The 288358-nt window shown below is 39.5% G+C and overlaps 3 protein-coding genes, 1 long non-coding RNA gene and 1 pseudogene across 5 annotated transcripts in view; 3 read left to right on the top strand and 2 right to left on the bottom strand.

Moving 5' to 3' along the window:
- Cdk20 (cyclin dependent kinase 20) overlaps positions 1 to 584 on the top strand; it is a 9374-nt gene extending 8790 nt beyond the window's left edge. For both annotated transcript variants that reach the window (XM_052727655.1, XM_052727656.1), the window contains exon 8: positions 1 to 584. This exon is cut by the window's left edge and continues 2739 nt beyond it. The gene's annotated coding sequence lies outside the window, so the exon portion shown is untranslated.
- Positions 585 to 30973: 30389 nt separating this feature from the next.
- On the top strand, positions 30974 to 69689 carry LOC128104223 (uncharacterized). The gene is made up of 3 exons (XR_008215919.1): positions 30974 to 31056; positions 61033 to 61173; positions 67985 to 69689. It is a non-coding gene; the product is annotated as an uncharacterized LOC128104223 (long non-coding RNA).
- Positions 56832 to 61097, bottom strand: Fam240b (family with sequence similarity 240 member B). The gene is made up of 2 exons (XM_052729042.1): positions 60955 to 61097; positions 56832 to 57321 (listed from the first exon to the last, which is right to left on the bottom strand). Exons 1-2 carry the CDS (start codon positions 61095 to 61097, stop codon positions 57228 to 57230), a joined length of 237 nt encoding a protein of 78 aa, XP_052585002.1. The 3' UTR covers positions 56832 to 57227.
- A 40128-nt stretch (positions 69690 to 109817) lies between the features above and the next one.
- On the bottom strand, positions 109818 to 278710 carry LOC128103696 (contactin-associated protein-like 3). The gene is given in 24 exon segments (XM_052728274.1): positions 109818 to 109939; positions 111266 to 111337; positions 111480 to 111701; positions 116303 to 116390; positions 117399 to 117532; positions 121053 to 121277; positions 125117 to 125356; positions 128502 to 128720; positions 129460 to 129630; positions 133655 to 133782; positions 136674 to 136830; positions 170773 to 170840; positions 170842 to 170933; positions 170935 to 170960; positions 174118 to 174237; positions 182970 to 183076; positions 186182 to 186353; positions 188986 to 189126; positions 195469 to 195730; positions 201497 to 201643; positions 204077 to 204261; positions 204896 to 205099; positions 216595 to 216742; positions 278570 to 278710. Coding segments are annotated over 24 exon segments (3576 nt in total). The 5' UTR covers positions 278696 to 278710.
- LOC128103438 (60S ribosomal protein L5-like) lies at positions 132641 to 133602 on the top strand (annotated as a pseudogene).
- Positions 278711 to 288358: the final 9648 nt, after the last annotated feature.

Genomic DNA, 288358 nt, shown 5'->3' with positions numbered 1-288358 from the left:
GACAAATCCACTTTCAAGGTTTAAAACTGGGTCTGGTATGGCTGCCAATGGTGGCATACAGTTTTAATACCAACACTTGAGATGCAGAGGCAGGCAGATCTCTGTGAGTTCAAGGCCAGCTTGGTCTACATAGCAAGTTCCAGGCTAGCCTGGTCTACATAGTAAGACCCTGTTCAAAAAAAAAAAAAAAATGTAAGCATGATAGGATTAATGGCAGGCAAGACATAAGAAGATTGATATGTGTGTGTGTGTGCGCGTGTGCGCCAGTACATGTGTGCCTTAGCACATGTGCAAAGCTCAAAGGACAACTTTTCAAGAGTTGGTTTTCTCCTATCATGTGTGTCCCAGGGATTGAGTTCAGGTCATTAGGCTGGGTGACAAGTGCCTTTACCAGCAGAGCCATTTTGTTGGCCCCATGTATAGGGTTTATGCAGATATTTCATTCACATAAGGGACCTGAGGATCCGTAGACTGACATCTGCAGGGTTCTGGAAGCAATTCCCTGTGCACACTCATGGATGACTGCATTTTACTACAGTGCCAAAGTACTTGGTGGATTTAATAAAATGAGACATTTGTTTGTAGTGCTGCCATTATATTGAGTCACAATATTTCACAGGCTATTTTTTGTCTCCAGAGGGGAGCTGATTCACACCCTGGTTGTGTGAATTTGAGGAATTTCCAGAAATTACCTGCAAAGTCCTTACCCAGGACCGGGAAGTCTTCCGTATCTGGAAACAAATGTTCATGTCGCCAGTTCACCAGGAGGCTTCATCCAGGTGGAAGATTTGCCTGTGACCTGGTTCCTGGTCCCTCTTCATTACTAACCTGGGCACTAAGGATGGGATTCCAAAGCTATCTGCCATCTTCCACCCCAGCCTGGCTGAGACATCCCTTTCATTTGGGAATTCTTTCTTTCTGGAGGCCTGGAGCCCCACCTACATCCACTCAGCAGGTGCACCTGGCCCATTATAGCTAGAGTTTTCCTGCCTGGCCCACAGTCAGGACAAATCTCTCTCACCTGCCAGGCCCACAGCTGCTCAGACCCGACCAAGTAAACACAGAGACTTATATTGCTTACAAACTGTATGGCCATGGCAGACTTCTTGTTAACTGTTCTTACAGCTTAAATTAATCCATTTTTATAAATCTATACCTTGCCACATGGCTCGTGGCTTACTGGCATCTTCACATGCTGTTTGTCATCTTGGCGGCTAGCAGTGTCTCTCTGACTCAGCCTTCTACTTCCCAGCTTTATTCTCCTCCTTGTCCCGCCTATACTTTCTGCCTGGCCACTGGCCAATCAGTGATTTATTTATTGACCAGTCAGCAACACACTTGACATACAGCCCATCCCACAGCAGCCCATCCCTGGACTCTTGAGAGAATCCCAGCCTATCCTCAGCAGGTGGTCAGAGGCTATGCTTGGGATTGAGGAAGCTCTTTAGAGGAGTCTTTTCTCTGAATGGAACTTGAGAGAGACAGCATCTTTCTGTCAGGTTTTAAGGGTGTAGAGGGACTGGAAGAGTAGCTGTCCTCCTATGACAAGAGCAAGCCTAATATTAGGCTTCAGGGGTAAATGAAATTCATAAAGAGAATAAAATTGAAAGGAGAAAGAAAGTACTAATGACTTTATGTGCTTGTGAATGGCAGGAACTTTTAACAGTGGGAGTAGGTCTCACCATTAACAAGGATCTAAGACAGGAGGAAAAAAGAGAAGAGAAGAGAGAGACAGAGACATAAACTAGCTGACCTCTGGCTTTTTCCTCTGGTTGCTTAGAAATAGTCTGTCTGGTCTTCAACTTCACACCTTTCTCTTCCTTCATTCTCTAGAGCAGAGAGGCTTCATACAGGTGACAGATTGGCCTATGGCTCCCGGTCTCCACCACTGTTTTGTGACACTGTTCCTGAGGATTTAAGAACAAACATTTATTTACCCCAGCTGGGGAACCAACAACAGACCAAGATACAAACATCGCCAAAGTTCAACTTGGTGAAACAGCTCTGCTGGGTGTGGTGGATTGAAAGAAAGGGGATGCACCAAAGGGGATGGTTCCTGCCTTCAATCCCAGCACTTGGGAGGCAGAGGCTGGTAGATCTCTGAGTTTGAGGCTAGCCTGGTCTACAGAGCAAGTTTCAGGACAGCAAAGCTTAGGCAGTGAAAGACAGAAAGCTAGTGAAGATGTAACTGAATGAGGGGCCGTGTTCCAGCCCCAGCAAGCAGCAGAACTTGGCAGCTTTGGCCATGTGGTTCTGGGTTTAGAGTTAAGGATAGAAGAAAGGAATTGTGGAATAAAGCTACTGAGGCCAGGCATGTGTCAGGGGTGTCCCTGAATGGAGTCCTAGAGAGGCCATTTTGTGAAGCTATGAAATTGAAGCCTGGATTGCCTTGGAGACTCAAGATGTTGGAGATGCTAGAACCATGGGATGCTAGAGCCAAGGAGAGCAGGGAGTGGAATCAGCCCAAGAAAAAGTGTGCTGCAGTCAATAAAGCTGAACGGAGTTAGAGATCTGAAGGGCATATTGACATCAGATGTGGAGATTCAGAGTTTGGAGTTAGTCCAGCTGGTTTTGTCTTGCTTTGGTCCAGTATTTCCTCACTACACTCCCTTCCCTACATTTTGGAATGGTAGTACATATCCTGTGCCATTATATGTTGGAAGTATACGATCTGCCTTTTGATTTTGATTTTTAAAAATTTATTTTATGTGCATTAGTGTTTTGCCATGGGTGTCAGGTCCCCAGGAACTGGAGCTACAGACAGCTGTGAGCTGCCATGGGGGTGCTGGGGATTGAACCAGGGTTCTCTGGAAGAGTAGTCAGTGCTCTTAACCCTTGAACCATCTCTCCAGCCCCCTTGATTTTGATTTTTATAGGGGGATTATAGTTAAGAGCTTGCCATGCATCTCAGAAGAGACTTTGGCTTTTTTTTTTTTTTTTTGAGACAGGGTTTCTCTGTGTAGTTTTGGTGCCTGTCCTGGATCTCACTCTGTATACCAGGCTGTCCTGGAACTCACAGAGATCTGGCTCTTCCTCCTTAGTGCTGGGATTAAAGGCATGCACCACCACCACTAGGTGAGACTTTGGCCTTTGAAACAAGTTTGAGACTGTGATAGACTATGGGGACTTTTGAAGTTGGACTGAATACATTTTTTGCATTATGATATGGCTATCATCATTTCAGCGCCAGGGAGAGGAATGTGGTGGTTTAAAAGAAAATGGCCCCCACAGGGAGTGGCACTATTAGGTGTGGCCTTGTTGAATAGGCCTAGCCTTGTTGGAGGAAGTTTGTCACTATGGGGGTAGGCTTTAAGGTCTCTTTTTCTAAGGCTTCCCTCAATATCAGTTTCAGAGCACTTCCTGTTGTCTGCAAGATGTAGGACTCTGAGCTACTATTCCAGCACCATATCTGCCCACACACCACCAATGTTTCCCATTATGATGATAATAATAGACTGAACCTCTGAAACTGTATGCCACCCCAATTAGATGTTTTCTTTATAAGAGTTGCCATGGTCATGGTGTTTCTTCACCGTAATAAAAACTCTAAGACATTGGGGTTATTTACAGGAATATGGCTGAGGGGTTACTTATAGAAGCAGAAATGACTAAAAGACTCCCAAACCCACTCCAGCATGGGTGACAGCTCATGAAAGCTGGAAAGCTGGAGTGCACTGCACAACCTTCAGGCAGCTCAGCTTGGAGATTCTTCTAGACAGCCCAGATTATCTGATGATGTCTCTGAGCAGTTCTTACAGTTGGTAAATGCTTGGGGATGGTGGACACCTTGTGAATCTGCCCGGTTTTAGGGACCTGAAGCCTTTGAGTTGTTTACTTCTTGAGCTTAATCAATTCCTTGCAGGATGGAATGTTTTACTTCCCCTTAGAGCATCCTGTGTCTTTACAAGCCTCCCTTCAAGAGGGAGGGTTTTATTTTGGAGGATATTGCTACACAATCACCACTAATTTGGGGCCTTATATAAGATTCTGAAGCGACTTCCTCTCCCATCCCATCCTGGGGTAAACCCTTGAGATTCAGAGAGCTAGGTTTGCTCTGCAGCCTAGAAAACACAGCATCCAGCTGCCTAAGAGGGAGCTAAAGCCAGAATATGGACAAGAACGTCAAAGAGCAGGTAGCATAGGGACAGTGTCAGGCCCTTGAGGTACACTGGGAAAGCATTCTCCTTCCACAGTTTTTAGATAGTTTTTGGGTTTCATCTAATTTTGAAATGTTTCTGATGTGAGGATTGTGGTGGTTTGGGGAACATTCTGACCCTCTTGGGAATCTTCCTGTGTAGATCTTTTCTATACCTGGCCTGATGCTCTCTGATGAGATTTGAATCTACAGATGGGTTGAGATTGGCCACCTCTGGAAAAAAATGAAGGATGTATCTCCAAAGTTAGGTGCAATTTTATTACACAGCAAATGCAATTTAATGCTGATTTAAAATGAATGACAATTCCTGTTTCTTTATGATGGGTTTGACAGGCAGATAAAGCAAAAATGGAGTTTCTAGTTGCCATGAGGCCCAGCCAGATAATATGGGCTGGCATCAGAATACGCAGACAGTAGATGGCGCCATTGGCTTGTGTGATATGATCTACATTGCATGCTCTAGAGAATTGAGTAAGGATGCGGGAGGAGGGAAAGGAGCAGAGGAAAACATGAATTTCCTAAACTCTCTGAACCCCAAGGGGCCCAGAGGACAGGAAGTCATTCCTAGTACACCAAATCATGTGACTTAGATAGGCACAGCGTGAACAGAGCAGTTTCCACCTCAGACTGCCATCTCCTCAGAGACAGGGGCCTCAAAGCCATCAAAGGGGGGGGGGGGTGCCACCTTCAGGATAAGTTGGAGTACTGTTCTTGTGAGGAGGGACCTTGTCAGAACCTGGTCATCCCAGAGCAGTGGAACTGATCATTGCAAGGGGTGGGGCTGAGGGACAGTAGGGCAAAAGAGGGGTGGGGAGGGTGGGGAGGACTTGTGGAAGACTGACCTCAGTGCTGATATTTCTGCTATTTTTGCCACCTTAAGGTGAAAATAGGGACAAATACTCACCGTGGATCATACATGAGATAGGGACTTTGACAAGAACATAAGAGCCACCCACATGATGAGTAGATCACTCCTGGGCTACCTGCCACTTCGAAACATCTTGGTTCCTTCTTGTCCACCCCAACTCTTCCTACCATTTTTGTTTCTCTTCATACTGGGGATTGTTCCTAGTGGTTATTATTATTGTTTTTTCTTTAACACCCTTTTCCTTTTTCTGTGTCTATTATTTTGCCTGCAAGGATGTCTGTGTACCACGTGTGTGTCTTGTGCCAGCAGAGGTCAAAAGGGGGCATCATGCCCTCTGGAACTGCAGTTACAGATGGTTGTGAGCAGTCATGTGGGTCCTCTGGAAGAGCAGTCAGTGTTCCTAACCACTGGGCCGTTACTCCATACCTGCTGGTAGTAGTCTTCGGAATTTTCCTGGAAGTTGGTAATGCCAGAGCCATTTGTTTCTGCTCATCTTTATTTAGGTCTTGGGGAAACTATGATCTAGGCCAATGTAATAGCAGCTCACCAAAGAGCAGCTATGCTTACCTTCTCTTATAGGATCATGGCTTCATATCTGTGTACCTTTCAGTATCATTCCTCATACATGCATACTTCCCAGGATCACATCTTCACACATGTGTATCTTCCAGGATAATTTCTCATAATGCATACTTTTCAGGGCTATGGCTTCATACACATGTACCTTCCAGGATCATTCTTCATATATGTATTCTTTCCTGGATCATTCTTCATACACATACTTTTCAGGGTTATGGTTTCACACATATATGAAATGTATATGTATACCTTCTAGGATAACATCTTTGTTTCCTTATTTATCACTTTTGAGAGAAATATTTTTCTACTTTTCCATCATGGTATTTATAATGGAAAATGAGGAAATGGGGCTGGGTAGGAGGCTCATTTGGTACAATGCCTACTCACCATCCACAAAGCCTTGGATTAATCTGTAGTACTACACAGAGAACCTGCTAGTGCATACCTGCAATCCTGACACTTGAAAGGTGGAGGCAGAAGTGTAGAGGGTAGCTGTTCCAGCTTTGACCTGGAAGTACTACTCCCCTGAGGCTTCCAATAACTGTCATGCCTATGAGGTGGGGCCAAGACGGGAGCCCTTAAGACCCAAGATCCGGATGGACTGACTCTCTTGGTTCCTGGATCCTGGACGCTGGAGGTAGACCAAGCAGAGTTCTCCAGAGAACACCACTGGACTGTACTTCACCTTTCCCGGACCCTGTAACCTATCCCTTTGCTTGTAAGTTACCCCCCAAAATAAACCTCCCTTTTAACTTCTTGGAGTTGTGTTAATATTTCCACCAATACAGGAGGATCAAAAGTTCAGAGTCCTTGGCTACATAGAAAGTTCAGGGCCAGTCTGGGCTACATGAAATTCTGTATCAAAATAAACAAACAAAAGCCAAATCTAGATGAATGTATAGAACAAAATGTTTCTGGCTTATAATATGCCAGTTTAGTTGTTCATAGTACCTGTCTGCTTTGTGGGGTTCTTTTTTGGTGTGTGTGTATATTTATGTGCAAAAAATGTATGCAGGTATGTGCAGTGCTGATCATGCAGAAGCCAGAAATCAACACTGAATGTCTTACCACTTCCTACCATGTTCTTTTTGAGATAGGGTCTTTTCCTGAACCACATAACTAAACTGACTGGGCAGCAAGCTCCAGCTTCCTCTTGCCTCCTCCTCTCAGTTCTGGGCTTACAGACACACTACCACAGCTGGTCTTTACAAGGACACGGGGGATCCAAACTCAAGTTCTAATGCTTGCATAGCAAGCTCTTAATGTGTTTATTAGGGTGACAACTTGGCTAGCATCTTTCTTTTCCACCAGATGATATACTGCGAGAGAAAGAGCCAGTTCATGTGCCTCCCACTGTACTGCCATATCCAGCAGTCTAGTGCAGAGAGCACAGTATGTTTGGAATAGAGTATGGAGCCTTGACTATGGTTCACACAGCTTTCTATGACTGGGCTTGGACCCTTCAATTTCACCATAGTCTTTAGAAATGACTTCTAGAGAAGTGTAGATCCCTGGACAGGACCCTGGGAAGTGGGATTTCCTGAGAGCAGAGCAGCTTTACACACTAATCAGGTACTCACTAGGAATTTTGGCTTTATTTTTACATTTAAAAATTTATTTATTTATTTATTTACTTATTTTTTGATTTTTGAGACAAGGTTTCTCTGCATAGTCCTGGCTGCCCTGGAACTCACTCTATAGACCAGTCTGGCCTCAAACTCACAGACATCTGCCGGCCTCTGCCTCCTGAGTGCTGGGATTAAAGGTGGGTACAATCACACATGGCTCAAATAATGGCTTTATTTAATTTTTTAAGGTTTTTATTTTATTTTATGTATATGAATATTTTGCCTGTATGTATGTGTGGGTACCATATATGTACCTTGTGCCCTTGGAGGTGAGAGAGGGTGTCAGATTCCCTGGAACTAAAGTTACCCACGGTTATGAACCACCATGTGGGTGCTAAGAACTGAAAATAGCTCTTCTGCAAGAGTTAACCCTGAGCTATCTCTTGAGCCCCTTGTTTTTGTTTTCTTTGAGACAAGGTCTCAATGTTTTAGGTGAAAGTTTTCCTGTCCCGCCTGACCCTCAGCAGCTTATAAAATAATCACTCAGAAGCTTAATATTAATCACAAACTGTTTGGTCTGGGCTCAGGCTTCTTGTTAGCTAGATCTTTCATCTTAAATTAACCCATTTCTATTAATCTATGTTTTGCCACATGGCCGTGGCATTACCAGTCTGCTGGCATCTTGTTCCTCCTTGGGTAGCTGAATCGTGTCTCCCTGACTCCACCCTCTTTTCCCTGTATCTCTCTCTCTTGGATTTCCTGCCTGGCTCTTATCCTGCCTTGCCATAGACCAAAACTTTTATTAACCAATATTGGCACACATTTTCACAGCATACAGAAAGACCATCCCACAGAACTTTCCCTTTTCTGTCTAATCAAAATGGAAGGTTTTTTAACTATAACATAGCAAAACAGTTATCAAGCAAGAATTACAGTTATAATATCTAGTCTATTTGCATTTGGCAAAATTAAAGAAAATATTCTATCATCTATCCTAAATTTGTGAGTCTAAAATTTTATATTTAATTTACCTTTTATTGTAACTAAGGAAAACTATAACTACCTAGTCTTCAGCTCCATCAACGACCCCAGAAGGATATAATATTACTTAAGTAAACAGGAAGTGCATTGTAAGTTTTTTTTTCAACCTCATCTCCTGTGACAGCTTGCTCTTGCTGTATTCTAGTCACTAGGGGGCAGCCTCCTACAATGTGGGCAGTGATCTGAGGGTCAGAGGAAATGTGGGAGTCTAGACCTGGGATGAGCAGACTAGTTTGGACTAGCTGATCTTCAGGTGTTGGTGAACACAGATAGAACACAGAGATATTTAGGGGTGACACTGATTTGAGACAAGTGATCTATTGCTGAGCAAAATCCCTAGCTGAGAATGGAATAGTCCCCCTCTTCCTTCTCCTTCTTCTCCTTCTCCTCCTTCTCCTCCTCCTCCTCCTCCTCCTCCTCCTCCTCCTCCTCCTCCTCCTTCTTCTTCCTTTTTTTTTTGAAGAGCGGTCTCATGTGTCAGGCTAGCTAACCTCTAACTCCCTAGGTTTCTGAGAATGACCTTGAGCTTCTGATCCACCTGCCTCTACCTCTTGAGTGTTGGGATCACAGGCAAGCACCATCATATCTTGTTTATGCAGTGTTGGGAATTGAACAAGAGGTTTTGTGTATGTTCAGCAAGCATACTAACAATTGAGCTACACCCTCAGCCCAAGAATCACTTTTTTTTAAACAGCTCTTAGTATTTGATCAGACAGCTATGATTTTGTGGATGGGGATCTGACAGGCTATGCCACTGAGAGGTTCATGGAGGTGTAAATGAGTAAATGGAGTAAATGGAGACATTTCATTCTTGTGCCTTGAGTTCTGCACATAGCAGGGACATATGCCTTTGATGATGCGTGGTAACTTTTAGTGACCCAACTTCCCTGCAGCCTCTCTCTCCTTCCTGAACACACTCCTCAGAAGCCTCTCTGTAGCATATGAGCCACAAGCACTTTATGTGATTAGAATTGAGGAAGTATTTGTGGGGGGTCATGAGTGACATCTTTAGTGAGGTATCTATGACACCTGTGTATCTTGAAGATATCATTGCAAGATTGACTCCTAGTTGATATATGACATTGTCTGCAGTCCCTATAACCAAAAGAAAACCCATACCAATCCATGAGCCAGTAACCATGGAGTCAGTGAAACCTCTGAGCACTGTGAAAACACAAGCAAGCAGCCTAGTGGAGCAGCATCATAGAGAAATGGGACATAAACCACTGTACAAGCAGCACATGCTGTGTGGGCACCTGAATAAATCAACCCCCCTGCTGCAAGTGAGAGGCATTTCAATATGCTTCATACCAAATTACTTTTGATTACAAAGCTTATTCAGGAGCTAAATGCAGATTACCTCTAGGTATGCTTCTTCCAGCCAGCTGTTGAGGATTTTAAAGTGCCAGGGTTCAGCATTCCAGCAGCTCATTTTTTTTTTTTTTTTTGGTTTTTCGAGACAGGGTTTCTCTGTGTAGCTTTGCGCCTGTCCTGGAACTCACTTGGTAGCCCAGGCTGGCCTCAAACTCACGGAGATCCGCCTGGCTCTGCCTCCCGAGTGCTGGGATTAAAGGCGTGCGCCACCACCGCCCGGCCAGCAGCTCATTTTCTGCAAGCTCCATGATGCACTGAGTCTTTAAGCAGGCATTTGGAATGTGCTTTCAGAGTTATGGTTTTCAGCAGCATACCTGGGAGTTCAAGAGAGTGATGGCCGTAATGAGGTTGAAGTAGTTCCATGTGTTCAAACTTTATTAAGGCGGTCGTATGGATAGCACATACTCTAGGCAAACACATGCTGGTTACTTCAGTATGACTAACTGTGACATGAATTGCTAAACTGTCTTATGAATAAAAAAATCCCGGGAACCAGATATTGGGGTGAAAGCTGAAAGACCAGAGAAACAGAACAAGCCAGCCATGTTCTTACCTCTACGAAATCCTCAGCCTCAAGAGAGTGAGTTCCTGTTTCCTCACATCTTATACATCTTTTTCTGCCCTGCCATCCTACTTCCTGAGATTAAAGGCATGTGTGCTTCCCAAGCAAAGACATGAGATCTCAAGTGTTGGGATTAAAGGTGTGTGCTACCACTGCCTGACCTCTATGTTTAATATAGTGGCTGGCTTTGTCCTCTGATCCCCAGGCAAGCTTAACTTGATTACACAATATATCACCACAATTAACACTGGCAACAAACAGGCTACTCTTCAGCAAGTAGCACCTATGGAGGAATAAGATGTTGCTGAAAACACGCAGGTAAACCATACAGAATCTCATAGTTATAGAGAGAATTAGAGAGCAGAGAGGTGAAAATCTGGGGCTGGAGAGATGGCTTGCTGTGCAAACTTCATAACCTGAGTTCAAATTTCCAGTGCCCTGATGCAAGAGAGCTGAACACCATGGCATGTGCCTATAATCTTGGAGCTGGGAAAGCAAATACAGACAGATTCCCAGAACTTAATAGCTGGCTAGCCTAGCCACATGAGCAAGCTCCAGGTTCAGTGAGAGAACTTGTCTCAAAAAACAAGGTGGAGAGAGATTGAGGAAGAAACCCTATCACTTGTTTTTCTAAAGTTAGGTTTTCATGTCTATGTGTATAAACCATTTCTACATTGTAAAGTTTAAAGCCCTGGATTGTTCACTCATGTTAGAAATCAAGAGGGTAGGTCAGGTTCATTAAATGCTCATTACCAAGTCCAAAAAGCTTGAGACTACAAAGGAAAAAAGACATTTGTCTATGTGAAAATGAAAAATCTTTTATGTGTCAAATGGGCCACAGGCAGATAGATACATTGTCATGAAAGTTCTGTGGCTTCACACATTTCTTTGAGAAGTATTGAGTGATGTAAGTTCATGTGTGATGGCTATATGATTTTAGCACATACATTAATGAAATATAGTCACAGAGGTGAGAAACCAGCATGCTCAGTGCTTCATTTTATTCAGTTTTGTTGAAGTGCACAGTCCTTACAGTAACTATATTTAAAAGCCAATGTAATAAATGACATTTCCTGTTTTTCAACATAATTTGGCTGTAAAATATTCATATTTATTTGCTGTGGATATCACTCTGTATTCTGTGAATGTGTTGCTCTGATTGGTTAATAAATAAAGTGCTGATTGGCCAGTTGCCAGGCAGGAAGTATAGGTGGGACAAAGAGAGAGGAGAATTCTGGGAAGAGGAAGGCTGAGTCAGGAGTCGCCAGCCAGATACAGAGGAAGCGAGATGTAAAAGTACCGGTAAGCCACAAGCCACGTGGCAACTTATAATTTAATAGAAATGAGTTAATTTAAGATATAAGAACTAGATAGCAAGAAGCCTGCCACGGCCACACAGTTTATAAGTTATATAAGTCTCTGTGTGTTTACTTGGGTCTGAGTGGCTGTGGGCCTGGGCAGGACTGGAGAAAACTCCAGCTACATTTATTGGTTGTTTTAAGGAACTCTTAAGTTATAGTTGGCCATTATCTTGTTTATCGGGTACTTTTGATCAAATTCTTCATTACTTGTGAAAATGAAAGCCAGAGACAGATCTATTCTCAAATAAATCTTGCATACCTAGATTAAAATTCAGCTGCCATATTTGAAGCTTTCTGTGTTATCCCTTAAGCTCAGTTACTTGCGTTTAATACGTTACTGCATCATTGCTGGCTCAAAGAGCCCGCTGTTCACTTTTGTCCATCACCTACAGTATTTACTACTATTCTTGGTTTCATAAAACCTGTGAACTTCATAGAAATGTAAATATGTACAAGTTAAGCTAGTAAGAGCCTTTTAAAGCCTGTATTAATTTTGAGAAATGAGTTTATCATGTTTCATACATGCTTTCGATGTAGTTTAGTTTTGTTTACCCCCATTACCATCTTATCCCCCAGTCTTCTTATTCTCCAACAGTCCCCTTCCTACTTCCATTTCTGTTAAAATTTTAGAACGGTATTTTCTATTTTTTCTTTTCTATATGTGTGTGGATGTTAAAGGACAATTTGTGGGAGTCCGTTTTCTCCTTCCACTATGTGGATCCCAAGGATAGAACTCAGGGGTCAGCCTTGGTGGCAAGTGCCTTTTACCTGCTGAGGATTCAGAAAACTTCTTGCAGTTTTTACATTTTAATGAAAACATGTCATTTATGTTTTTGAATCTGACCAATTCTGCTTAAGGTGATGGATGCTCTTGTTAGGAAAATAAAACACTATTAGGGATTATAAAGGTAGATAAGTGAATTGAAAAATACATAAATTAGATTTAAAATGAATTAGTTGGGGCAGCCAATTTATAAATTCCTCTCATAGGCTTTGATTCCCAGTAGAGAAGTATTCTTTACTATGTCTCATTGCTAGTTGCATTAAAGGGTAGAGGAAGACAGGAAGATGTGGAAACCCCAGAAAATAACTAGTCAGAGGGTTAGGAGTTTTAATTATCTCTGTGATCCTTGGAATTTGTTTTTTCGAGACAGAGTTTCTCTGTGTAGCTTTGTGCCTTTCCTGGAACTCACTTGGTAGTCCAGGCTGGCCTCAAACTCACAGAGATCCGCCTGGCTCTGCCTCCCAAGTGCTGGGATTAGAGGCGTGCGCCACCACCGCCCGGTGGAAATTTTTTTAAAAATAATCTTTGAGCTTTAATTTTCTTCAAGAGTCAGAAATAGGGATATTAATTTCACTGTGAAGTTGTGAGTAGCTAGTGAAATTGTTAAATGATTTTGGGAAAAGTATTTTAAAAACAGCATGATACGATCAAGTATTATGATTGAGACTGGAGAGCTTATTTTGACCCTAGGAGGAGAACTTAGGAAATGAAGGGGTTAAAGGACTTCATGCTTGCTGACATGAGTGAGGAATTGAGAAATGCTACATAGGAAATATAGAAGTAGACAAAGAAAAAAGACAGAGACACAGGATAACTTCCGGGTCAATACCCAGCAGCCTCAAGTTTATTTTTAATGAGCTTTTTATACACTAGCAAGGGGAGAGACAAAAGACCTCCCCCTTTCAAGGTCAAAGCACAGAGTACAACCAAGTGTAGACTGTAGATGTAACCAACCGTCTTATTAAATAAGAAACACAGAGCCAATTCAGAGAAGAAAGCCAAGAGGTCAGAGCTAAGAGCCTCACCCTTCCTGCTTCAGCGATCCTCTTCAGCCAAGAGAGCTCTCCAAAAGGGAGCCTACTTCCTGTGTGTATGTCTTTATATAGTCTAGCTGTTCTGCCTTCTCATTGGTTGTAACCCCAAACACGTGACTGCCTCGTCACTGCCTGTATGTACAGCCCTCCAGGTCCTCTATGGTATTGAGATTAAAGGTGTGTGTCTCCAATGTTGGCTGTATTCTTGAACACACAGAGATCTACCTAGCTCTGTCTACCAAGTGCTGGGATTAAAGGCGTGCGCCACCGCTGCCAGGCTCTTGCTATGGCTCTAATAGCTCTGACCCCCAGACAACTTTATTTATAGTAGTAGTAGACCCTACCATAGTAGACCCTTCAAAACATCTGGTAACCACACCCCATGGCAAAGCATCTTGTGATTAGACCTTGAAGTATAAGACACCTGGTAACCATGCCTTTGCACCCTATTATGCAGCCTTGGAGAGCAACATAAACTCTGACTCTCTGACCTTGAGTCAAACCACAAGTTGGAGTCTTTGTGGGCTCTCACATATAATATTGATGAAGTGTGGTTATTTCTCTACAAATCTTGTAAGACTATTTTCAAATAAATACATGAACTGTATGTTACCAATAAATATTTAAATTGTTTAAGAGACTTGCTGGACTAACTTTATGCAGCAGCTTTGCCTTTAATGAAGACTCAGTGGAAAAGAGATGACTGAGGACCATGTAGAGCCATGTTTGTGTTAATTCCTGTCTATTTGAAGGGGTCTGCACCAAGGGAGCCTCCATAAACCAACCTCCGGTACCTTAAGTAACACCCGAATCTTTTACCACTCCATAGTGAGATCATTCTAGTTTCATGTTCCTATTTTCCCTTTCTACCCCTTCCTACTTTGATTTTTTAAACTTTTTAAAATTTATTCTTTGTGTCTTTCACATCATGCATCTTGATCCCATTCATTTCCTGTCCCTGTGTATCTGTCCTCTGCCCTTGAAAATAAAACTTAAGAGAAAAAAGAAAAAAGGGAAAAAAAAATCTCGTCATGGAAGCTATAGTGTGACACAGTGAGTCATGAAGTAAACCCTTTTGTCCACATATCTTTACTGCAAGTGTTTATTGCAAAGAATTATTGGTCTGGTTCGAGGCCTCTGGTTTCTGCTACACTCTTGATGCTGGGCCCTCACTGGGACTCCTCTTGGTTATCCTGCTGTTGCTCTGTGTTGTGGAAATCCTGGAGCTTTGGGTCTGCAAGACTGGTCCCTTCACATGCTCCAGCAGATCACAGATGGGCTGGATATTGGGGTGGGCCGACCCATAACCCTGGCTCTGGGCTTGGGCAGCTGCAGGGTTGGTCAGCCTGCCAGCTCTCCCTTGTCCTTACCACAAGGGTAAGCTCTCCTGCATTGCCTCAGCAAGTTTCACCCTTTGCAGCAATGAGCAAGGGGGCAGAGCCAGTTCTGCTTTTGTGTCCTCAGAGTCAGATCTCCTACCTCTACACCTTCAGGGCCAGCTCTTCTATGTTGCCCAGGTATGGTATTGGGGTCACTCTCCAGAGTGCTGTAGCAAATCAGTGGTAGGGCTAGCTCTCCCACTCTTATGATCTCAGGGCCAGTTCTCCCACCTGCCTCAGGCGTTGATGGGCAGTGGGGGAGGAGGAGATGGGGAGAGTGGGACATCTCTCTCCAGCCCATGCAGCCAAACAAGAGGTGAGTAATGGGGACAGCTCTCCCATGCTCACAACTCTGGGGCTGGCTCACCCACACCTCTGCTGACAGGGTTGGCTCTATTGTGCTGCTTAGGTGAGATACAGTGTTGCAGCTGATGGCAGGCAGGCCACTTTGATTTTTATTCATTAGATTTATTTTTCTTTTTTGCTTTTGAGACTGGAGATATACATGGATGTGTTACCATCCCAGTTCTCAGGGTTATGTTTGTGTAACTTTGTCAGACTCCCAAGGTCACAAAAGCAAAGCTCTCATTAGTTAAAAGTGCACAAGGTCACTGCAACATAGTAGAAAAATTAGCCTCAGTGCCATGGTTTAGAGGAAAGAAGAGAAATAATGTCTCAGAGGGTGAATGCTGAGGTATAGCTCAACTGTCCTCTCAAAGGCCAGGGCCACAGGTTCCAGGGCATCTGAGCATGAAGTAGCAACTTCGGCAAATGAAGAAACCTTTGCAAACATACACACACACACACACACACACACACACACACACACACACACACACACAATGTTTTGTAGTAAAAATACTCTTAAAATTCTTTAATTCACACTAAGAAAAGAAAGGATATAAATGACAAATCAGAAATGAAGGCTTGGGGAGAGTAGACCAGATGGTTGAGCACTTGCCTAGCATGCACGAGGCCCTGGGTTTGCTCCCAAGCACTATATACGTGGGGCTTTGTGGTGTATGCTTTTCATCTCAAAATTATTGTGTTCTTTACATTTAAAAAATGTACAGTTGGCATCAATTTGCTAATATACTGTGGAGGATGTTTGCATTTATACTCTTGAGAAATACTGGCTAGTAGTATCTGAAGGGGAAAAAATCAGTAGCCCTCTTGAGCATTAGCCCCCATCTCCAGTTATCTCTTGACAGGTGACTGAACTCAGAGCTGACCTGAGACTGAACTCATGTGGAAATAGGGCTGGAACAATAAATCTAAATGTATATCCTGGACCCAGTAAAACAGGATATAGGGAGTATCTCTATAGATGCCCTCAACCTGTCAGCCATTAGTAATTTCACGCTTATAGTTCAGCCAATAACTTCAAAGAACTATCTCATGTGTTAGATCTCATGGGCATTGTGTTCCCCAAAATATTGTGCACACTAATAAACTTTTCTGGGGTTAGAGAACAGGACAGCCACTAGATACAGAGGCTAGAAAATGGTGGTACTCACGCCTTTAATCCTAGCATTCCAGAGGCAGAAATCCCTCCGGATCTCTGTGAGTTCAAGGCCACATTGGAAACAGCTAGGCATGGTGACACACGCCTTTAATCCCAGAAAGTGAGCCTTTAATCCCAGGGAGTGATGGCAAAAACAGAAAGATATATAAGGCGTGAAGACCAGAAACTAGAAGCATTTGGCTGGTTAAGCTTTTAGGCTTTGAGCAGCACAGTTCAGCTGAGATTCATTCTGGATGAGGACTCAGAGGCTTCCAGTCTGAGGAAACAGGGTCAGCTGAGGAACTGGCAAGGCGAGGTAGCTGTGGCTTGTTCTGCTTCTCTGATCTTCCAGCATTCACCCCAATAACTGGCCTCAGGATTGATTTTATTAATAAGTACCTTTAAGATTCCTGCTACAACCTCACCCCTAGCTCCCTTGTCCAATCCTAAGACAATAAGATATGTAACCCACTGCTTATAAACTTTTTTTCTATATACACCCCTTGTAGTAAGTGCTCGGGGCTTCCTCATTCACTCGCTGTATCTGAGTGTCGGACGAGGTCCCTGCCTGGACTTGAGTAAAGAAACCTTTTGTCTTTGCATCAGAAGTCGGCTCCTTGGTGGTCTTGTTGGGGGACTCTTGACGCGGGCATAACAGCATCCTTGCCTTCTAACGTGTTTGTCTGGTTTGAGCATCAGGACATTGCCAGCCTCACACTGAGTTAGAAAGTGTTTGCTCTGCTTTATTTTTCTGGAGTGGACTGTAAAAAATTGGTATGATTGCATCTTCAAATGTTCATAACTCATCTGTGAACCCATCTTCACCTGGAGCTTTCTGTTTGGAGGGTGATTAGTTATTGATTCAACATCTTCAGCAGCTTCAGGCCCAGTCAGACCAGCTGTCTCTCCTTGTAGGAGTTTTGGTGTCTCTTTGCTTTGAATTGTGTCTTTCTGTGTAACTTAAAAATTTGTGGGCATAGAGTTATTCATGGTATTCCTTTATTTTCTTTTTAAAACATTTAAAAGATAATTATTTACATTATCTTATAAATGTTTTACTTCCATGTGTGTATGTGCACCACACATGTACCTGGTGTCTTCAGAGGTCAGAAGAAAGTGTCAGATCCACTGGAACTGGAGTTATGGCTGGTTGTAAGTCACCATGTGGGTGCTGGGAATTGAACCCAGGTCCTTTGCAAGAGCAACCAGTGCCTTTAACTGGCTCTTTAGCTCCCCCATTGTCTTTTAAATGCCCATTTAACCATTATGATGATCATGTTTTCATTTCTGCTTTTGCTTTTGTTTTGTTGAGACTGGGGCTGTAGCCCAGGTTGCCCTTCAACTTGTTGTATAGCTGAGGATAACCTTGGACTTCTGCTCTCTCTGCCTTTGATCTCTGAGTGCTGGCATTATGAGGTATGCGCTAACACACTTTGTTTCTCTGGTGCTCACTTTGGAACCCAGGGCTTCAATCATGCTAAGCAAGCACTCTACCAACTGAACTGCATTTTAAATCCTTGGGTGCTGCTCTTGGCATAGAGGTCTTAGCAAATCATAGGAATGACTCTTTCTGGCTTCTTAACTCATTACACAGAAGTTCCAAAAAGAACTAGGTAGTGCTTTTGTTTGTTTACTTGTTTTGTTTATGACAGGGTCTTATGTAGTTCAGGCTAGTCTTGAACTTGCTATGAAATCAAGTATGACTCTGAACTTGTGATCTTCCTGCTTCTACCTTCCAAGTGCTGAGATCATACCTGTGGTAGGTATGCTGAGGATAGAGCCCAGGGCTGCACATATGCACTTTGAGTAGTACTTTTTAAGTAAGTTACATGTGTAGGCAACTAAGTGTTAGTGATAGTACAGCCAGTTTAAAAAAATAAGATGCCATTCATAGACAATTGCATTTGTAATAATGTAGATGGAAGTTTTCCTGTGTCCCGCAGCCATTTGGTCCCAAACAAACACACAGAGGCTTATATTAGTTACAAGCTGTTTGGTCTATGGCCCAGGCTTATTACTAACTAGTTCACTCATCTTAAGTTAAACCATTTCTATTAATCTATGTATCGCCACATGTCTTATGGCTTTACCTGAGTTCCATTATATCTTGCTTCCCAGGTGGTAGCTTGCAGCATCTCCTCTGACCTCGCCTTTCTTCTCCCTGTATCTCTCTTGGATTTCCCACCTGGCTGTCTCCTGTCTTGCCATAGGTAGCTTCTTTATTAACTAATGGTAGCAGCATATATTCACAGCGTACAGAAAGACCACCCCACAGGATAATAATAAAGTAATTAAAAAATTACAGGAGGCACAGGAACTTCCATGAAGAAAACTAACTCTTTGCAGCTATTCATAAAAGACACAAATAAATGATAATATACTATTAATAAGATTCGAATCAAATTCCCAGTGAATTGGGAGATCAGGATTTGACAAAAGTATCACTAAAATTCTTCTGTAGGTCAATATCTAGAGACACTAAGATGTCTTTGAAAATCAATCCCATGTGAGGATTTTAAACATATAATGAACCGTTACGAAGCTAGAGGTCTATTATGAAGATATATGGTACACAGACTGTGAGCAGTATCCCCTTCCCGGAAGGTAGGTATTTTCTGCCTCTGAAAGGTGGTACCACAAGTCATTAGGGAAAGAAAATGAGTCAATCAGCCCTGTAGGTGTAACTGATGCAAGTGTAGATTCTCTTCTTATGTCATCTAGGGACTCTTATTAATCAGTCTCTAGCTCACCACTGGTCACTGATACAGCAAGTATTAACTGTAAGGAGTCCACTATAAAAGTCTGTGGGGCTGTGGAGGTGGCTCAGTTGGTAGAGTGCTAGGCTGATTTGCCTAGTTACCTGGTTTTGATCTCTGGTACCAAATAAAATTGGGGTGTAGTGCCTATATTCCTAGAACTTGGGAGGTAGAGGCAGGAGGATCAGAAGTTCGTTATTACCCTCAGCTACATACGGGATTTAAGGTGAGCCTGGGCCATATGAGCACCTGTCTCAAAAATAAGTCACATTTTAGCATAAATTCTCAGATGTAGCCTATGGCCCCAGATACATAGACAAAGCAAGGAGTTTTGAGGACTTAGAGGTTATCTTCCAGGGACTGGACAGTGGCCACGCAGGTTTTTGACATGGGCAAGGTTAGGTTCTGCAGACCTGTTTTGCCAACCCTTAGTGCACAAGGACTGTTGAGTGGGCTGGCACACAGGGTCCAAAGAGGGTCTCAGACAGCTATTGGCAATGAGAGATGGCAGAGTTTCTAGGAATGCCACAATGGTACAGGATGACTTTTTTCTGTCTGACTATATGAGTGTTTAAGAAAGGTGCTATCATCCTGAGGCATCTGGAGGGATGGAGGTGTGATGGTAATGTCATGGTTAATCCCAGTGTTCACAGCAAGGACTGTTGTGAAGTCTCATCTCTTTCTCAGTGTCAGCATGGCAACATTAGGGCTGCTAATTGTGCTCTAGGTAGAGAGCTGTGAGTTTTTGTATGAGTACTGGGTTCATTTCTAATTGAAGAATGAAGGTTCCCAAAGAGGTTCAAAGCGTTGCTGCTGGTTCATTTCTCTCTACCTTATTATTCTTTCTGTGATTTGTTTCTCCCCCAAAGTCCATGTGTTAAAAGTTTGGTCTTCAGTCTATGGCACTGTGGTGGTTTGAATAAGAATGGCCCCTGTAGATTCGTATTTCTGAATGTCACCATGGAGTGGCACTATTTCAGAAGGATTTGAAGGTGTGCCCTTGTTGGAGGAAGTGTATCACTGGGAAAGGTTTTGAGGTTTTAAAATCCATGCAAGGTCCAGTCTCTCTCTCTCTACCTGTAGGTCAGCTGCCCTGCATGCTGCCATGCTCCTTGCCATGATGATAAAGGACTAAACCTCTGAAACTATAAGCAATCCCCACAATTAAATGTTTCTTTTATAAGAGTTGACTTGGTTTTGGTGTCTCTTCACTGCAATAGAACACTGACTAAGGCAGAAACTGGTACCAGGAGGTGATGGAGTCATTAAGAGGTAGCGTCTGGTAAAAAAAGTTAGGTCACTAGAGGGTATATACTAGGAGGAGAGACTGAGTCTGTAGCTCTTCCCCTTTCTTTCACTTTCTGGTTTCCACAAACCCAAGCAGCTCCTTCCATCACACACTTCCATCCTGATGTACTGCCCAACTACAGCCCATATGCAGTGGAGTCCAGCAACCATGGACTGAAACTGCTGAAACCAAGAGCCAAGACTCAAATACTTTTGTTATGGTTACAGGAAACTGACTGTATTGGTGTGCATGACACCCCACTGTTTTCTTTCTTAATTGCTTTGCGAAATGTCATTCCAGGATGTTTTCAAACAGCTTTCATTCATTCTCTGGAAAAAAGGACATTTATAAATATCTGACCACTCTGCCATGATCCTGTCACTTTTTGTCCTATGAGAGAATAGATAGTGAGATGGGGAAGGACAACATGCTGTCAGAAATGGAACCCTCACAGAGCAGGCACAACACCACTGTTGTTACTTTTGACCTCAAAACTCCTGCTCATTCTCTCCCCAGGAGCTCTTCTCAGTTTCTGGTGCTTTGTGGTGAAAGTACAGGAGAAATCAAGGACAGGTCCATTCCTTGAATGCTTAGTGTTTTAAAAATCAAGGTTGAGAAGGATGCCATGTGATCATTTGTATGTAGGAATGATCCCACAGGAGAGACAGGGTGGCCTGGTTTCTTGCTGGGGAGCACTGCATTTTAGGAACTGTGAGGACTCATCTGAGTCAGGATACAAGAATCATTTATGCTACATGGGCACAGGAGCTCCTCCATTGGAGAGAACCGCCCGACAAACCTGCTAGTTTATCTGTTAGTTGAGCATTTAAAGTTCTTTTTTTCCTTTATTTTTATTTATTCAGTGTGTTTTTCACATTGTGTGTCTTGGTCCCATTCATTTACCTGTCCCTTTGCATCCATCCTCTGCCTCTGCAACTCCTCCCAAAATAAAACAAAACTTAAGAGAGAAAAAAAAAAAAACGAGAAAAAAAAACAAAGAAAAAAAGGAAAAACTTAAAAATCTTGTCATGGAAGCTGTCGTGTGACACAGTGAGTAGTCATGCAGTAAACCCCTTGGTCCATATATCTTTACTTGCAAATGTTGGGCCACCACATGTCAGATGAGTAATGGGGACAGCTCTCCTTTGCTTGCTACAACGGGGCTGGCTCATCCACACCTCTGACAACACAATTGGCTCTATTATGTTGCTCAGGTGAGGTGCAGGACCTGATCTCCCAAGTGTTGCAGCTGGTGGGGGTCAAGAACAGCTCTCACAGTCTTATGACTACTGGGTCACGCTCTCCCACCTGCTTCAGGTGTTGATGGCGAGTTGCCCCCCCCCCCCCATGCCACCTCAAGACAGATGAGTAATGGGGAGAGCTCTCTCATGCTCACTGCTTTGGGCTGGCTCACCCACACCTCTGCCAATAGGGTTGGCTCTATTGTGTTGCCCAAGCAAGGTGCAGGGCCTGCTCTCACATTCTTGTGACCTTAGAGCTAGCTCTCCCACCTGCCTCAGGCATTGATGGGTAGAAGGGGAAGGGCATCTTTCCCCCACCCATGCTGCCATAAGACAAATGAGTAATGGGTATAGCTCTCTCATGCTCACAACCTCGGGGGTGGCTCACCCACACCTCTGCTAACAGGATTGGCTCTATTGTGCTGCCCAGGCGCGTGCAGGGTCTGCTCTCCTACTCTCATTACCTCAGGGTCAGCTCTCCCACCTGCCTTAGATGTTGATGGGTTGTGGGAGGAGGCATCCCTCCTTAGCCCATGCCACCATATGGCAGATGAGGTATGGGCCTAGGTCTCTCATGCTTATGTTCTCAGGGTTGGCTCACCTGTGCCCTTGTCAACAGGATCAGCTCTGGTATGCTGCCCAAATAAAGTTCAAGACTCACTTTCCCAAGCGTTGCAGCTGGTAAAGGGGTCAGCTCCCTCACCAGCTGGAGGCCATAGGGGTATGGGGGGAAGGCATCTTTAGCTTGTCCTTGCAGAGAGGGAGGGAGTACCAGCTATGTCCCTTTCATGCTCTCAGGGTTGCTCTCCTGTGCCCATCTGCAGGGTCAGCTTTACTGTGCTTCCCAGGTGAGGCGTATGGCCTGTTTTCCTGAGTGCTGCAGCTGGTGAGGGGTTGGGCCAGTCAGGTCCCCCACCTGCTGCAGGTGGCAAGGAGAAGAGGGCATCTTTCCCTCACCCATGCCACCACATGGGATACAAGAGGGGTATGACCTGCTCTCCCGTTCCCATGCCCTCAGGGAGATCTCTCCCATGCCCCTGTGCACAGGGTCAGCTCTATTGTGCTGTCCAGGTAAAGTGTAGGACCATCTCTCCTGAGTGCTTGAGCCAGTGAGGGCAGGAACCATTTCTTCCCAGTGTTGTAGCCAGTGGGGTCAGGGCCAACTCTGTGCAGCCCTGTCCTCTTGGCTTTTGGAGGTATAAGGGCCTGTGGACATCAACAGAGATGGCAGCTGTGCCAAGTCCAGAGCCCAGATGTGGGTCCCAACCACAGTCCAGGCCCAGACATTACCTTGGCCCTGGGTGGCAATCAAGTCACTCACCTCAGACTGTTCCCTTCTCTTGCCTCTTCAGATATGCCTCTGTCCACGGGGAACATGAACCATTCTGTCTGTCTCTCTCCTATACCACACCATACCTCTGCTCATTCTAATAGTGCTCATCTGGCTGGTGCCGCAAGGTGCCAGGTGGTCCCATGTTTTTTTCTTGAGCCCCAGGTGGACAGCCCCAGGCCTGTGTGTGGGGTCTCCTTGTCCTGCTCAGTTCACCTTGACTCTGGGCTGGGCTGTGTTTTCCTTATCACAAAGAGATCATTATGGTGCTAGAATCCTCGCACCCTGTTTGGCTGAGTTACACCTACCCCAGCCACATGGCATAGGGCAGAGGCACTGCTGGATTTCTGTGGTGGGCCAGGGCTAGAATCCCCAACTGTGTTTCACATTTAAAGTTCTATCAGAAAAGATTACAAACTAATGATAAATCTTCTGAAGGCACAGATGCTTTAATAACTATTTCTGAGATTTATGTTCAGAGCAATTATGGAAATCTGTGAAATAAGAATGTTAATCACTGGGTGATTATTTGATACTTAGAGTGTGCTGTTACTAGTGATTAGGGTCATGTGAGCAGAGGATGCCAGTAGACTCTTAAAAGCAGTCTCATTACATGGAGTTCAAAATCTGTGGAAAAATCAGAAATTTATACAGAGATGGGTTTTTCTCATTTAAGATATTTTTGACTTAACTGTTACTAAATTATGGATGAGCAAGAGTTGGAGATGAACAGCACCAAACCCCATTTACTCAGGAGCCCCAAACAGTAATTAAAGGGAAAGAGAAATGTCATAACAGTAATCAAAGTTTCAAAAACAAGATGGTTTCTCTGCCTAATTTTTTACCCACAGCTATTAAAATGTTACTGGGACATTTTCCCGTGCTAGTCTAACCACTTTAATTATTTGCTATTTTTTGAGATTTATGTATTTTTATTTCATGTGTATGGATGTTTTGCCTGTATGTGTGTTTTTGTACCACACATCCATGCCGTCCCAATAAAGGTGTTGCATCCCCTGGAACTGGTGTTACAGATGGTTGTAAGCCACCATGTGGGTGCTGGGAACCAAGTCCAAGTCCTCTGGAAGAATAGTCAGTTCTCTTAACCACTGAGTCATTTCTCCAGCCCCATTTAACCATTTTATTATCCAACCCAACCCAGTTCCTTAACTATGTATACAAAGTTTTATCATCTAATAAATAAGATTTTTTCAGCTTTGAACATCTTTGTATCGATTTTTATAAAAGTTTTATAAAAGTTTGACTACATCCAAATGTAGATGTAAACAACCTTCTTATTAAATAAGAAACACAGAACCAATGCAAAGAAGAAAGCCAAGAGGTCAGAGCTAAGAGCTAAAACCTTACCCTTCCTCCTGCGGTGGTCCTACCTCTCCGAACCAGAGCTACCCCTGTGTTAAAGACTTATCTCTGTCTCCTGAGTGCTGGGATTATAGCATTTATAATTATTGTTACTTCTTTTTTTCCCTTTGGTAGGATATTGCTGTGTCTGTGTCTGGTAAAGGTATCTGGTATATGTTATCTGTCTGAGGTTGGATCTCAGAAGTACGCCAAAGCCCTCTAAATTCAGCAAGTGGATCTGAGCTCTCAAGTAGCCAATTCTGTTCTGTTTTTCTTTATTGTTTTCAGTTTTTCTTCTTTCTTTCTTTCTATATTTACTTTCTTTCTATATTCTTATTTATTTATTTTTTGAGGATGGGGTCTCATTCTACAGTTCAAGCTGGCCTGGAACTCACTATGGAGCCTAGGCTGGCTTCAAGCTAGAAGAAATCCTCCTGTCTCAACTCCCATGTCTTCATCACTCAACTCTGATATACATAGACCTCACAAACAGCAAAAGGGCAAGATTCTGACAATGTTATTCCAAAAGACTAGGAGGGAATATAAGAAAAAAATGTGAATCAGGGCTTGGAAAAATGTCATGAATAGTGTGTAAATGAAAGTTGGATACAAAAATGTGGCCTCACTGCCAATCAGTGGAAAAGTGCTAGTCTTCTGATTCCCATACAGACTGTGTCTATTGGAGAAATTAAGTAGTTCAGGAAATAGCCTGACAGAAAATGGCCACTAGAACTTATTTTACTTTATTATTTGTTTGGAGTCAGGGTCTCATATAGTACAGGCTGGCCTTGAACTCACTATGTGTCCAAGGTTGGCCTTGTAACCCTGATCCTTCTCCTTATCTCTGTCTCCTGAGTGCTGGGATTATAGCATTGACCACCAAGATGGATTTCTGCTGGGGACAGACCCCAGGACTTTATGTATCCTGGCAAGCATTCCCAGCTGAGCAACACCCCTGTTCACCATTTTGGGGTCACCTCTGGTAGGGACCTGTCCTTTTCCAGCTTGTTCCCTTGATCATCTTGCAAGGCTAGGCATTCCTGGAACCTTCTTGGTGGTAAGGAAGTGATTTATTTTCACTCACAGGTTAAGCTGCTTTGAAATCCAAATGTAGATGTAAACAACCTTCTTATTAAATAAGAAACACAGAACCAATGCAAAGAAGAAAGCCAAGAGGTCAGAGCTAAGAGCTAAAACCTTACCCTTCCTCCTGCGGTGGTCCTACCTCTCCGAACCAGAGCTACCCCTGTGTTAAAGTCTTTATATAGAGCTCCTATCCTGCCTTCTCATTGGTTGTAAACCCAACCACATGACTGCCTCCTCAGGTCCTGTTTGTATAGGCCTCCAGGTTTTCCATGATTGGTATTGAGATTAAAGGCATGTGTATCCAATAATGGCTGTATCCCTGAACACACAGAGACTTACCCAGCTCTGCCTACCGAGTGCTGGGATTACAAGCGTACGCCCCCCACTGCCCTGCTTTCCTATGGCTTGCTAATAGCTCTGACCCCTGGGCAACTTTATTTATTAACATACAAATAACATTTTAATACAAATAAAATATCACCATATTTTCCCTTTTCTATTTTAATAAAAAGGAAAAAAAAGAAAAAGCTTATAGCTAATATAAGAAAAACTATATACAAAAGTACAATAACTATATACAATATATACAAGTAATAAATACCTAAACAATGTCTAGTTCATTTGTATTTGACAAATTCAGAGAAAATAATTCCATTATCTATCCTATTGTATCTAATTCACTTTCTATCCTAATTAATCTTCAACTATAACTAACTAATCTTCAACTCCCTCAGAGACCCAAGAAGGAAATAATATTAGCTAACAAAAAAATAAAAACAGGAAGTATATGCAAGCAACTTCCAAAAAATTGTGAGTTGACAGAAACAGCCAGCTGCCTGGACAATCATCTGAGGTTTCTCCGCAGTGTTGGGGCATCATCTTCAGCCTAAAGACTTAGCGTATCTGACAGACTCATTTGTGAAGTAGGATGTACACAAGGTCAACAGTTCAACCTCACATTGGGTGAGAGCAGTCTATATACCAGAAACACCTGAATTCTACTAGTGTCATGTCATGATTCAGGATTTTAAATTCTGGAAATTGTTGATGTTTTTTTTAATTCAGCTGTCCATTCTTCTTGGCTATGTGTGTATGTGGCTTCATTTCAGCATCCTGTTCTTCTCCACATCCCTCTATTAAATGCCATTCTACTGTTGAGAGGTGTGAGCTTAATTACTCTTCAAGAATAACTGTTTCAACTACCTTCCCATTGCACATCAGAAGCCATCGGCCCACTGCCTGTTAAGCTGCCTTCGAAGAAAAGGGCACTGTACCTTTCCCAGATTGCGAAGGCCACTTCAGGGATGGTGCCATATTGTCCTGGCCTCAGAAGATGCTTTTTGATAAAGCCATAATCACACTTGTTTTTACAAGAATCAGTAGTCCTTTGTTTCGTGTCCTGTCTGTCCTGTTTGTCAGCAGTTGATTTGAGGATACTTTGTTGTCCAGTGGCTAACTTTTGCCACAATGAAAGTTAACTCCATACACAGTTTTTTCAATGCCCATATATTCTCTGAAGTAGATTGGTACTGCCAGGAGCCGACATGTCTCATAGTCATAACAAAAAAGAAAAATTTTCTAAGTTATTAAAACATTTTAAATGCCATATTCTGTAGATCTCTGAAGGGTTTGAAGATAACCTGTCTTTCTAAAATATATCTACTCAATCTTGAAAACATACCTAATATAACTACAAGTTCTATTATAATGTCTAACTACGAACTTTCATTTCTTTATATCCTAATAGTTGGTCAGAAAATTGCATTACATTGTTAGATGAATGGTACAATTAGAAATATACATATAACACTTTCTAACAATATCAATTTCAATATATATAATTTGTATACAATATAAAACAATCCAATCCAATGTAAAGTATTTACATTTTTCTTTTCTTTTCTTTTCTTTTCTTTCTTTCTTTCTTTCTTTCTTTCTTTCTTTCTTTCTTTCTTTCTTTCTTTCTTTCTTTTTTTCTATCTTTCTTTATTTTTTTTAATAAGAACCTTAAATCTAATCTCCTTTGCTTAGCCCTTTTCCTCACCCTTGACAACAACTTGTAACCAACCCCCCTAATCAATGAAAATTATCCCAGACCCAAAACCCATTAAAAGACCAAAAAAACCATCCGTCCCACACCACCTCTTTGGGAATGTGGGCGTCGTATTCTTGAAATTGCTTCCTGCTGGGTATGGGCGAAGGTATCTTTATCCTGAAAGAAAAATTTTAGGTTAATTGTCAAATTCTAGGAAAGGTAAATATATCCTTCATTATCCAGTCTGTGTATAATGCCAAAGTTCAGGGTTTATCTCAAATCCTTATTCAAGTAGTCTTTGAGACTGGATCATCTCAGCTAGCTCTCTCAAAATTGCTCTGAGCACTTTGTAGTTCAAAGCTGTTCTATAGATGATGTTTGTCAGCTTAGTGATGTTATCATTGTCCACATGGAATTGTTGTTGTTGTGGGGCCCCATCTTCTTCCTGGAGACTTCAGTTGATGTTAGGCCTGACCGTGATTTCCTGCAAAAAACTGATAAGAGACTCGAACACAAAGACTATATATGCGGCTTTTTAGAATTAGCTAGTACTCTATATGACCATTTATATCTTAACAAAGTTTAAAATGTATATATATATATATATATTAATCTTGTAAATTTTGATATAAAATTCATACTTTAAGAAAAGTTTAAAGAATCAGAATAGAATCAAAGAGTTGAGATTAGTAATACAATAGTCCCTTAATTAATTTGGCTTTTCTCCTGTCCCAAAGCAGAAGATGGCTCTTTTATTCTGGCATGATACAGGGACTTTGCATTTTCCTTTTAACAACATGCTTGAGTTTAAAGAAGGAGAGAGCCATTCTCCAACTCCAAAGTCAGCTTTAAATTTTAATTGAACTGGGACTATTAGAAGTTAAATAGTGTTAAATCTTTAAAGAAAAGCAGAAACAAACATTTAGGAAGACATAAAATTTTTTAGATAACATACCCATACGTCATTTCACTCTGTTCCTTAGGATAGATGATTTGTCCCTTTTCTTCAGTTGTCTCATTTTTCCAGTGTTCTTCAGATTCCTTAACCTTCATTCTCCTAAAAGACAAAAACAAAAACCTTTCCCCAAGGTTTTTTGGGGATGTTCCTTTTTGGCAAGTTATTATCTGATTAAATGAAAAGGCATGTGTTACTGGTGTAAGTTAGTTTAAATTGGATGTTCATGATAGTTGATGAACTATCACCTCCTCTAATTAAGAGGTCTCTCTTGTTCAAATCAAACCTTTATCAATTTTGATGGTACCCACAGCTTATCTTCTTCTGTAGAAATAAAAGCAAAACCTTGTCCCCAATGTAACACATATCCTGGTTTCCATTCTGAGGTCAGCACATCCTTAAAGTATATAGGTTGATTTAATTCTGTAGTTTTTTCTATTATCCAATGTCTCTCTGCAGCTGTTGTTCCTTTCTCATTGGCATTGAGAAAATTCAAAGTTAATAGAGCATTATGCAGTCTATTTCTGGGTTTTTTTTGTTACTCCTTTTTGTTTATTTAGCATATCCTTTAGAGTTCTGTTTGATCTTTCTATAACTGCTTGACCTGTAGGATTATGTGGTATACCTGTAATATGGTTTATATTATAATAAGCAAAAAACTGTTTCATTTTAACAGAGACATATGATGGAGCATTATCAGTTTTGATTTGTGCGGGTATACCCATAATGGCCATAACTTCTAGCAAATGAGTGATTACAGAATCAGCTTTTTCAGAACTCAAAGCAGTTAGTTGCCCATTGAAATCCTGAATAAGTATCGATAGTGTGGTGCACATATTTCAATTTTCCAAATTCTGCAAAGTGAAACACGTCCATCTGCCAGATTTCATTCCTCTGAGTACCCTTTGGGTTACATCCTGCTGGTAATGGTGTTTGATTGTAGAAGGAACAAGTAGGACATTTCTTTACTATTTCTTTGGCTTGTTGCCAGGTTATGGAAAAATCCTTTTTTAAACCTTTACTATTGACATGATGTTTTTTATGAAATTCTGAGGCCTCCAGCACATTTCCTATCAATAATTTATCAATCTCATCATTGCCTTGTGCTAGAGGGCCTAGCAGATCAGTATGGGATTGGATGTGAGTTATATATAAAGGATGACTCCTTTTTCTGATTGTATCTTGTAATTGAATAAATAGTGAAGTTAATTCTGAAGCATCGTGGATAAATTCTGCAGTCTCAATATGTAATACTACTCTTTCAGCATACTGAGAGTCAGTTACTACATTGAGAGGTTCTGAAAAATCCATTAATACCAACAGAATAGCATACAGTTCTGATTTTTGAACTGAATTATAAGGACTTTGAACCACTTTACTTAAATTTTCTGATTTGTAACTTGCCTTTCCTTGTTTGTTGACATCTGTATAAAATGTACGAACTCCAGATATGGGTTTTTTCCTCACAATTCGAGGCAAGATCCAATTAGCTCTCTTTATAAAATCAATTCTATTGCTTTTGGGATATTTGCTGTTAATTTCTCCCAAAAAATTACTACAAGCTTTTTGCCAAGCTTCATTTTCTATCCATAATTTTTCAATATCCTCCTTAGTTAAAGGTACAACAATTTCTGCTGGGTGTATTCCTGCTAATTGACGAAGTCTCAATTTTCCTTTCCAAATCAAGTCAGAGATTTTTTCCACATAAGTTTTTAATTTTTTATTTGGTTTATTTGGTAAAAATATCCATTCCAATATAATATCTTCCCTTTGCATTAATATTCCTGTTGGGGAATGCCTAGAAGGTAAAATAACCAAAATGCAATCCAGCTTTGGATCAATACGATCCACGTGCCCTTCATGTACTTTCTTTTCTACCAAGGCCAATTCTTTCTCAGCTTCAGGTGATAATTCTCTTGGACTATTTAAGTCCTTGTCACCTTCTAAGGTTTTAAACAAATTATGCAGTTCATCATTTTTTTACCCCAACAATAGTTCTTAGATGAGAAATGTCTCCAAATAATCTTTGAAAGTCATTAAGAGTCTGTAGTCTATCTCTCCTAATTTGCACCTTTTGAGGTCTAATTTTTTGAAGTTCTATTTTATATCCTAAATAATTAATAGAATCTCCTTTTTGTATCTTTTCAGGAGCAATTTGTAATCCCCAGCAAGGCAAAATTTTCTTTACTTCTTCAAACATTCTTTCTAAAGTATCTGCATTTGAGTCAGCTAGTAAAATATCATCCATATAATGATAAATTATAGATTTAGGAAATTTTTTACATACCACTTCTAATGGCTGTTGTACAAAATACTGGCACAGAGTTGGGCTATTCAACATTCCCTGTGGGAGAACCCTCCATTGAAATCTTTTAACCGGTTGAGAATTATTATAAGTAGGCACTGTGAAAGCAAATCTTTCTCTGTCTTTTTCTTGTAAGGGTATTGAAAAGAAACAGTCTTTTAAATCAATAACTATGAGAGGCCATCCTTTTGGTAACAGAGTAGGCAAAGGAATTCCAGATTATAGAGAGCGCACTGGCTGAATTACTTTGTTAATTGCTCTAAGGTCTGTTACCATTCTCCATTTACCAGATTTCTTTTTAATAACACCCAAATACCTAGTCAGAAAAGCCAAGCTCTGGCACTTCAAAATAAATGTCTACAAGAGTGTTTTAATTTTTTTTTTACTTTTTTATTTTCGATTTCAGAGTAATAAGAGCATTGGAAAAGTCCACTCTCAGATCACTGTTTTTTTCCTAAGGGGACTCCAAGAACTGAAGGAAGTGGAAGGTAACTATAATTACAACTAAGGTAAATATAGTTCTGGGTCCTATTTGGAAAAATCCCTCTTTGCTATCTATTTTCATGATCATATAAAAGCCAATTGCTATTTTAGTAATATATGGTAATAATAAAAGCTGAGTAAGTAGTTCTTCTGGAGCATTTGGAATCCAAGGGTTGATGGCATTCCGGCTGTGAGGCCTTTTGTTCTTGTTTACATAGCAAATGAGGCAGTATTAATGGACCTGGAAAGCTGTCCTTTGTATTTAACACTGAGTTCATCTGGTGCAAATAGAAAACCTTGAGGAACCCTTCTTCCCAGAGGACGTCATTCATTATGCAAACAGTGTCTTAGTTAAGGTTTCTGTTGCTATAAAGAGACACATGACCACAGCAACTCCTATAAAGGAAAGCATTTAATTGGGGCTGGCTTACAATTCAGAGGTTTAGTCCATTGTCATCATGGTGAGAAGCGTGGTGGGACACAGGCAGACATGGTGCTGGAGAGGTAGCTGAGAGTTCTATATCTGGATTGGCAGACAGCAGGAAGAGACGGCCACATTGGGCCTGGTTTGAGCATCTGAGACCTCAAAGTTCACTCCCAGTGACATACTACTACCTCCAATAAGGCCACACCTACTCCAACAAGGCCACACCTACTCCAACAAGGCCACACCTCCTAATAGTGCCACTCCGTATGGGCATATGGGGGCCATTTTTATTCAAACCACTGCATTCCACTCCCTGACCTCCATAGGCTTGTAGCTATATCATAATTCAAAATGCATTTAGTCCAACTTCAAAAGTCCCCATAGTTTATTACAGTATCAGCACTGTTTAAAAGTCCAAAGTTCAAAATCTTTTCTGAGACTAAAGCAATCTCTTAATTGTAATCACCTGTAAAAATCAAAATAAAAAAGAAGATCATATACTTTCAACATATAATAGCACAAGATATACATTATACTATTCCAAAAGGGAGGAAAGGGAGCATATGAGGAAATACTGAACCAAAGCAAGACCGAAAACCAACTGGGCAAACTCCAAACTCTGCATCTTCATGCCTGATGTCAAAGTGATCTTCAGCTCTCCAACTCCTTTCAGCTTTTTTGACTGCAACAGACTTCTCTCTCTTTTGGGCTGGTTCCACTCCTTGTTAGCAGCTCTCCTTGGCAAGTATCCTATGGCTCTGGCATCTCTAACATCTTGGGGTCTCTAAGGCAATCTAGGCTTCAACTTCACAGCTTCACACAATGGCCTCTGTAGGCCTCCATGCAGGGACACCCCTGCCACATACCTGGCCTCAGTGGCTTTCCTTAGTCTTGGAGGGAGATTCCATAACCCAGTTCTTGTATCCTTGACTCTAAAGCCAGAACCACATGGTCGAAACTGCCAAGTTCTGCTTCTTGCTGGTGCTAGAACATGGTCCCCTCATTCAAATACATTTTCACCAGCTTTCTGTTTTTGATGGTTTCCTTCAATGCCTAAGCTTGGCTGTCTTGAAACTTGCTCTGTAGACCAGGCTGGCCTCAAACTCAGAGATCTGCCTGCCTCTGCCTCCAGAGTGCTGATATTAAAGGCACAAACCGTCACATACATCTCTAAGCTTTTCTTTATTTCCTTTTTATGAGTTGGAAGCTTAGCTGGGTGGGGTCTTGCCCTGAGGTCACCACTCCCTTTATTCCATTTAACATCAGACTTTTGTTTAATCTGTTCATCTCCTTGAACACAGGGCTTAGCTTCATTTCATTTCTTGATGCCTCTTTTCAAATTGTATATTTTGTATTTTTCCTTATCTAGCTTGCTCCATTTTCATTATAGATCTGTGTAAGCATGGGCATTAATAACCATATAACACAGTCCATACTAGGCTGTTTTGAATTCTCCTTTGTAAATGCAATTAATCAAAAACTCTTTAATTTAGCCTTGGGCAGGATTTCTGGACAAGAGCAGAAAGTAGCCATATTCTTCAATAAAATATCACAAGAACAGTCTCTAAGCCACATACTAAAATTCTTCCCTTCTAAAACCTCTTGAGCCAGGCCCCCACAGTTCAAATCACCCTCAGGACCACTGTCTTCCATGCTTCTACTAGTATTGCTCATTAAGCCACACTTAAAGCATTCTACTGCTTTCCTAACCAAAGTCCCAAAGTCCACATTCCTTCACACAGAAACATGGTCCAGCCTATCATAGCAATACCCCAGTCCCCAGTCTTAGTTAGGGCTTCTATTGCTGTTAAGAGACACCCTGACTATGCTAATTCTTATAAAGGAAAGCATTTAATTGGGACTGACTTACAATTCAGAGGTTTGGTCCATTGTCATCATGGCTGGAAGCATGGTGGGACACAGGCAGACATAGTGCTGGAGAGGTAGCTGAGAGTTCTATATCTAGATTAGCAGGCAACAGGAAGAGACTGTCACACTGGGCCTGGCTTTAGCATCTGAGACCTCAAAGTTCACTCCCAGTGGCATACTTCCTCCAACAAAGCCACATCTACTCCAACAAGGCCACACCCACTCCAACAAAGCCACACCTCCTAATAGTGCCACTCTGTATGGGCCTCTGGGGGCCATTTTTATTCAAACCATCACTATCACACAGAAAGCCCTTTTCTTGTTCTATCTGGCTCTGGAGGTCTCAGCTATGTAGCTAGGTAGGTGGCCCATATTCAACTGAGCCAACCAGTCAGTCTGTGGCAATGAGAAAGATCTGGAGTCACTTTTGAAACTTCAAATTGTCTTCAGATATCCCATCTGTTCAGAATCAACCCCTGTCCCCCATTTAGCCATTCTTTGTTGATTCAGCTACTCCTTTGAGTATTCTATGATTAGTGGGGCTTGCAGTCATTGGTTACTGGAGTCATTCATGCCTCCTCTGCTCATCCCTGATGTCTCCTATCTAAGGAGCCTCTGGCTAGTAATTCTGCTTACTACCTCTGTGAAAGTCAATCTGATATTTCTAATGGCTCCATCCATAGTGTCCTGGTGTGCATTTATCATTTGAAAAGCAAGAAGGAGAGGCTAGAGTATAGTTAGTTGGTAGAATGTTTTCCTAGCATGCATGAAACCCTGGGTTTGATTATCGGCATCACATAAGCCAGGGGGAAGTGAAGGCAGGAGGAGCAGAAGTTCAAGGTCATTCTTGGCCAACTAGTGAGTTTGAGGCCAGCCTGGGCTGCAGTGGCCTACATAAAAAAGAAAGCAAAGCATAAGATGCCAGCACAATACACTCAGGAGCAACTAGTAAGCAACCATTGGAATGCTTTCTGAATATTAAATGTGTATGGCATGGAGTCTTAGATGTTGTGACAGAAACCATGATGAAGAGATGGGCTCTCATCGGCTGTTAGGTTCAGGGGATTACTCTTTGCCAAATGATAGGATTATTCCCTTTCCAGATTTATTCTTCTCTTACACATAAAGAATTGTTATTTTTTATTAGCATTTTATTTTAATTTTTGTGTTACTTTTAATGTTATTTTAATTTTAATTACTTTAGTATTTTTACTGATATATTAGTCAGGTCATTGTAGATGTAACCAATGGTCTTATTAAATAAGAAACACAGAGCCAATTCAGAGAAGAAAGCCAAGAGGTCAGAGCTAAGAGCCTCACCCTTCCTGATTCAGGGATCCTCTTCAGCCAAGAGAGCTCTCCGAAAAGGGGACCTACTTCCTGTGTGTGTCTTTATATAGTCTAGCTGTTCTGCCTTCTCATTGGTTGTAAACCCAAACATGTGACTGCCTCATCACTGCCTGAATGTACCGCCCTCCAGGTCCTTAAAGGCGTGCGCCACCGCCGCCATGCACTTGCTATGGCTCTAATAGCTCTGACCCCCAGACAACTTTATTTATTAACATACAATTAAAATCACATTTCAGTACAAGTAAAATACCACCACAGGTCATATTATATATTTATTTAAAGACACCATGATTTTCAAATTTCTCCACATTTACTCAACATTCCCTCAGGGATCTTTAATTTTTTTCATTAATTCTTTAAAAATTAGTAGTAAGCAATGTATTTTGATCCCATTCACCCCCAACTCCTCTAGATCCACCCTCAACTCCATACCCACCCCCAACTTCATACCTTCTTTTAAAAATTATTATTTGATAACCCACCAAGTCCAACTGTGCTGTCCATACACTTTTGGAGGTGGAGTTAGTCACTCGAGCTTGGTTGATCTACCAGGGGCCACACACTTAGAAAACACTTACTATTTTCCCAGAAGCCATCCACTGTCCTTAACTCCTCAGTTAAGGGTCATGAACCCCTTTTCACACTGTGCTAGAACGTTGGCTCACTTGATCTTGTGCTGACAGTCACAACTGCTGTCTTGCCCAGAAGACACTGTATTGTGGAGCAGAATTCTTTTTTTTTCTTGTTCTTTTTTTAATTAAGGAATTTAAAAAATTCATTTTATATACCAATCACAGATCTCCCTCTCCTTCCTCCTCCCTCCTCTCCTGCCTTCCCTCCCCAATCCACCCCCCATTTCCTCCTCAAACAAGGCAAGGCCTCCCATGGGGAGTCCACAGAACCTGGTACATTCAGTTGGGGCAGGTCCAAGCCCCTCTTCCTGCATCAAGGCTGTGTGAGGTGTCCCACCATAGGTAGTAGGCTCAAAAAAGCCAGCTCATGCACCAGGGATGGATCCTGATCTTACTGCCAGGGGCCCCTTAAGCAAATCAAACTACACAACTGTCTCACTTATACAGAGGGCCTGGGTGGAGCAGAATTCTTAAAATGTCCTAGAGGGGAGGAAGAAGAAACAGTGTCTGTGGTATTCTGACAAGAAGCTGGGAACCTCAGAGCAGCTACTTCAATGTACTTGAACTGAAAGAACAATGATAAGTTACATGAAACTGGGCAGGTAACACATGCCTATGACCCCAGTGTTCTGGAGGCCAATGTAGAGGATGGTGAGTTTGAAGGTAGCTTGGGCTAAAAAAACAGTTACATTCTATGTGAACACATCTGCAGTGCCTACTGAAAAAATGAAATTGATTAAAATCTGTAAGGCAATTATTGACAGTATGATAAACTGAGGAGGTACCATGCTCCTTACATCTTGGCTGTGGACACCCTCAGCTGAGTGATCTTGGGCAAGTTTCTGAACGTCCCTGAGCTTCAATAACCTCATGGTTCAGTCAACACGTGAACCTATAAGGGATGATGTGAAGAGCAGCTGTGACAACGACCTTGAGGGTACTGAGTACCTGCCTAGGATGGATAAAACCCTGAGTTGATTCTCAGCACTACATAAACCAGGCATGGTGGGGCACATCTATAATCCCAGTATTCAGAAGGTGGAGCAGGAGGATTAGAGCTTCAAGGTCATCCTCAGCTACACAGCAAGTTTGAGACCAGGTTGAGCTATAGGAGATGCCATCTCAAAAGCAAACAAAAATAAACCACACACACACACACACACACACACACACACACACACACACACACACACACACACACTACAGCAAACCTCTGACTGCATCTCAGCCTCTGAAGAGTTACCATTTGGTCTTTTTACTCTTGTATTTGTAAACTATATGACGTGTCCCTGTCAGTTAATGCCTGGTTTATGCTCTTGAAGCACTGAACAGTTAGGTTTACACTTATGACATTGTGAAGGGTCTGGCCAGGCTGGCATTCCCAGGGTCACAGCTGTCTCTTCATCACCAGAGTTCACAGACACCTTCAGGACTGAGGCTGGAGCCTGATGATTGTAAGTAGCAAAGCACACTGGTCCTCTGCTGTCTCCATACTCAGGGCACTCAGAGAAATTCAATGCCCAGCAAATGCCAGTCAGTTTTGCTTTCAGATTAGCATCGAGAAAGCCGCAGGGTAGCTTCCAGCTCAGTGTGCTGCTTTTCCTCCATGTGCGTTTCTCATCCTTTCCATTTGTTCCAAAATCTCAGTAGTTAAGTGAGCCTTCAAAAGGTCTGACTTCAATGGCCAAAAGTTTTTTTGTTTTTTTTTTTTTTTTTTTGGTTTTTCGAGACAGGGTTTCTTTCTGTGTAGTTTTGCGCCTTTCCTGGATCTTGCTCTGTAGACCAGCCTGGCAACTCACAAAGATCCGTCTGCCTCTGCCTCCCGAGTGCTGGGATTAAAGGCGTGCGCCGCCGCCGCCGCCACCACCACCTGGCCAGCCAAAAGGTTTAAAATGGAAGTGTTGGGGAAACATGAGGTGTCCTTAAGAATCACTTCTCAAGACAAAAACAAAACCAAAAATCTAAAACCACTCGTCTTCTCTTGAGGGTATCCATCTTCCCTGAAAAGACAGGCAGAGTGGAAGGGTTGAGAGTGAACACCTCAGTGGCCTCTTTGGAGGTTGTGCCCTCTGACATCTGTGTGTGTGAGCATGTGTGGAGACTGAAGGAGGATGTTGGGTGTCCTCTTCTGCTGCCCTCTGCCTCATCTCCTGTGAGCTTGCCGTTCAGCTAGAGAAGCCCCAGCGATCCTCCTGTCAGTGCTCCTAACAACACCAGTGTCACAGGCACTTGAGAGACCACACCTGGCACAACCACCAACCCATCTTTTCAGCCCCCACAGTATGTTCTTGACATTTACACATGCACGCACGTACGCATGCACACAGTGTCCACATGTGAAGCCATTATGAGAAAACCACACTCTAATAGGGAAAGATGTGCAAGTACAGATGGTAACATACAGACACAAATGGCAACCACTTTTAAGCTGACAAACTTCAGATTTGACAACACACCCATTAATTTAATGGAGTCCCAAACCAGAAGCTTTTGTGTGGGGAGATATGCCTTTGTAAAGATCATAGTAGACATTAATGTGGGATAATAAATGTAATGATGTTTTAAAATTTTAATTAATTAACTTTTTTTTGAAACATGGTTTCTCTGTGTAGCCCCGGCTGTCCTCAAACTTGCTCTGTAGATCAGTCTGCCTCTGTCTCCCAAGTGCTGGGATTAAAGGTGTACACCACCATGCCTGTCTCATGATTATTTTTTTATTCTAAGGGCTTTTTTTTTAAAAAGACCAGTAACTTTTTACAAAATTTATTTAACTTTTATTTGATTGGTATAAAGGTGTCAGATCCTCTGGACCTGAAGTTATAGCCAGTTGTGAGCTGCCATGTGGGTACTGGGAATTGAACTCAGGACCTCTGGAAGAGCAGTCAGTGCTCTAAACCACCAAGCCATATCTCCAGCCCCCATAATGATTTTTTAAAAATGAAAATAAATAATTATAAAATCCCATTCCTTGAAAAGTGTTAAGCATTTATAGTCTGAAACACTGGGGCCAGTTTAAAGAACAACAACTCACTTGCTCACCTGCCCCCTCCAATACCACTTCTTCCGTCTGATAGGGTCTCATGTGGCTTAGGCTGTTCTTGAATGTAGCTGAGGATGATCTTCAGTTTCTGATCCTTCTTCATGTATTTTCCAAGTGTTGGGATTGCAGGAATGCTTGAGTTCATACAGTGTTTGAGATTAGGCCCAGGGTTTTCACATGCTAGGCAAGCATTCTGCCAAGTGAACTAACCACCAGTCCCTCCAGTAAGATTTATTTATTTTTCTAAACAAAGACATTTACCTACAAGGAAATATATCCCAAGGTTTAGGGAGGAGTGTGTGAATGAGACTGAGTTCTATTTTCTGCTCCAGGGGGCGTTTAGACAGTGGCCATAGAAAAGAATACGCTGTGGCCAAGGAAAGGGGAGGTGAGGGTCAGGCTGACAGTGTGAAAGGGAAACTGTGGTAGAGGTGATGAAAGCAGATTGGTATCTACAAAACTGGGAAACCAGCAGATAGATGGGAAACGTGGGACTGTGAGATAGCTTCTGGTCACTGGAACCTTTGGCTCAGTGGGGTAGTGGCTGGACACAGTGATGGTGAAGGACAGGTGGAAGGAGGGTTGGACGGTGACCTCACAGCAGGCGCCTCTGGGTCTTTCATCACCTTCTGGGCCGAGAGCTGGAAGAGTTATCCCAGCACGCGCTGCTGATCCTGCAGTGGGGGCCTTTTGCACTTCTTCTGTTCCTACCTTTGATCCAGGAGATTAGTGTGTTCTTCATCACATTCTCTGTGAGAAGGATGGGGACAGGCAGGATTTGGAAGAGTCCTGGGAGATGCTATACTTGGAGGCAGAGGGCATCAACTCTAGCTTTTCCCCTGATAATCAAGAGAAACTGCAGAGTGTGAGGGTAGGCCGCTACTTGGAGATGTTACCTACACGAGATGCTTGGCCATGTTCATGACATGGCTCACAGTGCATTTTCTGTGTAACCAGGTGGTCTTGGTCTTCACGGGAGACCACTTCTTAGATAGCCACAAAGTTAACATACAGCCTGGGTAATCAAATGCCAAGTGTGCCAAGGTCTTGTAATCACAGGCTGTGAGTCTTTCCCACTCCCTGTGGCTTTGTACATGGTGCAGAATGACCAGAGAAGATCTTTGTTTACACAGTGTCAATGGTGCCATCACAATGGAGGTTGTCTCTGAAATTGCAGCAGTGAACGTTATACTCAGTAAAGTGGAACAAAGGTTTTGGCATTGTGCCAGCTACTTTTTTTTTTTGTTGCTGTGAACAAATATCTGACAAAAGAAACTAGAGGAAAGATTTGTTTTGGCTCACAGTTTGAGAGTACAGACTATCATGGTGGGAAAGCACAGACAGGAGCAAGAGGCAACATTTCATCTATAGTCAGGAAGCAAAAAGAGATGGATGCTGGTGCCCAGCTCACTTTCTCTTTTTTATTCAGTCTAGCTCCTTAGTCTATGGAACGGCACTACCCACACTTAGTTTCTACCTTCATGAATCCAGTATAGAAACTCAGTCATACACATGTTCTGAGGCTTGTCTCCCAGGTCTAGGAGACTTGACTTTAGATCCTATCAAGTTGACAGTCAAAATTAACCATCATGAGTACCAAAGATAGATACCTAATTTGGCCTGGTCCCTTCCAATAAGGCCACATCTCCTAAGCCATCTCAAACAGTATCACCAACTGGGGACTAATTATTCAAATACCTGAGAATATGAGGGACACTTCATTCAAATCAAAACAAACTCTAGGTCTTTTTCTGAATCAATCCTGTTTGGCCCCATAGCAGGGGCTTCCTGGAGTCAGGTGTGACAGAGTTTCCCATGAATGTGGCAGGTGCAGATGCACCTCAGTTTCCAGGGAAATCCATCTTTAGACTCCACCTCTAACTCCAGACAAGGACCTTCCCTGAAGATGTGTTAGGATCAGGCCCACTAGCTTGTACAAAAGAAGTTCCACTTTACATTTCTTTACAGACAGAACAAAATGCTTGAGCAGTCTGTTCTTAGATTTAATTGAAACCTTAAAGAGTAAACTCAAAGGAGAATCTAGTATTTATAGATGAATAGTCAATGTTGGCTTTTGTGAAAGGTGAAGTGGAAATTAATAGTTGTGGCAAAATTGTTTTTGTACTTGAGAAAAGAGAAAAATGAAACCACTTCACTATTGGCTTTAGTTTTTTAAGATGAAGACCAGGAATTCAGGCTAACACAGAATCAAGTGATTTCCTACATGTCGACTGCAGGCAGAACTGCATTTTTTTTTTTATTAATTCTTCATTTAATTCCTTATGGAATGGTATATATTGGGATCCTACCATTCCTCTAGGCCAGAAGTTTTCAATCTGTGGGTCTCGACTCTTTTGGGGGTCAAATATCAGATATCCTGCATATAAGATATTTACATTCTGATTCATAACAGTAGCAAAATTGCAGTTATGAATTAGCAATGAAATAATTTTATGGTTGGGGGTCAGCACAACATGGGGAACTGTATTAAAGGGTCACCGCATTGGGAAGATTGAGAACACTGCTCTAGGTTCTGGCTGCTGCCCTCATGGAGCTCACAGTCCAAGTGAGGGTGACAGATACCCATGGAACAGCTGCATCACATGCTAATGTGAGACTGGGGGCAGGCACGACAGGGTCCTGGATTTGGAAGGGTTCTCTGAATAAGTGAGTTTGGGGGTAAAGGATGCATCAGCTTACCAGCAAAAGAGGATGGGATCTTTGAAAGTATTTGTACTAAATTACAGCAATATGAGAAAGATTTGAATGTTCCCTGTGCAAGGATGATGAGCCAATGGTTGACATTATGCGTTTTTTGTACAATAAATGCTATATAGTGTTTTAAATGTTAAATTTCATATGATTCATATTCTATTAGCATTTTAAAAAGATTTATTTTTATTTTTAATTATGTGTCTGTGTATGTGTCAGTATGTGTAGGTATGTGCAATTCCTGTGGAGTCCAGAAGAGGGAGATTCCTTGGAGCTAGAGTTACAGGTGGTTGAGAGCCACCCCAATACAGGTGCTGGGAACTGAACTCTGGTCCTCTGGAAGAATAGCAGGCACTCTCAACCACTGAGCCATCTTTCCAGCCACCTTAAACTACACTTTAACAAAAGGATCAGTAGGATTGGGAAGGTCTCTTTACAAGAAGAAGGACTAGAAGGCACAGTGTTAGTTGACCATCAGGAAAATAAAACAATGCTCTGTCTGCCTCAGACAACAGGTGGTCCCCTCTGATGAGCAGTTGACACAATTTTTTCCTCCTTTGAGTGGATGTTCCCCAAGCTATACTGGTTCTGTGACTGAGCCTTGGCTGAGTCATCCATGGGGTGGTAGAGAAATTGAGGTTGGAGGCTGGGGAGATGGCTCAGTTGGTACCGTGCTTGCTGTGCAAACAGGAGGACCTGGATTTAGATCCACAGATCCCACAAAATAGTCTAGGCACAGAGAAGCACACCTATAACCCCAGTGCCAGGAAGATAGAGATAGGAGGATCCTAGGATCCTGCTGGCCAGCCAGTTTAGTTGACTCTATGAGCCCTAGGCTCAATGAAACCCGAGTCAGTCAGTAACTAAGGTGAAGAGTGATTGAGGAAGATACCAGACATCAATCTCTGGCATGCTCCACACATATGCATACACATATGTGAATGAATACAGACACACACAGAGACACAGAGAAAGAGATACACACAAATACACACAGACAGAGACACACAGATACACACAAACACCACAAAGCAAAACAAGCAAAAAACTTACCCCCTCCCCCAGAGTGGGTTTAGATATGCACAGCCACCTGTGTGATCCAGTCTGATCCTTTAGACTCAGGGTTGGTGGCAATTATCAGAAAGCCTCTGAAATGTCAGCATATCTGGCAGACACTGGGTGCTGAATGATGGAGGTTCACATGATGAGGCTTGAGTATCTGGGACTGCTGCCTCTTCATTTAATGATCTTGGAAAATCACAACATATATGGTTGAGATCCACCCAAGGCAGAACAGTACTGTATTTGTGACCATCCACCCTCCCTTCCCCTAACTCACCTGTACCTCCTAGGACTGTCTTAACCCTACTCTGAACTAAGCTCACTCTATTCATGCCCCACTGATAAAAGATGTGTAAAGGTTCCCACTGAACAATCAAAGGTCAAAAGAATAACACATAGGGCATACCACTTAGGCAACTAAGCATGCCATAAATACCTGACATTAGTCACATATGCCTTCAGAAATAAATATTTGCTGGATTGAATGACAGCCTGTTAATTACTATTGTGGGTGGACTTTTCTCATAGTTTACAAAAGTGTCCAGACCAAAATCAGGGGCATATTTAGACACCCATCTCTCTGGAGGTGGCTGGTCACACTCAATTGAAAAGTGGATAAAGATGAGTGAATGAGACATAGTGTTAACACCAATGACTCACCCTCAGATCTGAGGTGACTATGTGCTGAGGAAAATGTGTTCATCCACAAAGGTGAACCACAATGACCCTGGTATGTCTACAAAAAAGCAATGCGATGTAAATGAGGCTACCGATAGGTAAGTATGATAAGCACGTCTAAGGGAAACATGTTGTTTTGGCAGTGGGAGGCTGTAGCATACCAGGAGTGTGGGAAAAGAGCCTAAAGGGCAATGTGTGATATGTGCTATACTGACTCCACATTCACCAAGTACCATTTGCTTCTAAACTTGGCTCTGCGTGTGCCTTTGCTGTAGTAGAAGACGGCACCTAACAGCCTGCATGTTGATTTCGAGCTACTCAGTTCAAATATTCCTTACTGGAAATTGCTGCAATGAAATCCAGATTCAGATGAACTTGTTCATATGTTAATGCTAGTCAGTTTGGTAGTCTTTGAATTGCTTGTCTCTTTCTCATGAGGTTCCAGTCTGAGAGGAAGCAGGAGACTTTAGATTTATCAAAGAACAGTATTTTAGTTGACTTAAATCATGGTAAATGTGAACTTTGGTCTGTTTAAAGTTCTACTTCATATCAGGTGAACACGCTATCTTCTGTGTTGCTCAGAGCATACCTGGGAAACCTCCTTCCTCATTGTGAGCATACTTTTTATATACTGCAGAACTAGTTTTGTTGTTAAAATTAGCTGACCTTACTTTTTCAGGTGGGGTGATGGTAGTGGTATCTGTCCTAGGTATTCCTTATTATAAATGAATTTATCAGTCTCTGGAACCTGATGTGACTGACTACAAGTGGGGACAATGACTGGAGATCTTTAAGTACCATTTAGTTGTGTGAAACAGGACACTGCAAACAAAGAGAGTAAGATGCTTAAGGAGACAGATACAAAAGGAAGGCAGAATGGGCTATTACTGTTTGTAGCTACCTTGTAGGACCAAGTAAGGAACTGATGCAAAGCCAGTTTCTAAGTATATTGCACTAATACATAAACAAGAGGAAGTATGGGAATTTTCAAGATAGAGTTGTGCTTAAGTCTTAATAATAGCATATGGGCTGGGGAGATGGCTCAGTTTGTAAAAGAGATTGTCCTGCAAGCATGATGACCTGAGTTCAAATCCCCACAACCCGAGTAAAAGATAGACCCTTAGCTTGAACATCTGTAATCCTAGTATTCGTAAGTAGAGATGAGAGGTAGAGATAGGAGAATCCCTGGCAGGTCTCAGGACAGCTCACTTGGCATGCACAACAGTGAACAACAGAGACACTGTTTTTTTTTTTTTTTAAATAATTCTTTGTTGATTCTTTGGGAATTTCACATCATGTACCCCAATCCCATTCACCTCCCCGTCCCTCTATATCCACCTCTCACCTCTGCAGCATGCCTCTCTAGCCCCCTGAAAATTAACTAATAACAAAACAAACAAACAAACAAAAAACCCACCTTGCTCCTCTGTCTTTCCAATACCTCTTCATTCATCCAAGTGGCATAGGGAACTGCTTTGGGATGTTCTGTATGTTAAATGTGGTGCTCTGATTGGTTAATAAATAAAACACTGATTGACCAGTAGCCAGGCAGGAACTATAGGTGGGACAAGGAGAGAAGAGAATTCTGGGAAGTGGAAGGCTGAGGCAGAGAGACGCTGCCAGCCACCATGATGAGAAGCAGATGTTAAGATACCGGTAAGCCACAAGCCTTGTGGCAACTTATGGATTAATAGAAATGGGTTAATTTAAGATATAAGAACAGCTAGCAAGAAGCCTGAGCCATTAGGCCAAACAGTTTAAGCAATATAAGTCTCTGTATGTTTATTCGGTTGGTTCTAAGCAGCTGTGGGACTGGCAGGTGAGAGAGATTTGTCCTGACTGTGGGCCAGGCAGGATTGGAGAAAACTCCAGCTACAAATGGCGCCCCATGTTGGGCACCAGATGTAGATGAACAGTCTTATTAAATAAGAAACATGGAGCCAAATTCAGAGTTAAAAGCCGATACTAAAAAACCTTTCTTACCCTTCGCTGCCACTGTTGTCCTTCCCCTCAGAAAAAGAGCTACTTCCTGTATATCTGTCTTTTTATTGACTTTCTGTTTTGCCTTCTCATTGGTTGTAAACCCAACCACATGACCTCCTCATCACTGACTGTCTATACAGACCTCCAGGTCTTCTATGGTTGGTATTGAGATTAAAGGCGTGTGTCTCCATGCTGGCTGTATCTTTGAACACACAGAGATCTGCCTGTCATGTGATCTGGATTAAAGGTGTGTACCACCACCACTGCCCGGCTTCTGCTATGGCTTGCTATTAGCTCTGACCCCCAGGTAACTTTATTTATTAACATACAAATAAAATCACATTTCAGTACAAATGAAATAGGGAACTGTGGTGTGTTACCCACTACACCCTTTTGTCCAATCAGCCCCACCCTTAAATGTTCACTGCAATGAGTCATTGGTCTGTTTTAAGGTCTCTGGTACACCATCATCACTGGACCCTCAAACTCCTCAGATATCCTGCTGTTGCCTTGAGTCATGGAGATCCTGCTGTTATTGTTCCACATTACCAGTTCCTTCATGCACTCCAGCAGGTCATAGATGGGGCAGATGTTAGGGTGGACCAACCTAAGACCCAGGTTGTGGGCCTGGTGGTGACTGAGCTGGTCAGTCTGGGCCGTTGGGACCACCCCACTCAGGTGAGGGGAAAAGCTCTCCTAGGCCCATGCCATTGAGACTAGCTCTCCCACACCCATGGTGAAGAGTAGAGACATCCAGAAACACTGTTTTAAACAAGGTGGAAAGTGAGGATGGATGTCCAATGTTGTCCTCTGACCTCCACATGTGTACCATGGCGTGCATGTCTGAATTCACACACACAAATGCACACACATGGATGTATACACTCACCAACCACTACATACACACACACACACACACACACACACACACACACACACACACACACACACACCCCTTGTATATAGCTGGCCGAGGCAGGGGGATCTCTGTGAGAGGCCAGCCTCGCCTACATAAGTGTGTTCCAGGATAGTCAGGGCTACATAATTGAAAGACCCTGTCTCAAAAAAACAAAACAAAGCAAATACCAAAAAAGATTAAATATAAATTGTTTCAATATATTTATTGTTTTGAAGAGCTGCAGTTTATTAAGGGATCTTAAATGCTATGGTAAAAGAAAGATGCAAGAAGGAAAGAAATCATGTTTCAGAAAATTTGATCACACTGTGAACCTGAGATTGCATTATTTACCAGAAAAAAAAAAACTCTTTCTAGTTGTGGTGTGGCTCAGCCCTAGCACACACCTTTAATCCAAGAGCTTTCTGCTTGAATATTGTAAACAGGATTAATAAAGTCAACCTTAGGTCAAGATGTGGAGCAAGCAACCAGTTAACAGGAAGTGAACACAGGATGATTAAGAAAAAAAAACATAGAGAGTAAGAGGGAGTTAGGAGGATGGATAGACTCACAGGAAGTAGAAGGGAGGGACATTGAGTTTGAGGGGACTTGTTTGAGACTGGAGGAGAGAGAAGAGGCTTCTGGGACATCAGCTGAGGAGGAAGGTCAGCTGGGTGCTTTCTCTGTCTCTCTGAGCTAGCAGGCTTTCACCCCAGCATATGGCTCCTGGTAAATTGAATGATTGAGATTTTAATAAAAACAACAGTCACATTGGGAAATGTGGGTATGGGCTTCTCAGAGGAGAGTCATCTCAATATGCCTATTTTTAAAAAGATGTATTTACTAAGATATTTAAAATAAATAAAAGACTTTATGTGTGTGAGTGTTTGCCTACATGTGTGCACCACATGCACACAGTGTCCATGGAGGCCTGAAGAATGCATCAGATTCTCTGGAACTGGAGACACAGATGATTGTGAATCACCATTTGGGTGCTGAGAACTGAACCCCAGTCCTCAGGAACAGCAGCCAGTGCTCTTAACTGCTGAGCCATCTCTCCCACCCAGAACTTCAGCTTTAAAGTAGAAAATGGACAGTTTTTCATATAATCCTTTCAGAATTACTGTGAATTCTGAAGTAGAATTTATTACCTCATCTAGAAGGTGATTGTGTTAGCCAGCTTTCTGACATTATATTAAAAAAAATCTGAGATAATTATGAAGAAAAAAGTTTTTTTGTTTGTTTGTTTTTTTGTTTTTGTTTTTTGCTTTTTGTTTTTCGAGACAGGGTTTCTCTGTGTAGTTTTGATGCCTGTCCTGGAACTCGCTCTGTAGACCAGGCTGGCCTTGAACTCACAGAGATCTGCCTGGCTCTGCCTCCTGAGTGCTGGGATTAAAGGCCTGCACCACCACCACCCGGCAAGAAGAAAGATTTAACCTGGCTCACAGTTTGGGAGATTTTATTCCTGATCACTTTGCTTCATTGTTTTAATCTCTGGTGAGGCACACATTGTGGTGGGAACACATAAGAAAGTAAAATCCCTTACATCAAAAGCAGGGGTCAGGGTGGGGCTAGGTGACTAGAAGATTCCTTGAGAAAGGTGCATGCCATGCTAGCCTAGAGAACCTGAGTTTGATTCTCAGAACCCATGTGAAGGTAGAGAACTGACTCCACAGAGTTTTCCTTTGAACTCTAAACCTGCCCTATGACCCTCCCCACTAATAATAAAATAAATAAATAATAAAACCCTGGGGAGCAAAGAAAGAGAGAGAGAGGAAAGGGCAGGGTCTCACAGGTCTTCTGTGACGCAGCCCTAATGACCTCAGCACCTTCTACTAGGCTCCACCTTTTAAAGACTGCACCACCAGCACACAGCACAGGCTGGGGATCAGGCCTTTAACGTAGGTTCTTTGGGGGGGACATTCATTATCCAAGCCAGAGCAATGAGGAAACTGATGCTGACAGAGGTTAACGAACTGGCCTGTTCTGTGGCAACACAGAGATTAACTCCCAGAGTTGCCTGACTCCAAAGCCATGGCATTTAATCCCCAGGCTCTACAAATAACAACTGGTTATTTGTGTTAGAGTCTAGGTCACAGTCCAGCAAGCAGCACTTAGAAGCCACATTTGTAGATTTCTCTTCATTTGTTAAGTACTCTCCCAGCTTGCTGCTGCACCCTGGACACACTAACTGTTGGCTGTTTGTTGCTAAATATTTACTATAAAATACTGTGAATTTAATCTTCTAAAAATTCTTGGGAGAAAAACCTGGTTAGGCCACACTTTGTATGAAGTGAGCTTTTATTAATGTTTTCTGTTTTATTACTACTACTATTATTATTTTTGGACAGAGTCACATATAGGCCAGGGTAGTCTCAAGCTCTCTCTGTTGCCACGGATAACCTTGAACTTTTGATCTCCTGCCTCCAACTCCTGAGTGCTGGGTGCCATCATGTCTGATTTCTGTGGTGCTAAGGATCCTACCAGAGCTTCCTGCATGGTGGATAGGCACTCTACTAACTGAGCTACACTTCCTTTTCCTCTTTTATTTGTTTTAAAACCAAGTTTTAACACCCAAACTTGTGATGGCGTAGTCCTCCCCATCAGAAGACTTCACAGGGAGGTGAAGCATGAGAATTTAGGTAACATATCTGAGTTCCGCACTCATCATTATATTTAGAGCCACTCAAGTGAAGAAAGTCAGAGTCCTGCCCTAGGCTGCATTTCAGGTACTTAGCTTTCTGTAGGTCACTAGTACTTAAAAGGAACAAAGTGATGTAGGACTCAGTGTGTTTAATTGTGTATAGCACAGGACAGTGGGTAACAGAGGATGGAAATGGAATTGCAAGTGTGGTGGTTTGACTGAGAGTGTCCCCATGGGCTCAGGTGTTCTGACAACACCTCCATCTTTACTGTGAACAGATCCAGAAGAAGGAGATCTCTCTTTTCTTATGGTTTCAGCCCAAGCCAAGACTCTGGTTTTTCCTTGTTGGAGCACCCAGATCCTTTGGGGCCTAAGCAGAGAAGATTGTAAACACAGTAAAATCACACACAGCTTACCCTGCCTCATGCCAGGGCATAGAGTAAGGGGAGAGACGAGCAACTTAATGTCTTCTAGGTCACACATTAGCCAAGAACTACTTCCTTACTGAAAGAAAGGTGATCCTCATCACATAGTCTAAGCCATATGGGCCCCATTTCTTACCTCGGTCACATAGCACAGGTCATATACTAAGTGTGCTTCATTGTAGTACAGGACCTCTCCTTCCCTTAGATACCTTTAAGGGAAGACATCTCACTTTGTCTGGCAGGACTGAAGTTCTTTGTAAACTGGGCATGGTGGCATACATCTGTAATTCCAGAACTTAGGAGGTTGAATACCAGGAGTTCAAGATCAGCCTGAACTCAGAAGGGGAAGGAAAGGGAGAGAAATGCCAAAAAGACAATAAATGAGAGAAAAGAGAGCCAGCTGTAGTGGTTTATAATCACAGCACTGGGGGACTGAGGCAGGAGGATCAACAGTTCTGAGTCAGTTACTGAGACACTCCCAAAAATAAGTAAATAAAAATAGAAGGAAGAGCAAGTAAATAATCCTCACATCACATTCAACAGTAACAAAAAGCAGATCTTACTCCTTCAGTTCTAATGTGTCTACAACATTAAAACAGAACAGGTTACAAGAATGGACATAACACCATGTTTTGAAAAATTACTTGCCTGTCTTTTTGAGTGTACATAATGAATACTAATCTTTATAATGTCAGCCATGTTTCCTGCCACTGGCAGCCTGGAGGTCATTTGTATACTTTTTCTTTTCCTGATTTTTATTTTTTGCTACAAACATGCAAGTAATTTATTATTTTAGAAGAAAACTCATTACAGCCAAAGCTGATGTAAGAGTCTCATGCTAATTATATAATTCCATTTTCTCTTTTACAGTCTGTATATTCAAAAAGAATATTACATAAGTCAGAGCTAATGGAATGGACTTGGGCTCCTTCCTGAAGTACCCCCTCCTGTCCTTGTCAAGGTCTTATTAGGAAGCCTGGCCCTGTGCCTGGTCTGCACTTTGTCATGGTGTTTGGGGTGGGGGTGGGGTTGCCCAGTGTTGTATTATAAATGATCCTCTGATTTGCCCAGCCGACTGGGTACTGTCCATCTCCTTTGTCAGCCCAGGACAGTAAATCTTTCCTAACCAGTGTCTCCAGCCTGTCTCCCACAGATGGTGATGTCTCCAGCAACTGGGCTGCCTGTGAGCACCATTGTATCTCTTTGCATTTCAGTTCCTTTGCTTCAAAATATCCCAGGGGGCTGGCACACTGCTCTGCAATCTTGCTGCTAAATTACTTTGTGGAAAGCGACACTTACTGCTTTCAATTCTACTGTCACTAATACAGAGTGATATTTTTCAGCTGTCCTAATGAAAAAGGACCTTTTGTTGTACTTTCCTCAGTATCAACAATGCTAGGTGTAAAATTCACTTAGGTTTTTTTTGGGGGGCAGGGCAGCTGATCTCACATCTAAATTGGTATAATGTAAGACCTGATTAAAAGGAAAGTGTTAATTAATTTTGTGATAAAAACATGCAAGTTTGAAGCTGTTAACCAGAAGCTCTCATATAAAAAACTTTCATATAAAGGTAAATGGTCACTCTGTGAACTTTGCCTCTTGTTACAAATAAGATCCCACTCTTATTTGTACTTCCACTTGCCTTGGACAGAGTTCAAGATCACTGAAGTGGTGTATTTTCCAAATAAAGCTGTTTGGATAATCACAGTTTTAGCAGAGGCAATCCCTCATGCCTGTAGAGTGTATTCTCCACTCTGCTGCCAACGTTGCCTCACTAAGTTACTAAGACAAGCTCTTAGCAGGTTACCAGCCTGCTTAGAAACCTTTGATGAGTCTCCATTGCTTGTGTGATGAAGACCAAACTCCTACGGTAGCTTTTAAGGACCTTCCCTTACTTAACCCAGCCTATGCTTCCTTTCTCCTTCCTCCAGCCCCATTCTGGCACACAGAGGCTATTTCTTGCCTTTGCTAGCTGATCTTCCAAGGCTGACCTCATGCACTCTGGGAGTTGACCAGGCCCTCCCTGCACCTGCAGAGAGCAACACTTATATTCCTCTTTAGTCTAACCAACAGAATCTGTTTCAGTGGTTCCCCTCATTCCCTTTTATACCTTCTAGGGAACTGGTTCCAAGTCTAGCTGAGCATCAAGGTCTCCTATGTATTTTGATAGAAACACAGTTCCTGAATTCCACATCAGATCAGCAAATTAGTCTCTGAGAGTAGGGCCCAAGAAACCTACGAATTTAAAATAGTTTTCTAGGCAATTGGGACGGTAGGCATGCTTAGGATCACTACTCTAGGGTATTTTCCATGGGCCCAGACTGGTGACAGACAGAAGACAGAAGAATGGAGGAGATGAGAGCTCAGACACATCAAGGGTCCCCCTGCACCAAGTCCTGTGCTAGGGAACATTACACCTGATAATCTATTCAACCATCTGGAAAGGCACAATGCTAGGTTCATTGCTACCCTCAGGAACCTGAAGCCCAGGAGGCTAGGCGCCATACACAGTCCTCACTGGTTAGTAAATTTGGTTGTTAATAGAACGAGTTCAGAAGCTTTTAGATTTCATATTCTTTTTATTTAGCTCGTGTTAAATAAGTGTTGGTTAAGATAAATGAACACCTGTATTTTCAGATATTTTGTGTCTCACTATATCCAACCAATCTGCAAGACCCATGCATTCTATTTGCTCATGTCCTTTATCATGGTAACCACAGAAGTTACCTTCTATTCATCTCTAAGTCATCTCCTGTCATCTCTTAAATCCGTTTTCCTAGCTGCAGCTAAATGATCATTTAAAATTGAAAAGCTGCCAAAGCTACTCTGCTCATGGTCCATTTTGCCACATATAAGATTTTCACTTTCATATAGACTAATACATTAATTTTTTTCCTTTATAGCTTCAAACTTTTTAGACTTGATAATGAGTATTTAATGATCTGATCTTCCCTTTAGATTTCTTTTTTTTTCAGGAGGCACACTTGCAAATTTTATTTATTGAAGATACAATACAACAAACACTTAGAAGACATCAATCACCAAAAAGGGGACCCCTCCACAGGAAGCTTACCTAAAGCAACAGGAAAAGACTACAAGCAAAAGACAGTATATAAGCATCTTGTTCAGTGTGAGAAACTCAGGGGACTGGGGTGGGGTACTAGGAGGGAAGAGTATAGCTATAATACATGCCTTGCTACTGCACTGATGAGGTTATAGTTCAGCAAAGACCTGTTGGAGGGGAGGGGGCAGCCTAATGGCTACCTGGAGAAACAATTCGTAAGAGTTTCCACAGAGATGTGGACATATGTATCCACATATTCTTTTGACCTGTTCAGCTAGGATAAACTAGGGCTGAGTGCCAGGGAGAGGGAAGGAGTGGGGATAAATACAGAGGCACAGGGAAGCTGCAGACCCATAAACCAGTTGGCTTTCTTCAGACTGTCGATTTTAGCATGGATGCTACAGCTCCAAGGAACTGGTTGGGTATCCTTACCCAGCGAAGAGTGGTGTACTTTGGGTGTTTTCTGAAGACCCGGGCAGGTTTTCCAATCCTGCCAACTACTATTGAATTGTGGCTGGGCATGCACCAAGGAGGCCCAGGTGGACATTCTTCCTCTTTGGATTGCAACAGGACTCCCATCACACCCCGAGGACCACAGCAGTCTCTATCATCTCACTTGGGGAGAATCTGGAAGGTGTTTTGCTGGCTTCGATTCACAGTGGTAGCTGCTGCTTGTGAGCAGTGAGGCGCTCTCTGGGTTCCCTCCCACGGGCGCTACCCAGTCCCCTTTGCCATGCCACATTTGCTAGGATCTTGTGGCACACTCAAGGCTTTCAGTACTGACTGGAGGAGAAGACTTCTGTATTGCTGGAGCTCCAAGGGCACAGACATGCCTGCTCTCCAGCGTGCAGATCCTTTCCTGTATCCAGTCCCTTCAGAACTCAACCAGGTTCCACTCCAGGTTTTTCCAGGCTCTATTGACATCAGAAACTCCAAACTTCCAGCGGCTCAAACTGGATATCTTGGAGTCATCTTTCACGCTTCTCTTTAGCCTCCATGCTTAACACTGTAGTAACTTCTGTTTTCTCTGCCTCTTTAATGCTCCCAATGTCTAGCAGCTTCGAATTTACTCCCACCCCTGTACCTTTACCTCCACTCCTTCCCTCCCTTTACCCCGATCCTGTCCTAGCTGAATAGGTTGAAGGAATAGATGAGTTCATGCCTACCTTATTGTCTTTGTCAAAGCTATTCTTTTGAACTGCTTTTTTCCAGATAGATGCAAGGCTGCTGCCTCCATTCCATCAGGTCTTGGCTGAACTCTATGAACTTGTTAACCCAGCAGCAAGGCATGGATTGTAGCCATTCTCTCTCTTCCCACCCAAGGCAGTTAGCTTGGATTGCCACCATAGCTCCCTAACCAGTTTCTAGTGTTTCCCCCAGTAGTCTGTTGTTTATAGGTCCCTTAGTAATCCCATCCAAACCAAAGTGAGACTTCCCAGCTGTGCCTCTCTGGCTACTCAGAAGAAACCCACAATCCTTACAATGGCCTTTCCCCAGTCCCTTTAGATTTCTAATAAGAATAACAATTTAGGACTTTATATACTTTCAATGTCTAAATAATTTGTATACTTTAACATAAAAGACTTACATTGGGAAAATTAGTAATGGGATGGGCTATTGGAGTATTGACAGCTCAGTCTGTAGAGTGCTTGCTTAGCAGGTAGGAAGTCCTGGATTTGAATCCTTAACCAAATAAATAGGACTTGGTAGTGCTCACCTGGAACTCAGAATTGGAAAGGTAGAGGCAGTAGGACCAGAAATTCAAGGTCATCTTGGGACACATAGAAAGGTACAGGCCAGCCTTGGCTACAATGAAACCCCCTCAAAACAAAACAAAGTCAAATAAAGCAAAATGATTTGTGGGTATACAAAGCATTTTATAAATCTAATTAGTAAGCAAATGAAATGTAACCACAGTCACTAGATGCTGAAAGAACAATGGGATAACACTTTGTCTCCAGGTCAAAACAGCAGCACTTAGCTGGGTGGTGGTGGTGCAAGCCTTTAATCCCAGCACTCGGGAGCCAGAGGCAGGTGGATCTCTGTGAGTTCAAGGCCAGCCTGGTCTACAGAATGAGTTCCAGGACAGGCTCCAAAGCTACACAGAGAAATCCTGTCTGAAACACCAGCAGCAGCAAAAACCAAAACAAAACAAAACCCCCAAAACAGCAGCATGTAGTTGTAACCGTCTTATTAAATAAGAAACACAGAGCCAATGCAGAGATGAAAGCCCAAGAGGTCAGAGCTAAATACAGCAGCACTTACTGCTGGGGATACTGAGAGAAGGGTACTCTAATAAATTTCTGTTTCTAATGCTATTTATTGTGTTTCCCATCCTAAGGAATCTGTTCTCTAGTACAAAATATCAAGTTAATATAAAGGACCCATGGATAAGAGTTTTCACTGCTTTACAGTTCAAGTGACAAAGTCTTAGGGTTTACACAATTGAAGAATGCAAGATGCAGAAAAATAGAATATGATTCAATTATGTATTATGTTCACAGGAACATGTTCACACAAGTCTTTTATATGATGTGTGTGTTCATGGCTGTGTAAATGTGCAGAAAACTGTTGGAAATTGTTAATATAAATTGCTAGGGTGTGAAGGTCAGTGACGGCAGGGAGGAGGGAAACAAAGGGATTTCTAAGCCAAAGCAAACAAGGACAAAGGAGTTGGTAGAAAATCTCAGTAACACAGGTGCTCATCGTGGTGTTGAAGCATTCAGGAGGCAGAGGTTGGGGGACCTCTGTGACTTGGAGGCCAACCTTGTATACATAACAAGGTCCAGGCCAGCCAGGGATACATAGTGAGACCCTGTCTCAAACAAACAAACAAAAAAACAAACTCCCCAAATTATATCTGCATACAAAATGCTACAATTTATATCACGAGTGCCCTCCAAGGCCCATGTGTCAATGGGCTGTCCTCTAGCCCTGAAAGTATTGAAAGGAAGTAAAATGTTTAGGAAGTAGGGCCCAGTGGGAGGAAGTTCTGTCATTAGGGTTTGTCCTTGAAAGGGACATTGGGACCTAGGCCTGTTTGTGTTTCTTTTTTGCTTTAAGAGTAGACTACCTATTCATAGACGTCATTCATTTATATATATATATATATATATATATATATATATATATATATATATTTGGTTTTTCGAGACAGGGTTTCTCTGTGTAGCTTTGCGCCTTTCCTGGAACTCACTTGGTAGTCCAGGCTGGCCTCGAACTCACAGAGATCCGCCTGGCTCTGCCTCCCGAGTGCTGGGATTAAAGGAGTGCGCCACCACCGCCCGGCCATTTTTATATATTTTTTAACTCATTGGCAAAAGTCAAAATCATGCACGAAAGTTTGGGAAGATCAGTTAGTAAGCATTTTCTATACACGATCTGAGTTTAAGCCCTAGAACTCAAGTTAAACAAATGACTAACAAGCAAATGAACAAATACTCATGAAAAGTATAAGAAAATGTCATATACATTGCTTGACCAGCAGATACAGTGAGTTTTTTCCACAGTTATGGAAAGCCAACCAACATATGTGTTATAATTATCTGCATATAAAATTATAGATATAGATATAGATATAGATATAGATATAGATATAGATATATGTGTGTGTGTGTTTTCATTTATCAAGGAATCTGGAAAAGTTAGGTTGGGTGTGGTGGTGTACACATTTAATCCATGTACTTAGGGGACAGTGGTAGCAGAGTTAGAAGTTCAAGTTCATCAGTGGCTAAATATAGTTTAAGGTCAGCCTGACCTGTATGAGACCCTGCCTACACACACACACACACACACACACACACACACACACACACACACACACACACACACACACACATTCTGGAAAAAAAAATCAACAATGAAAATCCAAGCAATCCACTCCTGTAGCTATAAATTACAATGGCTATTACTCTGTAGATAAGAAGCCTGTCTCTAGGGGCTCCTGTCCCCACCTCCTCTCTTCTATAGAGGAACCCTTTCCTCATTCTGTTATAGATACACATTTCTCTATAGCTTCCCAGGCCCCATCTGCTTTTCCTCACTTCTGCACCTTCCCTGTTCTGTTTTCCTTGCTCATAGCCAGGCGCTGTATGTACCTAGGGTCTGTAATTGATATGTTGGTGTGTACATACAAAGTGAAATGATTTTTACAGGTCAGATCTCCCTTTAACTGTCACATTTTCAGATGTCACATTTTCAGACCACTCACATATGTGGTCAGGTGTCTTGATGTTTATTCCCATGGTTCTCTGTCCTTATCAAAGTTCTTTTTCATGATTATCCTCTTTTGAACTTAGCTCAGCTTTTCCCAGAACTAGTTTAGTCTTTTTGTTGAATGTAAATTGAATAAGAGCCCACAGGAGAGGCCTGGGCACTGCCTTTTGAATCTCACTGTGGGGGGATGGTGGAAGCCTCTCCAGCCCTTCCTGCCATGCACATCGTTCTTGGCCATAATGAGGGTTGTTAGTTTTCCAGAAGAAGCAGAGGGAAGCAGGCTTCCCCGTGACTGTCTAAGTGTCTTGGACTCAGCCTTTTATTCCCTCTGGCCACCTATGTGCCTTGGCACATCTCCCTTTGTTCCCGTCCTGCCTCGAGGAATCTCAGACAAAGGAACCCCCATCCATGCTGCTGTAAATGCCGTTTGTCTAGCAAACTTGCTCTGGACCAGACAGGAAGCTAAGTGAGGATGACTCAAAGTTCTGGAATGTGTCTGGGGATACTGCAGCTGACACTTGTGGAGAACTGACTAAGAGGAATGTGAAAGGACTTGACAGAGGGCAGGCAATTCTGAGGTGAGCAAGGGTTAGGGTGAGCCAGCCAAGACTGTTCAGCAGGATTCTACTTCCTCTGCATGTGCCTAAATAAAACATGATCAAAAAGCCCAAATTTATAGGAAGAGAAAACTAATTCCGTTTATTTTCAAATCATATTGTTAAAATTTCAAAATTCATACTAGTTTTATTTCTGCAGGCTGTGGCATCTCTGTATACACAAAAAAGGAAGAAAGGAGACAATGATTTTGTGATCAGTTTCTAGAGATGTGGAGAAGCTGGGTTCCATCAAGGTCATTGCCTCAAGCAAGTTCAGGGAAAGCATTTAGATTTCAAGATGGGGATAGAAGGCAGAACCACCTTTACTACATGGGGAGGGGTGCTAATTCAAAGAGCTTTTTACATTAAGCAATCCAAGCATCCCACCCTTGCAGTCACCCTGTCCTCTGTGTGGAGAGGGTTGAGCTGGATAACAGTTCCCATTAACACAGGGTAGGGTTTACATGTATGTCCTTTCTCAAATGGAAGAACAGATCGGGAAGTTCAGCTTAGGAAGTCAGTATAACTCTATGGAAGTCTTTTTCCTTTAGAAGAAGATGCTCTTGATGGTTTGCCAGAAGCACTCAGTTCTCAGGGGTAGCTTGCTTTCCCTTATCATCAGGATTGTCCAGCATTCTCAGCCTCTTCTCCAGCCTCTGCTTCCATTCTTCTCGAAGCCTGAGGAGAAGACACCACACATGCAATTGATTAGTGCATTTGTTTCCATATCTGCTGGTCCATTGGTGAGTTTTTCATTTGTTTCTCATAAATATTGTTCAAAGAAGCCCATGACTTTTACAAGTGAGTAAAGAACAGAAATAGAGTAGAAAAACAGTGAAGACTACAAACAGTTAGTCTTTCATCAAATTTAATTTAGCCTTCCTAAATTAATATTTGACTCCATGAAATCCCAGGGAAATGTTTCTGTAGTCATCAACCAGCTGACTGTGAAACAGCTGGTGAATGTGGTCTCAGCTGCCTGGGAGGCTGAGGCAAGAGGATTACTTGAGTCTAAGATATTGAAAACAGCCTGGGTAACATAGCAAGCCTTCATTAAAAAAATAACCAATCATTAAAAAATAATCAATCAATTTTCTGTGGAAAAGTAAGAAAAGAAGTAGGTTAGCCAAAAGAACTGGTGGCACATGCCTTAATCCCAGCACTCGGGAGGCAGAAGTAGGTGCATCTCTGAGTTTGAGTCCAGTCTGGTCTACAGAGAAAGTTCCAGGACAGCCAGGGTTACACAGAGAAACCCTGTCTAAAAAAAAAAAAAAAAAAAAAGATACAGTCACCATTGTTAACACAGCCTTGAAGAAAGGGACAGACAGGCAAATGGATCAGCAGAAAAAAACTAAGATGACAAACTGATTTGTGATCTAATCAACTAAAGGATGAAAAGAGGTCGGGAGATGGCTCAGCAGTTAAGAGTACTTGCTGCTCTTGCAAAGGACTGCAAAGGATCTTGCAAAGGAACCTAGTTAGAGGACTCACAATTGCCTATAACTCCAGCTTCAAGGTATTGGATGCCCTCTTCTGGCTGCCACAGGCACTGCATTTGTGTACACATAAACACACAAATACACACACATATATAAATAATAATCAAATAAATCTTAAAAATGAGATCTGAATACATGAGAAGAGCAGTATAGCTGGTATTAAAGTTTTTGTCTTTAATCTAGAAATACTGGTTTCACTTTTCAAATGGAGACCAAGTCATGTTTATTTATTGTTCTAGATTCTTTTGATTTGTTGGGGTAGGGGTGGCAGTTAATATCTAGATATTCTGATTCTCCTTTGTAAGTAGAATTAACTAGGTGTAACTAGAAAGCAGGGTGATGGTGTCTGTGAGATTCTCAAGGGATAGTGTGTCACTGGGAGGCAGTGAGGATCTGATCGGGCTTGCAGTTTTTCCGTCACATGCCTGGCATTATGCATCTCAAAAACAGATTTAGGGAAGGAACTGAGAAAGCAGGGAGAAGGGACTGCACTGGGCAGGGAGAGCCTTTGGACTTCACACTAGTTTGACACAAAGAAGGAGGTAGGGATAAGTAGGGCCGTTGGAAGCCAGCTGCTTTCCAGACACCATTCTAGGACTGCTTCCTCTAAGCAAGGTCAGTGTGTTAATGACACTGTTAAGGATGTGGATGGAAGAGGGTTTTTCTCTAGGTATGGAGGGAGGCTCTTCTTTGGGACTTAAAAACGTTTTAGAAAGTGATGTTGAAAGCTGGATGTGGTGGCTCATACCTGTAATCCTAATGCTGAGGGCCAAAGGATCAGGAGTTCAAGGTCATCCTCAGATATGTAGCCAGTTTGAGACCCCTCTGGACTACATGAGTGAACATCCCATTGGTGAGCCTATGTCTCAGTGGGACTGTTCCTATTTTAGAGGTAAAGAACTTGGACAGGCTCTGAGGAGTTGAGCTGTTCCTGCTGCTCAGCTTTGTAAATAAATGATCCCTTTTCAGTAGACTCTCAACTAAAACAAGAAATTCATTTGTTAATGAAAAAAAAGACTGTGCTGTGGGATGGTCTTTCTGCACGCTGTGAAAATGTGTGATAATATTGTTTAATAAAGAAGCTGTTTTGGCCTATGGTAAGGCAGGATAAGAGCCAGGTAGGAAATCAGTTATTTAAGAAGTGACTGTTAGGTATTTGGGAAGAGGCAGGCAGGAGAGACTGCTTTACCTTCCCCTCAAACTCTTAATATGTGTCTTTCCAGATGTGGAAGGTTTTCGTGAACTAGTTTTTCATACAGACAGACCTGTCAAGCTAACCCTGAAAGATAGTTTGGCCTTCTATTCTGGGATTATAATTGTGAAGAGCTGAAGGGATTTTTCTTTATTCTTATTTTTATTCATTTATTTTTGACACAGGCTCCATGTAGCTCAGGCTGGCCTTTAATTCTCTAGGTAGATGAGAATGATCTTGAAATTCTAATCCTTCTACCTCCACATCCTAACTGCTAGGATTATGGCTTGTATCACCACACCCATCTCTTGAGTAAACAATTGTAGGAAACAGAAACTTTTTAATTCAAATTATTAGTTATTATTGTGTATGTGTGCCTCTGCACATGCATGTTGTGTATATGTGGGTATATATATCATGACATGTATGTGGAGGTCAGAGGAAAACTTTGTGGAGTCAGTTCCCTCCTTCAGCCTTCATGTTGGTTATGGGGATCAAACACAGGTCTTCAGGCTTATGTGACAAGTGCCTTTACCTGCTGAGCTTTCTGGACAACCCAAAACTTGATATTTTGTCTGTGTTGAAGAAAGTATTGTTGATATCTGTAAGCTATTGGTTCTCAATAGGAACCACTTTGCCCTCCAGGTACCTTTACCACAATGTGAAATGGGAATCCTGCTGACAGCTAATTTTTTGAGTCAAGAAATACTACTGAACATGTTACAATGCAAGGAAGCCTTCCACTGCAAGCAGTTCTCTGGCTCTAAAACATCAGCAGTGCTGACAGCTGAGTGAGAAATTGGCTGTAGATGTACCCAAGAAACCCCATAAAGACTGGCAATATTGAATGAGTGGTTCTATTAACCTTGGTTTCTGATCTTCTGTATTTTATGTTCTGACTTCTTTTAAGAATACCCTGGCTGGAGAGAGACTGCCCATCCCAGGACTAGTTTCCCACCCCTTTTATAAGATAGGGTCTCATGTAGCCTAGGTGGATGACTTTGAACTTCTGAACCTTCTGCTTCTACCTGTCCAGTGCTGGGATTACAGGAGTTTGCCTCACACCTTCTTTGGTGTTGGGATCTGACCCAGGGCTTTGTACATTCTAGATAGGCCCTCTAACAGCCGAGTTACATTCTTGTCCTAGCAAAAGGCTCAGCCAATCTCCAAACCATCTATACCCAATTCTGTAGCTTCATTTTTTTCCATATTCAACTTCCATACCTGCCACTATGCTCCCCTTTGGAAAGCAACCTAGAGCCAGTACTGGGGACTAGCCAGCCAGAAGCCCACTGGGATTATTCAAACCAGCCTACCTTGAACTATCCTCTCTTTCCTGCCTTGCCATGGAAATCCCCCAAAGGATATGGCTTACTCTTTCTTCCTGGCTCCTAGGTTCTGATTAAAACTTTGATGTGCTGAGCAATGTGTGGAGATACCTCTTTGGGACTTGTGAATTTAGTACACTTCTTTCTCTCCATATCTTGTTCTTGTTTCCTCCCTCTGTAGTACAGAATCCATCACCCACCTTATAACAGTGAGTGATGAAAAAGATTTGGGCCCCTCTCCACATCTCATATATTCCCAAGGAAATTTAGGACAGAAAAGCAATCCACATACTTTCTCAGAGCGCTTTTCTCCTGGCGATCTTCTTCAAGTTCTCGGTAACAAGTCTGTTTGCTAATTTCCTTTTCCCAGAAGCTTTTGAGCTCATCACAGGTCTCACAGCAGAAGACTTCCCTGCGCATGTACTGGCTGTTCATCCCTGCAATGCGAAAGACAAAGCATAGCCCAGCACTGCAAGTGGTGGCACCCACTTGGGAATGTGCTTGGATACAGGTGAGTTTGAATTGATACTTTTTCTGTCATCACACACTCATGGAATGACTCCATTTTTTCCACTGCAGATGAAGATAATCATAATGATGTAAAAAGTATTCTGAAAACAGTTGAACAAAGAAAAATCTGTAGCCCTTGAAGGTAATCTGATTCTGAAGCAGTTGACTCTTTTGTTGTCTTTTAGCCATTTTGCTACACTGTAAATTATATAAAAATTATAGTAATGTAAATGATTCTAAAACACAGAAATTAAAATATATTTTGTCCAAATGATATACCTGTGGATGTCAATCAGTTTTTCATCTATTATAAATTTGTTGATTTTTAAAAATAATTTCTTTGAATCAGTTGTAATTGTGTTGTGGTATGCATGTGTGTATGTGGGTATACTTGTCTATGTGTGCTCATGTGGAGGCCAGAAATCAACACTTGAGACAGAGGCTTTCATTGAACTGGGAGCTCATTGATTTGACTGGACTGGCTGGCCAATACGTTCCTGGAATCTGTCTGTCTCGCATCTTCCCAGTGTGCGGACACAGCTAACCTGGCTTTTACATGGGTGTTGGTGATTCATGTTCAGCTTATCATGCTTGCACAACAAGCATGTTGCCTGATGAATTTCTTCCCAGCTCCTCACTTGAAGTCTCTTTCTAGTTATATGTTTTCCCATTATATGTAAAATAAATTCTTTGCCACATTTTGATTTTATATCTGTTTGAAAATCATTTTAATTTTACTAAAACCCTCTAACTTTTTTTTTTAGTTTGTATGTATAGGTATAAAATGAGTAGACAAACAAAACCTCTGAATCTAGTGCAGAGCCAATGGTTCTTAGCAAATGTCATACTTCCCTGTCCCTCCTCACAGAGTGACAATGACCTCTGCTCTTCTCTGAGTACTGTTGTCCTTCAGTGCTGCTCTGTGAGATGGGTGGTTCTACACTCCTCACTCAGATGAGGAGGCTGAGCAACAGTATTAGCCTTCCTAGTGACTAAAACAGAGCTGAGTTTAAACTTAGGTCTGCTCACCTTCATAGAGGACTCTTTGTACATTATGGATGGCTAACTTGAGCTTATTAATTTTCAATTTTGCACATGAGGAAGCTAATGCTCAGAGGCATTAGTTGGTTTTGTTGAAACCATACAGCTTCAGAGTTCCTTCCTTACTCCTGTCCTTTGAAAAAGGCAAAGTGACTTTGCATTCTCTCCCTGTCGTGAATCTCAGAGCTCTCCCATGACTGACAGGTACCTCAATGTTTGGATGTTTGTGACTTGGTGGGACCTAGTTTCCTTAAGAGAAGAACTTTTGTCTTGTTATTATTGGTGACTTGAGGCATTTAATAGGTATTCAGTAGTTCTTAAATTAATTTAATGACTTTTTTTTTTTTAAAATGACTGTTTTTATAAAAAGAACTTTCTGAGAAATGAAAATTGTCCCTTAAGATATCCTAGGACCTAGACAATGAGCAAAGGTCAGAGAGGGGACCACTTTTATCCTTTCCGGGTAAGAGAATTGTTCAATTCTGGTGACTCAGAGCGGTGACAGTGCTCGGAGTGTCTGTGAACCCTGGGCTCACTTGCAGCCTGACCACAGCACAGTCGCCTGTCTCCAAGGGCATAATCTCTCCCACTCACTCTTGTTTCCAGGACAATGGATTCAGTGTGAAGAATTTTAATGAATTTCTAGTCATTAGATATTGGAAGAGAAACTATTAACAAAAATAGATTAGATTTTACATTTTTATTCACAAGACTAGGAGATGGAATGTTTGCCCCTCCACGCACTTGAATTTCCTGCGGGTTTAGTTGTGCCTACAGAGACTCTAAGGTGTTTCACTTTCCTGGGATACACATGTGAGATAAATACTGCCTGAACTGAAGAGATGGATCAGTGAGTACAAGAGCTAGATGTTAGCTGCATAAGCCTGATGACCCAAGTTTGATCCCTGGGACCCATGTAAAAAGCCAGATGCTGTGGCTCACATCTGTGGTCCCAGCACTCCTAAGGCAGGAAGGGACGTGGAGAAAGAACCACCAGTAAGCCTGTGGAGCCACATAGCTGCAGTGCAGCAGAAGTAACGAGAGACATCTTGCCTCAACAAGATAGGAGTGAACTGATCCTTAAAAGTTGTCCTTTGATTTCCACATGCATTTGTAGCTAGAGTTTTCCTGCCTGGCCCACAGTCAGGACAAATCTCTATCACCTGCCAGTCCCACAGCCACTCAGACCCAACCAAATAAACAACCTAGTGTTTTTTTTGGGGGGGGCGTGGGGATTAAATGAGAGCCCTCCTCACTTGTTACAGCTCTGCGATGGCTTGCTATTAGCTCTGACCCCCAGGTAACTTTATTTATTAACATACAAATAAAATCACATTTCAGAAGCCGGGCGGTGGTGGCGCACGCCTTTAATCCCAGCACTCGGGAGGCAGAGCCAGGCGGATCTCTGTGAGTTCGAGGCCAGCCTGGACTACCAAGTGAGTTCCAGGAAAGGCGCAAAGCTACACAGAGAAACCCTGTCTCGAAAAACCAAAAAAAAAAAAAAAATCACATTTCAGTACAAATAAAATCTCACCATATGCATACTTAAATGTGTGTCCACAAACACAACAAGTAAACAGACAAACAAAATACTGCTTATGCTGAGCTGGGAGGAACTCACAACTTGCAGTTTATATGGGTGTAGCTTGAGTTTTCCTGACTGGCCCACAGTCAGGGCAAATCTCTGTCACCCGCCAGTCCCACAGCCGCTCAGACCCAACCAAGTAAACACAGAGACTTATATTGGTTACAAACTGTATGGCCGTGGCAGGCTTCTTGCTAACTGTTCTTACAGCTTAAATTAATCCATTTCCATTCATCTATACCTTGCCACATGGCTCATGGCTTACCGGCATCTTTACATGCTGTTTCTCATCGTGGCGGCTGGCAGTGTCTCTCTGACTCAGCCTTCCACTTCCCAGCTCTATTCTCCTCCTTGTCCCGCCTATACTTCCTGCCTGGCCATGGGCCAATCAGTGATTTATTTATTGACCAATCAGCAACACATTTGACATACAGACCATCCCACAGCACTTCCCCTTTTCTTTTCTTAAAAAGGAAGGTTTTAACCTTTACACATCTCTAAAGTCAGCTTGGTATATTTGGGAATTTGGGCATAGCTTCTCTTACTACTTCCTGCTGGAGGGGGGCGCTGTATCTTATGGGGACACAAAGAATATTTTAGGATTATGGAGTAGTCTGTGAGGGTGTATCGTCTGAGCCAGTTGCCTTGAAACGGTTCTGGATGTTGGATCATCTGGGCCATGGTGTCATCGGAGACCTTTCAGGGGGTCTTGGCTGGTCAAACCTGATGTATCTTAATCTGGAACAAATCCATAGCCTCTGGCTTTCTGTGGAAACAAAAGCAGAGCCTCCTTTCCAAAGCAACATATCCTTACATCCAAATTTTGAAGTCAAGGTACCTTTAAAATATACATTTTGGCATAACTCAACAGCTTTTGTAATCAAATGTTTTTCTTCAGTTACGAATATCAAAGAGAACATAATCCAGATTCTCTGTGTGGTAGCCATCTTTACGTGGCTTATTTTTTTATATTAGCTTGAGCCTATTGCTTTAAACTGCAGCATTCTAAGCCTGAAAGGGCGCTGGCGCTGCTGGCTCCACCCACTTCAGCTTCCCAACATGGCGGTGATACGTTTTCCGCCATCTCTGGGAGCCATCAACTCTCAGAAATAGTGGGTCTATGCTTCTATCAAAGCAGCGTGTAGCCCAGAAAACTTTTTTTTTTTTGTACTAGCAAAGGCTAAATCCACCACACAGCTTAATGTGCCACTTGCAGAGGCCTCATTCCCACCATACTGCAGGTCGAGCATGCACGCACGCTAGGAACCCGCCAGTAGCTCAAACCGGCAGCTGCCGCTCATTTGAGAGAGACAATTAGGAAGCTGTTTTTAGCTCCGTTTTAGAATCTTTTTTCTCAGTTTTTAGGTGGAAACTCTTGCCATCACGTTGGACGCCATTTGTAGCTTGAGTTTTCCTGACTGGCCCACAGTCAGGACAAATCTCTGTCACCCGCCAGTCCCACAGCCACTCAGACCCGACCAAGTAAACACAGAGACTTATATTGGTTACAAACTGTATGGCCGTGGCAGGCTTCTTGCTAACTGTTCTTACAGCTTAAATTAATCCATTTCCATTCATCTATACCTTGCCACATGGCTCATGGCTTACCTGCATCTTTACATGCTGTTTCTCATCGTGGCGGCTGGCAGTGTCTCTCTGACTCAGCCTTCCACTTCCCAGCTCTGTTCTCCTCCTTGTCCTGCCTATACTTCCTGCCTGGCCACGGGCCAATCAGTGATTTATTTATTGACCAATCAGCAACACATTTGACATACAGACCATCCCACAGCATATGGGTGCAAAGTAAGAACCCCTCACTTTTTTTTTTTGAGACAGAGTCTCTTGTATCTCAGTCTGGCCTTTGCTATGTTATGCTTATCCTCTTGTTTGACCTCCCAAGGATTATAGGTCTGTACAGCATACTGGATTTATGCAATGCTGGGGTTGGAACCCAGGGGTTCACACATGTTAGGCAAGCATTCCACTAACTGTGTTCCAAACCCTTCTTCTAAAACTTTCAAATTCAAATTACGTATTTGGTACTCATAGAAAGGATAGTTTGGCCAAATACATACTCATAGAAATGTTTTTCTTTCATTAAAATTCAGAATTAACATTTTAAGCTAAAGAGTATCATGGAGAAGAGAGGAGAGCCCAGCAGGCAGCCAGCTTGTCACCTCATGAAGTCTGACTTTTTTCTGTTTGACTGGAAGGTGTGTTGGCTCTGGAGGACATCTAGTCTAGCAGCAAGGCATTTGTAAATCCAGGAACTGGGGAAATCTAATCAGTTAAAAGCAGAGATGTCCACACACCCAAGGGGTAAACTGAGGCTGAGCCTGTCCAAGGCAAATTGGATAAGAGACTATTAGGGATCTGAATATGATGGCCTGTTCTGGTCAGAAAGAACTTAGGGGTTCTGTTTCCGTGGAGGAGTTGGCCTAGGGGTGCATTCTCTATCCATAGTGTTAACCTTGAACTTTCTCCTTTAGTGCTGTGGTTTGATTGTGTTTGAACACGTTATCCTCAGTGGTTGGTGCTGTTTTGATAGGCTGTGGAATCTTTAGGAGGTAGAACATTGCTGGAGAAAAATGGGTTACTGGGAACTGTGGGCCTTGGGACCCCAAAGCCTGAACCACTTCCTGTCTGCTATATGTTTCCTGCTTACAGATGTGATGTGGTCAAATGCCCAACACTCCTGCTACCATGCCTTCTCGACACCATGGCTTGAAACCCCTTGAACTCTAAACCTGAATAAGCTCTTCATTCTTTAAGTTGCATCTTGTCAGATACTTACTTGGTCATATTGAAAGAAAAGTAGCAAATATTCATAGCTTGCCCTCCAACCCTTTTTTTTTTTGCCTCCTACTTTTCTATGGAGTCCTGCAGAGCTCTCTTTCTTATACCACACTTGAACATGCAAATGCTATCTGAATTGACCAAACAGATTCCATTGCTTATCATTTCAGCAGTAGCTGGGAATGGAGGTCTTCACCATGTCTCATTTAATCCATAAGGAGACCTGTGGTCATGATTCTCCTTACAACTCCATCCCCTGACTCACTAACCAACCCTGCAGATTGTGTCCTGTCAGTCAGATATGTGAGGGAGCCAAGAATGAGGGCATTAGGCTGGTCACTGTCATGAGCTTTTTGTGCTCAGAGTCCTAGATTCATTACTCATGAGACAGAGACTAATTATTGTGACCCAGCTCATGGTACTTCATACATGGATTGCGATTTCATTCTTCAAACATGATATGCATGTTTGCAGGATACTCACAGGCTATTGTCTACCCATGACAAGCATAAAAAATGTTAACCACTTTGAACCATCCTATACATACACTTTCATTTGGTTTATACATGATATCAAATGCTTCTCTTCATACTGACTTAGCTCATACTTAAGGTTTATTTATTTCTGTTGCTGGGCTATTAGGATTAGAAAACCTGAGATGACAGGGATAAGAGGTTTCCCCTTTGTCCACGGCCCAGTGTTAGAGCCTGGACAGACGCCTTTAGCAAAGCTTCTGGTGCCACTTAGGATGTTACATTAGTGCCCTCTCTGTGATGAAGCAGAATAATCACATTCATTGCATGATGCCGAGCATGCTGAAGAAGTGACTAGTCTACTAAAAACGATTGCTGTCATCACTCACAACTGCTCATTCCTTACAGGTTTCACAGCTGCTTGTTTTGCTGGAAGATTGAAGCTCAGCTTTTAGCATTATGACAACTTCTATACCATAAAGTGTGCTTTGATTTAGAGCAGATCCTCTCTCTAGTTTCTCTCTTTTTAAAATCTGCTTTATACTTATTGTTTCCATTTGCTGTGCTGATTGTGAGCAGCACAATAGTGGCTGGCACTGACAGCTTGGATCCACAAGACATAGATTGTGGACTGGGAATGTAGCTTCATTGGTAGAGTACTTGCCTAGTTTACATGAATCCCCATGTTCAATCCCCAGTACCAAATGAACCACCTGGAATTATGTCATGAGTGAAGGAGAGGCTGGGGATCAGAAGCTTAAGGTCATCCTTTACTACAGAGCATGTCTGAAGCCAGCATGGGATACTTGAGATCTTGTATCAAAAAAGAAAAAGAAAAAGAATTGATAGCAATTTCAGGAAAACATAAATCTAAGGCAGGAAACATGTCTCAAACATGTCCATTTCATTTTCCCTAGGAAACTGATGAGCACTGTCAGGTGTGACTTGCTGTCTCTGGATCCACCCTGGTACAGGCAGTGAAAATCACCAACTGTATACCTCATCTGCACTCATGTGACAGTGAAAAAGGCATGACTTGATCCACCTGCTTTATCTGGGGGTTGGGAAGATGGGAAAGCTCCTGGGATTTCAGTGGCATGGATCAGCAGTGCTTCAATAGCTCAGAAATAAGAAACACGAAGTCACATGTAGATGTGCGAACCATTGAAGGCTGTTTATCCTGTGCTACTGAACTAAGATTAAGCTCTGATGTTTTATAAGAGGAATTTTCAACTTAGGTGTCTCCACTTTCCTCTCACAAAAATGGCTTAAAAAATTCAACTTCAGGTCTTTGACCTCCCACCTGCAAGTTTCAGCTTGTTGATTTCATCCCCTGGTGTGTGCAGTTGGAAGGGAGTGGCCTCTTAGGGAAGCCTGTGGGTGCCTTTCACATCTCTTTGGCTTCCTCCAGTCCTTAGTTTCTTTAAGAATAGAGGACAACTTCTTTGTCTTGACACTCAGCTTAACTGTTCTGTTTTTCACCCTAACAGCTTAAAATCAAGAGCAGCAAATTTAAATAAGTCTAGAGGCTGGAAGGTCACATGCATTCATTCTAGTTTTAAAAAGCATTATTATTATTGTGTGTGAATGGGCAGGGCACGTGCATCACAGTGTACACCACAGTGGAGGTCAGAGGACAACTTTGTGGAATTGGTTTTCTCCTTTTACGTTTTGGTGGGCTCCAGGAATTAATACTTTTATCTGCTGAGCCATCTTGCTGACCCTGTTCTGGGTATTTTTTTGTATATGATTCTCATGCTCACTTAAATTCTATCAGGCTCAGTATGTTTAAATTTTTTGTTTCCTCATTAAAAAAATAAAATCATGGTTATACAGAACAAATTTCTCTTTTTAAATATGACAGTAGGTTAGGCAGGCATGTAATCAGAGTATTTGGGAGGTGGAGGCAAGAAGAGTGAGGCTAGCCTGGACTACATGAGAGAGACCCCTGCCTTAACTTCCAGGATTGCCTCAGTGTTAAATTTCTCCAATTAACAACTGAGCTGTGAATAAAGAATGGCCATGTTCTTAGAAAGGATACATTGAAGTGTGTAGGAGTAAAAGGTTATAATGTATCACCTTATTCTCAAATGGGTCAGAAAAATATATAAGGAGATAAAGTGTAAAATAAGACAGACAAGCAATGACTGATGTATCTGGGTCTGTGGTCATGGAGTTCTTTGAATTCTTTTTTTTCTTTCCCTTTTTCTTCAATGCTGGGAATCAAACCCATAGCCTCATGCATGCTACTGAAGCTCTCTACTGCTTACTGGTATCTGTAGACCTGATTTACCCTTGTAACTTTTTGTAATCTTGAGATCAGTTGCATATGAAATTTTAAAGAAATGTTTCTTTCAGGGCCTTCTAGACGACTTCCCTGGTAAAGGTACCTGCCACTAAGCCTGGTAAACAGAGTTCAATCTCTAGGACCCACAGGTGGAAGGAAAGAACCGACTCTCATAAGTTTTCTTCTGACTTCCACACACATGCTATGGAGCATGTGTATGTGCATGCATGCATGCAAGCACACACACACACACAGTTTATAAAAAATAATAAAAACCTTACTTTCATATCCTTAAAAGAGAAGAAAACATTTTCCATTTTCTTTCCCATTTAGCGCCCCCCCCCCCCCCCCCAGCCTCTTATGTAGACCCCTGTAGCTAGAGTTTTCCTGCCTGGCCCACAGTCAGGACAAATCTCTGTCACCTGCAAGTCCCACAGCTGCTCAGACTCAACCAAGTAAACACAGAGACTTATATTGGTTATAAACTGTATGGCCGTGGCAGGCTTCTTGCTAACTGTTCTTACAGCTTAAATTAATCCATTTCCATTAATCTATACCTTGCCACATGGCTTGTGGCTTGCCGGCATCTTCACATGCTGTTTGTCATCGTGGTGGCTGGCAGTGTCTCTCTGACTCAGCCTTCCACTTCCCAGCTTTATTCTCCTCCTTGTCCCGCCTATACTTCCTGTCTAGCCAATGGCCAATCAGTGATTTATTTATTGGCCAATCAGAGCAACACATTTGCCATACAGAACATCCCACAGCACTTCCCCCCCCTTTTTTTTTCCAAAAAGGAAGGTTTTAACCTTAACAAAGTAAAATTACATATAATTTGGGAATTTGGGTGTAGCTTCTCTTACTACTTCCTGCTGGAGGGGGGCGCTGTATCTTATGGGGACACAAAGAAAATTTTAGGATTATGGAATAGTCCATGAGGCTGTATTGTCTGAGCCAGTTGCCTTCAAACCATTCTGGATGTTGGATCATCTGGGCCATGGTGTCATTGGAGACCTTTCAGGGGGTCTTGGCTGGTCAAACCTGATGTATCTTAATCTGGAACAAATCCATAGCCTCTGGCTTTCTGTGGGAACAAAAGCAGAGTCTCCTTTCCAAAGCAACATATCCTTATATTCAAATTTTGAAGTCAAGGTACCCTTAAAATATACATTTTGGCATAACTCAACAGCTTTTACAATCAAATGTTTTTCTGCAGTTAAAAATCCCAAAGACAACACAATCCAGATTCTCTGTGTAATATTCATCTTCACGTGGCTTATTTTTATATTAACTTTACTGTCTCTTTAAAGACTTTATTTTTTAAAACTATGTATTTGTTTATATAACTGTATATATCACCTTTTTTGTCTCTTTCAAGCCTACGTATATTTTACACACATTGTAAACTATTACATCTGAGTCTGTCTTATTGTGAATGTATTGCTTTAAGCTGCAGCAGCTGTGGCTGCTGGCTCCGCCCACCTCAGCTTCCCAACATAATGGTGGTTTACTGCCAGCTCTGGGAGCTATCGTGGGTCTATGCTTTTATCCAAGCAGCATGTAGCCCAGAAACCTCTTTTTTTTGTTTTGTACTAGCAAAGTCTATATCCACCATGCAGCTTAATGTGCCACTTGCAGAGGTCTCATTCCCGCCATAGGGCATACGCTAGGAACCCACCAGTAGCTCAAACCGGCAGCTGCTGCTCATTTGAGAGAGACAATTAGGAAGCTGTTTTTAGCTCCGTTTTAGAATCTTTTTTCTCAGTTTTTAGGTGGAAACTCTTGCCATCACGTTGGACGCCATTTGTAGCTAGAGTTTTCCTGCCTGGCTCACAATCAGGACAAATCTCTCTCAGCTGCCAGTCCCACAGCTGCTCAGACTCAACCAAGTAAACACAGAGACTTATATTGGTTATAAACTGTATGGCCGTGGCAGGCTTCTTGCTAACTGTTCTTACAGTTTAAATTAATCCATTTCCATTAATCTATACCTTGCCACATGGCTCGTGGCTTACCGACATCTTCACATGCTGTTTGTCATCGTGGTGGCTGGCAGTGTCTCTCTGACTCAGCCTTCCACTTCCCAGCTTTATTCTCCTCCTTGTCCCGCCTATACTTCCTGCCTAACCACTGGCCAATCAGTGATTTATTTATTGACCAATCAGAACAACACATTTGCCATACAGAACATCCCACAGCAGACCCCAACATCTATAAATCAATTGTGGATATACTTCAGATTTTAAGACCCTTTGTACTAAACATTTTGTTGTGCCCAAAACATGGGTAGCTTTAAAAAAACTGTTTTGGGGGAACTTTGAAAAGACAAGAAGAGATTGTGTCAATAGCCAAAATTAGAGGAATTTGAGCAACAAAACAATGTTACACTCCAAATAGATATACATGATCATAAGTAAATGAAAGAAAAAGAGATTCCTAGTGAATAAGTGTAGAAGAAAAGAGGAATAGAAAACCAGGAGAGCAGTCCATATGAAGCACACTGAGCTTGATAAAAGACAAAATGAGCAAATGAAACTTGGAGAAAGAGTAGCAACTTAGCCCCATGAACATGTCTCTAAGCTGACTCCTCCAATAGCTTTAGAATGGGTTCTTATTGAGTCTGGGGACATGTAATGGCTGAGGGGAAAATAACTTCCCAGAGCAGAAACAAGGAACATTTTATTCAATGAGTAAGGGTCGCATCAAAGTAGCAAATTGTTGCTTTCACACAATTTAGTAGTAGGTTGTGTGGCCTCTTCAGTACACTTCCCAACTCTAGAAGGCTCAGTCTACTTATAGGAAAATTGCACATTGGTTACATTGTCCCTACTCAAGCAAATGACTCCTAACCAGGCTCCTGCAGGCTACCCTAATTAAATGCAATGGGTCACACATACACATAAAATTAGAAAGAACATCAAAATAGGAGGAAGGTTTGGGAAGAAGGGATTTGGTAGGAGGAGAAAGGGATACGAGATAATGGAGGTCAGGAGAGACATAGTTATAGATAAAATTGTAAGAGAATAAGTATATAAGAAAATGGCAGACAAGTTCAAATTCAGTCTCATCCTACAAAGCATCTTAGTACAGCTCCTTAAAATTACCAAGGCTAGTTTTTCAAAAGGAACTATAAATAATGATTTTTTTAAAAAAGGTGAAATCTTTTTTAAAAATATTGTCAATGAATTTTAAGACAATACACTGGACAGAATATCAGAACATGTCTGCTGGTCACACTTGCTTTTGGGTATCCAAGTTTTGATTCTTACATGAACTAGTGAGCTCTCTGTGGACCTATGGGAGAAACTAACACAGGTGTATGCAGAGTGCAGATGAAACACCACAAGGAACAGGGTTCTTTCTTCCCGTCCTCATCTTCCCCCCATCTCCCAGGCCACAGCTAATTACTGGAAGTTTATACTGGGCCCATCCAAGCTGTTGAATTTGATGTCTTCTCATCTAATTGGAGATGAAAAGGGCCTGGGAGGCCACTGGCTCCTCTTGCTATGGCCTAGGTGGGTGGGGGCCAGAAACCAAGCCATCATATTACCTGACTTTGATCTTCATACCGTCAATTAGACTCTCAAGTACTGTGGGCCAGGACTCGTTTAGCCCTGTAAACTTCATATGGTATCTCTGAAGGACATAGAGCCTGAACTATCCTCATGCTGACTCCACTCACCTGCTCAGACTTCTGCAAAGACTTTTCAGCTAAAACTAAGCATTTCTCTAGAAATTTTATGTTCTCCTCCTGCAAAAATCTCAAAATGAATAAACAAAAATAAGTAAAGCAAACTGGTCAATAAACAAAATTCAGTTCAGAGTTGGCATTTTCCTTTCCACTCTTCTTCCTACTTCAGGAAGCTATTCCTCTGTTTCAATAAATCTTGCTTGCTCTTCAAATACTGTCTCCCCTTCCTCCAACTGCCAGCCCAATGACCTTTAGCTGTCATTAGTCAATGCCATTATTTTCTCAATAGGGAATACTGATAAGAGGCCATATATCTCCTCTGAGGCAGTGGGCTCTAGCCACTCTGAACTTAACATTTCTTGTAGAAAAATCTGGGTGCTGAGGAGATCATTCGGTTGGTAAAGTGCTTGCCCTGTAAATACTAGGATATAAGTTCTGCAGACCCAGAATGCAGGTGTAAAAACAACAAAATTGGGGCCTACAGAGATGGTTTAGTAGTTGAGACCTCTTGCTGCACAAGCGCAAGGACCTCCGTTTGAATTCCCAGTACCCATGTTGAAGTTGGGAATGGCTGCTTGTGCCTGTAACCCCAGTAACGAGGGACAAAGATCACCAGATCTCTGGTGGGTTGCGGTGGCTCACTGGCAAACCAGCCTAGCCTGAAATGCATTGCTTCAGTCTCAGTGGGAGATCCTCTCTCAAGGGAACAAAACTAGAGTGATATAGCCAGACACCCGATGCCCTCCACTGGCCATTATACACACATACAGACATAGACACAGAAATGGAGTATCTGCAAGGAAGGCATCTCAATGTCTCTATGGTGTTGTTTAGTGAGGTTAATCCTGGCACCCCCACTGTCCCACACCAAGCCACAGGGCCTGCTTTCTGTATAGACTGGATGGATCATTTTAATCAATACAGAGGGATTCATCAGAACCAGAAGGGGCACAAGGGAAGCAGGAGTGACTAAATGCAACAGATTGAGGACAATGTCACAAGGCAGAGGAAATAATTCGAGCTGACTCAGGGAGAAGGCACAATCACTGAGGCTACATAGGAGGAAATGATATAGGAGACATGGATCCCAGAAGGACTTGATGTCCCTCCCTGGCCCCAGAGACTGTCTAGGGTACTCCTCTCTTCCCTTTTTTGCTGTGCTGATCCTTGTGTCCGAGGAGGCATGTGAAAGCTATTATAAGCTATGATTTATTCAATCTTTCTTGTTAAAATCTTCAGAAAAGTTTCTGAAAGGACTATGAAGTTCATAAAGACCTCTTTAAGACCATTAAAAAGGTAAAATTTGCATGCATATGGTAATATATTTCAATAATTACTGAAGGTTATAAAGCTAATTATAAAAGACTTTCCCTCCTGTCTCCCTATAGCCAGCAATGCTGCCTAGTGTCATCCACTGTTAACAATGCCTTATTGGTGTTTCCATTTTTAATGAAAGTGTGTGTATATACATATACGTGTATATTCTTCTCTCCAAGCAGAACTAATGTGTACATGAAGTTTTGATTTTCTCACTTAAAGTACTTATTTGCATGTTTATCCCACAGCTCTGTAGTAACCTGTTCACAGATATGCTGTAACTTATTTGTTTATGTATTGATGGACATTTAACTAATTCCTGTTTGAATCTATTGCAACAAACAAATAAACATCTGAGTTAGTGATATGTTTTGTTCATGTCTACATGTGTAGCTGAAACATAAACTCTGGAAGTATCATTACAGGTTGGAGTCATGAAATGTTTACTATGTAACTTTGCATTGCCCTCTGTAGTTCCATCTGAGCATTAAATTCTTTGTGGACTTGGACGAGTAATTTGTATAGACTTAATTCCATCTTTCCCTAGGGCAGAAAAAACCGGCTGTTCACTCATTTGCCTGTGGGGCGTTTACCCACCACCTCCACAGTTCCCAGAGTTTTCTTGAGTGCGAGCAGCAGGAAATATTAGATAGAAGGATTTATTGTGGAGAATCTTGTGGAGATAAACAGATAGAAAATAAAGGATAGCCTCGAGAGGGCCTGGAACCTATTCCAACAGGCCCCGACTGTCTCTGCCCCAGGGTTTTTATAGAGACACCAAGGGGTGGAGCAAAAGACCTCCTCCCCCAGCACAGCCAAGTGCAGACCATCCCAGACACCTGCACTCAGGCCCATGGTCCAATCATCCTCTATGCGGACCTGCTGGGTAAAGCCACGAGGAACCCGAGAACGGGCTCCCACATTTGCCCCATAGTGGAAAGACGTGAGCACAGATCTTATATTCAGGAGAGTGTACCTGAATGTGTCACTCCAACATGCCCAACATGGTTGTCACTCAAAATACATCTTGAGTGAATATATAAGTGCATCAGGCCAGACTTCTAGACAGGCAATCAATATGTGTCATGATTTAATTAAGCTGCACCCATAAAAAGAAACCACCATCATTCGTACTAGTAAACACAGACTTTAACCAGCTTCATTGTACATTTGTGCTAATAGGAAAGACACAAAATATGATTTAAGTGGAAAGGGATATTCAAAGTTCTAATAGCAGATAGATTTATAAATGGTCAAGTGTAAACCCCATTTCTCCTAATTTTGAATGTAATACTTTAAGTAATAAAAGCAAAATGATCTACAGTTATCATATTGTTATCAACATCTAGTTCTCCCACCCTGCCTTTCCATCCTTCTTTTTTCAATGTTGGGGATCAAACCTAGAGTCTTGTACATACTAGGCAAACAGTTTACCAATTGAGCTACATTCTTAGGCTATACTTAGTTTTTAAATACACACTTAAATACCTTTTATTTTATAGGGTTTATTGACCTAATTTAAAAGAAATATGTTTTCTTTTAAAAGTTACTTCCATCTCATTATGAATTGATGTGTGTGTGTGTGTGTGTGTGTGTGTGTGTGTGTGTGTGTGTGTGTATGTATTCTTTAGGGTCCCCCTGACTTAAATAGTTAGGGAAATTGCCAACCTTAAGTTCTAGGGAATAGGTAGCACTGTGAAAATTGTACGGACTTTCAGTTTCAGTCTCTTCACTTGCAAATGAGGCTATCTGACTGTCTTGCATATATGGAAAGAGCAAATAGAAATAGGTTGACGTTTAGCAAAAGAGACTGCTCTTGTGTGAGTAAGTGGCTCTATTTCTCTGCACCTGCCCCCTGCAAAAGTGGTTCTTGCCAGTCTTTATATGTATGAGGAAATTATTTCTGTTTTCACTAAATCATTACTAATTTGGTTAGAAAAATTTTCTTTCACTTTGATTCTTGTTTTTGAAATGAGGTCTCATGTAGCCTCCTTGATCTCAAACTCAGTTTATAGATGAGAGTGACCTTGAACTAATGATCTTCCAAAGTGCTGGGATTACAGGAATAAATGAGTCCCCCTGCTAGGTTTCAACTGTCGGTTCTCAAATTTACTTTACTAATTAACTTCCCCTTAAGAATCCTACAACTCACTTCCAGTTTTACATTAAATAGCCACTTAGTTAAGTAACATTTGTTGTAAGTTGACTTTGTAGGTCTCATGTGTTCCTGTCTCTGTAGTGAAGGAACACCGAATAGCCAATTGTAAAAACGGAAAACAAACCAAAAATTCTCTAGCTTAATCTTCCAAGTTCCAGGTTACTTAGTCAAGTAAAAACCTCAAATTAATTTTTAATCCTATCCATTGGCTTCCCTGAGGAGTTTCTGTGGTCTGGCACCTCTAAACAAATGTTTTTTTTTGGGGGATCTAAGTTTATCCATCAATCAACACGAGGTATAGTGCTTATTTTGGTTAATCTTCACAGAGCCTCACTCTGTGAGATTGACAACCCGATTTTTGGCTTTATTTCACATCCTTGAACTTGAAATTCATGCATCACTGACATTTAGAGAAAAGAAAGTCAGAGATTAAAAAACAAAACAAAACAAAAACCCAAACCCTCAAGTTGTGGAAGGACATCTCAACTGGCTGCAGCAGGCTGTTCCCACAGCCTGACAGCACAAACTCAGAGCAGCGTACCTTAAAGATGAATCTCAGGTGGACTGATGTCCTGTGACGGTGCAAAGAAGCGCAAGTGTTCTGGTCTGGCCTCCTCAGCTCCGCTTGGGAAAGCCACAGGCACTATTCTGAAACCTCATTTGTTGGACGCTTTTTACTATATGGAGTAGAGGGAGTAACAGAAATCCCTTAGCCTTTTCAAGGTCATTTGAGCTAAATTAGTAGAATCAGGCAATATCTCTCCAGGGACACTGTAGCCTCGCCTCATGGTGAGAGATGGTTCTAAAGAAATCCTAGCTCTCCCTCCCCTGACTGCCCCTGAGCAAGCGAGCTTCTGTTTTGGCAGTTTTCTCATGAACTCTATGACTTGGCCTGAACCTAGAGAGGTGGTTTAGAACATGCACAGATTACCCATGTGCCCTGTTGCTCTGTGACTTGTGAAAAGCCACCCTCTGCCCCTTAGTGTGCAAAGGGGATTGGAACGGTGGGACGAGCCACACTTGGGTATAATCTTACAGGAAGACTTAGTGAGGCATCTTGTTCTTTGGAGCCATTAATCCTTGAATAGAATCGGTGATGACATATCACGGCCTGCTAGAACTCTACCAGCTGGAGAAGGAATTGACCCCTGGAGAGTGTTTTCCAATCAAACGCATCCAAGTGAGATCGACTTCTCCTTTTAGAGTGGCTCTTGTCCCATCACGGAGGAGCACACTTTGTCCTCAGGAAAAACATTTGGAACAGTCACTGATCTGGTCACAGAAATAGCTCTGGTTTTCATCAAATCCTTTGACTATTCTGCTAATTGCAAACCCACTACATGGTTCAGTGGGCTATAAATCTGCAACTCACATTACATGTGACAACTCATCCAACATTGATATGCAGATTTTAGCTTGCTGAAGTGGTAATATTTAATGTTGAGTCTGTAAAAGTATCTTAATGAGGCCACTTATTGTAAATTGGATGCCTAATTTAATAGCAGAAATAAGTTTTACAACAGTTTTTTTTTAATTATGAGAAAAATGTTAGTTTGAAAATATTTTTTTTCTGGAAATATACCTCCTCAGACACAGGGATCAGCACAGCCAAAAAGGGAAGAGAGGAGTACCCTAGACAGTCTCTGGGGCCAAGAAGGGACATCAAGTGCTTCTGGGAATCCATGTTTTTGTTTCCCTGTATCACTTCCTCCTATTCAGTCCCAGTACAAAAGCAACAATTAAAATAAAAACTTCAATAAAAACATTTCCAAAATATTCATTGCAACCACAATGAGATTCCCAATGAAGTTAAAATGCATATCTTAAAACTTCAAATGAAGCTAATATTTTACATTTTATGTATATATTTCTAGTTAAGAAAATGTAGTAAAACTAAGTAGCAAATAGCAAACGACTGTAAGATGATTGTCTTCTCCTTTCCCTCTCTCCTCTCCTTCTCTCCCTCAGTTCCCCCCTTTCTTCCATCTTCTTCTTCCTTTTCTCCCTTTCTCTTCTTTATTGTATGGTGCAGAAGTTCTGAAGACTGACTGTGTTGATTGTGTGAGATTCTTCATTTTTTTTTTTTTTTTTTTTTTGGTTTTTCGAGACAGGGTTTCTCTGTGTAGCTTTGCGCCTTTCCTTGAACTCACTCTGTAGCCCAGGGTGGCCTCAAACTCACAGAGATTGGCCTGCCTCTGCCAACCAAGTGCTGGGATCAAAGGTGTGTATAGCTGAAGTTTTCTCCATTCCTGCCTGGCCCTTGGTCAGGACAAATCTCTCTCACCCACCAGTCCCGTAGCCGCTCAGACCCAACCAAGTAAACACACAAAGACTTGTATTGCTTACAAACTGTATGACCATGGCAGGCTTCTTGTTATCTAGTTCTTCTATCTTAAATTAATCCATTTCTATTAATCTATACTTTGCCATGTAGCTCGTGACTTACTGGTATCTTTACATCCTGCTCGTCATTGTGGCGGCTGGCAGCATCTCTTCCACTCTGCCTTCCTGTTCCCCCAATTCTCCTCTCTGCTAGTCCTGCCTATACTTCCTGCTGGCTATTGGCCAATCAGTGTTTTATTTATCAATCAATCATTGCAATACATTCACAGCATAGAGAACATCCCACAACAGGCATGCATCACCACCGCCTGGCTAGAGATTCTTCATTCTTATTTGAAGCCATGAGAAAAAATTCAAGAGAAACATAAAAATGTGTTTTTGGGGGGCTGTTACCATACCTGGGACTTCTACAAACATTTAATCCATCGACGTGGAATCTTTATTTTTTTTATTTTTATTTTTTATTTTTTAATTTTGTTTTTTTTTGAGGCAGGGTTTCTCTGTGTAGCTTTGGAGCCTGTGCTGGAACTCACTCTGTAGACCAGGCTGGCTTTGAACTCACAGAGATCCGCCTGCCTCTGCCTCCCGAGTGCTGGGATTAAAGGCGTGCGCCACCACCGCCCGGCCTCAACATGGAATCTTGCAACAAATAATTGTTCCTATAAATTTTTATTAGATTTACTAATTTATTTCATATGTATTTTGCCTCTGTGTATGTATGTGCACTACATGCATGCTTGGTGCCTTCAGAGGTGGGAAGATCAGATGGTAGAAGCCATCATATTCACTGGATCTAGATAGTTGTGAACCACTATGTTGGTGATGGGAATCAAACCTGGGACCTGTGCAAGAGTAACATGTGCTTTTGGCCATTGAGTCACTGCTCCATCTTAAAGAACCATCCTTTGTGTTCTTCCTAGTTCAGCCAAGATTTTAACCTACAAGGATAGAGATGTCCACATTCTGCTTTTGCTTTTGCATTCTGTTTGTTTGGGAAGACATTGGTTCAGAGAGATGAGATCTCATAACAGAGTAATGGCAGTATTAGGATCTGAACTCAGGCTGCCTAACTCTTATTTTCTTGCCTAAATGCTCTCATTGAGCATTTATAGGAAGACTCATGTCTCAGACAAAAGCTCACAGCACTTCTGCTCATTTTTCTACCAAGGAAGGAGAGTTTATTTGAAAGAGGAAGAAATGGTAGACATATGCTCACATCAGAACCTTTGCAGACCCTCCCTCTGGAAGGTGGAACACTGATAACAATAGTGGTCTGTGACCTATTTAGTGTCCAAACAGGGTGAGGAGAAAAGCAGGGACAGCCAGCTGAGAAGAAGCCACTTCAAATCTGCATGCAGACACTCATCAAGATTTCAAAATGTTGCTCCATGTGTAGATTTGGAATGATGAGACCATAATTTCAGAGAGCCCTTCTTTGTCCTTATTGAGGAACTGAAGATTCAGTTAGGATTTTCACATTTTGAACTTTATTTTGAGTCAAAGTATGGATTACCTTATTTTTTATTTTAAAATTATATTTTATTTGCAAAACTTCCTTTTTCTTGGAATGATGGATTACCACCCCCCAAAAGCAACTCCCTTTCTCCCAAAATACAACTAAAACTTTTTTTGGTAGTACTGGAAACTGAAGCTAGGTACTCACAGTGCTGGTAGGTGCCCTATTGCTGAGCTACAGCCCCAGATCCCTCCACATCTCATTTATTATTTCATCAGTTGACAGACAATTGAATGATTTCCACTTTCTTGGCTCTTGTGAATCACGTGGCTATGAAATTCATGCACAAGTTTTTGTTTGAACACCTGGCTTTGGCTCTGGCACTGCCTGTTTTTGTAAATCATGCCCTAGTGCTTACAAACGTATCTGTTCAATTAGGAATTTTCTAGAATGGAATTTAGTAGAGACTTGTCCTTTACAGAAAGCTTGTTATTTTTCACATGAACCATCACACCGAGTTGCCAAGATCGTGGAGTTAAGACAAAACACCTCTTGAGATTGTTAGAAACAGACTCCACCTCCCCTTGCTCACCAGAGGTGTGCCTCCTACTTATGATAGGCCACTAGGTATGGGGGTGGCCTAGGAAGAAAGCTTATCAGGGGTGTTCATAAATAGGAATAGATTTTAGTTTATACCACTGACCCTCACTTCAGAATTCACCACAGTTTCCCCAAGGTGGAGGCACGGTCTGAGTAAACATGATTAGGAAACAGTGGTCTCAGAATTAGTGGTAAAAACAGTCTCCTGTTGAAAGGATGTCCTGAACTCAAATGGATTAGGTGAGAATGTGGGATCGGGGCTGACTCGTGTCAGCTTCAGATTCAAATGTGTGAATTCTTTGAGTTGTGTCATCTGTCTTCAACAAGTGTGAAAAGTAGAATGTAGCTCAGAGGATGCTTGTGTCTCTTGTGCCATGTGCTGAGATGGGGTTAATACCTGCACAATCTAGAAATCTTGGCAGTGATAGGGTAGTCAAAAATAAATGTTTTTTAAAACTTTTAGTTTTACCGTGTGTGTGTGTGTGTGTGTGTGTGTGTGTGTGTGTGTGTGTGTGTGTGTATGTGTGTTTCTCTACATAGCCCAGGCTGTCCTGGAACTTGGTATCTAGACCAGGCTAACCTCAAACTCACAGATGCCTCTGTCTCCCAAGTACTGGAATTAAAGGTATGTGACACTATGCCCAGCTTTTTACCTTTTTAAAAAAAAACTGAATATTTTATTGACCTTTTAGAAAAGTTACGAGAAAATTACAGAAAGCAGACTGCCGCTTCATTTGCCAAGGACCTATGGGGATGTGGCTGGAGTCAGAAAGGAGCCTGGTTTCTCTTTCTCTTCCAGGTTTGGGCAGTGACTAAACTTAGCAAACTTCCCATCTATTCTTCTTGGGGGTGGGAGGGATGCAGTTGGGGCTTTCTGGGCACACCAGCCTGACAGAGCTGTAAGGATGTGCTCTTGTTGCAGCACCCCAACTGGGAGAGGCCTGCTATTGAGTTCAGAGAACCAAAGAAGGAGAGAGCTCACTGCCCTTCAGCTAAAGGAGGTAGTTTACTCTAGGCTCAGCTCATGGAGTAGAATCAGCTGCAGATTACTGGCCTACTGACTGTTATTTTGTTGTTTGCCATAGCACAAATAGCCTGATGTTTGTAGGCTAAGGAATAAACTACCAAAGAAAAGGACAGCCCAGTCAAAGGATAGGAGGTTCACATGAAACAACAGCATTTAATGCCTAATATCATCCTAATTTAGCCCATATTTCTCATCTCATCAGTCTCCTAGACCAGGTGGGAGGCTGTGTGCTTGTTGTGAAAATACAGCTTAGATCTACATCTTCATTATTTTCTTCTAGTTAGCTCCTAACCTCATATCAATTCTGATGTAGAAATCATGAAGCTGTTTGTGCAGGGAACACATAGCCAGCTTCCACAGCCCGAAGAGAACTTGCAAAGAAGCAGAGAGAACTCCCAAGGAGAACTAAGTACATGGAAAAAAAAAAAAAAAAAAAAAGAAAAGCCTGGAACTCAAGAAGCATAATTTTTTGAAATCATCAAGATACCAGTTCATCTGTTAAAAAAACAGAGTGGTTGCTAGTGAGGACCAGAAACAATTCTGGATAATAAAACTGAAATAGTACAAACAGAAAACATGAGAATCTATGGCAATATGCAAATTGTAGTGAGTTAGAAGTTTGAAAAAAACCAACAAATAAAAAAAGGAATAGATGGAAGAAAAGTAATTGTTTAGCATATATTAGAAGGCAGGTTCCCCAACTGAAGTCTTTAGGGTGAATAATCCACCCATCCCCAGGGTAGACTTAATGAAAACCAAAACAATACCACTTAGAAATATCCTGGCAACATTCCTGAATTGTAAGGACAAAGGAAAGATAGGCTAGAAATCTGTTGTGGTTTGAATTCAAAGTGCACCCCATAGGCTCATGTGTTCCAGCTTGTCCTCAACTGGTAGTACTGCTGTGGAACCTTTAGGAGGTGGAGTCTTGTTGGAAGAAGTAGGTTGAGGCAGAGGTAGAGACTTTATATCATTCCTCCACTTCCTGTTCATTCTCTTGTTTCCTGATTGTGTATGCATGTGACCAGTCAGCTTCCTGCTTCTGCAGCTGTGTCTTCCCAAACCATGATGGAGTGACTTCCTTGACAGCCAGCAAAAGCCTACAGCAAAGCCAGATTGTGTGACCATGCTGCGTGTATGTGATCACCAGCGCACACTGATGACATAAGACACAAGACCCTTTGCTTAACTCCTGAACTGTGCATGTGCGGTCATGTAGCTGAAGTGAGGGCAGAATTCTAACACACCCAAGGCCACATAAAGAAACCCTGTCTCAGGGGGAAAAAAAAAAACAGGACTATGCTTGGCTCTTGTCACCTCCCCCCTTCTAAGAAAGCTCAAAAACTAATACTGGGTTCTGTTGTGACCGTGACCTTTCCACGCGGTAACCAACGCATCCTCCAGCACCACTTATCATTCATTTCAGGGTGTCCTCAAACTCACAGGGATTCACCTTCGTCTGCCTCCTGAGTGCTGGGATTAAAGGCATGTACCACCACTGCCCTGTTTTTTATTTCTGGTTTTAGAGAAGGAACTGTGTTCATTTTCCATACATCAAGGCCTCAGGGAAAATTTCCCAAAGCCCTGACCCCAGCCTATGACTGTCTCTGCCAAATATATTCTTGATGTAGAGAAGGAGCTATGTTACTTCTTCATACATCAAGGCCTGAGGGAGTCTTGGACCAGTCAAACTCTCAAAAAAAAAAAAAAATTAAAACGGTAACTTGAGGTCTCCCTGGGACATGCATCTCCCAATTTATAGACAAGGAATGGCCTAACATGGCATAGGAGAAAAAACCAGGGTCACCAAGGATGTGCCCTACTTTACCAGGGTAACTTGATTATTCCTGGTGTTCTAATCTTACTTGAGTGACACATTAATGTCTCACTCTGATACAGAATGACACCAACATTCTCAGGTTGGAAAATCTTAGTAACTATCAAAGCAACACTAACTGTAGAAATGAAAACAAGGCATTCTATAGTGAAGGCCTTGCATGGGTGGCTTTTTTTTTTTTTAAATTCATAGGTATTCTGTAAGGACTTCTTGAATGATAAAGTGAGAAAATAATACCCAGGGCATGGGTTTGTCAGCTAATGACAATCACAGACAACTTTGTGGAGCACAGATGCTAGGTGTCAAACTGAGAGATGATGCAGGGATCTTACACATCCCTTGCAGGATCAGGTCCCTGCATATGGATCAGAGCTCCTAAGGAGCAGCACAACTGTGGTTCCTCAGGATCTGTGATGAGGGAGAGAGCTGAAGTGAGTGAGCAGGGTCGGATGGCTTGTGAGTCTCTGGAGACAGCTCTCTGGGGGGACAGTTAAGTGTTACAACTCTGCTTTATTCCAGAAAGAAAAGGGAATATAAAGTCTGGGGATGGCAGCTGGGGCATCACCTAATTTACATTAAGAGGCATGGTCCTATCATAAGGCTTTGTATGTGGTAGCAGGGTTCTACAGCAAAGCTCTTAGTGTAAATCTTAGTTACCATATGTGCAGCGGGGGGGGGGGGGGGGGGGGGGGGGGACTTATAGCAAAGATCTCTTCCGAGGATAATGCTAAAGATAAATCAGGCATCCAGGCCTAGAGACAGCTTTCAGATAAGGTCAGTCCCCCGGCTCAGGGACATTCTCCAGATAAGGGCAGGTAGAGAGCAGGAAATCTCGTTGGGGAGAGAGTTCCCTTGTTATTGAGCTTTGGAAAAAGCTACCAGGCCATGATAGACTTTGACCTCTGACCAGCAAGGTCTTCCACCACACAACTATGTGCCCTACTGAAGAAGGGCTAATGATTTCCATTTCCTCTCTCCCTGACTCATGGTGCCCTGGTCCTGGAGGTTGACATAGATTGAAAAGACTTGAAGTTGTGGGTTGTTGTCTTGTTATCCTTTGCTTTACATCTAGTATCCACTTGTGAGTGAGTACATACCATATTTGTCCTTCGGAGTCTGGGTTACCTCACTCAGACTGATGGAAGCACATACAGAGATCCACAGCCAAACACCAGGCAGAGCACCAGGAGCCCAGTCAAAGAGAGAGACGAGGTATTCTATGAGCAAGTGCATCAAGATCATAATGGGGAAACCTGCAGAGACGACCAAACCAAACTAGTGGGGACTAATGAAAGTTGGATCAATGGCTGTGGAGCCTGCATAGGACTGGACTAGGCCCTCTAAATGGCAAGACAGTTGTGTAGCTTGATCTGCTTGGGAGGCCCTCTGGCGGTAGGATTAGAATTCATCCCTCGTGCATGAGGAGGCTTTTTGGAGCCCACTACCTAAGATGGGACACCTTGTGCAGCCTTGAGGCAGGGGGAAGGGCTTGGACTTTCCTCTACTGGAGGTGCCTTCCCATGGGAGGCCTTGCCTTCTTGTGGCAGGGGAGTGGGGGCAGGTTGGGAGGGCAAGGCTCGGGGGGGGGGGGGGGGAAGCAGGAGGAGGATCTTTGATTGGTGTTTAAAATGAATGAAAAAATTGAAACTACTTAGAGCACAGGTCCTAGTGCTATTAGCATATTTGAGAACTTGGTCATCATGCTATGACAGAGAACATTGCAGTCTGGCTCTGATTTGCTTCTTGACCTTCATCTCTTAGTTGCTATGAAATCTTTTTTTTTTTTTTTTTTTTTTTTGTTTTTTGAGACAGGGTTTCTCTGTAGCTTTGCGCCTTTCCTGGAACTCGCTTTGGAGACCAGGCTGGCCTTGAGCTCACAGGGATCTGACTGCTTCTACCACCCCAGGGCTGGGAGTAAAGGTGTGCACCATCACACCCAGCTAAATCTTATTTTTAAATCTAGAGATTAAAGACAAACTACTAGGGAAACTAGTTACAGGGTGAGCCTTAGATTCTGTAGGGGAGATTCTGAAGCTTACGGTTAGGGATCTTCCCTCTTCCTCCCCTCCACCCTTCCAGACTTCAACTCCAACAATAATGGTCTAACAAAATAAATATTTGATGCAAGTATCTAAAAATATTTTTTCATAAGTAAAAAGAGCAACATCAGGAATGGGTGTATGAAACTGCTTTCATTAGTGTCCATTAGTGTCTCTCACTTGAAAACATGCCAACTACTATTATTATTGTGCCTGCTTTTAGAAATATCTAATTTTAAATACTATTAGCTACAGTTAATGGGAGTGGCATTTGGAAACAAAATGTTTCTAACATGAAAGAAAAAAATTCCTCTTATATTTTTCTAAGCAATTTTCTTTATGCTTTATACTTCATCATTTGAAAACTATGACAAAATATTATTAATGTAGTTTCTTATTTCCTGAACTCAGATAAGAATGGGTTTCTTGGAAGAGAGTCCATAGACTGCACATGTTAATCCCAATGGCAAGAATAAGACCACTATTACAATTTGAAGTCAAATTTGAAGCAAGCTTTAATTAAATACTGGCCAGGTAGATGGGCTCCGGCCAGGTCCATGCCCAGGTTTCTGGGAAATGGCCCAGAATCAAGCACAGCTAGGATTTAAGAAGGAAAACCCATAACTCATTGCATTTTCCTGTTGCACGAATCCTAATTGTTCTTACAATAAAAACCTGGAGCCAGATATCAGGGTAAATGCTGAAAGATCAGAGGAAACAAGCCACAGCCACTTCTCACCTCACCATCTCCTAACTGAAAGGGGAAGATCCTGTTTCCACGAATCCTCAGACTGAATGCCCCTGAGTCCTCAGCTGAAAGGGCGCCGAACTCCTGTCTCCTTCTGCCTTATATTTCTTTTCTGCCCAGCAGTATCACTTCCTGTCTCAACCTTCCTAGTGCTGGGATTAAAGGCATGTGGCTCCCAAGTACTGGTATTAAAGGTGTGTGCCACCACTGCCTGGCTCTTTCTATTTTAGACTGGATTAATCTTGTGTAGTCCAGGGTGGGCTTTGAACTCACAGAGAGACATAGCTCTGTCTCCTGAGTGCTAGGATTAAAGGTGTGTACCACCACTGCCTGGCCTCTGTGTTTAATCTAGTGGCTGGCTCTGTCCTCTGATCTTCAGACAAATTTTATTTGTTAGAGTACAAACAAAATATCACCACATTTCCCATCAGGTCCAATCAAGGGCAAGCATATATTTTGACATATTTCCTGCCTACATACCTCCCGCCCATATGTGATCAAGCATATTTGGTATAGATGGGTCAAACAAATGTGTTTAGGGGAGTGAAAACATGTGGCTTGTTATTTGCCATGAACAATAGCCTCTAGTATTTCAGGAACTATTGCTCCTTGGGCAAGGGGCTTGCAGATCAGAGGCACTTTTGTTTCATGGGTCTCTAAGGCATAGTAATTAAAACTTAAAATGTAACTTTGGCTCTCTCACACACTGAACTCTTCCTACACAGCAGACAGACCCCTAGGGTGAGAAATGTACTTTCCACATGGACTTCCACATTCCTGTTCATATTAGCATTAATATCTAAAGTCCAGATGGGTTTTGGGGAGGCCTTTTGGGTTGTAGCACTTCTTAATTCCTGTCACGTATTCTGTGTTTCTTTAAAGCTTTCAATAAAGCATTGAAATCAGAGACTGAAGATGATTGACTACCCAAATACTTTAAGAACATGTAATCTATCCACAAAGACATAAATAAGATGTCTTATAGTTCCCCAGTGGGTTGTCTGTAATTCCAAGTTGATCATAAACAGCAGCCTGGAAAATAAAAGCTTTTATTATTTTTTATGACAGAAATCATAACCTGCAATAAATATGCAAGCAGCAATTCATATTGGTATAAAACTTACCTTTAAACATATTAAAGCTGAGTGGCATGCTTTTTTTTATCACTTGTAGTCTTTAGTTACTGCTGGCAGTATTAGAAAGCTTTGTCAGACACAGAAAAAAAATGCAGCTTTTGTAGTTCAAGGGACGTTGATGAGCATGTATTGAGAGTCAGCCTTATAATTCTGTTGTCCCCATTAGCTGGATGGTCTCTGTCCTTTATTGACACAGTGGCTCAGTTCACACAGCTACTGAGATTATGGGTCTCATTTCTCTCAGGATACAGAGGAACGATTTCCAAGGCAGGTGTATCCAGACAACACTTGGGCCTGACAGTGTCTCTGGCCCAGCCTTGTTGGATCAGAGCATTGATAAACAGTGAGAGTGGGGAAGGCCGGGAGCTGTGCCCGCATTCCCAGAGCTGGGGAGAAGCCTGGTTGTGCACCAGCTTTCAGGTGTGGTGGAGCTACTGGTGTTAGTATAATAAGCAATCTCAGGAAGGAGAATTATTTTGTGAAGGTCATGATGTGTTCCCGTTAGTCTTTCTGTTCCTAAAATAGAAGAATTTAAATAAAAAGGACTCAATTGCTATTCCTCTTCAGGCAACCACTTCTCTTTCCACATAAACACAACCTCTGGTTGGCTTCTGATTCATAAGCTTGTATTATTTTTATAGATACTAGATTGGAGTTAGCAGGAAGTAACTAAGGATCAGGGTCTTCATAGGGACCCAAGGGTCACAGCAGTGTCTAGAAGCCCTGGACATATCCACCTCTCAGCTGTTGGTGTTAATTTAGAGCATTCTAACTGAGGGTGGGAGGGGGGCAGGGGGCCTGCCGCGGTTGGATATACACATTCCTTAGTGGACCAGTTGTGGTAGAAGCTGTGAAGATTGCCAAAGGCAAAGTTGGAACCCAAAAATTTGGGGTTATTGCAGGAGACTGTGATAAGAAGAGGGCAGAGACTAATGGAAATCTAATGGAAGTGACAGGGAAGAGAAAAGATTTAGACATTGCAACATCACACACAATCTTGCTAATCTTGTATTTCTATTACTGTAGTGCCTTACACTGAAATATATAGGACTCTTTGGCTGTTACCCATGTCTAGAGCCCCACTTTTCACAACAGCTACAAGGTGGAAACAACTCAAGTTTCCATCTGTGGATGAGTGGACATGTAGAATATGGAATATACATGCACTGGAATTTTATTCCGTCTTACAAGGAAGGAAATTCTAACACATGCCTCATTCAGGAAACAAGGATGGTGTGCTAAGTGAGATATGCCACTCACAAAAAGATGCATATAGTGTGTTTCTGCTTATGTTAGTTACCTAAAACACTTAAACTCACAGAGACAGAAGTGTTCATTAGGGTCTGGGGGAGAGAGGAATGTTGAGTTAGTTCAATAGGAGTCAGAGGACATAAAAAAGTTCTGCAGATGAATTGTGTCAGTGATGATCAAACAGTATGAATGTACTGAATGCCACTGAACTGTGCACTAAAAATGGTTAAGTAATATTTTATTAGGTGTGTTTTGCTATAATGATTTACTTTTTTGGGAAATGCTTTCTGCTATATACAACATCATGGTGATTAGTTTAACTGCAAGCTCGGCACAGTCTAGAATCACCTGAGAAGGGAGTTTCTGTGAAGAATTTTCTAGATCAGGTTGGATTGTAAGTATGTATGTGCTAGATTGTCTTGGTTTTTAATTGATGTGGGAAGACAACCTAGCCTGTTGAGGAATATTTGTTTAACTATGTAAAGATGTGTTTCTGTCTTATCTTGCCTGCCTAAGGTACCTGACTGGTCTAAAAAAAAGCTGAATGACCAATATCGAGGGAGGAGGTATAGTGGACTTTGGGGCAGGGAGTGTAAGGAGGAGGAATTTAGGTTCAGAAAAAAGAAGAAAGAAAAAGAGATGCCAGGGGCCAGCCAGCCAGACAAAGAGGAAGCAGGAAAGTAGGACATACAGAAAGAAAGAAAGCTAAAAAGTCCGAGGCAAAATGTAGATGAATAGAAACAGGTTAAATTAAGTTGAAAGAGCTAGTGGAACAAGCCTAAACTAAGCCCGAGAATTCATAATTAATAACTCTCCATGTCTTTATTTGGGAGCTGTTTGGCAGCCTAAAGAAAATTCCAACTACAAATGGTGTCCAGTGTGGGGCCTGAATTTCCATAGAGGGCCCGAGAAAGCTGAAAACAAAACAAAAACAAACAAACAAACAAAAAAAGGGATACAGTTCTTTTAAGAGGTGCTGCTGTGCAGCAGAGCACCTGAGTAGATGGCATGCTAAGTAGAAACAGCAAGCTAAGTAAAAATGGCTTCCACAGTGTAGGCACCAACTTCCTTGAGCTGGGGCAGTTAAATGAAGCTCTAGGGCTGAGCCCTCATGGACCCAAGGAGGGGGCAGAGACAATCACCAGAGCCACATGGCAGAGGGCCTAGCTGCCACTTAGCAGTTTAAAGTTTGGCTCACACAGTCAGAGAATGCTACAGGTACACATCAAAATAGGTCCAGGCTGAAAAAAAACTTTAAACAGGTTACAGTGTGTGTAGGTACTTAAGAAAGAAAAGAATGGGTATAGACAGTCATAGGAAAAAATAAATAGTTTAAAAATAATTAACTAAAGTCTTCAAAGAAAGAGTAAAGTCATATAAAAAGAATAAGCCATGTAAAGACGGGAAATGAAGAGGGAGTCTGGATCTTGTATGTTGTTTTGTTGACTCTGAATTTTTTAAATGTTGATGGGTGAACAGCAGCTGCTGACAGACATGGGATTGTAAAAGGAACTGCTAAATTAAACCAGCTTAGATACTTTAGTAATGTTTTAACTTTAAAATGGAATTCAGAAAATGTATTGCATTGGGGAGAGGTTATGCTTTTGTTTCTACAGTAAATGAAAGTCTGTGGATTCCTTCAAAATTAATAGAGACCAGGTTTGATTGGGGGAGACCCCCTGAAACTCTTGGCTATAGATAAAAGAAATAAACCTAGAAAAACCACAAAACAGGTGACATATATGCTGATCCTTTGACATGGGAACAGCTCTGAGACTGAATGAGACTTGTTGGCTACAGAGTCCTCATGACTTATTATTACATGCCATTCTTTCATATGGCATGGATAGAGGTTTGGTTACACAGTCCAAACAAACTTATAAAGTTGACAGATGTCTTTTACCTGCTCAAACATAAAACAAGAAGATCATCTTTGGCTGACTTGTGTACAACTCACATCCATACTCGTGTTACTGCAGATATGTATGCTATCTTTGAAAGTCTGTGTGTTTTCAGAGCAAGGGGATCAGACATCAATGAAAATGGGTGGCATCCTGGCTCCGGGTGGAAGCATTGGCCACTCAGATTGGGATGGTTCTGGAGGTGGCATGGCCTCAGACTCCTTTAAGGCCTCAGGGGTTCTGTGCGACCTTTGGTGTTAATACAGGACTTGGACTTTGGTACAGACCCCACCTGTGGTAGGACCACATGGTCTTTGGCAGCAGCCAGGTCTGGATGTTAACATTGCTCCAGGTGGCAGTGCATGCCATTCAGACTAGTGCTGTGGGATGTTCTGTATGGCAAATGTGTTGCTCTGATTGGTCAATAAATAAAACACTGATTGGCCATGTATAGGCGGGACAAGGAGGAGAATAAAGCTAGGAAGTGGAAGGCTGAGTCGGAGAGACATTGCCAGCCACCATGATGAGAAACAGCATGTGAAGATGCTGGTAAGCCACGAGCCATGTGGCAAGGTATAGATTTATAGAAATGGATTAATTTAAGCTGTAAGAACAGTTAGCAAGAAGCCTGCCACGGCCATACAGTTTGTAACCAATATAAGTCTCTGTGTTTACTTGGTCGGGTCTGAGCATCTGTGGGACTGGCAGGTGAGGGACTGGCAGGTGAGAGAGATTTGTCCTGACTGTGGGCCAGGCAGGAAAACTCTAGCTACAGATTAGCATGGCTCCAGGGGCAGTGTGGCTCTCGGACATCAACATGGCCCCAGACCTTGGGTGTCCACATGACCTTCAATGGTAACAGGGAGCCTTGGACATCAACCAAGACCCTGGCTGTAGTAGGGCCATGGACCCAGACATGGCCCTCAGCTGCAGCTCTGGCCAGGACATCACCATGGCATTGGATAGCAGTGAAGCACACTCAGATCTGCATGGCCCTGGCTGCATCATTGCCCTGGGGTACCAACATGGATTCAGGTGGATGACTTGACCCTGGGCATCCACACAGCCTTCGGTGGTCACAGGAGTCACATATGTCCACCTAGACCCTGGCTGCTATAGGGCATGGATTCAGACATGGTTCTCAGCAGCAGTCTGGGTCTGGATGTCACCATGGCCTCAGGTGGTGGTGAAGGCCACCCAGATCAGCATGGCCCCAGCAGCAGTGTGGTGCTTAGACACCAACATGGCTTCAGGTGGGGGCCCAGACCCTTGGACTCAGCATAACCCTTGATAGCAACAGGAGCTTGGACAGCAACACAGATCCTGACTGCAGTAGGGTCACATACCCAGACATAGTCCTCAGCTCCAGTCCTGGCCTGGATGTCACCATGGCACCAGGCAGTAGCATGTGCCACTCAGATCTGTATGGTCCCAGCTGTAGCAGGGCCCTTGGACTCCAACATGGTCCCTGGTGACTGATCAGATCCTGGACAATCATGCAGTCTTTGGTTGTACCAGGAGCCATAGATGTCACCTCAGACCCTGGCTGTTGTAGGGTCACAGACCCAGACATGGCCCTTGTCAGCAGCCTGGGCCTGGACAACACCAGGGCTCCAGGTGGCAGCACACGTCACCCAGACCAGTGTACCTTTGACAGTGGCATGGCCCTTAGACCCCAACAAGGCCACAAGTTGTAGCCCAGGCCCCAGGCTTCCATGTGGCCTTTCATGGCAACATGAGCCACGGACCCTAATTGCCGTAGGGCTACAGACCCAGACATGGTCCCTGGCAGCAGCTCACGCCTAGATGGAGCCATGGTTCCAGGTGGTAGCACAGCCCAGCCAGATCAGTGTGGCTCTGGTGGCAGCCCCTGGACATCTACATGGCCACAAGTGGCAGCCCAGACACTGGATATCCATACATGGCCCTTGGCAGTAGCCTGGCCAGGACATCACCATGGCCTCAGGTGGCATGCAGGCCTCCAACATCAGCCTACTCCTCACTGCCTTCATTTCTTCCTTTCTGCCTCTTTCCACAGCACATGAACCATTCTGCTTTTCTTTCTTTCCCATTTCTCCACTACATATTTGCTCATCATGATGAGACACACCTGCCTGGCATATGCTGGGCAAGCCCATGGGTGTCTTCCTGCTAGCTAGGGCCCTAAAGGGGCTTGTGGCTGGCTAACTCCTGCCTGAGCAGAACTACATGGTAGTGGTGGTAGTGGGGTCTTGGATGTCTTCCTGCCAGCCCTGGATAGCTATCCCCCACCTGAGCTGAATTCTTTTGTCACACTTTTTAAGAGTTCTCTTCGATTTGCCCAAGTTTTGAGGTGAGCAGAATATTTATATTTCTGTTCTTTTACATGCTCAAGCCTTCAGTAGTTTTCTATGGTATTTTATTCACCTTGTAGTAATGCTCCTGTAGCTAGAGTTTTCCTGCCTTGCCCACAGTCAGGACAAATCTCTGTCACCTGCCAGTCTCACAGCCGCTCAGACCCAATCAAATAAACACAGAGACTTATATTGCTTACAAACTGTATGGCCGTGGCAGGCTTCTTGCTAACTGTTCTTATATCTTAAATTAATCCATTTCTATAAATCTATACCTTGCCATGTGGCTCGTGGCTTACCAGCATCTTCACATGCTGCTTGTCATGGTGGCGGCTGGCAGTGTCTCCCCCACTCAGCCTTCCCCTTCCCAGAATTCTCCTCTCTCCTTGTCCCGCCTATACTTCCTGCCTGGCTACTGGCCAATCAGTGTTTTATTTATACAGAATGTTATCCACAGCAGGCATGCATTTTTCTGGAGCCTTTGCTGGCTACACATAACAGCTGTGGGGATCTGCAAACCCAGCTTCTTCCCCAGAACATGGTGGTAAATCCAATAAATGCAATAGCAGTTCATTATGTGAAGATCCACAGCTGTAGAGTCAATTCCATAAGGAATCTTTTCAGAATTTCACAGAACTGCGTCCCCATCTTCCCACTCACTGATATCTATTCATTACTCATTGGATGTTTTCAGAGGCATCAAACTCCACCAAATTTCCAATAGAGACTTCTGATTGTTTTTGTATGTGTCTAGATTGTTTTCTGAGGAAAGCTCCCTGATGATGTGGGAGATTTTGATTTTACTCTCTCACTCCTGAGAGTGACAGTAAAGTTAACTTTGAATTAGAGGGTGGAACTAGCTGATAGCTGACCAAAATTATCCATAGAGGTTTAGGAGGACCAAGGACATATAGAGAGACACAAGCAGTAGTAGGGAGGTGCTGTGGGATGGTCTGTATGTCAAATGTGTTGCTGATTGGTCAATGAATAAATCACTGATTGGTCAGTGGCCAGGCAGGAAGTATAGGCGGGACTAACAGAGAGGAGAATTGAGAGAACAGGAAGCTGGGTGAGGGAGACACTGCCAGCTGCCATCAGGACAAGGAAGATGTAAAGTACCGGTAAACCACAAGCCACGTGGCAAGGTATAGATTAATAGAAATGGATTAATTTAAGCTGTAAGAACAGTTAGCAAGAAGTCTGCCACGGCCATACAGTTTGTAACCAATATAAGTCTCTGTGTTTGTTTGGTTGGGTCTGAGTGGCTGTGGGACTGGCAGGTGAGAGAGATTTGTCCTGACTGTGGGCCAGGCAGGAAAACTCTAGCTACAGGGAGGAGTTTAGAATAATTATTGGCCTTTTGGATCAAGGAAGGAGAGAGAGAGGGGGTCACTGATCACTTCTCCACTGCTACTCTGAACATTCAGGTTATTACCCTGATATCTGACTCCTGATTTTTTATTGATAAAGAATAATTAGATAAATGCTTCATCTGGCACCCAATGTGGGGCATAAGATCGCAAGGCAGCCCCTCCCTGCCAGCTTTGCACCTGTTGGAGTAGCTACCGAGGCTGACTTTCCCTCCTTCCCCCTAAGGCTCTGCACATGACTCAGGGGTTTTCCCCATTGCAGCCTCTCTACAGCTGCTGCCCATCCCTGGCCCCAAATGCCATAGGTGGCTGGGTTCACGGCCGGCCCAGTCTGTCATTCAGGTGGGCTTGTGCCCTTGTGTGGTGGTATTGTGTTCCCCAAAATATTGTGCACCCTAATAAACTTATCTGGGGTCAGAGACAGAACAGCCACTAGATACAAAGGCTAGAAAATGGTGGCACTCACACCTTTAATCCTAGCACTCCAGAGGTAGAGATCCCTCTGGATCTCTGTGAGTTCAAGGCCACATTGGAAATGGCCAGGCATGGTGACACATGCCTTTAATCCCAGAAAGCGAGCCTTTAATCCCAGGGAGTGGTGGTAGAAAGCAGAAAGGTATATAAGGTGTGAGGACCAGAAACTAGAAGCATTTGGCTGGTTAAGCTTTTAGGTTTTGAGCAGCACAGTTCAGCTGAGATTCATTTGGATAAGGACACAGAGGCTTCCAGTCTGAGGAAACAAGATCAGCTGAGAAGTTGGCCAGGTGAGGTTAGCTGTGGCTTGTTCTGTCTCTCTGACCATCCAGCATTTCACCCCAATGTCTGGCCCGGATTTGTTTTTATTAATAAGAACTCTTAAGATTCCTGTTACACCCTTGTTTCTCACCATATGGGCTTCTTCCACACATCCCCCTGTGTCTGCTTTTCAAGTGACTGACTCCCTCTCCCTGTGGGTTTCAGGCTTCCCCTTGACCCACTCCTTGGGCCACTGCCACACCAGGTCCGCCCCCTCAATATTTGCTTAGGTTTTTACTGCTTTTGCCACTGCAACACACTCTCAGCCCCCAGCTAAACACGAGCAGCTGCAGCCCCCCTTAGTCAGGCCATGCACTGCCCACAGTCTCTGCCAAGCTGTATGGCACAGTGACAGCCACCTTCACACTTTGCTATCATTGTCAGCAGCTCTAGTGAGACACCTGGAAATTCTTAAAGGGGGAATTAGTTTTTTAAAAAAGAGTTTTTACCCACATAAGAATGGGGAACAATTTATGATGCAGGGATTAGGTCTTTGTATGGTTCCACAAAGGATGGTTTGAAAAAGGAAAAATTCAGTGAGGGGATAATCAACATAGCTGGGATTGACATGATACCAGTTATAATCACTATCAGTTTGGTAATTCATGTTTTAGTCTTAAAATTTAGATATTGATGCTAAATATGATAAATTGACTGAGAAGATACAATCCTTAGAAAGTTCTACTAATAAAACTAAGGAAAATATTCACACACAAAGGAGTTTAGAGCACAATCTACCACACCATTGCATTATGAAACATAAGAGGAGGGGCCCAGAGTTATTAGAAAACCAACCTTAATTTTTTCAGTTGCAGTTCAAGAATGACCACCTGATGATATACACCCCAAGGCTATTCAGAAGTTAACTAGGATCCTGTAGAAATGTTAGATTTGAAGTTATTTAAGGAAACAGTAGTTTCATATGGTGTGTATTCACCTTTTGTGAAGCAGATGTTAAATTCATGGGCAACTTGGAACAGAATTATTCCACAAGACTGGAAAGATTTAGCTATAGCAATATTGGAAGCTGCACTTCAGTTACAATGGAAAACATGGTGGAAAGATGAAGCTAGGATCATAGAACAATTAAATAAAGCTAGAGGTGTTGGAATTTCCGAAGAACAGCTTCTTGGTGAAGGCCAGTATGCTGATTTGCAAAGACAGATTACATTTCATGATCATACCTTGACTCTATGCTGTATAACAGCTTTGAATGCTTGGGACAGAGTTGAAGAATTGGAAAGAGGACTAAGTCATTTTACTAAAATTATACAAGGCCCAAAAGAAGCCTTCACTGATTTTTTTTTTTACAAAGATTGATTTCAACTGTAAATAGAATGATATCAGATCCAGAAGTTAGACAAATATTAATTGAAACTTTGGCTTTTGAAAACGCTAATTCAGAATGCAAAGGGGTGATTAGGCATTTAAAGTCAAGATCAGGACCAATAGATAAATAGATTAGAGATACAGCTGATATTGGATCTCATGCTTATGATGCTACTTTGATAGAAGTGATTTCTAAAAATGTTTAAGAAAAATCAAAAGGTAGATGTTTTAAAATCAAACACCTGAAAAGGGATTATAGGCAAGTTGTTCCTAGAAACAATAGTTTTTCTAGAGCTAATCCAAATAGAATGCCCTAGTCTTCTGGAGTATGCAAAAAGTGTGGCAAAGGCTAGCATTGGACTAATGAATGCAGATTAATCAGGGACAGGCAAGGTAATGCTTTGCCACATCTTAGGGGGCCTCCCACAGGCTCCAATTTCAAATTTGGTTCAATTATTCCCTGTTAGCATTGGGGAAATTATTCCACAGAGAAATTAAAAGACTTAATGCCTGTTGTGAAAAACCATACAGCCATTGGAAATAATTTGTAAACAGTTTCCTCAATCTACAATTTACCATTATATGGATGATACCTTACTAGCTGATTCAGACTCAAATACCTTAGGAAAAAATGTTTGAAGAGGTAAAGAATATTTTGCCTTGATGGAGATTACAAATTACTCTTGAAAAAACATAAAGAGGAGATTCTATTAATTACCTAGGACATAAGATAGCTTTATAACAAATTCAACTATAAAAAGTACAAATCAGGAGAGATCAATGATAAATTCCTATTGATTTTCAGAAAATGCTGGGAGATATTAACTCTCTATGACCCATGATTGGATTGACAATTCAAGAGCTAAGTACTTTACTTCAAACCTTACAAGATGACAAGGACTTAAATAGTCCAAGAAGATTATTAGCTGAGGCTGAAAGAGAACTGGCCTTGGTAGAAGAGAAATTAGAGGATGCAAATGTGGATCACTTGGATCTAGAGATTGATTGTGCCCTGGTAATACTATCTTTTACACATTCTCTACTGGAATTCTTATGAAGAGAGAAGACAATATCTTAGAATGGATATTTTTATTGGACAAACAAAGTAAAAAAATTAAAAACCTATGTAGAAAAGTTTTCTGAATTTATTTTGAAAGGAAAATTGAGACTTCCTTAATTAGTGTGAATAGACCCAACAGAAATTGTGTTACCTTTTAATAATGGTAAAATTGCCTCATTACAAGCAGAAAATGAACATTGGCAAAGAGCTTGATGTAATTTCTTGGGAGAGATTAGCAATAAACATCTCAAAAGCAAGAGGCTTCAATTTATAAAAAGAATTAATTGTACAAGAATACCAATTTTTGGAGCCCCTACATTCTATACTGATGCAAATAAATCAGGAAAGGCAGGTTATAAGTCAGGAAATTTAAGTAAAGTGGCTCAAAGCCCTTATGATTTTGCTCAGAAGTCAGAATTATGTGCTATTCTCATGGTATTATTAGGTTTTCCAGAACCTCTTAATATAGTTACTGACTCTCAATATGCAGAAAGAATTGTTTTACATATTGAAAATGCTGAACTTATTTCAGATGATTCAGATATAACTTTGTTATTTATTCAATTACAAGAAACAATCAGAAATAGAAATCATCCCTTATATATAACACATCAGATCCAGTCTACCAGGCCCACTAGCACAAGGTAATGATGAAATTAATCAACTATCAGTAGACAATATGCTAGAAGCCTCAGCATTTCATAAGAAATACCATGTTAATAGCAAAGGTTTGAAGAAAGATTTTTTCTTTCACTTGGCAACAAGCCAAGGAAATTATTAAAAAAAAAACACCCTACTTGTTCTTTGTAAAACCAAACTCCATTACTTGCAGGAAGCAACCCAAAGGGTACTCAAAGGAATGAAATTGGGCAGATAGATGTGTTTTGTAGATGGAATTTTCTCCTGTCCTGCCTTGTCCCACAATCCAGATGAACTTCTTTTATCCGTGGTCCTGTATCTGCCTATAAAATAATCACTCAGAGACTCAATATTAATTATGAACTGTATGGCCTGTGGCTCAGGCTCATTATTAACTAGCTATTATAACTTAATTCAACCCATTTCTATTAATCTATGTTTTGCCACATGGCTGTGATGTTACAGGTCTGTTGGCATCTTGTTGCTCCTTGGGCAATGGACTAGCCTCTCCCCACTCTGCCTTTCTTCTCTCACTATCTTCTTTGGATTTTCCCATCTGGGTCCATCCTGCCCTGCCATAGTCCAATGCAGCTTTATTTATTATCCAATGGGAACCACACATATTCACAACATACAGAAAGACATCCCACAGCATGTCCCTTTTCTGTCTAATTAAAAAGGAAGGTTTTAACTTTAATATAGTAAAATTGGTACCCAAATGTGGCAGCAAGAATTTCCACCTAAAACCAAAAAAACTTAAAAAAAAAGATTCTAAAATGGAGCTAAAGGCAGCTTCCTAGTTCTTGTCTCTCATGGGGGCCCTGGTACAGAGACTACATGGTACAGAGGCACCAGGGCATTCGAGCTTGAGCACAACATGGCAGATTCCCATCCCAGTACCCAGAGGTGTGTCCAAGCTGAGCATCACTCTGGGTGGCAGATTTAGCTTTTGCCATAAGGTTTCTGGGCTGCAAGCTGCTTGGTGGAGGCACAGACCCACTGCTTCCAAGAGTTGGTGTGAGCATAACTCCCAGAGCTGGCAGTAAATTTACCTCCACCATGCTAAAAAACTGAATGGGGTGGAGCCATCAGCCAAAACTGCACCTTTAGTTTTAGCCACACAGCTTAACAATTTAAGAACTCTCCTGGTCAAAAAAGGATTACAGATACACAATAAAACAGTTGCAGATGGAAAAAACCACTCAATGGGTTACAATGTGTATAAAAAAAATGTATGTAGGCTTGGAAGAGAGAGAAAAAGGAGTATAGGCAGTTATACAAAGAAATAAATAGTTTTAAAAATAAAGTATTTAAAGAGACAGTAAAAGTAGTATAAAAGTTAAGCCATGTAAAAATGAAAATTACACAAAGAATCTGGATATTACATATTATTATATTGTCTTTGGAATTTTTAACTGCAGAGAGATATTTGATTGTAAAGACTGCTAAGTTAAACCAATATATATATTTTAAAGGTATCTTGACTTCAAAATTTGGATCTAAGGATATGTTGCTTTGGAAGGGAGGCTCTGCTTTTGTTTCCATGGGAAGCAAGTGGTTATGAAGTTGTTCCAGGTTAATTTAAGATGGATCAGATTTGATTAAGCGAGACCTCCTCTATCTTGACAGATGTTATCTATCAACAAAGGTTTAGCCAGTCTTCCCAGGTCTTGACCATTATCTTGAATTTTCTCAGGATCCCTACAGGATAAGCAGTTATTGAAAGATAAGAATGTCAGTGCCTCCAATCAGCAGGAAGTAGTATAAAAAGATAGGTCCAAATTCCCAAAATATTGTTTATAAATGTTTATTTTTATTTAAAGGAGGTTGATTATAAATGCAATCTCTTTCTGAAGAAGAAAAGTGGATATAGGTATGATAGGATAAAAGGCTAGATTATTGAATCAACTTTAAAAAAGCAATAACTTGCTTGAAATATTTTACATTGCCATGGATTTTGGTTTATTGATACAAATTTAAAGTTAATTTTGTTATACTGTATGCATATTTCTATTATTGTTTAAAGTATTATATTTATGCAACTCATTTAAAATTGTAATGTATAATTAAGAAATACAGATTAATAATCAGTCATTTATAATAATCAAACTTATAGTCATGTTAGTTAAGTTTTTTAGGTATACATAGATATATTTCAATTAGGTAGGGAATCTTCAAACACTTCAAAGACCTAAGAATATGGCATTTAAAATGTTTTAAGAACTTAGACTTTTCTGGACAGTGAGACATGTCTGCTCCTGGAAGCATAAATTACTTCAGAGGATGATGGGCATAAAAGAAACTTGCTATGGGGTTTGCTTACAATATGGAAAAGTCTAGACATTTGGGTGAGAAACTGCTCTTGCCTAGACTGCTTGACAGTATGTTGTGCAACCTGGATATCTAGGATCCATGGGAAAATGACCAGTGAACTTTACCAAAACAGGGTGAGATGATCCTTCAGGTTCTTTCTTCACAGAAGAAACTGCCAGACATTCTGCAGGACACAGAGAAAAGTGACTGACACACTTTGCCAAAATAGGTGAAATGGTCCTCCAAATTTCCTGCTTCAGTGAAAAATATGCCTGAGACTCTAGGTCTGTAGCCTGAAGATGGATGCCTCAATGTTACAGAGGAACTTTGGGTGACTGTCCAGGCAGCCAGATGTCTCTGTCATTTCTAGAATTTTGGAAGTTTCTTGCAATGCACTTCCTGTTTACTCAGGTAATATTATGTGCTTCTGGGGTCTTTGATGGAGTTGAAGACTAGATAGTTATAGTTTTCCTTAATCATGAGAAAAGGTAAATTAGATATAAAGGTAGGATAGATGATAGAATAATTTTCTTTAATTTTGCCAAATACAAATAGACTAGATATTGTAACTGTACTTCTTGATTGATAACTGTTTTGTTATCTGTAATTTTACTATGTTAAAATGAAAACCTTCCTTTTTGATTAGACAGAAAAGGGAAAGTGCTGTGGGATGGTCTTTCTGTACACTGTGAATATGTTTTGCTGCCATTGGTTAATAAAGAAGCTGCTATGGCCTATGACAAGGCAGAATAGAGCCAGGTGGGGAATCCAAGCAGAGAGACAAGGAGAAGAAGGCAGAGGCTGAGGAGATACTGAGAGCTGCCATCAGAAGTAAGATGTGAAAGAACAGGTAACACCACAGCCACGTGACAAAACATAGATTAGTAGAAATGGGTTAATTTAAGATGAAAGAGCTAGCTAGCAAGAAGCCTGAGCCATAGACCATACAGTTTGTAATTAATATTAAGCCTCCGAGTGATTATTTTACAAGTGGCTGCAGGGTTGGGGGGTGAAAGAGATTCATCCAGACTATGGGGCCAGATGGGACTGGAGAAACTTCTAGCTACAGTGTTTCATTTTGTGGAGTTTGGAAAATTAAAGTATGTGCACCATACCATAGATACATATTCATGATTTCAATGGACAATTGCTTTAAGTTTTGAAAGGGCTGAGTTTGTAATTACACATTTATTAGAATTAATAGCCTTTATGGGAATACCTGTACAAATTAAGACTGACAATGCTCCAGCGTATGTCTCTAGTAAAATGAAACAGTTTTTTTTTTGCATATTACAACATAAAACATATTAAAAGTATACCACAAAATACTACAGGACAAACAGTTATCGAAAGATTTAATTGCACTTTAAAAGACATGCTTAAGGGGTAATAAAAACCCCTGGAGATAGATTATAAAATGCTTTATTAACTTTAAATTTTTTAAATGCTAATGAGAAAGAAACAATAGCTGTGGAGAGACACTGGATAGCAGAAAAAAACTACAGAATTAAATCAGTCTGTATACTTTAATGATGTGTTGACCTCAGAATGGAAACCAGGATATATGTTACATTGGGGAAGAGATTTTGTTTTTGTTTCTACAGGAGAAGAAAAGCTGTGGATACCATCAAGATTGATAATAATTAGATTTGAACAGGAGAGACCACTTGATTAAGAGAGGCAATAGTTCATCAAACAGCATGGTCATTCAATCTAAACTAACTTATAAAACTGACAAATGCCTTTCATTTTATTAGATATAACCTGCCAAAATGGGAAACTCCCCAAAGTTAGGATTATGGCAGGGTTTTGTTTTTGTCTTTCCAAGAGAATAAAATCATCTAACTAAGAAATCTGAAGACCATTGGACAAATGAGACATCCAAAAAAGAAGGACTAATCATTCAGTGAAAATGTCCCAAGAAAAAGAATTAATTGCTCTAATGATATAGCCCACTTCTAACTGGATAAAATTTCATATATCTTCCCAAATGTTTGTTTCTGCTGTTCTCTACAGACATATAAGGCAAATGATCTTTTTGTAGTCTCAATTCAATTAAAAATTAAATCTGGCTTTGAAATTGGAGTGTGGTTCTCTCCTTCTCTACACCCAAGCATGCTTGTTAAAGGAAAATCCAAAATATCTGTCTCATGTCAGAAGAGCCACCTGGTATGGACAGAAGAGAAAACAAAAGTAAGGGACTATTCTATTGCCACTAATCTCACAATCCTTTGATTTTATTTATACTCTTTAAAACTTTTCTTAAGGTATAAATATTATCTCAAAATATAGAAGATTAATACATATATTTAAATATATATTTAAAATTTCTGTCATAATATTAATGGTTATATAGAGTACTAAGTCATTCTAGAAATAGGCTTAATCTAGCTTCCTACACATGATTTTGGGCTTGAGTCTAAATCAGGTAACTAGGAATTAAGCTTGTGTACCCCAGATTTAGTTAATGAATTGTGATCCTTTAATCTCTCCAAGATCTGTGCATATGACATTTAAAATGTTAAGCTTTCTTCAGTGAATCATAACCACTCCCAACAGTGACCTCTGAAATCTACAAAAAGTGATGGAGCCCCACAATGACAATTCCACCTGGATTGTGGTAACATCATTCAGCTGACATACACAAAGATCAGCTTTGGACTACAAACTTCTCAAGACAGTTTCAGTGTGGTTACCTGAGATGGTCCAGCCTCACAGCCTACTCCAGCCAAGACTGGAGTCAATCTTCAGATAAGCGCTGCATTTTTCCATGACACTGAGATTGGACAGTGGCTAGCTCTCTCAGGACTTGACCACTATCTTAATTTTCTCAGAGTAACCTAAAGATGCTGTTGCCCCAGACAACAGTAAGTAACTTTAAGAACACAACACCCACATTCCCAAGAGGTGGAGTGGGTGTTTTTTGTCATTCAGTGAATTATGGATGTTTATCATTATTTAGGGGGGTTGGTTGCAAATTATTACTGGTCATGGTAAGGGAGGAAGCTAAGCACGGGAGGAGGTTAGCTTCAAGGATCTCTTTATGAAAAGAAAGATGGGGGATATAGGAACGATAGGATAAAAGGGCAGATTATTGAATTTACTTTCAACTAAAAAACAACTGTTAATCTCAGATACTTTACATTGTTATGGATTTTTGTATATCAATACAAATTTAAAGTTATTTTTGTTATATGTATGTATGTTTCTACTCTTAAGATATTGTACCAACACAGCTCATTTAACATTTAATTAATGTAATGTAAATTTCTAGTCCTTGGAAGTTATTATAACAAATTATTTAGGATAACTAAGAAATATAGGTTAGTAATTAGTCATCTGACAATCAAATTTGTGGCCATGTGAGGTATGTTTTCAAGATACACACACACACACACACACACACATATATATAATATAACATATATTTTAGATAGATAGATATTCTTCAAATACTTCAGAGACCTATAGAATTGGAATTTAAGATTTTTTTTTAATAACCTAAGGCTTTTCATGACAGTGAGACATGTCTGCTCCTTGCAACACCAATTTACTTCAAAAAAAGGACAGTGGGCATTGAAGAACCTCCATATGGAGTTTGCTTTTATTGTGGCAAAGTTAGCCACTGGGTAAGAAACTTCCCTTGCCTTGACTGCTGATAGTATGTTGTCTAAATTGGACAAGCAAGACACAAAAGAAGGTGATGCAGAACTTTGTCAAGACAAAGTAGACCAATCCTTCAAAAATTCCTTCTTCACAGAAAACTCTGTCAGATATTCCAGGCCTGTAGGCCAAAGATGGATGTCCCAATGTCTCAGAGGAACCTTGGGTGACTGTCTATGCATCCAGCTGTTTCAGTCATTACTATAGTTTTAGAAGTTCCTGTTTACTCAGGTAATAGTATATCCTTCTTGGGTCTCTAATGGAGTTGAAGACAAGATAGTTATAATTACAATTTTCCTTATTACTAAATCCAGAAAAGAAATTTACAAAAGATGTAAAATTTATAAAGGTTGAGAGACATAAAAGCTTAAATTGTTTATCTAAGAAAATGTTTTGAGGTCTAAAGAGATAGTTTTGGGTTGGTAATACAAGGTAGGATAGAAAGTGAATTAGGTACAAAACTTTGGACTCATCAAGATAAGATAGAATATGAAGTATTTTCTCTGAATTTGCCAAATGCAAATGGACTGGACATTGTGAATGTAGTTCTTACCTGATAATTGTTTTATTGCATATAGTTTTACAGTGTTAGAATTAAAGCCTTCTTTTTTTATTAAGACAAAAAGGGGGAAATGTTGTGGGATCTTTTGATCACACTCTGACACTCCCGAGACTGACAATAAAGTTTACTTTGAATCAGAGGGCAGAGATAGTTACTAGCTGACCAAAATTAGCCATAGAGGTTTTGGAGGACTGAGAACATATAGAGAAACACAAGTAGTAGTAAGGAGAGGTTTAGGAAGATTCTTGGCTGTGGTGATATATTGTGTACCCCAATAATGCTTGCCAGAGGATCAGAGGACAGAGCCAGCCACTAGATTAGACATAGAGGCCAGACAGTGGTGGCACACACCTTTAATCTTATCACTTTGGAGGCAGAAATCCGTCTAGATCACTATGAGTTCAAGGCCACACTGGAAACAGAGCCAGGCAGTGGTGGCACACACCTTTAATTCATGTACTGGGAGGCACATACACCTTTAATTCCAGGAAATGACAGCAGGATGGAGAAAGGTATACAAGGCCTGAGGAAACAGGAACTAAGGCAGTTCAGCTGAGACCCTTTCAGGTGAGGACTCAGAGGATTTCAGCCAGAGAATTCATGGAGTTGTGAGGTAATAGGTGGAGGCTGTGGCTTGCTCTACTTCTCTGATCTTTCAGCTTTTACCCCAATATCTGGTACTGGGTTTTTTATTATAAGACCATCTAAGATTTGAACAACTTCTTCTTGGATCGAGGAAGGAAAGAGGTCACTGGTCACTTCTACATCGCTTCTCTGATCATTCAGGTTCTTACCCCAATATCTGACTTTTGAGTTTTTATTAATAAAGAATAATTAGATAAACACTTCACCCTAGGGCAAGAGACAGGAGCAAACTCTTGAGGTGTGGATGTAGCAATATTTTCAGAGCTCTCTGTTGAACTCAGAAATACCTGAAAAATGTGGGTTGAAGCTTCAAAAGCAGAGTTTTAGTACCTTCTACATTTTATGTTTTTCTAAAAAAAAAATCAGTTCAGTCGAATTCTTCATTTTTTTATGAAAAATAAAGTGTCTGAGCCAAACCTGCAGTGTCACTATTTTGAAAGCCACATTTCCTGTATTTTGGGATTGAATACTTGCCAGGAGTACTACAAGCAAATGCAAAAACTCTCCATACTCTAACATTCTATATTATTCATAAAAGGGGAAGGGAATGTAGATATATCAGTAAGCCCTTGCAGTAATACATTTGTGAACAGAGTACCTATTGTCTTTCCAAATGAATTCTCTTTGTTCCCGGTAAAACACTTTTGATCATTTTCAAGAAGTTACAGCTTTTACTTTTTTTCAAGACAATCTCCCCAGAGGGAAAATGTCATTTAGTGAAACCCACAGTGCTGATGATTTCTGAATGACTTGTTTGTGTCCTGAGAAACTTGAAGTAGTAAAAACTGATGCTATTAAGACTTACTGATAAATGTGCTTAGGAAATATTGTTATACAAAGAAGAACTTAGCTAAAGGAGTACTGCCTCCATATGACTGGAAGATAAATAATATACTAACTAGACTTCTTGGAAACTGTAGGAAAGAAGTTTGTACTATAACGTTTAGGATTGCTGAGAAGTTTCTGCTAATGTTGATTCATCAAGATTGACCTCCACGTAGGCTCCACTCCCACAACAAAAGGAAACTACCCTGATTTATAACAGGCCATTAAGGCTCATATCACCCCTACCCGCCAATCAAAGAACATGCTTCTAAGCAGCAGCTCAAGGCAGTGGCAGTGCAGGGTTACAACCATCATTATGTCCTGGTCTACCATTAAGCCCACTGTAGGAGAAGCATAGTTTTTGTCAGGTGGGCCAGATGAATCTGGGTAACAGCTGTTAGAAAAGAACAGAACTGAAAAAATAATTCTGGCAGTATCTTTGCTAGGTAAATCTACCATCTTCCCAAGTGGTCAGACTTGAAATCTCTTGTCTCCATTTCAATTGTTCAAAGTGTACCCTGGGGCCAGGACCTAAAAAATGTTTAAGGATGGCAGTGTGAATAAAATGCATAAGCCTAAGGTGATATATATGATAGTAAAATCTTTTTGTTGCCGGCTCCTCTTTGGGCATTAGCTAAAGTTAGACATGAGTTACATTAAAGATTTCTTTCCTTATTAATCTTTAAGTGGGTGGAGTGATTCCTCACTGGGAAGGCATATCAATAATATGACAATATGAAGTGCTTATTTTCTTCTTCAAGAACAAAATTTCGGGGAAACTATTTTTAGTTTTATATCATAGAAGGCTGTGACTTGCAACTAACATCTGCATAGCCAAAGAATGTTTAGTATTGTTTTCATTACAACAGCAAAAGTACAAAAGATGACTTTGGTTAGCTTATTTTTAAACATTTGTTCTCTAACAGAACTTTAAACATGTACATTCATATAGTTCTATTCTAGCAATCAAAGATTTGTCTTTCTTTCATGATGTGTTTAATGATTTTAAAATGAAAACTTTACAATTTGATAAATATCAGATCATAAAAAGGTAAAGGGATCTTAACAATTAACATACAATCCAGTACAGAATGCACTTACCTGTAAATATTTGTGCAAATTAGGAAAAATCACCTTATAATTTGTTTTATACAACTTTCCTTAAAATAATTATATTTTATTCCAAAAAATGAATTTATTTTACACAACTTTCCTTAAAATAGTTTCCCTATTTTATTTCAAAAACGAATTTATTTTCTAATAAAAAGTCATCTTGGAAGGCTGTTGATAGATGACATGTTGATGCTATTTGATGCTTTAATTTTTCTATCTTGCCAAAAGTATGGAACAGATGATATAGAGTTTTATCTTCTGAAACCTTGTGAAATTCTAGCTTCCAAAATTTTCAATGGAATAAGAGATGTGTCTGTAAAAGTTGTAGTGATTATATGGTGCCTATCTATATTGGCTAATAAAATGAAACTATATTTTTGTAGACTATGTCCCCATCCTAATTGGGCTTTTGAGAAAAACCCCATAGACACATATATTCTTCATGAAGTTGTGTCTCTCACATTACCATATATATATATATATATATATATACATATACATATAGATTCAATAATACAGTATAAATAGAGAACCATACCCATGCAAACATCAACAGAGGTGAGAATACTAGAAACAGACTTAAGAACAAGGCAATCTATAGTCACTCTTTCAAAAATAACACAAATGAGATAGAAATTCAGTTACATAGTGGTAATGTTGAATGGAATATTTCTAACTTTCCCAGATGTGGATGAACTGTATTAGTCCTTTACAGGTAACTGGTATCTGGATTCTGGTGAATGTAGCATCAATGTTTTTACTATAACTGGTATAAACCAAATGATAGTTCATATAATTACCAGGTAACACTACCTTATTATTAATTCCTGCAACTGTCTCCATGAAATTAATTCCATCTTCTGCTTTGGGTGTATGTAGAAACTTTAGTGAGACATACTTCAGTTAAGAGCACATATTCAGTTTGCAGTAATCTATGAGAATTGGTCCTGTGATTAGAGTAGTAAGTTTAATGCAGATCATGCAAGTGCTGGCTTTCCTTGGAGTTAGCACCCTTCAGTTTACATTGCAAAAACAACTGGACAGAGAGGATAATACACAGTATTTATGCCCAAAGCAATTCCAACTTTGGAAAAGATATGGGGGCTCTTCAGTTGGAGCTTATTTGTCTAATAAATCAAAAAGATATTCTCTATCTATACAGTATAGTCACAGAAATTCAAAGCATATCAGTAACAATTTTTAGAAAAATATAAATACAGAATAATAAAGAAAAGCTGACAGATTCTTTCAATATTTGGGAATAAATATGTTCAATGTTATGTTTGACTTGAGTATTATTGAATAATAAACAGTGTATATGGCTATAAATTTTTTTGAAACAATCATAATTTATAAAAACCTATAATTACAAATTACAAAGAAGACAGCAGCCTCTCTTAGTAGTTATTTACTATGCATCTTGTTATCTATTAATTTTCTGTGCCATTACAAAATCCAATATTAAAATTTCATAACATTCAATACCATTTCATCTTTGAAATTTATCAAAATGATTAAAAATGGTCAACTAGAAAAAAGCAATGCACCAAAAATATTTCTAGGCCTCTCATTTTTTTTTTTTTTTGGTTTTTTGAGACAGGGTTTCTCTGTGTAGCCTTGCGCCTTTCCTGGAACTCACTCGGCAGCCCAGGCTGGCCTTGAACTCACAGAGATCCGCCTGTCTCTGCCTCCCAAGTGCTGGGATTAAAGGCGTGCGCCACCACCGCCTGGCAAGGCCTCTCTTTGTATTATTGGCCTGCAGACAGGAAAGGTACTGTTAATTTTTTTTTCTTTTACAGGGCACTTGATCCTGCATTCCAGGACCATGGAGATGCAGGCTAAGCAGATCTATTTTATACATGTTGACAGTGGAACAACAAAGCAGTCCAAGATAAGCTTACAAGTAACAACAACAACAACAACAACAACAACAAAAACCAACCAAACAACAACAATAACAACTTGACTTTGTCTGAATGCAAGTTCTGTCTCATTTTCAAAGCAGGACCATAGCTTAATGGCCACTTAGTTTCTCAGCTAAAATTCATAACTGCCACACAAACTAAAGCCCTATTTAGAAAAGAGCATTCCACCTGGGGAAACTACTCCAACATGATTAATGACTCCGTATCCCTTCTAATATGTTGCTAGGAGTGTTTTGCTGAGGAAGAAGGCAGCCTCCTGGAGATTCTGAGACAATTAGTCCTCTGGAAGCTGGCACTGGGCACATACTGGGATGGGAAGAATGGGAAAGGCAGGTCAGCCACAGTCACCTAAGAAGACTTTTAACTCATACTTCACTTTTGAGAGTAGTCCTAGAACTCTTCAGTTTTTGAGACCGTTGACTCATTTTTTTGGTGTAACTTTCTCTGCTGATGAACATGTATGGTTATGGCAGACACACAGAGCAAAATAAATATCACAACTGCTGTTATTCCTGGAGAGAGAAATGAAAAACACAAATCCGAATACTGAGCCCTGACTGGAGGCTTTGCTGATAGCATTAATCAGTAAGTTAGGTGAAGGCAACAGAATCAATACTGTGTGATATACTGGGTCTCCAAAACTCAGGAATTTTAAGGTCATGTGATTTTATGACAATCTGATGTCATTCTCAGCTATTACTACTTTGGGATAGATCTGCTGGGATTCTTCCCTAAGTTTGGTTGTATTTGAGCAAATGATTTTGGATTTAAAAACAAAAACATATACAATTTTCTAAGACCACGTGTACTCTTTCAGAAACTGGAGGGAAGTTTTAAATTGTTTAAAAAGTATCTAGTGCTTAACACTAAAGTAGAGTAAATGTTACTGTTAGTCTAATTAAATTAAATAGTACATTTTGCTGATTGTGTGTGTGTGTGTGTGTGTGTGTGTGTGTGTGTGTGTGTGTGTGTGTGTGATGCAGATATGCAAGTATCATAGTATACATGAAGAATTCAAAAGACAACCTTGAGTGTCATCCTTTGTCTTCCTTTTATTGAGACAGTTTCTCACTGTTCACTGCTATGTATGCCAGGCTAACTGGCCCTTGGCCTTCAGGATTCTTCTGTCTCTACCCCCAAGCTTCTTTTAGGAGTATAAAGACATATTATAGACACATACTACTGTGTCTGACTTTTAGGTAGATTCTGGAAATGGAAACTCAGGTCCTCATGCTTATATGGTAAATACTTTATCTACTGAGACATTTTACCAGTCTATGAAATTGTTTTAAATACCTTCTATGATACTATACTTTTGAAATAGTTGTGTAACAATAGTCAATTGATCTTTATTACCAAAAATTATTACAGGGGCATTTATTAAGTTTATGTGGATATTTGATAGTCAAGTATAAAAGTTCTAAAACCCTGAAACCCTGGGGATAGCAGTGACTCTCAGCCTTAGGCACACATTGCACCAGCAGTAACTCAGGGTGAGCAGAAGGATTTGGGACTACCAGCATTAGTCTTAGATTATATTCCATAGGCAGTGTACTAAAGCACAAGCTATGATACAAAGGCTTAATTATTTGTAGTTCTGCCAGCAGTTATTTTCATATTAAGAACTTTCTTATTTTGTAACTGTTCTTTCAGAATCACCAATATGATACTAAGAGTCTCTAGAGAAGGTAATTCATAAACAGTAACTCAGAAAAACAGACACACTCAAACACAGCTCTTTGATCTCATTATTGAACGTTGGTCCATTTTTTATTGTGCTATTTAACTCATTGTCAAAATGGTAATAATACAAAGACCAGATTGTCTTAGGTCTTTACCTCCAGTGATCCCAGGGTCACTCCTGTCCGTGTTATGAAGGGGCTGTCTGTCTTCTGAGGATCCAGAAGGACCTGCAGAAGAAAAGGGGAGAGAAGCAGAGTTCATGTACACACTGCCAGGAGGAGCAGGTTGCAGTGTGTGTGTGTGTGTGTGTGTGTGTGTGTGTGTGTGTGTGTGTGTGTGTGTGTGTGTGTGTGTGTGTACCACACACACCTGCACCCATAGAAGGCCCGGGAGCCAGTTCCTGCACTGCTGAGTCAGGGCTGTCTGCACACTTGGCTGCAGCAGCCACTGGGCCTTGAATGGTGACACTGGCTCCATCCTGGTGCAACGCAGCCTTCAATGGGGCTTCCTGGCCAAATCGCACCGAAGAGAGGCAGCCGGTGAAGCCCTGAGATGCTGCCTGCCTTGTGTCAGGGTCAGCGTCCAGTGGTTCTGCAGGTAGGAGAAGGGGGACATAGTCAGGACCAGAGGCAGGCCTGGAGCATCCTTTTTGTTGCCAGCTCCTGGAAAGCACACCCTTCTGTTGAGTGACCATGCTCACCAGGGGCAGTTTTTTAACTATGGTGGCTTCCAAAAGCAAAGCTGGCTTTGCAATAAGCTGCCATAGTGGGATGACGTTGAACTTCGGTTTGCATGTGCACTGCGGCGGATTATAGGTATACACTACCACGTCCAGTTTGAAATTAATTAATCTTAATTCATTTAATTTCTAAACCAGATCATTAAAAGATGGTTAATTTTCAAAAAATTACATTTTGTTTGTTTATTTATATTTATTGTGTGTGGCATGCACATGATGTGGAGGTCGGAAGATAGCTTTCATGAATCAGCTCTCTCCTACCACGTGGAGCTTGGGAACGGAACTGAGGTTGTCATACTCTATTAAAATACACTTTAAATGGAACTCACAGCCAATGATTCAAGGCTTTACAGTAAAGTGACTACAGGAAATGAAGACACAGCTCTGGAAATTCTAGTTTATTGTTTTTGTTTATCTTTTTTTCTTTTTCTTTTTCTTTTTCTTTTTTTTTTTTTTTTTGGTATTTTGAGAAACAGGGTTTTTCTATGTAACAGCCCTAGCTGTCCTGGAACTAATTTTGTAGACCAGGCTGACCTTGAACTCACAGAGATCTGCTGTCTCTGCCTCCAGAGTGCTGGGATTAAAGGCTTGTACCATCACTGCCAAGCTGTTTTTGTTGATCTTATTCAGTTGTTTTTTTTTTTGTTTGTTTGTTTTTTAAGGCAGTGTCTCACTATGTAGCCCTTACTATCCTGGAACTCACTCTTTCGAGCAGGTTGGCCTTGAACACACAGAGATCCATCTGTCTCTGTCTCCCAATGCTTGTATAAAAGCCACATACAACCATGACCAGATCATTAATTGCTATTTTGAATGATATAAGCAAATTTATGACATTTATATTTTAAATGAATTGTACTTAAAAAATCTTTTTAATTGACTCTTTGTGGATTTCACATCATGCATCCCGATCCCACTCATTTCCCTGTTCCCTTGCATCTTCTCTCTGCCCTTGCAACCTCCCCTCAAAAAACAAAACAAAATTTAAAAGAACAACCAAAAACCAAACACACACACACACACACACACACACACACACACACACACACACACACACACAAATTCTCTGTGTGGAAGCTGTAATATGGCCCAGTGAGTCACACAGTGTACTCTTTAGTCCACACATCTTTACTTGTAAGTGTTCATTGCTATGAGTCATTGGTCTGGTTTGAGACTTCTGGCTTCTGTTGTGCTATTGATAATGGGCCCTCATTGGGACTCTTCTTGGAAATCCTATTGTTATCCTGTGTCATGGAGATTCTGCAGATTTGGATCTGTAGGTCTGACCCCTTCACATGTTCCAGTAGTTCATAGATGAGGTGGACATTGCCACAGCTCTGAGCCACGCCTTTTTGTTTGGATGATCAGAAATTGTACCTTTTTAAAGATTCAAAAAATGCGTGTGTGTGTGTGTGTGTGTGTGTGTGTGTGTGTGTGTGTGTGTGTGTGTGTGTGTATTTGTGTATGTGTATACTTGCAAGTGCCTATAGAGGCCAGAAGAAGGCATCAGATGCACACGTGCTTGTGAGCTACCAGAAATAGGTGCAAGTAACTGAACTCAAGTCCTCTGCAACAGCAGTGCATGCTCTCAACTGCTGAGCAAGTTTTTAATCAGGTAAACCAAGAAACACAAGACTGGACAGCCTTTTACCCAGGTTATTTCTCCAGTTTGTGTTTGAAGCAGGCAACATTGAAGTGGCAAGGTCCTCTTTCATTCTAGGATGAAGAACAGGCTTCTTTACTTTTTCTACGGAAAAAAAATCTATAGATTCCCCACGATCTATGTAACTCAGCAGCAATGCAAAACCAGCCCCACATAGTACTCATTGATCTGCAGCCCTGCCATTTCCCCACAGGGCTTAGAGAAACCCATGCAAATGACTGGTACTCTTGAGGCTCATGTGTGTAATTAACATTCACCTAATATTTTTCAACAAATGAGTAAGACAAGAATTCCAGAGGCTGTGTAAATCAATGCTTATGATTTAACCCTGAGCACTCTGGGTAAATTTTTTTGGAATATTACTGGTGCCCTACTCAACTTGTTGGTCTATCTTATCATAAATTAAAGGAGTAAAAATTCTTGGAACTATAAGTTTTAGTATAAAAGTATAATCTTATAATTATTAAGTGATTTGGAAGTAGCAAGAGGCTTAGAGCAGAACTCATCCTAAAATAGATGTCTAATATATGAAATGCTTTATTGCTCTTTTGATTATTATTTCTATTTCAAAGTATAGAGAATGTGGAAAAGTTGACTATAATTTAGTGGGAGTCATTTACATCAGGTTATATGCCTCCTTGCTTAATTCGAGTTTAAATGTTTCTGTTTTGGGTCTCATTACACAAGCAGGATGGCCTCAAACTTGTAATCCTCCTGCCTCTGTCTTTCAAGTTCTGAGATTATAGGCATGTACTACCATACCTGACTTTTGAACTTAAATTTTTAAAAATGTATTTTTATTATTTTTATGTGTGTGAATGCAAGTGCTCCTGTGTGTCTTAGTTAGGATTTCTATTGCTTTGTTAAAACAACATGACTAAAAGCAACTTGGGGAGGCAAGGATCTATTTCATTTTATACTTCCACATCACAACCCATTATGGGAGTCGGGGCAGGAACTCAAGGCAGGAATATGGAGGCAGGAACTGGAGGGGTGCTGCTTACTGGCTTGTTCCTCAAGTCTTGCTCAGTCTGTTTTCTTCTACCACTGAGGACCACTTGCCCAGGGGTAGCACTGCCTCCAGTGGGTTGGCCCCTCCTTTATCAATTAAGAATCCAGAAAATACTGCACAGACTTGCCGATAGGCAATCTGATAGAAGCATCTTCTCCACTGAGGTTCCTCTTCCCAGATAACTCCAGTAAGTATCAAGGTAACATTGTAACTGACTTGAGGGGTCCAGCACCCCCTGCATGACATAAAACTAGCCAGGACATTGTGGAAGCCAGAAGAAGATGGCAGATCTCCTAGAGCTGGAGTTATGGGCAGTTGTCAACATCTGGACATGGGTGCTGTTATGATGCTGGGATTACAGATATGTGCCGCCATGTCCAGTTTAAAATAGATGTATTTTTTTTAAGAGAAAGATTCTTGCTCATATAAACCCTCCTCATTCTCGTTGATTGGACTCCCAGAGATCCACCCAGGGCCTAGTCATGGATCTCTGCATCCAGATCCCTCAGTAGTTGGATGAGGTTTCTAGCACAACAATTAGGGTGTTTGGCCATCCCATCACCAGAGTAGGTCAGTTCGGGCTGTCTCTCAACCATTGCCGGCAGTCTGTTGTGTGGGTATCTTTGTGGATTTCTGTGGGCCTCTCTAGCACTTTGCTTCTTCCTGTTCTCATGTGGTCTTCATTTACCATGGTCTCCTATTCCTTGTTCTCCCTCTCTGTTGTTGATCCAGCTGGGATCTCCCGCTCCCCCAAGCTCTCTTTCCCTCGACCCTCGCCTTTCATTACCCCCACTCATGTCCAGGCTGTTCATGTAGATCTCATTCCATTTCTCTGTCATTGGGCGATTGTTGAGACCAAGGTTGGATAAAGCACAGGGACAAATAGCCAAATGAATGGAAACACATGAACTATGAACCAATGGCTGAGGGGTCCACACTGGATCAGGCCCTCCGAATGGGTGAGACAGTTGATTGGCTTGATCTGTTTGGGAGGCATCCAGGCAGTGGGACCAGATCTTGTGCTCATTGCATGAGTTGGCTGTTTGAAACCTGGGGCCTATGCAGGATTGTTTGGCTTGGCCTGGGAGGAGGGGACTAGACCTACCTGGACTGAGTCTACCAGGTTGACCTCAGTCTGTGGGGAAGGCTTTGCCCTGGAGGAGATGGGAATGGGGGGGGGGGGCGTTGGGGGGAAGGTGAGGGGGACGGGAGGGGGGAGAACAAGGGAATCCGTGACTGATATGTAGAACTGAATTGTATTGCAAAATAAATTAAAATAAATTTAAAAAAAAAAAAAAAGAGAAAGATTCTTTTCCTTGGCTACCAAGATATCAATTTTACAGTTAAGCTGGGGTTTAAAATGTTACCCTGTCAGTACCATAACCAATTACTACATCTTCCTCTCATATAATAGACAGTTTAAAATCATCAAAGACAGAGACACTGATGGAGGTCCCTGGAGTTGATGCTGAAACTGTCTGCTCTGCTGTTTTCACTTTTCAGGAAGTGTCAGAGGAAGACCAGCCTCCATGCATAACTGTGACTGCCAAGTGAGGATCTTTCAAGAGATGACTGCTCACCTGCCAGATGGCACTTACTCATGATTGTACATGCCCTCAACATGAGTACAATCTGTACCTTGATTGCCACTCACTATGAAATAAGTATTAAAATGAGACAAAGAGCTTCTTGCAGCATAATTAATGCTTCCAGAGTCTGTGACATGATACTTATGATGTGATGTTTTTTTTTCACAGAAAGCTCCGTCTTCCACTTACCTAAAACCTTTCCCAATATGAGCGATTTGACAGCATTGAATTTAGTTCCCGAGGACAAGATGACTTGTCTCTTTGCACTCTGGTTAACCTATAAAATATGCCACAGGAAGTGAACATAACGGGTAGGGGACGGAGAATCAATTGTAATTGCTCCAAGGAAGCTATAAAAATCCCTTTTAAATAGGATACTGAATGGCTTTTTTTATAAAGCCTGTACGCCTTCCCAGTCTCTGGCCCTTTTCCTGTTCTTTTTTATTCTTCATAATGGGTCTGTAATTGGCAGAATCACAAAAGGATAGAATCAATTGCTTTATTTTTAATTTATTTTATTTTATTTAGGTGTACTGTGTGGGGGTGGGAGGTGGGGGGATGGGGTGTGTGTGCAAGTGAGTTTAGTGCCTGTGGAGGCCAGAAGAGGACATCAGATCCCCTGGAGTTGGCGTTACAGGTAGTTATGAACTTCCTGGCAAAAGGGGTGAGAATGGAACTTGGGTCCTCTCTAAGAGCAAGGTGTGCTCTTAATTGATAAGCCATCTTCCTAGTCACAGAATCAGTTGTTTTAAACTTCAAAACTCGTTCTCTGGAGGGGACATGACATATACTGTTAAAAACCATAGTTTTATGAACAGACTTAAAATATATTTCCCCTCACACTGCAGAGAAAATTAGCTTACTCATGTTTCTCATTTATTCCCATTGCTTTGAGTTTCTTATGTTTAATTTGGGGCGGTATAAGTTTTCTTATAATCACACAAGGACGTGTTACCATTGAAACAGTAATGGACAAATTTCACCTGTGTTTACCATAGTAAACTATACATTTCCTTACTGGATAAAGTGAAACAACTAAGGACAATTTGACATTTCAAAGGTCCAAAAGTGTAGTCACTTTGCAAGAGTAATTGTCAAACAAACAAGACAAAATAAACACCTTTTTCCAGCCCCCCCACATCTTAGTGACATTTGGCCTTCCATCCTTCACTTAATGGAGATCATGGAATGGATTGCTTTTTATTAATGTTCATTACTGATTTCTTAACCTTTAATTATTCATTCTTCTAGTCTCCTTGGGGTTATGTTTCTTCAGGGTTGTTACCTCCACAGAGACTACTGCTTCTTCTCTATTAATCACCAGCTGGTGAAAGTGTCCATCTGCTAAGTTTCTAAGGTCAAAGTTCAAAGCATCTGCATTATGATGTCTGTCCAGCTTGTACCTCACCTGCAAACTTCCTAAAGAGGAAAATAATAACATTTTAAATTATAATGACAATTTTGAGAACCCTTGGTGTAAATTCTAGAGCACTTTCAGGTTTATTTACTAAATGTACTTTTGGATATACTTAGCATTGACTTGAAAGCACCCAAGAGTCACTGTTCCAGACGTAGTGATTATTTCAAGGCTGTTTAGGGTCAAATTATGAGTATAGTTATGCTACATTTTAGAATGAAAGCCAACTGCCCTGATAAAAGCAATTACCCAAAATTTCTTAAATCACATATATGAAAATTCAGAACTCAAATCTAAATCATGACTAGGACATTTGTTTGGGGAAATTACAGAAATCTGTGCTATACTGTATTTATGTTTAACTGCAATAATTATTACAATGACTTTAATAAAATGTATTGTAGCTAGAGTTTTCCTGCCTTGCCCACAGTCAGGACAAATCTCTCTCACCCGCCAGTCCCACAGCCACTCAGACCCAACCAAGTAAACACAGAGACTTATATTGCTTACAAACTGTATGGCCATGGCAGGCTTCTTGCTAACTGTTCTTATAGCTTAAATTAATCCATTTCTATAAATCTATACCTTGCCACATGGCTTGTGGCTTACCGGCGTCTTCACATGCTGCTTGTCATGGCGGCGGCTGGCAGTCTCTCTGCTTTAGCCTTCCACTTCCCAGAATTCTCTTCTCTGCCTGTCCTGCCTATACTTCCTGCCTGGCCACTGGCCAATCAGTGTTTTATTTATTGACCAATCAGAGCAATTTGACATACAGAACATCCCACAGCACTTCCCCTTTTCTTTTTTTTTTTAATAGAGGAAGGTTTTAACTTTGACACATCTCCAAAGCCAGCTTGGTATATTTGGGAATTTGGGTGTAGCTTCTCTTACTACTTCCTGCTGGAGGGGGGTGCTGTATCTTATGGGGACACAAAGAAAATTTTAGGATTATGGAGTAGTCCATGAGGGTGTATCGTCTGAGCCAGTTGCCTTGATTCCGATCTGGATGTTGGATTATCTGGGCTATGGTGTCATCAGAGACCTTTCAGGGGGTCTTGGCTGGTCAAACCTGATGTATCTTAATCTGGAACAAATTCATAACCTTTGGCTTTCTGTGGAAACAAAAGCAGAGCCTCCTTTCCAAAGCAACATATCCTTATATCCAAATTTTGAAGTCAAGGTACCTTTAAAATATACATTTTGGTATAACTCAACAGCTTTTGCAATCAAATGTTTTTCTTCAGTTACAAATATCACAGAGAACATAATCCAGATTCTCTGTGTGGTAGCCATCTTTACATGGCTTATTTTTTATATTACCTTGATCCTATTGCTTTAAACTGCAGCATTCTGAGACTGAAATGGCACTGTGGCTGCTGGCTCCACCCACTTCAGCTTCCCAACATGGCAGTGGTACATTTACCGCCAGCTCTGGGAGCCATCAACTCTCAGAAATAGTGGGTCTATGCTTCTATCAAAGCAGCATGCAGCCCAGAAACCTCTTTTTGTTTTGTACTAGCAAAGGCTAAATCTACCACGCAGCTTAATGTGCCACTTGCAGAGGCCTCATTCCTGCCATACTGCAGGTCATGCGCACGTACATGCCAGGAACCCACCACAGTAGATAGTAAGTCAAACACGCAGGCTACTGCTAACTTGAAAGAGACAACTAGGAACTGTTTATAGCTCCGTTTTAGAATCTTTTTACTCAGGTTTTAGGTGGAAACTCATGCCAACACGTTGGGCACCATTTGTAGCTAGAGTTTTCCTGCCTTGCCGACAGTCAGGACAAATCTCTGTCTACCACCAGTCCCACAGCTGCTCAGACCCAACCAAGTAAACACAGAGACTTATATTGCTTACAAACTGTATGGCCATGGCAGGCTTCTTGCTAACTGTTCTTATAGCTTAAATTAATCCATTTCTATAAATCTATACCTTGCCACATGGTTTGTGGCTTACCGGCATCTTCACATGCTGCTTGTCATGGCACAGCTGGCAGTGTCTCTTCCCACCTTCCTGTTTTCTCAATTCTCCTCTCTGTTAGTCCCGCCTATACTTCCTGCCTGGCCACTGGCCAATCAGTGTTTTATTTATTGACCAGTCAGAGCATTTGACATACAGACCATCCCACAGCAATGTATTTTATTTAAATTCCTCTAACAACCTTATTTTTTTTTTTTTTTGGTTTTTCGAGACAAGGTTTCTCTGTGTAGCTTTGGAGCCTGTCCTGGATCTTACTCTGTAGCCCAGGCTGGCCTGGAACTCACACAGATCTGCCTGCCTCTGCCTCCCAACTGCTGGGATTAAAGGCATGCACCACCACCGCCCAGTTCTAAAATAGTTTTAAATGACTAAAACACAGAGAAAAGATTTTGTTAGAAGACACACATGTCTATCCTACATAGGCTCACCCTAACTGTCTACATCCTACAGCTTCATAAAGCCTTGATTTATGTAGAAATTAAATATTTTAGACCTAATAAACTTACATCCTGGGCTATCATCCAATTGTGAAAACTCGGACTGCCCCAGTTACCACTGTAGAAGGACTGTCATTTGTTCTAACTGGCTTCTCCACCACTAATGAGGTAAAGAATGATTGCCATTATCAATTGTTTATAGGAATTATCTTTTATATAGTTTTATTGTATCACCTACATTAATGACCCTCTAATTAACCTAGAATAAGCTGAAGATAATGCCCAACATCCAATATCTTTTTTTTTATTTTGCATCATCCAATATCTTATTTCATAATGAACTACAAAATAAACTTAGATCATCATGTGGTATTAAAGAAATCCTTTCAATAACTATTTCATACAAAATCTATACAATTATATAAGCATCTTAATTTAATTTTAAAATGGTAGTGAGGGACTTGATAGACAGACAGTGAAAAGATTAGGTAAATTAATGTACTTTTCACTTAAAAATTTAAGATGGCTGATTTCTAGTTCTCTCCCCTGTAAACAGAAAGACTTGGAGAATGAAGGGAACTGTTTGGTGAAACTTTCAAATCTCCCACAAGGGGTCTCATATGGTGGGAACCAATTAGCTTTCCTTTCTTTTCTGGCTTATCCAACTCCCTGTGACAGTTCATATCATCCAATTCTGAAGGAAAGGGGAATTTAGCCCCTTCCCAAACACATCAAAGTTTAGCTTTGCCATACAAAATTCGATTTCTGATTTCTGGACTCCCTCCTCACTGTGGGCTCTTTACATGCTTTGCTCTGTGTCTGCTTCTACTTTCATTAAAATGTATTTGCTTGCTTTGATTATGACTGATTTCCTGGAGAAAATGAACCAGATCCAATTACCCTTAAGTGGTAACATTAGCTTAAGGTATAACACTCACTATGGGTAGCCCTGAAATGCTAAAGTGAAAGCTACACAACTCTTTTCTTTGTTGAATAGACCTTACAACCTTATTTTTCTAATTAATGTTTTGATGTTTGTTATTATTTCTTTGGTTTTTGCTGCTTGTTTGATTATTTTATTCACTCAAAAGATATTTACCATTGTTGGCCAAGATAACTGAAAGGTATTCCTCATAGAAAGAGCTCACATAAAGCAATAAGCATGGTGTCTGTGTAGTTCGGAAGCTCAGTGTGATGGTTTCTCTGGACAGTATGATATCCCCATGTAATGAAGAAGCCAGGGAGCTGGTGTTGTCACTTAGGGTGGAATGTTCTTGAAAATTATAGATCACTGAGGAGCCATTTTCAAAATATGCAGAAATCTCTAGAATGAAAAACATATATTTGTTATGTTAACGCAGTGGAAACAATGGAAATGTCAAGTGAAGCATATTTAAAGAATGACTCCAATCTGTAAATATCTTGATGGATAATGTAATAAAATGTTTTCCTGTTTTGATTTTCTCACTTTTTAAATGTTAAGAAAGTAAAGTTTGGAAAGGTAACAGTTCTTGATATATCAAGATTCTAGAATGGAGAAACAAGTATTAAAGGCATTGACACCCTGGCAACCCCAGGATGAAGGCAGCATCATCATGGTATATGATATTCTGAATGTGTTCTTGGGTTTGGTTTGCAAGAACTTTATTAGGAACTTTTGCACTTATGTTCATCAAGGATATTGCTCTACTTTTTTTAAAATGTCCCTATTTGATTTTAGTAACAAGGTAAATAAATGCTAGTGTCATAGAACTAGCTTGATTTTCTTGCTACAGGGAGCTAGGCCACTTTCCTGTCTCCATCTCCTCATTCCCTTAGCTGATCCTCCTGCTACATTCCCTTTTTAGCTTGTCAGTGTCCAGATCTCCTGGTCTCTACCACTGCCTTGTCTGGGTTGAAGCAGGTTGAATTTAAGATCCCTGACTTGTGATTCTTCCCTATTTTCAAGCCCACAGGGTAGAATACATTCTCTCCCAAGGTGGCTTCTTATCACTGCCTTTATAGAGTGACAGAAAGGGATTCTGCTCCACTGCTGACCACACACTGCAGTAATCACTGTTTCAGAAAAGCAGCCTCCTATTTGAGGCTTGGAGGGCTATGGGCTTTTCCAAGAATGCCAGTGCTTTTGCTCCAGGCTGCCTGGCTGACCTTTGGATAAGACTTCTGCTTCCTCCATGATAGGCAGCTGCTGCTGTGTTTGGTGCAGCTTGCTTCTTTATATCATGTCACATTTCTTTTCTTCATATTTCAGCTGTACTGATTATTTATACTCTTCTGGGGGGCAGTGCTCCCAAATAAATCACATGTGGAGGCTTATTTTTTTTTTTTTTTTTGAGACAAGGTTTCTCTGTGTAGCTTATCCTGGAACTCACTCTGTAGATCAGGCTAGCCTTGAATTCACAGAGCTCAGCCTGCCTGTGTCTCCTGAGTGCTGGGATTAAAGGAATGCCTCACTTTCTTAATTATAAATGTCCAGCCTTAGCTGGCTTATTTCTTGCCAGCTTTACTTAACTTTAAATTATCCTGTCTAGCTTTTGCCTTTGGGATTTTACCTTTCTCTATTTCTGTATATCTTTAATTATTCCTTACTCCGTTGACATGCTGTGTGGCTGAGTAGCTGGCCCCAACATTCTATTACCACCTTTATGAATTTCTGATGAAATCATTCCTCTCATTTTCTCTTTAGAATGGAGCCTTTTTTTCTTGACTCTTCTTTACCAGGTCACATGGAAGCAAACTTCTAGTCCACCATTTTAAGTTAAGTCCTAGAAATTTTTTTCTATGCCAAAGATATTTCTCAAATTTACCATTCAGTTTAACTAGAAAACAAAATCTTATCTACGGTGATCTCTGCATTTGTACTGAGAGAAAACACAAAGTGATTCTCAGTTTCTCCTAAAATACTTTATAAAGGTTGGTATTAACTACTTTTTTTTGTTGCTGTGATAAAATACCATGACTGAAAGCAACCTAAGGAAGAGTTTATTTTGGCTTATGGTTGCAGAAGGCTAAATGTCCATAAAGGCAAAAAGGCATGGTGACAGGACCAGGAAACTGAGAGATCACATCCCAATTCCACACTTAGGAAAAAGAGAGAGCAAACCAGAAGTAGGCTAGAGGTATGAGTCCTCAAAGCCCATCCAGAGTGACATACTTCCTCCAGAAGGCTCCATATCCTAAACAGCATCATCAACTGTGAAAGAGTTGGACATATTTTATGCAAACTGTCACAAGTTGACACTTTAATTTTGTGTTAGATTACTGTCAAAAATATATTTATTACAGAAATATCCACATATGCATGTTTGCATACACATATACACACAATAATAAAACTGAGATATTGAAAGATGATCTTTACCTTGCAACATTATTTCATTCTTCCAATTTCCATAAACCATAGAATTCATTAAAAATCCATATCATAGTTTAGACTGTGGAATTTAAGGTCTTGGAATGTAGCTAAGTGGTGGAGTACTTGGCTAGCATGCAGAAAGCCCTGGGTTCAAACATAGCACCACAAAATAGATAAATGAAATATAACAAAATAAAAATGTTAAAATGAATATTTGAAATAGGAATATGGTTCAGTTGATAGAGTGCTTGACTAGCATGTGTGAGGTCTCTGGTTCAATCCCCAGAACTTAGGAAGTAGAGGTAGAAAGATGAAAAGCTCAAGGACATCTTTGAGTATACAGGAAATTTGAGGCTGGCCTTGGTTAAAAAACATGTCTAAAGTCATATTTATAAAATAAAAATAAAAGAAAGGTGCTGTGGATATCTCTCTGTATAAATAAAATGCTGATTGACCAGTAGCCAGGCAGGAAGTATAGGTGGGACAAGCAGAGAAGAGAATTCTGGCAACAGGAAGGCTGAGTCAGGAGAAGCTTCCAACAGCCGCCATGAGTACCAACAAGTAAGATACCGGTAAGCCACGAGCCATGTGGCAACTTATAGATTAATAGAAATGGGTTAATTTAAGATATAAGAACAGCTAGCTAGAAGCCTGAGCCATTAGGCCAAACAGTTTAAATAATATAAGAGTCTGTGTGTTTATTTTATAAGTGGGCTGCAGAACTGCCAGGGCTTGTCAGGAGCTGGAGAGAAACTCTCCAGCTAAAAGGAGGAATTTAGGTATAAAATACTCTTTACTCACCAGAGAGCCATTTTTTATTTACCCGCAACACACTGTTTATGTCATTTTAGGTTATAAAATAACATTTAGAATGGTGCTGTGTATTGATGTCTATATCAGAATTATATGACTTGCTGTCATAGACAGATCTTATATTGTAATATATACAAGGAGATGACTGGAAGTCTTTTCAAAGGTGCTTTCCAAAACTTTTCAATGACTTCTAGATAACTAATTCTCAAATATCCTTCAAAAGTTACATACTTTTTTTTTTTATAAAAAGTAAAGGCACTTATACTATTAAACATATCCCAGGGATGCATAAAACAGTGAATGTAGTTTAATGAATCAATATTCTAGGGGGTTCCACTAAAGTATTAATTTAAAGCATGTTCAAGAAGTTAGTAGAATGGTGCACTCTAGACTCAAACCAGCCTCTTCATTTAGAACAAATCATGACTAGCAGGGGATATGTTATATCCCACTGTGCTCCTTAAGGACATTCAAACACCTTACAAGCTTTATTTGAATAATCTCTCTAGGGACACGTCATATTTAATTAAATGTGCATTTTTCCCAGTTCCAAGGGATCCTGCTCCCTCCTCTGGCTGTTTCAAGCACTGCATTCATGTGTACAGACACATACATATATGCACAATTAAATAATTTTTTAAAGAAAAAAACATCCCCTTATATCATCTTGAGTTTAGTGATAGGCAATGATGCTTAGATGATCTGAAAACCAAAACAATTTGAGGTTAGAACACTGGAAACCAGATGGTTCTTGAGAACATTAGCACTGAGCAGAAGACAGGAGCAGAACTAAGGGCTTCCAAATAAGAAACCCAGAGAAGGCTGATCTATGAGGCAGCCTTAGCTTTCCAAAGATATTAATAAACCCTCCAAATTTAATAGAGTTTAATAAGATTCTAAGGCAAGCAACTACATTATCTTATGCCTTGTTTATAAGGTCCAATACCAGAAGAGACCCACATCTTCTCCCTGATTCATTTCTTGGACATACTTACCATGTGAGCACAGTGGCCCATCATAGGCAGAAAGGGCACAGTCACAAGCAATCCCTCTGTGTTTCTCTTGACATTTCCCTCCATTGCGACACAGGTGTCCATAGCTACTGCAGTGACCCGAGCATCCTGGCTCCACTCCTGGTGTCACTGTGGCCCTTCCCTCCAGGTCCAACACCATTCCATTCAGCTGCAGAGACCGGATACAGCCCAGGAAGCCCCTCTGTCTGCTGGCTGTGCCCCCTACAAGGGAAACACTGCAAATACAATGTGTTCCTTGGTATTTTATTTAGGATTTTCTGTCCATGTTAAAATCAGGTCTTATAGAGAGAGGCAAGTAAAAAAAGTTGAAATTTTGTCAGAAGTCATTGTTTGCATAGAAAATGGTGAAAACATATACTGTCACCATACATCAGGAAACCTTATATGACACTGAATGAAACATTATTCAGCTTATAAAAATATTGACATTGGTAAACATTCATTATAAAGTATTCTTTAGCTTCATAAAATATAAACCACATAAACATCATTTTACTTATGTTTATGAGCAGTGATACACATTAGAATGGTTATATGTGACCTTTCAAATTTTTCCCAATAATGTAAAAATATTCTGTTAATTTGTTATGTGGGTGAGGTGTCAAAGCACAGGAAGAGACAGAGAAGCAAAGCCAGGAAAGCTGGAGGAAACTGTGTCAACTTATCCAAGCTGTCCTTTACTCTATCTACTTGTCTCCAAGGATACAGTGTTAAACATAAATGGAACACTACGTACAGAGATGGTTTATCATGCCAAATGTGAATGCTAAAAATCTATTTAGAGAGGCTTCCAACACTTTCTTGGCAAACATCATTATAAGTCATGTTATGGTGTTATATTATTCTGTGAGCTGCAGTTTCTAGAGCTTTACTCCAGAGACTCTGATACATTTGGTTTATGGCAAGGACCCCCAATCTGAATAACAAATGACTTCATGGGTGATCATGAAGCCAACAATTCCTCCTCTGGATTTTACAGAGACCTGTGTGCTTAGATGTTTGGCACCCAACTTGGCACAGCTGGGAGGTGGTACTAACCTTAAGAGGTAGGGCCTGGTAGGGCCTGTCATTTTGGGCATGACATCAAGTAAGATTGTGGAGTCTTGGTTCATTCTACATTCTCATTTTTTGACCCAGGGACAGTTTTCTCATCCACTTGCTCCCACAATGTTGTGCACCGCCCCCCTGCCTAAAAAACCTTAACACAATGGGTCTGCCTAGTTGTGGACTGAAATTCAAAGCTGTAAGTCTAGAAGGGACCACTTTTTAAAATTTTGTTTATTACATTTTATTTATTTATTTTGTGAGTAGGTTGGGGTGGTATGAGCTGTGGTGCATATGTGGAATTGAAAGGATAACTTGTGGGGCTCAGCTCTTTCCTTCTACTATTTGAGTCCTGGGGCTAGAACTCAGATCATTAGATGTGGTAGCAAGTGCCTTTACCTTTTGAGCCATCCTGCTGGACCTGAATCTTTTATCTTTGTAAGGTGATTATCTAGGTATTTGTTTCAATAATGGAAAACTAACACACATAATTCATTGATTTTTCCTTCCATCGGGTAGTTTGATGGTTTTGAATCCTCTGAAGAAGGATCATTTCACCTTAACTTAGAAACTTATAATGCTTAAAGCTATGTCTTACAGATCCATAGTATTCTAACTCTCCTTATAACCTTGTAGTATGGATACACACACACACACACACACACACACACACACACACACACACACACACACACACACACACACTTGAATTTATCATTAATAATTAGTACCTGGAAGTTACACATATTCTCTGTAAAGCAGGATGGGTGGTTATTTATGACTTAATAATGTTTCTAATTAGATTATGTCTTTGTTTTAAGATGCATAAGATGTAAACAAATGAGAGTCATGACCTTAATTTGCTTGGTTTCTAAGACTGGAGTATCTGAAAAGCAATATAGCAAAATATAGTTTCTTTATGAGAAAAATAACATTAAAGAAATAAGCAAACTAAAGAAAAGGCTTACAGAACCCAAAACTCTGATCTTTAAACAAATGAATTATAAGAATAAAGGAATCGGACCCAAGTATAAATAATAAGCACAGGACACGAAAGCCTGATGATGGTGGCTGACGATGGTGAGCAGAGACAGGGAATGAAAAACAAGGACCTTGAAAGGCTTGCACAAAGTTTAGCTTCCACATAGGAAATAAAACACAAGCTAGTTGTGTTGGCTTAATCAGTATGATGATCTTTAGTTTCACCCATTTTCCTGTAAATGAAATAATTTAATTCTTGTTTTTGTTTTTCTTTTTTCTGGAGCTAAGGACTGAACCCAGGGCCTTGCGCTTGCTAAGCAAGCACTCTACCACTGAGCTAAATCCCCAACCCCTTTTAGTTTAATTCTTCTTAATAGAATATCATTCCATGTAGATAAGTACCATATTTTCTTTATCTTTTAACCCACTGATGGGCACCTTGTCTGGCTATTGTGAACAGCGGAGCAATAAATATTGATGTACAGGTATTTCTGTAGTATGACTTAGAATCCTTTGGGTATATACCCAGGAGTGCAGACCTGGATTGTGTCATGGTTCTATTTTTAGATTTTTGAGGAACCTTCACACTATCATGTAGTAGCTGACCAAGTTTACATTCCCATAAGCAGTGACTCGGGTTCCTTTTCCTCCTCGTTATCATCAGCATTTACTGTGATTTGTTTTCATGATGATAGCCATTGGGGTGAGATGGACTCTCATGGCAGTTGTAGTTTTTTATTTTTCTGGTTGATAAAGATAATGAACACTTTCTTCAAATATTTGTCAGCCATTAATATTTCTCCTTTTGAGAATTGTCTGTTAAGCAACAACACATGTTCCTGGAACCTATTGCATCATTAGAAAATAGTACCAATCATAGTAGCTGTTCTAAGTTTTCATTAGAAGCACTTTGGGACTGGGGAGATAGATGGCTCAGTTGAAAAGGTGCTTGCTCCATAAACATTAGGACATGAATTTTGATTCCTAGCACCCACATGAAAAAAACCTAAGTGTGACCATATGCATTAGTAATCCTAACACTATGGAGTGGAGACAGATATTTCCCTGGAACCCATTTTCCAGCTAGCTTTGCCAAATTGGTGAGATCCAGGTTCAGTGAGATACCATGCTTCAAAAAATGAAGTATAGAGAAATTGAAGAAGACACTTTGGCCTTCAAACATACATGTATACCCACAGGAACATATATATACAAAACACACATCAGTTGATCAATCAATGGCATAAAAACATTTTCACAGCTATGGCTTTCTGTATTTCTGCAGTCAGCACCAATTCCACCATAACGCATTGGCACTCACCAATGAAGAGCTGGCTGTTGAGTTGCAGTCGAACATGACCATCAGCAGGTGCGGGTTGTATCTTCTGAGGGAGCTGATCCACCTGAAGAGATGCTCCTTTAATGTTCCTTTCTACCCTCACATGATGCCACCGGTTGTCATTAAATGGAGTGGGTGACTGTACAGTGAGCTCACAAGGTCCATTCCCAACATCAAAAGAAAAGGTCACTTCTGTGGGAGCTAGTGATAGTATATATTCAAGTTAATTCATAGAGGAGATACTATAATCTTAAGTAGACATTAAAAATAAAACAATGACATGCCCATTATAAATAGAGACAATGACATCCATGTCGAAAAAAATGTGACTCTGAGTTGGAGGAACGCTAAAATAAATTTGTATCTCAGTGCAAAACAAAACAAAACAAACCTAATTCTATCTTATTTTTTTTCTTGGAGTTTACTAGTTATTCTTGTTAAGTCCTAACTTGATCTTGCTTAGTCCTAAATGGAGGTAGGTGCCCACAACTAGAATAACAAATAGAATTTGTTTTTTATGTACATAATTTTATTTTAAAATGTTTCCAAGCTTTGTTTAATCTTTAAAACACTAAAAAAATTGGCAGTCATAAAATAAGCTTTTGAGTGAATGAAAAAGTCCATTAAATATTATATAATTTAATAAGCAATTTGATGAGTTTGGCTTGAACTCTAAATGTACTCAGCTATATTCAAATAATATATAACAACCTGTTTTTTTATTTATTATACGAATTATGGTTTATTACTTGCTTTATGCTCCATAGTTTGACTTTTTCTTAAAAAAATGATTGACTGAAAATCAACGAATTTTAGTGTTCAACATGAGTGCAATTTGGAGTTCAAATGAGGTAAGAATGCTAATACATTGAAATTTTGCTGTTAGTTTTCATTGCTAAATAACAAGTACCTCAAAACTCATCTATAGTCAGGAGCTTACCACGCAACTCTATTCTGATGAAGTCTGTGATTCCTAGATTCTCCATGAATACGCCAGAGGAAACGGTAGTCTTAAAAAGGAAGTGCACATCAGCAGTGAGCTCTCCATGGAAAGTTGGGAAATGAAGGTATGAAGCCTCAGTGTTGAAGGAAGCTGAATTCCAAAATGACTCTTTTAAAAATCAAAGAAAAAGACAAAATGCAAAATCATGAATTATGCTTATTGCTAGAGCAGTTAATATTAATAATTAAAATCAGCCTTTAATTGGAGTTCTGGGCATTATAATACCAATATTCAAACAATGACTATTTTGAGGATTAATATTCTTGTGAATGGCTCACAGAGAGATGGTTCAAAAGGCAAGGATACTTACCTCCCAAACCTTATGATCTGAACCCTGGAACCCATGTAAAGATGGAGAGTCAATTCTACAAAGTTGTCCTCTGACCTCCACACATGTACTAGGATACTTGTATGCCCTCCTAAACATCACACACACACATACACACACACACACACACACACACACACACACACACACACACACACACACCAATAATAAATAAAATAAAGTTAAGAAAAGATTCTGTTTTTGGATTTTACAGGTGCTGACAGTTAAGAGTTTGCTTTGACTCTCAGAAGAGACTTAGGACTTCTGAATAGTGGTGTATGCTTCTTATACATACTGTGAAGAGAAAGAAGGAAGGGAGGGAGGGGAAGGTAGAGTGGCTGACAGAAGGATAGAAATGGTCTACAGCACACAAACTTTCAAGGTGTTTTTTTAAAAATACAATCCAAAGAAGGAAAATCCCCGAGTTTCATACAATGGGAACAATAAAAATCATCTGCTAGTAAAACAACCAAGAATAAGTTTTTTTTTTTTAAAGAAGTTAAAAGAGCTTCTAAAGGAAAAGTGAAATAGAGACTCAAATGAGATGTTTAGCACGAATCTTAAAAGGTCTCATTAATAAAAACAAACCCAGAGCCAGGTATTGGGGTAAACGCTGAAAGATCAGAGAGACAGAACAAACCACAGCTAACCTCACCTCACCTCGCCAACTTCTCAGCTGATCCTGTTTCCTCAAACTGGAAGCCTCTGAGTCCTCATCCGGAATGAATCTCAGCTGAACTACTGCTAAAAGCAGTATGGGACTTTATAAGGAGAAATTTATATCTTTCCAGGGGGAGAAATTCTCACAACAATAACATCCTGCTTCATGGATGCCAATAGAGTTAAAGAACATTATTCTCACAGCACAGCAAGTGACATGAGATCCAGATATGAACACTGGTTGTCCAATAACTAAGCCTCATAATATGACCTATATATGTGATCACAGTAGGTAGATATCTCAGATGAGGATCTCTGGGTAAATTCCCAGGACATTTTGTAGTAAGCAGCTCCCAGACCAGTCTCCTCACAGGAAGGTACATAGTCAGTGTTCATGATACTGTATTTAGTTTTGACTCACTCAGGTGCCTTCTCAGTTAGTTACAGAAACTTCTGGATATTAGGGGGTGAATTTGCTATACAATCTGGCACACTCAGCAAGAACATGCAGTAGTGCTCAGGGATCATATTGGATTCTCTCTCTCTCTCTCTCTCTCTCTCTCTCTCTCTCTCTCTCTCTCTCCACTATCCTCCAAATATTGAAGTACAGAAGTAAATAAAAATAAATCTAGTCTTAGACTTTCCCACAGTAACATAATGCTAGTGGATAATAGACATTTAAAAAATGTTTCTCCAAAAAAAGAGTGTTGTATGTAGCTTAGTGAAAGTTCATGTGCTAAAGCAATGAATAGAACCTCATAGACTGAAAGCATTCTAGGACTATCATAACAATGCATCATAGACAGATAAGGGAAACCTTGACCGTGAAATGCAACCATAGGTGAAAGTCCTGCTGTATGAAAGAGTTCACTATCACTCACTGTCACATAATGGTGAAGTAGAATTACAGAGGTCAGAGAAAAAGTAGTATAAGATGTCTTATACTATTCAAGCTGTCCTAAGAGTATAAGCACAATAAATGAACCTTGCCAGGCATTCACAAACTCAGAAAATAATTCACTGAAGGGTTGTACTGGAAGAAAACAATACATGGACAATAAATCATCCAATCAAGTAATAGGGTCAAATAAAGATAATTCACTCCCCATAAGCTAACATAGGCAGAACATCCCTAATGCAAAACCCAAAATAAAAGATTATCCAAAGCCCCCCCCCCAAATAGTGTATGTGTGTGTGTATGTACATATGTGCATGTTCGTGTGTTTGGCAAGTACATTCGTGAGTAAGGGTGTATATGAACACATGTGTTTATGCATATGGAGGCCAGAGGATAGTGCTGGGCATCATTCCTTAGGTGCCATATATTGTTTGGAGACAAGGTCTCTCATTGGCCTAGAATTTGTCAATTAGTCTAGGCTAGCTGGTCAGCAAGCCCCAGTGATCTCTCCTGCTTCTGCATCCCAATCATAGAGAATATAAGCACTATGTACTGCCATCTATGATTTTTTTATGTGGGTTAAATGAAATGAACTCAGGTTTTCATTCTTTCAAGGCCAACACTTTACCAACTGAGCTATAACTCCTAGAACCTGAAGTCCTAAACATTCTGATCTCAAATCTGAAAACAGATCTCCCAGATTTCATTTGGGGGATATGCAACAGTGTAGTTGGATACTGATCTTCAGTGCTGACAACTGCTCTCACAACTCTGCTTAGTGTGCTTAGATCTTAGATGCTCCCCAACAGCCTGCATGTTAAAGACTTAGTTGCCAGCTTCTAGTGTTACTGGAACCTTTAGGAGGTGGAGCCACTGAAAAGAAGCTATGTCACTGGGGGTGAACCCTTGAAGAGGATTTTGGGCCCCTTCTCTCAGTTTACTTCTTGACAACTAGTTTTATTTTACTACATGCTCCTAGCATAGGCCCCCCAAAAATTGGGCTGCCAGAATAAACTTCTAAAACCGCGAGCTGAGAGAAACATTTTCTCTTTTAAAATTATTTATTTCAATTATTTGGTCCTAGCAATAGAAAGAAGACAAACAGTGCTTTTCTATCCTGGCCCTAAGATTGCCACTGGTTCTGTGACCAAAATAAGGGTACATGTCTACTTTTTAATAATCAGAACATATTATTATAAAAAGAAATCTTGGTGTGGAGCTGCGGTCGCGGGTTGCTGTTCCGCAGGATGGGGTTTGTGAAAGTTGTCAAGAATAAAGGCCTACTTTAAGAGATACCAAGTGAGATTTAGAAGGCGGCGAGAGGGTAAAACTGACTACTATGCTTGGAAATGATTGGTGATCCAAGACAAAAATAAGTACAACACACCCAAATACAGGATGATAGTTTGTGTAACCAACAGAGATATCATCTGCCAGATTGCCTATGCCCGTATAGAAGAGGACATGATTGTGTGCGCAGCATATGCACACGAGCTGCCCAAGTACGGTGTGAAAGTCGGCCTGACAAATTATGCTGCGGCCTATTGCACTGGCCTGCTGCTGGCCCGCAGGCTTCTCAATAGGTTTGGTATGGACAAGATCTATGAAGGCCAAGTGGAGGTGACTGGAGATGAATACAATGTGGAAAGCATTGATGGTCAGCCTGGTGCCTTCACTTGCTATTTGGATGCAGGTCTTGCCCGAACTACAACTGGCAATAAAGTTTTTGGGGCCCTGAAGGGAGCTGTGGATGGAGGCTTGTCTATTCCTCATAGTACCAAACGATTCCCTGGTTATGATTCTGAAAGCAAGGAGTTCAACACAGAAGTACACCATAAGCACATCATGGGTCAGAATGTCGCAGACTACATGCGCTACCTGATGGAGGAAGACAAAGATGCTTATAAGAAACAGTTCTCTCAGTACCTCAAGAACAACGTGACTCCAGACGTGATGGAGGAGATGTATAAGAAAGCTCATGCTGCTATCCGAGAGAATCCAGTCTATGAGAAGAAGCCCAAGAGAGAAGTGAAGAAGAAGAGGTGGAACCGACCCAAAATGTCTCTTGCCCAGAAGAAAGATCGGGTTGCTCAAAAGAAGGCAAGCTTCCTCAGAGCTCAGGAAAGGGCTGCTGAGAGCTAAAGCAATTTTCTATGAAGATTTTTTCATAAAGATAATAAACTTATTGACTAAGCAGCAAAAAAAAAAAAAAAAAAAAAAAAAAAAGAAATCTTGCCAGTACTTACTGTCTCCCTGGCAAATCAGAGGTCCCAGTGTATAAACAGCTTCAGAATGTAGTCGGCCTGTGTCTGTCACCACCATCTCAGTGACTGGCAGGTGCTCTTTATGGGAAAGGACCATTGTGTCACTGGTCCTAAAAACAACAGAACTCCTTAAAATTATTCTAATTAACATGAAGGTATTATTAACTATGATCTCTTTGTTGCAATTTGAAACTAAGTAACAGGAGTTAACACTTAAAAATCTTTTTGATATTTTTGAGATCACTACTGAGAATCTAGATCAAGAATCAGCAAATGTTTTCTGTGAAGGGCCATTTAATAACTGACTGTAGCTTTTCAGTCCAAACAGCCTATAGCTGCTCAACTTTGTGGCTCAAGTGTGAAACTCACAGATGTTAAGATTGGGCATGACTATATTGTGATTAAAAAACTTGTGGACACTGAAGTTTGAATTTCATGCATCTCAAAATATTTTTCCCTTTTTCAATGGTAAAAATGGAAAAACATGGCTCATGAACTGTATATAAACAGGCCAGTGAGCAAGTTTGAGTCACAGCAGTAGTCTAGCAACTTCTGACCTATTTGTCAATTCCTGATGACAGAGAAGAAAAAATAGAGCAAATGGAAATGAGTGGTCATTTTGCATACATGAGATAATTCTCTTGAGGAAATGAAGCACATTACTGCTCTTTCAAAATTAGTCTCAGGATAATAATTATTGAGTGTTAATTGCAGATATAAAAATTAACACTTGATTTAGATAGAATGTATATTTTATTTCATTATTGACTTTTAAGTCTTTTTGTGATGAGTTTGTTTCTTTCTCTGATAATTTGTTAAGTTGTAAAACTAAACTGACAGATTAGAAACCAAAATAAATGCAATCCCTTTATAAGTAACACACAGACTAGCATGCATGAAATTGCTCTGGGATGTGCTGAGTCCACTCAGTGGACAGACAGCATTCACCTTCTGTTGATCATGTGCTGTACCAGGAATCAAGGACACAAAGTGTAGTAAAATATGTATATGAGTGTTTTGTTTGTATGTATGTTTATGCACCATGTGTGTGCTTAGTGCGTGTGGAACTCAGAAGAGGGTATTGGATCCCTGGAACTGGAGTTGTGATGGTTGTGAGTCACCATGGGTGCTGGGAACTTAATCTCAGATCCTCTGTGAGAGTCACACTTGTTCTTAACCACTGAGTTATCTCTCCATCCCAAGAGCAGAATTCTTAACTGTCATAATCCTTTCAGATTTGCAAAACTAAAAGACTCATAGAACCATAGTTTGAAACTTAAAAAGATAGAACTAAAATAAAATTTGTTATTTAAGATTATTCTTATAATTAAATTATTGAAGATTTTCATCCAATTTTTAAAAAAGACTCATGAAACAGTCTGTAATGTATGTAAGGAGATCTCAATTAATATGAAGTAAATGCTCTGGATCGTGTGAAATATTTAAGGTAAAGAAAGGTTATTTCTACATTAAGACTAAACTCTCACTGTTTCATCTAGTTAAGGCTCCCTTATTCACATCTGTGTAAAGATCAGAGCACAGATGATCAAAAATCACCACTTAGGTCTAAAGTAAACTGATGGTAGACGAGCTAGAAATACATGGCCTGGAATATCAGTAGATGAAGCTGAGAAATCCTTAACATGGTAGGAATCAAAAACCAAATGCTTCAATACCTGTGATGATCATTTTAGGGTGATAGTCTATAGGAGAAATTCAATTCTATTAGTTATTCATCACAGATGCTTGAATTTTAAAAGACTAATTTGCATAATATTTGCAAGGCTCTTTTTCATTCCATTTTTAGTGTGGAAAGTACTGAATTGTGTAACAGGTGGCCACAGAGAATTTAATTACTGTAGAACAGAGAGTTCTAAGTCTTGCTTTTTGTTTTTCAGTTTATTGGGAAGCTCCTAATCTGAAGGTAAGGATTAATACCATTTTCACAGCTTCTCATTGGTACAGGCATATCTCAACTTTACAGATTTATGCAGAATACTAAGGATTTGCCACAGTTTTGAGACTCTCTCAAAACTTCAATAGGGGTATTTCTCCATCTATCCCCTATTTTTTACTTATTCCCTATTATTTTCTGAAGTGTATATTACTTATGAAGCACACCTAATTTAAAAATCCAAGTGATAAGTATTTCTAATATGTGCAATTCATTGACTTCTGACATGACAAATAAAGTGGAAAATCCTACACATGATAGTCTATGACAGTCAGTCAAAGTATAGGAGCACTGAAACACTGCCTAAAATTACCTCCAGGCTATGTGTATAAGGTGTATACAAACAAAATTCATGTTCAGACTTGGGTCACATCTCTGATATATCATTAGGTATATGTAAATATTTCAAATCTTAAAATCTTCTGCAATTCCCCAGCACTCTTCTTACAACTTCATTTGAAAACATATATTCCAAGGGTTGGGGCAAAATTTCAGAATGATTGTATTTAATCTTCTTTTCTGAAATAATATGTAACCTTTTCTGTTTCCCTCCTAAACTCTCCTGGCAGTCCCATGCCTATTTCCAAATAAGTGTATCTATTAGTATGTAAGTGTTAGATATTAGTCCAGGGAGCTGAGTGGACTAGCCAGGTCTGTAGCAGACCTGGGCTCTCCTTGGTTGCCCAGTCCCCCTCTCAATAGAAAATGCCACTTCATAGTTGTTTATGTTCTCCGAATGCTATGCTTCTTTGGTTGACTGCCTTAAATAAATGTTTGATCCACAATAAAATATTCATTTAGTAAGGATACAATGTTCTATAGTGGAAATTTAACTTTATGATATTTCTTAAACTTGTATTTTATAAAATTACTAGACTATGGACAATTCTTTCAATATTCTGTTGAATATCTCCTGACTGTACTTAATTTAAACATATTTTTAACTTGCTTGAACAAAAGTTACTTTTTATATCAGCTCACATGATTATTATGCACAAAGAATACAGCTACATTTTTGTGTGTGCAGGGAAATCATGTGGAAATCACCATTCATTCCGGTCAGCATCACAGTTGCAGTGATATTGAGAATCAATGCAGTTCCCCTCTAATCCACAAGTACACTTTTGAGCATCAGGCAGAGAACCTCCCCAGTAAGTGTATGGTTTATTGGTTCTTCCAACCCACCAGCTCAGTGAGGTTCCATCTGAAAGACAAGTATGAGAAAGATGACATCTATGCTGCCCCATTTCCCCAGTCATCATCTTTTCAGTATAGTTCCCTTTACTTCTAGGCTTAACAAATGTGTGTGTGTGTGTGTGTGTGTGTGTGTGTGTGTGTGACAGAGAGAAAGAGAGAGAGAGACAGAGACAGAGACAGAGAGAATTAAGCTATATTTTATATCAACAAGAACGTGCTTTTCTAAAAATGCTGATTGAACTCCCCCCAATATTTCAATATATAGGTGTGGGGCATTTACCCACCACCCCCACAGTTCCCCAGAGTTTTCTTGAGTGTGAGCAGCAGGAAATATTAGATAGAAGGATTTATTGCTGAGAATCTTGCGGAGATAAACAGATAGAAAATAAAGGATAGCCTCGAGAGGGCCTGGAACCTTTTCCAATGGGCCCCGACTGTCTCTGCCTCAAGGTTTTTATAGAGATGCCAAGGGGTGGAGCAAAAGACTTCCTCCCCCAGCACAGCCAAGTGCAGACCATCTCAGACACCTGCACTCAGGCCTGTGGTCCTAATCATCCTCTATGCGGACCTGCTGGGTAAAGCCACGAGGAACCCGAGAACGGGCTCCCACATATAGGCTTCATTGGTTCCCACTTATTTTTCTTTATTAGAAAATGAATCTTTGCCGGGCGGTGGTGGCGCACGCCTTTAATCCCAGCATGCGGGAGGCAGAGCCAGGCGGATCTCTGTGAGTTCGAGGCCAGCCTGGTCTCCAAAGCGAGTTCCAGGAAAGGCGCAAAGCTACACAGAGAAACCCTGTCTCGAAAAACCAAAAAAAAAAAAAAAAAAAAAAAAAAAAAAGAAAATGAATCTTTAATTTCTTTGTACACGAGATTGTACAGTCTCTAGTGAAGAACATTAAAAAATTCAAGCCATCTAAACAAAAGCCAGACTAATTTACAAATTGAAATGATTCTGTTTGAAAAAAATAAGATGTTCTCTCAGCTAGATAAATGTTCTTTACAGAGACTCAGCTCAATCTTACCATTTTTTTTTTGTCTTGAGAACACTCCTATATATTAAGCATTTGAGAAGGTATGATATCCCTGTCAGGACTTAAACCCTGCTTTTATATGTATACGTTTTTCTTGTATTGTGTGGTCTGGCTATTTATCTGTAGGGTCAAGAAATGTAACTGATGGGTCTTCTTTATGTCTTAGGTAATACTATTCTCAGAAACCAGTGGTGCAGATGCTCAGGCCATTCCTCAGCACTAGGTGTGACTGAAACAGATCCAGATACTGTATTTATTCTCTAAAACCATGTACTAAGACAGGAAATATTACTGGGGATAAAGTAGGGTGCATTCTATAGTGCAGGTAGGATGGTTATACAAGTAGGTGGCAAGGACCTTCTCTCAGAAACAAGGGTGGGCATGGAAGTGGGCAAATGACAGTCATTAAGGCATGAGATCACAAGAAGCAATGGGACTGGGTTAACTCAGGAAAATTCCCAAACTTGCTCTGCTTTATTTGGTGCCACTTTTCAAATTTATGTGTTGTCATTACTGGGCTTTGAGTTAGGGTCCAAAATGATTCCAGCTTCTACATTCCTGTCTATTACAATTCAATTACAACTCATTCATCAATAAGATCTATGTGCTCTAATTGCTACCACTTTCATCTACCTACTCCCCAAAAGAAAGACATGGAAAGTAAAAAGTGGTTCTGTTTAGTTTGTCAAGAAATAAATATCTAGAACATCAAACACTCATCACTATGAAGTAAAAGTTATGCTCTTCTCAGAATACTATTTTAAGAAAACTATCACTACACTTGCATGATGTAGAGCAAAATCTTATTATATCCTAAATATACAAGAATAAATTTACATCTGAAAAAGGAATACATTTTCAGAGATAGTTAATGTCTGAGTTTGTTCAAAAGCAGTGGTTCTCAACCTGTAGGTCATGACCCTTGGGAGTTGAATGACTCTTTCACAGAGGTCGCCTAAGACCATCAGAAAACACAGACATTTACATACAATTCATAACAGTAGCAAAATTACAGTTGTAAAGTAGTAACAAAAATAACTTTATGGTTTGGCGTCACCATGATATGAAGAACTGCATTAAAGGGCCACAGCATTAGGAAGGTTGAGAATCATCGCTTTAAAGTATTATAGAGAATTTAGGAATACCAGCAAAACTTTCATCATCAATGGGGAAATCCTCCATAGGCCCCACCCCTTATTGAGCAGCTACTGGCAGTGAGTAGTTGCTGAGGGAGAAGAATCATTCTTTCTGAAGGTGTGACTACTGCTCTAGTCTACAGTATCATACCCTTACACATATGGAGAGTACTAACTGAACTTAGAGGGTTATATTTTAAAAATCAGTCAGGACATGGGTATAGGAAATGGGAGGAACTGGAAAGTGGGGAATAGATATGATATTTCATTGTATACATGTAAAATTCTCAAAAATAAAGAAATATTATAAAAAGTAAAAGAGAACCTAGAGAATAATGACAAAATTTAAGGGATATTTCTGGACTGGTGAGGACAGAGCAGATGGATCTGTTTCAGAAAATCCTAGAATTAATACAAAAGACAATCAGCAGAGACTCTGAAAGGTGGAAAGAAGAGGTTAGATGGCTGTGACCCCAGAACTGGAGGAAAACTATTGAGGCTTATACAGGGTCTCATTACAACTCCTTTCCTGTACTAGGAAAGCTTCTCAGAGAGAAGAAACTGAAATAACACTGACATCTAAACGAAGATCATTAGAAAGGGATATGTGAGGTCAAAACAAAATAATCTTTTTATTCTTGATTGATATAGTAGATAACAGCTAATTAAAAATAATATATTAATGAAGTATTGGGTGGATAAAAATTATGGGTAAATGAAATTAAATGATTGCAAAGTAATGAGATACAATAGAGAATCAGCATTATCAAATAGATTAGTGCTATTTGAAAGCAGACATAAATTAGTTATAAAGTATAATTCATGTCCAAAGGTAATCAATTCAAAATTCAAAAAAATGTCTGTTAAAAGAGAAAAAAATGGAATCAGATACTCAGTCAAAACAAGATAAATAGAGGAAGGATTTCAAAACAGAAGAGGGAGAAGCTGGAGAAATGGCTCAGACATTAAAGGCGAGGCTCACAATCAAAACAAAAGGGGAAGGAAAGAAAATTAACACAGCCAGGTACAGTGGTACATGCTTGGGATCCTAACACATGGAAGGTAGACTCATGTATTAGGCATTCAAGGTCAGCTTTGGATACCTAAAGTTCTTTCTCAAAGACAAACAAAAACAAAAAAGGGACACCTGCTGAGTTTTGATTATGGTTTGTCTCTCTAAGATTCCTATTAGGGATGCTGAATCCTCGCTCAGTACTCAGCATGGCACTGTAAAAGCTAGTGTGGCCTTGAAGAAATGGGGTCTAGAGGGAGGGCCTTGGGGTTGCTGCCTTTTAACTGATTAAGATGATTCTCATGGGATGTCAGATTAATTCTCATGCAAGCAAGCTATTCTAAAAGAAAGGATGACCACTGAATCTCTTTCTCTGGTTTCTTGTTTGGTCAATATGATCTCTTGTTCCCTGCCCTTACCCACATACACTCCCATCATAATACAGTCTGTTTTGGTGTTATATAGTCAAGAGGGATCTCATCAGATCTGAGTGAAAGCTGGTGGCATACCCTTGAACTTCCAGGATTGTGAGTTCTATAAAACCTTTTTTCCTTGTATTCAGCCTTATAGTATAGCACCCTTGTATAAAGATGAAAATAGAATGATAGAGTAACAAATAGAGAAATAGTTTAAGCACAGTGTCTAATATGTCAACTAAAAGACAGAGACTGTCAAGAGTAGATAAATAAACTCACAAAGAGCAAATCATTAAAAGATGAAACTTTGTGCTGTCTACCAAAATTCCTTTTAAATGTAAAATGAGTGTTAGAAGTACAGATATCTATACCAATCTAATAGAAAATGAAACTAGAGGTCAGGAAAATGATTCAGTGAGTGAAGTGCTTGCCACACAAGCATCAGGACCTAAGTTCAGATCCCTAGAACTCATGTAAAGGTTGGTGTCTTACGCAAGATTTCTATTGCTGTGAAGAGACACAATGACCACTGCAACTCTTATAAAGAAAAACATTTAATGAGATGGCTTACAGTTTCAGAGGTTTAGTCCATTATCATGGCAGGGATCATGACAGCTGGGAGTATGATGATGTGCAGGCAGACATAATGCTGGCTACATATTTATCAGAAGACAATAGGAAGTGAACTGTCTCACGGGTGTGGCTGGAGCATATATAAAATTTCAAAGCTTGCCTCCACAGTGACACACTTCCTCCACCAAGACCACACCTGCTTTAAGAAGGCCATACCTCCAAATAGTGCCATTCTCTTTGGGAGCCATTTTCTTTCAAACCACCACAGCTGGGTATGGTTTGTAACCCCAACAATGAAGGGTGTGGAGATAAATGGACTCACTGGCCTGCCAGTCTAGTCAATTGGTGAACTCAAGGTTCAGTGTAAGACCATGTCTCAAAAAAATTAGAGGAGAACAATCAAGAAAGATATTCAGTGTTAACTTTGACCTCAACATGCACATGTATACATGCCAATGAACTCCCCTCAAAAGCTAGAATAGCTATATCAATTTCAAAGACAGTTTCAGAGAAAGGAAAATCACCAGGAATAAAGATGAGTAAGATACAATGAAAAGGGGTCAATTCTCCTATGAGACATAGTAATTTTAATGTGAATTCTTCTAGTAACCAAAGAGTGTAAGTCAAAACTTATAATTTCAAGGATATATAGACAAACGTACTCCAATACCTGGAGACTTGAACACCCCTCAGTCATAATCAACAGATTCAGCTGACAGAAAATCATTAAGAACACGTGAAAACTTGTTGTGGGATGGTCTTACTGTATGCTGTGAATATATGTTGTTCCCATTGGTTAATAAATAAGCATCTTTGGCCTATGGCAAGGCAGCTTAGAGGCAGGTGGGAAATCCATGGGATAGAGAGAGACAGGAAAGAGGAAGGCAGAGTCTAGAGAGAAGCCAGCCTGCTGCCTAAGGAGCAACATACCAGCAGACCACAAAACATAGATTAATAGAAATGGGTTAAGTTAAGATATAAGAGCTAGCTACCAAGAGGCCTGCCATAGTCCATACAGTTTGTAAATAATATTAAGCCTCTGGGTGATTATTTTGTTAGCAGGTTTGGGACTGCAGGGCCAGGCAGGACCAGAGAAAACTTACAGCTACAGAAACTGAACAATACCACCCACCAAATGGATTTTATTGACATATACAAAATACTTAATCCTCAAATTGCAGACACACATTCTTCTCAAGTACACATACACTTTATTAAGTTAGACCACATTCAAATTGATAAAATATAGCTTAATGAATTTAAAAGAGGAGACTCATACAAACTATGGTCTCAGATAAGCAATGTCATCAATCTAATAACAACTGAAAGATGGCTGAAAATCCCCCAAAATATAAATAAAACATAGTCAAAGAACAAGTCTAAAGGAAAGAGTCATTTTCAACTAAATAGGGCCTAGTATTGTGTGCCTAGTTCAGAAAAGGAAAAAAAAATAAATTATTTAAGCTTTTGCCTTAGAGAATTAGAAAAAGAACAAATTCAGTCTAAAGCAAGAAAACTAAAGAAGTAAAAATTTTAGCAGATAATAGAAAAATTATGAACAGGAAATTAGTAGAAAAAAAATCAGTGATAGAAAAGCTGGTTCTTTGAGAATATCAATACATTTGATGAGTGTATATCCAAGGTAACTACAAGAGATAGAGATTGCAAGTTACTAATTTTGAGAAAGAGAGATAATTCATTAGTTTAATTTCATTAATATTCAAATACTAATGAAGGAATATTATGACCAACTTCAATTTTGTTAATTAATATGAAGCCACTTGAAAGAAAGTATCTACAAAAACTCATTCAAAGAGGAAGAGACAATCTGAATAGGTCTTTGCTATAGATTCAGCTGTGTTCTCTCCATGCATTATTTTTGTATCCTAACCATTAATAACACAGAACATGACCATATTTGGAAATATAGTTGTTACAGAGATAATTGAATCAATATAAATTCACTCCCAGGGGTGGTGACTCGGGCCTATAATTTATCATGCAAAAGGAGGAGGCAGGAAGATCGCCATGAGTTTGAGGCTAGCTTAAGCTACACAATAAATTTTAAGGAAATCTGAACTACAGCATGAGATTCTGTTTATAAGAAAGCCAAAAAAGAAAGATCACTAAGATGGGATCAATCCAATGTGATTTGTGGTTTTCCTGTTTTTATTAAAGAGAAATTTGGATACAAGGACCGACAAAGCACAATGCAGTGAAGACACATAAAAGAACACTACAGAGTCAGAAGACAATGTGGTTAATCCACATTGGCACAGAGACAGCCCGAACTGACCTAGTCTGGTGATGGGATGGCCAAACACCCTAATTGTCATGCTAGAAACCCCATCCAACGACTGAGGGATCTGGATGCAGAGATCCATGGCTAGGCCCCAGGTGGAGTTCCGGGAGTCTAATTAGTGAGAAAGAGGAGGGTTTATATGAGCAAGAATTGTTGAAACCAAGGTTGGATAAAGCTCAGGGACAAATAGCCAAACGAATGGAAACACATGAACTATGAACCAATGGCTGAGGGGTCACCAACTGGATCAGGCCCTCTGAATGGGTGAGACAGTTGGTTGACTTGATCTGTTTGGGAGGCACCCAGGCAGTGGGACTGGGTCCTATGCTCATTGCATGAGTTGGCTGTTTGAAACCTGGGGCTTATGCAGGGTCGCTTGGCTTGGCCTGGGAGGAGGGGACAGGACCTGCCTGGACTGAGTCTACCAGGTTGATCTCAGTCCTCAGGGGAGGCTTTGCCCTGGAGGAAGTGGGAATAGGGGGTAGGCTGGGGAGAAGGGGAGAGGGGCAGGAGGGGGGAGAACAAGGGAATCTGTGGCTGAAATGTAGAACCGAATTGTATTGTAAAATAAAAAAAAAATACCAGAATACTAATTAACATTATATTTCCCACAATAAGTTAAAGAAAAGAAACATGATCCTATGACTATATATGAAGATAAAGCATCTGACAAGATCTAATGGCCAGTCAAAAGAAATAAAATCCCTGAAAACCTGGAAAAAGAAGCATTAACTTGATGAATATTATCTACAAGAACTCTACAGCATCATGTTTAAAGGTGAGAGACTGGCAATAAGACAACATAAGGAGATCAAGGGGATGCAAATTGGAAAGGAAGAAGTCAAGCTTTCACTATTTGCAGATGACATGATAGTATATATAAGTGACCCCAAAAATTTGACCAAGGAACTCACACAGCTTATAAACACCTTCAGCAACATAGAAGGATACAAGATCAACTCAAAAAAATCAGTAGCCCTCCTATATACAATTGACAAACAGGCTAAGAAGGAAATCAGAGATACATCACCCATTACAATAGCCACAAATGATATAAAATACCTTGGGGTAACTCTAACTAAGCAAGCGAAGGACTTGTATGACAAGAACTTTAAGTCCCTGAAAAAAGAAATTGAAGAAGATGTCAGAAAATGGAAAGATCTCCCATGCTCATGGATAGGCAGGATTAACATAGTAAAAATGGCAATCTTACCCAAAACAATCTACAGATTCAATGCAATCCCCATCAAAATACCATATCTGTCACCGTGCACAAAACTTAAGTCCAAGTGGATCAAAGACCTCAACATAAATCCAGTTACTCTGAACCTGATAGAAGAGAAAGTAGGAAGTAGTCTTGAATGCATTGGCATCAGATATCACTTCCTAATTATAACACCAGTAGCACAGACACTGAGAGAAACAATAAGTGGGACCTCTTGAAACTGAGAAGCTTTTGTAGGACAAAGGACAAGGTCAACAAGACAAAGTGACAGCCTACAGAATGGGAAAAGATCTTCACCAACCCCACATCTGACAGAGGACTGATATCCAGAATATATAAAGAACTCAAAAAATTAGACATCAAATGCCCAACAGTCCAATTAAGAAATGGGCTATAGAGCTAAACAGAGAATTCTCAACAGAGGAAGCTCAAATGGCTGAAAATCGTTTAAGGAATTGCTCAACATCCCTAATCATCAGGGAAATGCAAATCAAAATGACTCTGAGGTACCACCTTACACCCATTAGAATGGCTAAGATAAAAAACACTGAATACAGCTTATGCTGGAGAGGATGTGGAGCAAGGGGAACTCTCCTCCACTGTTGGTGGGAATGCAAGCTTGTACAGCCACTTTGGAAATCAATATGGTGCTATGGTGATATTTTATTTGTATTAAAATGTTATTTGTATGTTAATAAATAAAGTTGCCCGGGGGTCAGAGCTATTAGCAAGCCATAGGAAAGCAGGGCAGTGGTGGCGTACGCTTGTAATCCCAGCACTTGGTAGGCAGAGCTGGGTAAGTCTCTGTGTGTTCAGGGATACAGCCATTATTGGATACACATGCCTTTAATCTCAGTACCAATCATGGAAAACCTGGAGGCCTATACAGACAGGCCATGATGAGGCGGTCATGTGGTTGGGTTTACAACCAATGAGAAGGCAGAACAGGAACTCTATAGAAAGACTTTAACACAGGGGTATCTCTGGTTCGGAGAGGTAGGACCACTGCAGGAGGAAGGGTAAGGTTTTAGCTCTTAGCTCTGACCTCTTGGCTTTCTTCTTTGCATTGGTTCTGTGTTTCTTATTTAATAAGAAGGTTGGTTACATCTACATGGTGCTTTCTTAGAAAATTGGTAATCAGTCTCCCCCAAGACCCAGCTATACCACTTTTGGGCATATACCCAAGGAATGCTCAATCATACCACAAGGGCACATGCTCAGCTATGTTCATAGCAGCATTGTTTGTAATAGCCAGAACCTGGAAACAACCTAGATGCCCTTCAACTGAAGAATGGATAAATAAAATGCGGTACATATACACAATGGAGTACTACTCAGCAGAGAAAAACAATGACATCATGAGGTTTGTAGGCAAATGGATGGATCTAGAAAAAATCATCCTGAGTGAGGTAACCCAGACTCAGAAAGACAAACATGGTATGCACTCACTCATAGGTGGATACTAGATGTAAAGCAAAGGATGACTAGACTGCTACTCACAACTCCAGGGAGGCTACCTAAAGAGGACCCTAAGACAGACACAGGGATTGCCTAATGACAGAGAAATGGATGAGATCTACATGAGCAAATTGGACATGAGGTAGGGGGTAATAAAGGGCAAGAGTCGAGGGAAAGAGAGCTTAGGGGAGTGGGAGATCCCAGCAGGATCAAGAACAGAGAGGGAGAATAAGGAAAGAGATACCATGATAAGTGAAGACCCCATTGGAATAGGAAGAAGCCAAGTGCTAGAGAGGTCCCCAGAAATCCACAAAGATACCTCCACAATAAAATGCTGGCAATGCTTGAGAGAAAGCCCGAACTGACCTACTCTGGTGATAGGACGGCCAAACACCGTAACTGTCGTGATAGAACTCTCATCCAATGACTGATGGAAGCAGATGCAGAGATCCACGGCCAGGCCCCAGGTGGAGCCTGGGGAGTCCAATCGGCGAGAGAGAGGAGGGATTGATTATATGATCAAGAGATATTGAGACCATGATTGGAAAAAGCACAGGGACAAATAGCCAAACTAGTGGAAACACGTAAACTATGAACCAATAGTGGAGGAGCCCCCATGGAACTGGATCAGGCCCTCTGGAGAAGTGAGACAGTCGATTAGCTTGAACTATCTAGGAGGCCCCCAGGCAGTAGGACCGAGACTTGTCCTTAGTGCATGAGATGGCTTTTTGGAACCTAGGGCCTATGCTGGGATACTTTGCTCAGCCTAGGTGAAGGGAGGAGGGGACTGGACCTGCCTCCACTGAATCTACCAGGCTGAACTGAATCCTCAGGGAAGTCCTTGCCTTGGAGAAGGTGGGGGGGGGAGTGGATTGGGGGGAGGTGGGGGGGCAAGAGGAGGGAGGACAGGGGAATCCGTGACTGATATGTAAAATTAAATTAGTCATAAAATTAAAAAAATAAAGGTGAGAGAGTATTGATTCCCCCTCAGGCTTGAACAAGGAAAAGTGTCTCCATACAGCATTGCTTTCCCCCCAAAATTCTAAATAATATAGCAAGAAAAAAAAAGAAATAGAAATTATAGAGGTCTTAAAAGAAAGATAAATTTAATTTCCCAAACAATATGGTTATATAGTAAACCTCTAAAAACTCAACAATGACAATTTCTGCAACTAAGAATAATTAGAGAAAAATTGTGGGTCAAAAGCCAGCTTATTTCCTAGACCAACAATATATAATTTTGAAACTAAAAGCACACAGCTTTTATATTAACACTGAAAATACATAGGTATAATTCTATCAAAATTTGTATCCAGTCTCTATAAAGGAATGTATAAGCTTCTGAAGAAATAATACAATATCTAAATAATATCCATGTCCACAGGAAAACCTTATTGCATTAAATTATACCCAAACTGGTCTTTAGGTTGAATACAATCTTGATTCAGTCCTACAATACTATTGTGTGTGATGATATATTGTTTATCAAATAAAGCTTGCTTGAGGATCAGAGGTCAGAGCCAGCCACTAGATTAAACATAGAGGCCAGGCAGTGGTGGTCACCCCTTTAATCCTAGCACTTGGGAAGTAGAGGCAGGGATCCGTCTGGATCTCTGTGAGTTCACCACCCTGAACTGCATGAGATTGATTCAGTCTCAGAGAGAAACAGAGCCAGGCAGTGGTGGCACACACCTTTAATCCCACTACTTGGGAGTCACAAATCTTTAATCCCAGCACGTGAGATCTCAAAATGGCTGGGTGGAGAAAGGCACATAAGGTGAGAAGAGACAGGAACTAGAGACCTTTTGGAGGATGACTCAGAGGTTTTCAGTCAGAGGATTCGTGGAGATAGGATCTTGCCTTCCATTTGGCCTGAGGATTCAGTAGTGGTGAGAAGTTTCTCTAGTGGCTTGTTCCTTTGTCTCTCTGATCTTTCGGCACTTACCCCAATATCTGGCTCCAGGATTTTATTATAAGTCCATTTAGGGATTCGTGCAACAATTGTGGATATTGACAGACCCATTCTAAACTGTATAGAAAGACAAAAACTCAGAATATCCAATACACTAGAGAAGAACAATAAAGAAAAATGCTCACACTACATGGTTTTAGAACTGAACAGTATTCATGACAGCATGGCATTGGTTAAAACAATAAATAATAAACACTAGAACAGACAGCTAACATTAAGCCAACACACATATAATCAAGAGATCATTAGAAAAGATTTGACACAGTTCAATGAAAGGCCCAATCTTTTCCACAAGTTGCATTAAAACAAGTAGAAACCCATGTGCAAAAGAAAGTGAATACAGGTACTTTGCACCACTTTATACAAGTTCATTCAAGGTGGATTGTTGGGCCTATGTGTGAAATGCAATATAAAATTTCTGGTAGGGAAAAGACAATTTCTGCTCATACATTCATAGTAGAACTAAGCTGTAAAGAAGCCATGTGTGTTCCAGTGAGTGAATGGCTGTTCATACCATGGATTACTACTCAGCAATATAAAGAAACATATTATTAATGTTAATGACTTTGAAGAGGAACTGCTGGGTGAAATCAGTCAACCTCTGGAGGTTACACACTCTATGATTCTATATTCATGTAACACTCTACTCTTTCATTGTAAGAAATAACAATCACAAAAAGCATTGAGATAGGGAACAAACGAGTCAGGGGTTATACACAGATGAGCTGGGTGGGATTGTAGTGGATCAGTTGAGGGGTGAGAGGAGTGATTCTTGTATTGATCTAATATCAATACAAGATATTAGACTATATCTAATATAGTTGACTATATCCCTGTTAGTATCCTGCTTGTGATACTGTGATTTTGTAAGGCATTTCTTTTGTGAGGGAGCAGAGTTAAGGGAACTAGATTCTATTGCTTCTCAAACATGTGTATGAAACTTTGATTTTATTAAGAAATTAAAATGTTAAAAATTTTAGAACCCTATCAAAATCTTAAGAGAAAACCATTTCTTTTTTCAAAATGAAACAGAAAAATAAAACAAAAGAAAAACAAAAACCAGTCAATGGAATAGTCTATTTCTTTAGTGGTTTTAAACCCTACCAGAGGGATTTCCATAAGATTATCTGAGGCTTTTCTCCTATCATTCTGAAGCCCAGGACACCCCTCAGATTGATGGAATTATAATTTCTGGCTACAAGACACTGGTATCACTACAATTTCAGAATCCAGTGATGTTTTACAGGGTGGGAAGTGAGTGAGTATAGCACCTCCTGACCCATGTCAACTAATAAGGCAAACTAGATCAGAGATCTCAGTACAAAGAAAACTTAGACCTTGTTTTCCTTTCATTTCACCTCTGCCCAAATCAAGAACTTCAGGACATATTAGACCCACCCTAAATGCTTGTCTACATTAAGTTAATATTTAAAATTCCCCATTAGCAGCTTTACAAGTGCTGCTATAAGGTATACATATGAGTAATGCTTGTATAGTCATCATATTTTCACTTTCAAGCATCCATTCTCCAAATTAAAAATGAATTTTGCTGTTCTTGAATGATCCTTGTGTCTAGAAGCCCCAGGGGCAAGATCTAGCAAATGTATTAAGTACTAGTCTTGCGGGACAGGTTCATTGCTAACCTGAATAGTGTCCAAACTGTAGACTTAGTCCTTATATGTGAGGCTTGCACACTGGCTCACTAGGTGATGTGGCTTTCTGGGTCCATTACAGTGTCATGCCTATGCAACTTGCTGCCTTTGTCTTTCATCCTTCCATTCCCTAGATAACTAATCAATGTGTTGTGTTCTGTAGTACCAATATAATTTGTGGTAATTAACTCACTAATAAAATTGAACATTGATGAACTAAAAATAATTGAATTTTGAAATGTCAATTATACATTAAAAAAGTAAAATTAGTAAACTAGGAGGTGACGATTTCTTACTTCTTGAACTCAACTTAATTCCTTATTTCATTTATTTATGAAACCCCAGTAATATCAGCATGATAGAGCCCAATTCTCTGGAGAGGAAAAAGAGACTCAGAACGATTAATCAATTACTTAACTTTCTGCAGCTGCAGGGGACAGACATGGAATTTGTTCTTCCAACTTGGAAATGAAATGGAAAAACTCTTTGCTCTTTCTAGTAATTCGATAGGCATATGAAGTAGGCACATGTGGGATGACTCATCCCTAACAGGCTTGAGGGCCAAACAGCCCAAACAAGTAAAAAAGATACTTTCTGAGAGCCAACCTGGGTCTGCTTAAGGGCCTTAGCAACAGCAGCTGAGACATGATCTGGGGATGACCTGGATCAATGAGAGGCAGCCATGTCACAGCAGCAGATACATATTCATCAGACCTCCCCCCAGGGTTGGGTGGAGGGTATATAAGGCTTGCCTCTTCCTGAATAAACTGAGCTTGTTGTTTCAACATTCTCCCTGAGTCTGTGTGGCTTAACTGCGCTTACTTGGTCTCCTCCCCCAAAAGGAACAACAGCACAGGACCCTGCTACAGGCACAGAGCATAGAGAAAGGAACCAAGCAGAGAGGTGAGACCCTAGCATAACTGGTAAGATTCAAGAGCAAAAGGCAGGAGAAGCTCATCCATTGAAAGGAAATATTTGGCTTGGGAAATAACTTGGTCTAGAGTGTTCCAAAGGGCCAAAGTTGGGAGAATCATGACAGACAGGTATGTGTTAGCAACCATGTGAGGCAGACCTAATTCATTTTAATAGAAGATTGTGGTTTGAAAATTTAAGAGTGACTTTATGATGCTTCTCATATATGCCATTTCTAACTGATAAACAAAAAATGTGTTTGTATATGTGTTCAGTGTACCAGTGTGTGTGGTATATATGTTTGTGAGAAAGCAGGTGTACTCCCTTGTACTGGTGGTGTAGAGGTCAGATGTTGGTATCCTCTTACATTCCTCTCTATTCTATCTATCTATCTATCTATCTATCTATCTATCTATCTATCCATCCATCCATCTACCTATCCATCTATCATCTATCTATCTATCTATCTATCTATCTATCTATCTATCTATCTATTTATTTATTTTTGGTTTTTCGAGACAGGGTTTCTCTGTGTAGCTTTGCGCCTTTCCTGGAACTCACTTGTTAGCCCAGGCTGGCCTCGAACTCACAGAGATCTGCCTGGCTCTGCCTCCCGAGTGCTGGGATTAAAGGCGTGCGCCACCACCGCCCGGCCCTATTTATTATTTTTTATTTTAGTCAGTACTGTCACTAAACCTACAGGTCAGGTTTAGGTTAGATTGTATGGCTAGTGAGCCTCTGGTATCTGCCTGTGCCTAGTCCCCTCAGTGCTGGAGTCATAGGCACACACTGCTAAGCCAGGCTTTTAGGTGGGTTCTGAGAATCCAATCTTAGGTCCTCATGCTCACACATCAAGTACATTCCCCCTGAGCCATCTCTCTAGCTCCTGACTACTAAATGCTAAACATGAAGTATCAATTTTAATCATTATTGATAATAAGATACTCACAATGGACATATAAGGAGTATACCAGGGAGCAGTGGGGGTTCTATGGGAGACTGTGGGAGCTCCTGGAAGGAGGATAACACCTGCCTGTGACCTCACAGAGCTGTGATGTAAGCTGATTTTCTTAACAATGATTTACCACTGTGAAGATTAAGAAGACACATTCTTTAACTGGGGGAAAATGGGAGCCCACAGGAAAAATTTGCAATAACTTCAACAATTATTTAATCTTAGATCAATGTGGGAGAGATGGGATTGGTGAATAAAAAGAGGCATCAAGGAGGTAGATATATATTTGTGGGTGTGCATGTAAATGCCTTTGTTGAGGCCAGAGGTCTATATCTAGGTTTTTCCTTCAGTGATCCTCTAACTTATTTTCAGAGACAGCCTCTTCCTGAGCCTGTAGCTCACAGATAGGATAAGCTGGCTGGACCATTGAGTCCCTAGGATCCTATGTCCTTGCTTTCCAGGACCCTGGGATTACAAGTGTCTCCATATACAGCTTTTGTGTGGGAACTGGGGATTCAAACTCAGGCCTCATATTTGCACTGACTGATCACATCCCCAACTCAAATAAGGCAATGTATCAAGGGCAAAAAGCAAAATGGTACAAGAAACCTTAAAGGTATATTTAAAAGCTTAAAATGGTGCTGGTCAAACTGTAGATTTGCATGTAGAAGAATGAAAATAGATCCATGCTTATCACCCTGGAAAAAACTCAAGTCCAAGTGGATAAAAGACCTCAAAATAAAACCAGATAGATACACTGAACCTGATAGAAGAAAAAGTGGGATATAGCCTTTACTCAGTGGCACAGGAGAAGACTTTCTGAACATAATATCAACAGTGCAGACAGTAAGATCAACAACTAATGAGTGGGACCTCATGAAACTGAAAAGCTTCTATAAGGCAAAGGACACCATCAATAGGACAAAACAGCAGCCTACAGAATGGGAAAAGAATTTTTTTTTTAATCAACTTTACATCTAGTATAAGACTAATGCCCAAAATATATAAAGAACTCAAGAAACTAGGTGTCAAAAAACCAAATAATCCAATTAAAATATGGGGTACAGATCTAAACAGAATTCTTAATAGAAGAAACTCAAGTGGCTGAGAAATACTTAAAGAAATGTTCAACATCCTTAGCCATCAGGGAAAGGCAAATCAAAACTATTTTGAGATTCCACCTTACATCTGTCAGAATGGTTAAGATTAACAGCACAAGTGACAGCTTATCCTGGTGTGGATATGGAACAAGGACAATACTTCTCCATTTTTGGTGGGAGTGAAAACTTGTACAGCCACTATGGAAAGCAATATGACAGTTCTTCAGAAAGTTGGGAATGGATATTCCCCAAAATTCAGCTATACCACTCTTGGAAATATACCCAAAGTACACTCCATACTACCACCAGGTCACTTGCTCAACCATGTTTATTGCTCCTCTATTCATAATAGCCAGAAACTGGAAAAAAACTAGATATCCTTCAACATAAGAATGGATAAAGAAAATGTGGTACATTTACACAGTGGAGTGTTACTCAGTTGTTAAAAAAAATGACATCATGAAATTTGTAAGTTAATGTATGGAACTAGAAAAAAATCATCCTGAGTGAGTTAACCCAGACCCAGGATAAGTATGGTATGTATTTGCTTATATGTGGATGTTACCTATTAAGTAAATGATAACTAAGGTACAGTTCAAAGACTCAGAGAAGTTAGGTACAGAGGAAGGGTCTAGGAGTAGGCACATGGATCTCCCTGGGATGGAGAAATAGAATATATTTTATGGGTGGGCTGGGGACAGGGGGAATGTAATGAGAGTACCAGGTAGTGAGGGGGAGGGGAGATAGGTTGAGGGAGAGGATGCAAGGAGAGATAGCTGGAATTGAGGAACATTTGAGGGATGATATGGAAACCTATTGCAGTGGAAACTTTCTAAAATATATGGTGATCCTAATGAGGTCTTGTAGTAATGGGGAAGAGGGAGTATCAACTGACCACCTCTTGTCACTAGACAAGTTTCCAATAGCAGGACTGGGTTGCATTCAATTGAGTTATTGGCCAAGGGGCTCTCATGAAATCTCCCAAAACCTGGACTCTTGCTAAGACAATGGGTTGCTCTTCACAATCTGACAGTGAGGACCTGTTGCTTAGGGCAATACAACTCATTGAACACGGAGAAGTCAAGCTGGTGCCTATATGGAATCTTCACCCCAACATTCTAGTTTCTTTGGAGCATGAAGGTACTCTGCAGGCTACCAAAAGAGAAATGGGGACACCAACCCAGCCACAAAATCTTTGACCTAAAATCTGTCCTGCCTGGAATATATGGTATGGCAAAGGTGGCAAAAAACTGCGGGTGTAGCCAACTAATGTCTGATTTGGATTAAGGATCACTCCACTAGATGAAACCCATATCTAATGCTACTTGGGTAACCAGGAACCAGAGACTAGATTACCCAGACCTAGGGTAGAACCAAACACCACTGGTCTAAAAAAAGTATCAACAAAATGACTCCTGATGATATCAGTGCCTTATTCAATAATCATCAGAGAAGCTTCCTTTGGCAGCAGATTGGAACAGATGCTGAGATCACAGACAGTCATTACATGGAGAGAAAGTCTAAATGGGATGTCTATATCAAATCCCGCCCCTCAGGGCTCAGGGAATTCCATGGGAGAGGAGACACAAAGTACAAGAACCAGAGGAGATGGAGGACAACAAGAGTAGAAGACCCTCTGAATCAACTAAGCAAGGCTCATATGAACTCAAAGAGACTGAAAAAGCAAGCACAGAGCCTACATGGGTCTGTACCAGATCTTCTGTGTATATAGTATAGCCTTTAACTTAGTATTTTTATGGGACTCTTGAATGTGTGAATGAGTGGGTCTCTGATTCTTGTGTCTGCTCTTGAGACTCTTCCTTCTGTTGGATTACCTTGTCTATCTTCAATGTGATGTTTTTGCTTTATCTTAATTATATTTTATTTTGTCATGTTTGGTTGTTGATATGAATTCACAACATGCCTCCATGGTTGGGCGTGCCCGGCAGACCTAGACACTTCTGCCTAGCCATTTCCGGGTTGAAACGTCTTGCATGACCAGGACCCCATGGCTTTGCATGGTTGTGTAAAGCGCATAGCGCAACCATGTGATCTACGTGCATGTGTGGAGTAGCCACATGAGCCTGTGTACACAGGCCCGGTCCAGCCTTTATAAGCTGGCACCATATTCCCGGCTTCCCTCCTTATGCACATCTCTTTTCCGCAGGCCTGAGCACATCTGTCTCTCTATCTTAATAAAACTCTTGTTAGTGATTCTGTCATGTTTTGTGACATTTCTTCGCAGGGTAAGAGCGCGGCCAAATAACTAACATCTGGTGTCATGATGAAACAGGCACTTCTGGGCACTCTGCACCTGGAAACCCGTAAACTGGGGACTCTGCTCTGTACATGACAGACCACTGTCCATTCGCCTGACTGCTTGAACCTCCATGCAACACCGCTACTCTGATTGGTGAGTCCCCCACTTTTCAGCCAGCGTAAATGGTTTCCTGAACCTGTGAGAATGACTGTTGAGCATCCAGCGCCTCACTGAGTATTCTTGAAACTGGGGGAACCCCTGGCCATGGTCTTTATTGGCTACAGTCAGCCCCTATCGCAGGCCTAAATTTCTAGCCATCTCCCATGTCTGCAGCCTGAGATATTCCTTGCGGTTGGACTACCACCATTGGGTGCATCCTGAGGCTGTGTGGGGAGTGACATGTTTTTCCGGCTTGATGAAGTGGTAGATGCTGTTCCAGATTCCTGGGGAATCCTTGCTTTGCGCAGCAGGGGCCCCTGCTTTTTGGCTGATGAGCCGTCTAGCAGCATGTGCCGGTATCCGTCCTTGGCCTTAGGGATGCCTGGGGCCTTGCCTCTGGATCACATTTGTTTTTTTATTTTTTTAATTTTTCTGCTTCTCTGCTGCAGACATGGGAAATAAGGCTTCCAACCCTATAAGTCCTACTTGTCCCTTAGGTTGTCTTCTTGAACTTAATGCCTTAACTCTCAGCTTAATGCCTTAAAGATTCCTAAGCTTATCCATCTCTGTACTAAGAGATGGCCCAAATATGCTTTAGAAAATAACAAAAAATGGCTGCTGAGCAGCTCCTTAGATCCTAATATTTTACGGGAGTTATCTAATTTCTGCCAGCAAACAGGCAAATGGAAAGAGTCATAGCTTTCTTCTTTCTCGGTGCTAAACCGTCTCTTCTGGATTCCTTCTCTCCTGCTCATATGTTCTTAGCTATGCCTAAACCAGAGGATTCTCTGACTCCAGAATCTCTGACTCTAGATTCTGCTAATGAACCTCCACCTATCTGACTTCCTGCTCCCACCCCTGCTGTTGGATGTTCTGTATGGCAAATGTGTTGCTGATTAGTCAATAAATAAAACACTGATTGGCCATTGGCTAGGCAGGAAGTGTAGGCAGGACAAGGAGGAGAATAAAGCTGGGAAGTGGAAGGCTGAGTCAGAGAGACATTACCAGCTGCCACGATGACAAACAGCATGTGAAGATGCCGGTAAGCCACAAGCCATGTGGCAAGGTATAGATTAATGGAAATGGATTAATTTAAGCTGTAAGAACAGTTAGCAAGAAGCCTGCCACGGCCATACAGTTTGTAACCAATATAAGTCTCTGTGTTTACTTGGTCGGGTTTGAGCGGCTGTGGGACTGGCAGGTGAGAGAGATTTGTCCTGACTGTGGGCCAGGCAGGAAAACTCTAGCTACAAATGGCGTCCAACGTGTTGGCAAGAGTTTCCAACTAAAACCTGAGAAAAGATTCTAAAATGGAGCTAAAAACAGCTTCCTAATTGTCTCTCTCAAATGAGCGGCAGCTGCCCGTTTGAGCTACTGGTGGGTTCCTAGCATGCGAGTTCGACCTGCAGTATGGCAGGAATGAGGCCTCTGCAAATGGCACATTAAGCTGCATGGTAGATTTAGACTTTGTTAGTACAAAACAAAAAAAAGAGGTTTCTGGGCTACATGCTGCTTGGCTAAAAGCATAGACCCACGATAGTTCCCAGAGCTGGCAGTAAACCACCACCATGTTGGGAAGCTGAGTTGGGCGGAGCCAGCAGCCACAGCTGCTGCAGCTTAAAGCAATAGATTCACAATAAGACAGATTCAGATGTAATAGTTTACAGTGTGTGTAAAAGAGACAAAAAAGGTGATATATACAGTTATATAAACAAATACATAGTTTTAAAAAATAAAGTCTTTAAAGAGACAGTAAAATTAATATAAAAAATAAGCCATGTAAAGATGAATATTACACAGAGAATCTGGATTGTGTTGTCTTTGGGATTTTTAACTGCAGAAAAACATTTGATTGTAAAAGCTGTTGAGTTATGCCAAAATGTATATTTTAAAGGTACCTTGACTTCAAAATTTGGATATAAGGATATGTTACTTTGGAAAAGAGTCTCTGCTTTTGTTCCCACAGAAAGCCAAAGGCTATGGATTTGTTCTAGATTAAGATACATCAGGTTTGACCAGCCAAGACCCCCTGAAAGGTCTCTGATGACACCATGGCCGAGATGATCCAACATCCAGAATGGTTTGAAGGCATCTGGCTCAGATGATACAGCCTCATGGACTATTCCATAATTCTAAAATTTTCTTTGTTTCCCCATAAGATACAGCGCCCCCTCCAGCAGGAAGTAGTAAGAGAAGCTATGCCCAAATTCCCAAATTATATGTAATTTTACTTTGTTAAGGTTAAAACCTTCCTTTTTGAAAAAAAAAAGGGGGGGGGGAAGTGCTATGGGATGTTCTGTATGGCAAATGTGTTGCTGATTAGTCAATAAATAAAACACTGATTGGCCATTGGCTAGGCAGGAAGTGTAGGCAGGACAAGGAGGAGAATAAAGCTGGGAAGTGGAAGGCTGAGTCAGAGAGACATTACCAGCTGCCACGATGACAAACAGCATGTGAAGATGCTGGTAAGCCACAAGCCATGTGGCAAGGTATAGATTAATGGAAATGGATTAATTTAAGCTGTAAGAACAGTTGGCAAGAAGCCTGCCACGGCCATACAGTTTGTAACCAATATAAGTCTCTGTGTTTACTTGGTCGGGTTTGAGCGGCTGTGGGACTGGCAGGTGAGAGAGATTTGTCCTGACGGTGGGCCAGGCACAGGAAAACTCTAGCTACACACCCCTACTCCTAGGGTGACTGCTCCTTCAGCTCCTCTTCCGGATTCTTCTTCCTCTAAAACTGATTCTTCCTTGGCAACAGCTGTTTTTTCCTTGGCAATGGCTGTTTCCAAAGGCCCAACTTTCAATCCTCCTACTACTCATTCCCGAACTGCTAAAGTGCCTGATTCCAGCCATCCAAACCCGTCCACTATTCTTCCTTTGTGAGAGGTGGCTGGTGTGGATGGACTGATTAAAATTTATGTTCCATTCTCTCTTGCAGAACTCTCTCAGATAGAAACTAAGCTGGGTTCTTATACTTCTAATTCTGCTTCCTTTATTAAAGAGTTTCAATATATAACTCAATCTTATAGTCTCACTTTTCATAATATATACATGATACTTTCTAATAATTTACTTCCTGAGGAGCACAGGCAGGTATGGGAACAGGCTAGAACTCATGCAGATGAGGTTCACCAGACTAACCCCTCACATCCTCCAGTAGCCGAGGTGGTTCCTGACTAAGAACCACACTGGGACTATAACACCCAGGGTGGCTCTCTAGCCAGAGATAGGTTTATTACCTGTCTCCTGACAGGCCTCTGTAAGGCTGCCCTAAAACCAGTAAACTATGAAAAACTAAAAATGATAATTCAAGATAAGGATGAAAATCTGCCTCACTTCTTAGAGCGGCTCACCAAGGCTTTACTTCAGTTCACTAGTTTAGACCTGGAGAGCTCTGAGGGCAGGCAGCTCCTAATGACCCACTTTGTCTCACAGAGCTTCCCCCACCTTAGGGATAAACTTAAACATTTAGAGAATGGCCCTCTGACCCCACAGGCAGATGTGCTGGTGATAGCATTTAAGGTGTACCATGGGAGAGATGAGAAGGCCCAAAAAAGGAACTGCCAGATGCTGGCAAACACTATCTGACTGGCTCCCCGAAAGCCGTTTGGTCCCTGTTTCAAGTGCGAGAAAGAAGGCCATTGGGCCCGGGCTTGCACTACCACCCCACGAAGGGCACCAACAGGGCCTTGTCCAAAATGTTGCCAAAAGGGTCACTGGTCAGCTAACTGTCCTAATGTCCCAAGCGACATAGGAACACCAGACGAAGACCACCCTCCAGCTGACTTTCTAGTCTTGGCCTACATTGACAACTGATGCTGCCTGGTTTCCGCCCCAGCCACTCCCATCTCACACAGGGAACCAAGGGTAGTAATAAAAGTAAATGGGCACCCCATCTCATTCCTTTTGGACACCAGAGCTACCTAACCTGTCCTGAGAGAGTTTTGGGGGCTTACCTCTCCTTCTTGTCTCCCTATTGTCAGGGTTGGGGGACAGCCTTACCTACCTCATCAGACACCACCACTTAACTGCATTTTCAGAGACATCCCTCCCACACACACATTCTTAGTGGTGCCAAGCTGCCCTGTACCTTTAATGGGGAGGGATCTTCTAGCTACGGTAGGAGCATCCATTTCTTTCACTCTACACATTCGCCTCACCCCAGACGTGCCAGCAGCTCCCCTCCTCCTTCTCCTAGCCACTCACTCTACTGACTCTAACAATTCTTTTCCCTTGCCAGCATCTCAGGTAGACCCAAAAGTCTGGGATACCCAAAACCCTTCTATCGCTAGACACCATCAGCCTATTACCTACCAGATATATCACCCAAGCTCAGTACCCTCTCTCACTCCAGAGCCTAAGAGGACTTAAGCCTATCATTTCTGACCTTTTCAGGAAAAAGCTGCTCTGCCTAACCTCTTCACCTTTTAACACTCCCATACTTGCAGTTAAAAAGTCTAATGGAACCTACCGCCTGGTTCAAGACCTCCAGCTCATTAACTCTGCAGTGGTCCCCCTCCATCCTGTAGTGCCTAACCCTTATACTCTCCTGTCCACTATCCCTTCAGGAACCTCTCACTTCTCAGTTTTAGATCTCAAAGATGCCTTCTTTTCTATTCCTCTCAGTCCTTGGTCTCAAAATATCTTTGCTTTTACCTGGACTGACCCTGACACTCACCTGTCCACACAGCTGACCTGGACTGTTCTGCCACAGGGATTCAGAGACAGTCCACACCTATTTGGTCAGGCTCTGGCCTCTGACCTGCTTTCTCTGTCTCTCCCTGGCTCTAAACTAATACAGTATGTAGATGATATTTTACTCTGTAGTCCATCCTTACAGGTTAGCCAAACTAACACCTCTGCTCTCCTAAATTTTTTATCCAGCCGAGGTTACAGGGTATCTCCTTCTAAAGTTCAGCTGTCAACATCCCAGGTCACCTATTTGGGTCTAACTATTACTCCAACCCATAAGGCTATTACTGTAGACAGAAAACATCCAATCAGTCCCTTCTACTAAACAGGAGATTCTGTCTTTCCTAGGAATAGCTGGCTTCCTATAGTCTTGGGTTCCATCTTTATCTCTCCTTGCTTGCCTCTTATACAAGGCAGTTCAGGGCTTGCCACATGAGCCCCTCCTCCATCCTGTCACTAAACCTTTCCAAAAGCTCCAACAGGCTCTTCTTCAGGCCCCAGCGCTTCATCTTCCAGACTTAACTCATCCCTTCTCCCTCTATGTAGCAGAGAAGGAGGGATTTGCCCTGGGAACTCTAGGGCATCAGCTGGGACCCTCCTTTGCACCTGTAGCCTATCTGTCAAAGAAGCTAGACCTTATCAGTCAGGGCTGGGCACCTTGCATCTGTGCCTTAGCAGCTGCAGAGCTCCTTATTTGGGAATCAAAGAAGCTAAGCTTTGGGTCACCCATTACTGCCTTATCTCACCATAATCTGTCCCATCTCTTAACTTATAAAGGCTTACGAACTTTACCTTCTTCCCAGGTTCTTTCTCTCCAGGTGGCATTACTAGAGGATGCCACACTTACTTTCTGGACTTGTCCACCTCTTAATATTTCAAGCTCCTCCCTCAACCTAATGCTGACTATTCTTCTCATTCCTGTACTGAAACCTTAGAGGAACTGTTACCTCGCCCTTCACACATATAGGAGGGCACATTGCCTCAGGCTACTTATACCTGGTACACAGATGGCAGCTCCTTTTTATATGAAGGGACCCGTAAAGTGGGATATGCCATAGTGTCAGATACTGAGATAATAGAGGGATATGAAAATGCCAAGGAATGTTAAGAGCTTTAGCTAGTGTCTGAGAAATCTGAGAGGTGAACTCCAGGCCATTGTCAGACTAAAGAGAAGCAGGAACCCCAAACTGAGGAATAATTTCTCAGAGAAGGAGGTCTGCAACTGTCTGAGCCTGCTTATTAGAAACCAGATATGTCTCCACCCAATTTGAAAATGAGTCCACCATCATGAGGAGATATTTAACTTTCCTGATGGTGGGCATATGGGTAAAATCGAGGGAATGAGACTCTCTTGCTGGGTCTCCAGCCAAAAAGGAAGGTCAGCTGGTTGATTTTTGGCTTCTTTGATCTAGCAGGATTTCACCCCAACATCTGACTCCTGTGTCTTTATTGGTGAATGGTAAACTTAGATTAAAACAACATTTGGAGTTCAACATGTGGCATGAGATCACTCTAGCCAGTGTGGTGACTTCTGCCAGCACCACTCCTCCACATGTGCAGTCGTACAGCCCCAAGTGCTCCCACAACTGCAGCTGGCTACTGTGCACAGTCCCATTGTCACTGCCACCACAGCAGTGGACAAACTGAAAAGTCAACAGAATTTGTGAAACCTGGAAGTCCTTAAGGAGAGCGTTAAGTAATATTGAATCTCTCCAACATTAAAGATGGGAAACATCACAATACTGGGAGCTAGGACTTTTTACAGTGCTATTTTAGATAGCTTGAAAATAGAAGCAGAAAATGGAAAGATAAACAACTGAAACTGATATAATACCATAATATCAATTATAAGTATTAACTGTCTGGTAATAAATATTTTATTAATAATAGTCATAGTGGGTTTTTTGTGCCACATTAAAAAAGTTGACTAATAAGATACAAGCCTTAGAAAGATTTATTAATAAAAAAAACCTCAGACATTGAAGAAATTAGATAAGAACCTATTGCACCATCACATACAGAAACTGAAAAGAGGTGGCCCAAGGTTATTAGAAAACCAACCTTAGTTTCTCCAGTTACTATGCAAGAATGGGCAGCAGACAATAAACACCCTTAAGGTTATGCAGAAGTTAAATGGAATTTTATAGAAATATTAGATTTGAGGAGATTTAAGGAAGTGATTGTTTCATGGTATACATTCACATTATGTGAAACAGATGTTGATTTGTGGGCAACTCAGAACAGAATTATCCTCTAAGACTGGAAAGATATAGCTACAGCAATATTCAAAATCTGTCCTGACTTACAATGGTGAACATGGTGAAAAGAGGAAGCTAGGGCCATAGAACAATTAAATAGGGCTAGAGGTATTGCTAGTTCCCAAGACTAGTTTCTTGGTAAAGGCCAGTGTGCAGGTTTGCATAGACAGTTTTAATTTGATGATCACACCTTGACCCTATGTTGTTGAGCAGCTTTGAATGCTTGGGGCAAGGTTGAAGAATCAGGAAAGAGGTCTGGGTCATTCATTAAAATTTTACAAGACTCGAAAGAAACTTTCCGAAGCATAAGTCTAATTAATGTTATCAATAAAAAACAGGAGTCATATATTGGGGTAATAACCTGAGAGATCAGAGAAGCAGAGGAGCAAGACACCAATGACTTCTTACCTCTCTGGATCCTCAGACCAAGAGAGCTGAGATCCTATATCCACTCTGCCTTATCACTTCCTTTTCCCACCTCCTGAGTGCTGGGATTAAAGGCATGAGCCACTACCACCACCCAACTTCTATGGTTAACTAGTGGCTACCTCTGCTCTCTGACCTCTAGGCAAACTTTGTCAGAACACAAACAAAACATCACACAACAGCCTTCACTGATTTTTTTTTTGCAAAGATTGAATTTAACTGTAAATAGACTAGGATCAGACTCAAAAGTCAGACAAATATTAATTGAATCTTTGGCTTGTGAAAAATGCTAATTCAGAATGCAAAAGAATGATTAGGCTTTCAATGGCAAGATCAACACCAAGAGATGAATGGATTTATCAATACAGCTGATATTGGATCTCACATTTATAATGTTACTTTGTAGGAGAAGTGATTACTAAAAATTTTAAGAAAAATGAAAATGTCAGACATTTTAATTGTGGTAACCAAGGTCATTTGAAAAGGGTTGTAGACAAAGCATTCCCAGAAACAATGTTTTTTTTCTGGAGATAATCCAAACAGAAGACCTCAGCCTTCTAAAGTACACAGAAGGTATGGCAAAGGCTGGCATTGGACTAATGAATGCAGGTAAATGAGGGACAGGCCAGGTAACCCTTTTTGGTTAGGAAATGTCCTAGGGGGCCTCTCACAGGCCCCAATATCAAATTTTGTTCAATCATTCCATGTTAGCATTGGAGAAACTCATCCACAGATTAAAAGACTTAATGCCTGCTATTAAGACCATACTGCTCTGGATGTGATCAAAGACAGAACAGCTTCAGTATATAAAACAAAAAAATTCAGGTGAGACCAGAAAACAAGTATTTTGGCAAACTTCTATAAATGATCAAAGACCAAAGCTAAAAATACAAACAAATGGCATTGTAATTGAAGGTCTTGTAGACACAGGTGCAGATGTAACAACAATTTTACCAAAATCTTGGCATCCAGATTGGCCTCTTTAGGAGGTAAATATTCGGCTTCTAGAGATTGTAACTTTATCCCAGGTAAAACAAAGCACAAAGTGGGTCAAATGTATAGGGCCAGAATGACAGGAAAATTAAAGTCATATGTGTTTAACATAGCAATGAATTTATGAGGATGTGATTTGTTACAAACAAAGGAAAACACAGATTAATATTCCTCCAATCTCAGAAACAAACCATAAAATAAAGAATGCTTCTGAGAGAAATATTAAAAGGTATTATCAAGAACAGTCATAGACCATTCAGGTTGTACATAAGCAGGGCAAAACAGCTGTTGGTCTTTCAAAGGTACCAACAGCCCTACCTTTAATATGGTTAACTGACAAATCTGTGTTGGTGGAACAATAGCTTTTAACATCAGAAGAATTATAGGCACTGGAACAGCTGATATAGGAGCAGCTACTTGCTAAACATGGTGAAGAGTCAGTCCTTGGAATTCTCCTATATTTGTCATTAAAAAGAAATCTGGAAAATGGAGAACTGTTAATAATGAGATCCTGTCAATGGGCTTTTTACAACTTGGAATATCCTTGCCTTCTTTATTATGAAAAAGATGGTCTATTACAGTAATTAATTTGAAAGACTGCTTTTTTACTATACCTTTACAGAAACAGAATAGAGAAAGATTTGCCTTCATGGTGCCCCTTATAATAATTCTCAATCTATCAGAAGATGCCAGTGGAAGGTCTTGCTACAAGGAATGTTAAACAGTTCCACTTTGTGTCAATATTTTATACAACAGCCATTAGAAATAATTTGTAAACAGCTTCCTCAAAATATAATTTATCCTTATATGGATGATATCTTACTGGCTGATTCAAATGCAGATACCTTAGAAAAAATGTTTGATGAAGTAAAGAAAGTTTTGTCTTGTTGGATATAAATTGTTCCTAAAAAATACCAAGATGAGATTCTATTAGTTACCCAGGATAAAAGGTAGGTTTACAAAAGATTCAATCACAGAAAGTACAAATAAGGAGAGATCAATCACAAACTCTTTTTTTTGGGGGGGAGGGTTCAAGACAGGGTTTCTCTGTGTAGTTTTTGTGCCTGTCCTGGATCTCACTCTGTAGAACAGGCTGGCCTCAAACTCACAGAGATCTGCCTGACTCTGCCTCCCAAGGGCTGGAATTAAAGCCACGTGCCACTGCTACCCAGCAATTACAAACTCTTAATGATTTTCAAAAATTGCTGGGAAATATTAACTGGCCAAGACCCACAATTGAATTAACTACCCAAGAACTAAGTAATTAATTTCAAACCTTACACAGTGATAGGGAATTAAACATTCCAAGAAAACTATCAGCTGAGGCTGAGAGAGAATTGGCTCCAGTAGAAAAGAAATTAGAGGATGCAAATATGGATTGCTTGGATATGGAGCTTGATTGTATTCTGGTTATTTTACCTTTATACATCCTCTCACAGGAATTCTTATACATAGAGAAGAAAATATTTTAGAATGGATATTTTTAGCACACAGAACAAAAAAGTTAAAGCTCTATCTAGAAAGGTTTCTGACTTGATTATCAAGGAAAAATGAGACTTCACCAGTTAGCAGGAGTAGACCCAGCTGAAATTGTGTTACTCTTTGCTAATGCTGAAATTGCCTCTTTATGGGCAGAAAATGAACATTGGCAAAGATCTTGCAATAATTTCTAGGGATAGATTAGCAGCAAATATCCCAAAAGCAAGAGACTTTAGTATATAAAAAGAACTAATTGAATTATCCTTCACATAGTTAGAAGAACACTAATTTCTGGAGCCCCTGCATTCTATACTGATGCAAGAAAGTCAGATAAGTCAGGGAAAATAAGTAAAGTGGCTCAAAGCCCTTAAGATTCAGTTCAAAAATCAGAATTATGTGCTTTTTTAATCTTATTAGGTTTTCCAGAACCTCTTAATATAGTTACTGAATCTTAATATTAAAAAAGAGTTGTTTTCATATAGAGATCATTGAACTTATTCCAGATGATTCAGATATAACTTTGTCATTTATTCAATTACAACAAATAATTAGAAATCTGTATATAACACCTATCAGTTCCATACAGATCTGCAGGGCCCTCTAGTACAAGGTCATGATAAAATTTATCAGCTATCAGTAGGAATATGCTAGAAGCATCAGAATTTCATAAGAAGCATGTTAATAGCAAAGATTTGAAGAAAGATTTTTCTATCACTTGGCAGTAAGCCAAGAAAATTATAAGGAAGCACCCTACTTGTTATTTGTATAACCAAACTCCATTACCTGCAGGAAGTAACCAAAAGGGCACTCAAAGAAATGAAATTTGGCAAATAGATGTGTTCCATTATGCAGAGTTTGGAAAATTAAAGTATGTGTACCATTCCATAGACACATATTCAAGATTTCAATAGAAAATTGTTTTAAGTTCTGAAAAGGCTGATTCTGTAATTACACATTTATTAGAAGTTATGGCCATTATGGGAACACCTGTCCAAATTAATACTGACATTGCTCCAGCATATGTTTTGGATAAAATGAAACTTTTGTTTGCATATTACAACATAAAGCATAATATAGATATATCACATAATCCTACATGACAAGCAGTTGTAGAAAGATCTAATCACACTTTAAAAGATATGGTTAATAAACAGAAAGGGGTAATAAAGACACCAGATATAGATTACACAATGCTTTATTAACTTTAAATTTTTTAAATGCTAGTGAGAAAAGAACAACAGCTGTGGAGAGACATTGGATAATAGAAAAAAAACCTGCTGAATTAGTTCAGCCTTTACATTTTAAAGATATGCTGACCTCATAATGGAAGCTAGGATATGTGTTATGTTGTGGAAGAAGTTTTGCTTTTGTCTCCACTGGAAAAGAAAAGCTATGGATACTATCAAGGTTGATAAAGACTAGATTTAAACAGGAGAGACCTCTTAATTAGGAAAGGAGATAGTTCACCAAACAGCTTGGTCATTCAATCCAAACTAACTCATAAGACTAACAAATGCCTTTCATTTGATCAGGTATATAAAAAAATACTATTAAAAGATAATACGTTTTTTGTTGCCAAAAAATGTTTTGCCTTAACAAAGATATAACCTGCTAAAAAAGGAACTCCCCAAAGTTAGGGTTGGAGCATGGTTCTGTTTTGTATTTTCAAGAGAATAAAAATATACAGCTAAGGAATTTAAGGATCACTGGACGAATGAGACATATGAAGAAGGATGAATCATGAAGCAAAAATGTCCCAAGAAAGAGTAAATTGGCTTAATGGTATAGCATACCTCCAATGATAGAATTTCATAAATCTTACCAAAAGCTTGTTTTTGCTGTTCTGTACAAAAATAAAAGGCAGAAGGTCTGTTTGTGGTACCAATTCAATTAAAAATCAAAGCTAACTTTGGAGTTGGAGCATGGCTTCCTCCTTCTCTACACTCAAGCATACTTGTTAAAGGAAAATTCAAAATATCTGTCTCATGTCAGAAGAGCCATCTGGTATGGGACAGAAGAAAACCAAAATTAAGAGTCTATTCTATTGTCACTAATCTCATAATCCCTTGGTTTTTTATTGACTCTTAAAAACTTTTCTTAAAATATAAATATTATCTCAAAATTTATAATGTCTATCTATCTATCTATCTATCTATCTATCTATCTATCTATCTATCTATCTGTCTGTCTGCTTGTCTGTCTGTCTGTCTGCTTGTCTGTCTGTCTGTCTGTCTATCATCTATCTAACTTTCTGTCATGGTATTAGTGGTCATAATAGAGTACTAACTATTATAGAAATAAACTTCATCTAGCTTCTTTGTATGAGTTTTCAGGTATGAGTCTGAAGCAGGTAAGTAGAACTAAGTTTGTATGCCTAGATGTATTTAATAGATTGTGGTCCTTTAACCTCTCAGAGATCTGCTGAATATGACATTTTAAATGTTTAAATTTTTTTTGCAGTGAACAATGACCATTCCTGGCAGTGACCTTTGAGGTCTCCAAGAAGACAATGGGTCCCTGCAGTGATGAATCCACTTGGATTGTGATGACACTACTAAGCTGACAAACACCACTCAAAGATCAGCTTCAGACTACAAACTACTCAGGACAACTTCAAAATGGTTAGCTAAGAAGGTCCTGCCTCATAGACTACTCCAGCCAGTGCTTCAGATGATCCCTGCACTTTCCCATTACACAGAGATTAGACAACAAATGATACAGCTAGCTTTCCTAGGACTTGACCATTATACCAATTTTCTCAGAATCCCCTAAAGATGCAATGGCCTCCAGACAGCAGGAAGCAATTTTAAAAACAGGATGCCCATATACCCAAGAGGTAAAGTGGGTGTTTTTTGATCATTTGGTGGATTATAGATGTTTGTCATTGTTTAGGAGGTTAGTTGCAAGTTGTTACTAATCATGGTCAGGGAGAAAACTTTTCAAAGCAGGTTAGATTCACATATCTCTTTCTAAAAGAAACAAGGGGGGATATAGGTATGGTAGGATAAAAGGGTAGATTATTGAATCTATTTTTAGACTAAAAAACAGCTACTAGTCTCAAATGTTTTACAATGGTGTGGATTTTTTTGCATATTGAAACAAATTTAAGATCACTTTTGTTACAACATACTGTAAGGTATTGTACCTATTCAACTCATTTTAAATTTTAGTGTAAAGTTCTAGTCCTTGAAAAGCCACTATTACAAACTGTTTAAGATAATTAAGGTAACATACTTGTAGTTAGGGTTTAAATGTAGACAGAAATAAGCTTTATTTATCCTCATTTATTTTAGATATATATAGTTGGTCTTCACATACTTCAGAGATCTACCGAATATGGCATTTAAGATGTTTTAATAACCTAAGGCTTTTCATGACAGTAAGACACATCTGCTCCTGGCAGTACCAATCTATAGCATGAATCTTAAAAGTTATTATTAATAAAAACAAACCCAGGGCCAGGTACTGGGTTAAAGCTGGAAGATCAGAGAAGTAGAACAAGCCACAGCCACCTCAACTTGTCAGTTCCTCAGCTGATCCTGTTTCCTCAGACTGGAAGCTTCTGAGTCCTCAGCCAAATGGATCTCAGCTGAACTGCTTCTCGAAAGCCTGAAGCTTAACCAGGCTGAAAGCTTCTAGTTTCTGGTCTTCATGCCTTATATACCTTTCTGCTTTCTGCCATAACTCCCTTGGATTAAAGACTCACTTCCTGGGATTAAAGGCATGAGTCACCATGCCTGGCTGTTTCCAGTGTGGCCTTGAACTCAGAGATCCAGGTGAATCTCTGCCTCTGGAATGCTAGGATTAAAGGTGTGCGTGCCACCATTTTCTAGCCTCTGTATGTAGTGGCTGTTATTTCTCTGACCCCAGATAAGTTTAATAGGATGCACGATATTTTGGGGAACACAATACCACCACACCAATCTACTTCAAAAAAGGATGATGACCATCTAAGAACCTCCATATGAAGTTTGACTTCTTTGTGGCAAAACTAGTTACCAGGCAAGAAACTTCCTTTGCCTTGACTACTGACAGTTCACTGTCAAAACTGGACAAGAGGGATGCAAAGGAAGTCGACTGCTGAATTTTGCAAAGACAAGATAGACTAGTCCTTCAAAACTATTGCTTCACAGAAAAGCCTGTCAGATATTCTAGGCCTGCAGGCCAAAGATAGATGCTCCAATATTGCAGAGGAATCTTGTATGACTGTCCAGGTAACCAGCTGTCTCTGTCATTTCTATAGTTTTGGAAGTTGTTTGCTCTGCACTTCCTGTTCTTCCTGTTTACTCAGGTAGTATTTTATTCTTTTTGGGTCTCTGATGGGGGTTGAAGTTATACCATTTTCTTTGTTCCAAAATTCAGAAAAGAAACTTACAAAAGTGATATAAAGTTTATAAGGTTGAGAGACATAAAAACTTAAATTGTTTATCTAAGAGAATGTTTTAAGGCCTAAAAGGGTATTTTTAGGCTAGTAATACAAGTTATGACAGAAAGTGGTTTAGGTATAAAACTTTGGGCTTACCAAGATAGGATAAATAATAGAGTATTTTCTCCGAATTTGCCAAAAACAAATGGACTGGACATTGTGAATGTAATTCTTACCTAATAATTGTTCTTATTGTATATAGTTTTACTGTGTTAGAGTTAAACCTCTCTTTATTTAGACAAAAAGGGGAAAATGTTGCAGGATATTCAATTGCACTGTGAAACTCGTAGACTGTGTTAATAAAATTAACCTTGGATCAGGGGTGGAGCCAGCAACTACTTGGCAGGAATTTTCCTTAGTGAGGACTGAGAAGCCAGGAATACAGATAAAGAGATACACAGGAAGGAATAGGAGGGACTTAGAGATTCACTTTTTTTTTTTTTTTTTGGTTTGGGATGGGTGGAGAGATGCTTTCTTGCTGGGTCTCCAGCTAAAAAGGGATGTCAACAGGTTGCTTCTTGGCCTCTTTGATTTAGCTGTTTTTCACTCCAACATTTGACTGACTCTGGAGTCTTTATTGGTAAATAGAACAACTTAGATAAAAACAATGGATTATTGTCTTTTAGAAGTCTGTTCTTTTCTAATGAGAGACAGAAAGGGATGGATCTGGAGGGCAGGAACTGGGAGGAACAGAGAGAAGTGAAACTGTAATCATATATTGCATGAGAAAATCTATTTTCAATAAAAGGGGAAAAAAACTTTATCTTGGAAAAAAGAGGCATTATGTGTTGCAGTTGGTCTCCAAGAACTACTAGGCCATGCACACACTATTTAGCATTTTTCCTTAATTGTAAACAGAAAGCTAACACTACTGTTAACACAAATTTTCCTTATGTTAAAAAATAGCATGCTATTAGTTGTGCACATGAATACTGAACATTTGTTAAAATGTCAGGGGTGCCCTTTACTGCAGTCTAATCAAAGCCTGATTTGGAATTAGGCAAGGATTTGAGTAAGCTCTTAGTAAACAACCTTGGTCCTTTTTTTCTTGGAAATGCACTGCATTCTACAGGCTGCAGTGCTGTGGGATTGTCTGTATGTCAAATGTGTGCTCTAATTGGTCAATAAATAAAACAATCATTGGCCAGTGGCCAGGCAGGAAGTATAGGTGGGACTAACAGAGAGGAGAATTGAGAGAACAGGAAGGAGGAAGGAGACACTGCCAGCCGCCGCCATGACAAGCAGAGTGTGAAGATGCCGGTAAGCCACAAGCCATGTGGCAAGGTATAGATTTATAGAAATGGGTTCATTTAAGATATAAGAACAGTTAGCAAGAAGCCTGCCATGGCCATACAGTTTGTAAATAATATAAGCATCTGTGTGTTTATTTTATAAGTGGGCTGTTGAACTGCTGGGGCTCAGCAGGACCTGGAAAGACGCTCTCCAGCTACACTGCAGAGCTGTGCCTTTGCCCTACATGCCCTTTCTGCATCCCACTGGACCCTTACCTCCTGTATCTGAGAGCCCTGAGGTTCTGCATTGTAGAGTCACCCGCTGCTCACAGTGCTCTGCAACAATGAAGCTGTACTGCATTGGCAGCATAGGAGAAGGTTGCAGAATGCATTCGTCCTTCTGGGCCACCTCTGACTGTCATTGCATCAGGCCCCTCTGTGCTGAACCACAGTTAATGTTGTATCTGCTGAGAGGAAACCAGGTAGAGAGATGTCAATGGGCTGCAAGAATGTGCAAAAAGCACAGACCAAAGGCATGTCTAATGTGAGTTAACTTTGAAAATGGCATTTGCGTTCATGTGAGTTTCTGGTAACTTTTTGAGTTGGATTTGTGTAGCAATGTATAGGTAGAACTTAGTCCTTAGGAAAAAATATCAGAATTGATGATTAAACTTTCATGATGTCACATCTAAAGGCATATAATGTAAGCATGGATTTCTAGCTCTTAAAACTATGTTTATAACACAAGAATGTATGGATACTTTACTTTCTTTTTTTTAAATGGCATTTTCCTTATTTGTGTGTCTATTGTTCTCATTAGATAAATTTAAGGAAGACCCATCTGGAGTGTGTGTGTGTGTGTGTGTGTGTGTGTGTGTGTGTGTGTGTGTTCCCCCCTCCCACTGCACTGGAGCTACTGGTGCTAGGTTCTGAACTCAGGTTATTTTACTAACTGAGCTATCACTCTAGGCCTACATCTCAGGAATTTTAATAGCTTGATTGTCAAAGATTCATGAGACAAGTTTAAGAGTCTTATTATTCCTAACAGAACAGAACTGGATTATGCCAGGGGAACAAAACCCAAGGTCTTCTGCTGTGGAATGTCTTTCTGTATGCTGTGAAAATGTGTGGCTCTCATTGGTTAATAAATAAAGCTGCTTTGGCCTATGGCAAGGCAGGACAGAACCAGGGGGGAAATCCAAGCAGAGATACAGGGAAAAGAAGGGTAGAACCAGGGGAGAAACCAGCCATCTGCCCAAGGAGCAAGATGCCAGCAGACTGATAACGCCATAGCCATGTGGCAATACATAGATTAATAGAATGGGTTAATTTAAGTAATAAGCACTAATTAATAAGCCTGAGATGTTTGGCCAAGCAGTTTGTAATAAATATTAAGCCTCTGAGTGATTATTCACAAGTGGCCACTGGACAGGGCAGGACAGAAAAGCCTCTGTTTACAGTGTGTATTCATGTGCATATGCACCTATACACACAAATGCGCCTGTATCCACATAAACACATATATGTTCTAAATATATTTATTTTAATTTTATAATTTTTAAAAACTGAAATGACTTTTTGTGAGCTATCCACCCATCATTATCAAGTTTCTCCTATCAAATAAATCATTTATAAAGAAGATAAATTGGGCAGTGAAGGTAGTCATGCATAATTTTATTTATTTATTTATGTATTTATTTATTTGATTGTTTGTTTGTTTATTGGCCATGGTCATGGTTTGGTGGTCTTGAGGAGTTCATTTAACTGTCGGTCAGTTTAATAAATTTGTATGGTTTAAATGTAATAATGAAAACATCCTTGGAACAGAGAAGGGGAGGATTGGGACTGTAGCTGTAAAACTGCTTTTCTAAAGAATAAAATGGTAATCTGGGAACATATGAGATGTGGATCATTATTTACAAAATTTCACTTAAATCATTACTGTTGTTGATACCATAGTAAGCATGATCAGAAAGGGTAGGAATTTTTCCCCAATGAGCCACAAATTCTTTTGATAAACATTAAGAATTTTGGAACTAGGAAGGACTATAAAGAAGCATCGATATTGTGGGGAAGTACAACATATTCTGGTGTCTTCAAAGTGGTTCTTAGCAATCTCTTCCTCTTCTAGAAGCATTAAGAGACTTTTTTTCTCTATTATGTACTATGAGAAGCTGGTCAAACACATAACAGAAAAAATTTCACAATGATGGGGTCTCCCCTGATATTTTAACTCTTAGACTTGTCCCCTCTGAGTCTCCAGGAGTGTTCCTCCACTTGCACTTTGGTATCTACCCTGGCACTTGTTTCCATGGAGGCTCCTGCTCTTGGTTATCTGTTCAGCCAAGTTTCTGTCTTGATCTACCTATTTGTCTCTCTAATTTGATGGTCAATGGTTTTCTCTGTGACTTCATTTCTCTGATGGATCCAGGAAGAGTAACTTTTCATTTTGTTCAGCCTAAATCTGGGTAAAACATCATTATAATTTCCAAGTTCTTTGGCATGCCTAACAGAAGACACTGGTTTTTGCAAACTCTCACCAAGTATCCATTTTCAAGTTTCTGAAACAGTATTTTGACTGTTGACCTTTTAAAGTTGCTATTGCTTTATTTGTATGTCTTGACGTTCTTTTATTAGCTATAAGCAGTGCAGTCTCTAGCTTCTTCATCTTTAAATTGTGATGTTCTACATTCTTCTTGGTTCGAGTTTGTGGGTACTTTGATTTTGCCAGGATCACTTTATGGAAGTGACTTGCCTGAAGATGATGGGGTACAAATGGCTCCTGGGAAAAGCTGCACTTGTCTCTATTTTGTTTGACTGTCTTATCAGGGAGATCTGGTGATAATTAGTATCTCCCGCACATTTCTGCACAGGTGGTTCTGAATCATCTAAATTTCCCTTGCTTTAATATTCTTTGGTATTCTTGTACTTTTCATTTATCTGTTTCCCCCCTTGGTCTTTGATGACTTATCTGGTTACTGGCCAATTTATGAAACTTTAGAACATTTTCTAAGCATCTTAAATGAGAACTATTTATTTCAGATTTCTTCTTTCTAAATACTCGAAAATGATGGGTGAAAGCAATTATCTGTAAAAATTTAATTATCATGTAATCTTCCATAATCAAGCTGCCTTCATTTGTAATAATATCTAAACCAAAGGTGGTTTATAATATCAAAAACTCAAATCTCCTTGATGTTGAAAAAATTACATGCCCACCTGATCATTAAATTTTCTAAGGTATACATAAATTCTACCATTTACATGCCGTTTTCTAGTACTTTTAGCAATTAGTATTTTGATTTAAACTGTAAAAATATAAATATTAGAATCAAAGCTTCATATTTATTGTGGTGATAGTTGTGAACAAGTGATTGTGAGAAGTGTAGGAGCAATATGGATTACCTAGCATGGCTTTTGATTTTGCTAGGTAAAATTTTATTTACAAAAAATTAACAAATACTTATGCAGTATTTCTACTTAACATTACACAATTATAATATAATAAAAATAATACAATATAATATATAATATAATAAGGTCAACTACGTATATTTTTGAATCTACTCTGATTCTGATTTCATTGTAGGTGTTATACAAATGTGAAGACTATTAACACACCTGTCATATTGCAGTGCACAAGGAATGGTGCCAGTGGTCCACTTCCATCTGCATCAATGTAGTAAACCCCAGAAGGTCTCCCTTTGTGCCTGTGGGCTTCACAAGACTGTTCGTAGATGGCTGTAGGGGAATACCATCTATCAGAAATGCAGTGAACACCTCAATAATTTCAATTACTGTCCAAATGGCTTGCACTTCTAAATTATAGATACATGAACTATATGATTCAACATGGTTTTCATTAATATGTATGACATTATATTTGATAAGATAAAATAAATATCAAAAATTTAAAATTAAAGGGAAGAAAGTAAATGATCAAATTTAGGAGAAAATAGAAAGAAATCAGTAGAAGGAAATTATCAAATTAAGATAAGTTTGTGTTCAATATTTTTAGATGCTACTAAACATATGTCATATATTTATATTTTTAGTTAAAAAGAAAATAGAGTGTCAGTTATTAAAAATGAAGATGGCTCAGCAGGTAAGAATAGCTGCTGCCCAAGCATGAGGACCAGAGTTCAAATCCCCAGAGCTAAATAAAAATCCAGACATCTCTGAACATTCCTATAACCCCAACGTTGTACAGGGCAGAGATGGGAGGATCAATGGGGCTTGCTGGCCACCAACCTAACTCTAGGTTCAATGAGAGACCCTGTCTCAAAGAAATAAGTGGGAGAGAGATAGAGTAGACACTTCTTCTGGTCTTTATGGGCATCCTTTCATACATAGGAGAGCACACACACACACACATACACACACCACACATTGGAGGTTACATTGGGAATGTGATACCGCTTTCAATAGAAAATCATCTGGTAACCTGTGAGGAGTGTAATCCATCTGTGTACATGTTTTCTTTTGTTTTTAAGTTAAGGATGATTATTTTGAAGCACAGTATTAAAGACCTAGGAGGTATTCTAGAGAAATTATGACTCCCAATCCTACATGCTGTTGATTCATGGTACTGTTCAAACACATGGCAACTATTCTTCAGAACTAAGTGTCAAAATTAAAGGAGGAAATATTACTCTAACTGTAATAACTTAAAATTCAGCAAATATTAGTTATAACTTACCCAGGTAATATGGTAAAAAATACACTGTAATATATCTTTAAAATAATTCAGTAATAATATCCTTTGCTTTAAATGAACATTTTAAAGACATAAATGCAAAGTATAAATCAGTAACTCCTCTTCATTAAAAATAATTGGAAAACATTAAGTATTTTGCAAATGAAAAATCATAATACTTCAAATTCAAAACAGGAGAGAAAAAATTTTCATGAAAATATTTTTATATAATGTTAATTTATTGTATGTGATTGAACATTTTCTTTTGTGCATATAAATATCATACCAAGATATGGAATTCTTAACTTTCAGTTTAAACTCCAAAGAAAGATAAGCAAGGTAACATGTTGACCTACAGGAAATACCCATTCATTGAAGCTAAGAATGCGTATAACTCCTTGGAGAAGGTACTTGATGAATGTCAGCCTTAGTGGTTCCTTTCATTAGAGTTTCAAAGGTCAAGCTTTTGCTGTAACAAAAAGCTCATTTTGATCTTTGGGGACAAATCAACTAAACAAATGAAATGTGTCAAAAAACATTTTGTAAAGGAAATGGGATGCATCTATATTATTATCATAAATACAGTTTTTACATTGAATTTTCTACACTTGCTTTCATAAATATTAATTCTAAAATATTTTCAAAAACTCAAGGAAAACAACACAAATTGTGTAATATTGGTGCAAAAAGCTAAAGTAAGTTCAGGAGATCATCATTAATCTACCTAAGATTTATCTACATTTGAATTGGGCTGCAGGCAAGCCCAATCCCATATTCCCTCACATATTGTCCTTGGAACATCATTAACCTTTATTGACCTTCTGAACAACAATCCTTTCCCCCAAACTACCCAGAGATCTCTGTGACTGTAACCAGACTCTTTCTTACAAAATAGCATCAATCATAATTTCCACTAAGGAGTAATGATTTCCAACCTTCTTTGGTTTAACACTGGACATACAATTGCTATTTAATAGAACCTTGGAATGCATTTTTAAGATTGCCTTCTTGGATTGCAATCCAAATTAGCCTCATATAAATGTAATTTTCTTTGATCCTGATTAGGCTGACTTTATTCATGGATTTTAAGAAAATTCAAAGGAAAGGTATGGGAGTTATTTTTCTCCAATTTCATAAAATAGAATATTTAGAGAACTACTTCTTTTTTAGAAATTGTGTGTGCCTATGTATATATTCATATGCACATGTGCATATTTGTGCATCTATGCATGAGGCAGATGGCAACTTCAGATATACTTCCTTAGTGCCACCCACAGTCTACCTTTCTTAACACAAGTTTTCTAGTTGGCCTGGGAATCATCAAATAGACTGGACTGGTTGGTCAGTGAGTGCTATTTCTTCCTATTCAGTACTGAAATTACAAGCACGGTATACCATGCCCAGCTTTTTACATTGGTTCTGAAAATTGAACTCCAGTCTTCATGCTTACAAGGTAAACACTAAACTAAATGAGATATCCCCTCAGTCAATAAAACTGCTTTTTGTTTGTAGTTTGCAAGAATAAATTTTAACTCTGAACATCTTTAAGGCAAACAATATTGTCATCCTAGAATGGCCCAGAATAAACTGTTCAAGTCAGCAGTATTGTTTCAATAAATTTTATAGGTTGGAACATAAGTCAGATGGATTGCCGTTTTGTCATTGTTTATTCCATTTGTGTGCATTTAATTGTCTGACAGAATTTATATCCATAGTTAGATTTGGGTTGTAGGCTCAGCTAGAGAACATATGCTAAGGAGAATGATTAAAACTTTTGTTTCTCTGAGTCCCCTGACCTTTTTTAATGACAAAAATACATGGATTAGTTGTGTGACTGTCCAAAACAAAAATGACCACTTATGAGTAAGTCTCATGACCAAGGGTTTGCTGAAACCCTGCTTCACTTGGTATATCTATTTGAAAACCCTAATTACTAAAACATATAATTATCAAGAACATGATTAGATCATGTTAAAATTTAACTATTTCCCTTTTCAATCTTCTGATATTTTGGGAGCTATATTTTGATGCTGTACATAGTCATGCATTAGCCAGATGAGTTCATGAACTATACCATGTAAGAGAAGATGATGGGTATGCAAGAAGGTACAAAGGAGTTAAGGAAGACATCAGGACTTGATGTTCAATATTATGCTTAGAGTGTAGAAGTCCTATGGAAGCAGATCTAATCACTGTGGCAGGTCTGATTTTGGAGGAATCCCTACAAAAAAGTGAAGTGTCTGTAGAAATTGAAGTCATTCTAATCCTAACGCATATTTGACAAGTCAATACACAGGAGGATTGGGGGTAGATTGTCTTCTCCCTTGACAGGCTCATGTAGAACTTCACTGCTGGGAGCCCATAGGTCTCCTCTAATTTTACTTGTGTCTCTAAGTGGAGATATAGCATGCCATACTCTGACTCCCCACTATAGTTTTTGAAAAACATCAGGTAAATCTCATGGAGTTGTGAAAAACTTTGGTAGGCACTTGGTATGAGTGAGTAGCAGGTGGTACTGAGGATTTGATGTCTGTGGTGGTTTGAATAAGAATGGCTGCCATAGGCTCAGATGTTTAATTGTTTAGTCATCAGGGAGTGGCACTACTTGGGAGAGTGCCGAGGACAATTGTAAGATGCTGTGGGATGGTCTGTATGGCAAATGTGTTGCTGATTGGTCAATAAATAAAACACTGATTGGCCATTGGCTAGGCAGGAAGTATAGGCGGGACAAGGAGGAGAATAAAGCTGGGAAGTGGAAGGCTGAGTCAGAGAGACATTGCCAGCCGCCACGATGACAAACAGCATGTGAAGATGCTGGTAAGCCACGAGCCATGTGGCAAGGTATAGATTAATGGAAATGGATTAATTTAAGCTGTAAGAACAGTTAACAAGAAGCCTGCCACGGCCATACAGTTTGTAACCAATATAAGTCTCTGTTTACTTGGTTGGGTCTGAGTGCTGTGGGACTGGCAGGTGAGAGAGATTTGCCCTGACTGTGGGCCAGGCAGGAAAACTCCAGTTACAGTAAGAGCCATGCCATAGTGCCTGCCTGAGTTAAGTTTCTGTTGTCCAGTATTGAGCCACTAACCAGAAACTTTTGTCATGCCTGGACAAGTCCTGAGTTATTAGAAAATAACTTATTTCCTTATCTTTCTGCTACAGTGACCATTAGTAACAGTGTTTTGTGGTTAGGTTGCTTGGTTGGGTTGCTTGGCAACTCAACAGTCCCCTGATCTTTTCCCAAAGAAAGTTTCCTGGTCTGCTTACTATAAAACCCACCTGAGAAAAATAAAAATTTGCAGCTTGATCAGAATACTGTCTTGCTGTCAATTCTTTGTGTCTCTTGTCCCTTTCATTTGCCATTCCCCCTTCTAGGGTTCTGCTGAAGATCCTGTTGGCCGGCCAGGACAGGAGAGATTCGAATGTGTGGCCTCTGTGGGGATCCACAGAGGTTTCCTAGTGAGATCTGAGCTTGCTTTCTCCAGCAGGGCTGCATTAGAGGATGGCTTGACTATGTGTGTGGTTACCAGGTGTTTGGAAGGGTCTGCACTTGGCTGTGCTAGGGGGAGGTCTTTTGCCCAGCCCCTTGTCATTCCTATAAAAAGCCCTTTTGAAGAGACAGAAGGGGCTGGTGGGTATTGATCCCGATCCTCCTGAAGCTACCCTGTGTTTCTGTCTGTCTTTTCCACACTATCTTTCTATTTAAATATTATCCCTCTCTCCTCAAGAGCATCCTGGGAAAAAGTGAGAGCTGGCCTCCCACAAGCCTCACTGGAATAGATGTGGTCTTGTTGGAGGAAATGTGTCACTTGGTGTGGGCTTAGAGGTTTCAAGGATCCAAGACATGCTCAATGACTTTTTCACTTCCTGCTGCCTGCTGCTCCAGATGTAGAACTCCCAGCACCTTATCCATTACAATGTCTGTGTATCACCACCATGCTGATAAAGGACTGAACCTTTGAAACTGTAAACAAGCCCCAACTAAATGCTTTCTCTTATAAGAGTTGCCGTGGTCATAGTGTCTCTTTACAGCAATAGAACACTGACTAAGACAATGTCTTAAACCATTTTCATAAAGACTTAGTGTGAGTGAATTGTTCCTAAGGAGAAATTCTTAGAAACATCATGGAGATGCACAGGAATTATCTGTAATTCCCAGAACAAAGTTATACTTCTGTTAAAGATTCTATAAGACTATTTCTACTATTAATTGTAGAAAGTTGGAATGCTGCAGATACAGTGCCAGTGCCCAAATCATCCTGGCAATCTTTAGTCTCCTAAAAGCCTTTTCCCCTACCTATCTCTTATTTCCTTTGAGATGAGAGATTATTTTTTATTGGTAACATAAAGAAAAATATTTGTATTTCATTTTATGTTTTTGGGTGCTTTTCCTGCACATATATCTATGTAACATGCATGTAGCTGGTGCTTCAAGGGGTCAGAATAGGGAATTTAATCCCTTGGAACTGGAATTGTGGGTGGCTGCGAGAATCCATATGTGTGCTTTGAACACAGGTCCTCTGGAAGAGCAGCTAGTGCTCTTAATCATTGAGTCATCTTTCCAGCACAGGAAAAAATATCTTAAAAGTAAAAGAAAATATTAAAACAAACAGAAAAAAGTGAGGTTTTAGCTTCTTCCATGTTCTAATTATTAACAAGTTGGTGGTCAATAAAATAATCTGGACTTTAAAATAAGCAGAATAATTCTTCAGTAAAGATAGACTACTTTAATATTTTTTCTTATTTTATTTATTTTGTGTGTTGAGGGGTATGTAACACACTGTGTGTGTAAATGTCAGAGGACGACTTGCAGGAATTAGTTCTCTTCTACTATGTGGGTTCCAGAAAACTCCTTTACCCACTGAGTCATCTGGAAATCCCAAGATAGATGATTTTCTAATACAGGAGAGACAGTATAGAATGCCATCTCCTAGAAATCTCACATTGCTATGTCCATCAAAAACACAAAAGAGGTTGATTAAAGCACACTGTTGGGATGAGACTATGCCTGCTCTAGCCACTCCATTCTGTGTGAACAGTGGCTTTTTAGGCTATTCTTTGCCCAGGAAGGCTCCATTGCATAAACATCTTTGGTCTTCAGCCTCAAATATAACACATGGCAGGGCGATTCTAACCCTAACTCTAACCCTAACCCTAACCCAAACCCTAATCCTAACTCTAACCCTAACACTTGAATTCAAACACAGAGGCAGGACAACTCTGAATCTTGGTGTTCATGTAAGTAATACCACCTGTCCAGTACTACACACAGGCACAGGATGATAAATAACTTTTTCCTAGAAGTAAAAAGGTACAGCAACATAAACTCATCAAAGTAGATTGGGCCTACTGTACTACATGGTATGTTAGACTCATAACAGAAAAACAAAGGCTTGAAAACTTTAATACCCCAGGTCAAGGGAGGATATGATATTTTTACCTGGACACCACAAGAGGAGGATTCCTAACAGTGTGGAGGTGGGCCATCACCTGACCACTTGGTGTGTGCATCAAGTGATCAACAAGCATAGAATTGATAGGTTGTCAGCTTAGCTTGATGCCATCTACTGATGGAACCTACTTGAATCACCGTTGATTCACTTATTTGTTCATCTGGACCTGGACCTGCACCTAACCTCCACTGTCCAGAGATGCTGTACCTTATATCTGAAGCTAGACCAGAGCTTGTGCCTGGCTTTGTAAGACTTTCAACAGCTCTCTATTGTATTCATTGTTTATTAACATCTTAGTAAACCACCTACTGTGACACTCTTCGCATCTCTACCAGATCTTTGTCCCTGCCTCCAGTAAGGTATCTTTGAATTTCTTGAAGTTTGTTATGACCTTTTAACCCCTTTGTAACCATTCTGTGACCTATAACATATACAGATATATTTATTGTTTGATGTGTAAATTAAAGCTGGAACACATGTCCATTTATGTTTCTTCCATAACACATTCCCACATCCTGAGATCTGGTTCAGTACATTTGGGTGAGATCTAGAGTTTATAATTGTTACAAGTTCCTAGTTACTTCAGGTGCTATTGTCTGAAGACCACCTTTCAGACATCCTAAAGAGAAAGTTCTGTAAACTTCCTCAGCTCAAATTCTTACTGTCATCAACTAGCTGGATGTTAAGCTACTTAACCTCTTTTTCTCCTAGTCTTTACAATGAAAGTAACAGTAATTTTTTATTTCTGAAGCTCCTCTAGAGTTTAAAGAGTTAATTCATGGAACTCACTAGAAAAAGACAGACATATTTAAAAACTCAATAAGTACACTCCTTATGATTCATTATCATCTCCACCAAAGAAAATCATGATTTAAGAGACCTTAATTGCCTCTTCTAAAACTTTACCATGTAGCACTTCTATCCAGTGGGTATTTTTTTTTAAATCTTTAACTATAATATATTCAAGCTTGAGAAATCTTGGCAAATGATTATTTTTCACCTTTCTCTGACTGAAAGGATTGTAGGAATTAAACCCTAAGTAAAGGAACAAGGTATTACAGTATGCATTCTAGATTTACTTTGAAAAGTTTTATTTGTGTGTGTATATTTGTTTGCATATATGTGTACATATGAGTGTATGTGTATACACATGTGTGTACATGCATGTTGTGCACATGCATGTGGAGACTAGAGGTTGACTTTAGGTTTCTTATTAACAGCTCTCCACCTTATTTAATTTAATTTTTTTTTTAAGACAGGATTTCTCTGTGTAGCCCTGGCTGTCCTGGAACTTGATTTGTAGACCAGGCTGACCTCAAACTCAGAGGTTTGCCTGTCTCTGTCTCCTGAGTGCTGGGATTAAAGGTCTATGCCACTATTTCCAGCTTCCACTTCATTTTTTGAGATGAGGTTTCTCACTCAACCTAGAGATTGCCAATTTGCTTAGGCTGGCTGGCCAGTAGCCCCAGGGATCCTCTTCTCTGTGTCTCCCTAGAACTGACATTACAGGCAAACTGCCATGTCTATCCTTTTATGTGGGGCTGGGACCTCACACCCTCATGCTTGCACAGGAAGCACCTTCCCACCCAACCACTTCCTTGTTCTGTATCTTATTCTCCTGTACTTATTTTACTACTGATGACAAGGTTCACTTTTACTCTACTTAGCATTACATGTGCATTCTCTTGCTGCCCTGGTATTAGATGAGGTTGGGTGCTGAGGCTGTAGCTCAGTGGTACAGTATTTGTCAGTCATGCACAAGGCCTAGGTTTAAGCTGCAGCATCAACTAAGCAAATATATAAATAAACAATAAATAAGGTGTGTAGTGGGTAGCTGTTACAGCTTTGACCTGGAACTACTACCCCCAGTGAGGCTTTCGGTAACTGTCACACCTACTTATAATCTGCCTCTGAGGTGGGCCTGAGACGGGAGCCCTTAAGACCTGAGATCCAAATGTGCCATCTCTCTTGGTTCCTGGTGATCCTGGATGCTGGATATAGACTAAGCAGAGTTCTCCAGAGAACACTGCTGGACTGTACTTCACCTCTCCCGGATCCTGTAACCTATCCCTTTACTTGCTGTAAGTTACCCCAAAATAAACCTCCCTTCTAACTATGTGGAGTTGCCTTAATAAATCCTCTAATAAAGGTGGCTTAAAATAAACCAGACATTAGTTGAGTGCTGCAATACTTATTCTGATATGTCTGCATGTTGAAGATATTCAGATAAACATAACTAATAAACAATGAAACAAAATTATCAAAATAGATAGTGAAAGGACAAGGAAGTCACAAACACACAAGGACTGAGTTGTGACACTTACAGGAATGGCAGGTTGCTCCAGTGTAACCTGTGCCTTCACAGTCACAGGAGAAGGTGTCCCATGACTGGGCACATTCACCCCCATGCTCACAGTAGCTAGGCAAACACCTATAAGAAAACAAACATAATTGTTATATCCCTTGTCTAATTATTACAAAATAAATATAAAAAATGGATTTGTATGGATTTGTAGCATATATAGAAACTCAACCTGACCAGTGAGTGCTCAGTCTGTCATCAAGGTTTCTAATAACTATAATTTTAGACAGTGAATTTTGTTGCATATGACAGCTAAATTTTCAATGTACCTTATTTTTTGTTCCTAATATCAAAACATTAACAGTATGTGGTTAGCAAAATTTATTTCAAACATAAAATAAAATTTATTAAAGCTCAATTACTACATTGTGGATATTTTTAATGAAAGGAGTGGCAGAAAAGAAGGAAAGAAAGGACAGAAATGTTTTCTGTGTTATAGCAACATATTTTGAGAAATATTGAATAATTTTTTAAAGTCATGTTGTTGCCTTTTACCTTTAGAGTAAACAATCTGCCTTTAAAAGACAATGTTAAAATGTCAATACCACTCAGATCCGCCTAATTTCATCTCAGTGACCTTTTGTTTCCTTCTTTTTTGCAAATATGGAAAATCTACTCTAAAATTTATAAGAATCACAAGGAACCCTGAACAGCCAAAACAAGCAGGAAAGAAAGAACAAAGTGAGAACTGGATATAAACCTATCATGTCTTATGAGTCATTGGTAAGATATCTAAGCAATAACTTGCAAGTGGAGAAAATCACACACATATCCCTGCTAGTTGACAGCCTCCATCACTCACGTGTATGCCTGTCAGACACCTCCTATGAATTGTACTGATGGCTGAGTTGGGGCTGCACCTTGCCTGGCAAGCAGGTTTATTGGTTAGCCCACGACCAGAGCCTTCCCAACACGTTCCTGTGACCAGAGCCTGGGGCTTCCCTGTGGATGCAGTCTTGGGTCTATTTCAAGAATTCTAATTCCATAGGCAATCATGAGAGTAACTAGAGCAACTTCTTACACAATGCTCCTTTATCTTCAAATTAATTATCTTTTCCTACAAATCAACCCAATGTTCACAGTAAAAATTATTCTGTGCCAAATTAAATTCCTATAAGTGAATTTTTCATTTGGTAGGAACAATGTTTTTTTTTTTTTTTTTTTTTTTTTTTTTTTCGAGACAAGGTTTCTCTGTGTAGCTTTGCGCCTTTCCTGGAACTCGCTTTGGAGACCAGGCTGGCCTCGAACTCACAGAGATCCGCCTGGCTCTGCCTCCCGAGTGCTGGGATTAAAGGCGTGCGCCACCACTGCCCGGCGGAACAATGTTTTTTTAATACATCATCAAACATGATTATAAACTAAAATTTGCTTAGCTGGTAATTGTACAATTCATGTTTAAAATAATATGACTAACTCTTCCCCACATAGTAGAATGTAATAAATTCCATTTGTAGTATAATTTAATTTTTAAACAGTATCATTAATAAATTAATTTTTACTTTATTTTTAGTTGACATATAACAATAATTGTACAGATTTTTGTGATATTTTCATCCATGATAAGCATTAATTGTTGCTGAGAGCAGACATCAAAAGGAAGACACCAGGGCATAGAATTTATTGAAATAATGTTCTTCCATGAATGAGCAAGTGATTACTTTCTGCCAAAATCATTACAGATATAATTCTGGGAATAGGAAGACTGAGTCAGGAGATGTTGCCAGCTGCTGCCATGAGAAGCAAGATGTAAAGATACCAGTAAGTCACAAGCCATGTGGCAAGGTATAGATTTATAAAAATGGGTTAATTTAAGATGTAAGATCTAGCTAGCAAGAAGCCTGAGCTATTAGGCCATACAATTTTAATTAATATAAGCCTTTGTGTGTTTATTTGGGTCTGAGTGGCTGTGGGCCTGGGTGGGACTGGAGAAAACTCCAGCTACAGATAGAGAATGCAACTGACAGAGAAACATCTTTTCTTTAGAAAAAAATCTTTCTCATTTTTGTCTGCTTCTGTGTGTGTGTTGGAGGGGAGCATGTTATGCACATGTGGATGCCAGAGGACATTAGGTATTGGTCCTCATCTCCCTTGTTTGAAATGGTCTTTTGTTCGCTACTGCAAACAATAGGCAAGCTGATCTGTGAGCTTCAAGAGGTTATCTTGTTTCTGCCTTGCATCTCACCATCTGGGATTACAGATTTACACTCTGGTTTGTGAATTTATATAGGTTCTGAGGATCTACACTCAGGTTCTCATATTTGAATGGCAAGTGCTTTATCCACTGAACTATCTTCCAGCTCTAGTTTTTAAAACTTAAAATGTTTTTCATGTTTCTCTGTTTTTCATTAAGTATGTTGCTATGCGGTGTTCATTGATTTCTGTGGCTCAAGCTTCTCTAAAATTTTACTTTATATTTATCCTGCAGAAGAGACAGTTTTGTCTGGTGCCAGAAACTGAAAGATAGTAGCTTATCTGATTCTACTGCACAGAATTATCGGCTGCCAGTATGGGGGTACAATGAACAAGCTAGGTAACTGTGAACCTGGAACCATTTTGAATTAAAGTTCATAAAGGATGTATCCTCTTAAAAAAATCTTTAAATATTTTATTTTATGTATATGGGTGTTCTGCCTTCATTTGTGTCTGTGCACCACATGTGTGTCTGATGCCCTCAGAAGTCAGGAGAGGGTGTCACATCTGGAATTGGAGTTACAGACAGTTGTGAGTTGCCAATGTGAATGCTGGGAATTGAATTTATATCCTCTGGAAGAATACTCAGTGCTCTTAACTGCTGCATCTCTCCGGTCCAATATTTTAAAAAGAGCATTTATTTGTATGTATGTGTCTGAGTGAATATATTCTACATATAGTGGAAAATATCTGCATCTGGAATATAAGTGCATCTGGAGCTGGAGTTAAAGGTGGTTGTGAGCTGCCAGACATGGATGCTGAGAACTGAACTCAGATTCTGTGTAATGCCAGTATGAACTCTTAACAGCTGAGCCATTACTATAGTCACACAGAATATGTCTTCTGATAAAGTACTATAATTTGAAAAAATTAAAACAATGAGAGATGCAAAAGAGTCTAATCTTCATTGTGAATGTGACTATATTATTTTCAGCTTTAAATTTTGAAAAGAGACATGCTAAAATGACCCCGCAAAGCTCTTACCTGTCTATGATGCCACAGGAATCTATCTGGAGATCACTGAAGCCCCCCAGCACTCCCTGCTGTATTGAAATAGGATCCACTACTTTGTCACCAATAGAAATGAGCTCCAGGCAGCCCTGGAAGCCTCCAAAAGAACTTTCACATCCAAAGCTAGAGTTGTTGTTGGGACAGCCTGAGTATGAGACATAAAGATGAGAAAATCAAGGACCATGACAGAACTGTTTGTTCCTTGGGGACTGAAGGCTTCTGCTTGTAGACATCCTTGAGGAATGAACTTTGACCTTACCTGACACAGTGACAGCCCTCATCAGAAAGGGGGCTAATCTAAGGACACAAGTTAGAACTGATTGAAGGTAAAATAATACTAGAATTGAGGATTTTAAAAACTGAAATAAATTAAAAAATTAAAAATAAAATTAACAATTTTCATAGCCAGAACTGTTGCACATCCAAGTGAAATTTGACTTTTCTTTTAAACCTTGTCAATAATATTAATATATTTTAACATAATTTTGTATACATGAAAGAAATGAAAATGGAGGTAAAATTAGAATAGTTTAAATTGGAGGTCACACTTGATTTAAGAGGTGCTGGTTTCCTGAATCATGAAAAATGCTGCCTACAAAATGCAGTTGGATACTCTAATTTATCTAAAACAAATTAAATGCCTACCCAGTTGGTGTTTTATATGTTGTCATGTATGTGCATTTGAGACTGTTTTAAAACATTTTGTGTTCCAACTTGATAGAAATATTTACGTTGGCTTTTCTATTAATTTTTAAAATCAAGTTCTTTAATCATGTGTTAACCAAAGACTATACTCTAATTTAACACCAAAAACACTAGGAGCTCCCACATGGTTAGAATACATGGTAGTAAACAAAAGTCAGCAGTGTAGAATATTCCATGGGTACAAAGAATAAAACAGACACTTGGTTATTTCAGAAAGGATAAGTAAAATATTGTTTTATCACACTCATCAAATTAGTTTCAGCTGAATTACAAGTGTCAATGCTTGTGTCATAGTTTCTTTTTATTACATGGGTTTTTGGAAGTGCAATACTTATATAAGAAGCATGAGCATCAGGTGGCACCTTGTGGTACAGGCCTGTAATCCCAGACATTCAGGAGACTAATCTCAAGTTCAAGGTCTACCTGAGATGAACAGTGAGCTCAAGGCCAGCTTGGGCAACTTAATGAGACATTGTTTTAAAGTAAAAGTAAGAAGAGGTTTAAGGCTATAACTCAGTGGTAGAGCAAGGTTTTAGGCTCAGCTCACAGTAACACACACACACACACACACACACACACACACACACAGCATGCACACATATGAGCAAGGGTATGGGTAATTTAAATTAAGCAGTATTATCCCATTTAGTCCAAACATACAAAAACTTGAATATGTTGCCACCTTCTACTGAGCTGTAAAATATAACCCTAATGATAGCGCTTTAATTCATATATTGCCAAGTAAGGAAAGGATAAAAATGACTACTCTAGTTAAGGAAAGCACAACTAACCATTTTAACATGGCTTTTAGTTTAAAGACATCTGCAGGATAACATGAGATATCTATCTAAATGAATGGTTCTCAACCTTCCTAATGCTGCAACCCTTTAATACAGTATCTCATGTTGTGGTGACCCCCAACCATAAATTTTTTTCATTGTTATTTCATAAGTGAAATTTTGTTAATATTATAAATCATAATGTAAATATCTAATATACAGAATATCTATGAAAGGGTCATGTGACTCCACAGGGGTTGTGACCCACAGGTTGAGAACCACCAATTTAAAGCAAGGGTTTGAATATTCCAATAAATGCAGAAAAACTGAAACTATTGACTCTAAATTCTGGAATAAGACAAGGATGCCTATTCTCTCTGCTCTTATTCAATATAGTGCTTGATGTCTTGGAGAGGAATAAAATAAAAGAAAGTAAAGAGCCAAACACAAAAGGAGGAAGTCAAAATTTCCCTGTTTTCAGATTAAATGATCATATGCTTCAAAGACCCTGAAGACCCTGCCAGAAAACACTTAGATATGTCAAACACATTCAGAAAAGCAGCATGATATCAAATCAACTTTTAAGAACCAATTGCATTTGTACATATACCAACAGCAAATTTGCTGAGAAAGCAATCAGGAAAAAGAAATCCATTCATAGTAGCTTTAAAAATATGCAGAAATAAATCTAATCAAGGATATGAAAGACCTCTACAATAATAAAGCTTAAGTAGTGGAAAAATAAATTAGAAGAAAGCACTAGTAGATGAAAAGGCATTTCCCATGCTCATGGAAAGGCAGAACTATTATTGAGAAAATGATTGAAAATGTATCATAAGATTCCATGTAAAACAATTACTATGGACAATATGATATGTTTTACCATCTGACTTTTAGAGGTGTAACATTATCTGCTTGTGAATTATATTATAGTATTTGACATTTGAGAAATTCCATGTGAACTACAATGTAGTTTCCTTTGATATTAAGTGGAATTAAGAAGTATTGAAATAGCAAACTAAACTTTCTATAGATATTCCTTTTTGTATGGGAAATAATAATATTTTTGTTCTTAAAAGAAAACCAAATACATTTATATGAAGAAAGAAAGAAATTCTTTCTTATCTAGTGGCTTGTTCTGTTCTCTGATCTTCAGACAAATTTATTAGGGTACACAATATATTACCACAGTATTAATGTAATATGTAAATATGATAAGAGATTTATAATGAAGGACAGTGAAGACCAAATGGCCCCAGTGTTGGTCAATGTAGTGGAATTGCCTTCTCTTACCTCCAAAATAGTAAGTATTGCTTGAATGAGTCCACACAGACACCAGAGTCTGAGCAGAGTCTCCATCTACCACAAGGCTTAGATGGCTCCCCTTAGCAGACAAGGAAACTGAGTGCCACAGCCCATCACTCAGTACAGCACCTAGAAAAACAACGGAATTACAGATAACTAAATTTTGAAAAGTGTATCACTGAATAATTAAGAGAAAAGCATGATTTATGTGCAGACATATTACTGAGAGGAATAAATTAGCCATTTTTCTATAATGAAATGAATTCATTTACTATGACAATACCTGAGGAAAGCATCACCTCCTCTAAAGAATCCTTGCAGTAAATGATGATAACACACTTAAAGCTCTGCCTTAAATTTAATTATTCAAATATATATGCCAAAAGTCTTTACCAATGGAGTTCAAAATGCAATTTACTTCAGTCCTCAAATGCAAAATTTACTGGCTTCACTGAATCTAACAAAAAGAAATTATTTTGAAAAGTTAGAAGAATGAATTATAAACCTGAGTCAAGGGCAATTGTGAAGGGTTTTGAATGGGAGAGAAAGATCACTGAGCTGCCAATGGTGGGGGTGAGGGGTGGTGGGGGAAGCAGTGGCATTCAGACAAGCACTGTGCTTTTCACCAAGCAAGCTACTTCATAGCTGTTAATTGCAGGAAACTGACAGCAAGGCAAAGTTACTTTTGTCCATACAAATACAAACTATAATGCCTGTTAAGATACAGTTGGTTATGGAACTGACTTATATCTGTCTATAAATTCGTTTTTGAATTACTTATCTTTAAATATGTATAGTGCTTTGAGTTCTCCTTTTTAACTAACTGATTGTGACATCTTACTGATTTAGTCATTAATTAGTCAGGCTTATACATGTACTAATTAGTATATGTTCAAGTGTTGTGTGAATGAACACATGATAATAGTCTGACTGCAGGTATTTTAAAACATCATTATTTATTATTTTTATTTATTTATTTTTTTAAGATGTGTGTGTGTGTGTGTGTGTGTGTGTGTGTGTGTGTGTGTGTGTGTGTGCTCCCTGTGTGTGGGTTGTGGAGGCCAGAAGCTGGAGTTATAGGTAGTTGTGAATCCTTTCACATGAGTGTTGAGAACCAAATTTCAGTCATCTGGAAAAACAACAAAAGCTCTTTATAGCTAAGCCATTTCTATATGTCACTCCTCTAATTTATACTGAAAAAAAAGATTCAGTAGAATTCATTACATTTAAGTTAGAAATTATTAAATTAATTAAGCCATTTGTATAGTATAGATACTATTTTAAACTTTTTTTCATGTGCTCTTTTGCCAAGAACTACAGCATTTTATATTCAGTGACAAAATATCACTCTCATAAACCTATGAAATAAAGCAAAATACTAGTTGATTTAAGATATTTATTAGATTTAATTATAGTTATTGTGTAAGCCAGAACTGCAGAAAATGCTTTCTCAGCACTTCATTGCACCAAAAATACATAAAACACATCAACAATAATTACTGTAGAAAAAAATCAAATAGTCTTCAAAATGGAGGAAAGAGATCTCTGGGTATCTGTCTTTTGTAGGAAAGGGTTAATTTGATTATATAAGGTTGTGAACCTTTCTCTTTGACAAAATGCTTTTTCAACTAGCTGAAGTGATTGAAATGAACTTATAGAAAACAGATAATAGTGCATCTCATCCACAGTCAACACACTCTATACAGTGAAATTCTTCTTTTTGTTTGGATGGTCAGAGCTGGCTGAATTTGCATTTGTAATTTCATTTTTAGCATTTGTTTTGGCTAGAAGTGTATAGTACTTATGAACCCTCTTTTGCACTGGCTTTACTAGTGTATAAAGAGGTAAACACAAATGTAAAAACAAGCACATGCATCTTCCCAATGATGGAGACTTAGCCTTTCTTTGTTTTAAAAACATTTCCTTTAGAAAATGTGTAAATTCTTTCTGTTGCTTTGAAGTATCATAAATGCTTTAAAATTTCTACCCAGTTCTTTTACAACTCAGGGGCATGCTTTTCTTAGGTCCTTGGAGACATTTCTTTGAAATATAGGCATCAAAGAAGCCAGCATATCTCTCTGCAGGATTTTAGCTTAGGTGGAGCTGTAAATTGTAACTATATTCTTGTCAAAGAGGTATTAGATTTTTGGTTTTCCTCTGGACAAAGGCAAATCACCAGAGAAATTTAGGTTGAACTTGGGTAGCAATTAGTACTATGAAACTCTGCTTGAAGACAACTTTTTTTTTTTTGTCTTGAGCGTACATATACAATGGGCTAAATCTGGCTGTTACATCAAAGGAAGCGATGCTGGGGAGGAAGAAATAGCTCAAGTGTTAAAAGCACTTACTACTCTTCCAGAAGACCTGAGCTTGGTTACCAGTACCAATGTCCCACAGCTGATAACTGCCTGTAACTCTAGCTCCTAGGGATACATACAATGTTTTCTTCTGGCTTCTGAGAATACCTGTACACACATCACACACACACACACACACACACACACACACACACACACACACACACACACACACACACACAAGAAAACCTCTCTAAAAAAGAATGAGATAACTTGTCTCTGTGATCTCATTAGCAATTATCTGAGACACCTTACATTCTCAGTTAATACATATCCAGTAATAAAACTATTTCGTTGTTTTCTACCTTGTGAAGGGAATTCACTGAATAAGCAAGTGATTTTATCTTCGTTTTGTCAATACTTGTTCCTTCATTGATTAATGAATTCAACAAAATGTCTGATATAAGTTTACATATGTTTTTAACTCAAGATTTTACACTTGATCCAGGGAGTGGTTACTGTTAAGGAGAAAATAGTATTCCACAAAATTGGAAAATCTAAAAAAAATGGACAAATTCTTTGATAGATACATCTTACCAAAGTTAAACCAAGATAAGATAAACAATTTAAATATGTCAATAACTTAAGGAAATAGAAGCAGTCATTAAAAGTCTCCCAACAACAACAAAAAAAGCCCAGGGCCAGATGGGTTTTTAATGCAGAATTCCACCAGACTTTCAAAGAAGAGCTAATACCAATACCCTTCAAATTATTCCACAAAATAGAAACAGAATGATCGATCATTGCCAAATTCTTTCTATGAGGCCACAGTCACCCTGGTACCCAAACCACACATAGACTTAACAAAGAAAGAGAATTACAGAACTATTTCACTCATGAACATTGATGCAAAAATAATAAAATACTGGCAAACTGAATCCAAAAACACATTAAAAAGATCACCCACCATGACCAAATAGGCTTCATCCTAGAGATGCAGGGATGGTTCAACATATGAAAATCGCTCAATGCAATCCACCACATAAACAAACTGAAAGAAAAAAAAATCCTACATGATCATCTCATTAGATGCTGAAAAAGCCTTTGATAAAATCCAACACCCCTTAATGATAAAAGTCTTGGAGAAATCAGGGATACAAGGTACAAAACATAATAAAAAGCAATATACAGCAAGTGATTGCCAATATCAAATTAAATGGAGAGAAACTCAAAACAGTTCCACTTAAATCAGGAATAAGATAAGGTTGTCCCCTCTCTCCATACCTATTCAATATAATACTGAAGTTTTAGCTAGAGAAATAAGACAACTAAAGGAAATCAAGGGAATATAAATTGGAAAGGAAGAAGTCAAAGTATCATTATTCGTAGATGATATGATAGTATACATAAGCAACTCCCCAAACTCTACCAGAGAATTCCTGCAGCTGATAAACACCTTTAGTGAAGTGCCTGGATACAAGATTAACAACAACAACAACAAAAATCAGTAACCCTCCTACATACAAATGATAAATGGGCTGAGAAAAAAATCAGAGAATCAATCCTTTACAATAGCCTCAAATAATATAAACTATCTTGGTGTAATTCTAGCCAAGCAAGTGAAAGACCTGTATGCCAAGAACTTCAAGTCTTCAAAGAAAGAAATTGAAGAAGATATCAGAAGATGCAAAGATCTCCCATGCTCATGGATCAGTAGGATTAACATAGTAAAAATGGCCATCTTACCAAAAGCAATCTACAGATTCAGTGCAATCCCCATTAAAATTCCAACACAATTCTTTACAGACCTTGAAGGGACAATACGCAACTTCATATGGAAAAACAAAAAATCCAGGATAGCTAAAATAATCCTGTACAATAAAAAAACTTCCAGAGGTGTCACCATTCTTGATTGTAAGCTCTACTACAGAATTATAGTAATAAAAACCACAAGGTATTAGCATAAAAACAGACAAGTGGATCAATGAAATGAATCAGAGACCCTGACATAAATCCACACACTTATGGATACCTAGATTTTTGACAAAAATGCCAAAATCATATAGTGGAAAAAAAGAAAGCATCTTCAACAAATGTGCTGGTCTAACTGGATGTTGGCATGTAGAAGAATGAAAATCGATCCATACCTATCACTCTATACAAGTAGATCAAAGTCATCAATATAAATCCAGATACACTGAACCTGATAGAAGAGAAAGTAGGAAATAATCTCAAATGCATTGGCATGGGAGACGACTTCCAATAGCACAGGCGCCAAGATCAACAATTAATAAATGGGGCCTCATGAAACGAAAAATTTATGTAAGGCAAAGGACACTATGAATATGACAAAAAGGCAGCCTACAGAATGGGGAAAAGATCTTCACTAATCCACATCTGACAGAGGAGTGATTCCCAAAATATATAAAGACTTGAGAAACTAGATATTAATAAACCAAATATTCCAATTAAAAAATGCGGTACAGATCTAAACAGAGAATTATCAACAGAAGAATCTCAAATGGCCCAGAAACACTTCATGAAATCTTCAACATCCTTAGCCATCAGGGAAATGCAAATCAAAATGACTCTGAGATTCCATCTTACACCTGTCAAAATGGCTAAGATAAAAAACACAAGCAATAGCTCATGCTGGAGAGAATGTGGAACAAGGGGAACACTCCTCCATTGTTGGTGGGAGTGCAAACTTGTACAGCCACTTTGGAAGTCAGTGTGGCAGTTTCTCAGAAAACTGGGAAACAACCTACTTCAAGACCCAGCTATACTGCTCTTGGTCATATACCCAAAGGATGCTCAATCATACCTCAAGGACACTTGCTCAAATATGTTTGTAGCAATTTTATTTGTAATAGCCAGACCTGGAAACAACCTAAATGTCCATCAACCAAAGAACGGATAAATAAAATATGGTACATTTACATAATGGAGTATTACTCAGCTATTAAAAACAATGACATCAGGAAATTTGAAGGCAAATGAATAGAACTAGAAAAAATCATCCTGAGTAAGGTAACCCAGACACAGAAAGACAAACATGATATGTTCTCACTCATAAGTGGATATTAGCTGTAAAATAAAGAATAACCAGGCTGCAATTCATAGCCCTAGAGAGGCTAAGTAACAAGGAGGATTGATGGGGGGACACCCAGATCTCCCTGGGAAGGGGAAATAGAAGAGATTTCATGAGTGAACTTTTGGTTATATCTGTGGGGTCACTTCAGTAGAGGATTGACATGTAAGACAGTGGTGGGAAACTCTCTCTGAATGTGGGTATCACAATTAGAGAGCTGAAGGTGGATAGAGGAAAGATTGTTGAAGAAGCTAGTCCACACATTTGAGTTCCATTCTTGCTGAAAGAGCACTTCTGTTCCCTGCTGCTTTTGCCCTTAAACATCAGACTATAGCTTCTTTCACCTTCCAACATGGACTCTATGTCACCAACCCTCCAGGGAGCTTCTGTGTCTTCATGTCAGGGAGTATGGACACCTTTAGCTTCTTAGACTGAACAGCTACCTGATTTCTGCTTCTCTAGGGCATACAAGGCCATTCTTAGATTATCTAGCCTTCTATAGTTTAAATAAATCTTTTATAATATATGCATATTTTGGTTCTATTGCCACAGAGAACCCTGACTAATATACAGGCTAACCGGGGAAATGATCAAACATCAATCAGTGAAAGAATAAGGCTTCTTGTTCTTTGTTAGCACCTCTCATGACAGAATTGTGGTTATCAATCATCTACTCTGTTACAGAATATCTCCCCACCAAACAAAAAATACATAAAGCAAAAGGGAGAATCTGGGAAGCAAGAAGAAAAGTGAATGTTTCTATGTTGTGCCTACTTTATGAGATCCTCCTGTATTTCTTTTGGATGGAAGTTAGGTCTGTCAGGAAACAGAGCCTAAGGATATCACATGCATGTTCAGGTATATTGGTATTTTTGTCTGCAGAAATATACATTTTTATTTTTGTATCTGAACATTTTGAGCCAAAATATTACTGTTGTAATGGTTGCATGTCACAATATAAAGTCTTGAGTAATCTGAAGAGAGGTCAAACTCTTTTCAAATAGAAACATCAAACATCTTATTCCATCCCTTACTGATTCTACAGACTGACTCTTGTTTGTGAGGTTTAGGGTTATATATTACCTGTTGTGTTGTTCCACAGGGGTTGTCCTGGCTCAGAGAGGCTCAGTATGAGTTTTCCATCCCTAAGAAAGAGGATCAAACTTCCTGAACCATGCTCCAGTTGCCGAAAAAGCACATGTCCTGCCTTGTTCCACGTTCGAAACTGAAAAATGAGGGACATTTTATCTTCCCTTAAATTGCCTGGCAAAGCCAGATAACTCTTAGAACTCAGAAAAGTCACTGGAACTGTCTGTGGTTGTGGACACATGAAGGACACATTTCCCTATAAATAAAACAAAAGGGTAGGTTGAAAAGCCTTGTAGTGGTGATTCTGCCCCATTAAAGATAGATGTGATAAAGCTGTACACAGGATTTTCTATCCTGGATTTTACAAAATACCTGGATTTGTACTTATAAAGCTTAAATCTATTATATTTATCTTTCAGTGTAAGCGTTGTTATCATCAGGTCAAACTATTCCTATGGCTTTTTTTTTTGGTGAAATTCTCTACTTTTCTATTTGTCAGTGGTTGCAAAGGCATTCAATATATGCTAATTCAATAAGAGTTTGTTTTGTCATTTATTTTATCTTCCATTCCCTCTGTTAGGCTTGAGGCTCCAATGGTGAACATGACATCTCCTCACTCTTAGACCAGCTTTCTGAGCAGCATTTGTTCTTCTCTAAGTTGCATTCCTGATAGTCTGCTTTATACCAGCTCCACTTGTCACCAGTGAAAGAGCTGATTACATCTTTAGAACACACTTATTTGAAATTTCTATGGGTTACATTTTTTAGTGTTTGGAAAGATTCTGATGACTTGCATGTGCACTTCCTAGGATCTTCCTGGGGTCTCTGCTTTCTTCTACACAATTCCTATCAATCACATGCTAATTCTCATAAGTAGCTTTTTTAGCATCTTGTAATATCTAGCAAGGACCACATTATTGTTTTTCTTCTGTATTTGCTTTTGGTTTTAATTTTAGGTGGTATAAAGGATACTATTTTGGTATTAGTTCATACTATGAATTTCAGTTCCAGAGTGAAAAACTACAGCATCTCTGATTGTAAGTGGGATTGTCTTTGGATTGTTTCTACTAATGCACTAAATATTACTTTAGAGAAAAAGCTTTACTAATGAAAGATAGATAAGCTAGAGTTTGAATAGTGGTTCAAACCCTGCTGAACAGTTGAGTCACCAGCAGACTACTAAAATCTACAATCAAACCAATTAAATCCTAATTTCTAGGGGTGGATTTAGGTCATGGTTTTACTAATTTTCTGTTTCTTCAAGATAAAGGCAAGGTTAAGAACATTAATCCAAAATTTTTAAGCTTTTAAAGACAGAATTATATTTAAAAAATCTGTCCTAATGTACTTCAGAGACTAACATAACTGAATTTTCACATTAAAATATTGTTTAATGTATATTATAATTATAATAATTGTACATATACATAACTATAAGAAAATTCATTCTTAGTTTTCTTTTCTTTAATCCAGCTGTGGGCTAGTGAGATGACTCAGTGGTTAAAGGCACTTACCAACAAGCCTAGTTACCTGAGTTCAATTCCTGGGACATACACAATGGGAGGAGAAAATCAATTCCTTCAATTTGTATACACATACACACACACACACACACACACATACACACACACATAGAGTAAATATAGTATATTTTAAAATTCTGTTATGAAAAAACTTATTGTAATAAAACATTTGCTATAATGAATTAAATATGAAGAGGTTAAAAGAAAGAGGTACTTCTCCATGGTATAAATTTAATCATTTGACTGCTAATTTAGTCTTAATTTAGCTGTAGACATCTTGACTGTATGGATTGAGTTTGAAATGACTGCAGCCATCTTGAGATATAATAGTTATGATATGGCCAGAGTAATTCTGAATAACTCCCAGCAAGCTATATACACACAAAACCAATACAGTAGTACACACAGCTGTATATAGAGCTGTCCAGACCAACACTGTTGTTCACAACGTGCCTGTTTCTTTGATACTAGATCAAGATTAATGAAGTGTGTCCTGACTGGGATGAGATCACTCTGTCCTAACCAGTATATGCTCCTCTCCTTCTGCCTCAATTTTCAGGACTCACTTGGTTATATGATCCTCTCATTCTGACTCAACTTTCAAGACACACTTGGTCTTATTCTTGCCCATAACCATGTTTCTGTGAGCATGTCCCCCAGTAAATTGCACCCTGTCAAATCCAGGATCTGTCTACTTATTTTTGTTTGACTTCACAGTACCATGGATCTGATTCTCATTTACTGGGTCTGAATAGTTATGGACCAGCCAGTCTCATTGTTCAGATGGTTAGTTCTCTGCTACAACAAAAAAGGGAAACTTGCCTTGGATAAATGATCATTCATCGAATAAGTCAATTCTGGCAACTTATTTTGCCAAACTGCAAAATGTTTTCCTTTTAAATGTTGAAGCAATTATCTTTCCATTCTAATAATTAGTACATAAAATGGGATAGTTCTCAGACTAGAGTTCTTATATCTAACATTTATAGTCTCCTGTGCAATTTGGAAGGAATTTTCTTTTTGTTTGTTTTCATGTAAAACTCATACCTCTCTATACAGTGTATTTGGTAAATCACTTTTTTTCTCAGTGATATTTAGGACTGAAGAGATGTTAAGACAATTGTAGTTCTTCTGATTGTCTATAATAATAATACTATCAATAAATCTATAAAAAATTTAGAATAATAGAACATTTTTGTAGAAATGGTGTTTATTTTCCTTGTTTCTTTACTCAGCCCATTTCCCTTGGTGAAAATATTTTTGCATAGTCCAGAGGTGTTAAGAATTATTCTTTTCACCAAGGATTGGAAAATAAAAGATGGCTTTAGGTTTAGCAAGTGTTGCATAAGGCATCTTGACGTGGATGCCCATTGGCCAAATATTTTTTTGTATGTAGACAGTTTCTGAGAACGGCACTTCTGGGGAAGCCGGCTGTACTAACTTGCTGTCCTTTCTCCCTCCATTTAGGAAAAACTTTTATTTCAGTTTCTCCTGGACAGAAACTTTGGGTAGAGGAGGGATCCATTTATCTGTTCCTCTGTCTGTTTGTCCGTCCATCTGTCTGTCTGTCTGTCTATCTAATCTATCATCTATCTATCTATCTATCTATCTATCTATCTATCTATCTATCATCTATCTATCTATCTATCTATCATCTATCTATCTATCTATCTATCTATCTATCTATCTATCTATCTATCTATCATCTATCTATCTACCTACCTATCTATCTATCATCAGTCTACCATCTATCATTTTTATGTGTGCAGATATATCTGTGTTGTTGTGCATATGGAGGCCAGAGGTCACCACTGCCTTCTTTAACTTTCTCCACCATATCTTTTAAGATATGGTCTCTTACTAAATCAAGAACTCACCAATTTGGCTAGACTGGTCTGGTTATTAAGCCCCTACCTCCCTAACTCTGGGTAGCAGATAAACACTATTATGCCCACCTTTTCACATGAATGTTAAGGATCAAATTTGGGTTCTCATGATTCTGTGGCAAATATTTTACCAATTGAGCCATCTACAAGCCTTTTTATTTACTTTTTATTTTTATTTATTTACTTATTTTAGTTATTTAGTTGTGTGTCTATATGTGGACATGCATGTGCTGTGGTAGTATTTCTGTAGAAGTCAGAGAACAACCTGCAGGAGTTAGTTCTTTCCTACCACGTGGGAGGCAGGTCTCAAACTCAGGTCCTCATGCTTGTGTAGCAAGTGTCTTTATAAGCTAAGCCATCTTTCCAGCCCTTCAGTAATCTTGCCCCATGTATCTGCTGTCTGTAGAGCATTCTTTCACTGCTTTGCTATTCACTTATTTCCACTAACACAGATCCTTTCATGCACCTCAGTGGTGTCTGTCATTGGATTACCTCAGCATGGTGCTGTTCATAGTTTCAGACTTGTCTGTTTATCATTTTTCCCATTTTCCTTAGAAGTTTCATGGACTCTATGTTTTTCCCAACACTTTTCATACACCCAAGTGATGTATTTATTCTGTGGCCTGTTAACATATAGCCAGAGATATCTTCAGATTTGGTTCCGAAACCCATGTACCAACTCATGGTAGCATGTAACACGAAATAAAACACTTAAAAATAGTGTGACTCTAATATTTGCTGACACTAAGCAAGAGCCTGACCTACAATTCAAAACTCAGATTTTTTTTTCTTTCTTTTTTTGATTTTTCAAGACAGGGTTTCTCTGGGTAGCTTTGCGCCTTTCCTGGAACTCACTCTGTAACTCAGGCTGGCCTCGAACTCACAGGGATCCACCTGCCTCTGCCTCCCGAGTGCTGGTATTAAAGGAGTGCGCCACCACTGCCCGGCAAAACTCAGATATTTTTAAACTTTAAAAAATGTAAAGAAATTTATTAACTTAGTATGTGGAAGTATTTCCAGTGGATTAAGGAATAGGCCATTAGGGATTTTTATTGAAAAATAATTGGGTTCCTGAGAATAATAATATCCCAAACTCAGGAGACATGTGAATTCAGATCCATGCAAAAATAGGATGTTATTTTAATTAATATTAAAATGAAATAATGGAGCCCCATGAAGTAGATTTGCTCCTAATTATTTTTCATACACCTATTTTCTCTTTCTCTGTTTAAAGATTCATTTTATTAAGTTATGTGTAATATCTGTGTCTATGTGTATGGTTGTGCAAATGAGAGCAGGTGCCTGTGGAAGCAAGAGGCATTTATCCTTTGGTGCTAAAGTTTCAGGTGGCTATAAGCCACTCAACATGGATGCTAGGGATCAAACTTGGGTCTTCTGAAAGAGCAGTATGTGATATTAACAACTGAATAGTTATCCAATCCCATTTTCTAATTTTTATGCATGATAAAATTATTACATTATGTGGCAGCTTTTTAAAAATTAGCTTAATTTAAAAAAATGTATTAGATAGAGATATAAAAAAATCAGTCTTCCTGAGTTGGCTGCTTTTATGTCAACTTGGCACAAGACAGACTCATCTGAGAGAAGGGAGCCTCAGCTGAGGAAATGCCTCTATGAGATTTGGCTGCAGCAAACTGTGTAGGCCATTTTTTAAATTAGTGATTGATGTGGGAGAGCCCAGTAAATTGTGGGTGGGGCCATCCTTTTGCTGGCAGTCCTGGATTCTGTAAGAAATCAGGCTGAGCAAGCCACATGGAACAAGTCAGCAAGCAGCACCCCTCCATGGCCTCTGCATCAGCTCCTGCCTCCAGGTTTCCGTCCTACTTGAATTCCTGTCCTAACTTTCTTTGATGATCAACAGTGATACAGAAGTGTAAACCAAATAAACCCTTTCCTCCCCAACTTGCTTTTTGGTCATGCTGTTTCATTGCAGGCAATAAAATTTCTGATTAAAACACTCTTTCTTTCTTTCTTTCTTTCTTTCTTTTTCTTTCTTTCTTTCTTTCTTTCTTTCTTTCTTTCTTTCTTTCTTTCTCTCTCTCTCTCTCTCTCTCTCTCTCCCTCTCTCTCTCTCTCTCTCTCTTTCTTTCTTATTCCTTCCTCCCCTCTCTCCCTCCCTCCCTTTCTCTCTCCCTCCCTTCCTCCCTCCCTCCCTTTCCTCCTTCCTTCCTCCCTCCCTCCCTCCCTCCCTCCCTTCTTTTTCTCTCTGTCTGTCTGTCTCTCTCTACTGTACATGTGTGTATGGATGCACTCGCCCAGAGTACATGTGGATACCAGAAATCAGTTAGAATTTCTTTCTGGATCACTTTTGTGAGACAGAGTCTATGACTGAACCTGGACATAGGCCATTTTGACTAGCCTCGTGGACAATGAGCCCCTAGGATCTACCTGTCCCCTACCCTGGTGCTAGGATTATAGGCATATGCCACCACACTCAACTTTTATCTGGGTTCTTGGAAACTTAACTCTCTTCCTCATGCTTGCATAGCAATACCCTACACATTTCGCCATCTTCCCAGCTAGGAACTTTTCTTAGGCACAAAAATTGGTAATAATTCCTTTTCTCTTTCTTTCCCTTTTAAGATCTCTTACCTTAATTAGGATTTGTGGCTCATGTTTCTTGGCTAATTTAATAATATTCACTCCGTTATAATAAATATTTTCTAAACATCCATGAAAATTTTTATGTGGGAATGTCAGGGAATGCCTTTCAGGTATCAGAATTGCTCCAAAGCTGATCTTAGAAAGAAAAACAAAAATAAATAACATTGTTTATGATTTTGTGATGATTTATTTAACCCATTTTTGATCAACGGTTGTTACACTAATTGCCATAAATCTATTTGTCACACTGTAGATTTTCATGTTTGCCCATTTTATACAAAGTATCCTGTAGCTGAAGTTTTCCTGTGTCCTGCCTGGCCTGCGGTCAGGACAAATCTCTCTCACCCACCAGTTCTGTACCCTCTCAGACCCAAATAAACACACAGAGGCTTATATTAATTGAAACTGTTTGGCCTAATGGCTCAGGTTTCTTGCTAGCTAGATCTTACATCTTAAATTAACCCATTTCAGGGTGGGTGGTGGTGGCACACGCCTTTAATCCCAGCACTTGGGAGGCAGAGGCAGGCAGATCTCTGTGAGTTCAAGGTCAGCCTGGGCTACAGAGTGAGTTCCAGGAAAGGAGCAAAGCTACACAGAGAAACCCTGTCTCGAAAAACCAAAAAAAATTAAATAAATAAAATAAGTAAAAAAATAAAAATAATAAATTAACCTATTTCTATAAAGCTATACCTTGCCACATGGCTTGTGGCTTACCAGTATCTTTACATCTCGCTTCTCCTGGTGGCAGCTGGAAATGTCTCCTGACTCAGCCTTCCTGTTCTCAGAATTCTCTCTCTTTGTCTCGCCTATACTTCCTGCCTGGCTCCTAGCCAATCAGCACTTTATTTATTAACCAATCAGAGAAACACATTCACAGCATACAGAATGATATCCACAGCACTTCCCCTTTTCTTTTTTTTTTAAAGCAAGGTTTTAACTTTAACATAGTAAGATTACATATAACAAAACAATTATCAACAAGAATTACAGTTACGGTATCCTATTATCATGACTTGTTTTGACAGCCTAATTTCTGATTACTTTTGCATGTAAATTTAAAGGAAGTGACCATTTTTCACCTAAGAAATACTTGGGGCTTGGTGAACTTAATGGTCACTTTCATATCACTTAGCTAGACCACAGTGCCATTAGAGCAGCCATAGACAATGTGGTTTTTTTTTAATTAAAATTTTTTTTATATGTGTGGATGTTTCACCTGCATGTATGCTTATGCACTAAGTGCATGCCTAGTGTTCCCAGAAGCCAGAAGAGGGCATTGGATCTTCTGGAACAAGAGTTGCAGACAGTTGTGAGCTGCCTTGAGGGTTCTGGGAATCCAACTCAGGTCTTCTGGATGAGCAACAAATGCTTTTAACCCTTGAGTCATCTTTCCAGACCCCTGGTGTTTTGTTTTTTTTAGAACTCACATGTGTTCCAATAGAACTTCTTAAACAATCCAGCCTAAGTAATTATTTTTTTTTTCCGAGACAGGGTTTCTCTGTGTAGCTTTGGAGCCTATCCTGGAAATCACTCTGTAGACCAGGCTAGCCTTGAATTCACAGAGGTCAGTCTGCCTCTGCCTCCCAAGTGCTGGGATTAAAGGAGTGCGCCACCACCACCAGGCTAACCAAGGTTATTTTAAATCAATATTTTTACTGTTGTTGTTTTGTAATAGGGCCTCTCTAATATAACCCTGACTGTCCTGTAACTCACTAGGTAGACTGGGCTGGCTTTGAACTTGCAGAGATATGCCAGCCTCTGCCTCCCGAGGGCTGTGATTAAAGACTGCAATACCTCACCCTGCTTTAATCAATAATCTTGAAAATGTAAGATTTGGTCTGAGGTAAAATACCAGTTACTGCACTGAGGACTATCTTCACAGGGAAGTGGAGGCAATCAAACTGTCATATGCTATAGGACTGGGTGTTCTGAAGATGTTACATGGCAAACCATTTATGCCTCATAGATTTCATAGCTTTCCTTGTGTGTTATAATCCTTTCAACACTGTCTTGTGAGGAACTGGAAAGATAAATTTTATTTAGCAGTGTTATTTAGATACATGTTGGAAAAAATGTACAAAAAGCTAAACCATTTAAAAAGCTAAGAGATTGTTTAAGGGTAGGCATTTGACTCTGCTATTATGTCATAAATCTATTGATGTACATGTGATTAAGTCCTTAGAGTGATCCTAGGTAATGTTAAGTTCCTTGTGACTACACCAACATAAAAAAGACCCATAGGAATTTGTTCATAGTGAAACAAGAAGTGATATTTTTATGAATGATGAAATTTAAAAGAAATATATTTAATAATGTTTTTTTCTGCCTTACAATATCTTCATTTGTAAAAAAATTTTGAATCCTAATGTAATAACCTATTATTTCCTCTCATGGGGAAGAGAGTCTATAATAATAAGTTATAATGAATACATAGTTTAGTGTTACCTGGACATGTCTAATACTATGTTATCAGTCACTGTAGGTCTAGATTACTACAAATTGGTATTTCTGTATAAGAGTCATCTTTCCAGATTATAATTCCAATTAAATTATACGGTGTCTAGCAACCTCAAAATTAAGATCCAAGTAACTGGATTCCTTGTTCACAAGGACATGATGAATGTGTTTGTCCAAGGTGAAGTTCACATGTGCATTGAAGAACTAAATGAGCACAGAGTGCCAGTGCCAGTCATCCAGAAGGCTGCCTAGGGTGAAGTTCATGTTAGCGTTAATGGGGGGCAGGTTCCCATTGCCTTAAAAAAGGAAAAAAAAAATGAGTTAGTTCTTTAAAAAAAAATCACACTTCCCTTTGAAAAATCAGAGCTTTAATTTATATCCATTCTTTCTTCCCAAACAAGGACAATCTGACTTTCTTTTCATCTTGAATATAAAATCTTTACATGTATTTTTATTTAATTTTAATTATGTGCATGCATCTGCATCTGTGTGGGGGTATGTATATATGTGAGTGTTTTGGAGACCAGAAGAGGGAGCTGGATCCCCTGGAATTAAAGGCAGTTGTGAGCTGCTTGATGTGGGTTCTGGAAACCCTATTTATTTTACTTTTCATGGCACTTACCTTTATCTTGTGAGCAGTTTCTTTGCTGAAACCTTATTACTAAGACTATCTGAGGGTTTATGTACATCTTATATTGAAGATACATATATGTTACATGCATTTATTAGCAGTTCTATTAAACTTGCATTTACATTTTCCCATGACGTTTCTACTTTGTATTCATTATTCTAGAGTAATTATAGTAGTGTTTCCTTTAAATCTCAAAGGCATTTGAATGATAAATTATATGGTTCCTTTACTTAGATGAAAAGATCAAGTACCAACAGATGTATTTTTAGCTAAACAGATTAATTACAAATAATTTTTACCTGAACTAAGATAAAAGACAAGCTTTCCTTTGATTAATTCCAAAACAATTCGATTCCCATGTTGTCCTTCTCCATGGAATATAATCCCACTGTTCTGTATGGCTTTAAATTTAAAGGAAATAACATCTCTTATTGGTCTTGTGGCTCCTTTATCAAATTTGTAGAGCAGAGAACTTTGTCCATCAAAATGAACCACCTCAGATTCTAGGAAAGAGGATGCTGATAAACAGTAATATATAAACATGATAAACATTAAAATATGTGGCATTATATATCATAGCACACACACACACACACACACACACACCACACACACACACACACACACACACACACACACACACACACACACATACACACACACACTGGTCCTATCTCTCTGGAGAACCTTGATCAATAAGGGCAGATAATTTCCTGATATTGTGATCACTCGTTACTTTGTTGAGAACACACTTCAATAGCACTATTTTGGATCTTCCTGCTACAGCTTGTCAGAACTGTAATTTTGACATTTCTTTTGGAAATTTAACTATAAAGGTCAAAACATTGCAGTTTTTCAAAAAACAAGTGTGTTTTAGAAATAATAGCAAAGAATATCATGAGAATCAGTTGAAAATTGAACAGTGGACATAGAAAGAAACTAATTTTACCCAGAAAAATCTACTATTGTTTTCAAAACTAAAAAAAGGAGAGAAAAAAGTAATTTTCTTTGGAAAAATATATTTGTTCAGTAAATAAAGGTGCACAAAACACAATAAAATATAAAGCTACTTGGAGCTGGAGTCAAGTCTACATGATATACTATGTATTCTAAGGATTTAATCAATATATCACTTAAAAGAAGTATTATATAGTTATCATTTCATCCAAAATATGCAAAATAAATGTAATCAATCATGCCACTCATTTATTTTATGTAAAAATTTAGAAATCAGAATTTCTCACATTGGTTAGTATACTTTTGACAAATTAGCATATCAAGCACATAATGAATACATCTCACTGTACATGTAAACTAAGCAATTACTCCTTGTTATATAGTTAATTTTGCATGGATAGTTAAGAAGCAAAATTCTTGTCAAATTCAAATAACATTATCTCTGGTTATGAGGCGAAAATAAGCCAAAGGAAACTCTGAAACAACTGAGCAAAGATTTTCACATCTTAGTAACCTTCTTATCCCTGTTTTGCTTTGTCTTCGAAAGTGTTATTTAGAGGATTTATTTTATTTTTTAAGTTGAGAAACAAAAAGTTTCATCCCTGGAAATGCCTTGCCTGGGTCATTTAATTTGTGTTACTTTCACCATGACTACTATTCCTTTGCAACATTGTAATATTTTCTAAGACATGATAAGGATGCTCTTGAATATTATTCTTCAGGCAAAATAGATTGGAAAAAAACAAACCCCCAAAACCTTATCAGGGAAAGTCTTGGAGCAATGACCTTGAAATTTGTTCTCTAGGTAATAACTGGGTTTCTGATTGTTATTGCAAATGCTTATATCTCAAAATTTAACCATGTGCTCTTAGCTCATTATGTGTATGCTACTAAAAATAAATTAACAAAAACCTCAAACTTAACAGAAAATATACTCAACTCTAATCGGTGAAGTAAGCACATGATAAAATGAAGCTGAACAAAAATCATGTTGGGATAGAGAAAAATTTAACTTAGCAGCAATTAATTTTTACATCTTCTCTCAAATACGATTGTCCTACCCAATGAGCAAGCTTTGACGTCTAAGGATAAGAAGTCATCTAGGAGTGAATCCTTTCCTCACTTACCCATCAGAGTCATATTTTTAGAAGTTTGAAACCCTTGTAAGTGCAAAGAAAAGTGTTTATGGCCATAATCAATTACAAACACATATAAATAACCCACCATAGTATATTTTTGTATTAAAGCACTAAAATAATACTACTTAGTAATATATTTCTTACAATATTTTACCAGAAACATTTAGGAAATAATTCTTTGTATTAAATCAATTATAAATTAATAAATGGAGAAAGCTACTGGAAAATGAAAGGTACTTATGGTTTCACTATGAATTCAAAGTTCCTAAAAACTTCAGAATACAGGACATGCCACCCCAAATGAATGGAGAAAAATTAGCTCTTAGTTTGAAGTATGAAGGTATGGTCTCATTTTACATGAACTTAGACTATATTTACTAGCATGATTAATTGAGGACATAGCTTTGACTACTGAACCTGTACTATTACTTAACAGCATGACTCTCCTTACATTTTAGTGCATCACTATGAGATCAAGGATTTTGAGAACATAACATATCAACCTGAATAGATGACTCAATGCAGTAAACATGACTATGCTAGTATAAGTACCTGAGTTTGGATCTCAGATTTCATGCAAAAAGCTAGGTGTGGCAGCACATGCCTGCAATCCTAGCACTAGGGAGGCAGACAAAAGAGTCCCTGAGGCTTGTTGGCTACACAGTCTAGCTGAATCAGTGAGTTCCTGACTCAGTAATAAACAGTGACAAAAAATAAGGAAGAGAGGGGATTGAGGAAGACCTGGTCTCCACATGCCACATACATACATATGCATGCTCTGTCTCTGTCTCTGTCTCTGTCTCTGTCTCTGTCTCTCTCTGTCTCTCTGTCTCTCTGTCTCTCTCTCTCTCTCTCTCTCTCTCTCTCTCTCACACACACACACACACACAGATACAATGATAAAAATTCATTTTTGAGCTCTGTAAGAGATCAGTTTTCACGTCTCATGATTACACCTGACTTAACTAATTAATCTGATTAATGAGGCTGAGATTCACAAGTGTCTGCACTTACATGGCTCTTTCCTTGCTGGCCATCATCTACCCAGGCTTTCTCCAATCAACTCTTATTGACCTAGATCTTATTCAGAAGTATGTCTATCTCATTTTTTTCATGTTATAGGACAGAGAGTTTGGAGATGATATTCGAAGGTTATTGGTGCAATTATTATACCACTGAACGCCTCTCAAAGAATATCAAAAAAGAGCTAGTGACAGATATGTTTAAAGGTTCTCAAATATTAATTCCTATAACATAAAGAACTGTGTCACAGATAGAAATCATATGTTTAGGAGGAACTGTATCAGAAGTAATCTTACTCAAGTCCTCTTCTATCTTTATTCAAGCAGTAAATAGTCACCAAACACTCACCATGCATGTGCTGAGTGGAAGGCCAAAACACAGAAGGCAATGTATGAGAAACTCACTATAGAAAGTAGGACTGAGATTCTAGAATATGACTTTGCTGCACTTATGGTGTGACACTTGTAAATAAGCATTTGGTTTAAGAGTGCATAAGTAAAGGGGCTCCATCTCTCAGCCTCTTGAAAAAAATGAACTTTTTGAAAAGTCAACGTAGAAACAATTTACTTCCTTGAGTTGTTATTTTCTGTACTTTCTTAGCAGAAGCAGCTTAATGTAGGCTAATGGATGTCTTAAACTCTGTTATCTAGAAAGAGAGTGATGGACAGATTCAGTATATATTTAAAAGGTTAGACCAGGCATGAGTCAATCGGTTGTGAGATAGAATACAATGATATTTTAGAAAAGATAGGAGAATAGTATTTTTCCTTTGGGCATTGACTCTAACTAAGTATTCACAGGTCAAGGAGAAGAGTTGCTCAGTGGAGGGTGAGCCAGGGTGGAACTCCTCAAATCTGAATTGAGAATAGGGATTCAGAAGTGTGGGCAGAGTATAAGTGCCATTGAAAACTTGTGGACATAGATGGAAAGCTGAGTGAGATAGGAAACAAGATAAAAGGCCGAGAACAAATGTATGGATAAATGATAACTTTCATAGAATGTCGTGAATGAAGTACACAAAAGTACCTGGAAACTAGAATACATTGGTGTTAGAAGGATCTCTTAGCCATGCTCACCCTGTTTTGTTGTACAGGTGGAGAGCTACAATTCTGGTTGCTACCCCAAGCCAACCCAAATCTGAAAATGGAAGTCCAGAAAATGCTTCTGCTAAGCCAAGATTCTATAAAAATGTAATGCACAAAGGGAGCAAGAATGTTGGTGAACATACTAATATTAATGGAATGTAAGAAAGTAGATAAAATAAAACTGCAAAAAGACATTGCCACTAAATAATAATAAGCAAAAACAGGACAGTGGAGACACCACTAAAATACATACAAAAAATCATTCTTGTTAACACAAACCATAAGGTTTATACTGTTAAAAATAAAATTAATGTGTTTGAACAATAATTGTAAGAAAATAAAGGAAATTTAGAGACTCTTTCTACAGTAAGTACTTTGAGTTGACTGGTATTGGTAAAACATTACTCAGTAGTGGTAATATATGATTTATTTGCATTTTAAGATTTTTTTCCAGTAGTTACTTATACTCCACAGCTTGTTAGCTTGCAGAAGCTAACAGTGCCTATAAATTCCATAACAGCTTCACACAGTCAATTGGCCCTTCTTAGGTTCAGGTACATAGCTTTGATCCCTCTGGTATTGGCCTTGAGCCCAAGGAATGGGAGAAATAGCTTCTTATGAAGGAAAAGCCCCTTCAAAGAGCATGCTCTGCTTTGAAGTCAGGAAACCTGAAGTTGTTTCAGAGTAAGAGGAACACAAACTAATTTCATAGCATCAAAGAGAAATTCTAAATATCAGACGTCATAGCTACAGCAACAGTGGACACAATTAAAGATAAAAGATAATGCTGTTATGAAAAAAATGGCCAATGGGAGAAAGAAAAAAGAAGTTGATGGTAAAACAGCACCATTATATTTACTACTCCATAGAAATATTAGCAGTAGAAACAGAAAGAATTAGGAACTTAATGGGATTATATAGGGGTTTAGTAATAAAATAGAGATATAAAATACTTTATGGATGGGAAGTTATTAATATGCCTCAGAAAATTAACATCTTACAAGATGGAAGCAATGATGACCAGGGAATGGGAACAATCACAGGTTAATAGTGTGACAAGGAAGTGCAACCTACTACATCCTAAAAAGTCTAAGATATTTCTATTCAGTCTAATCTTTGGTTCTTCTGTAGTTCTATGCTTTCATATTTCATCCTTTTTAAAAACCTTTTAGTCTATTTCATATTTACTTTTATTCATTTATTTTCAAGACAGGGTCTCATGTTGCTGAAAGCTACAGGAAAATTTAATGAAATTCAGCTTCTATCACAAAAACTACTACTTGGAAAACTCAAGGACTTCTCCAAACATCAATCAAGCCATGGCTTAAGAAGTCTTGGTGATATTTTAGCATATATATATATGCTAAAATATATATAATAATATATTATATATATTTATAATAATATAAATATATATAATTATATATATATAATTAGTTGGTTCCTAAAATGATTTTCTTGTGTGATTCCAATAACTCCTAACAGTGTATTTATTTAAAATGCCTATCAAGTATCCAAGGCCAAACGAAACAACACCTGTCTCCTAGGTCAGGCGGATAGCTTTATTTATTGTGCAATTTAGGGTGAGACACTCCTTTCTTATACAACCTTACCAATAGACCCCTAACTTCTTACCTAACCATTTCTAGGAATGTAGACTGAGCACATAGATCCCCTTTTTGATATACTAACCAGTCATTAGCACTCAGTTGACCTCTTTTACCACTCCCATTTTGGGTTGTAAAAGAAAGCCTGACATCACTGCCTGAGGAAAATTCTTACCTACCTTTATGACCCCATAAGAATTCAAGCCTGGTGACCTTGCTAGGCCAGAGGATTGCCATTGCTTGGGTTTATAACTGGATTCCAGAGAGACTTGGGGAGAACAGAGAGAATAAGGAGTCAGAGAGGAGGAGAGAGAGAGGAAAAAAGAGAATGGAAGAACTAAATGGGTAAGAGCTGGATAGGAACAGACAAAATGGGAAGAACTAGATTGAGAGGAATGGACTAGATGGGAAGAACTGGATTGAAGGGCTAAAAGAGAGTACTAGAGGAACAAGATGGAAGATGGGGAAGAACAAGATGAGAAAGAACAAGATGAGAAAGAAAGAGATGGGAGAGGAGCTAAGATGGGAAGGAACTAGATGGATGAGAATCTAGATGGGGCAGAACTAAGATGAAAGAATTAAGATAGAACTTAGAAGGGACAAAAAATAAAGGTAGAGAGAAATCAGGCAAGAAAGGAGTTAGGCATGAGAGCAGAATAGAAGCTGTGTAGAGAGAGTATTGACACAGAATAATAAAGTGTATGGACTAAGGAGTTTCGTGTACATAGATTCATTTCTTTTCATCAAAGATTAAATTATCAGCTGGTTGTAGATTCTTTCTGGACTATCAAGGGGCCTGACCCCCCTAGTCCCTGATACCACATAGCTCAGGTTGACTTCAAACTACTATGTAGCTGAGAATGGCATTAAACTTCTGATCTTTTCTGCTTCCACCTCCCAAGTGATGGCATTATATGCATGGGACACCATGTCCAGCTTATCTTGTACTAGAGAAAGAACACAGAGACTTGTCTATGTTAGGCAAGCACTCTACCAGTTAAGTTACATCTACAACTTGGACTCATAGGAACTCACAAAGGCTGAACTGACAACCAGGGGGCCTGCATGGGATTAACGTAGGCCCTCTGCATATATGTGACAATTGTATAGCTTGGTCTTCTTGTGGGATTCCTAGTAGTGGAAGCAGGGGATGACTCTGACTCTTTTCTGGGCTTTTGGGACCCTTTTCTTCATAATGGGCTGCTTTGCCCAGTCTTAATACAAGGTGAGGTACTTAGTCTTACTATAACTTGATATGACATGTTTTGTTGATATCCTTGGGAGGCCTGTCCTTTTCCAGAAGAAGGAGTGGATGGGGTCTTTGGAGCCCAGCTCTCACCTTTTCAAGAGTTCTGATGAGGGGGAGAGAGGGATAAGAAAATATTATACAGAAAGATAGCGAAGAGGAGAAAGACAGAAACACAGGATAGCTTCAGGAGGACCTGGGTCAATATCCAATGGCCTTTTCTGTTTATTTAAAAGGGCTTTTAATAACAATGCCAAGGGATGGGGCAAAAGACTTCCCCCTTGCTAGACCAAGCACACCGCACAGCCAAGTGTAGACCCTTCCAAACACCTGGTAATAATGCCAGTGGTCAAATCATCCCCTTATGCAGCCCTGCTGGGTAATGCAAGCTAAGATACTTGGACCCTGAGTAAGTTCTCACTAGGAAACCTCTGTGGATCTCCACAGCTCCCCCTTCTTAATATTTTAAAGGGCCCCTCAGACCCCTCAAATAGACTGTGCCTATCTTAGGTCATCTTCTTCTTCACTAATCAGCCTTACCTGCTGCAGAGATACACTTTCCATCAAGTGTACTCTGTCTTAGGTTGGCAGCTCACAAGAAGGATTTATCTGGCTCTGACTACCAGCCTCTGGCAGGGGAAAGTACAGAGCTTAACTCTCTGTAGCTCTGACTCAGGTCGCTACTATGAGCTTGTAAGTAGCTGGAACAACCACAGCAATACTCCTGCTCCATAGGGCTACCACATCTCCCAGTAAAGGAATAGAGGATGACCAAGATCAAATGTCTTTTTTGAATGGGTCTAAGATGTATATAGCAGCCCCAGCTGCACCAAGCCCTTTTATAAATCAATAAACTCTTGATGCAACTGCATCAAACCTAACAACTCCCTTAGCTTCACCAAACAATGGTTCATCAATATCAACAGGTTAACATAATTCTAGCATGAATATTACTATACATTTTTACAATTCTTACAAACTTACATCCAAAAGTAGAACTCTCAATAGGACTATTTACACTTTATAAACTTTAGCAAACATCTAAAAGCGATGTCTTAACAGTACTATTTACATTTTCTTCTAACAAGACAGTGGGTACATGAATCATGAGTCACAACAGTTAAAATTGTAGGTGAAATCAAAATCAGAAATCAAAAATTTCTGAAGTTTGAAGTTCAAAGTCAGTTCCGATACCTGTAAAATTCCCCTGAAAGTTTGAAATCAGAGCCTGACTCATCAATGGCTCTGGAGTCTTTGTATAGTGGTCCTTTTACCAAAACTTGTTGTAGTACAACAACCCAGTCCAAACAAGTCTCTGCATTTTTCAGTAGACTTCCTTAGGAGAGCTGTTCTAGGGTGAAGGTGAAATTACCATACTGAGCTGCTGTAAAACCCATTGAAAAGCTTTCTGCTCAGCTAGTAAAAATCAGGAAACTATCTCTTAAAGGAGAAATGTATTGGTTTGCCTCTAGCAACCAGAAGCAGTGTGGCTCTGTACTCTGTTTCATTCCAGCTTGTACAGTCTCAATAATTGGAACATATACTCTCATGATATCCTGGGCATCTTGCTGCTCAAATACTGGGAATATTTGAAATCCTTCATCTCCTCCCCTCTGGTAGCTGCTTCTCTAATACTGCCTTGAAGGGGAGACACAGGACCAGCAGCAAGGGTTTGCCATGCTCCAGGAGGTTTTTTTCGCCAGGGCAATTATGGGTAACTTTTCCATTCTGATAGACGACCCACTGGGTGAGTCTAATTCCATTACTATAGAAGGAAGATGAGTACCCTTCTGAGAAGGAAAGACCCAAAGAGCCTCAAACTTTTGAGAAAGAGAAATTACTAAGTCTCTTAAGCCCTTCAGTTCTCTCTTGTCTCATCCTAAGATTTCTGTACCTTAAATTCAGCTTCATGGCCAAGAGGGGACTGTCCCTGATTGAATGATTTTGTAAAAGCATCCCCATCTAGCAGCAGCTCTGGCGGAGTGGAGGGTTTTGTTTTGCCTATGTCCACCTCAGGGAAAATTCCCCCTCTGCCACTCAGGACTCAGATCCAAAATGTCCCAAATTAGTGTCCACAGGCCAAAAGCTTCCACTGGGATCCTTTCTGGCCCATGCTCCTCACAATATTGTTGTATTTTGACTCTGATTCTACCCCATGAGTCTGTGTCCAGAGTTTCATAATCAGAAAACCAAGAACACAGCTCCTCTACAAAACCTAAAAAACTCTGTACTTATTGCTGTTCTACCTTAACTCCACTAGTTTTCAAACTCTCTACAAGTGAATATACAAACAACTGTCTACTATTTCCCTGCCCCATAGTGGATTTTCTTTCTCAGACATAAGCCCACAGTGGCTGCTCATTCCTGGATGCTGTTTTCTGTGCAAAAGGTCCAGCACTAGGGAAATTATACTCTTACCCCAAGTTTCTTCCTACACAATATCCCTACACCTAAACCCTATATTTTTACATAACTTAGTAGATAGAAATTGAGAGAAAGAGAAGAGAGAAACCTAGACATAGAGAGATACTTGTCTCTCTAACTTTTACTACTTGCTTCAGCTTAATTTTTAGCCACTCTGCTCTATCTATATACAGTTTTACTCCTGAAGAATAGAATACCACTGTCTAACCTTAATTCATAACCTGACATGTCCTACTGCTTCCACGGTGCCCCCTTCTCTCCCTTACTTATCCCAAGTCCCAAGTTCTGGTGCCATCTGTGGGAGGCCAGCTCCCATCTTTTCAAGGTTTCTTATGATAAAGAGAGAGAGACAAGAAAATATTAGATAGAAAAATAGTGAAGAGGAGAAAGACAAAAGCACAGGATAGCTTCAGGAGGACCTGGGTCAATACTCAATTGCCTTTTCCATTTATTCAAAATGGCTTTTTATAACAATGCCAGGGGATGGGGCAAAAGACCTCCCCCTTGCTAGATCAAAGCACACCGCACAGCCAAGTGTAGACCCTTCCAAATACCTGGTAATCATGCCAGTGGTCAAGTAATCCCCTTAAGTAGTCCTGCTGGGTAAAGCAAGTTCATATTCTTGGACCCTGAGTAAGTTCTCACTAGGAAACCTCTGTGGGTCTCCACAGGGGGAGTGGGGATGTCAGGGGAAGATGGGGGAGAGAGGAGAGAGAATAAACTATGGTAAGGATGTAAAAATAAATAAATAAATAAATAAGTAAATATTTTAAAAAACACCAAAAAGTGAATTAAACATGGAGAAAGATTACTTACATTGGGTAAGGAATGGATGGGAGTTATTTGCAAATCAATGTCCCCCTTGAACAAAGGAAGTCTGGATATTTCACTGGGGAATTCTGTACATGTTCATATAGGAAAGTACTTTAAGAATAGGCACACTCCTGAGCATGCTCAGTTTACAGTCATATTTCAAGCATAAAAGATGGCATTCACAATCCTAGGTATGCTTAGCTCAAGGTTATATAACAAATATTTAAAAGTTAAAATGGTGGACAAGAAAACTTGTGGATATGCTCAACTTGCATTGTAAAAATGATGAACAGAGGGCTGGAGAGATGGCTCAGCCATTAATGGCTAGTCTCACAACCCCTCCCCCCAATAAAAAAATAATGATGAATTGAAAACCTTTGGGCCTGTTCAGAAAAGTCATAAGATGGTATACAGGAATATTTCTGGATGTGCTTATCTAGTCTATATAATGTCAGATGAGAATACCTCTTAACATGCTGAGCTTTTGCAGAAAAGGATAGTGGACAGGAATGCCTATGGGTAGGCTTAGATTTTTCTCCCCCAAACCATAACATTTTCAAATATTTTAAGATGCACAAGCATCTCACTAACATCATTCGGTGGTAGAAAACCAACTCTATGCAGTTGTATTCATAAGGTTATCAATGTCTATGTGCATATTTTAAATTTTGTTTCATCTTAACATTTTAAAACATGCTGATGATGTGTAGAAATAGTACAACTGATTTTGGGATCACCACATGACAACTGAACAATTAGTCATGTCTGTTTCACTGCTTGATTTTTTTGTTTGTGATATATTCATGTCTCTGATATTCTTTTTATTTTGATTACAGTTAATAAATGATAAAAGAAGCTGGCACAGAAATATAAATTCCCATTATATGAATATCAAAGGATGTTACAGTGTGCTGTGGATCTAAAGGCTTCACAGTGACACTGATAGAAAAAAATAGAATTAGTACTGTGACATGATGTTGTAAATTCTGTATGCAAGAAATTAGTCTCCAAACATTATCCATGAAGCCAGAAAACTATCCATGGAAGCCTCAGGTCAGTTTCATCTGTTATTGGTTAGAATTCAGTTCGCCTCATTGAACGTCTACAGTGTTGCAAGTATTTTATCAAACTATGTGAATTTAAAGACAAATGAATTTTGTTGTCTACCTCTAAATTCAGTGTGTGTGTGTGTGTGTGTGTGTGTGTGTGTGTGTTCTATATATGTGTTCATGTGGGTGTTTCCATGCATACTGGTCAACTCCAAGTGTCTTCCTTTATTGTCTACCACCTCATTTACTGAGGTGGATTCTCTGCACTAAACTTGTAGGTTATCTGTTGGCTAGACTGTCTGGTCAGTGTGTGCCAGAGATCCAACTGTGTCTGTTCCCTATCTCTGGTACTAGGTTCACAAACATGCGCTGTCACATCTGACTCTTTATGTGATACTATGGCTCTGAACTCAAGCCCTCGTTCTTGCATATCAAACACTGCCTATTGAGTTATCTCCTCAGCATCTCTAAATTCTACTATGAAAAATAATTAAAGACTGTATTGTCATAAGGAGCTGATAATTGAAGTCTTTTTATGAAACCCAGTTTTAATCATACAACTATTAAAAAGATTAAAGTAAGTAATTTTTAACTGACACATTTTACAGCATTTCATGCAGATGTTTATTTTACATGAGGAATACATATCACTTACTATAAGAACACCCATATATTTCTATCCACATCCCAATCCTGCCCTTGGGATTCCAGGCTAAGGGGAGGAAGCGCAGGAACCTGGTGTGGAAGGGAGGCTGGAGTCTGTATTGCACCACACTGTCTGCATTTGTGTTTCCTGGAAATCCCTGGAAGAAAATGGAGGAAGGGTCAATATATCTGCAAGATACCAGTTTCATATTGCCACTGTTCATATCAATATGTGCAAAAGACTACCTTCTTTTCAAGTAACTCTGCAAATGTTTAATAAAGATATGACAACCTTTCCTTGGTCAGTCAATTAGCTACTATTGTGTAAATATTCTTTTTGTACAAGATATTCTAAATATCAGTGCCATTAAAATGTTTATAAACATGGTGACAACCATCAGGCTTGCTCTTCTAAAGATTTCATTTCACACATCTCTCCCCACTATCTCCAAGCAGTAAAGTTGTTCTTAGAAAACTACATCATTGGGGTAATAAAGCACCACAGTAATTAATGCCCAATGATCTGCCTTAAGAATACCAGAATCTGGCATTAGAGAGCCTGAAGGGACCTAAGGCATTATTCTAGTCCCACTTCCATAAGTTATAGATGAGATGCTACTTTCTAAGGAAGGAAAACTATTGTATGGAGGCAGGATAGGTATCATATAGGTCAGATAAGATTAGATGACATCCAAGGTTTTATTATAATCACAGAATCCATTGTGTATTATCATCCTGAATCCACTTCACACAAAACATAAGTCAAGTGCAGGATATTGCTGACAAGGTTACTGAAGCTTTCTATGGGCCAGTTTTCAGTGAGCTTCTGCAAGGAACACACCACCATTATCTCTATCCAGGTCAGCCAGGAGTGCTTTTGCCCATTCTTGCTGACTGAGTACTACGAAAGATCAGAGTGAAAAGAAAGAAGAATGCTTGTAAATATTTTCTACCCTCATATTCAGGGGTGTATGTGTGTGTGTGTGTGTGTATGTGTGTGTGTGTGTGTGTGTGTGTGTGTGTGTGTGTAAAGCTATGGAGTTTGGATCTGGTTAGTATATACTATCATGTATATGTGGAAACATCATACTGAACACATTAATATGCACAGTGAATATATGGTGATACAGAAAAAAAAATAATGTGGGAGCAAAGGAAAGCCCAGTGCTCCTTAACTCTTAAATTTATTTCAGATCACAATGACTAATACAATAAATAAGGTAAAAGTTCTGCTTATAAGCATTTAAGTAAAGGCAGAAAAATCAACACTAAACACTCAGCCTGTTCCTTACATAGATTTTCTGTTGTGTTTCCCCCCCAAATTCCCTTTACCTGAGCTTTCTAGAAATTATGACTTACATATGAAAAAAGTTCATGGGTAGATGGATATAAGGGGTTCATTATAGAGCAAGTTTTCAATTAGTGAAGACTTAAATCAGAGTATGAAAAGTTATATATACAACTAAGGCTATATTAGAATGGCAAAGACTTTTAATTAAGTTGAAAGAGTGTAGTATCTGATACTCTCTTGTACTACAATGACTTTTTGCCTGGCACATGCAGTCAAAAATAAGTTACCATAAATATGTTCAATGAAACACTTACTTCAGTCAACAATTAAAAATTTTATCTGCTTTTGTGTTTTGGAACATGATGTCAGACTCACAAACAAGCAAAAAGTCAATGAAGATCGATCTGCTTGCTCCCTGACCACAGGTAAGATTCCCTCTGTATAAATATATGAGTCTAAAAGTAGAAATTGACTTAGAAAATGTGGTCTATATCCATCTCAGTATCTATTTTAGACTTAGTAATAAATTGGTCCTTTATGTCTAATTAATACCAGTGTAGAGGTACTTAATGATTATACTCTTGTGTAAGATGAATTGCTAAACAGTCTTATTAATAAAAAACCTGGAGCCAGATATTAGGGTAAAAACTGAGATCAGAGAAGCAGAAAGATGCTAACTACATGCTTACTGCTAGGAAATCCTCAGCCAAAAAGAGAGCTACTTCTTGTATACTCACACCTATATCCTTTCTGTGCCCTGCCATCTTACTTCCTCTCTCCACCCAGCTACATCACTTCCTCTTTCTGCCCACCTCTATCACTTCCTGTCTGTCTGTACAGATCTCCAGACCTCTATGGTTAACTAGTGCTGGGAATTAAAGGTGTGAGTATACAGGAAGTAGCTCTCTTTTTGGCTGAGGATTTCCTGGTGATAAGAATGCAACTGGCTTCTTTCTGATTCTCTGATTTCTCAGTTTTCACCCCAATATCTGGTTCCGGGTTTTTTTTTTTTATTAATAAGAGCATTTATCAATTTGTCTTACACTCTTGTTCAACTAAAATGTAATCTTCACCTATATCAACATCAGGATTTAATAATTAACAATTGCTATATTAGATTTCAGGTGAAATACTTTGCATTTCAAGAGAAAGTTAGAAACACATCCACCCCAAGAAGGAGAGAACCAATTTTTGAGGATTGCCCTCTAATCTCCACAAAAGGAGCATGGCACACATGCACCTACATTCACTGCCCCCAACAACATCCACAATAATAAATGGGTAAATAAATAAAAAATTAAAAAGAAATACATCCAACCCAGACCATTCAACTGGGCATACTAGGATTCTCTGAGTATAAGAAGTTGTACCCTAGCACTGTTTCTTCAGACTTGGTAGCTTTTTCTGTTGCTCTCTACTGCAAACAGGTGCTTCCCAATCCATAAAATTCATTTAGTAAAATCTAACTATAAAGGTTAGAATGAATATTAATAGGGATGCTTATAAATCTGCCTGCACCTGCCTGTGCAGGGGGAATGTGCTCAGGCTAAATGGCTGCTGTGGTATAGGCAGAGGCTGGTAATGTCCAGTATTGTGGTTTGAATATTAAATGTCCCCTGTAGGCTCATGTGTTTGAACGCTTAGTCTCCAGTTGGTGGTACTGTTTGGGAATTTTATAGAACCTTTAAGAGGGAGAGCCTTGCTAGAGGAAGTGGGTCACTAAAGGAGGATTTGAGGTTTTATGTCCTACTTCCTGTTCTCTCTACTTTTTGAATGTGAATGGAATATTACCAGGTGGCTTCCTGCTCCTGCTCCTGCTCCTATGCTTTCTCCATATGTTGCCTTGGCTCTTCCTACCCCACCTATATCTCTCTTACTACAGATAAAGGAATGAACCCCTAGAAATGCAAGATAGAATAAATACTTCCTTCCTTAAACATTTTTGCTGTGGATATCTGTATGCTGTGAATGTGTTGCTCTGATTGGAAAGAAATAAAGTGCTGATTGGCTAGTAGCCAGGCAGGAAGTATAGGTGGCACAAAGAGAGAGGAGAATTCTGGGAAGTAGGAGGCTGAGTCAGGAGACACTGCCAGCCACCTCCACCATGAGAAGTAAGATGTAAAGTTTTGGTAAGCCACGAGCCATGTGGCAACTTATAGATTAATAAAAATGGGTTAATTTAAGATATAAGAACTAGATACAAGAAGCCTGCCATGGTCATACAGTTTAAAAGTAATATAAGTCTCTGTGTGTTTAATATAAGTCTTTGTGACTGAGTGGCTATGGGCCCAGGAGGGACTGGAGATAACTCCAGCTATTTTTCCCAAGTATTTGCTCAAAAGTGAATAATACATCTGGTTACTACTGTTGGTTCATCCCTGGGGTGGGATCTGAATCCCACCAATTACATCCAGCTAAACCATGGACATCAGCTTTTGTGGGCATTTTGTCTCCAACATCAGAATTCAAACAACTAAAATAAATTTTGTCAGTAGCTGACCAGTTTTTAAACTTTTTGATACATATAGCATACACATAATTTTTTTTTCAAGGAAACATACAGAAACAGAGGTTTTTATTGTCTTTATACAGAAAATATTATTTTTTCTCAAGTTCATTTTAAAATACAAACAGCAAAATATGATTGATATGATTATAGCATCATATAGCAAAGGGATTTATTTACTTATTTTTAATAGAACTAAAATAGATTGATTAGTATTTGTGATGGTGGCTTTGTCAACTTGACACAATTTAGAATCACCTGGGAAGGGACTCTCAATGGAGAATTGTCTAGATCAGGTTGGCCTGTGGGCATGCCTGTGAGAAATTTTCTTTGTTGGTTTAACTGAGGTGGAAACACCCACCTTGAATGCAGGCAGCACTTTTTCATGGGTTGGTTCCTAGACTGAATAAAAAGGAGAGAGCAAGCTGAGATAGGCATGCATGCATTAATCAGTGCTCACTGGTCTTGACTGTGGGTGTAATGTGACTGGCAGCTTGAAGTTTTTGCAGCCTTGACTTCCTCATAATCATGACTTGTAACCTGGAATTGTGAGCCAAAAAGCCCTTTCTCCAAGTTGCTTTTGTCAGAGCATTTTTAAAAAATAAATCACATGAAGGGAAAACAAAACAAAGACAATATTTAAGGAACTTTAGACAGACAAAAACTAGTACGGATAGATAATATAAACTATTTCTTAAAATTCAGAGATCAGAATACAAAATCAGACATTTACTATATATGATTAAAATACATTCAAGGAGATAAGATATAGGTCAATATATAGAGCTTGCCTAGCATGAATACAGCCTAGATTTGATCCCAGAACCATAAGATAAATAAATAGAACATGCATGCACATATATTTAAATTCTTGAGTATACATATGTATAAGTAATAAAGCTTTATTTTGTATAGTAATTAATTCATTTGAGTTTTGAAGGCCCACATTTCAGTATAATTGGATACTATTTTTATTTAATGACATATAAGTTTACTAGGATGTGCTTTGAAAAGAGAGAATCTATGCTAGTATTTACTGAGATGGCATTTAGGACTTATTAATAAAATAACCCTATAATAAAATTACTTTAAAAAGTAATGTAGTCTTCTATTAATGAAAGTCAGAGTTTATTTTGAGAATTTATATGACTAACTCTTTCTATAAATTTATGGAAAGAATTTTAGATATAAAGACCTTTTCCTGCTTTGTTTTGTCATATCAGAAACAAAGGCTACAGAAAAATGGGGTTAAGCATATTCTGTGGAATTGCAGGTTTCAGCAATTTTTAAAAAGCTAATTCTTCATTTAGAGACAAACAGAAGACAGGATACTTAAAAGTGGAAGTTTAGGAGTCGTCTTTAGAATCTATAGTTCTTCAAATTCTTTTCTGTCCTTCCTTTGACAAGTGACCTTTTGGGATTCAAAATCATTTTTTATAAAATAGAAAAATAACAACTACCTGAAAATAAGCCAGCTAATGTACATAATAAATCTGTATTATTACAAAAACTTTCTTCATAACATTTGCTACTATGTGTCAGTACGTGCATGTGTATGTATCCATGTGTGTGAGTGAGTGTGTGTGTGTGTGTGTGTGTGTGTGTGTGTGTGTGTGTGTATACATGAGAGTGTGTTACTGCTGTGGGATGGTCTGTATGTCAAATTGCTCTAATTGGTCAATAAATAAAACACTGATTGGCCAGTGGCTAGGCAGGAAGTATAGGCGGGACTAACAGAGAGGAGAAAAGAAAGAACAGGAAGGCGGAGAGACACTGCCAGCCGCCACCATGACAAGCAGCATGTGAAGATGCTGGTAAGCCACAAGCCACGTGGCAAGGTATAGATTTATGGAAATGGATTAATTTAAGCTATAAGAATAGTTAGCAAGAAGCCTGCCACAGTCATACAGTTTGTAAGCATTATAAGTCTCTGTGTTTACTTGGTTGGGTCTGAGCGGCTGTGGGACTGGCAGGTGAGAGAGATTTGTCCTGACTGTGGGCCAGGCAGGAAAACTCTAGCTACATGTTACTCTTATTGAAAGGTAAAAGGTTCTTTAGGTTTGATGTCCTTAGGCTGAGGACATCACAACTGAGTTTTATCCAGAGATGAAGGTGAGCATTTTTAGATGACGTGACTGTCACCTAGAGCTCGTTCCTAATGTATAAGTGGCAGTTACAGAAATTTGTTGCCTAAGGTCCACACACACTCTGTAAATATGTTTCTAAATAACTTAGAGATTAATTAAATTCTTGAGAAATTTCTAAGCTCTCAATCTAATTTGTTTTTCATGGTCACATTGATCACATCTAAACTCTCAGGCAGGGTGGACTCTGAAGCTCATTTTCTACTGCATAAAAAAGTTAAATTCATCAATATTTTTATTATTTAATGTTGGATAGGTAGGCAGGTATCAGTTTTAAGTACAAAAACTTGCTCTGTGAATGCAATATTCATGAAAAGTTGCTTTAAGAACCCTCTTGCAGACTTGTTATGTTGAAACATTTCTACATGGATTTTTTAACAGAGAGGCATGGAATGTGCTTCAGTGGGAGACCATGCTCAAGGCTTGTCTCAGTCTCTATCACCTCAACATTCTCCCCATCAAATCTTTACTGTAAATTAGTTACAGAAATGAATCCCAATGCTTTCTAGTATAAATATTAAGTCATATATCACTACTAAGCAATTTCAGTGGGTGCTCGTGAGGAAGTTGGAAAACTTGTATCAAAGATTCAGTTCTGCAACCATTTTAGTTTTATTAATAATTTTTGAAGCATTTAATTAGTGAATGTTAGTGTTTCAAACTGTCATGGCATGTTACATGGCAGGACCATGTCTGGATAAGAAAGTGCCCTGTTGTCTGCAAGGATAATTACATTCCTTAAATTGCCTGGTTAGGCTGATGTTGGTTGTAAGTTTGCAGTGTTAGCTACTTTATGAGTAACATGAGGGTTACAAAAACTGTTTTGCCAAGTTTATACCTGGCTGAAAGATGTTTCTGAAGTTCTAAGGAGCTACACAAATGAAAGATATAATTAAGTTTTCCTCATACAATGCACTAACAAGAAAACTATTTGATTAAGAAATTTTTACGTACAAGTATTATTTGGAAAAAAGTGTATTGATGATAAATATAGTACATTAGTAATTCAATTGTTCTGTGTATGCCCTGAGAACATTTTATGAAACAATTAAATGTTTTTAACAGGTGATTAAAAGTAAGTATATTTATCACTTTAATATGAATAGATAATTATATTTATATAAAAGTTAACCAATATAAAGCTAAATGAAACACATAAAATAGCATTGTAGATAAATTTAAATGAATGTAAAAAGGAAAAACTACCTTTAAAAATATATAGAAATAAAATAAACTTCATTTGGAAATTATGGAGACAAAAAGGAATGGTGAATGAAGAAATCAGTGAATGAACAAGCATTTAAAGCCATAACAGACCCATATTATCCAGATGTGAGCAATCATTCCTTATCCATTGCCTACAGAAGAAGGTGGTTCACCAAACCCTCAATATCTATCTAAACTAACTAAATCTACAAAAAGTGTCTCCAGCATGTGGTCCCTGGCATCTTTCTGAGGAGTCTTTTATATTCTGTCAAACCTTATTCCTTCCTCTGTTTCCAAGGAATGAGCCTGGAATATAGGTAAGGTGCTTGTGTAGGGTGCAGCTTGGACGTGGCCATCACTGTTCCAGCAGGATGGAGTTTGGGCTTTTGTGGTTTGAGTGTCCTCTTCAGAATCCATCTTGGAATTTAGTTGCTCTGGTAATTTGAATGTAATTGGCCCCCATAAGCTCATAGGGAGTGGCACTGTTAGGAGGTATGGCTTTGTTGGAGTAGCTATGGCCATGTTGGAAGAAGTATGTCATTGTGGGAGTAAACTTTGAGGTCTCATATATGCCTAAGCCGTTCCCAGTGCTTCAGTCTATTTTTTATTGCTTTCTCATCAAGATGTAGCCAGAACCATGTCCGCCTGCATGCTGCCTTGGTCCCTGCCGTGATGATGGACTAAACCTCTGAAACTGTAAGTTGACACCTCAATTAAATATTTTCCTTTGTAAGATTTGCCATGGTTATGGTGTTTCTTGACAGCAATAAAAACCCTAAAACAGAAGCTGGTACAAGGGATTGGGGTATCGTTGTGATAGGCCTGACCATGTTTTTGTTTGGAGGAATTTAGACTTTGGTACTTTGGGTTAAGAAAGCAGTGGAATGTTTTGAGTACTGCTTAATGGGACATGCTAGTAGGAGCATGGCAGATAATGATACTAAGTATTTGACCTGTAGGTATCAAGAAGATTCAGAGGAGAAGAATGTTAATATGTAGCCTAGAGACTGGTCTTATGATATTTTGATGAAGAATATGACTGAATATGATGAAAAATATGATGAGGATATGAGAAGGCAAACCCTTGTTTGAAAAGTCTGCCTGAGGCTAAAGTGAAGAGTTTTGGGTTAATTCCCTTGGCAGAGGAAATCTCAAAAGAGCCTAGTATAGACTCTGCCATGTGGTTATTGGGGTTGATGAAGATTTATAATGAAAAGGAACAAGCTGAGCAAATAAAAATATCAAATGTACAGGTTGAGAAAAGGAGCACCAGGAAGTGTAATAGAGCTGGATCCTGTGTTTAAGAAGATGGACAGATTAAGAAATGGATAAAGAGCCGGGCGGTGGTGGCGCACGCCTTTAATCCCAGCACTCGGGAGGCAGAGCCAGGCGGATTTTTGTGAGTTCGAGGCCAGCCTGGTCTACAGAGCGAGATCCAGGAAAGGCACAAAGCTACACAGAGAACCCTGTCTCGAAAAACCAAAAAAAAAAAAAAAAAAAAAAAGAAAGAAAGAAAGAAATGGATAAAGAGAGTGGTGACCTCAGAGAAAGATTCCACCCAGCTAAGTTTCCAATTTGTGAAAAGAAATTAAAGAATATCTTAGATACAGGTGTGGTGGTGCATACCTTTAATCCAAGCACTGGGAAGGCAGAGTCTGGTGGATCTCTGAGTTTGAGGCCAGTCTTGTCTAACTATCAAAAACAGAAAGTTGGTGAAGATGTGCTTGAACAAAGGGGCCATGTTCTAGCCCCAGTAAGCAGCAGAACTTGGCAGCTTTGGCCACATGGTTCTAAAGTCAAGGATAGAAGAAACAGGTTATGGAATTTGCCTCTTAAATTAGGAAAGCCACTGAGGCCAGGCATGTGTCAGGGATGTCCCTGAATGGAAGCCTAGAGAGGCCATTGTGTAAAACTGTGAAGTTGAAGCCTGGATTGCCTTGGAGAACTGAAGATGTTAGAGATGCCACAGTCATGGAATGCCTGCTGAGGAGAGCTGCTGACAGGGGAGCCAGCCCAAGAGAAAGAAGGGTGTTGCAGTCAACAAAGCTGAATGGAGTTGACATCAGACATGGAGATGCAGAATTTGGAGTTTGCCCAGCTGGTTTTCGGTCTTGCTTTGGTCTAGTATTTCCTCACTGTGCTCTGTTCCCTACATTTTGGAATGGTAATGTATATTCTGCACCACTATATGTTGGAAGTATGTGATCTGTTTTTTTTTTTATTTTGTCTTTACAAGTGAGTTCAGTTAAGAGATTATATGAATCTCAGAAGAGATTTTGAACTTTGGACCTTTAAGTAAGTTTGAGACTGTTATAGACTATGGGGACTTTTGAAGTTTGACTTAGTACATTTTTCATTATGATATTGTTAAAAGCTTATGGGGGCCAGGGAGTGGAATGTGTCAGTTTCAATGTATTGACCCCCGTAAGCTCATAGGGAATGACACTATTAGGAGATATGGCTTTGTTTGAGTAGGTATGGCCTTATTGGAGGAAGTATGTCACTGTGGGGGCAAGCTTTGAGGTTTCCTATGCTCAAGATACTGCCCAGAATCTCAGTTCACTTCTGGTTGCTTCCTGATCAAGATGTAGCCAGTACCATGTCTGCCTGCATGCCGCCATGCTACTCACTATGATGATAATGGACTGAACCTCTGGACTGTATGCCACAACCTCAATTAAATGTTTTCCTTTATAACAGTTACCATGGTCATGGTGTCTCTTCACAACAATAGAAACCCTAACTAAGACAATTGCCATTGTAACATCATTATGGGGTGTTGTTATGGTAGGAGTGGGTTAGATGCCATAGTAGTAGATTTCTGATAGGAAGAGTAAATTTAGTCCATCCTTTCTGTCTGTTTCACTTGTTTACTCTCACTTGCACATTGTTATGATGCACCACAATGGTCCTTGTCAGATATTAGCATCATACTTGGGAACTTCCATAATTCAGAACTGTAGCCAAATGCACCATTCTTGTTTGCCAGTTACCTATAATATAGTATTTTCGTTGGCCAAAACCAGACTAAAACAGCATCAAAAGTCTTTTCTTGGTATTGGAGTCTCCAGTAAGTTGCCATTTATTCATAAATGATCCAAAGTTAGAAAGACTTGGTTCTGAGGCAAATCTTGATACTCACAGGTTCTACTATTGTGAGCAAGTCATATAGCTATGTCATTTGAAATAATTTGTCATCTAGGAGAGATGGCTCAGTATTAAGAGGACTTGCTGCACAAGCATGAGGACCTGAGTTTAGATATCACACCTACACATAAAACTGAGTATGACTCCATTCTGTACCACTAGCAATGTTGAGGGTGGAGACAGGAGAATCACTGGGTTTGCTGCTGGTATTCCTCCATGTTCAGTGAGAGACTGTCTGAAAGGAACATGGCAGAGAATAATAGAGCAGGATGCCTAATGTCTTCCTCTGGCCTCCATAAGACACGCATAGGCATATTTATCTGCAAACACACACACAAGCATATACCACACACATACATATACACACAAAATTGAAAATGAGTAACTAAATAATTAAAGTAATGAAGAAAATAGAACTAGGTATTTAGTCCTCCATACATACCAATGATAATTACATATATAACAGTTATATTAGGTTTTCATACTTTAAGGAGCCCTGTTAAATGTTAAAATATATTTTTAAAAGGCAGCTAATTTATTTAACCTGTCATTGGATTTGGATGTCTGACATAGCCCCATCATCAGTATAATCTTTTGTTCATTTTGACTGTCCAGGAAGTCACCCTGAAGCCACATTGGTTCTATCAATGGTGAGCCTGGTCTGGCTCCAAAAAGGCATTACTTCAGAGTCAGCAATTATCTGAGGGTGGTCTGAGGGTGGTAAATGTCTACTGTGCTGAAATTTATGGAAGCATTACCAAGACTCACACCCCTTAAGCTAAGCCCTTGTTTTAAATTTCATAGACCTTACTAGTACTTAACAGATAGTGGAAGCCTGGGAAATATTTTTACTCAACTGTTAGTGCCAATCTTTAGACTACTACATTTGTTTCACAGTCCTATGTTGTGGAATAATCCTTCTATACACTGTGAAGATGTGCCACTCTGATTAGTTTAACAAAAAGCTAAACAGCCAATAGCTAGGCAGGAGGTATAACAGGGACTTCTGGACAGAGAAAGCTCTGGGAAGAAAAAAGGTAGAGAGGAAGTAGGATGGGGAATACAGAGTAAAGGTAGCTGAGCCATGTAAAAGAATGTAGATTAAATGATATAGGTTAATTTAAATTATAAGAGCTAGCTAGAACTAAGCCTAAGCTAAAGCCAAGTTTTCATAATTAATAATACATCTTTGTGTCATACTTTATGAGTGGCAGTCCAAAAAGGAAAGTCTGACTACAGTCCTCTTTTGATACATGGCAGCATCTACCTTTCTTTAGCTGGATGATTCATAGCCAGTCACTACAACTGCATCTCTACATTCACCTCAATTTAGTCCATCAGTACTGTTCCATCAGCCACTGTGAAATTTACCTAGTTAGAATAATTTAATTCTTTTTTATCCCTGATGATCTTAACCTGCTGTCTACATTAAGAATTGAACTAGGGGATGGCCATTGAAAATCAGTGTTTGGAATATTTTTGTTATTCTAATTGAAAAATGTAGTTGCATGTTTACTCCTCAGTAATTGACCATAGGATAAATTTAGTTTATTCTATTCATTTGAGGCAAGACAACATCTACATAATTTTACATGTCAACATGTGAGTTTTAAACTAGATAGATGATCCATGTGCCTTTCTCTCTGGACATTGGATATGTACATTAAAATAGTTATGATTAACATGCTATTATGCAAGGTAACTGATGGCCCAGACAGTCATAGAGATAGCAACATACAGTAATTTTTAGAATGCTTGTTCACTATTTTGCATTTTCAATTTGAATCATTAAAACAATATAAAGGAATAAGTATTTATTTCACCTAGTTTTATAACTGCTATTCATAGGATATTCTAAGAAAAAAATCATCTCTGGAAAAATCTGCTGTGAAAGACACATGTATCTTAAGTAAGCAGCAATAGTGAACAATTCTGTCAGCATTGGGAATAAGAAAATGAAATAAATCAAACTGATCACAAGGTCATCATATTCATCTATGTATGGTGATATTTTATTTGTACTGAAATGTGATTTTATTTGTATGTTAATAAATAAAGTTGCCTGGGGATCAGAGCTAATAGCAAGCCATAGCAGAAGCTGGGCGGTGGTGGTGCACGCCTTTAATCCCAGCACTTGGGAGGCAGAGCTAGGCAGATCTCTGTGTGTTCAAGGATACAGCAAGCATGGAGACACACGCCTTTAATCTCAATACCAACCACAGAAGACCTGGAGGTCTGTATAGATGGGCAGTGATGAGGAGGTCATGTGGTTGGGTTTACAACCAATGAGAAGGCAGAACAGAAAGTCTATATAAAGACAAACACACAGGAAGTAGCTCTCTTAGCTGAAGAGGACAGCAGCAGCAGTGAAGGGTAAGGTTTTTAGCTCTTAGCTCTGACCTCTTAGGCTTTCATCTTTGCATTGGCTCTGTGTTTCTTATTTAATAGACGGTCACATCTACATCTATGTGTTCAGGATCTGGTAACAGAGCCTCTGGACACACAAATATCCACCAGTTTCAATCACAGTAGTGTGAGGAGGAGTACTAACAAGTTTTGTGTCTTATGATTTTGCAAGATAGCAGCACTAGCATGGGATGAAAGAATCTTCAGTGGCCTGGAGCTGAAACTGAGTGTTTTCAGCTAGAAGTGCTATTGTGTCTTATAAACAGCCTGGCTTTCCCAGAAGAACAGAATCCAATAAGACACAATAGGCCTGTGACAGAAGCATTAGTTGAGTAAGCACATCACTAGCAACTCCTCTATCCTCCTTACAGTAAAAGAGGTCATTTGGAAATTTAGGAATTCTGAACACAAATGAGAAAATGCTGAGGACATGATGTGTTTGAAAGACTCCTTCCATTTCTTTTAACTGCAGAAAACATGTCAGCTATGCTTTCTGTAGAATCTAATCCAAACACTTATACTTTTAGAAAAAGTCAGGAAGGACTGGAGACTTATCTCAGTCATTAAAGTACTTGCTGTATAAGCAAGCATAAGGGCCTGAATTCCTGTCCCAGAACACATGTGAAAAAGGAGGGCATACAATTCATTTTATGAGGTTACAGTTCCCCTGTTACCCAAACTCAATAAAGATACAACAAGAAACAGAATTACAGACCATTTTCCCTTAAGAGTGCAAATGCAAAAATACTCAAAAAACACTTGCAAATTGAATCCAAGAACATATCAAAAAGGCCATCTACCATGATGAAATAGGTTTCATCCCAAAGATACAGGGATGGTTCAATACACAAAAGTTAATAAATATAATCCACCATATAAACAAACTTAAAGAAAAAAAGCATATTGATGTGGTATGTCTTTCTGTATGCTGTGATTATGTGTTGCTCCCACTGGTTAATAAATAAAGCTGTATTGGCCTATGGCAAGGCAGGATAGAGGCAGGCAGGAAATCCAAGCAGAGATACAGGAGAAGGATAGAGTCTGGGAGACATTATCCAGCCGCCCAAGGAACAACATGCCAGCAGACCAGTAATGTCTCAGCCATGTGACAATACATAGATTAACAGAAATGGGTTAATTTAAGATGTAAGAGCTAGGTAGTAATAGTCTGAGCCACTGGCCAAACATTTATAATTAATATAAGCCTCTGAGTGATTATTTTACAAGTGGCTGCAGGACCGTGTAGATGCAGAAAAGCCTCCAGCTACAGCATATTAACATCTCATTATGTGCAGAAAAGACCTTTGACAAAATCCAATACCTTTTCATGATAAAAGTACATGAGAGATTAGGGATACAAGGGACATACCTAAACATAATAAAGACAGTTTACATTAAACTCATAGATAACATCAACTTAAATGGAGAGAAACTCAAAGAAATTTCACTAAAATCAGGAACAAGACAAGAAAGGTTGTCCACTCTCTCCATATCTATTTAATATAGTAATTGAAGTCTTAGCTAGAGCAATAAGACAAAAAGGAGATCAAAGGGATACAGATCAGAAAGAAAGAAGTCAAAGTATCCTTATTTGCAGAAAAAAAAACAATAGCCCTTTTGTATACAAATGAAAATATACCGAGAAAGGTATCAGGGAAACAATACACAATAGCCTCAAATAATATAAAATATATTGGGGTAACTCTAAACAAGCAAGTGAAAGACTTGTATGACAAAAACTTCAGTCTTTGAAGAAAGAAACTAAAGAAGATATCAGAAGATGGAAAGATCTTCCATGCTCATGGATAGGTAGGATTAACATAGCAAAAAAGATCCAATGCAATCCTCATCAAAATTCTGACACAGATCTTGAAAAGACAATTCTCAGTTTCATATGGAAAAACAATAAGCAAAAAAAGAGGGTAGCTAAAACAATTCTGAATATTAAAAGAACTGCTTGAGGTCTCACCATTCCCAATTTCAAGTTGTACTACAGAGCTACAGTAATTTTAAAAAGCATGACATTGGCATAAAAACATATATATTGATCAATGGCGTTAAATTAAAGACCTAAATCCATACAACTACGGACACTTGATTTTTGACAAAGAAGCTAGAAATATACACTGAAAAAAAACACCACAAAAAACAAAACAGCATCTTCAATGAATGGTGCTTGTCAAACTGCATGGCTGCATATAGAAGAATGCAAACAGATCCACACTTATTACCCCACACAAAACCCAAGTCTAAATGGGTCAAATACCTCAACATAAAACCAGATACACTGAACATGATAGAAGAGAAAGTGGGGAATATCCCTGAATGCATTGGCACAGGAGACACTTGCTGAACAGAATACCACTTAGTGCAGGCACTAAGATTAACAATTCATAAATGAGACCTCATGAAACTGAAAAGCTTCTGTTTGGACAAAGCAGCAGCCTACAGAATGGGAAAAGATTTTTTTTTGTTTTGTTTTTCCAACTCCACATCTGATAGAGGACTAGTATTTAAAAAGAAATGAAGAAACCAGATATCAAAAACCAAACAATTCAATTAAAATATGAGTACAGATTTAAATAGAGACTTCCTATAGAGGAAACTCAAATGGCTGAGAAACACTTAAAGAAGTGTTCAACATCCTTAGCCATCAGGAAACTGCAAGTTAAAACTACTTTGAGATTCTACTTTACATCTGTCAGAATAGCTAAGATCAGTAACACAAGTGCTGGCAAGGATGTGGAATAAGCGGAAATACTCCATTTCTGGTGGGATTGAAAACTTGTACAGTGATTATGGAAATCAACATGGCAGTTCTTCAGGAAGTTGGGAATTTATCTACCTCAAGATCCAGCTATTCTACTCTTGGGCATATACCCAAAGGATGCTCCATCCTACCACAAGGACACTTGCTCAACCACATTCATTGCTGCTCTGTTCACAATAGCCAGAAACTGGAAACAACTTAGATGTCCCTCAATTATAAAAATGGATTTAAAAAATGTGGTACATTTACACAATGGAGCATCATTCATCTATTAAAAAATGACATCATGAAATTTGCAGGCATATGGATGGAACTAGAAAAACAATCATCCTGAGTGAGTAACCCAGACCTGTGAAGATAAATATGGTATGTATTTGCTTATATGTGGGTATTAGAGATTAAGTAAATGATAACTAAGGTACCATTCAAAGACCCAGAGAGTTTGGATATAGAGGAAGGATCTAGGGAGGACACATAGATCTCCTTGGCAGGAGCAAATAGAATAGATTTTATGGGTAGACTAGGGGTGAGGAGGGGAAACAGGAGGATCAGTGAGGGGATGGGGTTGAGAAAGGGAATGTAGAGAGAAACAGCTGAAATTGAGGGGCATTTGAGGAATCATATGGAAACCTAGTGCAATGAAAGCTTCCTAAAATATATGAGTGATTCTAATGAGGTCTCTGAAGAATGAGGGAGAGAGACTCCCAATTGCCATTTCTTGTCACCAAATGAAGCTTCCAGTATAGGGTCTGGTCTGCACTCAATCAAGTTGTTGGCCAGTCGGGTCACATGGAAATCCCCAAACAGTCAAGGCTGTTGCCAGGAGAATAGGTTGCTCTCCACAAACTGACAACAAGGCCCCATTGCTGAAGACAGCACTCACACAACACATTGAACATGGAGAGGTTGAGTTGGTGCATGTCTGGAGCTTTCACCCCTACATTCTAGTGTCCTTGGTATAGGAAGGTACTTTGCAGGCTACCAAAAGAGAAATATAAACACCAACCCAGCCACAAAATCTTTGATCTACAATCTATCCTGCCTGTAAATTATGTTAGGGCAACGAGGGCACAATGCTTGTGGAAGTAACCAACCAATATCTGATTTGACTTAAGACTCACTCCAGGAAATGGAACTCATACCCACCATTGCTTGGGTGACCATGTACTAGAGACTAGATAGCCTAGAGACCTGCTCTAACCAAATAGTACTATTCTTTAAAAAAAAGTAACATTAAGCTAACTCCTAATGATATTCTGCTATACTCATAGAATAGTGCCTTATTCAGCCATCATTAGAGAAGCCTCCTCCTGAAGCAGATGGGAACAAATACAGAGACCCAGAGCCTGACATTATTATACAGAGAGAGAGAGGTACATAGATAGACAGAGAAATAGAGCAAGAGTGAGAGAGCAGGAGAGACAGAGCAAGAGTAAGAGAGAGAGAGAGAGAGAGAAAGAGAGCTTGCAACACACTACTCTAAATGAGATACCTCCATCACATCTGTCTCCATCACATCCCACCCTTCAGAGTTCAGGAAACCCTGTGGGAGAGGAGGTCCAAAGAGTATAAGAGCCAGAGGGAATGGAAGACAGCAGGAGAACAGGGCCCTCTAAATCAACTGAGCAAAGGTCACACGAACTCACAGAGACTGAAGCAGCAAGTGCAGGGCCTACATGTGTCTTCATCAGTCTTCTATGTATATATTACAGCTTTTAGTTGAGTATTTTTATGGGACTCATGAGTGTGTGAATGAGTTGGTCTCTAATTCTTGTGCCTGCTCTTGGGGCTCTTTTTCTTTTGCTGATTGGCCTTGTCCAATTTTGATGTGATGGCTTTTGTTTTAGCTTATTGTATTTTATTTAATTTTTTTAAAAAGCAAGGTGCCAGGCGGTGGTGGCACACGCCTTTAATCCCAGCACTCGGGAGGCAGAGGCAGGCGCATCTCTGTGAGTTCAAGGCCAGCCTGGTCTACAAAACGGGTTCCAGGAAAGGCACAAAGCTACACAGAGAAACCCCATCTTAAAAAAACCAAAAAACCAAAAAAAAAAAAAAAAAAAAAAAAAAAAAAAGCAGGGCATGGTGGCATACGTTTGCACTCCAGAGCTGGGGAGAAAGAGACAGTTGAGTTCCTGAAGGTTACTGGCCAGTGAGCCTAGCCTTCCTGGTTAGTTCTAGACAAAGTAGGAGTCCCTGTCTTATAAAACAAGGTGGGTAAATTCTGGGATACAACACCTGAAGCTGAACTCTGGCTTCCACATGCACACTCCCCACCCCACCACTCAGATTCACCAATGACACAGTGACCCAAATCTCAAGCCATGTTTTAACTGATGAACTTGTTTTTTGATGGTAGTTGGCTTTATTTATAAACAACTGAGTGGGCCAGGTGGTGGTGGTACACACCTTTAATCCCAGCACTCAGGAGGCAGAGCCAGGCAGATCTCTGTGAGTTCGAGGCCAGCCTGGTCTACAGAGCAAGATCCAGGACAGGCACCAAAACTACACAGAGAAACCCTGTCTCAAAAAAAAAAAAAAACCCAATAAATAAATAAATAAATAAATAAATAAATAAATAAATAAATAAATAAATAACTGATTGGGACAGAATTATTTTTCATTGGTCCATCACAAGTGCCTCAAGTACTTGACTTTCAGTTTGATTATATTGCAATGTGTCTGAGAATGCTGTATATCCTTGAAAGCTGAATATTTTAGTTAAGTTAAATTTTCTTCTTCACAAGCATGTGAAATGTCAGCAGCTATGAATAAATCACCCACATACTGAATTAGTGTGAAGCCCCAAGGTGAGGAAAATTATTTTGCATTCTCCTATAAATGCCTAGAGAGTATAGGAGATAAATCTTTAAATCCTTTGGGATCCTTACCTCAGATACTGAAAGCTGTCACAGGTAAGGACAAAGAGAACCCTTGATATTTCATTTAAAGTTACAGATAGAAAACTGAGCATACCTATGAAGCAAGTTTATGCAAGGCTGAACACTACATTTGCCGCAAGAATCCCAAGCATATTTATTTCCGTAAGATCTCACATCTGTCTACAAACAGCTCATCCTTCCTCATTAAATTATCCTTTGTTTTTCACAGGTAATATGAAAACATTACGAGATGCAATGTCCCTTCTTTATCATGTCTATTTCCTTTTTTCTTTTTTTTTGAATTACAGATTCTTTTATTTAAGTTAAAGACAAAGAATATTGGCTTACATGGAGCCATGGACTTTCTTTCTTGTAAGCTGTACAATAGGACTCATATTTTTACTAGCATAGTGTGTTTGATCCTCTATAAATGTCTCTGCTTCTTATAATATTTTGCTATCTTCCTGTACAAGGTGAGGGAGGTGAGAATATGTACCCTATTCCCATTTTTTTCAGAAGGCTCATATTTAAGAACTCAAGTTCCTTGCTTACATGGGTAAAGACAGACTCACTCAAGAATTGTATAGAATATCAGACAAGTGCAAGGTTGCTGAGAAGTACAACTGTAAAACAAAAAGTTTTGAAAGAAATTATAAAACATAGACCTCCTTGATTGACCAAAAAGAAAGCAACAGGACAGGAAAAAGTAAGATGAGAAAAGAGTCTACAGGGTTTCCCCTTTCCATTCACAGTTTCCCCCATTATGCCTTTCGTCACTTACCAGTGATTTCCTGGGAGAAAAAAATCTAGAGGAGATAATAAAGCTTCAGTCATGCCACATTTTGCATCTTCTGACATTCTTTTTCCCAATATATTTACTCTGTAAAATAGTGGCATATTGACTTTCCATTAAAATAATTCTTTTTTTGTTGACTCCCAATAAAGTGTGTACCCTTTGTAAATAATTCTTGGTTGTTATTGTTGTTTCATGCTACCCCCAATTTGGGGTGCTTATACTAAGATCTGAGAAGCTGTCTGCCCTTTTCATAGAATTTCTCCCCGCTGAAAGTTTCTGGTAAGAAATCTGTACTAGAATTTTTTTGAAGATATATTTTTTTCTAAGTATGTGTGTGTGTGTGTGTGTGTGTGTGTGTGTGTGTGTGTGTGTGTGTGTGTGTGCTGTATATGTGCACATGTGTATGGGTACCTACAAAGGCCAGAAGAGGGCAACCAGTCCCCTGGAGCCATAGTGGTTGTGAGCCACCTGATGTGGATGCTGGGAACTTGGGTTTTCTGTTAGAGCAGTGTCTCTCCAGCAATCCTCCATCACCACTGGTAAGAAATCTGTGATGGTAAACATTGATTACCAATTTCACGTGATCTAGGAGACAAACTTCTGGGTATATCTGTGAGGGAGTTTCTAATTTAGGTTAGCTGAGGTAATAAAACACACCATAACTATGGATGGCAACAGTCTATGGGCTGAGTTGAGATGGAAGATTGGTCTTAAGCTGAATGAAAAGGAGAAAATAAACTGACCAACACTATTCATCCCTCTCCTTGCTTCCTGACTATGGTTTTAGTATTACTAGCTGTCTCAAGCTCTTATACCATGACTTTCCCACCATAATGGACTGTACTCTCAAACTGCCAGCCAAAATAAATACTTCCTTATCTAAGTTTCTTTAGTCATTTATTTTATAAGCTAAAAATAGGGAAAAATAGCTAAAACAAAGTTCCCAGCACTGGAGTTTGGGAGAACCACAAAATAGCAGGGAACCATGGCTGCATTCTATTCTTCCCTTGGGTTGAAATAAATTCAGAAAATGCTTCAATGAAGAACATATAAAAGCAACAGGATTTTTAGTGCACCATGATGTCACTGCTAGAAGGAGATAGATCTCTATATTTCTACCAGAAGCCCCTCTTGTTGGTTTTCTCATGCACAGAAAACAACTTGACATTATAACAGGTACTGAGGAAATGCTTTTCCTGAAAAGCACTGGCTCCTAAATAAGGGTATAATGTAACCAAAAGCAAGTTAAAAGCTAGGCATTTTAAGCTTTCATTTCCTAAAGTGTTTTCTTTGAGTAAGATTTTTGCTTAACTCAAAAGTCACTGTGTAAATATTGGTAAAAATATACCATCCCTCTTCAAGACTTGAAGTATAAGAGTAACAATGGTAACTTGCTGTCAGCTTTTAGAATGTTCTATTCCAGATGCCAGAAATCTCACCTGAAAGGCCTCAGCCATTGTCCTATATCTTTTAGTTTCCTTGGATCCTAAGAATAGCTGTATATCATGAGCAGATTATACCATGATGAGATCAGCTACAAGCAGGGGCTATCATTTAACGGGAACTAGGTAGTCCCCTTGAAAGATCAGGGCTAATCCAAGACCTTCTTTAAGCATCAGAGCTGAAATCATGCTCAGCCAGACCACATATTGATCAAGACTGTTAATTATGTAAGCCTCTTGTCTCCCCCTCAACTATTCCTCTAGTTAAACCTAATGCTTGAGGCTTAGCAATGGTTTGGTGGTTAAGGGTATTGGCTGCTGTTGCAGTGGGCTCAGGTTTGTTTTGAGAACCCGAATGACAGCTTGCAATTCTCCATAACTCCAGTCCTAGGGGATCTGACACTCTTTTCTGGCTTCCATGGGCACTAAACACACATGTGGTGCACAGACATACATACCAGAAAAGCACTCATCCACATAAAATAAAAACCTTAAGAAAGAGAATCTCTCTCACTCTCTTAATTAAAAAAAAAAAAGAAAAACACACAAAAATACCTAAATCTCATGTCCATCCCCCAAAGATGGGTTGAAAGGCTCAGTTTCCATCTTCCTTAAATGGCCATTTTATTAAAAATCATGTCTTGTCTGTTCACCATGACTCTTGTTTGCTTTTTTTGGGACAAGTGCCAATCTTGACATATTAGAAACCCTTGAAATGGGCCTCTATCTCGGACCCCCATTACATTATCAGAGCCTAATATCTGGTTTCCTAAGACCACCACACTCTCTGGTGAGTGAAGTCATCACATGGCCCCCATAATACTGTCTTTTTAGTTGAGGAAGCCACTCAAGTTGCAAGATATCACCCAATGGTCATTGTCCCCTGCCTCTGCCACCATGTATGACTGTCTATTAAAAAATGTAGAGAACTCCTGTGGTATTTTGTGAATCTTCTAAGAGCATTAGCAAAGAATTCTTAAAATGGGTCCCAATGAATAGAGAGAAGGCCATATGGTTGCCGGCATTTGAGTTGCTTGAGTGCCAAAGAGAGGCCTATTTTTCTTCCTGTTAACAATGAAAAGTGCATCAGTGTCCTTGGCACTGCAGTTACAGTTCTTACTTCATTATAACAGTATCACTACTTATCTATTCTCTCTTCCAAGTTACCAGGGCAACTACCCAACAACTCAAAATCTCTTGTTCTACATACAATCTCTTATCTAAATTCAAAAAGGCTGATTCCCTCTTTCAATTATTTATGAATCCTTAGCTCTGTTCTTATATGTTTGATATAGAGGATTACAGAAATGTCTTGGAACTGGCATTCCCAGAATCAGGATATTCTCATGACATTGGTATTTTGCTTACAGAATCTGGAACTCAGAAAGTGATATTCCCCAATTCAGCAAATGTTGATATGTTGAGCAAATTCATCTGAAGGATATTAAAAGCATGTAAAGCAGGCTCAGAAACATGAATGTGTTACCTTTGTCTTGCTTCTCCCACCAACAACCCCAAATACGTGGAAAAGCAGTTTCCTTATGTGTCTAAAGTCTACACTGGCAAAGAAGAAATCATTTTCTTTGGTCCTTCCTTCACCTTTTACTAACTAAACTCATGGAATAAAAAAGAAGATGTAGCTAGAGTTTTCCTGCCTTGCCCACAGTCAGGACAAATCTGTCACCCGCCAGTCCCACAGCCGCTCAGACCCAACCAAGTAAACACAGAGACTTAAATTGCTTACAAACTGTATGGCCATGGCAGGCTTCTTGCTAATTGTTCTTATATCTTAAATTAATCCATTTCCATAAATCTATACTTTGCCACGTGACTCGTGGCTTACCGGCGTCTTCACATGCTGCTTGTCATGGTGGCGGCTGGCAGTGTCTCCTCCCACCTTCCAGTTCTCTCAGTTCTCCTTTCTGCTAGTCCCGCCTATACTTCCTGCCTGGCCACTGGCCAAACAGTGTTTTATTTATTGACCAATCAGAGCAACAGATTTGACATACAGACCATCCCACAGCAAGAAGATGGAAGTCTGTCCACACATCAGTTCCAAGTTTATGCGTTTTCATAAATAAATTATCTATGTGCCCCATTCTCCTCTTTCCCCATAGAAAAGAGGTGTGGAATTTTCTGGATCATACTGGCTGATAGAAAGTGATGACACCTTACAGTAGCTTCTACAGGTGTAACGCATTTGTGTAGTCATACTGTGGTTTGTTGGTTTATTCCAAGGATCCTTTGGAGATTGAAGGCTACACACACTTTCCCACAGCCATGGAGAATCATTCAGGTAAGAGGCTACTACTTCTCTCTTTGGGGGCTCAGGATTGAAACAAACAGAAATAAATGTAAGTAGAAGGAGCAAAAAGAAAGATGGGAGAGAATAAATAAAAACTGGGGGAGGGAGGGAGAGAGAGAGAGAGAGAGAGACAGACTTCCTCAGTAGATTCACCACTGAAAATTATGGAGTGGGCTGGAGAGATGGTTTTGAGGGTAAATCACTTGCCAGGAAAGCACAAAGACTGAGTTTGGATCCCTAGCACTCATGTTAAGCCCAGGTAGGTGGCATGTACTGTAACCCCAACACTGAGGATGTGAAGATGAGAGGGTCCTGGAGTTTTCTGACTAACCAGTCTAAATAAGGTGGGAAAGCAATTGAAGAAGACACTTAATATTGACTTCTGGCCTCCACATGTGCAAGTACACATATATGTATAAGTACACCAACATAAAATGTGCATACACAAGAACACACACACACACACACACACACACACACACACACACACACACACACACTGATGAAAATCAAACGAGACCTTAGAGCTCACATTACACATTTAACTCAGTAACTCAACATTTTTAGTGAGTGGTTTAAAATTTCCTGGGAAATCCAATACTGCTACCCCAAAGCAGATGAAGGGGAACTTTTCACTAAATAAGGTCTCTTACCTAACAAAGGTAGCCATGGATTTCAGTTACTATCTTTTTGCTTGTTTGTTTTTTATACAGTGCTGGGGATCAAACCCATGGCTTCATATGGAAGTACTCCATCACTGACTTGCATTCTATCTTACACTTTCTCTAATGTCTTTTCAAACACATGCACCCCCCCCACAACATCATCATCATCATCATCAGCAGCAGCAGCAGCAGCAATAACAACAACAACAATAGCAATTTCACCCCATAAAAAAAAACCTCACTCAATAATTGCCATCCTCTGAAACTGGAGAAAATCCTATTGTATGACTTAAGCCAATCTCTCTCTCTCTCTCTCTCTCTCTCTCTCTCTCTCTCTCTCTCTCTCTCTCTCTCACACACACACACACACACACACACACACACACACACATATATATATATAATTCCTAGATTTTATATAAAATCACATATGAATATATGGCATGAAAGTAGCAGAGAAACTATATAGAGGACCAAAAAGGATGATGAGAGAGAAAAAAGTGGAGACAGGGAGGATACAGGGGTATGTGGGAAACATTCTAACATATAATATATTCTTTTATAATGATACCTTTATGCAACATAGTGCCATGTATAATAAATATATGCAATGAAAAATTTAATATTCTACAAAAGAATTTTTATTCTTGTCACCACATTGTTGGCAGAAAAAAGAAATCAATGCCTACAGAGACAAACCAAACCTCAAGTATAGGATTAGTTGATTTTATTACTGCACAAAACAGATGTCCTGAATGTATATAAGTAGTCAATGGATATTTAGTTCTATTTAGGTGGAATTAAGTGTTGCATTTTATATAGGTAAATGATATTAGATGGATGTCAGTCATTATATTGTGCCCACTCTGAAGTCCTGCTTGGCCCATTTATCTGTCAGGCTGGGTCTGGTGCTATGCTCTTTTGAATTCTCTATCTGCACCCAAGGATGTTGCTAACAGTGAATTAGTACCTAGTTCCATCTTTCCATGTCCCTGTTTCATAGCAGTTTCCTTCAAGTGATGCATTCCATCTTAAGGGATGCTCTTTTTTTTTTTTTTTTTTTTTTTTGGTTTTTCGAGACAGGGTTTCTCTGTGTAGCTTTGCGCCTTTCCTGGATCTCACTCTGTAGCCCAGGCTGGCCTCGAACTCACAGAGATCCGCCTGGCTCTGCCTCCCGAGTGCTGGGATTAAAGGCGTGCGCCACCACCGCCCGGCAAGGGATGCTCTTTAAAGCTCAGCATATTCTAAAGGAGTTTTCTTAAGGCTCAAGAGGTATATACCTCAGAATCCCCAAGCTGTAAAGACTTCTGAGAGACATTCTCAGACCATCTCAGCTGCCTGGAAGAGACATAGACAAATTTGGTGAGCTGCCTGAAAGTTTTACAGTAAGCTCTGGGTTTCTAGCAGTTTTTCCTGAGAGGTGGTCTTTTGGTGATACAGTTGTTTTCAAATCATTTCTCCTCCTGTAAGCAACCCTTCACCCAACCAAACTCTTTGGTTTATCAAGCTTTATTTTGTCAGTGCACTTATTTTGGTCTATCATCAATTCTCAGTCTAGAGTGAGTAGACTTTTGTTACTGTCTCCCTGGGAATAGTGTCACACAGCACTCAGCAAGGTTGGATCAGGTCAGCTTCCCCACAGAATCCTCTGGTTCCACTGGATGTGATTCTCACAGTCTCCCCTACTTTTCAAAATGATTAAGTAAAAACCAAGTTCAACATTTTACCTCTGCAAGTGACACAGTTATTTAAAACAAAATGACTGAGAGCAAAGATCATATACATACAGAGTTTTTCCTAAAACCTTTAAGTTCTAAATGCAATTATTTGCTTAATTCTCTGTATTTCTTAGAATGTATTTAATCAATTGTTATAGTATTATGTGTTTAAGTATGCATTCATTTATTTGGACTTGAAAGGGCTCAATTCTCAAAGACATAAACGTATGCTGAAGACATTTTAGGGGGAATCAAATGGATTGTAAAACTGAAGTAAACCTCCAAGACTTCACATTCTGATGACACAGAAGAAAGATAAGCAATTACAAGAAAAAAGTAAGCTGTCTTGGGCTAAAAAAAGAAATAAAGAAATGCCGAAGTCAAATGGTCATTGAAATATATTTAATGGAAATAAAGGGACTTACACTGTTGGAGGAGGGGATGAGGGTTGGGGGGAAATGCAGTGGGGAGAGTGGGAAGAAAGATGAGAGGGAGATCTGTGGTTGGTCTGTAAAATGAATAAAAAATTTAATAATAAAAAGCAATATATAAGTTTTATATGATTTTTGTTAGCTGTTGCTATATGCATCCATTGCATCCAGCCCAAATATGCCTTCTGTAATAAGGTGAACAGTTCCTACACACTTTTGACCTGCATGTTACTAGAGATAGACTATTTACATAATCAGCTTACATTTTTCTAGTATCATTACTAGACAGATAGAGACAGACAGACACACACACACATACACATACATATACACAACACAGTTTTTTTCAAGAGTTTGGTCTAGAGATAAATTACATGATTTTGAGGTTGAGATTATTGATTCTTCCTACAATATGTGCTTAAAATATGTGAATTAGGAGTTGATGAGATGGTTCAGCAGGTAAAGGTGTTTGCCACCAAGCCTGAAGACCTGAATTAAATCTCTGAGACCCACATAAAGATTTAAAGAATAAACTCTCAAAAGTTGTCCTTAGGCCTCCACACATATACCATGATATATAAACACTAGCCATGCATGAACCTTAACATATATACACAAAATAAGCAATTATAAAAATATGTGAATAAGGAAATATATTATCACTTCATTAACCATTAAAAACAATATGTATAATATTTAGTATACCTGATATCATATTTAAGAAAAAGAAAAAATAGTTAAAAGAGCACAGCTACCTGGGGCAAATAATCCATTACTCAGCAACAATTTCAGCTACAATCTATGTGAAATCACTTTAAATTAGCTCAAATAGCATCTGCAGAAAATTCAATAATGCCCTAACCAGGAGGATACACTTGCCAACTGAATTTTTAATAACAATTCTTTCCTAAGCCAATTTTTATGACTTCAGTTCATTTTGATATTGAGAAACAATCCAACAAGAGAAAAATTAAAATTAATCTATTCAAGTTTTCCTTCTCATATCACAACTTTTAGATATGCCTTTACTGTGGTTTATGTCTGCCCTCTAAAAGTTCATGCATGGGAAACTTAGTCCTCTAAGCAGTGGTTGCTGGTAGGATGTCTGTAGGTCATGGAGGAGATGTCTAGCAGGAGGGACCACAGGACCTCAGTCTCTACAGCTTCCTATTTTAAGATGTGTTCTCTCCCTCTCATACTCATCCTCCATGGTGGGATGTAGCTAAGAAAGGTCCTTTCCAGACTTGGACTGATGTCAGTGCCATGCACTTGGGCTTGCACAATTATGAGTTAAAGAAACTGCTTTCATTTATTTCATTTCAGTATATGAGATCAAAATGACCTAGTTGAGTCTTACACTGCTTATAAGAGAAATATTAGCACCAGAGTTTGTTACCATTCACTTAAAATAGCATCTAGCATTTCTCAAAAATATCAACTTTGCATTTAAAAAACTATTAATTTAAATGCAACCTACCCAGATGTATATCTGATCTGCTAAAATCAAATGACCAGTCTCCATAAAACTGTCTTGAAGCTGTCTTAGTGAAAAACAGAAATACATTTCTTGTCATTTAAATGAATTCATAATATTGCTAAACAAATTAGAGAAGTCATATTACTAACAATAAAAACTTAAATGAATGCTTGCTATATGCAAAATGTTCAATACTATGGAGGGAAAAGCAGATGTCTGTCTGAGAAGCCAAGTGTAAGCAGGCATGCAAACTTGTCTCTCATGTGTAAGCACTTCATTTAAAAAGCCACCAAGCTACCTTCTAGGACACTAACCATCAGCTCCAAGGAGTCAACAACATCCAGAATAGTCTCTTGACTCCCTAGAAGATGTGAATATTAAACAGAGGTCTCCAGATTCTAGCATGTTACTGTGGCATTTTCTTCTATGAGGATAAAGGATCACATTTCATTGTTTTGTTCAGTGCATGACAAATGTGCATTCTGAGGCTTCATTCTTTTTATTTCTTCTTTTTGTTTTATTTTGAATAAGGAAAGACAAATTTGAAAATGTTATTTATGAGCTTGTTAGTCAACCCTTTTTAACACAAACATTAGGGCTGGGGAGATGGCTCATGGATTAAAGCTCTTCTGCTTTGCAAACATGAAGGCCATGTTAGCATCCCCAGAACCTATGCAAGTGCCAGGGGGATATGGTAGTCCACTGTAATTGCATCCTGGGAACGTAGAGACAGGGGATTTCTAGATCAAGTTGGCTAGTGAGACTAGCCATACCAATGAACCTTGTATTTGATTTGAGAGACCCTGCCTCAATGAATAATGTGGAAGAGTGATCAAGTATAATTCACAACACCAACCTTGGGGTTCCCACATGCACACACATACATGTTTGTTCACATACATATAAACATGCATGCATAAACTCGTGTACACTATAACACACATGAAAATGGAAAAGGGACAACAATGACTAAACAAACTAAACAAAATTATGTGTACACATTTAGTTTAAAAATTAAAATGATAAATGTTTGAAGATGTAGAAATGCTATTTGCCGGCCATTACTCACTGTGGACATGTATCAAATGATCACATTGTATTCCATAAATGTGTATGACTATGATGTGTCAAATAATAAAGAAGAAATAAATGAAAAATAACGAATAGATAATAAGATCACAAAATAGAAGATACTTGTGGTTTAAATGTGAAATGTTTCCCCCGTAGGCTAACATACTTGAACATTTCTTCTCCATATGGCATACTCACTATTCTATTCTATCCTATCCTATCCTATAGTACATCATGGCATTGGGATAACTGTACACACACACACACACACACACACACACACACACACACACACACACCCTACTACTACTGATATTTTCGAAAAATTATAAACAATATGGCAAATGACTAAGAAATACACACACAGCACACACCCATACAAATACACACACACAGCACACACCCATACAAATACACACACATACATACATGCACACACTCATACAAATACACACACAGCACACACCAGTTAGATTGTACACTAGTAGATTGAACTCTAGTTTTCTCCTGCATGACAGGCTGACTATACTTCACTCTAGGGATGATTAACTGGAAGAGAAGAGGAAAAAAGCTTCAACATGAAAAAATGGGGAGATGGAAACATTATCTTGATTTTTATCAGTACACATTGTTCAAGTACAGAAGATGCCTCTAATTCATCTTATCTTTTACCTTTTTTTTAAATTTTAATTTATTTTGCAATACAATTCGGTTCTACATATCAGCCACGGATTCCCTTGTTCTCCCCCCTCCCATCCCCCTCACCTTCCCCCCAACCCCCCACCCCATTCCCATCTACTCCAGGGCAAAGCCTTCTCCATAGCCACAGACTGAGGTCAACCTGGTAGACTCAGTCCAGGTAGGTCTAGTCCCCTCCTCCCAGGCTGAGCCAAACAATCCTGCATAGGCCCCAGGTTTCAAACAGCCAACTCATGCAATGAGCACAAGATCTGGTCCCACTGCCTGGATGCCTCCCAAACAGATCAAGCCAATCAACTGTCTCACCCATTCAGAGGGCCTGATCCAGTGGGGACCCCTCAGCCATTGGTTCATAGTTCATGTGTTTCCATTCATTTGGCTATTTGTCCCTGTGCTTTATCCAACCTTGGTCTCAACAATTCTCGCTCATATAAACCCTCCTCATTCTCGCTAATTGGACTCCCAGAGATCCACCCAGGGCCTTGTCATGGATCTCTGCATCCAGATCCCTCAGTAGTTGGATGAGGTTTCTAGCACATCAATTAGGGTGTTTGGCCATCCCATCACCAGAGTAGGTCAGTTCGGGCTGTATCTCGACCATTGCCGGCAGTCTGTTGTGTGGGTATCTTTGTGGATTTCTGTGGGCCTCTCTAGCACTTTGCTTCTTCCTATTCTCATGTAGTCTTCATTTACCATGGTCTCCTATTTCTTGTTCTCTCTCTCTGTTGTTGATCCAGCTGGGATCTCCCGCTCCCCCAAGCTCTCTTTCCCTCGACCCTCACCTTTCATTACCCCCACTCATGTCCAGTCTGTTCATGTAGATCTCATTCCATTTCTCTGTCATTGGGCAATCCCTGTGTCTTTCTTGGGGTCCTGTTTTCCAGGTAGCCTCCCTGGTGATGTGAGTAGCAGACAAGTCATCCTTGTTTCATGTCTAGTATCCTGCTATGAGTGAGTACATACCATGTTTGTCTTTCTGAGTCTGGGTTACCTCACTCAGGATGATTACCTTTTGCTTAGTGGAATTACCTCTTTTTGAAAGATACCTTTAACCAAAAATAAATAAATAAAAATAACTAGATAGATGATAGATAGATAGATAGATAGATAGATAGATAGATAGATAGATAGATAGACAGGAAAGAGAGGACAAGGTCTCTTGTATAAATACCTTGATTGAGTTTTCTCTCATTTTCCCCCTTTCAGTCCAGAATCACCAAAATACCAATTTTAAGGTGTTTATCAAAAACTCTCTGATTTGTTTGAAATGTTTCTTCTTGAGAACTTGAAGTCATCAATGAAATGGAAAACTTAAATATCCCCATGCCCCACCTCACTTTCCCTTCCACTGTCTACTAGGGTTGTGGTAGAGGGCACATAAGTAGTGGATCTATAAAGTCCTGAGTTTGGGACCTGCCACAGATAGTAATATTTGCTGTATAGCTGCACCGCCCACATGGAGATGACAAAGTAAGCTTTGGGCATGAACTACCTCCAAATGTGCTGCTCTAAGCTTTAGATACAGGGTTTAACAATAAGAAGAAAATGTGGGGTTAGGCAGATGGCTCAGTGGATAAAGCATTCACCACACAAGCTTGAAGGAACTGAGTTGAAATTCCCAGCATCCATGAAAAATGCCAGGCATGGCGACATGTTTCTGCAATTCCAACACTGAGACACAGATATCCCTGGAGCTCATTGACAAGCCAGACTAGCAATTGTTGAGCTAAAGGTTCAGTAAGAGATCCTGGCTCAATAAATAAAGTGGAGAGTGACTGAGGAAGTCACCCCATATCAAGATCTAGCCTCTACATGAGTGTACACACATGGACATGTACACTCACACACACACACACACACACACACACACACACACACACACACACACACGTACATATACATATACTCTACAGCAAGGAAGTGTAAAAATAATACTTAGTTAATGATACCCTTCTTTTCTCTTCCACACGCACAGCTATCGCTGTGATCTGTCTCATCTACCCACCTGCTTACCTACCTACATATTTCTATCATCTATATTATCTCTCTCTATGTATAAAAACTATCCTCTTTCTCTATCACCTCACTTTCCTTTCTCTTTCCCCTAACCACACAGGCATTACAAATCTGCCTACCTCCCTTCTTATAGCAAATCATGTGGAACTTCCTACCATTGGACACCTTCTGCTGTATTCCAGATCTTAAATATTCGTGTAAGGACCACATGCTGAGGCCTGGCTCCCGTATTATTTGCTACATCACCTCTTCTCTTCTTAAAAGTGAGCACTCTCAGCCATGGTGTCACACTCATGTCTCCACAGGAACTTATTGTTCCTCAGTATCCTCTCTCAGGCACTGAAGTCCCTAAGTGTTTTTGTGTAGTTGGCTTCCTACAGATCTCCCCTTTTTCTTCTGGGTCTGTATGTTCTGAACTTTCCCTTCCTCCTTGCCTGAACCACATTCTGTGATCAATGATGGAGGTACTAAGTTCTTTCCAGTTCTTTTTCCAGGGAGATTCTAGAAATAATCTGTCTAATCACACCAAGAATGCCCAATTTCAATCACTTTATGACCTACTTTCTGTTCATAATTAACACATGGCAAACTAAGAAACATGCATTTCACAAATTATGTATCATATTTTGTTGAGCTAAATTTTACAACACTAAATTCTGCTTCTGTAATTTAAGTCTTTGCAGTTTGTTTCTGAAATATCATTTCCTCCTATGTTAGCCAGGGTTCGCTAGAGTGATAGAACTTGTGGAATGAATCTCTATATATAGAAATGGGATCCATTAGAATGGCATACGGGCTGTTGTCCAGTTAGTCTAACAATGGATACCTATGAATGGAAGGTTCAAGAATCCAGGAGTTGTTCAGTCCATGAGGCTGGATGTCTCAGATGGACGTCAGTATATGCCAGAATCCTGAAGAAGCAGGCTCTAATGTCAACGAAGGAATGGACCTGCTAGCAAGGTGAGAGCAAGCACGCAAGGAGCAAAAGCTTCCTTCTTCCCTGTCTTTATACAGAATTATATATATTTTCTTGAGTTAAGTTTTGCAGCACTAAATTCTGCTTCTGTGATTTCAGTCTTCACAGTTTGTTTCTAAAATACCATTTCCACCTGTATTGGCTTCCAGCAGAAGGTGTGGCACAGATTAGAGATGGGTTTTCCCAACTCAAAAGACTGGATTAAAGGTGTCTTTCTGCCGCCAAGATCTAATTAGAAAGAGATCTTCCCACTTCAAATTAAGCAAAAATCCCTCACAGATGTGCCACTTCAATTTTTGGCTTTAGTTAATTCCAGATGTAATCAAGTTGACAACCAAGAATAGCCATTACACCTATGTAACATCTTGAGATGACAAAAGGTGCCCGTATTATGTCATATGATTGTTCAGAACCTATTTCTAAATTGTTCTCTTTTAGGTTTGAGAATTCCTAGATGGTTACATTAGCATGAAACTGTTGAGTATATTTTTGATACTTTAAATAGTTGTATAAAATTCAGAATTCTGGGATTTTATGAGTGGGGATTTTGTGGTTGAGTAATTTTATAACTTCTCTCCTTAAGTTTTCTTTTGCCTGATCCTCCTACCACAGTAAGCTCAGGAGGCTGTTGCTGTTCTTTTCAGTTTGGAGATTTAAAAAACAAGCTCAAAGGGCTTCCTCAGAGCTGGCTCCTCCTATGGTTTTGTTTCCAAATCAAAAGTCACCCATTCAGTTTGTCCTACTCAGAACCCTACAGTCGGCCCATGAAGAAATCAGGTTCAATCCCAGATGTGCATAACCTCAGAGAACATTCCTAACCACCTCAAGATAAGATTGAATGAGGCAGATATGGAATGAGATCTACATGAACAGCCTGGACATGAGTGGGGGTAGTGAAGGGCGAGGGTCTAGGGAAAGAGAGCTTGGGGGAGCGGGAGATCCCAGCTGGATCAAGAACAGAGAGGGAGAACAAGGAATAGGAGACCATGGTAAATGAAGACTACATGAGAATAGGAAGAAGCAAAGTGCTAGAGAGGCCCACAGAAATCCACAAAGATACTCCCATAACAGCCTGCTGGCAATGGTCGAGATACAGCCCGAACTGACCTACTCTGGTGATGGGATGGCCAAACATCCTAATTGTCGTGCTAGAAACCTCATCCAACTACTGAGGGATCTGGATGCAGAGATCCATGGCTAGGCCCCGGGTGGAGTTCCGGGAGTCTAATTAGCGAGAAAGAGGAGGGTTTATATGAGCGAGAATTGTTGAGACCAAGGTTGGATAAAGCACAGGGACAAATAGCCAAACGAACGGAAACACATGAACTATGAACCAATGGCGGAGGGGTCAACAACTGGATCAGGCCCTCTGAGTGGGTGAGACAGTTGATTGGCTTGATCTGTTTGGGAGGCATTCAGGCAGTGGGACCGGGTCCTTTGCTCACTGTATGAGTTGGCTGTTTGAAACCTGGGGCCTATGCAGGATTGTTTGGCTCGGCCTGGGAGGAGGGGACTGGACCTACCTGGATTGAGTCTACCAGGTTGATCTCAGTCCTCAGGGAAGACTTTGCTCTGGAGGAGATGGGAATGGGGGGCGGGCTGGGGGGAAGGTGAGGGGGGGGCGGGAGGGGGGAGAACAAGGGAATCTGTGGCTGATATGTAGAACTGAATTGTATTGCAAAATAAAAAAAACAAAGATTGAATGAGGCCCTTTTAATTTTATATAGTGTGATTTTCCCCTTTTATAAGCCTCCAGAAACCAAGTTGCCATCAATTTGTATACACATATGTGTATATGTGTGTGCATATGTATATACATGTTATATATGGTATCAGTGGTGCACTATGACCTTGATCATTGGTCCAATTGTCTCAACTTCCCTAGCACTGGTATTACAAGTATACACTGTATGCTCAGAATTTTTGTTTTTAAATGTGTGTTCTGAGTATCAAACTTGGGTCTTATTCTTGTAGGGCAAGCATTTTACTGACTAAGCTTTCTAGCCCAAGGGAGCTTGTCTGCTTGTTTGATTTTCATAAACAAGGCTTAAGAACATCCTGATGAAATAAAGGACAGGATTATACTGTTTTCAGATAGATTTCTAGTAAGTCTTTCTAGTTTGTAACTTTGTTTACATTGAATAGTTCCTTTACACCTATACATGGAGATAAGCTTTACACATTCATTCAGGCAGTAACTGATGAGAATGTACTATATGTTTTTCCTTTAGGTCCACAGATGACTGCTAGATTGCTATAATAAAGGTATAATTAAATTTTGTTTCAGAATTGTAATATTTTTCCTTTAACTAGATTTTTGTAAGCTTTAGAGGAATTTAAAAATGGTGGGGAGAAATTGTTGTGAAGATTTTCTGTTCTAGGGAAGAATGTTCATGGTTCCGAGAGACAGACATTTATCAGACTGTGATTGCTCCAAACCACAGAGGAGGCACAAAAAAGAAAGTCTGCAGGGAACCATGACCACACCTAACAGCAACTTTGAAATCTTCAAAAGGATGACGGGACCCCACAAAGATGATTCCACATGGACTATGCTAAAGCCATTAAGGCGATTAACACCATGGAAAAATCAACTTTGGACTACAAACTGGTTAGGACAATTTCGAGATGACTAGCTGAGATGATCCAGCCTGACAGACTACTCGAGCAAGGATTTATGACAAGCCCTGAACTTTCCTATTATGCAGGGACTGGACAAATGATAAAGGGCTTGACAATTAACCCAAAAATTTTCTTTTCAAGATTCCCTAAAGATATCTTCACCCCTAGAAAGCAAAAAGAAAAAGAGAATAAGGTATGAGATAGATCATTGAATCTATCTGAGAAAAAAGATAAAGAAATAATAGGATAAATAGGTAGATCACTGAATCTACACTGAAAAGAAAAAGGGGAAGATATAAAAATGACAAAAGGTAGACTACTGAATGTATTATGAAAAGAAAAAAGAGAGAATATGGATATGATAAGATAAAAAGGGAGATTATGGAATCTACTTTTAAAAAGGAACTTCTTGTTTTAAATAAGATAAGTAATGAAAATTTTTTGGTCTGAGTTTATCAGATGTTACTGGACTGGACATTGTTAATATATAAAATGGAGTTTTTTATCTGAATCTGTCAAATGTTAATGGACTAGTCATCGTTAATGTAATCTTGACTGTGTATATTGTATATATATACTGGATATAATTTTTCTTGTATTAGTTATAAGCTTTTTAAATTTTTAGACAAAAAGAGAGGAAATGTGGTATTGTATTCCCCCGAATATTGTGCATGCTAATAAACTTATCTGGGGTCAGAGACAGAACAGTCACAATATTAAACATAAAGTATAGGCAGTGGTAGCACACGCCTTTAATCCTAGCATTCCAGAGGCAGAAATCCATGTGTTCAAGGATACAGACAGGCATGGTGACTCATCACGCCTTTAATCCCAGAAAGCAAGCCTTTAATCCCAGGGAGTGGTGGCAGAAAGCAGAAAGGTATATAAGGCGTGAGGACCAGAAACTAGAAGCATTTGGCTGGTTAAGCATTTGGCTAGTTAAGCATTTGGCTGGTTAAGCATTTGGCCTGGTTAAGCATCCAGGCTTTTGAGCAGCAATTCAGCTGAGAACCATTCTGGATGAGGACTCAGAGGCCTCCTGTCTGAGGAAACAAGACCAGCTGAGGATCTGGCGAGGTGAGGTAGCTGTGGCTTGTTCTGTATCTCTGATCTTCCAGTTCACCCCAATACCTGGCTCACAGGTTTGATTTTATTAATAAGACTCTCTAAGATTCCTGCTACAGAGTATATTCCTGAATTTAAATTAATGTACCTCCATCACCTCCATCATCACTATCATCATCTCATCATCATCATCATCATCATCATCATCATGAGCAGCAGCATCATACTCTGTGTTTATTGGATACCTTCCATGAGTTTCATTAAGGCCTTTGCTTACATATGGCTCTTATTTAAGTTGTCATGACAACCATGGCCACACTAACCTGCATTCAGTTGAAACATAAGATTGATTATGAAGCTTATGTAAAAATAATGGTTTTTACTACTTCTATATTATTTTATAGATTTGAGATTTGAGGCTTTAGGAAAAAATTACATGATTATAGCAGAGATATTTTTCTACATTTTATCACAAAGCTTAGTAACACAAATTTTAGCACTGTACATGTATTTTTATACTATTATTTACAATAGATAAGAAAGGATTTATCTAATAAATACATTTTAGCCTAGCATATTTTACAATTGGTTCCCACAGCTCTATAAGAAAAAACGGAATCAGTTTTCTTTTTTTAAATTTATTTTATTTTATAATTTAACTTAATTTTACATATCAGCCATGGATTCCCTTGTTCTCCCCCCTCCCCCCCTTTCCTCCCAACCCACCCCCCATTCCCATCTCCTCCAGGGCAAAGACTCCCCTGGGGATTGAGTTCAACCTGGTAGATTCAGTCCAGGCAGGTCCAGTCCCCTCCTCCCAGGCTGAGCCAAGTGTCCCTGTATAAGCCCCAGGTACCAAACAGCCAGCTCATGCACTGAGGACAGGTCCCAGTCCCACTGCCTGGCTGCCTCCCAAACAGATCAAGCTGATCAACTGTCTCACTTATCCAGAGGGCCTGATCCAGTTGGGGGCTCCACAGCTATTGGTTCATAGTTCATGTGTTTCCACTAGTTTGGCTATTTGTCCCTGTGCTTTTACCAATCTTGGTCTCAACAATTCTTGCTCATACAATCCCTCCTCTTTCTCGCTAATTGGACTCCTGGAGCTCCACCTGTGGCCTGGCCGTGGATCTCTGCATCTGCTTCCATCAGTCATTGGTTGAGGTTTCTAGCATGACAGTTAGGGTGTTTGGCCATCCTATCACCAGAGTAGGTCAGTTCAGGCTGTCTCTCGACCATTTCCAGTAGTCTATTGTGGAGGTATCTTTGTGGATTTCTGGGGACCTCTCTAGCACTTTGCTTCTTCCTATTCCCATGGGGTCTTCATTTATCATGGTCTCTTTTTCCTTGTTCTCCCTCTCTGTTCTTGATCCAGCTGGGATCTCCCACTCCCTTAAGCCCTCTTTCCCTCGACCCTTGCCCTTCATTACCCCCACTCACTTCCAGGTTGTTCATGTAGATCTCATCCATTTCTCTGTCATTGGGTGATCCCTGTGTCTTTCTTGGTGTCCTGTTTTCTAGGTAGCCTCCCTGGAGTTGTGAGTAGCAGTCTAGTCATCTTTGTTTTACATCTACTATCCTCCTATGAGTGAGTACATACCATGTTTGTCTTTCTGAGTCTGGGTTACCTCACTCAGGATGATTTTTTCTAGATCCATTCATTTGCCTACAAACCTCATGATGTCATTGTTTTTCTCTGCTGAGTAGTACTCCATTGTGTATATGTACCACATTTTGTTTATCCATTCTTCAGTTGAAGAGCATCTAGATTGTTTACAGGTTCTGGCTATTACAAACAATACTGATATGAACATAGCTGAGCAAGTGCCCTTGTGTTATGATTGAGCATTCCTTGGGTATATGTCCAAGAGTGGTATAGCTGGATCTTGGGAGAGATTGATTCCCAATTTTCTAAGAAAGTGCCATATTGATTTCCAAAGTGGTTGTACAAGCTTGCATTCCCACCAACAGTGGAGGAGAGTTCCCCTAGCTCCACATCCTCTCCAGCATAAGCTGTCTTCAGTGTTTTTGATCTTAGCCATTCTGACAGGTGTAAGGTGGTATCTCAGAGTCGTTTTGATTTGCATTTCCCTGATGATTAGGGATGCTGAGTAATTCCTTAAATGTCTTTCAGCCATTTGAGCTTCCTCTGTTGAGAATTCTCTGTTTAGCTCTATAGCCCATTTCTTAATTGGACTGTTGGGCATTTTGATGTCTAATTTCTTGAGTTCTTTATATATTCTGGATATCAGTCCTCTGTCAGATGTGAGGTTGGTGAAGATCTTTTCCCATTCTGTAGGCTGTCGCGTTGCCTTGTTGACCATATCCTTTGCTCTACAAAAGCTTCTCAGTTTCAAGAGGTCCCATTGATTGATTGTTTCTCTCAGTGTCTCTGCTACTGGTGTTATATTTAGGAAGTGGTCTCCTATGCCAATGCATTCAAGACTACTTCCTACTTTCTCTTCTATCAGGTTCAGAGTAGCTGGATTTATGTTGAGGTCTTTGATCCACTTGGACTTAAGTTTTGTGCACGGTGACAGATATGGATCTATTTGCAGCCTTCTACATGTTGATATCCAGTTATGCCAGCACCATTTGTTGAAGATGCTTTCTTTTTTCCATTGTACAGATTTGGATTCTTTGTCAAAAATCATATGTTCATAGGTGTGTGGATTAATGTCAGGGTTTTCAATTCGATTCCATTGGTCCACATGTCAGTTTTTATGCCAGTACCAAGCTGTTTTTATTACTGTAGCTCTATAGTAGAGCTTGAGGTCAGGGATCGTGATGCCTCCAGAAGTTGTTTTATTGTACAGGATTCTTTTGGCTATCCTTGGTTTTTTGTTTTTCCATATGAAGCTGAGTATTATTCTTTCCAGGTCTGTGAAGAATTGTGTTGGTATTTTGAGGGGGATTTCACTGAATCTGTAGATTGCTTTTGTAAGATTGCCATTTTACTATGTTAATCCTGCCTATCCATGAGCATGGGAGATCTTTCCATTTTTTGATATCTTCTTCAATTTCTTTTTTCAGGGACTTAAAGTTCTTGTCATATAGGTCCTTCACTTGCTTGGTTAGTGTTACCCCAAGGTATTTTATATCATTTGTGGCTATTGTAAAGGGTGATGTATCTCTGATTTCCTTCTCAGCCTGTTTGTCAATTGTATATAGGAGGGCTACTAATTTTTTTGAGTTGATCTTGTATCCTGCTATGTTGCTGAAGGTGTTTATAAGCTGTATCAGTTCCTTGGTTGAATCTTTGGGGTTACTCAAGTATACTATCATGTCATATGCAAATAGTGAAAGCTTAACTTCTTCCTTTCCAATTTGTATCCCCTTAATCTCCTTATGTTGTCTTATTTCTCTGGCTAGAACTTCAAGTACTATATTGAATAAATATGGGGAGAGTGGACAGCCTTGCCTCATCCCCGATTTTAGTGGAATCGCTTTGAGTTTCTCTCCATTTAATTTGATGTTGGCTGTTGGCTTGCTGTAAATTGCCTTTATTATGTTTAGGTATGTTCCCTGTATTCCTGATTGCTCCAAGACCTTTATCATGAAGGGGTGTTGGATTTTGTCAAATGCCTTTTCTGCATCTAGTGAGATGATCATATGGTTTTTTTCTTTGCATTTGTTTATATGGTGTTTTACATTGACGGACTTTCATATGTTGAACCACCCTTGCATCCCTGGGATGAAGCCTACTTGATCATGGTGGATAATTGTTTTGATGTGTTCTTGGAGTTGTTTGCCAGTATTTTATTGAGTATTTTTGCATCAATGTTCATGAGGGAGATCAGTCTGTAGTTCACTTTCTTTGTTGCATCCTTGTTTGGTTTAGGAATTAGGGTAATTGTAGCCTCATAGAAGGAGTTTGGTAATGTTCCTTCTGTTTCTATTGTGTGGAACAATTTAAAGAGTATTGGTATTAACTCTTCTTTGAAGATCTGGTAGAATTCTGAGCTGAAACCATCTGGTCTTGGGCTTTTTTTTGGTTGGGAGACTTTTAATGACTGATTCTATTTCCTCAGGGGTTATTGGACTATTTAAATAGTTTATCTGGTCTTGATTTAACTTAGGTATGTGGTACCTATCTAGAAAATTATCCATTTCTTTTAGATTTTCCAGTTTTGTGGAGTAGAGATCTGTTGTTTTGTCCCCCTTTTCATTTCTGATTTTGTTAATTTGGATGCTCTCTCTCTGTCTTTTGGTTAGTTTAGATAAGGGCTTGTCTATCTTGTTGATTTTCTCAAAGATCCAACTCTTTGTTTCATTAAATTTTTTGTATTGTTTTCTTTGTTTCTATTTTATTGATTTCCGCTCTCAATTTGATGATTTCCTGGCGTCTATTCTTCCTGGGTTCTAGAACTTTCATGTTCTAGAGCTTTCAGGTATGCTGTTAAGTCACTAGTGTGAGATTTCTCCAACTTCTTTATGTGGGCATTTAGTGCTATGAATTTCCCTCTTAGCACTGCTTTCATAGTGTCCCATTAGTTTGGGTATGTGGTGTCTTCATTTTCGTTGATCTCTAGGAAGTCTTTAATTTCCTTCTTATTTCTTCCTTAACTCATCGGTGATTCAGTTGAGCATTATTCAGTTTCCATGAGATTTTAGGTTTTCTGTAGTTTTTGTTGTTGTTGAAATCTAACTTTAAACCATGGTGGTCTGATAGAACGCAGGAGGTTATGCCAATTGTTTTGTATCTGTTGAGATTTGCTTTGTGGCCAAGTATGTGGTCGATTTTAGAGAAGGTTCCATGGGGTGCTAAGAAGAAGGTATATACTTTTTTGTTAGGATGGAATGTTCTGTAGATATCAATTAATTCCATTTGAGTCATAACATCAGTTAAGTCATTTATTTCTCTGTTAAGTTTCAATTTGGGAGATCTGTTCAGTGGTGAAAGTGGGGTGTTGAAGTCTCCCACTACTAATGTGCAGGGTTTTATATGTGGTTTAAGCTTTAGTAATGTTTCTTTTACATATGTGGGTGCCCTTGTGTTTGGGGCATAAATGTTCAGAATTGAAACTTCATCTTGGTGGATCTTTCCTGTGATGAGTATGTAATGTCCTTCTTGATCTCTTTTGATTGATTTTAGTTTGAAGTCTATTTTGCTGGATATTAGGATGGCTACACCCGCTTGCTTCTAAAGACCATTTGATTGGAAAGTCTTTTCCAAGCCTTTTATTCTTAGGTAATGTCTATCTTTGAATTTGAGGTGTGTTTCTTGTATGCAGCAGAAAGATGGGTCCTGCTTTCGTATCCGTTCTGTAAGCCTGTGTCTTTTTATAGGTGAATTAAGTCCATTGATATTAAGGGATATTAATGACCAGTGATTGTTCATTCCTGTTATTTTTTGGTGATAGTGTGTGAGTACTTCTCTTCTTTGAGGTTTACTGCTGTGGCATTATCTATTGCCTGTGTTTTCGAGGGTGTATCTGACTTCCTTAGGTTGGAATTTTCCTTCTAGTGCTTTCTGTAGGGCTGGGTTTGTGGATAAGTATTGTTTAAATCTGGCTTTGTCTTGGAATGTCTTGTTCACTCCATCTATGATGATTGAAAGTTTAGCTGGGTATATTAGTCTAGGCTGGCACCCATGGTCTCTTAGTGTCTGCATTACATCTGTCCAGGTCCTTCTGGTTTTCAAGGTCTCCATTGAGAAATTGGGTGTTATTTTGATGGGTTTGCCTTTATAAGTCACTTGGCCTTTTTCCTTTGCTGCTCTTAATATTCTTTCTTTAATCTGTATGTTTAGTTGCTTAATTATTATGTGGTGAGGGGACTTTTTTGGGGTGTCTATTCTGTTTGGTGTTCTATAGGCTTCTTGTATCTTCATAGGCATTTCCTTCTTTAAGTTGGGAAAGTTTTCTTCTATGATCTTGTTGAATATATTTTCTGTGCCTTTGAGTTGGTATTCTTCTGCTTCCTCTATCCCTATTATTCATAGGTTTGGTCTTTTCATGGTGTCCCAAATTTCTTGGACATTTTGGGTCATGACTTTGTTGGCTTTAGTGTTTTCTTTGACTGATTAATCTATTTCTTCTACCATATCTTCAATGCCAGAGATCCTCTCTTCCATCTCTTGCATTCTGTTGGTTATACTTGTATCTGAAGTTCCCATTCATTTACTCAGATTTTCTATTTCCAGCATTCCCTCTGTTTGTGTCTTCTTCATTTTTTCTATTTCCCTTTTCAGATCTTGGACTGTTTCCTTCATCTGTTTCATTGCTTTTTCATGATTTTCTTTCAGGAATTTATTGTTTTCTTCTGCTTTATTTGTCCTTTCCTCTAGTTTTTTATAGCGTTCTTCCCATTTTTTGTTTGTCTTTTCCTCAATTTCTTTTTTGATTTCTTCTATATAAGGCTCTAGTCTCTTCATGATGTTATTCATAAGGTTGCTTTCTTCTGCTTCTTCCTTTTTGTGATGTTCAGGTCTAGCTGTTGGAGGAGGGCTAGGTTCTGGTGATACTGTATTGCTCTTCATTTTGTTGTATGTACTTCTGCCTTGACATCTACCCATCTCCTTGTGGATTCGTTCTTGGTCTTATCAGCACTCTTGGTCCAGACAGAGCTAACAGATTCAGGAAGCCTCTCTCTGGTCCAAATGGAAGCTCTCTTGTCCAGATGGGAGCTCTGGGGCAGGATGGGAGCTGGGGGCTGGTCTCTAAGTCTCAGGAAGTGGCTGGGGTCTTGGGCGGATGGGCATAGGGGAAGGGCTTGGAGATTGCAGGGTCTGCCAGGGGTCTTGGAGAAGGGGAACCTTCCCGGTGGGGGTGGATGGGATCCTGCCTGATGGCCAGAACCTGGGGCCAAGTTGGGCAGGTCTTCCCCGTAATGGCTCATGCCCAGGGATGGGAGTTAGGGGCAAGCCTCTCTGGGTATGAGCCCAGACACTCACCTCTTTTCCAGATGGGAGCCTGGAATCAGCTTTCTATTTGACACATTTAAAAATATACTTGAACATGTGCTGTGGGATGTTCTGTATGGCAAATGTGTTGCTAATTAGTCAATAAATAAAACACTGATTGGCCATTGGCTAGGCAGGAAGTGTAGGCGGGACAAGGAGGAGAATAAAGCTGGGAAGTGGAAGGTTGAGTCAGAGAGACACTGCCAGCTGCCACGATGAGAAACAGCATGTGAAGATGCCGGTAAGCCACGAGCCATGTGGCAAGGTATAGATTAATAGAAATGGATTAATTTAAGCTGTAAGAACAGTCAGCAAGAAGCCTGCCATGGCCATACAGTTTGTAAGCAAATTAAGTCTCTGTGTTTACTTGGTCGGGTTTGAACGGCTGTGGGACTGGCAGGTGAGAGAGATTTGTCCTGACTGTGGGCCAGGCAGGAAAACTCTAGCAACAGACATGTGCTGGGAACAGTAAACCTTTTAAAATATTCCCTCCATATCTTGTATTTCACATATCCCCATCAGTATGCTAATCATTTGAAATATGCAGGACTTTTCAAGATCATAGCATCTCTTACTAAAGTTTAAATATACGTTTGGAAGAACTGTTATCAGCCAGGACCTTGTTTATTAATTTTATCAAAATATTTGTGAAATCAGAATGCTTTAAGTTGTTAAATTAGGACACAGTCAATAAACAGTACCGATGTTATGAAGTTTATGCTACTCCTGAGAACAACTGAACAAGTTGAAATGGAAGAAATATGCAGACCAACAAATGGATAAATAATACAGGAAAACTATAGAAGCCCTGGTCTATTCTGCATGGGAACAGAAAGCACATTATTGTCAAAATGGTTCACAAGCTGACTGTTTCTAAGAGCTCTTGTGGCTTTATAATAGACAGCTCTTTCCTATGGATGTATTTTAGAGAAAAGTCTTGAGCAATAAAAAATCTTGAGCAAGTTAAAGCAATAGAAAAATCTACCGTATTGTAACACAAAGGATATTTTACCGATCTATAATTGTGTTCCCCTCATACATGCTGTTCCACACTTTATGAGTTGAGCCTGTTAGGAGTATCATCTGTGGGTATATATAGTTGGTTTTCTCTATACTTCTGCATGATGCTTTTCTTAAGAATTTTATGGCCTCTTGTGTAGTGATTCCATAAAAACAGTAAAAACAATGATTTTTTAACTATAAATACTCATTTCAAATACAGCTGAAGTTGTAAAGTATATAATTTTCCTATTAGTTTCTTTATGCAGATTTTGAATTTTATAATCACTGAAGAAAATATTATGCATATTTTATAGTATGTTGTTTTTATTGTAACTAGGATACTTAATACAAATAACCCTCCTAAAATTTTAAGTATGCATTGCAATACAATACTGTTAACTATAAGCATAGGGTTGTACAGCAGTTCTCTAGAACTTGTTCATCTCATATAACTGAAGTTGTACACCTAAAAAGACAAGTATGGTGAGAGTGTGCAGGAAAGGAAACCCTTGAGCCTTTTTGGTGGAAATGAAAATGATGTAATTCCCATGCAAACCAGGACAACAGTTCCTTAAAAGATTAAAAAGAGAATTGCTGTATGACTACAAAACAAAAACAAAAACCACACTTCTTAGTAGACACACATATCTAAAATAATTGGGTTCTAAAAGGGCTGTCTCTTCCCCTCTCATGTTGATAGCAGCATTACTCACAACAGACAAGGCAAGGGCATAATATTCATGTCTATCAATATAAATGAAAAGTAAAGAAGCTATGACAGAAGGTTTTAAATCACAGGCTGCATCAATCTAATAAATTTTAATTTTCACAAGACATTATTAGCTCAAATCTCATAATTTGAAAATGTAATTGAACACAGTCTAGTAAGCAATGTTCTTGACATTGCCTTTGTAGCCTTATACCTTTTCTATCACTATGTCTTTCAGATCCCCAGTGCCATGGTAGTATTTGGGCCCAGCATTAACTTGCTCTGTGATTTTGGACTTCTAAGTTAGACTCAAAAGAAAAACCACCTTAAGGACTTTGTAGTTTCAGAGCACTCAGACCCAGGCAGTACTCTGTGAGCACATACTTTGCAAACCCCCATATACCAATGTGTGATAAGCTTTCAGTAAATGATGGGGACTCCCCCAACCCTGAGAAGTTGTGAGTTTCTTGGTTCCTTCTGCTCCTTATGCAATCACCTTAAAAGATAAGGGAGGCAGGTTTGGGGGCATTGTAGGGGAAAACAATTTTAATTCAGAAGTTCTAAATTTTTGAGTTCAGTAGCTATGGCAAATCCAACTATGCTGTAAATCACTTGATATTCTAGAATGCTCCTGTCTTCATTTGCAAAATGGAGTCAAAGGGAACACCAATAGTGTTCCTCAGGAAAAGGTATCAGTGTGCATGTGATCAGGATTTCTACTCCAGAGCCTCTTAGAATGGAGCAAGGTAGAAAGACAGCAGGAGAAGAATAAAATTTGACAATATCTTTGCTTTTTTGTCTCAGATTTCATGCTAACAAATTCTCTAAGGAGTTTCAATGAAATTGAACACAGCAATTAGGTATTCCATCACCAACATGCCTAGAGGATACCATAGAAACCACAGCAAAATGTAAATCTTACTACATCATTTATTCTTTTCAACTTGCATGGCAATTGTACTTTGAAATTATACTAAACTCTCTCACAGTTAAATGTGTTTTCACTATGGAAAAGGAAAACTAAATTGAAGAATATAATAAGAAACAAAATTGGAAGAACAAGTATTAGGCCTAAATGTACACAATTTAGCAAAGTAAAATTATTTTTTAAGACACAGCATTTCTGTGTAACTTAGAGTGTCCACAAACCTCCTGCTTCACAAACCTCCTGCTTCAGCCACCTAAGTGCTAGAATTACAGACACCCCACAAGACATGTTCTTTCTCTGTTTTTTTTTCCTTCATTTTGCAGAACTGGGGGCTAATCTCAAGTGTTTGTATGCATGAGGCAAGTGCTCTACCACTGAAGTGTACCCCAGGTACATTTTACTTTATATTTTGATATAGGATCTCAATGAATTGTTCAGACTAACCTTGAACTGGCTGTGTAGCCTATACCAGTCTTGAATCTATGATCCTCTATGGTGATATTTTATTTGTATTAAAATGATATTTGTATGTTAATAAATAAAGTTGCCCGGGGGTCAGAGCTATTAGCAAGCCATAGGAAAGCAGGGCAGTGGTGGCGTACGCTTGTAATTCCAGCACTTGGTAGGCAGAGCTGGGTAAGTCTCTGTGTGTTCAGGGATACAGCCATTATTGGATACACATGCCTTTAATCTTAATACCAATCATGGAAAACCTGGAGGCCTATACAGACAGGCCGTGAGGAGGCGGTCATGTGGTTGGGTTTACAACCAGTGAGAAGGCAGGACAGGAACTCTATATAAAGACTTTAACACAGGGGTAGCTCTGGTTCGGAGAGGTAGGACCACTGCAGGAGGAAGGGTAAGGTTTTAGCTCTTAGCTCTGACCTCTTGGCTTTCTTCTTTGCATTGGTTCTGTGTTTCTTATTTAATAAGAAGGTTGGATACATCTACAATCCTCATATTTCAGCCTCCCAAGTGGCTGGGATTACATGACTGCATCAAATGGCATCTATCTCTCTAAAAAAGTTGTGCCTTCATCCTATCCGGGTCTGACAAGCATCTGTTTCCTGTTCATTTCTTTCTATAGTTAAAGGTCATTTTCAGACCCCATTGAAACCCTCCCCAACATATCTGTTTCTTGGAGTGCTTGTTATCAGAAGTAGCAATGTCCTCTTCCTTATATTATATTGTGTAATAAGTACTTGGGAGGGAGAGTTGAGCAACAGATGATTGAGAAAAATAAAAATGCAAGTTTCTATAATGTTCTTAAATACTGAGTAACATTTTCTTCAAGTTATGAGGTGTTGGCAATATGCAACAGTATGGCAGTCAAAGGACTATTTAAATGTGTAGAGACAGGCCCCTGGAAAATGGTTCTCAGGGTTTATCCAGCATGTGATTTCTTTGAAGGTGAATTTGATTTAACTTATAAAGTGTAGCTATATGCATAAAGGAAAGCAAAGCTTCTCTATATTGTTTTGTATTACTGTGTATGAATACAGAAAATGAGCCTTCCCCATACAAAGAAAAAATGCAAGAATAAGAAACTGAAAAAGAATAATGTAGAATTAATACTGCTGAAATAAAGAGAAGAAAGACATAAAGCAAAGCAAAGCAATTTAAACCCCAAAACAGATTAAATGGGGGACTTTCCCCCATACTTTTAAAAAAATGTAAATAAATATTTTTCATACAATATATTCTGATCACGGTTTCCCCTCCCTTATCTCCTCCCAGGTCCTACCCATCTACCCTCCTATCCAACTTCATGCCTTCTTTCTCTTCATTTGTTTAGAAGACAAAGAAGCAAATAAAAATAAATAAATAAACCAAATTAAAACAAAAACAAACAATATCAAAAGTATGAGAAACACACACACACACACACACACACACACACACACACACACACACCATAAAAACACAAAATTGGAATCCATAATATATAAGAAAAAGATGAGTAAGGTAAAAAAAAAGTCTCCTAAGAAAGAAATATGAGAAAAAAACCTCCAAAAATACCATTGAGTTCTTTTTATGTTGGTCATCCATGGATGGGCATGGAGCCCACCCTTAAGTGTGATTTGCATACCCAGCAAGATTCCATTGGACAAAACTAATTTTTCCTTTGCAAACAGTTAAAAATGGAGAATTGATGAAAATTCAGGGCATGGTCGCTCACACTTGTAACCCCAAAATTTTGGAGACTGAAGCAGAAGGATCACGTGTTCCAGGACAGCCTGGGTTACATAACAAGATGCTATCTCAAAACAAACTGGAAATAATAAAATTTTAAAATGGTTAAACAAATTCTAACTAGAGGGAATTGAGTGTGAGATGGGTGAGACAGTCAGGAGCCTTCAGCTCCCCTCCCTCTTCTCTCTAATCCTTCAGGAATGGTTGTGTCCCGTTTTGCCCTCACAGTCCTTACCTGTAGCTACTTCCTACTTTTTCTCCCTTTCCTGCTTACTTCTCAGACTAGGGCATATTTATCTGGGACCAGTTACTTGGGCTTAGACTTGTAATAGGAGGGCTTCTGAAGGAAGGGTTCTTCATCCTTGATTGTGAAATTCATATCTCTACAGGAAGCAGAGGCATATTTTGCCCAACACGAAAGTCACCTTCCTTAATGAATTTCAGAATCAGTGAGAACAGCTTTGCCTGAGTCTGAAACAGACTCCAGAGAAGTACTAGACAATCTGAGATCTGTGTTGCCAAGTGGAACCCTGAACAGCAACTTGGTCTACACGGGGACAGCAGCAAAACCACCACAGAACACCGAGGCTGGCAGTCTTTCCAGGCCATGGATAGGTCCTCAAAACCTTAAGAAATGAGCTATAGAGCTAAACAGAGAATTCTCAACAGAGGAAGCTCAAGTGGCTGAAAGACATTTAAGGAATTACTCAACATCCCTAATCATCAGGGAAATGCAAATCAAAATGACTCTGAGATACCACCTTACACCTGTCAGAATGGCTAAGATCAAAAACACTGAAGACAGCTTATGCTGGAGAGGATGTGGAGCTAGAGGAACTCTCCTCCACTGTTGGTGGGAATGCAAGCTTGTACAACCACTTTGGAAATCAATATGGCACTTTCTTAGAAAATTGGGAATCAATCTCTCCCAAGATCCAGCTATACCACTCTTGGACATATACCCAAGGAATGCTCAATCATAACACAAGGGCACTTGCTCAGCTATGTTCATATCAGTATTGTTTGTAATAGTCAGAACCTGGAAACAATCTAGATGCTCTTCAACTGAAGAATGGATAAATAAAATGTGGTACATATACACAATGGAATACTACTCAGCAGAGAAAAACAATGACATCATGAGGTTTGCAGGCAAATGGATGGATCTAGAAAAAAATCATCCTGAGTGAGGTAACCCAGACTTAGAAAGACAAACATGGTATGTACTCACTCATAGGAGGATAGTAGATGTAAAACAAAGATGACTAGACTGCTACTCACAACTCCAGGGAGGCTACCTAGAAAACAGGACACCAAGAAAGACACAGGGATCGCCCAATGACAGAGAAATGGATGAGATCTACATGAACAACCTGGAAGTGAGTGGGGGTAATGAAGGGCAAGGGTCGAGGGAAAGAGGGCTTAAGGGAGTGGGAGATCCCAGCTGGATCAAGAACAGAGAGGGAGAACAAGGGAAAAAGAGACCATGATAAATGAAGATCCCATGGGAATAGGAAGAAGCAAAGTGCTAGAGAGGTCCCCAGAAATCCACAAAGATACCTCCACAATAGACTGCTGGCAATGGTCAAGAGAAAGCCTGAACTGACCTACTCTGGTGATAGGATGGCCAAACACCCTAACTGTCGTGCTAGAAATCTCAACCAATGACTGATGGAAGCAGATGAAGAGATCCACGGCCAGGCCACAGGTGGAGCTCCAGGAGTCCAATCGGCGAGAGAGAGGAGGGATTGTATGAGTGAGAATTGTTGAGACCAAGATTGGAAAAAGCACAAGGACGGATAGCCAAACTAGTGGAAACACATGAACTATGAACCAATAGCTGAGGAGCCCCCAACTGGATCAGGCCCTCTGGATAAGTGAGACAGTTGATCAGCTTGAACTGTTTGGGAGGCCCCCAGGCAGTAGGACCTAGTACTGGAACCTGTCCTTAGTGCATGAGCTGGCTGTTTGGAACCTGGGGCCTATGCAGGGACACTTTACTCAGCCTGGGAGGAGGGGACTGGACCTGCCTGGACCGAATCTACCAGGTTGAGCTGAATCCCCAGGGGAGTCCTTGCCCTGGAGGAGATGGGAATGGGGGGTGGAGTGAGGGGGGCGGGAGGAATCTGTGGCTGATATGTAATATTAAATCAAATTTTAAAAAAGAAATTAACAACAACAACAACAACAAAAAAACCTTATACCATGGGTCTGCCAATCAGACTGTCAACTTTTGTGTTCTCTTCACTCCTGTATAACATATTTTCCTCCTCCATATTCTTCAGAACACTGTGTCCCTCATTCTGCCATAAGGAAGAAAAGAAAGAAGAAAGGAAGGGAATGAGGGAGGGAAGAAAAAGGAAAAGAGTCTTAACATTATCTAAGAATACTCCAGTGTAGCCAAGAAAATCGAGACTGTGACATGTCCAATTGAGCAGCCAATAATACATATTCTCTTACTGACCAGTTATGTGAAACAAGCAGCCAGCTTAGTCTTTCTGAACTTCAATGCCTTCACCCAAGTAAGATTATGAAAGATTATACCATACTCTTAAATTTTTCATCAGAGTTCCTGATACTCAATAAAAGTCCTTCCCTGGAATCTGGCAAGTACTGAGCAACAGAGAGAAAGAAATAGGGGAAACAGAGGACAAGAGAAGAAGGGAAGAAAGATGGAGGAGAGTCACTGCCAATAGTAAACACTGCAGCTCTGGCAGGAAGGAGCTCCTTGACTAAAAACATGGTCCCATGGTAACCCTGGCAACTAGAAGTATTGGGCACTGATTGCAGCAGGCATCACATAAAAGGCTGGTGAAGGAATAGAACAGATAGATTCTTGAGAGCAAATTCAGATGTACCTAGGGCTTGAAGAATTTAACTTGGAGAAAAAAAAATCTCATGAAACTAAAGATTCTGAATAGAAAAATACAAGATATGTATAGTAGTGCATATGGGAATTCAACATACAGGTTCAAGTATTTGTTTGTATACAGAAAGTTAATGTGATGTAATAGTGTAGCTAGAGTTTTCCTGCCTGGCCCACAGTCAGGACAAATCTCTGTCACCCGCCAGTCCCACAACTGCTCAGACCCAACCAAGTAAACACAGAAACTTATATTGTTTAAACTGTTTGGCCTAATGGCTCAGGCTTCTAGCTATCTAGTTCTCACATCTGAAATTAATCCATTTCTATAAATCTATACCTTGCCACGTGGGTCGTGGCTTACTGGCATCTTTACATGCTGCTTGTCATGGTGGCGGCTGGCAGTGTCTCCTCCCGCCTTCCTGTTCTCTCAATTCTCCTCTCTATTATTCCCACCTATACTTCCTGCCTGGCCACTGGCCGATCAGTGTTTTATTTATTGACCAATCAGAGCAATTTGACATACAGACCATCCCACAGCATAATAGTGCTAATTCTTCTATTTCAGGGGCTTAATTGAGAATTGTCACCTCTGACATACAATCACTTTCTATCTCATTTTCCTTCATTATCACATTAGGAAACTGATTCTGAATCAAGGGTGGGAAGACCACTGTTAATGAAAATTTATTGAGCATTTTAGTTTTTATTATTCTGAAAGGAAAGGGTAGGAAATATGTGGTCAGAGTAATTTTGTGTTAAATTCTTGAACATTTTGCAGGAATCATTGTAAACTTCCTTACAAAGTAAGTACAAGCCTTTCCTGGATGTAAATTTACTTTTCTTCTCAGTCACAAGTTTGGCTAATGAAGCTTTTGCAGAGTAGAGAACAGTAGTTCCTTGGGGATCTTTTTCCACTGCTCGTGATGTCTTTTTCTCTCTCTTAAACAGAATGACATTGTGCTTTAGAATGTTCCAGGCTCTGAAAGAAAGACAATCTATATGATTTGAATGACTAATAAAGATATTAATACAAAATAAGAGATGGAGTTCAAATCCCAAACATACTTTCAGTTTTAAATTGCAGAACAAAACTGATTTCTTCTTACAATGTTCTGATTGATGGATGAAGTTCTGAAGCTCAGCAGTGATTTCTTTAAGGTCCACCTTTTATTTTCATGGTCACAGCTACTTCAAAAGTGCTGGCTTATCACCTGAATGTTTTCCAAAGGATCTATTCCTTTGCACCCAACAATTACTACATAAGAACATTTGTAAAATATGCCCCCACTCCGAGACAGGGTCTTATTTTGTAGTCCAGGATGGCCTCTAATTCTCAACCCTTCCAACTCAATTTTCCAAGTCCTAGGACGACATGTATATACCACCAGAAGGAATAATATTTTAATACTGTACAGAGAATGTTCTAGGCCAGGCAAGTTGATACATGCCTTTAATGCGGAGTAGGTGGATCTCTGTTAGTTCAAGGACAGCTTGCTCTAAATAATGAGTTCTAGGCCAGCCAAGGGTGGGCGTGCACACACACACACACACACACACACACACACACACACACACACACACGAGTGTGTGAATCCCAGGCTACACCCCAGGGCCCTTGGCTACCCTCACTCATGTGACCTACTGTGAAGTTTGACAGAGTATTGCTCTCTGATCAGTACTATCATTTCAGTCTGACTAAAATTACCTTGTTTCTTTTGCAAATCTCTGTGAGCCCTTATTTAAATTCTCTGGGGAGAATGCTAGGAATCTGAAAACACCTGGCATAGATCCTGACCAACTATAATGCTGAGTTCCACAGTCTGGCTTGTTTAGACACCAACTCATTCTGTAATTGAGAAAAACAGCCTGTCTATCTGTAGGTTTTATTTTTTGCTTTGTTTTTGCCTTTCTTGTTATTATCTGTGTAGAATATTGGTGCCTGTCTCATAGAGTTTTGTGAGGATTTAAATTTAAATAATATGAACAATGCACAGAAAAGTCATGTCTGGCATTCTCCAAGCACTCTGGAGATATTAATGCCATACTTATATTTTGCAATTTTCCATTAAATCATTTTTTTAAAAAAATGAACCTTATGCTAAGTAATAGTATTCATGATAGCATGATATCATAGGTTCAGAATACTCTTTTTTCTTGTAAAATACTTTAAACAATGCCTAACAATGAAAGTAGGGAAAATAATTTTATACTGGTATAGCTTGAAGTCCTGTCCTTAGGAACAGAGTACCTAGAAGTGTTCTAGTGTGTTCCAATCTGTAGTAAAGTAGTATCTTATTGCTTTCATTTTCTTTTCTCCAGTCTGTCAGCAGGGTAGAAGATAATTTTATACACCTATGAGCAAATTTCTTCATATGGATTGACTAGGAATTTTCTCTTTTTCACACTATTTTTCATCTTTGTCTATTAGTGAACAAAGGGTGCTTGATAGATCAGGAAATTAAATGTCATATATATCAGAATCCTACTTCCCATTTCAAGGTTGATATCTTCTGGTGACATTTATTTCAACAAATCTAATTTATTACTGACTTCACTGTGATCTGTTTTTTTTTTTTTTTTTTTTTCCGAGACAGGGTTTTTTTTCCTTGCAGTTACCAGTTACTATCCAGTGCAATATGACATATGCAAATGTTCTTCCCAGATCATCTAGTGCTGTCTCTGAGGACATTTTTAACTATATGAGATGTGTTTTGATATAACAAGAGAAGCATCCAGCATTAGTTTCATTTTTTTCTAGTTGGCTGCCTAGTTATCTCAATATTATTTATTAGCTAGCTCCTTTTTATTTTTTATTTAAAATATGGTCATTTGTGCTTGGTACATCAGCTACGTTTTTCTCCTCCACTGATCTTTTTAGTGATATATCTAGAATCCACAAGGAGTGCTGTTATGTTGTGTGAAATAGTCCTCTTTTGAGTTATTTTCTTCTCTCAACATCCTTCTCAGATTTGGATTACCTGCATCCTATTCATGCATTTCAATATGCTGTGTGCCAGTTTTTATTTTTCTAGACATTTAAAATTTCTTTTACGGCCGGGCGGTGGTGGCGCATGCCTTTAATCCCAGCACTCGGGAGGCAGAGCCAGGCGGATCTCTGTGAGTTCGAGGCCAGCCTGGTCTCCAAAGCGAGTTCCAGGAAAGGCGCAAAGCTACACAGAGAAACCCTGTCTCGAAAAACCAAAAAAAAAAAAAAAATTCTTTTATGTTTCTTTGACCTTTGGTTGTTCGAGCATGCATTAATTTTTGTGTGGGCTTTTTTATATTTTTCCTATTTTTGTTAAGGAATCCTATTTGATAGGATTTCAGACTTCTTAAATTTACTGTCTTATTTTAGGCTATGAAACATATGGATCTATTCTAAAATGCTCTTTGTGTTTGGGTGACTGTATGCTTTGCTGTTTTGTAATCTAGAATATTCTTTGTTTGGCAGTCATATCCACTGGAATGCAAATTTGATTTAAGTCTGATTTTTCTCCATTGTTTATTTGTCTGAATGAGACATTTGTTGCTAACAGTGGAGTATTAAGAGTGGGCTTCTTGCCGGGTGGTGGTGGCGCACGCCTTTAATCCCAGCACTCGGGAGGCAGAGCCAGGCGGATCTCTGTGAGTTTGAGGCCAGCCTGGACTACAAAGTGAGTTCCAGGAAAGGCACAAAGCTACACAGAGAAACCCTGTCTCAAAAAACCAAAAGAAAAAAAAAAAGAGTGGGCGTCTTAATATAACAGAGTTTTACTGCCCTTCCTTTTGGTCTATTAGTATTAAATGCTTTATGTTTAGATATATTTTAGAAGCTCTTGATAAATTCCCTTTATCATAATATAATGCCATTATTTGTCTTGTAATAGTTTTTTACTTTGAGTGTATTTTCTCTGATACAAATACAGCTATGCCTGCTCTCACTTGTTTCCCATTTTCATGGAATAACTTTTTTCCATCTTTTCAATTACAATCTGTTTTCTTAAAGGCAAATTGAGTCTCTTTGTTATGTGACACTATTTCTTGGAAGATTTGAGAAAGCATCTACTCACCACAGATAGGGAAACAAAACTAGACTAAAGTGAGGATACCACTTAAGTCCAATTTACTAAAACAATGAATTTTATTTGGTTTATTTACAGGAGCAACAGAATGACTCAAAGCTATATCACCAAAGCCCACCCCAGCATGTATGACAGCTTACAGAAACTGGAAACCTGGAAAACACTGTGAAACACAGCTTAACAGGTTATAGAAAGTCCTTTCCAGGCATCTCAGTAGGTCTGTGCCTCTTCTAGGCAGCTCAGTTTGTCTGAGAGTGTCTCTCATCAGCCTTTACAGTACATATACTTGGGGAGGGAGAGGTCTAGCATATTTGGTCAGTTTCAGAGACTTCCTGAAATCTTTTGAATGTTCACTTCCTAATTTTAAAGAGCTTCTCTGAAGGATGGAATGTTTTACCTCCCTCTTAGAACACCTCTTTGCTCTTCTGTTGCTGATCTCTTTGTAATGAGGGCCTTTTCTCTAGGACTCAGTTTTGATTCATTGCTTTTTATCTTTTGCATATCTACTGTAACATTTTACTTTGTGGCCACAAGAAGACTTACAGAAAAGCCTTCTTACAATTTTAACTGAACTTTGAGGCTGACAATGACTTAATTTTGGTCATATAATAAAATTTATCATTTTTAGCCCTCATCTCCACCTTTGTTTCCAATGCCATGGCATACATCTTTGTGCATTGTGTATAAATCATTGTAGCCATGCAATGTTCTAGGTAAGGTTTGGTTGCTGGGCTATCGTGATGTGATGAAAGGCTGGAAGGGGCTTGGACCTGCCTAGGCTCAGTGTGTTGGGCTCTGCTGACTCCCCATGGGAGACCTCGATTTGGGGGATGTGGAGATGCAGGAAGGTGGGAGGAGGGAGGAGGGGGAGATCTGTGGATAGTATGTGGAGTGAATAGAAAATTTCTTAATAAAGAAAAATGAAAGAAAAAAAAGAAAGGCTATCAGATTGCTCATACCCTTTGGAGATGTGTCTGACAGGATCTGCTAAAGGGTGATGACTTTACAGAATATACCGACAGGTAGAATGTAGGTGGAAAGGAATGGATGTTGGGTTTGATCTAAGGGTTTGGGCCCTAGTGGCTGGTACATGTTGTGATATTTACTGAGAAAAAGAAGTCTGGGGTTGATAAGGTTAGTATGGCGAATTTGTAGAAGGAAATATGCCATTTATTAACATGTTAATTGTCATGTCTAACTGACATCCAGACAGAAGTTAGAATGTGATATTCAGAGGAGCCACTTGAACCTGTGTCAGCACTAGATAGCAGCCCAAATGCATATCATCACAGCCTGCAAGAAATCTCAAAATGAAAGAAAAGGTTATCTATTTCCCTATAGGATTTTAAAAACTTTTCACAAAACAAGTAGACATAGACATAAGAGAAAAGGACATGTCAACATGTCAATATTTCTAACCTGGTACTTTGGTTTTTAGAATGTTACTGAATACTCTCATGATCCTGGGATATTTCACTAGTCATAGTAGGCTGGATTTTCAAACATTTTTTTCTCCTTGATCCTTGAACATTTGTTTTATTAGGCTATTAGTACTACTAATATTACTACTGAAAAGATACATTGTCATTTATGATAGTTAATATTGATTGTTAACTTGACATATTAAGAATCACCTAAGAAACAAGCGTCTGGTCATATCTGTGAGGGATTATCTAGATTAAACTAACTGAAGGGGAAGACATCATAGTTTGGGTGGCACTATTCAATATTAGAAGGTGCTAGAATAAATAGAGAAGTAATCTCTCTCTGCTTCCTGACTGTGAATAAAATGTGACCAATCACTTCCACCATGATGATTTGTACTCTCCAACTGTGAGCCAAAATAAACCCTTTCTCCCATAAGTTGCTTTTGTCAGAGTGTTTTATGACAGCCAGGAAACAAGTGAGTAATATATTGGCCTTTTCAAGAAAATAGTCTTGATCAGTTTTATGCCTTCATCAATTTTGTATGTCCTCTTCTTTCATTTATCCTTGTGAATTTGTTTGACTAACAAGCAACTTTTCATATTCTGTAACAGCCTGAGTAATCCTCAGTGGTCCCAAGTGCAGATTTTAAATGTTGTAACATATGAGGATATTTACTTTAACACCAAATTAGTGTGAGTCATTTTCTGTTATTCAAGTAGCAGAGTTTCTCTCTTTGGAGCACAGCTTTTATTACTTTAGAATTTTTATAAATGTGGAATTTATTCTAATTTTCTTGAGTATTGCATATTATAAGCCCAGTGTAGACTTTGAAGTAGACAATGTAAGGTATATGGTAAGAATATAGACTGATATGGTATCAGCAAATGTTATGACAGAGATAGTTAAAGCCTTTGTAGATCATTTGTTTCAGATTCAGAGTTTTTCTTCTCAGATTTTAGGAAGAGCATACTATGCATACATCATCAATATTACTATAATAAAATACATGGATATTCACATTAAACAAGCTAAATAAAGCATGTCAATAGCTTCAAAGCAAGTATGCTCAAATTTTTGCCTTTGAGTATGCTCATACCTCTTTGGATTTTATCATTTTAATAACTTTGCTTCTGGAATTGGGGATTGCAGATAAGCAACTGCAAATCTTTAGTAATAGAAAACAGTGTGGATAATGGACTGACTCATACCAATAAAATAAAATAAATAAAAATCCAACTAAAAATAAGATAAGAAGAGAATACAAGGAACTTAAAGGATGTGTAATAAAATTTTAATGTGCCTTTAGTATATATTAAGTGAAAAAGTAGGTTTCTTAGATGAGACAATTACATTCTGTCCTCCTGGGGAAGTAAGTTAATACAACAAATTTAAGGCAAGTGATGCAGCCATAGTCTGAATTTGTATTAGGAAATATGGTAATACATTTTAAAAGGTAATTTTTAAATCAATAGTGTCAACATTTTAGGTATCAAAATAATCTCATCAAATTAACTTATTTTTAGTTCTATCTATTCCTAACTAAAATGAATGCCTAAGTAGAGGAAAGATATCTCCTGTAGGCAATTCATTATTTAAGCATCAATGAAAAGACTTGAGAGGTACCAGCTCATATCATTTTGAGAAAAGGTAGCAGTGAAAGAAGGGACATATTGCATCAATATGACTAATCTGTAACCATCACAGGCATGTGGAGAATATCCCTGATCTATTGTACTTGTTAGCTCACTTGCTGAAAGAACGGACAAGTAAAAGTAAACTTCCCTGACTCAGTGTAGACCTTAAAGAAACTCATGTATCTGATGATTATTTTATGATCCAAACTCAAGACCTTTTCTCTCTACAATCACACAACTTTGGTCAAAGCCCTCCCATGCCCCATCTTGGTTTGACCACACACCTCACATATAAATGCTTGCTTTGTGTCTTATGCATTAGCCACATGTTTGTTCACATCACTTCAACTTTCTGGGATACCTTCATTAATTACTTTCTAATACTCCATACTATAATACTTTCTTCAAGACTTATTCAAGACCTAATTAACTCACAAGTTTCTGGAGACTGTTTTGTCACAGATAATATCTGAGTTGTTTTGTGGGTTCCATATCTTCAATGGCATTAACATTTTGCTCAACATACAAAATTCTGTGCAGTGAGTCAGAGCAGGAAATGAATTCATTAATGTGAGTGTTTGCCAATTGCAGTAAGAGGATGAAGAAGATATAAAAACTAAGTTTATCTTCAAACACCATTTAGCTCAACAATAGAGGAGAGCGCCAAATTCTCCTATGTGCCCTGACCATTGCATTCATTCAAACAAGTCCAAAAGATGGGCAAAGTTACAAGGGTCTTCCCATGTGGTTATTCGAGAAATGCAATGTTGAAGGTCATACACTTTACTCATCAATTCAGCAAATGTTTCAAGCTATCTAGTCTCTAGATAGTTGAAAAGTTAAGCTTAAAAATTGTATTAGTTTCCTAGAAATGGGATTGCAAAGTACAACTAGGCAGCTACACTGTTGGAAAGCAGAGGTTCAAAAATCAAAGTGTTTTAGTTTCATTTCATTTCTGTTGCCATAATAAAATATCCTGACAAAAGGCAACTTATGGGAGAAAGGGTTTATTTTATCTCACTTCAGGTTGTAATCCAGGATAGCATGAAAGTCTGGGTAGAAGAAACTTAAAGCACCCAGATGTATCACATTGAAAGTCAATAGCAGAGAGAAATGGGTGAAAGTATGCTTGCTTGTATTCAGCTCAATTTATTCACTTTTATATAGTTCAGGATTTCCTGCCTAAGGAATGATGTTGAATCTTTTCACATCAACTATCTTAAAAGAATTCTCCACAGACATATTCACAGTCCAACCCAGTATAAACAACTCCTCATCAACTCTATTCTCAGGTGATTCTAGGTTGAAAATTAAAACTAGCTACCACATAAGTTATCCATATGTCATGTTGCCTGTAGAAAAGGGTCAGTCATGTCATTTCTTAGTTCTTTTCTGCCTCAGATGCTCCTTCACACCCAACTTCCTTATTCATCACAGAGTATTCTCCTTATGTACCTTCATAACATTTACCCTCTGTATGGGTCCCAACACCCTTCTTTAGTGAAGACATGAATAACTGGATTAGAGCCATCTCTACTGACTTCATTTTAACTGGTCACCTCCTTAAAGTCCCAATTTCCCAATAAAAAGTCATAAATCTGAGGTGCTACAAGTTAGGAGTCAAGCATATCTGTTTGGGAGGACTGCTATTCTACCCATAGAAAAGATGTGTGGATGAGAGACTCTGTCAAGACACTCAGAAGATGCTCATACAGAAATGGTGTGTCACGTGGGATGAGACTAGAGAGTTGTACCTGCTGTTACTTTCTCATAAGAACCATACCATTATTATTTCCCATAGGCATATAATCTTCTAGAGTCAAAGGGTAAAAGACAAATGATGTTTTTGTTGGGTAGCAGGATAGATGGCTTCCTGTTGAACTGTGGAACTGAACAACAGAATCATTCATGATCCCACCATCACTTATACTTTCTTGGATGGGGAAGAAGAAAGTCAAATTACAAATGCTGTGCAAAGTTCATAACATCCATCTTTTGCAGCATCACTTTTATGAGGAAATTGTTACCAACATTTTAAATATCATCAATCAGTGTAAAGTGAGAATGAAAACACTTTTGAGTATTTCCAAACACAATTTAATATATGTATCCTTAAAAACTAAATGCATTTAAAATAGCCACAAATTTAAAATAAGTGATTCCTTAAAGAGACTTGAGCAAAGAATCAAAACCAGAAATAATGTCACCACTCTGAGGAAACCCAAAGTATTCCAGCTGATCTTGTTGAGATCAATACACTATAGATTATTCAATGAAATGTGCTCCATAGTATGATTCTCCAAGTTCAAAGCCCATTTCCTGAACTTTTCAAACATACATTGTTCATCTACTAAATGATAAATTTTCAGTAACTTTTAGAAGAATGAGACTGAATGAGAAACAAGAAAAGATTGCATTCAATATACTAAAGCAAAGTAACACAGAGACAATGATGTGTAGGTAGAGTTTTCCTGCCTGGCCCACAGTCAGGACAAATCTCTCTCACCTGCCAGTCCCACAGCCGTTCAAACCCGACCAAGTAAACACAGAGACTTATTTTGCTTACAAACTGTATGGCCGTGGCAGGCTTCTTGCTAACTGTTCTTACAGCTTAAATTAATCCATTTCTATTAATCTATACCTTGCCACGTGGCTCGTGGCTTACCGGCATCTTCACATGCTGTTTGTCATCTTGGCGGCTAGCAGTGTCTCTCTGACTCAGCCTTCCACTTCCCAGCTTTATTCTCCTCCTTGTCCTGCCTACTCTTCCTGCCTAGCCAATGGCCAATCAGTGTTTTATTTATTGACTAATTAGCAACACATTTGCCATACAGAACATCCCACAGCAATGATGACTTTGTTAAACAAGAAAAAAGAAAGTATGAGTGACTTATATTATTCTTACTACTTATATTATTCCATACTACTTTAATTTCAACAGGACATTTCAGTATTTTCTTGAAATATACATCTTAATTTCAGTTGGAAAATATTTTTAAAGTAATCCTTAAGATTCTGTATCTCCATGGATGACCCTGTGAAGGTGAAGTGGATGAGATCTGCATGAGTGAACTGGGTGTGGGGGGTGGCAGAGGGTGAGGAGTGGGGGGATGAGAACATAGGGAAATGGGAGGGTCAACCTGGAACAGGGACAGAGTAGGAGGGCAGGGAGGAAGATACCATGATAGATGAGGACGTCATGGGAATAGGAAAAGGCAGGGTGCTGGGGAGGCTCTCAGGAATCCGCAAGGATGACCCCACCTTGGTCTGCAGGCAGTGGTCTAGAGGGTGCCTGGACTGGTCTACTCTAATGACCAGAGTAGCAAATAACCTAGCTGTCATCACAGAGCCTTTGTCCAAGTGACTGATGGAGGCAGATGCAGAGATTCACAGCCAGGCACCAGGCTGAGCTCCAGGAATCCAACTGATGAAAGAGAGGAGGGATTCTGCAGGTGGAGGACGTCGAGATCATGATGGGAAGATGTGCAGAGATGACCGGTCACACTAGTGGAAACCCATGAACTGTGGACTGGTGGCTGTGGAGCCCCCATGGGACTGGAGTAGGCCCTCTGGATATGGAAGATGGTTGTTTGGCTCGAACTGTTTGGGGCGCACCCAGGCAGGGGGATTGGGATCTGTCCCTGGTCTATGGGAATCCAGTGCCTGTGGTGTGACGCCTTACACAGCCTTGGTGCAGTGGGAAGGGGCTTGGACCTGCCTAGGCTCAGTGTGCTGGACTCTGCTGACTCCCATGGGAGATCTAGATTTGGGAGATGTGGGGATACAGGGTGACTTGGGAAAGAGGGCTGGGGAGGGGTGGGAGGAGGGAGGAGGAGGGAATCTGTGGATAGTATGTGGAGTGAGTAGAAAATTTCTTAATAAAGAAAAAAAAGATTCTGCTTTGGGATGTTCTGTATGGCAAATGTGTTGCTGATTGGTCAATAAATAAAACACTGATTGGCCATTGGCTAGGCAGGAAGTATAGGCGGGACAAGGAGGAGAAAAAAGCTGGGAAGTGGAAGGCTGAGAGAGAGACACTGCCAGCCGCTGCCATGACAAACAGCATGTGAAGACGCCGGTAAGCCATAAGCCATGTGGCAAGGTATAGATTTATAGAAATGGATTAATTTAAGATGTAAGAACTAGATAGCTAGAAGCCTGAGCCATTAGGCCAAACAGTTTAAGCAATATAAGTCTCTGTGTTTATTTGGTTGGGTCTGAGTGGCTGTGGGACTGGCAAGTGACAGAGATTTGTCCTGACTATGGGCAAGGCAGGAAAATTCTAGCTATAAGATTCTGTGTCTCAGGATATGTAGAGTTTATAATTATCTTTTCTCATTCTGAGGGTTGTCTTGTCAGTCTGTTGATTATTGTTCAGAACTGTTTTAGGTTGATAGCATCTTGTATGTCTAATTCTGCTTTTGTTGCTTGTGCTTTTGAGCTCTTATCCAAAAATGTCTTTTCTCAGATTAATATTCTGTTTTAGTTAACACACAGTGCATACATATGTCAAAACATCACACTTTCCTTCATGAATATGTGCAATGATTACATATTAACTGAAAACACTCTTTTGCTAACAGTATGCAACATATAGCAATTATTATCACTACTATTATCAAACATACCCAGATGCTTTCTTCTTGCTGATACTGCTTCCAGTTCCTCCCGCCATCACTGAACATCAGGAGGTAGTTGGTCACCCAGTCAGAACTCCCATATCCCCCCTGGGTGGCCACAGCCGTGACCTCCATTCGCTCTCCAAGGTCAATCTGCAGCGACTGATACTTATTTGATGTAAGGGGTGTCCATCCACCAGCTCCTTTTTAGAACAACAAAAAAGTAGAAAAACAGTATAAAATGAGGAAATTACTGAAGGTATACATGATGGGGGATTGAAAACTATAAGATGAAATATATAGTAAATTTAAGATGGTCATAGATTCTCATTAGAAACAAGAGGCAGAAGATTTTCACGCAAATAAATTGGCCCTACATTGCTTTCATAGTTGGCTAGGTGACCCCTGACACCCTATAGCACAGTTCTCCCCAAGTGTAGAAAGTGCTTGATGTGACACAGGTGACTAATCACTTCTACCACTTCTGAGGACTAGTGTGTTCAGTAGCCTATGTGCTGGTGCAGGACTTGCCCTTTGCCAACTATAAGAAACTAAACACCTATAACAAGAAGTGCAGTATTGTGTATTATATAAACAAAAGTCCTTACACATTAATTAAAACAGACATTTAGAAGAACCATCCAAGAGAGTGGAATGGGTGGTTTTCCTTGTGAGAAGCCATGGGTTAGATTTCTAGCATTATAAACAATTGAAATTAAAAACAGAGGAGTGATTTGTAACATATGTTCTGACACGCATGCTTCAGTGCCTGAGTGAAATTATGCTTGGAAGCCATAGATTTCTCTCACATTTTATATTGTTTGGTGAACAGCACAGATTAATTTTTGAAGAGCTCTTATTTTCCTAAAGACTGGTCTGGTGACTGTGACAGGGATGCCAAGTTCTGCCACTGTTTTATTCTTACATTATCACATGTTTTGCCTGCTGTTTTTTCCACTTTGAAACATCAGAGCTCTGAGAAAACAATTAAGTTCTTCCATGTTTGTTACAATTTAAAGCAAGGGAAGGAAGAAAAATGGGAACTACAAAACTTAGATAATTTGCTGAGAATGTTAACAAATATATCTATGCAAGTTAATTTTCCCCCCAAAAGCATCCAATAGTGTGACCTTATCATACCTATTTTCTTAATGAAAACAATAAAACATTTAATTTACATATATTTATAAAATATCATTTCAGGCCGGGCGGTGGTGGCGCATGCCTTTAATCCCAGCACTCGGGAGGCAGAGCCAGGTGGATCTCTGTGAGTTCGAGGCCAGCCTGGGCTACCAAGCGAGTCCCAGGAAAGGCGCAAAGCTACACAGAGAAACCCTGTCTCAAAAAACGAAAAAAAAAATATCATTTCAAAAACCTGCCCCTCTTTATTTTATTACCCTATACTAGGACACATTCATGCAATTTATTAATCACTTTATGTTTTTTGATAATACATCACTGCTTGAATTAAGTTTCTACTTTATAAGTTTTCTGCATCTGTTATTATTCTGCATATGTTTAGGCTAGACAGTTGTTTCATTTTACTACCTGGAAGGGTTTTGTGAAAGGAACAAATTGAGATGAAACTCCTCCACAGAAGTTTTACTTGGAGAGAGAGAGAGAGAGAGAGAGAGAGAGAGAGAGAGAGAGAGAGAGAGAGAGAGAGAGAGAGAGAGAGAGAACATAACTTATGGAAGGTAGTGGTGTCCTAGAGTGTGTGCTGACTTTGTCATGGTGGTCCATTTGTGAAGTGTCCTAGTTAGGGCTACTATTGCTATGATGAAACACCATGACTAAAAGCAAGATGGGGAGGAAAGATTTATTTGGCTTATACTTCCACATCATACTCCATCACTGAAGGAAGTAAGAACAAAACTCAAACAGGACAGGAACCTGGAGGAAGGAGCTGATGCAGAAGCCATGGAGGGATGTTGCTTACTGGCTTGCTTTCCATGGCTATCTCAGCCTGATTTCTTAGGGAATCCAGGACCACCAGCCCAGAGATGGTACTACTCACAATGGACTAAGCCTTCTCACATTTATCTCTAATTAAGAAAATGCCATACAGGCCTGCTTATAGTCCAGTCTTATGGAGTCATTTTCCTAATTGAGACTCCCTCTTCTCTGATGACTCTTGCTTGTGTCAAACTGACATAAAACTAGCCAGCCCAGGAAGGATTAGGAGGTGTGGCCTTGTTGGAGGAGGTGTTTTACTAGGGATGGGCTTTGAGATTTCAAAAGCCCATGTCATTCTCAATTGCCTCTCTCTCTCTCTCTCTCTCTCTCTCTCTCTCTCTCTCTCTCTCTCTCTCTCTCTCTCTCTGCCTCATAATGACCCATACATTATAGAGAGTTTGCTTCATTGCCACCATCATCCTACACCTTCTTCAACATCTGATAAGTACTAGGGTCAAGAGATACCCAAGGCTATAGAATGTAAGTAAGCAAAGTAAATGTCAAAGTAAACACTATTAAGGCTCTGTAGGTAAATCAAACAAATACTAAATTTCTTTATTGCAAAGCATAGCATTTCCCTTCAAGACAATTGTTTCAAATGGAGCTTTATCTAAATGTGCTTGTTTATTCCCACATAATAAAACCTTAATTCATAAAGAAGTATTAATTATTCAGAAACTATCTAAGATAAGAAGAAGGAAGGGAGACAGACAGATATGTGGTAGGGTATCACAATGCCTGAATTCTAGTATGATCAAAAGTATTTCATGTAAGGAATATGAGCTCAACTAGAAATGATCTCCTCCTTTCCCACTTTTGAGATTTATAGATTCTTAAACTTAAAATCTTTTTGTCAATAGTTAGCCTTTTTGCTGAAAGGAATTAAAATATGTCTTTTAGGTCTGATTTCAATTAGAAAAAAAATCAATTCTAAGTATACATACTTGTACATGCACACAAACACTGATGTATACACACACTCACAGATACATATATTCATGTGTGGGTAGAGTATTTCCTATACTTCAGTCTTTTGACTATGCTTCTTCAAGGAGAAAGACTACATAAGTCTTGCTTTAGAATCTATTTTTCTCTCATTCACACTTAGCTTTATTTCCTCAAGCCTTTTCAAGCTGAACAGAGAAGGTTCCAAAAATGTGTTGATTAGAAAGAACTGTACCTGAAGCTCAGATCTCAGTATATATGAACCAATTTATGCTATTTATTTCCTTACAAAATAAATCTGCATCCTCTTATAGCTTTGAAAATGGACAAAAGTAAATGGGATAAAATAAAGAGCTGATGATAGACTTATAATTAATACATAATTATATTAAATTTAAGTGGTAAAACTCTCTAATGAAATGATGATATCAAATGAGATAGTAAATGAAGTTGTAACTATATGTTGAGTATAAGAAACACACTGTGAATATAAGAGCTCAAATAGGCTAATTGTTTATCATTGTAACACTAGTCTAAAGAAGAGTTGTATTGGCTTTATTAGGTCGAATGTAGCAAGATTTACTAAAGATAATATAAAGGCTTATTCTGCAAAGAAAATGATATCCACTAACCAAGAGGATACAATAATTCTAAACATGCATACACTTAATAACAGCTTCAAATCTAACCTGATAAAATTGTGATTGTTTGAATAAAATGGTCCCATAAGCTCATACATTTGCATTCTTTTTCCCCAGATGGTAGAACTGTTTGGGAATGATTAGGAGGTGTGGCCTTGTTAAAGGAAGTGTTTTGCTGTGAGTGGATTTTGAGGTTTCAAAACCCATGCCATTTCCAGTAATCTCAATCTCCTCTCCCCTCCCTCTCTGCCTCATGCTTGTAGATCAGGTGTAAGCTCTCAGCTGCTGCTCCAGTGCCATGACTGTTTGTCTGTTACTATGGTCCCTGCCATCATGGTCATGGACTATGACCCTGTAGAACCATGAGCACACAAATTAAATTCTTGGTTTTATGAACTGCCTAGGTCATGGTATTTTGTCATGGCAATAGAAAGGTAACTAGTTAGAAGTTGGTACCAGGAAGTGGTGCATTGCTGTGACAGGCCTGACCATGCTACTCTTTGGAGGAATGTAGAAGGCTTTGGGATTTTGGACTGGAAAAGTGGTTGAATGCTGTAAGCAGGGTTTACTGTACTATCCTAGTAGGAGCTTGGAAGACAGTAGTGCTGAGAGTAACATGGGCAGTCCCTTAAGCTCTGCTTACAGTACTCAACCACTTTTCCAGCCCAATGACCCAAAGTCTTTCACATTCTTCCAAAGAACAGCATGGTATGAAATGGTAATATATATTCTGTGCTGCTGTGGGATGGTCTGTATGTCAAATTGCTCTGATTGGTCAATAAATAAAACACTTATTGGCCAGTGGCCAGGCAGGAAGTATAGGCGGGACTAACAGAGAGGAGAATTGAGGGAACAGGAAGTTGGAGGCAGACACTGTCAGCCGCCACCATGACAAGCAGCATGTGAAGACGCTGGTAAGCCACGAGCCATGTGGCAAGTGGGCTGTCGAACTGCCGGGGTTTGACGGGACCAGAGAGAAAACTCTCCAGCTACACTCTGCCATTGTTTGTTGGAACTACATAATTTGCTTTTTAATTTTAATTTATCAGATTGTCTTGAGTTTCAGAAGAGGCTTTGGATTTTTAGAGAGTTATAAAACTGTGAAGTACTATGTGGACTTTGAGGTTGAATTAAATGTATTTTTCATTATGATATGTCTAAAAAACCATGCATACAAAAAGTGGAATGTTTGAATAAGAATGGTCCCCATAGGCTCATATATTTGAATGCCTAGTCTCCAATTGCTGGAACTATTTGGGAAGGATTAGAAGATAAGGCCTTGTTGGAGGAGGTGTGTCAGTAGGGGTGAGCTTTGGGGTTTCAAAAGTCTCCTTTATTCCCAATTAGCACCTCCCTTGACCCCAACTCCTACTTGTGGATCAGATATAAGCTCTCTGCTACTTCTCTAGTGCCTATTGTCTGCCTTTTGCCATGATGGCCATGGATTCTACTACCCTCTGGAACTGTGAACCCTAAATTAAGTGCTTTATTTTGTAAATTGCCTTGGTCATGATTTTTTTTTTGTCACAGCAATAGAAAATAACTAAGAAACCAATCCAAGATTGTAAAATAAGCTCTTAGTTTCCACTTCATCCTGAATTTTTATAGGTCTAGTGTCATTCTCTTCTGTGCTCTTGAAATTCATAAGCCAGGAGGACTACAGTGGAACCATGTACATTGTGAAGTGGGAGTTGTCAATGCAATAGTCAGTACTGTATTCACATACTTTTGAAATTCTCTGCCACATCTTTGCCAAGTATTGTATGACACATGAGTTATTATGTTTATTACTGAACCTTTTTCAGTAGGAAGGAATGAAGTGACAGCATCTTTAGAAGAAAGAAGACAGCTATGAGAGAATGTGGTGGCAGTCCTGAAAACAGTACGAGGACATTTCCATGATGGCAATTGACAAGTGAAATATACAGTTAAGGACATAAAGACATCATGTGTGGTGATATTTTATTTGTGCACCCCAATAAAGCTTATCTGGGGATCAGAGGAAAAAGCCATCCACTATATTAAACATAGAGGTCAGGAAGTGGTAGCACAAGCCTTTAGTCCTAGCATTCAGGAGGCAGAGATTCCTCCAGAGCTCTGTGAATTCAAGACCATACTGGGAAGAGAGCTAGGCATGGTGGCACACACCTTTTATCCCAATGCTTGTTAACCATAGAGGTCTGGAGGTCTGGACAGATAGACAGGAAGTGATAGAGCTGGGCAGGAAGAGGAAGTGATGTAGCTGGGCAGAGAGAAGAAATCAGATGGCAAGACACAGAAAGGTATATAGGTGTGAGTATACAGGAAGTAGCTCTTTCTGGAGGCTGAGGAGTTGGTCAGTGAGGTTGACTGTGGCTTGTCCTATTTCTCTGATCTCTCAATTTTCACCCCAATATCTGGATCTGGGTGTAGTGGGTAGCCATTCCAGCTTTGATCTAGAAGTTCCAACCCCCTTTGAGGCTTCGGTAACTGTCATGCCTACAAGGTGGGGCCGAGAGAGGACCCTGAAGACCCGAGATCCGGATGCGCCAGCTCTCTTGGTTCCTGGACGCTGGACACTGGAGGTAGACTGAGCAGAGTTCTCCAGAGAACACTGCTGGACTGTGCTACACCTTTCCCAGACCCTGTTACCTATCCCTTCACTTATAAGTTACCCCACAAAATAAACCTCCATTTTAACTACATGGAGTGGCCTTAATAATTTCACCAATGTCTGGGATTTATTAATAAGACAGTTTAGCAATTTGTCTTACAATCATGGGTCATTTTTTATACTTTTTAAGATTGCATTGCTAAATAAAATGTAATTTTACTATGAATAGTTGTGTCTTAAAGTGAATATACAACCCAGAAATTCCAATCCGTGAAAGTTTATGTCCATTCTAAAACTTAAATGTTCATTGCTATGCTATTCATACTAGAAAAAAGCTGAGAGAAATTCACATGAACACCAAAGCAGATAAACACAGAGCTGATTTAGATGTAGCCGAGAGATGCTCAGACAAATGAATTTCTTGTTTAGTTCTATTCTATTTTTTTCACATTAGTTATTCCACTTACCTGCTTCAGTTACCTATTGTATTAAAAAAATGATGAAATGCTTACCTTTCTCTTATTTAATACCATCAATATAACAGAAAACTATATTGGGTTGAAATGCTTAGAAATAACAATTTCAGTGAATACTAAATTAATCACTTGAATGTATGGACTGTTCAATCAACTAAAAGTCTTCAGTGCATATTCTTTCAAAAATATTTAAATTTTCTCTAAGGATATAACATAATTAAACTAACCATCATTTGTTAAATTGCTCTGAAGGTCTTTTATAAAGAGAGTGTGGGAATGCTGTGCTGAGCAGAATGATGGCAATTTCTAATAGTTAATGATCATATGCTAGAATAAACCATTTAAGGGTCATTTTTTCCAATGTAAGGCCCTCTAAAGGGTAATATAATTTTAAGCTATAATGCTAAGTTTCCACTATGAGTTATAATTTCTTTTAAACTGTATATATATATATATATATATAGAGAGAGAGAGAGAGATAGATAAATAGATAGATAGATAGATAGATAGATAGATAGATAGATAGATAGATAGATAGATGTGCATTTGAGTACAGATGTCCAGAGAGGCTAGAGGCATTGGATCTCTCTGAAGCTTGAGTTATAGGCTATTGTAAGCTGCCTGATATGAGTGCTGAGAACCGAATTTGGGTCCTCTGCCAAAGCAGTATGTGGTCTTAGCCACTGAGCCTTCTCTGCAGACATGCAGTTATACTTTTTAACATAAGAATTTTTTTTATATCCAATGGCCTTATAAATAGCAAAAACCATGTTTTAAAGTTATCATAAGCATTAGGTAAGCCAATATTTTTTCTGTCTCTTGATCATAGAAATTAGTTTTAAAGAAGCAAGTTTAAGTGCCTGGATGTTTGGTTGTGTGGGGAATAATAATCAGTGTGTCTTCCTGTGCTTTATGTTTGCAATACATTGTATGCATTTCTGAATTATCTTTATTTGATGAAATTAATTTCTGTAACACAAATGCTGACTTCCATTATAATCTGTACACCTGATTCTGACTGGACTCTTCCATCAGAATTCATGGCTGTGGGCATATAAAGCTCTCCTGAGTCATTAATAAACTATTGCTTCTGGCTACAAAAGAAAGATAATGCAAGCACTTACTGGAAACAGAAAAGAAGTACAAAATATGCATTTGCATCAGCCTAGCCAGTGTCAAGTTGTTTCTGGCAAGAGTATCCATTTCACCTCAACTCCTGTCCTTTTATTTCACACTGACAGAGGAAGGTACATGACTACAGATGAACTCAGTCTCATATAAAATGCTACTGGGATGATCAATACATGCTTATGATCAAATGTATAATAAAGTGAAATAAGTTTAGTAAAGGAATTATTAAATACTAGCATAAATTATAATAATTTTAACTCTATATAGCCCTGGCTGTCCTGGAACTTGATATACAGAGTAAGCTGGCTTCAAAGTCATAAAGATCTGCTTGACTCTGCCTCCTGAGTGCTGGGATTAAAGGTTTGTGCCATCATTCCCAGCCATTTTTACATTTTTATTATTTTTATCTATCTGTCTGTGTGAGTGTGCGTGTGTGCATGCATGTGTGTGCACTTGTATACATGTGTATGCGTGACACAGTGTGCAAGCTGTCCTCTGATCTCCACTTACACAGTGTTGTCTCCTTCCACTTGGGAACTGAACTCAAGTTGTCAGTCTTGGCAGCAAATGTCTTTACATACTGAGCCACCTCACTAGCTCCCCAGTTCCCCATTTTCACTTTTTGGTTGTTTATTTAAGTAAATTTGAATCATATAGTTTTCCTAAGAACACAAGAAGAATGAAAAATGTAATCCAATTCTCTCCTTTTCTTTTATCCTTTTTCTTTTTTTGGCATGTATCACATATTTCAGAACCTTTGGATTTTTAAAAACATTTAGTAATTTACATTACTAAATTACTATTACTATTAGTAAATTTGCATTACTAAAGGAACTATAAAAGTAAACTGGACAAACAAAAAGGTAGGTTTAATGGTCAAACTCAAATGTCAAGGAATGCATAGTGTACCAATTTTCTGCAGCTGAATAACCACACACACAACAATCATATATGTAGTCATTTATGTGCAGTTATTTATTTATTTATTTATTTTGGTTTTTCGAGACAGGGTTTCTCTGTGTAGCTTTGCGCCTTTCCTGGAACTCACTTGGTATTCCAGGCTGGCCTCGAACTCACAGAGATTTGCCTGGCTCTGTCTCCTGAGTGCTGGATTAAAGGCGTGTGCCACCACCGCCCGGCTATGTGCAGTTATTTTATAACATTTTTGTAAAATCATATGAAAAAATTTAAGCATCTTTGTTACTAACTTTTAATCCTTGTAGTTCTTTGTATAGAGAAGAGCTGTGGGGACAGTAAAGAAAATAGCAATACTGACATATTCAGATGTCAGTCAGGAACCTTGATATTTCAATTGTTGTTCCCATAAATTAAGAGAGTATCAAAGTTATACATTTGACTCTAAGGCCTTCAAGAACCACCACTTCTTACTTTGCTGTGTTATTCTTACCATTTCTATATATTACTCATCAGGTTCACTGAGAACTCTGACTACAAGGTTCAAAAGAATTATAGGTGGGTCAGAGGTGAGGCCAGGACTCTTAGATACCAGGTCACCCAGTTTCCTCATGCCTCATCAACCTTTGCTCTCTTCCTGTTACATCCTCTTTTCTAAAATGTATTTACATTAATTTATCTAATTTCCTTAAGTGTCAAAACAATGTATGTGTTCATTTGGATATCTACTTTACCATTGAGGATATCAATTTAAATCTCATATTTTCAACCATACAGTCAGGTGGGAAAATATTTTATTTTTCATTACCCAGGGAGTTGTTAAATGGGAGCTCCAGCTCTGATTGAGGCTGAAACAGGTCACAAGAAGGGTGTCGAACCAGTTCATGATGTTTGTGGTCATCCTTTCCTGTAGTTGCTGCACTGTGTTCTATTCTGTTTTAATGAATCCTACCAAGATATGGTATGGACTTTCTAGAGGACTGGCTGACTGTTCTGCAAGAGTCACTGGCATGGGGCTAGAGAGATGGCTCAGAGGCTAAGAGCACTGGCTGCTCTTCCAGAGGTCCTGAGTTTAATTCCCAGCAACCACATGGTGGTTCACAACCATCTATAATGAGATCTGGTGCCCTCTTCTGGCATG

This window comes from Peromyscus californicus, unplaced genomic scaffold, assembly GCF_007827085.1.
Source record: "Peromyscus californicus insignis strain IS unplaced genomic scaffold, ASM782708v3 Scaffold_8__1_contigs__length_139910024, whole genome shotgun sequence".
NCBI classification, from domain to species: domain Eukaryota; kingdom Metazoa; phylum Chordata; class Mammalia; order Rodentia; family Cricetidae; genus Peromyscus; species Peromyscus californicus.
This window is presented reverse-complemented; position numbering and strand designations above follow the sequence as displayed.

Coding starts and splice junctions, on each gene's coding strand:
- Fam240b (XM_052729042.1), bottom strand. CDS start 61,097: ATGAACAGCCAGTACATGCGCAGGGAAGTCTTCTGCTGTGAGACCTGT. Junction 57,322..60,954: donor GAGAAAAGCGCTCTGAGAAA/GTATGTGGATTG, acceptor TCTTCTCCTCAG/GCTTCGAGAAGAATGGAAGC.